The following is a 253,469-nucleotide window of genomic DNA, read 5'->3' on the forward strand; positions in this document are numbered from 1 at the left end:
GTGCAATGCTCAATTACATTGGTGGGAACTACTGCGTTAGCGCAGTTAGCTCGTTAACGTGTTGGCTGTCCAGCCCCAGGCACGGGGCGATCCGCGGTAGCTCGTAAACTTGCCATGTTGTGGCGTTAATGTCATTTCAACGAGATTAACGCTGACAGCACTAGTGGGAACACAACGAATATGACTGCACATTTACTCCAACATCATCCTCGTGCAAAGACAAGTGGAAGCAGACAAAAACATCAAGCACGCATGCTACAAACTTTAGCCGAGTCATTTAGACAGCCGTTAGCACAGGATTCTCCTCATGGGGAACTGATATGTTTAATATGCTGCTGAGAATATAGCCCAGAAGAAGCATATAGCTTTTATTTTGGTAAGAGCCATTTCTCTGTAATAAACTCTCTTTTCCAAAGATGAGTGATTCCTCAATCAGATATATATATATATATATTTTTTATTACTTTGTTGTTTCAGCAACATTAAATTTAAAAACTGTACTTTTGAGTTAAAATATATAGTTATAATTTTAATAAATGACAAATTAAAAAGGCATGAACATTTTTTTTGTATCGAAAAAATATCGAACCGTGACACCAAAGTATCGAACCGAACCGAACCGTGAATTTTGTGTATCGTTGCACCCCTAATATTTTAGTAGTCATTTATCTCTATATCACTTTTATTCTACCGACTCTACATTCGTAAGAACTTTCTATTGTATATTTTTATTATAATATGACTGAGTTTAAGTTAGCTAAAAATAACTCCAAAGAGATACTTTTTCTTTTATACTTGGATTATATATGAGAGGTAAGGAAGCACTTCTTCAACTTTTGCATCAGTATTTTGTAAATAAAAGATCTGTACTTATTCTTACATTACCAGTGTGTGTACTTTATCCACCTTTGGTTGTAACATTGTAACACAACAGTAACATACTTAAAATGTGCTTATTGATGATGTCAATTTAATTTTACTGCACTCCATTTGATCTTTTGTATACATAAAGTCACAGTAATTAAAGTTGAAAACACAACAAAAACAATTAGCGAGTGAAAGAATTACATAATGACTGTGCCATAAATAAAACAAAATAAAAAGGTGAACCTCAATGAAGCAATGATTAACATAACAAAAACAAAATTAAGTACATAAGCTGCTGGTAATTGTTCAACAATAATATTAGATATCCAAAATTATATTGATACAGTTTCTCTTTATTTTTTTTACTGTGCCTTATTTAACATTCAAAATCTTCTGTAAACAAGTTAGAAAACTGGCTTATAGTAGCAGGGCAAGAAGTAGCTGTTCGGCAGCACACGGTACAGCCTCCCGCTCCACATGGCATACTCAAACATTTGTGGTCCACTGTAGAGGTAGGTGTACCCTGCAGAACAGAGATGCTACATGTTAGTGCTGCATAACAGACCAGAGGGATTTTTAAACATGTTAAAATAGCAATCATTCATTACATGTAAACTCAAAAGATAAAAACAGAAATATAAAAAACAGATATCATTGTCTCGTTTCAGTGGTCTTCAAGCCTGAATTGCTGCTCACCTCCTTGCTGCAGAGCTGCAGTCACTTTGGAGGTCATTCCCAAGAAGGTCTCATCCACCTGTTTGGGGAATCCCTTATCCATCGTCTTTGTGGCCTCATTATAACTGGGAAAAGAAAAATGTATTTAGATTCATCTAACATTTGTAATACAACTTGTAAGCTGCTGTATGAAAATCAGTTGCCTAATTTTCTCAGGTCTTAGTGGAACACACCTGTAGTATTCACTGCCTACAAAGAACAGAGTCTTCCCACTTTGTTCGTCATAGAGGGCCGCATCAACTTTCTTCACTGTTTTGGGCAGACCAACGCTGGATATTGATTTAGGATAGCCACTTACAAGATCATAGCCGCTGAAAGCCCACACCTGCTGATCTGTGAACAAATAAGAAGTAGACTTTATAGTAAAGCTATGTAAAGGCACAAAAATGCTGACTTCAAAGGAGTGCTGCATTAGGTGGACACTGAGAAAGCATACCTTTAAAAAGTAAGACACGGTCTAATTTTTGGCTCTCATAAGCAGCATCAATATTAACAGGGGCATCGGGCCAGTTAGCTGAGATGAGAGTTTGTACAGGTGTGCTGATCTGAGGGTGTTTGCGCCAGACTAATCTGTGAACACATGCACAAAATGTAAATTAATGTAAATGACCAATCAGCCAATGTCAGAAGCCAGCTCTGCTATGAGAGATTTCTCACTCAGGTATTCAAGCATTTATTTTGTGATACCTGTCCTTGAAGAAGAGCATCTCTCCTCGCATTGTGGCAACAGCATCCAAAACCATCGTTGAATCACAGGCATCAGGAGTAGTGGGGGCTGTAGGTCCAGGTACAATGATATCCTCATTTGGACCTGGAGGTAATTTAATAAATATCACACTGTTGTAAGTTGTAAAATTATTTATGCACAGGCTCTTCTAAGATTTTGGTCAACTCAAATATTTTTAATTGAATAAAACCAAAAAAAGAATTTAGCACTCACCATAGAGGGACTGGATGCCATTAACGTCATCCCGGGGAAGAACATAGGTGTCAGGGTTACTGTATGAGTACACTGGGTACATGAGAGCACCGGGGTCATTGGAGTGAGACAAGCCCAGAGAGTGACCAAATTCATGGGCAGCAACCATAAAGAGGACGTAGCCTGAAGTAGAAAACACAGAATGACAATTGGTTACAGCTAAGGATAACTCAGGTCGCACACTACAGAGTAATAATTTGGACACCACAGTCCATAAAAGTAAACAAACTTACCCGTGTTTGAGCGGAACGTGAACGTTTCATCTTCATCAAAATGGGCATCCCCTCCAATGCCATCACCGGGAGCAAATGCGTGGGCAAGAATTTCATTAGGGCCATCAAAGGGGTAACCATCACCATGTGCTGTTAGAAGATAGTGGTATTAGACTTGGCCAAACAAAACAAAAAAAAAAACACTAAAAAATATAGGTGGGATGGTGAGATAGGTGGGATGGTCATGTCTTGTGCAATAATACAATAAAAACGTTCAGTGATTATATTACTTAGTGTGTTTTTAGACTCACCCCGGCGAACAAAGGAGATCATAATATCAGCAATGCCGCTGTAGATCCTTGTGAACCTCAGTGGAGTGACTTTGGCCCACACCTGCAGAGCTTTGCCTATGGAGTCATCCACCTCTGCCACAGACATGTCAGGTGTGTAGTTCTCTATCCTGCAGAGCACAACAATATCCAAGAAAATCATTAGTGTGGTCACATTTTCTCATGTTGTGTGTTATGTTGTGTCTTTAGATCATTCACCTGTATGTGAGGCTGTTTTTCTTCCATTTGAGGTTGTTTTCAAAAGTGGAGAAACGAGCGACCTGTTCATCGGGAACCCCACAGCGGGGCTTCTTCATCATGGCCAAAGTGTCAGCATCCAGAGACCCGGTGATCTGGAGACCAAAGAATCTCTGCATCTCAGCCAGCTTCTTGTTCAGCGGGCTGATGCCCCTTCTGACAGCTGGACCCTCCTCCTCTGTGAGGTTGAAGAATTTCTTCAGGTAGTTCTGGAAGAGAGAAATATTCAGAGCTTTACACTCAAATATCTGTCAGCATGTTTAAGCTCAAGAAACAAGACAAATAACAACATGGGATGGACAATTAAAATAATCACAACGTTTGTCCACTCTAGCCTATGCCAAAAAATAAAAAACAGCCAAGTACACATACCTTTGCAAAACTTTCATCTTGCCCAGTAATCTGAGATACTGGCATGCAGTAAACTGCCACTGCCAGGCCAAGCAGAATGCTCAGAGTCAAAGTCTTCATGCTTCCTCGTTGTGTGCAACTTGTGTCTCAGTGCTGTGAGAAGCTGTTATATAGGCTGGAGTTTGGATGTGTTGAGTAACTACCTGCCGTCAGTGACTAACGAAATGCTCCTTTTATGGTGAAGAGGGGAACTCTGGCTTTGATTGCTCATGACGGTGTTACATGTACAAAAAACCCCAAAACACTGATGTTGAATCATTGTTGCAGTTTGCAGAGGAAATTGGTCATGAGATAATTAGAACAGCCCCAACATCTGTAATTATCAGATTTTAGTTCATTTGATTTTTATTCAGATCTGACTTCCATATCCCACAGTGTGAAGAAAATCAAATTGATTTAATGATTTTATGAAGCTCACAGAAGCTCAGCTTTCAACTTTATGAAAGTTCTAGAAATAAAATTAAAATCAGAATCAGAATCAGAATCAGAATACTTTATTGATCCCTGGGGGAAATTATTTTTTGTTACAGTGCTCCATTTTAAACCAACATTAAGACAAGACAGACAATACGCTAACTAAGAATAGTACAATATATACATATATATACATACATACATACATACATAAGTCACTTATAAATAAATATTTGTAAAAGAAACATGTGTAGCTGTAGCAGCAAACAGTGTGTTAAGTGGATGCGTTGTACAGGGAGATGGCCACAGGCAGGAATGATTTCCTGTGTCGTTCAGTGGTGCTTTTCGGTAATCTCAGTCTCTCACTGAACGTGCTCCTGTGACTGACCAGCATGTCATGGAGTGGGTGGGAGGTGTTATCCAACATTGTCTTTATCTTGGACAGCATCCGCCTCTCCGACACCACCTTGAGGGAGTCCAGCTCCATCCCCACAACATTGCTGGCCTTACGGATCAGTTTATTAAGTCTGTTGGCATCTGCGACCCTCAGCCTGCTCCCCCAGCATGCAACAGCATAGAGGATCGCACTGGCCACAACAGACTCATAGAAAATCCTCAGCATTTTCTGGCAGATGTTGAAGGACCTCAGTCGCCTCAAAAAATAGAGACGACTCTGGCCCTTCCTGTAAAGTGCTGTGGTGTTTTTAGCCCAGTCCAGTTTATTGTCAATGTGTACTCCAAGGTATTTATAGTCCTCCACAATGTCAACACTGACCCCCTGGATTGAAACAGGGGTCAAGTGTTTCCTGGTCTTCCTGAAGTCCACGATCAGTTCCTTGGTCTTTGCCACGTTGAGCTGCAGATGATTCTGCTCACACCACGTGACAAAGGAGTCGACCACAGCCCGGTACTCTGTCTCATCATCCCTGCTGATGCATCCAACCACCGCAGAGTCATCAGAAAACTTCTGAAGATGGCAGGTCTCTGTGCAGTGGCTGAAGTCTGTGGTGTAGAGGGTAAAAACTATTCCTATTTTCAAGCTCTTGTGCAGAATTGACTTTATAGCTGATTTAAAGCAGATTTAAACATATTTGAGGATTTTCTTTGTGTGTATTTGTTCCAGAATTATTACTATTTTTATCACTTTATTGTAATTTAGTTTCCAGAGCTAGTTTAATTCTTAGCTGTAATTATTTAAAAATTATTTTCTCAGTGGTAAATGGCCTGTATTTGTATAGTGCTTTACTTAGTCCCTAAGGACCCCAAAGCCCTTTACACTACATTCAGTCATTCACCCATTCACACACATATTCACACACACATTCACACACACATTCACACATGGTATTTGGTATCTGGACTTAATAAGCTCAGAACAGTTATCACAGTTAGATGTTCTTGTCACATTAAACACTTTCACCTGTGTTTTCTTGTAATGGATGTGTTAACATAAATTTAATATTCTGTCAAAGACTCAATAGAGGAATTGAAAGTGTTTTTTTTATTATGAACACTTTGGTTTTTGCACGATCCAACATGATTCCAAATGAAAAGAAGTATTTTGCCAGGAATTGGTCATGACATTGTCAACATTTCTATTATAAAAAAATTCAAGTCAGTTTATTCTACACATTCAATAGTGCCCAACTGCACAAAGTTTTGGAAACTGAAACTTTTATTTTCTGTGAGTCGACTGCAGGTGGGTGTTTTCCACCTTACCTGTAATTATCCCCAAACACTTTGTGTCAGTGTTATAGGAAAACTACATTTCTGTCAGTGTTACACAATACTGGACACAGGGATGAAGAGTTTTGACTTTATAAAGTAATGTTCAGCCTCAGGTAAATTAGGCAACAGCAGTAAAAAGACACACACACACACACACGCACGCACGCACGCACGCACGCACGCACACACAGTGAATATGTTTCAACATAAAAGCAAAGATGTTTTTTAATCAGGAAAATATCAAATTTTCTTTGCTAAGTAAAAAATAAATCCCTCTGATGGAACGACACGAGCTTAAAATAAATGTTACGTTTGGCTGAATAGCTCTATATCACATGTTGATGTTTGTATAGAGAGATTTAAAAATTAAAATTAGCAGCAAAAATAGATTAAAACACACATTTCAAATCATGAAAACTGTACAAATTCCAATGTTACATCACTGTATTACACACTGAGGTAAGACTAACCACACACTAACCACTTCTCTATTTTCTGTTCGATACATTGTGGTTATTACTGGACGTAAAAGTTTGTGTATGCATGCACAGCACCGTCAAGCTCCAGGGAAAGCATTACTTCACTTATCTCCTCTCTGTCACTGTTTCATTGCCTTCCTTCACTTCACATTCCAGCAGCTCATTAACACGACTGATGGAGTGCACACGTTTGAAGTTGGAGTCGTATTTGTAGTCCAAGTTTCCTTTGAAGAAGTGCACAGATCCTGTGGGGAAATCAATATTCATTTAGAATTTGAAACTTAAAATGTATTGTGGCAAACTGTGTTTGCTGTATGGGGCAAGGACTGTCTGTGTACAGTGCATTCAAAAGTATTCATAATGAAAAGGTTTAAGTACCTTGGATAGTACTGCCTTGGTTATAAACCTTTATACCTTACATTTTACTCTATGTCTATATGCAAGTATTTTCCAATCACAGTTAGTGAAGATATTCTATTAATCTGAGAGTCAAACAGCAAAGGAGCAGAAAACTATGAAGTGTTAGTGTAAATGTACTGTAAATTTTGTTGGATTGAATTTCTTTTTATGAGAAATTGACATTTTAAAGGGCTCTAAAAGAAAAGTGATGTAAGTACCATCATAGAAGACAGCAGCATCTATAGGCGTTGGGATCTCTGGCCACTGCTCCTCAACAGACATTGGTGATCCCTCCATCAACCTTTGTTCCTCGTTGTATCTACATTATCACATATAATAATAAAATATAATAGTGATTAATGTCAGTATTTTCTTGTTTATGGATGACAACATTTCCATGGGAAGTGTGATAAACTACATGACTACTTTACTTAAAGCACCGTTTTGATGACAAATAGTCAAGTTGGTGACAACAGTTGATTCTGCAACCACTTGTACTAGAGATGTGTAATTTTGTATTACATCAAAGCGTAAGCAGGAAGCCTGTCTGGTTTAGACTGGTTCTCACGCAATGATGTTCTGTTTCTATGTGTGAAATAATAACAGCACTCACACATAGCCATACAAAATTCTTTAAAGAAAATTTTAAAACTGCGGAATGATGGCTGCTGTCAGTGCACCGCTACATAGATGAAATGTATTTGAATTAATCCATACCTGCTAGTGTTTTTTCATTTCCATCACAATGTTCTTAATCTGAAGGTTTAAAATAGATAAATGGGTCACAATCCTGTTTAGAGAGCTCTCTGTTTGACCCATTTACTAATGCAACCACGTCTTCACTGACCACCTTACCAACTTATCACCAACCTTGTTGTATTCTACAACGTGAAAATAATGACCAAAGTGCAAACGGGGAACTAAACTTCTAATTCAAGTTCCTATTTAGAACTGACGAACTGTGCTTCAAACCCAAGTAGGCCGCTTTACATAAACCTTGTGTAAAACATCTTTGGACACAATCTTTAAAAAGTAAATATATTCTCCCAAACCCATATGAAGGTGTAAGCAGTCTTTTCCACTTTATGTTGGCTGCAGCTTGTTGTTGTTTTATTATTACTCTTTAACATATTTTTGCTGGTTTTAACAGAAGAGGACAGTCTGGATCTCTTATATCTGATTGCTCTTTCATCTACCTACTATCAGGAACACCCATCTATGTAAGATCTCAGCAGTGTGCAACTGCTTATACTAGATTGGGGAGCAGTGGCCAGGGATCCCAACGCCTATAGATGCATCTGTCTTCTGTGATGGTAGTTACATCACTTTTCCTGTCATCTCATTGCATAAAGGTGATGCCAGTACATAAACATGTCTCACACCTCTCCAGGTACATCAGTAAAATTTAAATGAAAAGGTTCAAGACGTGACAAATTAAAAATTAAAGGGTGGTTAATCAGCTTTCAACTCTACAAAAACAGAGCATGCACTTACAAAAATACATACATGGAATAGGCCTGCAAACAGTCAGACTAACCATCCATTACAAAACTACAGTACACTGGCACAGTGATGTACTGAAACATGTTTACTGTGGTAAAGTATGTAGTACAGTCATTGTACATATGTAATTGTTGTCAACATTTACATACTATGATGTCGAAAAAGGTAACTACCTGTGCTCTTCGGATCATGGTAGACACAGTGAATCTACTGTTTGGTTGTACCCTTAGTCTGGCCTCCTTCATTGTCATACTATGGACAAGAACATGGACAATCACAGTAGCTCTGATTTCATCTGATATTACTGTTCTTTGTCCTCGCTGACCACCTTGACCTCCTCTCATACGAACTCCTCTTCTTGGATTTCTAACCATTGTAGTGCCTCACAAACCAGTGATCTGGCTTATATGTATCCTTACATCATTAGCCACAAGTGTGATAAATTTTGAGTTGTGTTCAACCGGTGACACCTGAGCGTTAATTGTGTTTGACTTTTGCCACCAGTGCTCACCATTATGCAACACAGGTGCGTCACAATGATAATATGTTGACAAGATGTGTCTAAACAGGTGAAAAGTGCTTATGGTTTTGCCAAAAGAGTGACTGATTCAATAAGTGGGTTCAGGCAACTGAGACTTTGGTTCAAACAATAGAGTTTTCGAGAAAAACTGTAACAAAGTGGAAACACTAGGAGTCAAAATGTATCACACACCAATCAGAAACTTTGATGGATAGACAAAAGTCAGCTCATTCAGGTTTGAAACAATGGATCCAAAGACATGCAAAGCAAGAGTTTGAGGAGGACGAGGAGGTCTAGGACACCAGGGAATGAGGAGGAGGTGGAGGTAAAGGAACATAATTGCCCATTGGCTTATTGTAAATGTCCCTGGTCAGCAAGGAGGGAATGTCACTCTGTGCGCAGCCATCAGCCAACGAGGGTTACTCCACTGCCATGCCATTCTAGGACCCTATAACGCTATGCTTCTCATTGCTTTTCTTGATAGTCTGAGATAACATATGTTCCAGCGGGACTGCAGGGAACCAGCACAAACCAGAGCAGTCCCACTGCGTTGTTGTTTGGGATTACATTAGCTTCCATCGCATTGCTATGGTTGATGACTGGTGTTCTAACATCTTTCTGCCTTCATACTCTCCGTTTCTAAACCTGATAGAGGAGTATTTTGGGCATGGCGGTGGAAAGTGTACGACAAAGAACCATATGGCCATGTGCACCTCCTCCAGGCCATGGAAGATGCCTACCTTGACATATCAGTATATGCATGCCAGTGTGGATCAGGCATGCATGAGGATTTTAACCCCGCTGCCTGGCTAGGGCCAATATAGCCTGTGATGTGGATGAGATTCTCTGGCCTGACCCAGACCACAGACAGGATGCTGAGGTGGACTAATGTTTTTGGTGTGTGTTATACTGTATGGTACATGAATAAAAATGTGCCACTGTATCTACATTGGTTTCATCTTTTTTGTTCATGATTTGAAAAGGTTTTTGAGGGGAAGAACCACAAGGAACATAACTTGGCAGTTTGGGGAATATTGTTTTACATTTATTGCACCAATGTGTAAGATTATGTTGTCATGTGTGTGTTTGGGGCCTTGTGAATGCTGTCTGTGGCAAAGTTTGGTTTTTCAGCAAGAGTGATTGGTTTTGAGTATAGAGCTTCATTTTGACCTAACAATACGGTGTTTGGGAAATTGGGTGAGACGTTATGGATTTGTGTTTACTGTTTTGGGAATACGAGGCATAGTTTCAAGAAATGTGTTTAAGCAATCAAGAAAAACTGTAATCAGCTACCATCTCTCCTATGGATTCTTTAATGTCTACAGTCTCAGATCAACACAGCCCTGCCCTTCAGCACTATCAGCAGCAGGAGCAGCAGCAACCCCTCAACAGCAACATTGTACCTAGGGCTGCCACAAACGATTATTTTGATAGTCGACTAGTCACTGATTATTTTTGATTAGTTGACTAATCAGATCATGCATCAAATGGACGTAAAACGTACAGCTTATTGCACCAGCAGCATCTGCTCTTATATAACTATCATTAGCTTACATCTTTAAGTGTTTAAGGTCTGTGCTAACTAAAAATAAAGACAAGATGATATTTCACTAAATTTTAATGAAATCTGCAGATAGTTTCGGTGAAGTTTATGAAAATATGTTAAACGTTTATTTTGTGACCCAGAAAGAATAATAAGAGTAATATTAAAACTAACTAGCTGCCGCCATTGTTGGAAACTGAGCTGGGCTGCGCTATGAATTGTGGGACACAGCTTCTTCTTCTTCGGGGTTTAACGGCAGCTGGCATCCTTGTACATGCAGTGCTGCCATCTTCTGTTTCAGTCCGTTATTACACTCTTAAATCCTGCTACTTATTCCTGCGTCTCTTGGGATCTTACAAAGCTTCAAACGACGCGTCGACTATTAAATTAGTCGTCGACGATTTTGATAGTCGACTAATCGTGGCAGCCCTGATGACAGTGATATAGTGTGATGAGATTCCATATTAGATTCTTGATGAATGTGTGTTGTTGTTCTTCACCCTGGTTCTATGTGCCCCTTTTTAACTTTGAGCACCCACCCCTTTCAACATCTCTGCACGGCCCTGGTGTTCAAAATTTTGCAAGCGAAGTCTCTGTACTAAGAATTGAGGGTTTTGTTATTCATAATTTCATTTAATTCTAGTTTTGTTTTGTGTATTTTGTTCAGCATTTCCTGTTCCCGATGGGACACGTAGGCTTCTTCTAAAGATTTTGGGTTTTTTTTCTAATTCCTGAATATTCTTTTTTTTTTTTTCTTTTTATGTGATGAGAAAGAAATTATTTTACATCTCATCACAGCTTTCCCTGCTTCCCAGAGAACAGATGTTGATGTTCCAACGTCATTATAGTCTAAATATAAAGTCCACTCCTTTTATAAAATGTTGAATAAATTCTTCATCTTTGAGCAATGATGTATTAATCTCCAGTTTTTACTTGGTGGAATGTTCTTCTGATGTATTAGTGTTAACGACAGAGGAGCATGATCGCTGACAGCTATAGGGTGTATCTCAGTGTCTGAAATGTCACTCAACAGTGAGCTGCTGACTACAAAATAATCGTGATGAGAGTAGGAGTGATGGACATATGAGAAGAAAGTATATTCCTTATAGTTGGGGTGAAGGGAGCGCCATGCGTCGCCAAGACCAAAGTCGCTCATCTACTGTCTGATTATTATATTTGTGGACCGCAAATTGTGCTGAGTTCCTGCTGTATTGAGCCTATCCATTTCTTCATGTAGTCCAAAGTTGAGGTTGCCCCAAGAAGTGCGCAATCTGGGTGTTCAGAGAGTGCACTAAAAAAAAGTGGAAGAAGCTATGTACTTACATAGCTTTTTGTTAAGTATAGATAATTTAATGATTAGGAATCTACCCTCTGGATCTATAAATGTGAGTACTGAGAAATTAATATCTTTATGTATTAAAATTGCTTCTCCCCTTTGTCTAAAGCTGTAGGAGGCGAAGAACACAGTGGGAAACTCAGGTACTTTAAGTTCATTTATAGCTGTGACAGGTCTGTTTGTCTCTTGTAATAAAACAACGTCTGCCTGTAGTTTTTATATTTATATTCATTTTTCCTGCAGTGTATAAAAATTGGTGTATTTCAAAAATAAACCTATTAAGACACTCAAAATAAATTTCCTGTGGTGGGAAACTATTTTGTGCAACTTTTTTGTATTTACAGTTTTGAGAGATAAGCCTCTTAAATTTCTCTAACTAGAAATATATGTTAAAAAAACAAAAACGATTTTCAATCTTTTTGTAGTTTATTGCACTTTTTTGTAATTTATGTAATTACTATGCACTTAATGCAGACATATTATTAAAATTTGGGCTATAATGGTTGTATTGATGTACAGCAACTTGAAATGCTCCCAAAAATGGCTCCACAGCATGTAAAAATATAATATAAGCTCTGGCGGACTTGGTTCTATGGTAGGTCTTAAAGGGTTAATCTAGCATTCCTGGCTAGTTAGAGTTTTTATTAGGTAGTATTCATTGTACTTTGCAATTGCACCTATATGCAATCTTAACTTATATTATTATATTACCGGAATAATCTTCCAGTTGATATTCCCGTGTCTGAATTATTTGATCTTTTAAATTACGATCAATAACTTATTTATTTAACTTAGCATTGCCGATTAATTAGTGCTTTGTTTCATCTGGTAGTATTTTTTGCACTTTACTATTGCATCTGTTAGATTATAATATTATTTTATGCCATGTTATACCCCTAACTAAAGATTGTGAATTATTATGTAGTTTTAGTTTGCATTATTCTCCTGAATTAGAAGAAGCTGATAACTATTGCATTTGTTAAACTGATTTGCATTACATTAGACTGCTGATTTATCCTTTAATTTTATGTAATTTTATTTTTATTTCCTACTATTGTATTTAGAAGCACTTTGGTGTACCTCTGGTCTTTAAATAATAATAATAATAATAATAATAATAATAATAATAATAATAATAATAATAATAATAATAATAATAATAATAAACTTTATTTATAAAGCACACTTAAAAACCAAGGGTATGCCAAGGTGCTTAACAAGTAAGAGAGTATAGGAGGAGGATAATAGAAATAGGACCAAAGCAAGTACTACGTATGCAAGAAGATAACTGTCACTGATACATAGGAAAGCAACAGGTACAGAGCAAACAAGAATTTAAATGAGCATAAAAGTGCATGATATAAAGTCATAAAAGAAATATTAACTAGAGGGAAAGGCAAGATTTCTAATGTGTTATAGAAATGAAGTTGTATTGTATTGTTCACTTCACCATCCTTCTTCGTTCGTCGCGAGCCGCCGCTGCAGGCCTGGGATTCAAACAGCAGAGAAGGTGGTGAGCTGGAGATTGGAGGAGTAGTGAATGTTGACAGGGAGCCTCCCATTCTGATCACCGGAGACTTGGACGAGGACCATGCAGTTGATTCATTTGGCCAGAGTCACGTGATCAGTGACGTCATTAAAAAGCTTCATTAAATGCTTTGGTTCTTGATTCGGTGGTTTATAAGGAAGTGAATCATTTGCGGGATTTGTGGAGTTTTTTGATGGTGAGAGACAGCAAACCAGTGATTATTCTGTTGAGAGATATGCAGCCAGCCAGGGTGGAAGGAGGTTCTGTCATGTGGGAGTATTTTGAGTTGATTTTGGTCACAACAGAAGCATACTCCATAATGAGTTGTGCATTTTTATATGTATATTATATGCAATTTTAATCTATTGTATTTACCAACATCAAGAAGTCACAAGCAAAGGAAGACCACACCGTGGCACAAGGAAAGTTTATTGATGAAAATTATTTATTAAACAAATAAACATAACAATTTCTTCACCCCCAAAAATACATGTTCAAAGCAACACAACGGTGGCCCAACATCAGATAGATCTGCTGTCAGAGTTATATTGTTGGATTGTTATTTTTGCTTAGAAACATATAATCATATATGCTTAGAGGTATTTAATCGATTGTATAATGACAGGATGTCTGATCCTTAGTAGTCTACAAAGACTCTGTGTGCGTTCCAGAGCACTCTGGCATACACACACATCCTAAGGTCATGAGAGAGGTCGTACCTTCTTTTTCTGATTTATAGTATAGGAGGACACCTACTCTGTGTCTGTTTAGGTGAACTGTTGGACTCACGGGCGCCAGCAGATCATTCACAGGGTCACATCTTGACACACACACACACATACCTACACTACACACAGACGAGGTACTCTTTATTCACAATGTGTAAGATGTCATATGTTAAGGAACCTATGCATATTCATGTAACCACAATAAAAGGCAGTGCTACAGGGGAGCTGACTGAGAGTGACTGGGGTTCGAGCGGCAGGAACAGCGCTCGTCTCAGTCAGCAACAGGTTTGTGCCAACATAAACCTAACAACTGTGAACTCCACTCTGTAGCATGGGCAGTCATAATGAAGCAGTTCATTTTATTTTGTGGATTCAAGCTGCTCTTCATATTTTTGGCCACCAGATGTCACCAAAGACGACTGTGTTGAAAAGCTTTGAGTAATGAACACAAGCTTCAATGATTCAGAAAGCTTCATTTGGCCATCACTAACACTAGGAAGCTAGAAAACTAGAAACCTGAAAACTAGAGACTAAGGACGAGGATCACAGGGAGCTCAGAGGAAAAAACACAGCACAGTAAGGGTACAATGGAACAACTAACAGAGAAACAAAGGACTTAAATACACAAGCAGGACAATGAGACGATTGGGAACAGGTGGCAACACAGCTGGGACAAATAAGACCTAATGAGACAAGGGAAGCAAAATCAGACACACTGCACACAGGACAGGGACTATCAAAATAAAAGAGGAAACACACGACAGGCGCAGAGGCACACTCTTGACACTGAATAGGACAAACACGGCGCACAGGGACAGGAGTAACAAACTGCGACATGAGACACAACTAGGGAGCAAGAAAATAAACTTGACAGAATTAAACCTACACTTAACATCAGGGGCACAGGAACAAAACCTAAGAACTAGAAATCTTTGATAAATCTTTGTTTTTACTTGTGAACTATGTAAGCTGAGACCAATGAACTAATGATCACGGTATTCAAAATCAAAGCTGATATTTTCTGAATTTTTCTCTCAATAGTTAATATGATATTTTTTATATGATTTTACTGTAGTTCAGCCACTTCCATTATGAAATAATTAGAACTTAATTCGAATAAAAGTACTCAGAATGACTTGTAATATTTTTGGTGATCCTGTGACCTTCCCTCATCACATCAAAATGCTGACATATCATTTGTGTTTTGTGCAAATTAGCAAGCGTTAGCATGCTTGTGTACTAGCTAAAGCTATAGGGTTAAATGTGATAATTATTTTATTTTTTATATACGCTAAATATTAAGCATAAGAATATGCTAAAGTCACCATTATCCATTAGCACAAAGCTGTAATAGTTTCAGGTGTAAAACTCGCAGATAGTTTTACTATTACCATTTTTCTTTATTTTCTGACTATCACTTCCTACATTTTTACAGAAATATCTCTATTTGTATAACTGCATTATCAAAACAGCTCATTACTTTAGGTTTAAGATATTTGAGGTGAGTTGTTTCCTGTCACTGTGCATCTATAAACACCAACTCTTTCAGTGTAGTTTGCTACATATATCTGTAAGTCGAAGGTGCAGCTGCTGTATTTTGTCTACTTATCTAGTCCAGTGTCAGGCTTCACCAGAGTCATTCATACCTATTTAGCATCACCAATTAACCCAACTCCATGCATGTCTTTGAGCTGTTGGGAGAAATCTGAAGTACCTACAAAGGGAAAAGATCCCAGGATGGATTTAAAAATATAACCTTCTTGCTGTGAGGCAATAGCTCTAACCACTATATCACTGTGCTGTCACTGCTGAAGTTCTGTTTTTGCATATTGTGAAGCAACATTTAAAACAAAACAAAGTATGCTAACGTTGTGTTATTCAAAGGCTGCTTGAACAAAAGAGGCACTCTAGTGCAGGCTTTTTTTAGAATCATTTATCTCTTGTATTTTACTTTTATTCTACTTGTTCTGCTACCCTACATTCCTAAGAATTTAATTCCAAGTTAAAATACAAACTGTATTCTTTTCTGTTGTGGAATTTTATTATAATATGACCAACTGTGTTTCAGTTAGCTAAAAATCACGGGTCATTTACTCACCAGAGGGTTGGTGGTTTGATCCCAGGCTCCTCCAGTCTACATGCCAAATATCTTTGGGCAAGATACTAACCCCATGTTGCCCCCTGATGCATCCATTGGAGTGTGAATTCGAGTGAATGTCAGATAGAAGCACTAAAAACCTTAGATAATGTGCTTGTGTGAATGGGTATGATCGGGTGAATGCACCAGATGTAGAAAGCACTTTGAGTACTCAGTGAGAGTAGAAAAGCGCTATATAAGAACCAGTCCATTTACCATTTAAAGTCCTTTAATTTTTTATTTTTTATTTTTTTAAATCGACAGTGCACCATATAATCCTACGGAGCCCCGCAGGGGACATGGGAGAAAAAAAAGATTAAGACGGACTTTTGCGAGATCTCGCAAAACAAACTCGGGATCTCGCAAAACTTTTGCGAGATCTCGCAAAACAAACTCGGGATCTCGCAAAACTTTTGCGAGATCTCACAAAAGTTGAATTCCAACAATGGCGGCAGCTACTTAGTTGTAATATTACTCTTTCTGGGTCACAAAATACACTTTTAAGATATTTTGAGGCATGAATGTAGTTGGTTGGCTTCGAGCTGGCGGCCTCCGAAGAATGCGGCTAAAACTTTGGCGAGATCTCGCAAAACTTTTGCGAGATCCTGAGTTTGTTTTGCGAGATCTCGCAAAAGTCCGTCTTAATTTTTTTTTTTCTCCCATGTCCCCTGCGGGGCTCCGTATAATCCGGTGCGCCTTATGTATGAATTCTGGTTGTGCTTACTGACCTCAAACCGATTTTATGTGGTACAAAGCGCTCAAAAATCTGTCAAAAAACATTTTAGTACGACTTTGCTAAACTACGAAGCCACAGGCTTAATGGATTGTCGGAGCATTATGACTACTGTAGTCAGGAGCCTCGCAGAGTAATCTGGGTCCTAAACTCCGTCCATTTCAGGTCCCAAAGTCAAACAAACACTGCGGCATCAGTGAGAGTTAAAAACTGTCTAAATTCTTTCATCTTTAATAAAATGATCAGTGTTGCTGCTTTACCAGGTGTAACAATTAAGTTTAACATCCAGGCATCCATGAAAACAGAATTTAGTAAATTTAATGGAGTTAGAAGTTAGCAGGAAGTTAGCTCGCTAGCTTCCACCTAAACATGATATAGCATGTTCTGAATGAGAGATTTCTGAAAAAATTCAAACGTACAGCTCTGCTATCACTTCAAACATAAATGAAGACAGAAAACTAAACAGCAGTGACGTTTGTAGGGTTACTGAAGTTGGGCTAGCTGGTATATAATGATGTGCAACATGATCGCTAGCGACACAGCTATGTTAGCATAACATAAACACAGTGAAGCTGGAGGATGAACGCTAACTTTTTTCCACTCGATAAAAGTTAACGTGAGGGTTCCTGATGGTTAGGGACAAATGCAATGGCATGGCAGAATGCTGTAAACGGACCAAACTTCAGTCAGGAGAACAACTGAGATAATCCATCCACAATACGAGGTTAGTCATTAATATACTGCAACAACACGGGAATAGAGCAGCTGCGACAGAATTCAGTATTAATGATTCAATGGTACGGAAGTGGAGGAAGCAAGAAGAATGAGTTGAGTAAAGTTTGACTTATATGACTGCTTTGTTTGCTTAATGCGCCTTATAATCCGGTGCGCTTTATGGTCCGAAAAATACGATACTATTACTTGAGTAAAGAAGCAGTTCTTCAACTTTTGCAGGAAGATCTGTACTTATACTTGAGTTACCAGTGTGTGTACTTTATCCACCTATGGTTGTAACATTGTAACACAACAGTAACACATTTAAAATGTGCTTATTGATGATGTCAATTTATTTTTACTGTACTCCATTTGACCTTTTGTGTACATAAATAGGTCAAAACACAACAACAGCAATTAGCGAACGGAAAAATTAAATAATGAGTGTGACATAAATAAAACAAAATAAAAAGTTATGGTAAAGCTTAATAAAGTTAACATAACAATAACAGTATTAAGTACATACGCTGCTGTTAACTTTTTAACAATAAAATTAAATATCCAAAAATATATTGACACAGTTACTCTTCTTTCTTTTCTTTTTTTTTACTGTGCCTTAGCATTCAAAATCTTCTCTAGTATTTGGTGCAGGGCAAGAAGTAGCTGTTCCTCAGCACACGGTACAGCCTCCCGCTCCACATGGCGTACTCAAACATTTGTGGTCCACTGTAGAGGTAGGTGTACCCTGCAGAACAGAGATGCTACATGTTAGTGCTGCATAACAGACCAGAGGGATTTTTAAACATGTTAAAATAGCAATCATTCATTACATGTAAACTCAAAAGATAAAAACAGAAATATCAAAAACAGAAATCATTGTCTCGTTTCAGTGGTCTTCAAGCCTGAATTGCTGCTCACCTCCTTGCTGCAGAGCTGCAGTCACTTTGGAGGTCATTCCCAAGAAGGTCTCATCCACCTGTTTGGGGAATCCCTTATCCATCTTCTTTGTGGCCTCATTATAACTGGGAAAAGAAAAATGTATTTAGATTCATCTAACATTTGTAATACAACTTGTAAGCTGCTGTATGAAAATCAGTTGCCTAATTTTCTCAGGTCTTAGTGGAACACACCTGTAGTATTCACTGCCTACAAAGAACAGAGTCTTCCCACTTTGTTCGTCATAGAGGGCCGCATCAACTTTCTTCACTGTTTTGGGCAGACCAAAGCTGGATATTGATTTAGGATAGCCACTTACAAGATCATAGCCGCTGAAAGCCCACACCTGCTGACCTGTGAACAAATAAGAAGTAGACTTTATAGTAAAGCTATGTAAAGGCACAAAAATGCTGACTTCAAAGGAGTGCTGCATTAGGTGGACACTGAGAAAGCATACCTTTAAAAAGTAAGACACGGTCTGATTGTTGGCTCTCATAAGCAGCATCAATGTCAACAGGGGCATCGGGCCAGAAATTTGTGATGAGAGTTTGCTGAGGTGTGTTGCTCTGAGGGTGGTTGCGCCAGAAGAATCTGTGAAGACACACAGAAAATGTACATTAATGTAAATGATCAGTCAGCAAATCTCAGTAGCTCAGGTATTCATGCATTTATTTTGTGATACCTGTCCTTGAAGAAGAGCATCTCTCCTCGCAGTGTGGCAACAGCATCCAAAACCATCGTTGAATCACAGGCATCAGGAGTAGTGGGGGCTGTAGGTCCAGGTACAATGATATCCTCATTTGGACCTGGAGGTAATTTAATAAATATCACACTGTTGTAAGTTGTAAAATTATTTATGCACAGGCTCTTCTAAGATTTTGGTCAACTCAAATATTTTTAATTGAATAAAACCAAAAAAAGAATTTAGCACTCACCATAGAGGGACTGGATGCCATTAACGTCATCCCGGGGAAGAACATAGGTGTCAGGGTTACTGTATGAGTACACTGGGTACATGAGAGCACCGGGGTCATTGGAGTGAGACAAGCCCAGAGAGTGACCAAATTCATGGGCAGCAACCATAAAGAGGACGTAGCCTGAAGTAGAAAACACAGAATGACAATTGGTTACAGCTAAGGATAACTCAGGTCGCACACTACAGAGTAATAATTTGGACACCACAGTTCATAAAAGTAAACAAACTTACCCGTGTTTGAGCGGAACGTGAACGTTTCATCTTCATCAAAATGGGCATCCCCTCCAATGCCATCACCGGGAGCAAATGCGTGGGCGAGAGTGCCATCAGGGCCATCAAAGGGGTAATAATCACCATGTGCTGTTAGAAGATAGTAGTTTCAGGGTTGGCCAAACAAAACACAGACACTAAAAAAGCTTAGTGTTCCTGACTGATAGGTGGGATGATCCTGTCTTGTGCAATAATACAATAAAAACGTTCAGTGATTATATTACTTAGTGTGTTTTTAGACTCACCCCGGCGACCAAAGGAGATCATAATATCAGCAATGCCGCTGTAGATCCTTGTGAACCTCAGTGGAGTGACTTTGGCCCACACCTGCAGAGCTTTGTCTATGGAGTCATCCACCTCTGCCACAGACATGTCAGGTGTGTAGTTCTCTATCCTGCAGAGCACAACAATATCCAAGAAAATCATTAGTGTGGTCACATTTTCTCATGTTGTGTGTTATGTTGTGTCTTTAGATCATTCACCTGTATGTGAGGCTGTTTTTCTTCCATTTAGCGTTGTTATCAAAAGTGGAGAAACGAGCGACCTGTTCATCGGGAACCCCACAGCGGGGCTTCTTCATCATGGCCAAAGTGTCAGCATCCAGAGACCCGGTGATCTGGAGACCAAAGAATCTCTGCATCTCAGCCAGCTTCTTGTTCAGCGGGCTGATGCCCCTTCTGACAGCTGGACCCTCCTCCTCTGTGAGGTTGAAGAATTTCTTCAGGTAGTTCTGGAAGAGAGAAATATTCAGAGCTTTACACTCAAATATCTGTCAGCATGTTTAAGCTCAAGAAACAAGACAAATAACAACATGGGATGGACAATTAAAATAATCACAACGTTTGTCCACTCTAGCCTATGCCAAAAAATAAAAAACAGCCAAGTACACATACCTTTGCAAAACTTTCATCTTGCCCAGTAATCTGAGATACTGGCATGCAGTAAACTGCCACTGCCAGGCCAAGCAGAATGCTCAGAGTCAAAGTCTTCATGCTTCCTCGTTGTGTGCAACTTGTGTCTCAGTGCTGTGAGAAGCTGTTATATAGGCTGGAGTTTGGATGTGTTGAGTAACTACCTGCCGTCAGTGACTAACGAAATGCTCCTTTTATGGTGAAGAGGGGAACTCTGGCTTTGATTGCTCATGACGGTGTTACATGTACAAAAAACCCCAAAACACTGATGTTGAATCATTGTTGCAGTTTGCAGAGGAAATTGGTCATGAGATAATTAGAACAGCCCCAACATCTGTAATTATCAGATTTTAGTTCATTTGATTTTTATTCAGATCTGACTTCCATATCCCACAGTGTGAAGAAAATCAAATTGATTTAATGATTTTATGAAGCTCACAGAAGCTCAGCTTTCAACTTTATGAAAGTTCTAGAAATAAAATTAAAATCAGAATCAGAATCAGAATCAGAATACTTTATTGATCCCTGGGGGAAATTATTTTTTGTTACAGTGCTCCATTTTAAACCAACATTAAGACAAGACAGACAATACGCTAACTAAGAATAGTACAATATATACATATATATACATACATACATACATACATAAGTCACTTATAAATAAATATTTGTAAAAGAAACATGTGTAGCTGTAGCAGCAAACAGTGTGTTAAGTGGATGCGTTGTACAGGGAGATGGCCACAGGCAGGAATGATTTCCTGTGTCGTTCAGTGGTGCTTTTCGGTAATCTCAGTCTCTCACTGAACGTGCTCCTGTGACTGACCAGCATGTCATGGAGTGGGTGGGAGGTGTTATCCAACATTGTCTTTATCTTGGACAGCATCCGCCTCTCCGACACCACCTTGAGGGAGTCCAGCTCCATCCCCACAACATTGCTGGCCTTACGGATCAGTTTATTAAGTCTGTTGGCATCTGCGACCCTCAGCCTGCTCCCCCAGCATGCAACAGCATAGAGGATCGCACTGGCCACAACAGACTCATAGAAAATCCTCAGCATTTTCTGGCAGATGTTGAAGGACCTCAGTCGCCTCAAAAAATAGAGACGACTCTGGCCCTTCCTGTAAAGTGCTGTGGTGTTTTTAGCCCAGTCCAGTTTATTGTCAATGTGTACTCCAAGGTATTTATAGTCCTCCACAATGTCAACACTGACCCCCTGGATTGAAACAGGGGTCAAGTGTTTCCTGGTCTTCCTGAAGTCCACGATCAGTTCCTTGGTCTTTGCCACGTTGAGCTGCAGATGATTCTGCTCACACCACGTGACAAAGGAGTCGACCACAGCCCGGTACTCTGTCTCATCATCCCTGCTGATGCATCCAACCACCGCAGAGTCATCAGAAAACTTCTGAAGATGGCAGGTCTCTGTGCAGTGGCTGAAGTCTGTGGTGTAGAGGGTAAAAACTATTCCTATTTTCAAGCTCTTGTGCAGAATTGACTTTATAGCTGATTTAAAGCAGATTTAAACATATTTGAGGATTTTCTTTGTGTGTATTTGTTCCAGAATTATTACTATTTTTATCACTTTATTGTAATTTAGTTTCCAGAGCTAGTTTAATTCTTAGCTGTAATTATTTAAAAATTATTTTCTCAGTGGTAAATGGCCTGTATTTGTATAGTGCTTTACTTAGTCCCTAAGGACCCCAAAGCCCTTTACACTACATTCAGTCATTCACCCATTCACACACATATTCACACACACATTCACACACACATTCACACATGGTATTTGGTATCTGGACTTAATAAGCTCAGAACAGTTATCACAGTTAGATGTTCTTGTCACATTAAACACTTTCACCTGTGTTTTCTTGTAATGGATGTGTTAACATAAATTTAATATTCTGTCAAAGACTCAATAGAGGAATTGAAAGTGGTTTTTTTATTATGAACACTTTGGTTTTTGCACGATCCAACATGATTCCAAATGAAAAGAAGTATTTTGCCAGGAATTGGTCATGACATTGTCAACATTTCTATTATAAAAAAATTCAAGTCAGTTTATTCTACACATTCAATAGTGCCCAACTGCACAAAGTTTTGGAAACTGAAACTTTTTTTTTCTGTGAGTCGACTGCAGGTGGGTGTTTTCCACCTTACCTGTAATTATCCCCAAACACTTGTCAGTGTTATAGGAAAACTACATTTCTGTCAGTGTTACACAATACTGGACACAGGGATGAAGAGTTTTGACTTTATAAAGTAATGTTCAGCCTCAGGTAAATTAGGCAACAGCAGTAAAAAGACACACACACACACACACACGCACACACACTGAATATGTTTTAATAGAAAAGCAAAGATATTTTTTTTTTATCAGGAAAATATCAAATTTTCTTTGCTAAGTAAAAAATAAATCCCTCTGATGGAACGACACGAGCTTAAAATAAATGTTACATTTGGCTGAATAGCTCTATATCACATGTTGATGTTTGTATAGAGAGATTTAAAAATTAAAATTAGCAGCAAAAATAGATTAAAACACACATTTCAAATCATGAAAACTGTACAAATTCCAATGTTACATCACTGTATTACACACTGAGGTAAGACTAACCACACACTAACCACTTCTCTATTTTCTGTTCGATACATTGTGGTTATTACTGGACGTAAAAGTTTGTGTATGCATGCACAGCACCGTCAAGCTCCAGGGAAAGCATTACTTCACTTATCTCCTCTCTGTCACTGTTTCATTGCCTTCCTTCACTTCACATTCCAGCAGCTCATTAACACGACTGATGGAGTGCACACGTTTGAAGTTGGAGTCGTATTTGTAGTCCAAGTTTCCTTTGAAGAAGTGCACAGATCCTGTGGGGAAATCAATATTCATTTAGAATTTGAAACTTAAAATGTATTGTGGCAAACTGTGTTTGCTGTATGGGGCAAGGACTGTCTGTGTACAGTGCATTCAAAAGTATTCATAATGAAAAGGTTTAAGTACCTTGGATAGTACTGCCTTGGTTATAAACCTTTATACCTTACATTTTACTCTATGTCTATATGCAAGTATTTTCCAATCACAGTTAGTGAAGATATTCTATTAATCTGAGAGTCAAACAGCAAAGGAGCAGAAAACTATGAAGTGTTAGTGTAAATGTACTGTAAATTTTGTTGGATTGAATTTCTTTTTATGAGAAATTGACATTTTAAAGGGCTCTAAAAGAAAAGTGATGTAAGTACCATCATAGAAGACAGCAGCATCTATAGGCGTTGGGATCTCTGGCCACTGCTCCTCAACAGACATTGGTGATCCCTCCATCAACCTTTGTTCCTCGTTGTATCTACATTATCACATATAATAATAAAATATAATAGTGATTTTAGAAAAGCAGAGATTAATGTCAGTATTTTCTTGTTTATGGATGACAACATTTCCATGGGAAGTGTGATAAACTACATGACTACTTTACTTAAAGCACCGTTTTGATGACAAATAGTCAAGTTGGTGACAACAGTTGATTCTGCAACCACTTGTACTAGAGATGTGTAATTTTGTATTACATCAAAGCGTAAGCAGGAAGCCTGTCTGGTTTAGACTGGTTCTCACGCAATGATGTTCTGTTTCTATGTGTGAAATAATAACAGCACTCACACATAGCCATACAAAATTCTTTAAAGAAAATTTTACTTATTTTTTTTAAAGTTTTCAACAGAAGAGGACAGTCTGGATCTCATATATCTGATTGCTCTTTCATCTACTATCAGGAACACCCATCTATGTAAGATGCCAACAGTGGAAATAGTTTCCTGTCATCTCATTGCATAAAGGTGATTCCAGTACATAAACATGTCTCACACCTCTCCATCTACATCAGTCAGTAAAGATTAAATGAAATGGTTAAAGATCAGACAAGTCTTGCTACAGCCACGATCAAAAGTTTAAGACCACTTGTGAAATGACAAAAAAAATCATACTTTGCATATTTCAGTTTAAGCGTTGTTTTCAATAAATTACACGCTCAAAAAATGTTTTGTCTCACTCCCATTTCTTCTTGCTGCATGCTGAAGCTCCACTAGGAGCCTTATTAAGATCCAACTGTGCAAAATATGATTTTTTGCCATTTTACAAGTGATCTTAAACTTTTGATCGTGGCTGTATATTGTTTTTAACTATTTTATGTATGGTGATCTTTCACGTTTTGAAGTATGTAGGTGGTCAGCATAAAGACTGAAAACCGGACTAAAGAGCTTTATGATCTTACATACCTCCAACACTCATCACCAGTGAAGAACACAGTATAGCCCTCATCTCTGAAGTGAAGAGCAGCATCTACAGATTTTATTCTGGAAGGGAAGCCCAAGGTTGAGATGCTTCTAGGGAATCCTTCCTCAAGCTTTAACTGCCTCAGCATCCAGTACTGATTACCTGAAACAAAAACACTATAATAACACATGTACACATGTATTTTAATCTACTGCCAGACACTAAACCGATGGGTTTGTAGATTTTTTTTTACCCCTTTTTGTGTCTTTACCTTTAAAAAACACAACAACATTTTCCCACGTATTCTCGTAAACGGCATCCAAGTTGGCCGGTACAGTGTCTGGCCAAAGACTGCTAATCAAGGAGACACGCGTTTCCTCAAATTCAGGATGTTTGCGCCACATAAACCTGAAAAGCAGGAAGGCTATCTCAAATGAATATTCTGTTTTTCAGTTCAGTTTTCCTGTAATCCTCGGACCAAAGAGACACACTGAGAGAATTATGTCCAAGACTGCACAGATTTACATACCTGTCTTTGAAAAACAAAACTTCCTGTTGTAGTTCTGTTACTGCATCAAAGGACAAATACGGATCACATTTTGTAGGTGTTTTTGGAGGAGGCCTTTTTGAGGTCAGTGAAGTAAAATTGGGATTGACTCCTGTACACAGCAGAGAGGAATAGAAAAGGACACTTGATTACCCCTGAAAATAAAATATTGTAAATATCTTTTTTTAAAGGAAGAAAGAAAACAAAGAAAAAGGAAACAAGCATAAAAAGAAAATTACTTGAAATGTTTGTTTTACTGTTTCTGTCATATGTTTTACACCATGACGTCATTTTGCCATAATGATTTCAATCCGTTGTTCTTTAACCAAATTGTATTTAATCTTATAAGAAAACAAAATAAAACAATTGTTGTAATTGTCTAATAATGTCTAAAACTAATAACAATAATAATAATAATGAGGATTAAAAAATACTTAAACTATTGAAAAGAAACAGAATAATCTGAAATATAAGATATGAACGGATATTAAATAACTGATGGTGGCCAGTTTATAATGGTTTTGAGCAAATCAATATCACTGCAAGTTTTTGTTACACATAACAAAATTAAGCTTATGTGTGATTTCACTAAGGAAGATCTGTAATCACTGATCTGGCTGCTTTACTGGGTGATGAGCTTCTTTTCTGTTGTTTACATGTCTACAGCTTTCCCACACTGTCAATCTCAATATTCATGTTCTTAATCTAATCCAATCATCTTCTTGCCTGCCTCCTTCGAGCCAATCAACCTCTGCTTTTAGACCCTCTTTCTTACAACCCACCTCCTCCCCATCTCCATCACAGACACATTACTCAGACCTCCATTCAAGTCGGGGGGGTCCTGTCCTAACATCTAGTCTAATCGCCAAATATATTCATTTCTCTATTTCAATAAATTATGTTCAATTCTTCTAAATGACCTCTTGTTATTGAATTATTGCTGGATTGGATGTTTAATGCAAAACCAGCCAAAATTCTTGTGGCTGTTCTTTTGTCAGTATTATTATTATTTTATGTACAAACTTTCCATTTTAAAACTTCAAAGTTATTCTGAGGCTAGCGGGCTTTGCTTAACATCTTGTAATGAAACTGCGGCTAATGGTAAGCAACATTTCTGAGCTCAAGCATCGAAAGTATCCAGCAGCAACTCACCATACAGTTTTTGGATGTTTTTGACATCATCAAAGGAGAGCTGGGGCTCATAGTTGGGGTCAAAGTTATATGCTGGGTACATGATAGCTCCAGGATCAGATGAGTGGGACAAGCCAAGCGCATGGCCAAATTCATGGATTGCCACAGCAAACAGGTTGATACCTGGAGCAGGAGCGCACATCATGTTAGTACTCGTGTGATGCAGGAAGGCTGTAACACAAAAGTCCCACCCATGTTTCACTAAATCACTCCAGGTTAGGTCAAATTAATGTTCTCATTCAGTCCACCAAATATGTAACTTCTGTAAAGTGCACTGTATTTCAGTCATACAGCATCTTGACAATAAGCAAACAATTATGACACACAAAACACACCTGCTGCTGCTTTCTTACAAAAAGTTCATAAGAATGCAGGTACCACGTTGATTCTGTCTAGCTTCATGTTCAGAGAAAAATTTGTGACACATGTTTTTAAATTGTTGCTTTTTGGGGGGTTTTGCCCTGGTAATACCGGTAGAATTAAAACTCCAGTCTTCATCAGAATCAAAGTGGACATCTCCACCAATGTGAAGCCCAGGCATAAAGGCGTGAGCCAGGACTCCTCCTCTGCCATCAAAAGGTGAACTATCATTATGATCTGCAACAACACAGGGTGCTATTATTTTATTATTTAGTAAATCCTTTACGCCTCGCTTTACCATCTGCTTCATTATTATACATGGATGAGGAGAACAGTCTTTAAAGCTTACCTCCACTATAGAAAAAGATGTCAATGTCAGCCACGGTCATGATCCGGTTGCGAAATTTCAGAGGTGTGACGTTGGACCAAAGCTTCCATGCTCTTCTAAAGACTTTCTGAGCCTTCAGTGCTGGGATGGGGAGTTTCTTGCTAACTGTTCTAATGATAAAAATCACCATTAAATGGATTCACCTTTACTGATGTGACACATTGAATTTGAATGCTTTTTATGTTATTTTGAGAGACTGACACCCTTAAAATTCTGAACAGTCATTCATGGTATTCATTCAGCCCTACTTCAATCTGCTGTCTCCTGCCATAACATAGCTGAAACCTGGTAGATCATTTATTACCCTGCTCTATTTTTTAACCAGTACTGAGATTTATAACCAAAACAGCATCAGACTCATGTTTGAGGCTAACATTCTGATCAGCCTCAGCTGTACTTTGTTAACAGCTAAGCTAGTTAACGCTGTGAACGCTAATCTTGTGAAGTAGCATTTACCATATTGACTACAGAAATCAGTTTTATTGTTTCTAACCTGTAGCTGATCCTCTTCTTCGTCCAGCGAACTGTTTCTCCAACTTGCTCCACATCTGACAGTCCACAGCGTGGCTTCTTCATCACTGCTAGAGTCTCTTCTGTGAGCTCTCCACTTGGAAGCAAACCAAAATACCGTTGCATCTCCTGCACCTTTGTCTTCTTATCACAGGATCCGGTTGTCAAATCATCATCTTTACTTATGTCGGTGGTCCTCTTCTGTCTTTCTGCCTTGGGCTGGTAGCCATAGAAATGCCGCAGATATTCCTGAAGAAAAATAACCGGTATTGCTAAAGTAAATCAGTTGAAATAAACATCTTTACTTTGCTGTGAAAAAGTGTTTCCCCCCTTCATCATTACCTTTTTTGCATTTTTGACACACTTAAAGTTATAACACACCTGCCCATCACGCCTTAGCTGCTGCTAGCCAGTGTTAGCAAAACTTTCTAGGAAGTGGATCTGACACTGCGGTGCTCTGAAACTTTGCAAATATACTCTCATATGATGTGAGAATGTGGCGTCACTTGGTGAAGCAGACCCTTCTCAGTTGATAAACCATACACTTCATATGTTGAAGTTCTGTTCTCCTCCACCTTTGGGGTATTACTGTATGTGGAGTATGTGGCTAGTCTCTAACCAGATATATAGGATGTGATTAGGAAGAATGACGATGTCAATCATTGCCACTGTATTCAAGATGGTGGGGCAACATGGTGGCTTCCACAAACTGGTGCCCACTCCTGGAGGAGTTAATTCAGAATGTATTGCTGGTAGTTACACACTAGTCAATGAATATTTATGAGTATAACAACCTGTATTGTATTTTTAACAACTGAGTTTATCATTAAAAAACTACATTTTGTATTCAGTTATTTTTTTTGTCTAACATCAAAATTCATTTGATGATCTGAAACATGTAAATATGACAAATACACAAAAAATAAGGAATGATGGCTGGGAAAATGCTTTTTTTCCATAGCACTGTATAAAGTACAAATGTTCACACATTGCCATTGTTGCTGTGGAGGAACACAAATGCGCAACCAGGCCTGAAGTAACTTTACAGTAAGAATTCCAGAAATGTCCTCAGACCTTTAATGATAGCACCGTGCAGAAACACTTTAGCACTCATGTAACTGCAGGTGTCAACATCAGACACACTCAGACTTACCTGTGTACAAGTAGCTGTGTTTCATACTCTCCCTCAGTAGAATCATTGTTATTAATATTATTAAAACTCCATAGAAGGACACCAGGAGCACACATCAAATTTATCTTTAAAATTGGTAGTAAGTAAATGGTTCATAAAGGATTTGATAAAGATGTCTTTTAAAGCTTGTTTGAAATAAAGCGTAAAACTTTCAAATGCACTTCATCAAATAGTAAAAATTCTGTTATTGAAATCAGCTTCAGCATGAACATGACAAGAGTTCTAACAGTGTTATTTATTCACTGCTGCTGTCTCCTGACTGCTGTGTTATCTTGCAGTCAATGTTTTCTTCAGAAGTGGTTCACAGGCATTCACAGGGCACCCTCATAAAGAATCATTATCAGTGCACCACATTTTTCCTCAGGCGAGGCATCAAAGGTGAAGAAGACAAACCAAAAATGAATTAGTTATCCAATCAAGTCACTATATCAAAGAGATTTCTAACAACTTATTATTTATTAAAAGAGAGAGAGAAGAGTTGGTTGGTTTAAGTCATTAAAATAATTAACTGTGTGCAATAATCTAAAAGTATAATCTAATTATATTTATGAAGCCGACTCTATGCAGTTTATAAAAAAAAAACTTAAATTCAAGTCCAGGCAGGACCATTTATCAATATTAACTCTTATTTTCCAGTGTCTGTAATTCCAACCTAAAACGACAGTTTCTTAACGAAAAAAATATATTAAAAAATATATAGTAGAGCACAGATGTACAGTATAGTATTACTTGAAAAAAGTGTTGATAGTGTAATCTGCACAAATTGTCAGTCAGGTATAACTGCATGTCCTACCCATACACACTGAAATTAGGTTATTGGCTTTCTTCACAAAATGTCAGTTTGATAATGTTTTACTCCTTGAAATACACAGTGACCAGGCCCCACATACAGCAAATTCCTACAAGCAGCAGTCAATATTGCACTTGAAGTAGACAATAAAGTGGGGTTCCAGATTAAACCCCTCTATGAATAAAACAACAATATCGCAGTGCAAAGACCTACAAATATAGCAGCATGCCTTCTTTTCTCTTTTGTTTTTTCTTTTTTGTTACAGGGATCGTATCCTTCCAAAAATGCACAATACCTCTGCAAACTCTTGGTCAGCTGCAGATGGTCCAGGAGGAGGTTTCTTTGGCAGATCTGCTATCCAGAGAGGCAAAGCCATCATTAGAGTTTGGCTGGACATCACAAGAGGCAGGAAATAAAACCAGAGCATCTTCTTTAACTGTCAAGTATCCCAGCAAGTCAGTATGTGTTTGAGATGCACAGCTGCTGATATACAGTGCTGTATGCAAAGCTGTGGCATGGGTCACATGTTAATTATGTGCTCTTGTCCCAACAAGAACAGGAAGGTGTTTCAGTACACAGCATGGTATTCCAGAAAGTTTCTTCAAAGAAACACCAGAGCCCTTATTTATAAAGCTTCTCAGGAAAGTGTAGGAAAACAGTCCTAACTGGCCCAAAATTCTTATGTATTCATTCTGCTTTTTTATCAACATTCCTGCCATAGTAGCTACTCCTATCACATCCTGCAAAATTAAAATCACAACGGATGCTACAAAGATTAAATTCAAAATTCTTTAGAATGACTCCATTAAGCATAATCTTGCTATGGTATCTGAATAACACTGTCCATGCTACGAAGAAGAACTCCTTTCAGTTCCTGAGTTGGATAAAGTTCCAGTTAAAGCTGTTCAAATTTGAGACGCTACTACTCTCATATCATATCTCATATCTGTGTAATTTGCGTATATACTGTATATTCTGTGTATTTATTATCTCACTCTTATTGCCTGTTTATGCCCTGTCCTTATCTTCAACGTCATGCTGCTCTGTTGTATGTTAACTGCCCCTTGGGGATAAATAAAGTCTTTCTGATTCTGATATCACCACACTGAATAGGTTTTACTTGACTTGCCAGAGAACCAAAGCATCATGATTGGACAATGCAAATTATTATCCAGTTTTTCTTGTCCATAAAACCTTACACATATTATAATATCATTTGTGTGTTTTCTATTTGTTTACTTAATCTATTATCCATGAATTTGCATATTTGAAGCGCTATGGAACATCCATTTAATCATCGCGGTTAACCGAGAGTCAACAACTACGACAGCTAGCCCAGAGGCATGCATTAATGATAGTACTTACCTTTACTGAAATGTCTGCCAGTTAAAAAAACAGCTATGCTGTTATCCTGCATTGCTTTTATTTTTGTGCGCATGTCTCCTTTAAATAAAGAAAATGATAATGATGTCACAAATAAGACAATAAATCAGCTGAAGTGGAAAAAAAATGATGTGAATGTAAGGACATGTATAGATTATGTGTCATATTAAAATTTTTGGCTAATGTTGTTGGAACATCAAGCTGACATGTTAAAAGGATTAACAATTCCAAAATAAAGTCAAATTTAAATGCACATGTCACTGTCAACGGGCGCCGACTGTGCGAGAGCGTGAAACAGAGGTGTGGACACAGAAGGAGGCGGAGCAGACTTGGACCAAAAGCAAACTGTTTTATTTAGGCCGGTAAACATGAAAAAAGGTGAACACAGGAGCGACAGCTAACCTGTAACCAGTACTGGGAAACATAAATAAGATAACTGTGACTAAACATCATAACTGTGATAACAATGACTCGACGTGGTAACACAGACGTTGTGACAAAGACAGAATAGAACACAGACTAAATACACACAAGGGGCGATCAGGGCAAGTGGAAACACAAGAGGAAACAGCTGACACAAATGAACATAATGACACCACAGGGGAAGTGTAAAAGTAAGCACATTCAAGAAGGGAACGCTAGACTTTCAAAATAAAACAAAAAACACAGAGACGTAGGCATGGGAGCACAAACGAGACAACATTAAACACGCAGGCACGAAATACATGACAGACCACCCAGAGAAGACCAGAACAGACTTACAGTAGAGGACATAGATGGACCTAAACTAGAATAGACTCATCTAAAACCTAACTAATAATGCAACACCAGAACTACACATATATTTATAAGAAAACACAATTTACAAAACACACTCAAAATGCTGGGTCAGACCCAGCCCCTGACAGCACAAATGTTTCAACAGTGACTCAGTATTTGGTTGATTTTGATTGCTGTTATCTGCTGATGTTATTGTGTTGCCACAAGATAACGCTGGCTATGTGGATACGTTTAGAGTAATTGCTTTCTTGAGAAATTAGTGTAGTATAGTCTGAAATGGGCGCCAAGTGTAACTTGACCTGGAGAGCGTTGCACAAGAATTCCAATGTGCATGGACTGTTGGTCCTAGGCGCCAATGGCAAATAAAAATCTTGAATCTTGAACTGGCAGAGATTCACAGGAGAGAAGGGATGAAAAATGTTTTGCTTCAGGTAAGCATTCAAAGGGCAAGACAGAGCAGAAATAAATTAGTCGTCTAATTCAGTTATTATACTTACTTGTTCATTTCTCAAATTTTTACTTAATTGAGTTTCATCAACAAAAATACGTAACTGTTCCCCTGTAATATTCGAAAATTTCCTGGCAGCTCCATTTGCTCACATTAAAGTGTTATTTCACAGTGTCTGTGACTGCAATCCAATAGTTCCTTATTGTAACTTTATGTTACAATGCTTTTAGCGATTTGCTTTTCATTTGACTTTATTTCAGTGTTCAAAGTGGAGTCTCCAGCAAGAGTTTATTATAACTGCATGTCTTATCCCCAATTTCAGGTTTCTTGCTTTCTTGAGTGTGCGAGTTTGGCATGAGTCAGTCACTGCTTGCATCACACACGACTCATTTTTAAAACTGCCACTGTTGACAGCAGCTAAATATTGTTCTTGGCCCCATAAACACTGGAAACCACGCAACACAGTATAAACACAAAGCAACAATCATCAAAGTACTTCAAAGAGTCCATACGATACTAACAACAAAATCAATAATTGTAGGGCTATGATTATTACTTTTGATCATTTAAATACATTTTGCAAGCAATTAATGTGCAGTGATATAGTGCTGTTATTACAATGAAAGACTGCAGCAGCACTTACAATACATTACTGACAATGTTGTTATTTTACAGTGTATCTAGTGTAAAGTGTCACAGTATGATACTGTCAGCTGATTGTTGTCACTGTAGTGTTCTTGCTTTGTTTTTTTAAACTGTAACAACATACCAGCTTTGTCATAACTGCTTCACTATGTGCATCCCATAATTATACTACTGCCGCTGTATTCATTTTAACAGCTACGCTGAATGTGAACACAGCCCGGATGTGATTCATCACTACAGTAATCTTGGCTATGTTTGCACAATACCAGTTAAACCCTAACACAGGGACACTGGAAACCACAACTAAAAAAATAACAATAATAGTACTATCGGTGTTTCTTCTTTTCTCATTATTTTTTATTTAAGCCCAGTAGGAAAAGTTAAAATATTATTCATGAACAGACAAAGAACAACTGCACATGTATTCAGTAATAAAAAGTGTGTCAGGTTCCTGGATGACGTCAAAGCCAGCAGACATGCTGGAGGTGCTCTCAGCTCTTTTTAGCTGTTGGGCATTTACAGCAACTCAGGCATTCCCAACATGAGTCATCTTGGCTTGACAATGCCTCACCCAGAAGTAATCTGTGGGACGCCCACCTGAACCGGCACCACAGCCACCATGCCAGCCAGCTTTTGAGGAGCAATTACTGAGTCAGAGGGAATGGGAAACTTGGGAAAAGTTGTAAATCACGCTCATTAGGGCTCGATTACACATCATGATACTGGCTCAGATATCTTCTTGCTGTCCCCATGCACAGGCTTAAACCTCTTCTTGTTGTTCTTTGGAAATATCTGGTGATTGATCCTGATTTAAAGTTAGCCCTTTGTCTAACTGATAGTATATAACGTGTGTTACGAATGCATGGTGCACATTATGTTGCGCATGACTTTGAGAAAGATGAACATATGGAAATAATTTATAGTTCTTTCTTTCTGACAGTATAACAGAGACTATTTAGAACTATCCATCCATCCATCCATCTTCATCCGCTTTATCCGAGGCTGGGTCGCGGGGGCAGCAGCCTAAGCAAAGAGGCCCAGACCTCCCTCTCCCCAGCCACCTCCTCCAGCTATTTAGAACTATCTGTATTTATTTAACGTCAGCTATTAATATCAAAAAGAGTCTTTGAAACTTGAAAGAAACAGAGAAATTATACATCCCAGCCAACAGGATAAGAGTGGGAATTTTTACAGACTGCTCACTTCAGTTGAGTGGTGTTTTCGCCTCTCTGTCACCACACTAGTGGTGCCAGATGTATCCATAAAACTTAGTGGAATTCCCCTATGGGTCTTTTTACAGCTTATGATGAGGATAATATGACAGTTTCTTCAGTAACATCCCACATACCACAACCCTACTGAAAATGAGCTGACTCTAGAAGGATACCTCAATACCACAGTGTTTGTGGATGATACCCAAACACTTATTGTCACAACGGGACTGCACGGACTCACGCGCAGGCTCTAAGTTTTGAAAACACAAGAGTCTTTATTACAGCAACACCAGGTGATCTATTTACAAAGGTGAGGGGAAAGCTAGGCTCCGGGGGTCCACACACAAATGGGGAAAGATGCTGAAAGTCCACACACACTCCATCCACGCTTCACGCTCCTCTTCACACTCCACGCACACTCGATCGCTCGGGAAACACAAGGGTTGGTCCAGGGAATCTGGACACAGAGACATGAAGGGAATACAAAGGAAGATCGCTGAGAAACACTCTAGAGTGAACTGAGCTGGGGTTACACTGACGAGGGTCGGCAACGGTCCAGCGACGAGAAACACAGAGCTGCCATCTTAAAAAGGAGCTGGAACACTCTCAGGTGATGAGCCACAGGTGCGTGATTGCGACCAGGTGCGTGGGCCAAGGGCAGGAGCCCACAGGTGAGCTCCGCCCAGGCAGAGGGAGGAGGGAGAGAGAGGAAGGGAGAGAGCAGGAACAAAAATGAAAATAAAAACATATGTAGCCATACTGAGCCAACCGGGTAGGCACAGGGACCCTGACACTTATTCAGTGAAGCTGAGGTTGTAATTATGAAGCTGAGGTTATAGTTATGTTGTAATATAGAATATAACAGTCCATTCCAAGTACAATGCAGTCAAATAAATGTGGGCACACTGACCTACTTACGTGCTGTTAAATATCAGGATTTAACTCATCTTCCTTGCAAAAGTAATTTAAAGAAAATGGAATTAGATGTACCCAGTTTAACAGTAAGAGGTCTTAGACAGTTAAAATATTGGGCAAAAGACAACATCAAAGAAGACACTCTTCTGGCTCGGTATTTGGACAAGGACATTTTTGGAGTTTCCTCATTAGTGTGTTTATAAATCAAAGAAAAAGGGAGACTTTGTGCCAGGCCTTAACTACATCCTCACTCAGTTTGTGCTTATATCTGGATGGGTTGTAAAAGTGTCCCGATATCAAAGATCAAGGGGAATGTGCGGAGCTTTATTAACTACAGATATAAAGTTAATGAGTCATATCCTGAAGCTATGTGAAAGACTTGTTGAATCTAAGGAGAGAGGTGACAATCAGCAAGCAGCAGCATGGCCTAATGCCAAGAAAGAGCACTACAGATGTGATGTTTGCCTTATGAGCATTGATGGACTATAGAGAAAGTCAGGAGTAGTTGCACTGTCTTTTTGGATCTACACAAAGCATAAGATAAGATTTTCACTGGGAGTGAGCAGACAAGGCTGAGATGACTTGGACATGTGCAAAGGAGGGATAGTGGATACACTGAACAAAGGATGGTGATTATGGAGCTGCCAGGCAGCTGAAAAATAGACCTCACAGGAGGTTCATGGATGTAGTGAAGGAGGATATGCAGAAGATGCTAGGGATTGGTTGAAATAAAGGCAGATGACTGACTGAGGCAACCTGTAAACACAAAAACTAGAAGGTTGCTTTTGAGGTATGTTTCTAGGTTATTGTCCATCTGTAGTGTAAAGTGTTTTCTGAACCTGAATTTGAGCAAAACATAAACTTCCAAACTGAGTGTGTTACTTCCTATGGCAGACACAGCATAAATAAACTCCTGTGAGCCAGTTCCATTGGAAAGGATATCACATCATCACACTGCCCATACAAGTTTTCCAAAGTTTTCCAATTACTCATCTGCAACACAGCTGCCAATAGAGCAGTAGTCCATGTATTGTGGTGTGCTACACAGTCAAAATTATAATAATTGTGTCACTGTCACCTTGGACATGATTATATATGGCAACACCACATCACACATCCTGTACTATCCTAAATAGTCCTTCATTAATTGCTGACCTTTTTAGAGACTAATGGAATCAGTGAGAAATTCTGGGTTTAAACCGCGCCACAGTACCGATACAGCGCTATTAAGAGTTTTTAATGAACTGCTTTTAACTGCTGATTCAGGGCGCTCAGTGGTCCTAGTTTTATTAGACTTAACGTCGGCTTTCGAAACGGTTGATCACAATATTCTCCTGGCAAGGCTAGAACATGTAGCTGGACTTAAAGGTAATGTCCTTTCATGGTTTAAATCATACTTATCTGAGAGGTCTTTCTCCGTCACAATGAGGAAATACTCTTCCTCTTCTGCCCCTTTCTGTTGCGGTGTCCCCCAGGGCTCGGTGCTAAGTCCTACATTATGTTCTTTGTACATGCTGCCCTTGAGACTCATTTTCAGAAAGCATAATATCTCGTTTCACTGCTACATCCAAATTGACTCCCCCCAGAATCAGGATGTCCAGTCCTCATTAGTGCCTTTGTTCAACTATCTGCGGGAAGTTAAAGCTTGGCTATTACAAAACTCTCTAACTCTAAATGATAATTATTGTTTTTGACAGTCCCATTCCCCTGGACCAGCTAACTAATACACTGGGGTCCTATGCCAGCCATCTCTCTTATACTGTTAGAAATCTTGGCGTGGTCCTGGGCAGCTCACTCAAGTTAGACAAACAAGTTGCCTCAGTTGTGAAAACGAGTTTTTACCAGCTACGTCAAATCTCCAAAGCAAAGCCCTGTATTCCACATAAAGACCTTGAAAAGCTTATCCATGCCTTCATTACTTTGAGACTAGACTATTGCAATTCTCTGTACATGGGCCTCCAATTCTCTCCCCTCCAACGTTTGCAATTAGTTCAAAATGCCGCAGCACGCCTCTTAACTGGCACCAGAAGGCATGATCCCATCCCCCCACTTCTAGCCAATCTACACTGGCTCCCTGTTAAATACCATATTAAAATCCTTTTGTATACTTTAAAATTTTAAATAACCTGGCACCCAGTTACCTAACAGGCCTTCTCAACGTGTAGAGCCCCAAGAGAGCGCTCAGATCCTCTAACCAACTGCTCTTAGTGCAACAAAGGCCCCGACGAAAGACTAGAGGGGACCGAGCTTTTGCAATTGCTGCACCCAAACTCTGGAATAATCTTCCTATCGATGTCCGCATGTCAGATTCCATTCAATTGGAATCTAGACTTTGAAGCAAATTAGTTTGGACATCCACCTGGTCTGCAGATGTGCTATGTAACTGTAACTATAACTGTTTTTAAATGTTTTTAACTGTTCTTGTTGCCTTTGTTGTAATCTGCTTTGCTACCTTGTGTGAGGCACTTTGATGGACACTGTCCTTTTTAAATGTGCTATAGCAATCAAAGATTGATTGATTGATACTGAGAGTCAAATTCCTCCGTGTAAACTACGCTGAGAAGAAAGACAAGTATCTGTTTTGTTTTGTTGTTGCTGTTTGTTTTTTATGGACACATTTGGGCTGTGTGTTACTGATCAAGCACTTAGCGCATACAGAGCAGTAAAGAAAAGGTGAAACCAGCTTTACACTAAGTTCAGACACTTTATTCAGAGATGCAGTTTTACATTTATATTACTATAACTATGCCAAATTTTTATGACATGTGGCTGAACTGCTTTTTTTTGGCGCATGCTCTGCCACATACAAACACAGACACACACCTTTATTAGATTTCTGGAACCTGTTGGCACTTCACTGAAACAGGCTCAAGTGACTAACAAAGGACTCGTTGACTAATGGAGCAAATCAGTGACCTCAATCAGCGCAGAAAAGTGGTGACGCGTTTTGAGATTTGTCACCTTCTTTAACCCAGACCAAGCCTTCTTTTACTATTATGCCTTACACAGAGGTACAATAGCAAACATTCTTCCTCAATGTACTGAAAGGTTTCTCAGCTTCTGCATAGTTTGGACTGTCAACATTTGGTTATGCTGTGTCAGCTATTACATGTCTTTTATTTTACGAGGTTCCATTTTTTATATGCCATGTTTTACGTATCAAAAAATGATTTGAAAAAAATAATCAGGTCCTTTCCAAGTATTAACATTAGCTCAGTGCAACTCCAGATGTACAACAACACATGACCTATTACACTATGCAGTTATTATTTAACAAAAAATAAGCCAAAATGCAGAAGAAGTGTGTAAAAAACTAACTTCACTTGCAGCCAGATACTGTCAAAGGAGGTAACACCTCAAATCTGATGAAACACCTGGCGACACATAGCGTTTTTTTAAAAGCCGAGAAATGCGCCGTATTTGATAGTTTGCTGCAAGACCTCACACCGTGCACATCTACTGCGGGTGGGTTGCCTGTTATCGGACCCGGAGTTAGCAACATCCCCCAAAAACACGTCCTGGCCCCTAGCCCTGCCAGTGTAGCAGAAATGATGACGGATGATGATGGCAGCAGCAGCAGCCGTTCTTCTCTGCGTGAGTAGCTTTTCTCTCTAAAATTATTACCACTAATGGTGATAATCCACGAATTCTATTAAAAACACTGTAGGCATCAAGGGCGCTGCCCTGGATTGGTTTAAATCCTATCTCTCCAATCGGCTCTCTACGGTACATCTGGCTACATCCTCTTCCTCGGCTGTACCTGTTTGCTGTGGTGTCCCCCAGGGATCTGTGCTGGGCCCTACCCTTTTCTCATTATATTTGCTTCCTTTAAGTGCCATCTTTGAGAAATACCATATTGCTTATCACTATTATGCAGATGATATCCAGCTCTATTTTGAGCTAAACGACGATCTTGCTCTGTCTCTGAATAGCCTCCGAGAATGCATGTCTGAGGCCAAGAAGTGGTTGTTGTCGAATTCTCTTATCCTTAATGAGAAGAAAACCGAGATTATGATTTTTGGTAGTAATGCCCTTCGTGCCAAACTCCGCGATGCCTTTGGTTTTCTTAGTTGTTCTCTCTCTGATACTGTCAGGAATCTGGGTGTCTTATTTGACAGCTCCTTTTCACTTGACAAACAAGTGTCTGCTGTTGTCAGATCTAGTTTTTACCAGCTTCGTCTTATCTCTAAGGCTAGGCGCTATATCCCGCATAAAGACCTCGAAAAGCTCATCCACGCCTTTGTAACGTCGAGGCTAGACTATTGTAATTCACTTTATTGTGGTCTCCACTCTTCCCTTTTACAGAGATTACAGACAGTTCAGAATGCTGCAGCTCGCATTCTAACTAAAACCAGCAAGTTTGCCCACATTACTCCTGTCCTTGCCGATCTGCACTGGTTGCCTGTCAAATATCGTATTCAATTTAAAATTTTGTTGTTTACTTTTAAAATTACTAACAACACTGCACCCAGCTACCTTAAGGACCTTTTAAACCCTTATGCTCCTGCTAGGGCTTTAAGGTCATCGTCACAGTTACTGCTGGCTCAGCCCAGATCTCGACTTAAGACTAGAGGTGATCGATCGTTTGCTCTTGTCGCACCTGTGCTGTGGAACAATCTCCCGATTGGCATCCGGGCATCTGATTCTATTCATTCTTTTAAATCACAGCTTAAAACATATCTTTTTAAACTTGCCTTCTCCACCTTTTAATTGCTGGTTTGTTTGTTTGTTTGGTTGGTTGCTGTGACCTATTGACCTCTTGTATTAATTCCCTCCTATCTTTCTATTGGTGTCTTTTATTATGGAATGTGCTGTAGTCATTCTTATTGGTAGCTTTTATCTATGAACATAACTCGTTATTTTTATTTATCCGTTATCAATGTTTGAACCTTTTATTGTTTTATGTAAAGCACTTTGGTATGCCCAAGGCTTTTAAATGTGCTCTATAAATAAAGATTGTTGTTGTTGTTGTTAGCTTAATGTTGTTTGTGTGTAATTTACGTTGAGTAGGCTAACCACGTTATTACATTAATGCATGTAAGGTGAACTAGCAAACATCATCATAGCTACATGCGGCTGTCTTCTTGTTTGATGGCAGATACTCCCTTCACCCTGGCCAAAAAGGCTAAAATGACCAAAGAAAAAGTGGAAAACAGCTGAACATGAGAGGTTTTTGGACAAAGTTTGTGTTTTTTCCATTGTTTAAGCACTGCTTCCAGCCAGGTGGTTCTCATCACAAGCACTACAAAAGCAAACGTTTTGGCAGTTTGCTGGTCTGAAGCATTCAGCTGTGTGTTACCACAATGCCAAGCAGGAAAGACACCAGTGATGATCTTAGAGAACAAATCCCTCAGTGCTCATTAATCTGGAAAGGGTAATTTCCAAACATTTTTTTGGAAATTGTTTTCATTTTAAGTCTTTCATTTTACAGAAAAAAAATTATCCCAAAGTCAGACAAAGTGAAACTGAATGTCAAAAAATACATGAGCGACATGTTAAAGTTTAGAATGTCACACTAAGACTGATCAAAAATAACTTGTTTGAAAAGGCTGCCAGCAGAAAGCCTCTTTTTGGCACAGCCTAGGTTTGCAAAGTTACATCAGATGTCTGACCACATAGCACAGAAAAACATGGGGTGGGCATGATTTGGGCACCTTGCAGTCTTTTAGTCCACCATGATCTCTGCTATATAACAAAGTATTCTAGAGTCAAAAAAGGTTGTCAAACAGTGACAAGCGAAGCTTAGCCAAAACACAAAAAAACCTAAATGTAGCAATGACAAAGTCCAAAACTCAGCCTCACTGAAATATGTTAATAAATTGCTGCAAAAGGTGGTTGTGCAAGCTACTGAATAATGGGGTGTACTTCCATATTGTGTTTTGTCCTAATGACAGTGTTTAATATGCTGTGCATTCTTCACCTGAGGATGTATTTACCACATTTTCCAGTGTATATGCGTCACAGTAAATTACTGCTTTACTCTAGGTTTGAATGACTCCAACCGACTGACTAACAACATGCCAATAACACACAATACTCACGATCCACATGGTATATGGTGATGGAAGTTTGACATTTCTTTTATTTGACAATACATGACACCGTAAAAGACTGGCACATGATCAAAGTACAACAAAAACCATGGCAGAATTTGCTCTTCTTCACTGCAAATAATCAGGGGAAGGGCACACTGCAGAACACAAACTGAATGGTTTATCACAAACATCAAGGCAACTCGGATTACACTGCTAGGAAAACGATAAGGCACCTTCTTTGACACCTGATCACCCATACTGATGAGCAACGTTTTCAAGCTATATCATACAGTGATGTTTCCAAACACGCATGTGGACAACGGTAATACTTTTCTTTTGTACATTGTGCTTGCGAATGTTTTTCCGAGACTGGGTCTGTGTACTTATTAGACCCAAGCATGAGTTGGTGACACAGCGTTTAATTATGACAACAACACCAAAAAAATGAAAATACTACATGTTGTCTCAAGATCCAGTGCACAGCAGTTGAGGCCACAGCAAATGCCAAAGAATCTCTCACTACTGTAGTGTTGTGCATCTTCCAGTTTTACATACATCTCCATGGTTTCACAGTAACCGAACAAAAACATTGGAAAGAAAAAAGCCCTTCATTTCACCACACAAATGTAAGCATGGATCCTAACAGCCAGATCTAGAGCAGATAGGTAGTTCTTCATACACTTAATGACAAGCTTGGCAATGTCTGAAATATGCTGGAAATTTACAGCCACCTAGTGGTTCAGAATCAGAATCAGAATCAGAATACTTTATTGATCCCTGGGGGAAATTATGCATGAGAAACTGTATCACAAGGCGTCTGTAGATGTGCATTTGCACACTTTGCCTCGTCATTATAAAGTCATGTTGTTGTTTTTTAAACAAAATGTATTGTTTGGCTATAATTTAAAAGATGGGACTTTGAAAGTTTTCTCAGAATTACTATGGACACTTAGCCATATTACTGTTCTTTAACATAATGATCAATGAACATTGAGGGGATTATCAGGTCTTTAAGTGATGGCCTGATGAATCCTGCTTCTTGGCCCAAACTACTCTGCGTTTAATAAGGCTTTTGTGCTTTTTACATGTTTTAATGCTTTGTATCTCGTTCTATTTAATCTCAACAAGCTTATCTCAGTTGTTCTCCTGACTGAAGTTCAGTCCGTTTACAGCATCCTGCCAAAAGATTGCATTTGTCCCTAACCTTCGGGAACCCTCACGTTAACTTTTATTGAGTGGAAAAAAGTTGATTTATCCTCTAGCTTTACTGTTTATGTTATGCTAACATAGCTGTGTCGCTAGCGATCAAGTAGCACATCATTATATACCAGCTAGCCAAACTTCAGTAACCCTACAAACGTCACTGCTGTTTAGTTTTGTCTTCATTTATGTTGAAAGTGATAGCAGAGCTGTACGTCTTAATTTGTTTCTGAAATCCCTCACTCAGAACATGCTATATTATATTTAGATGGAAGCTAGCGAGCTAACTTCCTGCTAACTTCTAACTGTTAAATTTCATAAATTCTGTTTTCATGGATGCCTGGATGTTAAACTTATTTGTTACACCTGGTAAAGCAGCAACACTGATTATTTTATTAAAGATGAAAGAATTTAGACAGTTTTAACTCTCACTGATGCCGCAGTGATCTTGTGACTTTGAGACCTGCAGTGGAGTTTGGGCCCAGGCACGGCTAATGACTCAGACTCAAGCTTAAAGACCGGATAGCTAATGCAGAAGGAGATATTTAGCAAGCCAGAAGTGGACAAGTCCAGTTCTTCATTCACCGCAGCTCATAAAGATGTAACAACTCAGACATGTTCCAGTCATTCACTTGGTCCTTTGATTCACTTTCAACAACTAAAGTTCTACTGACAGACTTTTAACTAGTTTCACTATCAACGTTTCAAGTATGACTGTCCTGTACTGTATAACAACCCTGAGGTAGTCTCATTATGGTTCCACTACACCTACCCCCGTGGTGGCTGTAGTTCTTCATAAAGCACAAATTAGTTCAGAGTATCGCTTTAGCAGGAAGAGGAAGCTTTCTGTCTGTTCAGAGAAACTGGAGATGTAGAAAGTGATTTGTCTTGCGCCTTGCACCAGGAAAAATCTTAACTTCGTCAATAATTTTTTTGTTTTGTACGAGCACTGAACTATTAAAATACCTCACACATCACACGTGTGTTTTGATTCCCAGTGTAACTTAAAACGTTAGAATATTAAAAAACAAACAAGCAAATGAGTGAACAACTATGATGAGTTGAGACATCTGAGCTACACCGCATCAGATTTCTAGCTGGCATTTACTCCATTTGTAGTAAGCATATCCCGAAACTACATTAGGGACAGGATGTGCTGTAAGTAGTGTTCTCTCAGCTACCGATAAGCAAAGTACTCTGATCTATACTTGCTACTAACAGGGATGCATTTGAAGGGGATTTAAACATTCACAGGACTGAACATACAAAGGCAATGTCATGTGACTTTTGCATTAATGACACTCATTACCCCATTCCCAAACCCTACCCAAGCTAAAGTCCAAAACCCTTTCAGCATTAGTCACTTCAACAGATCACTTCATTGCATCCAAAATTAATAACCAAATAAAATACTACACTCCAATAAAATTACAGAAAAACTAGTCTAATAAATTATGGTGATTAAAAAATAATAATTTCTTAGAACTGATCTCAGTGCTATACTGTACTTAATCCCCACTGTGCAGAGCTGAAGGGTCCCTGGGGTGGTGTCTTGGGGCCCACCCTCCCCCTGGCTGGGTCCCCCCAGCAGCTGCAGGGTGACATTGGCAGGTCCCGGTGCCGAGGATGTCTGCCTTTGGCAGTCACAATCCTTCGGTTGGTCCCCTTTCCTTCATTCAGCTTGTCCTCTGTGGTTCAATGTGCAATGTGGGCCACACTCCACATAGAAACTGTACAATGTTAAGATACAGCCACAGGTCACCAGTGAGATAACAAATATTCAAACAAACACGTGACACTACATAACATACACAATATCCTGCAGACAAAGAGTTGGGTGTACCTTTACTTTTGGCCTGTACTTGAGGTAGGTTGATCTGATCTGCAAACTAAAAAACAAGAACAATTGATTTGAATCCATGTGGACAATAAACCGCACTGCAGCTGGTTTCTTCTGTGACTGAAGCTTACCTGAAAAGTATGTGTAGGTAAGACCCCAGACCTGTAAATATGTGCCACCACGCATGGAACTGTGTTACCACTCCAACACCAGGGGGCAGTGTTTGTCTACTGGCTCTGGGATTCAAAAGTAAGTGTTTACCCAACAACTCGAGACATTAACAAAGTGAAACATTTTTATCAACTACAACAAAAAATGATAAGAAATTGACCCAAAGATCGTGATTTAACACCTGCATGGACATTTAAACCTAAACATGCATTTTTTTTTTTAGAGAAACAGTGTCGGTTGGTTTGATTGCAGTAACATCGGAGTTACAGTTTATGACTTTGAAGTGAACACTTTTACCATTGCAACTGTTAGGTGGAGAATAATTAACTTGGTTCTCAGAATTTCACAATTAACCTTAACTTCCACTACTCACCTTAAAGAGTCACAGAAGATATTGTCGATGTTCCAAAGAAGGAAACCCAACAAAAAGATAGCTAAAGAGGTGTAGAACAGTGGCTTGTGCCATGGGTACACCCTGAAAGAAAATCAAACACAACAACAAAAAACACCCTTCAGCATGTTGTTGCCTTACTGAATATTAATGAATAACACGTCTTTTGATATGTTAATGTTTCTTATTTAATGGACCTTGTGGCAAACTTACCATGTAACAATGAAGATAGAACGCAATACTAGGCAAGCTACTAGAGCACCATACATGACCTGGAAACAAGGGCAGGTGTTTGGATTTGAAACAGAGTTGGATCATGCATGATATGGATACAGATACAATCTTTCAGTAATTATACATTTCCACTGAGTCAGCAGAGTTCAACTGACAGGAAATTCCTCCGATGGAAACAGCCCGAGCTTGCGCACAACAAATAATAGCACAGCTTATTAGCATATGATGTTGGTCATGTAAAATCTCCTTTCATCTAACATTTTTGTTTTCTGGTGTTTCATGCACATTGTAGCCAACTGCTAACCTTTTGTGATATAAATCATTTGAGCTTTCTAATCAGAATTGTCAGCAGTTTTATTTCTGCTCAGGAAGTGGCATATCTGAGAAGTTCCTTATAATCGAAAAAGAACATGCAGCCAGAAAGATTTCTAATACTAAATCTAGCCAAGCCCAATAATCATATTCAAGTTCTGTTTCATGTTGGCTTTAGCTGAGCTGTGAAAAGCATGGACACATTTATTAAAAGGTCTAACACTGCACTAGCTTTGTGCAGGGATCGATCCTCCGCTCTAACTCTGAGCAACAGCTGCTCACCAGAAGGCAGAAAAAGCCTGTTGGAAACAGAAGTCTGTAAATGTGTCACACACCCAATCATAAAAAGGTAATTTTAGCATTTTTCATTAATTTAACTGAAAAACAAATGGGAACATCTTCTGTGTTTTTCCAACAGTCTGCTAGTAACACAGTGCCTAAAGATACAATTTAAAACAGGTTCTTTAGGTGTCAGGTGTCTTTTTATACTTGAATGATCATAGGTCATTTTTTGTTAAGCTGATAAAGAAACATTTCCCTGAAAATGGTCAGGGACAACAAGTCGGTGACAAAGTTAAACATTTGAAAGACCTTCACAAAGCCTGGAGAACAATTACTGAAGAACAGTTCAAAAAGTTATACGTCTGGTTCCTTGAAAGCAAAATATAAAGAAATTAAGGGTGGCTCAAGACTTTTAGACAGAACTGTAACTAACAAGTAATTGAGGCCCATAATTCAGGACTCACTAATCCCTGTTAGACTGTGTTGTGTTTGACCTGTAGCATTATTGACTTGGCTCTTTTTTAACAACAGATAAAAAGGAACAATATGGTAGCAAATTAGAATATAACTAAAGAAAGGAACCAGTATATACAGCTAGGTCCATAAGTATTTGGACAATTCTAATTCTATTTTTTCTAGTTGGAGGTTATACAGAGCTCTGTTTACCCTCCACAGTGGAATTTAAAAACAAAACAGCCTAATGTGATTCAGATGCAAAAATTTAACTTTAACTCTAAGGCTCAAAAATATATTGACAACTGGCTAGCAAGCTGTATCAGGTAAAGATATAAGAATTAAGTTGATTTAAAGTGTTCAAGTGTTTTCACTGGAATGGTTAATATGAGGTCAAAAGAAATGCTGATGCAAGTGAAAGAGGCCAGCATCAGGCTGGAAATACTAAATAAACCAGACAGATAGGAAAAGCTCATAGTCCACAGCATACTACATCATCTGTTACATTTGGTGGAGGCTGTGTATGGCTGCCAGTGGAACTGGGCCAGTAGCAGGCCTGGGTTAATTACCATTTATTATTATTACTATTACTAGCAATAGCGGTAGTTGTAGCAATAGTATATCACTGTCAGATTTTTGAGTAAGATTTAAAAATAAAGCAAACATTCTTCAGCTAAGCAGCACACAACTGTTAACTAAACTGACATCATGTTTCTGTGCATGTTTATGGATGTGTTGGCTCACCATGCTAGAACAGAGGGAGTGTTATCACAACCACTACAGACCAGTGTGATTAGTAAACAAATACAGCTCCAAGGACTAAACAAAGGCCACTTTGTCACATTGTCTTTATTGCTGTAACACAGCACATTACCTGAGACTATAACAGGTACAGACAAACACTAACAGCAGCCCTACATACTTGGCTATGCTTATCTTTAATGGTTTTTAGGGTTAGGCGTATTAGATTTATCTCTTTCCTGGCAACAAGTGTTTGACGTGTTTAATGCCACAGTTAAAGGTTTGTTTCTTTTTCAGGGCTCTGGATCATTTTTCTTAATGGTACACTTGAAATTCCTCTGCTTTGGTGTGAAATGCTGCCATACATTTAACACCCACAATGCACCAAGCTGAGTTTGCATGCCGCATTGGCAAGCTCAGTGTTTACACAAGCCAAAGTAGACCTAAGGCACCCTAATTGCAAACAATGAGCAACATGAGTCAGGTGAACATAATGCAAAACACTCCCTTACCTGGTGAAACACTGGCTCCTTCCACTGCAAATATACCTACACAAGTAACAGTCAACAGGGACAGGACGATCGTTAATGCTTTCTTCCTGAGTTCAGTTTCAGAGTAAACTGGTAATGAAAACATGTATACTCACCACAGTGACTGAGACACTGAAGATAAATAATATTGCAATAGGAAATAAACTGACACCTTTCTCCTGCTTGAAACACTCATATCTGAAAAACAAATTAATATTTATCTTTTATATTGATCTTGATAAGAAGAGAACCAAAGGGCAAAGGGCAAATATAAGCTGAGCTAAAATGAAAGTGAAATCTAGAAACAAATCTTCAAAAACAGGCTGGTTTTTTTTAAGGCATCAAGTTATCAGTAAAGGATTCACTGGTTCATTTTACAGTGATACTGGATTTGTTCTCAGGTGAGTGCTGCAACAATTGATCCAAAAAGATGAAGGCACTTACATACAGTAGACAAAAACGCAGGTACTGTAAATCATAGGCAACTCATCCAGTAACTGCAAATGACGAGACAGAAAAGAAAAGAAACACGCATTACTACATCACTGTACAAGCAAGCATTTGGTCAAGTAGCAAATGCTCATGAGTTCAGTTTATGCCCGCTTTTGCTGACATGTTCAGATTTGCAGCCCACCTGCATCTCATACAGCAGCGTCATGTGGAAGCACCAGGAACCAACACCAACAGCTTGGGTGTGGGGGAAGAGTACACACAAGACACAAAAATTCAAAGTTAGGACATTCGGCCGGAGGCGTTTGCTGTAAATACTGAGCCACTACTCTCAATAACTGTCACAAGCACGTTCTCGCAACAATCACAGCATTAATGCAGAGCCAGTGCACCAACCTGCCAGTCCGAGAAAAGAGCAGATGTAGCGGGACTCGAGGCCGTCACGGAATGTCTGGATGGCCCCGTAAATGGGAGGGAGAATCATGATCAGGTTGCTGACAGTGTTCCCTGTCAGCAAAGACAGCATAGATAAATGAAAGTCGGGTGACATGACCTTTAAGATAACTGCACATCTCTGAAAAGCTCAGAGAAAACGTGACATGGCCGCAACGAGTGTTATGCATGGTATCGCATTACCACGGTTGCAGCATAAAATTCAAAGGGTGCACAGCTATAAAATCTCTATTATACGATATAGAAGCAATAGCACTAGGTTTCGTTTATTTAAACTGTTCAAATATGCAAATAGTTTGAATTTAGACTGATCTGGGTTTTTGCTTCTTAGCTAGTCAAAACTAAAACTACCCGACCCCTTTACTGACAAATTAATATGACACCTATACACTCAAACCTGAAATCACATTTTTCACACAGCATGTTACAATCTTGTGTTTTAGATCCTAATTTTATAGGCTGTGTTTTCCCCACTATGTTTTACAGTGTGGCACAGACAGATGAGGGCGACCTGTAGTAGGGTTGTAGTGGTCAGTTCTGATTCAAATGATTCAACCAATTACGCCGAGCAAAACTACGCTTGATATACAAATGTGTCCTCTGACTGAACCGGTGTCACTGTTCAGGCAGAGAACCTCCCTCCCCCCATAGGTCATTAACGTGTGCATGGAGCACTGCTTGCACATCATCTAGTCCACAGGGAACCTGACAAAACAGAGCTCAACTCTGAACACAACCTTGCACTTTGTGGGTGTGGCTATGTATGCACTGAGGCGTGGAAAACAATCAGACTTACCAGGACATTGCATTGTTTGAAAACTAACTTACTAGAATCTCCAGAAACCAGCATGCCTTTATCTGCAGATTCCTGATTAAAGCCACCAAAATATGCAGATTTTGGTTACTGATAAAAATTACCCATACCAGAAGTGCAGTCTACTATAAAGGACACACGAAACTATAGCAGAAAACCTGCAGCTAGGCAGATGTGTGTCAGACAGAGGAAGACAGATGACAAAGGAGTCCAAACTGCAACGCTTAAGATCACTTTGAGCCAACTTTGGATCAACTGTTGCACCATACAGTAACTCTGAACACCGCTGACAACAGCAAGTGAACCTTTTCCCTTCAAAGGAGAAGTACCGTAACAGTTACAATGTATTACAATGAACTTGCTGGACACATGGATTTTGCACTGTGTCACACATGACGACAGTCATTTGTATCACTTTATGTTACGAACTGTCGCCATGAACTATTAATAGGCTGGGTAAACATTTTTGTTTGCTGCACAGGAATGGGTCATTCTTCTGTTCGCTTGTTTGGCTAGAGTAAATTATTTCGAAGAGTTTTACTGTCTCCTTAATGTTCAAGCCTTTGTCCTGTCATTTCTGCTGATACAACAGCTTTTTGATAAGACTGATGGAAACAGCGGTTTAATCTAAGATTACGGTTCCAGAGGAACAGGTTTTTTTTATCGGTGGACAAGGCAGAGAGGCGCCCTGATAATGTGAAGGGAATGTTTTATCAAGTTTCCAGTGGTGCCCGTGACTGACTAACGTACTGTCTTACAGGAAGAACACGTTCAACAGCGGACTTGTAACACAAATGGCTGGCAACGTGAAATAATATGAAGTGAGCCGTTTGTGCTGAGCTGCTTTGCATACAGGTTTAAAGGTTGTTCGATACGTGTAGCGAGTGCTGGCTAGCGTTACGATGCACAGAACAGGTTGACAATATATCCGCTGTAAACAGCGTATCTTTTTCCTCATTTACTTACAGCTCCGGTAGCCGTACAGATTAACGTTTACACTACACGGAGAAAATCATGTTATTAGCCGAGATAACACAATAATAGATATGCACTACATTACAGTTACACCAGTTCTTCCTATGTTTACCTTAGAGGGGCGAAGTACTACGACTCTCCCAGTCTAAAGCCTCATTAAACGAACCCCCAAATTCACCGTTTTTAGAGTAAATGATGGTGCGGGCAGATTTTTACTTACAGAATTCCGCGATGTAAAAGGACACGACATAATTTTCCTCACACCAGTCCAGTGTTGAGGTCGGCCGCCCCCAGTATCCTTGCCTGTCTATCGAGGGAGCCATGATGAAAGAGGAGGAGGCTGTAGGCGCTAACGGATTTGTAGTCCCATCATAGTGCACGAGCGCTCCGCGAGCCCTCCTCCACGCGCGATGGAGAGGGCGATAGCGAGAGCCAGTTGAGCTGCTGCTAAAAAAAAAAACACACGAAAATACACACTACAAATACACAAAAGTGAAAGCACACCCTGAAGGTATTAAAAACGAAGGTTTCATGTAACGTATAAGTGCAGATTTCGTGTATATTTTATATATTTTCTTTGTAAATATGTAAACATCATAGTACTTTTTAGACTTGTAACCTAAAAAAGATTGCAATGGCAAAATGCTATTGCTGGTTCACTCCATAAATATACACAATCCCACCATTCTACTACCAAAACAAGGTTAGGGTTGGCATGGTGGGCTGTTCTCTTCCCGTACACATTAAAGTGTGGACTATGTTAAGTCATAGCAACAATAAACAGTATCAAGACGTTATTACTACGTCAGCAACAATTAGACAGAAATGTGTCACACAGCTCAAGCAAAGAGGAACCACTGAACGATACAGTCTGAACAAATCAGTAACACAATGTAAACAGTGTGTACAGTGACGATAAAACAATAGGCGGGGCGGGGACTGATACTTCCACTGTTATATAAATCTCTACATAGCTGTGTGTTTCTATATGAAAGGCAGAGCAATTAACCACCCGTTCACCATTGACTTTAAGTAAGCTACAGTGCAATCCATGTTAAAGAACTGTGTTCAATATATTAAAAATGGCATGCACACACTGCAACAGAAAGGAAACACATGTCTTTTGTCTAATTGTTATTTTTCTTTGTGCATGTGTCATAAATACAGATGGCCTTTAGGTGGTGTGTTGAGCTGTGCTGTGCTGTTGACAATGACAGTGTTTATCTTTAGTATTGATTCTTGCATGCTTTCTTAGGCCCTACTTACTTACCTAACCGGTTTTCTAGCCAATCAAATGATGGATCATCCATTAATTTTATGTTTTGGAGCAGTTGTTATTAGGAAATTGCTGATGTGACGATAACCATGTCCTGGAGCAGCAGCCACGTGTTTATACCAGAATATTTTGTCAAATATTTAGTTGAGGTCTAAATATCCTAAGTTTGTGCATTCAGAAGCCAGGTCTCGTCCCCTTTGAAGGTAGAGCTGTCCAAAACGCTATATGATCACCTCCAATGGATTTTTCCAGTTGTTATATCCTACTAAAACTCTGCTCGCCTAAGGCCAAATTCCTACTCTTGACAAGCAAACCAGATGTTATTTAGGTCACAAAGTAAAGGGCAGCATCCTAAAATAAGGATAAAACCTGCTAGTTCTTTTTTTTATACTTTTATTGCAAAAACCGGACATTTACAATAGCTCAATCATATTTTGCTTTGCTAAACCATGTGCGCACAAATCGAACTGCATTCAGGGTGACTCCAAACAAAGACAAGTGGACACAAAAAGGTAAGGAAGCTTGTAGGATGTGCACATTTTACATAATTTTTTAAGACTTAATGACACCAGAAACCTTTTTCGTGCACAAATTCTGATGTTACTGCTACTTTATTAAAACAAAGTGTGCTTTAACAAAAACTTTAATATGTCATACTTAATGTAAGTATTCAGTCCATAATGTGACATGCCAACATACAAACAAACACACACACACTGAAATATTAACAACTGTCCCAAATTCAAAGATGTGCACATCGCCTCATACAGTAATTACAAGACAAATGTTTAAGTTGTGTATTATGGAATGTTGTTGCCATGTGACATAAAAGAGTGCTCTTACATAGTATCAGATGTACTCTTCATTTCTCAACATGCTGCAGTATAAAATCTACACTCATGATAACAGCCAAACATCTAACTTACACACATGGTTACAGTTCATCTCTCATCTTTTCACCCTTTGGTCGGACCATCCTGCCAATGAACAAGATGGAGCTTGTTTTCTGGTCCTTTACTAGGAAAATAAAGGGGTGGTCAGCGTAGAACAGTTTAGGGTTTTTCAGCTTGTCTGTGCCAAAGATACTGGTATCAATTTCATTTCCATCAGTGTCCCATTCCAAAGCAGAGGCGTGGAACACACTTGACAAGTAGAGGTCCTTCTTCCCAGAGATGTTGGAAAAGTCAGCTTTAGATTTGTCCACAGCCTCGGTCAGGCCCAGCTCCTGGAGGTGTTTCTGAGGAGTAACATGAAATGTTTATAGTGACAATGTAAAAGAGTGTTCTGTGGTAAGGCACAAACTCTTAAATTGTTTACCTGCAGATCATGACTGACTTCCATGCTGACTTTGGGCAGAGACACAGCTATAGCTGTCTCCTGTAGCAAACCAATCCATTTATCCACCTGCTTCTTGGTCAGCATCTTTTCCAGTCTATCCAAAGGTTCCACATGGTAGGGCATGATGAATACCACAGTGGACTTCTTATGAGATAGAGGCATGCTCAGGATAGATAACTTATTGTCTTTGTCATCATAGAAGCCAAAGAGACCTGATGAAACAAATTAATTACAAATATCATCAATCTGTCCATGAGAGTCTCTTAAAATTTCTGCTGGTTACAGTTTTCAAAAAAAGAAAGTGTTACATTTATTACTCATATTTAGTTTTGCATAATGTTGGATATTGAACCGGTAAATGCACAGCTGTTAACCACAGTTTTTACAAACTCCCTAGATAGTATATACTGGAAATTGTTTCTGTATAAATGGGAAGAAATAATCTTACTGTGCCCGGCATTTGTAACTACTCAAACCATTTACTAGTGAGTTGAAAATTCAGCGAGTTATGATCTTTTTTTTTTTTTGTGAATCAAGTTCCTACCTACAGATACAGTATGATAATAATATTTCCCCAGACATTATTGCAGTTATTTGGACTCATCTCCCCAGTAAACAGTAGTGAGAAATATCAGATTTACTCATCAATATCTATGTTTAATTAACATGTGTTGTGATCTTAAAGTTGTAGTAGTATCAGTAATGGTAGTACCTATAAATACTTTCACATTTTTCGAAAAAGACTGATTTTATAGGTCACTGCACTTATGTTTTAGCTGAATTTGGCATAAAGACTAAACAGAAAGCTAGCTTAGCTATGCTAGCTAAAAATCCTTCTACCGGAAGTTTTGTGGCAGAGACTTGATGTCTCTATTCAAGGCAATGAGTCCCTAGTCACTCCCTCATTCACTAGTGAAACATGCACATGTAAAGAGTGGAGTTATATTGTTTGTGGGTTTGCGGGTGCTACTTTTTCAAGCCCTGTGATCCTCTGGAGCAGTAACTTTTCGATTTTCCCAAAATGTTCTACCATTCCTAGTCTCAAACTGTGTTTCTGAACAAGCTGATAGGAATGTCTCCAGCTACCTGTGCGATGCATCATCTGTACTGAAACAGTGTAGCTACGTGACACCATGAATCCACGGTTATCCACCATCTTATGATGGAACTGCTCATCCCAGTGACCTGAGAGAAAAAACATTCAGTTAATTTTAGGTGTCTTTTAGGGAACAGTATAGAATACTACATGTATACACAGCCTTATCCACTCACATTTGAAAAACATGGCACTGATGATCATCGCCCCATCAGTCTTTTCTACATTCTTGGTCACCTCAGGCAGTTTGCCATCAGTAGACTTGGCTGCCCATTTGTTGATGGAGTTCACAGCATTCTTCTTGTCTCGGAAATTGATCTTTGAGTGCTCACAATTATAGTGCTTTTTGCTGCTTTTGACAAAGTCTTCCACAAAAGTGACAGAGCTGGGTCCATACAGGCGGTTGCTAATCTTCCAGGTGATGTTGCGAGTCTTTGGGTCGCTCAACTCTATGAGCAGCTCAGCCAAACTGGGGTGGAGATGCTCATCTTTAACTTTAGCTACATTCAGGATGGTTTTTACCTGAGAGGCAGTGGAGGCCTTTCCCCCAAGAGCCACAAGACCCAGAGAGGAGGCCACGACGACAGGGGAAATGATAATGTTCTCTACATTTTTGTCTTTTACCATGCTCTGGTAGACACTGAAAGCCAAATTGGCAGTGCTGTCAGCCAGGATGGTGGCATGGTTACTCAACACTTTGTCTTTTGATGTGGAGGTTGCTGCCGAGGCTGCAGTTGTCAGAAGGACGAGAGATACGAGGTTTGTTGCCCACATGGTGTAATGTTACTAAAAGACAAAACCTAAGAGAAGACATGAAGACAAACAGTACATACTTAGGGTTTACTCTTGAGATTTAGAAGATGCAAGCTGTGGTAGGCTAGTAAGTGTGGTTTAGCCCATGCCATTTAAAGCAGCTCTCTGTGCAAACCTCAAGCAATGACTTGTATAACAGCCACGTAGGCAGCTTCAGGGTGCACTGTGTCTAAGCCAAAACATTGGTCAGCAAGATTTGAGTTGTTCATGACTTGGGAGTGGGAAAAAACTTAACATACATAACATTCTCTAATGGAGGACTAAGTCTGGTTGATGCTCATTGGTTACTTGTGGTGAGGGAAAAGTGGCCACTCACTGACGCATGACACACCCCTACAGCAAAAGACGCGTTTTTTAGAGCAGTTCATGTACATAGAGCGAACGTGTACTTTAGGGAGGACAGGCTTTATGCATATCACCACTTAGAGATGTAGTTCAGAGATGTTTACATCAGTCTAATTGAGCAGGTCACAAGCAGTTCATTTTTCTGGACATGTGACTTAGTATGAATGACACTGGCATTTAAAACATGTAGATAAAAGAAGGAGAGGCGTCCCTTGTTACAGATTAAATCAGGTCAAAAGGTGTAGCCAACTCCCTGAAAGTCTGGACTGTCATGCAGTTCTAGTTATGTGCAGCAGTTGCTTTGCTTTCGCACTACTTGGAGGAACTACATGGCTGTAAAGGAATCTTTAACCATGTTAAAGATAGACAGACTTTTTGGCCTCTTTTCACATGCCTGGACATTTCCCACCAGTTGATGGACGCCCTCTACTCTCTCCCTCCCTCTCCATGCTTCCCGTGCTCCGAGCACATTCATCTTACCTTATTGGGTCCTTTGAATAACTCGGCAGGTTTATCGTCAAGCTGCTTACAAAAAGATCCCCCCAGCACTGACCTGACCGGTATTAAGTGAAAGTATCTGATGGCAAAGACAGAAGTGTATGAGACGATTTCCCAGGCCCCAGAGCATGAAAATCTCTGCCCTGGAATCAGATTTCCAGGCCAGTCCCGCCCATGTGGATGAGTGGGTGAAGAATCCTCACCCTCCCAGGTCCTAAAGCCTAAAACTTTATTTCACGGAGAGTAATCAAACAGTTAACACTTAAATACTCAACTTACCATCTCATGACCTCTACTAAAGTTACTCCCCGTGGCTAACTGTATAAGACCTCCCAATCATTAACAAAATCTGCATAATGTATGTTGTACTTTCAGTAACAGAGAGGCGTCTGGCTGAAGAAACCAGTATGCATAAATATAGTCCTGTTTATGTGGTAGCTTCATTACTGTTCTTCTTCACGATAAAACGACATGCCTGCCAGCGCAGGTGTTTTTGCCATAGTGGCAATTAACTGTCTTTATAATTATCTCAGTATTTGCCCCCCCTCAACTTTTTTTCTCTCTCTTCCTCATCCTGTTCTTTCCTCCTCTGTTGCATGATTTGAAAGCCGCACAGACCACTGGGCAGCGGAATGTGGAGAACACCACTGAATACAACAGGAAGTTCTGTGAAGCAGTACAACTGCAACTAAAATCAACATTAACTAGATATAACTGCCGGGTACATATTACACAATAAGAAGACTGACTGTCCAGAAAGTAGTTTGGCAGGCGTTTGCACTTTAGTATTGCTGTAAGTGGTGAACTCTGTACACAATACCGTCAGATTAAATCTGCAGAGATGGTCTGATTTTCAGAACAAGCTTCACTAAATACCATATCTGATTCTTTCTGATAGCTGTGTCAGTAGTCAAAACAGTATTTAGGCCCCATACTGTCTGAGTAGCTTTTTCCCCCATGAATCCTTCCTTCTTCCTCGTGTCATGTGCACTCTCACACTCCCACTTCTGTGTTTAGAAGTGGATCAGACAGCAGGAAGTTACAGAAGCAGTGGAAGCACGTCCGGTATAACACTCTCCTTGTGCTTTTACAGCACGCTGTTCTTTCTTGGCAGCGTTTTTCGATATGAATGGTTTGCAGAGAGACGCGGTCATATCAATAGGTAGATCACTCTCATTAAAACATTGCTATTTTAAATATATAAGCTGAGAAAGTCCTTGCAACTATCATTTTTATTACCATTCAAATAAGACAGGATAACAGTAACTGTATCTTTCTCGTGTTTGAGAGACTCTCTTGTTACAGCTGTTGAAATAATAATGTAATAATAATAATAATAACGACAAAACTCTGAGTTGGCAGAGTTGTACACCAGATGCTGTTACTGATGCAAACCTAAAGGGGATTTGTGTCTCTGGCTTGAATCAAACCAGTGACCTTCCGCTTGTGGATTGAATGTGTTACGACTAATGGCGGCAGAAAGATTTCAAATTGACAGTCCTTGTACTTTCCATGGCCACTAGAGGCCAACAAAGAGCTAGTTATAGATAGGAGATGAAAATAAATCCTCTTATTAAGCGTTCCTGCTGTCACTGCCACTACAACCACTTACTCAGCACAGTTTTGTTAATTCATTTCTATTCACAAAAACGTGTAGTAGGTTTTCTTTTGTGTGTGTTCATGTGTGTGTTTTAAGCATCACAAATATCAGGCTTTACAAAATCCCTCTCATGGCATTTGTTCACATTCCAATAAAGTTCTTGTCGTCCTCAACATTTGGTTAAAAACGCTGCACCTGAGCGTGCATTTCATGTGCAAAGAAGTTCTAGCTGAGGTACCTTCATTGCCACTGCTAAATTGCCAAGGATTAAAGGGATCTTATGTAATTATCCAAAGCCAAGGGTTAATCTCTGACTGCTGGGCCTGGAATAGCCAGATCTCTTACAAGACTTTACTCATCTCCTCTCCCGCTTTGCCAGGTGTTTAGGTAAGGCACTGCTGCCATAGTCCTCTGTGGCCGTGTACATAATTATGTTCATATTACAACAATCGTTTCAATTGCTTGAACAGTCTGAAAGGAGAATGGAGAGAGGAGTACTGGTGTGTTTCATTCCATGTGTCTCTTTATGCTGAGAGCTTTTTCTGAACACTTAAACTTACAAAAGGCTTTAAAAGGAACTGAATGATGTGAGAAATGTAATGCAGATGCAAATGTCGTGTTACTTTCTAGTTTTTGCTGATAACTCATTTTATCAGTGTGTTTTACAGTCAGTCTTAGCAGGAATTTTACAAATGGTAAAATAGCAGGGATGGGGAAAAATGGTACAATTACAAGAATGATTATGACTCCCTACTTCTGCACCTGCATGTCATCCTTTGAGCCTGAGATCTGGCGGCCGCCCGACCCTGACCCTGTTGTCTGGTAAATTCCAGGAAACGTGGACATTTCCATGAGCCTGATGTCACGCTTCCCTCCTTGGCAACCTCAGCACCCTCCCCTGCAGAGGTTTAATTAAGTCATTTCTCTCACTATGAGCTCTTATCTTGAGCCTCCTTTCCTGAGATCTCCACCCACACTTTAAATGTGCAAATGTCCCTCAACTCCCTGAGAAATGTGAGATAATTCCTGTCACATTTTTCCTCTTTGTCCGATGATCTCTCCCAGTAACCAAATGTGTGCATCTTGGTTGATTCAAGATACCTTGTCGTCCCCTTCTGCATCTCCCTCTGCCCTCAGCAAATTCTAATGTGTTACATTTTGCTTTGTTTTTGTGTGCAGAGAAGAAGTAAAGATGCACATTTGTAGCCACACATTGTGAACAATAATCCTAAAGCTTGTAGTCTTAAAGTCCTCTGAAATTATTGAAGAGAATATTTTTACATAGTTTGATTTTTGCATCATTACAAAGTATTTCTTGTCATATTTATGGAAAGTCTGCACTAAAAGAAAACTCAATCTGAAGCCTTCTCAGCTTGGAACGAAGGACTATTTGGATAGTTTTCAGTTTAAATTTTGAGAGAAATAAAAAATTAAATTCATTACTGTGGATTTAAAAATCTCAGATTTATTTCATTTGTAAAATGTAAATTCCAAAGGTGTTTTATATATAAGACATACACTATATATTTATATTACATATAAGGTATTATTTCAGTAAACCCCCTTGAATTAAAACCGAAAACCTGAACTTTATTCGCATCTTGATTGTTTCATTTAAAATCCACAGCAGTGATGCACAGAGGGAAAACTACAGACACTGTAAAACTTTGTCCAACAGATTATGGACCTAATTGTTGTTCAGATAAGAGGATTTTTATATCCAGCACATTTGGCTTTTAGCATTAGCATTTTTGGGCTATCAGTTGCCCAAAAATGTGCAGCAAATTTCTCACTGGGATCCACTGACCGGGATCTCCAGACCCACTCAGAGTGAAAGTGCTGCTCAGGTCCACTTACCCGACAGAGAGAGAGAAGTTACCCCACTGCAAGAAATACCCCACATTTCAACAGGTGCTGCCGTGCATTGGTCAGGTGTAAAAACTGCGGAGACAGGATGTTTCTTGCAGTGTGGGCCACAGTTCCGCCCACGAGTGTCACAGGGATTACAGTTAGTATTCACTCTGCTATGAACGCTAATGTAGGTGCATCTGTATCCAAGCAGAGGCAAGCCTTCCATTTATTACAAGGGTTGTTTTTTCCCCTCTCCTTTCTCCATTAGCTCTCTTGTCCGGATATAAAACACACTGATGCCGCTGCGTCTCTCACACTGCCACTCAAAGTAACCTGAAAGTCTTGTGTGGATCCATAAACTGCGAAGAGACGGCGTTATGTCAGCATCCATGGAAATACTGACTAACTAACAGAGGGACTGAGACTTTTCCAGCAGTGCCAGTGAAAAACAGCCTGTAGTGAAGACGAGGTGAGTGTTTGTGCGCTTTATGGGATTATTGTCGTGTAAGCCAAGTGACTGCTCCTCAGAACTGTCACTTGCATCGCTTTGTTTCTGTTGTGTGATCAGTTGTTGACACTAAATTGAGTGATCTGTCCCGTTTGCCCCCCACAAATAATCTATTTTTCCAATACATGCTTATGTTAATTTCGTGTAATTTCGACATAGGCACAGATAAATGGCAGATGAGGCAGCTAAAGATGAACATACAGTATGTGCGTGATATTAATCGAGTAAACTGTAATGAATTGACAGGCTAGAGCCAGAAGTCCACAGGTGAATACTTTCAAACTATTTGGATAACTGAATAATTACTTTCTTTCTTTGAATGCTGAGCCCAGCGTCCCAGTTATGGCGCATTACTTTAATAGAACTGGAAGTATTATAGCCTTTTAAAGACTTTCATGGACAAAATGATTAAATGATCTGAATGTCAGATTAATAAACAGTGAAAATAATAGATTCATGTCTAACTGACATTGAATTAGGTATGAAACATTGAATTGTGTTGTTGTGCTGTCTTTACCTTCGAATATAAGGCGACTTTAGAATGTGAGGCGACTGTTGTTGTGATTTGGGGCTACATACTGAATTGAATTGAATTCTTGAAAGCCATTGGACCAGGTTTAGTAAATGTTGTGAGACTGTAAATTACAAAACTGTTAAGCTAATTTTTCCCAAGTGAAGCTTTAAAGTTACAACATCATCATCTATCGAACTTCATAAACTTTAATTGCACCTGTTTCTTTCTCTTTGTGCTTCCAAATGTGAGTGGAAGACATATCTGACCATCAGTTTTTATCTGTCGGTGTATCCTGGCCATCCTGCAGCATTACCTCCGTTATTTGTCACATTTAAATCACATTTAACAAATTAAAGACTGCCTCGTGAGACTAGCAGGTGCTGCTTGGATAGGAGAACTAGATCTCACTCTAAAAGATGTTTTTTCTGATCACCTGATGATCAGAGCTCACTGGTTACCAGAGAGGCTTTGTTTCTAGCCCTTGCCCCACTCCTCCTCCTTTTGAGTGCATAACATGTATGTGACACTAATGGAAATTCTATTTTGGGCAAAACCCACTGAAAGATTAGAGTATTATTAATGAATGCATATATAAATTTCATGAAGGAGTGAAGAATGGAAGCTTAAAAAAAGGAAACAGTGACCGAGATAAAGGGCTAATAATAGGCAGATATGGTAGTGGCTCTGTGGCAGTTGGTGGATTGAGATTTAGTGGATTATTGTATTGTTATTCAATGAGCGCATGTGTCCAACTCAACAGACAACCTGTGGCCTCACAGGCTTCCAGAAAGTAACCAAGCTACTTCTAGAAGCTGGCAACAAAGCAAAGAGAGGAGTAAAGTCCTCTCAGGTGAAGGGAATGTGCATGGGAGAAAATTCGCCCAAAGCCATCTGAAAGGCTGGCGAGAAGGAGAGCTGATGATAGAAGGACCCGGGTGCATTACAGATTTAAAATGAGACGTTTCCAGGCTTGTGCTGTCCTGAAACAATGGACACACTGTGACACACAGTAATATGTAACAGAAGTTAAAAGAAACAAGAGAAGTTTCATTAATATTTAATAACATATTAGACCAGCGAGTCCAGCAGCACAGCACCTGCTGCTGTAAGTATCAGCAGGATCCAGCTGCTGTAATGAGCTAATACTGATGACTCATTACAGCCCATTTTCTATAGACAATGTCATAAACCACACTGCACTCCTAATTATCATTTAACTAGTGAAAATAACTAGTAGTGAGTCAATGCAGTTTCATCAGAATTTACATTTACTAGTCAGGACTGTTGTTGTGTGCTTGTTCACACTGTTTTTACTCAAACTTTAGTCAAACTTTCACTGCAAACATTTAACTGAAGGAGTATTCAAAGCTGTCTTTTGTTTCCCCTTGAACGATGGTTAAAGTCATTATTGCGGGACTACGTTACCTGTTGCCTGGCTCCAGACCTTTGAACGTTTCATATCTATTGAGATTACTGCTTTTATCTTGTGTCGTGTCACAAAACAGCAATTTTTAGGTTTTAAAAAAATAGATGAATAGATAAATACATAAAATATAAAATAAAAAGTCTGTCCAATAAGTGTCAAAGCAAACGGTGAAACACCCCTGAAAACAGAGTAATAGCAGAATTCAGGTGAGGCTGCTCATCAGTGTTGGTCTCTGTTTTAAATCGAGTGAAAATGTGTTTCCACGTATGCAGTGTCAGAGTGAACTGCATGTGATATGCTCACAATTCTGTCTGTCATCAGGCTACTTTACTTTGGTTGCACCGACTCTACCTTTTGTTGGAGCTCTGTTAGGATATCTTTTGTTCTGCTGAGCATGGCATTTGTTCTTTGCAATGATTAGCTTGGTCAGAAATATCAGACCACAGTGCTTTAAGCCAGACATCAGCCCATAGACTCTTTATAAACGTTGGACTGTGACATGGGACGTTTTTTTATTACAGGTTTTGAAGCCTCGGTGTTATCAGCTTTTCTTTTTCTTTTTATTTGATAATTTTAAAAAAAAAGATGTTGGAGGGCTGAGTTATCACAAACGGCTCGTGACCTGAATTCATAAGATGAAGGTACCTGCTAATTAGTGCTAAGTAACAGACTAATCACTACTTTTGGTTACTTAACTTTTCCAAAGTGAACCCCTTTGATATATTATTTGTTATATAATTACATTAAAAATGTTCCAAATGGCACCAACACCACAAACTAAGTAGAGAGGCCCAGCGCGGTGACTTGAATTAGTGGAGACAGCTGTAAAAAAAAAAAAAAAAAAAAAAAAAGCAGTATTGAATAACTGAGCTGTAAGTGGACATTAGAAGATGTGCAGTTTTTGTTGCTTTCACCGTGGCTTAGTTTTCTGTTCCCACATCACTGCTGCTTGTGTCAGAAACAGTTTTCCCTTTTAGCGCACGTACTGAGGCACCACTTCTTGCCAGCAAAGTTTTATTTACTTATGCCCCGTTTATGCCTATGTCACATACAGTATGTGGGTGAATATGAGAAGAGAAAGTATAGTAATTCTGTCCTTCAACCCTCAGAGGTCCAAGCCATCATGGGTGGAAACCCTAAACCATAAATAAAATGCAAGGAGTTATGGAAAATTTTTGAACGTCAGTTACAAATTATTATATAATTTTCCCCCATATTCCTGATAACTGTGAGAGGTGTCTGAATGGTGTCCAAAACTATGAGGAAATATTTTCTCTCTAAAGGAGGGTGAACTCACTGAGAAACTGCACCCAGAATCTGACCGATGTAGGCCGTCCTTAGTTTACTTCATAATGACCACAGCTCTGTGATGATAGCACCACGGTGACGCAGACAGACAATAGGCTAACCTGGCTGGAATAAGCCCACTGTGATTTCAGCTCCAGTTGGCCCTTGTCTGAGGACAGGGTGAGATTATGAATGCTGGAAATCTGCCAGCGCAAGCCTTCTTCAGGCCTGGGAGTTTCCATGTAATAGCCAGGCAGCAATAAAAGGACAGAGATATGTGAACAATTTCCTCTTTAAATACTGTTTATAGTTTTAAATTAGCAGTAAATGGTAGACAAATATTCACACTTAAACACTGAGAAGCCCTGAATACACAGCTCACAGTCCTTAGCGTAAGACACTTTCATTACTCAACAAGTATAGTTTAATGGGGGGGGGGGGGGTATTATGCTGGCTCCAGCTCCACATACAGTTGCTGAGAAGTTTACACAGACTCATCATGGACATGAATGTCATGGTAATTTGCGGCTTTGTTGAACAGCTCTTTCCTGGAATGACTGTAAAGCATGAATCTATAATATAATCTCTAATCTAATCTCTTAATTTCTCCACAACGCCTATTAACCTACTGGTTAATAGTAGTTAATGCTCTTTGTCATCATAAAAAGAATTGGTTTTGGTCTTTTGAACTTATTGAACTGACCAATACTCAGAGCAAAGGGAAAGTCCAAGAAACTCAGTGAAGATCTACACAAGTTTGGAAGGTCTGACGGAGCCATTTCTAAATAATGGCTCCATCAGACAGACAATTATACATAAGTGCAAGACATTCAGATGTGCCATAGCTTTGCTAAGGCCTGGAAAAAGACCCAAACCGTCTCCTCAGATGAGAAGCAATTAGTTTATGCATGCAATGGACCGGAAACTGTCTGAACACCAGTGTAACTGTCCACTGTGAACTCTGAGTTTTACGTTGCTATGTGTGCCAACCACGAAAGAAGCATCAGTATAATCTGGGACTGTTTTCTTGCTAGTGGTACTGGTGCTTTCTACAGAGGAGACAGACAAAATGCACACACTTAGACACAACTGCGTTTGGGACAATGATCCCAAACACACTTCAAAACTAGTTTTGAAATAGATAAAGAAGGCTAACATTAAGATTCTGGATTCTTCCTAAAGCCACTTAAACTCTGTTAAAAAGAGGACTGTGTTTAAAACTTAGTTCCATCCCAGGAACCCCAGTTAAATGAACTCTACCAATTCTGCCAAGAAGACTGGTTAATTAACCTGGCAGAATTATGCCCAAAGCTTTTTGGTGGCTGTCAAAAGTACAATAAAAAAGTATGACTTGTTTGAAAGTAGTCTTCTAAAAAAATCTATGTTGAAATCAACTGATTACTAAAACTGTCATGGTCCTGCGGCCATGACTGAGTGACTTTGTGTTTGTGTCCCTTATTGTTATTATTCTCTTTATTATTCATGGGCTGTTTTGGGATGGTTTGTGTTTTGGGATTTTAGATACTGGGTTTTGGGTTTGTGCTCCCTCTATTGGTCCCTGGTGTTAGTGTTCCCCTGTCTCGTCAGGTTAATCAGGTCCAGCTGTGTCTCCCACCTGTGTGTGATTTCCCAGTGTCTCTCTGTGTACTTATAGTGTGTGTTTGCCTCTGTTCCTCGTCGCGTCGTCTGTGTTCATACCTGGTGTAATCCCCTGCGTGCTCTCCCTGCTGTTCTCCCTTCATGCTCAGGTTTGCTATTTCTTTGTGTAGTTTCTCCCAGTTAGTTCATCCTTAGTTCTGTTTTACCATCCCCACTTTATATTTGATATTATCAATAAATCACCCTCACACCTGAATAAGTGCTGCGTTTTGAGCCCTCCTTCCACTCTCCACACGGCCGCTGCCCCGGACCGTGACAGTACGACGCGACCACAACATGGACCCAGCAGCGCTTAACCCGTCCAGGGAGCTACGGGAAAATCTCATCGATGCCACACAGGAGCTCATCGACCGGTGGCTGGAAAACCCGGGTGGCACGTCCCAGCACGCTATAGAGAGGCGGCTACAGCGTCTGGTGACTGGTCTCCCATGGCTTCTGGGCTCGCTTTGTTCGTGGGAGCGGGAGTTCCTCCTTTTGGACCTCGGACTTCACCCCCCGTCTGCTTTTACTTTCGAGCAGCCTGAGGCGGTGAGCGAGCGACATGTTCTGGCTTCCCCAGATTCCGGGACTCTGTTTTCTGGGGCTATTCAGAGCGGGATGAGAGACAGTGTAGATAGCTTACCTACCTTCGTGGTAACGGATCCTTCGCAAGTGGGCGTCTACAAACCCTCTGTAAAACCGAGAGACTGTTTCTCTGCCGCTCCTTCTGAGCCAGGACTTTATCACCATTCTCCGGCTCAGTTCTGTGTCCGGCCACAAGCTCTCAGGTCTGTGGCTCAACCGTTAGCCTCCCTAAGGGCTCAATTACCCGTTCTGCCGCCGCTCCGGTTAGCCACTCAGCCACCACCACCGCTAGCATCGCTACAGCCCACAGTTCCGGTAATGGCTGAGCCACAATTTTCGCACTGTTTTTCCACCGCTGTTTCTGGGCAGGGAGACAAACTGTTTCGCTACGGACCTGTTCCTCAACAGCTGGCAACATTAGTGACTGTTACTCACTCCGGGGCTTCCCCAGAGGCTGGGTTACTGCCCTCAGCTTACTCTGGACCCCTGGAGGCCAAGATGCCGGCTGTGAACTGCACCGGGCTGTCACTGCCTGAGCAGGGTCAGTGCTCTGCGCAGCTGCAGCCCTCCGTACGTGCGCCAGAGGCCCACGTGCCTACTGGTTTTGTTTCGTGTGTGCCGGAGGCCCACGTGCCCGCTGGTTCTGCGGCTGTTTTCGCTGGGGGCCCAAGGACCCGGTCCGGCCTCCTGCTTCGCCTGCTGGGGGGCCCGAGGAGCCCGTCCAGCCTCCTGCTTTGCCTGCTGGGGGGCCCGAGGAGCCTGTCCAGCCTCCTGTTTCGCCTGCTGGGGGGCCCGAGGAGCCCGTCCAGCCTCCTGCTTCGCCTGCTGGGGGGCCCGAGGAGCCCATCCAGCCTCCTGCTTCTCCACCTGTGGCTGCTTCTCCACCTGTGGCTGCTTCTCCACCTGTGACTGCAGCACCGCCTCCTGCAGTACCACCACCGGCAGTGCTACCGCCTGCTACGGCCACACCTCAGCCTGAGGACGCATCCTCACCTGGCCCGGCTTCATCCTCGCCTGGTCCAGCTTCAGTTTCATCCTCGCCTGGCCCGGCTTCATCCTCGCCTGGTTCAGCTGCAGCTTCATCCTCGCCTGGCCCGGCTTCATCCTCGCCTGGCCCGGCCTCATCCACGCCTGGCCCGGCCTCATCCACGCCTGGCCCGGTTTCATCCTCATCTTCATCCTCGCCTGATTCTGGCCCAGCTTCAGCTACAGCTTCGCCCGGCCCAGCTTCAGCTACAGCTTCATCCTCGCCCGGTCCGGCTTCAGCCTCGTCTGGTCCAGCCTTCGTGTCTGCATCCTCGTCTGGTCCAGCTTCAGTCTCGCCCGGTCCTGGTCCGGCTTCGTCCCTGCCTGGTCCGGCTTCATCCTCGTCTGGTCCAGCCTTCGTGCCCGCATCCTCGGCCACAGCATCCTCATCTTCACCCGCAGCGCCTGGTCCAGCCTCCGCTTCAGCGTCCTCTTCAGCTTCGCCTGGTCCAGCTTCAGCTTCATCCTCGCCTGGCCCAGCTTCAGCTTCTGCTTCAGCCTCGCCCGGCCCGGCTTCAGCCTCGCCTGGTCCAACTTCATCCTCGCCTGGTCCAGCTTCAGCTTCATCCTCGCCTGGCCCAGCTTCAGCTTCTGCTTCAGCCTCGCCCGGCCCGGCTTCACCCTCGTCTGGTCCAGCCTTCGTGTCTGCATCCTCGTCTGGTCCAGCCTTCGTGTCTGCATCTTCGTCTGGTCCAGCCTTCGTGTCTGCATCATCGCCTGAGCGGCCGCCGTTGCCTTCCGCACGGCCGGCCCCCGGACCGCTGTTGCCTGAGCGGCCGCCGTTGCCTTCCGCACGGCCGGCCCCCGGACCGCCTTCGCCTGAGCGGCCGCCGTTGCCTTCCCATGACTGAGTGACTTTGTGTTTGTGTCCCTTATTGTTATTATTCTCTTTATTATTCATGGGCTGTTTTGGGATGGTTTGTGTTTTGGGATTTTAGATACTGGGTTTTGGGTTTGTGCTCCCTCTATTGGTCCCTGGTGTTAGTGTTCCCCTGTCTCGTCAGGTTAATCAGGTCCAGCTGTGTCTCCCACCTGTGTGTGATTTCCCAGTGTCTCTCTGTGTACTTACAGTGTGTGTTTGCCTCTGTTCCTCGTCGCGTCGTCTGTGTTCATACCTGGTGTAATCCCCTGCGTGCTCTCCCTGCTGTTCTCCCTTCATGCTCAGGTTTGCTATTTCTTTGTGTAGTTTCTCCCAGTTAGTTCATCCTTAGTTCTGTTTTACCATCCCCACTTTATATTTGATATTATCAATAAATCACCCTCACACCTGAATAAGTGCTGCGTTTTGAGTCCTCCTTCCACTCTCCACACGGCCGCTGCCCCGGACCGTGACAAAAACAGCATAAAACTGCATTCATAACACTGAGCAACACTTAGGAGGACTACAAAAAGGTCTGTGAAGCTCCATATTCAGATACATCGAAGTATTAAGGAGTTAAATTATATATTTTGACCTGACCAGCGCACATGTCACCATTAGCTGTTCCACTATTAGCAATTACCAGTTAGCCACATTAGCCCCTTGTTATCGTTAAGCAGTTATCAGTGGGACATCTGGCTTGAGATTTATAGGCAGTGTGAGAATCTTGTAAGTCTTTTGCGAGGCCACTGATAAAGCTGATGAATGCAGAGGGCTCTGCTCTACAGTCGCACTTTCTAGGAATCTTTTCTAAGACTGAAATGACTGAATTCGTTGTTTTATAAAGCAGGAGAATGACCCTATCCATTGGGCTGTACACCTTTTGAAGAATGGGGTCATTTAGGACCCAAATCCTGTATTATTTGGATATTTATTGAGTATTTGGTTTGAAGGTTTGGGCGTCAGATATTCACTTTATAGTTGCTCACTTGGAGACTTTGTTATTAGATTTAAGCACTTACCTCTTTATCGTTACAAAAAAGACTTACCGGTACTGCTTCACAACCACTTATTGCTCTCCTGGGAAAATTTATATTTTTCTTTCTCTCTGCTGTGACAAACCATCTGAAGACATTTCATTCTCTAGAGCACCAATGTTAGGTGTTTTATAAACCTAAAGGGCCTAAGATCACATGCTTAGAACATAAACCTATTCCCAGGATCCAGGTTTAATTATAGATAGAATTGACACACCTTAGGTTACCTGATTCATTATAGTAAATGGAGGTTATTCCATGGAGAAACCATCTGAAAATTCTAATTAAAAAATCCCGGAAAAATGCGACAAAGAGACCAACTCCTCGAGAGCCTTAAAAAACAGTGCTTTCTATGGCAGCATTTTTAGCTAGCACCAAAGCAGAAAGATGTTCTCTGAACCAGACGTGAGTTGAGTGCAACACGCTGTCTCCTTCTGACTCTTTTTTTTACAGATGTTCAAGGGCTCAGACTATACCACACAGACATGTGGTACCAGCCTTCTCAGTTCTATTTGCCACTCTTAAACAACCATAAATCCTCACATGTGTAAAGACTGACTCAGCAACTGTAATTCATGAACCATATTATTATGGCTGTTTGAGACAAGGCTTACTATTGACTGGTGTATTGACGGTCTCTCACAGGTGTTGTGACTCCAAACAGGGTGCAGGGCTGTCAACATCTTCTTGTTGTTTTGTGAAAATATACCTCAGCGACATGACATGACACGGCATGTTGCTGAAAAGGGTAATTACATATGTGAAGTCTGAGCTAATGTTCGAAGGCTTGTTTTGTTTAGTAACAGTTCTTATTCTTCTTCAGGTTCCCAGTCCTGTGTGGGATGTTAACAGACTGGTGTCACGTTAAGGCTGAAGGAGCATGGTGAAGCACCAACCCTTACAGGTCTATGAGAAGCAAGTCTTTGTCTCCTTTGTCACTGGGATCTATGGTTGCCGCTGGAAGCGATACCAGCGTTCCCAGGATGAAAGCTCCAGGGTAAGAATATAGCTCTAACCATAAAGTATGGATGCTATAATAATAGTTAGAACATTGCAAATGCTGTCTTCGAAGTGTGCTATCAACAACATGACCTTTGTGCAAACAGTGTTGCCAACTTAGCGACTTTGTCGCAATATTTAGCGAGTTTTCAGACCCCCTTAGCGACTCTTTTTTCTAAAAAGCGACTAGCGACAAATCTGGCGACTTTTTCTGGTATTATTGGAGACTTATTTATGACGACTTTTTGACGTGAAAACGCGTATCGCTCTTACTCTCAACAAGCAGCGGTGGTGCCTTGGGCACCTCACCCGTGCCAAAGCGCTCACAGGCGGAGGACAGTCCTCCCCCAGCTGCTATCAGAGCAGGAGACGTTCACACCTGTGCATCCAAACGGCAAATGAATCGTGCATGAGCGAAGCCGCTGCTCCGCACTGACTATAACGCAGTCAGTTCTTCCTTTACTGTTATGCTGTTTTGTGGATCACAAGGTTTAAAACTACTTATAAACACACACACACAAAGTAACTCCACCAGAGTGCCAATTTCGGGTCACTTTTGCCGGTCCAGGCCTGGATAAAGGAGCAGGGTTGGAATTGTGACATTAAAAAACAATAATTGCTAAAAGAAATTTAATTTGTAGTTCTAAATAAATTCAAACTGCATTTAGGACGTTTTTTACTCACTTTATGTCTCTTCCACGATGTTATTTCTCTCTCCAACAGCGTAGGTTACAATTCCATTAGCATGACCAATTATGCAAATTAGGCGATGACGTCATTTGGCGACTTCTAGCGACTTTTAGGACAGCCGATAGCGATTTTCCTTACTGAGGAGTTGGCAACACTGTGTGCAAACCTTTATGTAACCTTATTCTAATATGCCAATTATCACATAACAGACTGGTAATCACATAACACAGTCCTGCCTAGGCTGCACTGACACTGAGCACACCTCAGGCATAAATGAACTATTTTCAATGTTGTGGTTTCTAAGGCCAGATAAGTAGATCAGGCTGTCAAAAAGGTGACTACACAACGGGAGCCTAATATGTAATGTTCATCTAGGGTCCTGTTGTATTTATACCCTTATCACCCTTTATCTTTAGGCATTAGTCATTGTTAAAAAACAATATAATTTTTGACAACTTTACAGGCAATGTAATTCTTTTTTGAAATTCCAGGAAGTTCTTTGAATATGAAGTTCAAATCATGGTTTGTACATACAAACCACATGCGTACAAATACATAATGTGTATTTTCTATAAATGTGCAAAAGCACACTGATGGAAGCAGTATAGAGTTTTTATGCAGACTGAATAGCATCTGCTGAAGATCTTTCAGGCTCAGTGACTCTTATATCTTGTATGGATGAATTATCAAGTGCATTATACTGTACAATCCATACACTCTCATCCAAAGTATGGTGTATGTCGAATTAGTTGCCACTTAAAATGATAATAATTATTCATTGTTATATATTACTAAAAACTAACACAATCTTAAACTAGCATGTATTCTTATTTGTCTCACTGGCATCTTCCTGCTCAGTGTTTCAAACGGGAGTTTGTTTGTACCTTTGGACACCAGGCTCAGTGAATTAGAGACCCAGGTCTACACCGCTGCAAATAATCCTGTAACTAGCCTGACCCCAGTAGCCATTGTAGCCAAAACCAGTAGCTTTGTACCCGTTAGCTGTCCCTCAGCGTGTCGTCCAGAGTGAGGAGGCGTATTTCATGGAATCGTTTACATTTCCACTCAGTTTTGTCAGGTTTGGCTGTGTGGCAGGCAAGAGTAGGACCCAAATGCAGAACTCATAAAGGGAAGAAATGAACCCAAAGCAGCAGCTTTATTTGTTGTGTAAACCAGCGGTCCCCAACCTTTTTTGTGCCACGGACCGGTTTATGCCCGACAATATTTTCACGGACCGGCCTTTAAGGTGTCGCGGATAAATACAACAAAATAAAACTAGTACCGGTACCGAAAAAAATAAGATTTATTCATAACACACGTGAAAAGACCCAGGGAAACCGAGTTAACGATAAAAACGATAACAAAATAACGCTGAAAACCGATAAAACCCCTGAAAACCAGACATTTAACACCTGAGCCTCAACTCTCGCGGCCCGGTACCAAACGACTCACGGACCGGTACTGGTCCGAGGCCCGGGGGTTGGGGACCGCTGGTGTAAACGAACTACAAAGTACAAAGAAACACTAAAAGAAGCAAACAAAAGATAAAATAGAAACAAAGACTCTTCCAACTAAGGAGCTTATGACTTGATGTAAACGAGAGACCATGAACCACTCCCTTTAACACACAGCTAATGTCGAGGACTTGAGAACAAGCAAGACAAGACAGTGGACTAAATACACATAACGAGGGGATGGGAAACAGGAGGGAAACACAGCTGAAACGAATCCGATGTAACGAGACGGTGAGGAAGCAACACTGGATACGCTGAACACAGGACAAGAAACGATCAAAATTAAACAGGAAACATGAGACACACATTCATGAGACATTGACTGAATCCAGGGAACAGAAACAAGAACCTAAGAGAACCTAAAATGTCCAAAAACTAGAAAACATGGGGTCACAGATAAATGGTAAATGGCCTGTATTTGTATAGCGCTTTACTAGTCCCTAAGGACCCCAAAGCACTTTACACATCAAGTCATCCACCCATTCACACACACATTCACACACTGGTGATGGCAGCTACGTTGTAGCCACAGCCACCCTGGGGCGCACTGACAGAGGCGAGGCTGCCGGACACTGGCACCATTGGCCCCTGACCTCCACCAGTAGGCAACGGGTGAAGTGTCTTGCCCAAGGACACAACGACTGAGACTGTCCAAGCCGGGGCTCAAACCGGCAACCTTCCGATTACAAAGCGAACTCCCAACTCTTGAGCCACGATCGCCCCTAAACTAAGATCCAGCGCCATGACAGGCTTACTTGTTAAACTGCAACAGGCTTTTGTGGGGTTTTCCATGATCCACTGAGTAGTTCTCATTCACTCATCTCTTTTAACTTTCTATATTTATTCAACAGGACTGTGTTGAATCATTAGCAATGATTAAACTGTGGCTGTCTCTCCCATAGTTTGCCTTTCATTTGCTCTCATCTTGGTCCCCTCACCTCGAAAAGGTCATTTCAGATGGGTGCACCTCTCTGAGCCTGATTTTGCCAGAGGTTTCTTTCTGTTAGAAAGCAGTTTTTTCTCCCAGCTGTGACCAAGTGCTTGCTCACAGGGAGTTGTGTGATTGTTGGAATTTCCATCTAATATTGTAACAGCTTTACAATTCAATTACAATTACAGTTTTTTATTCCTAAAGGTTGAAGATAAATCTATTAGTCATTCCACTCTTTTCAGTTGAATTCCTAAGAGACTTCTAGACCAAGCCCTAGTAACTGGGGAAAACAATCTTCACTGCAAAGCAAGTGATAGAATCAGTGCAGTGTTGGAATGTGAAGAGCAGAGTCAGACACCCAGCTGTATTGGATACCCACTGGGCAGCCACAGCTCCTGCTGCTGGATGTCGTCTTTATCACAAAGAGCCAGTGGCTCACCCATAAATTAGTCTATTTACTGAATGTGTGAGCCGGGCACTGATGATGTGCTGAGCAAGAGGATAAAAAACAAGCCCACAGCTGCCTCTCTCCCCGCTCTGTCTCATTTACAAAGCTTCATGTAGTGACACACACTGTGCTTGAATATAACTAGAGAAGTTTGAATTTATTAAGTTTAAGGCTTTCTGCTTAGTCTGCTACACACGCTTTGATTGTATTTTGTTGGTAGACAGTCTTTCGATTCATGAACTTCTGTTTTGTTTAGTTTTTTTACTATGGGCTCTCTGAGTTTTACAATTTGACATGGTTAAAGGTGTGTGAAGCAAAAATGTAATAGTAGGTATTAAATCATATTGGTGGAGTCTTTCTGTTCTCATTAGCCTCAGAAGGCCTGTGTTTCAGTGTAAAAGCTCTCATACCTGCCCATTAACATACAGCAAGGTTTGTTAAAAAGTAGAACAGTTAACATATTAATAATAGTGGATTGCATTTATATAGCGCTTTTTGGGACCCCTCAAAGCGCTTTACAATACCACTATTAATTCACACACTGGTGGAGGCAGCTACAGTTGTAGCCACAGCTGCCCTGGGGCAGACTGACAGAGGCGAGGCTGCCATATCGCGCCATCGGCCCCTCTGGCCATCATCAGTAGGCGGTAGGTGAAGTGTGTTGCCCAAGGACACAACGACCGAGACTGTCTGAGCCGGGGCTCGAACCGGCAACCTTCTGATTACAAGACGAACACCCAACTCTTGAGCCACGATCGCCCGAACATTTAGCTAATGAACCTGAGACCAAACCACATCTAATATGAGAATAAATATTAGGTCTACCCTGCCCAGACAGTCACATACAAATAAACATAGCTATGTATCTGGTAGCTGAAAATGATGGTGCTGGATGATAAAAATCAAAAACCTTATCTGAGTTAATCTGGCTGACATCCCATTAAGGATCATTTTTCAGCCTGTTAGCTATTTTAAGCTCCATCTGTGGAAGTCTTATTATGTCCTCTTGCACTTCTGCCTCTATAGTGGACGCTGAAACTCCTCCACGGTTTATCCTTCAGTTTGATTTAATGTTGCCTTTGATGTCGGAAACGGGACGTTTAGGCTAAAGACTGTTTGGTAGCTGAATGGATGTCCACGTGAAATTTGTGTCAGTTTGTAAGAGAAGAATTGTACAAATTTAAGGTTCATGGTGAAATTACAGAGCACGCAGAGTAAGTGATCAGAGCTGGAACAATCTACCAAAATCATGCACACCGGATGGTGTCTGGACTTGGCTGAAAAGCTGATATTGAATGGTAGCTTTTAATTGAGGAAGGTCAGTGGTATGTTTACAGTTTGCTATACTGTCTTTGGCCAAAAGAGTTCTTGACTTTTGATCAGAATAATAAATTATAATAGTTTATATAATTTGCTTACTGCTTCTTTTTGTTTGCTCACTTTTTCACATTTTACCAAAAATCGTTGACTCCTCAGAATGAAACAACTGCTTTAAATTGAGGGGAAAAAAATAAAACCTGTTCTTTATTTGTATACAAATTGTTCAGTTTTCCTTTTTTTTTAATTTTTTTTGAGGGTATATGTGTCCTTGCATTGTCAGTGACTATGTTCAGCTCATACTGGTCTGATATAGACCAGTCTGTAGTGTATATAAATACCTTCTCCAACTTCCAACTGTAAGAGGTTCAGAGATTATTACATGGGCGTGCAGGTAAAGACCAAATGGCCGCACTAATGAATGTGTTGAGCCATCAGTGAAAAGCCTGTGAAAGGTTTTAGCCAGGAGAAGAGAGGCCATCCATCAGTGAAAATCTTCTTGGCCACAAAAACATGACAGCAAGGCGGAAATATCACAACAGCCAGAGGATCTTTTTAGTTTGTGTAGCAGCTACCGGGATCTTAAAGTTCCCTACTAGACCCCCGCCATTTGTCTTACTGTATGAGTGCGAGACATGTTAAAATCCAGTGGCACCAAGGCATCATACAATAAAATAATGTGATTAATACATAAGTAAAAGAAATTCCTATACATGCCCCTTCCTGATTTCTTATGTTTTAACATGTTTGTTACACTTACATGTTTCCAATTTCAAATGTTAACACAGATGTTCAGAGTAAATACAGATTGTAGTTTTTTAAATGATGATTTCATTTAGTTTGGGGAAACAGCTCCAACTTTACCTCATGTAGAAAAAGTCATTTCCTTCTAAACCTAATAAGTGGTTTTGTCATCTAGCAAGAACTGCAATCAAGCATTTGCAATAACTAATAAAAAAAGCACTTGGGACAATTGTGTTGGTGACAGCTTTTGTTATAATATCAATAATATTCATATGAATATGGGATACTGTTACATGTTTGCACAGACTTTTGTGAAATATGGAGACACTCCTGGCATTATATGAGCAAAGTGAGACTCATTTTTTAGGGTTGGTGGAGATGAGTGTGAAGATCCAAACAATCCCTGTCAGTGATGGAGAAGCTTTGATGGAAATATTTGGTAAAAAGTTCACCAGCATGAAGGAAATGAAGTTTCAAACTTTCCTTAGGAGGAGCCCAGCACGCCTGCTTAAAGAAAAGTGAGTGTGGCGATGTGGATGCTTGCAGCGACTGCTGTATAGAGGCCATCCTGCTACACATGAAACACATCAGAGTCATAATTGTTATTTTAGTCACGTGTTTGTTTATTATCCTTATTGTTTTATCTGGGACTGTTTGCAGACATCTCAGAGAGAGGAGACACCAGCATCTGAACAGAGACTCAAACCAGCAACCTGCAGCTCCCTGCTTGGCTGCTCCAGTTTTCTCCTCACTCATGTTGCCCACCAGTGATTTCTAGCTGCCCACCCACACAGCAGGCTAGAATATGCGCTGAGCCTCAGCACCCAGTACTTGGACATGTTTTCTTTATTAAATAATGAACCAGACCCCAAAAGTAAACAGCTGTTATTGCTAGGCAACGGGAGCAGCATTTGGTGATGCAGCACCTGACATTCCTGACCATGTGGGCGGAGCATGCATGAAATGGAATGTTTAGTAGAACTGTGCAACACAAGCACTTAGTTCCAGCATGTTTCATTGTATCCAGACACAGCTAGAGACACATCTACAGCAGCATCTCTGTGCAGGACAAACGACAGTTGACGAAGAAAACATCGAAAACTTCACTTCACTCCTCTACAAAACGTTGGCTCCTTTGTTTAAAAGGCCAAAATGAATCGAGGGAGAACAAGAAGAGGATCGGCGAGTGCTTCACCTCACAATTCAGTACAGCTGATTAACCTGCAAGAAGAACTTCAAATGATACAGGCTGAAAATATCAAATTAAAAGAAGAGGCAGAAAAATCAAGAGGAGAAGCTAAAGATTCAAAGTTTGAAACTGATGTAGTATTGCAGGAATTACTGCATGTGGGTCTCAAACTTAAAGGAGAGAAAATGGGAAAACAACAGGCAGAAAATGAGAATGAAAAGATGAAGAAAGAACTGTTGGAAGCTCAAAAAGCATTGGAGGAAGAGAAAAGCACAGCACAAGAAGCCAAAAATAAATATCAAACTGCAAAGAAGGAGGCAGGAAATGTGATTCAGGAATTCCAGGAGGTGCAGGAAGCTTTTGAAGAGGGAAAAAAGAAAATGCAGTTGGCAACACAAGAAGCTGTAAATGTAACGGCTGAAGCTGAAACACTAAGGAAGGAATTACTGCATGTGAAGCAACAACTTGAAGAGGAGAAAAAACGTAAACACGAGGCAGAAAATGAGATTGAAAATTTGAAGAAGGAATTGTTGGAAGCTCAAAAAGTGTTGGAGGAAGAGAAAATTAAAATACAGGAAGCAAAGAAAGAAATGGAAGATACAAAGAGTCACAATGAAAACATGAAGAAGGAACTGATGAAAGTGCAAGAAGAACTTGCAGAAGAGAAAATTGAGGTGAAGGTATTCAAGAAAGAAATGACGGTGACCAAGAAAGACTGCAAAGACGCACTGAAAGAAATGCGAAAGCACAAAAAGGAAGCTAAAGAGCTCCTCAAACACAAAGTGAAACTGGCCACACAGCAGCTGAAAGAAAAATTTAAAGATGCCGAGGAGCAGCTCAACAAAACCTTAAATGAACTGAAGGCAAAAGAAAAAGAAAAGAAAGCCGAGGACAGGAGGGGATTCTGGAGCAGACTGCTGAGAAAGAACTGACCCAGCAGCATCAAGTTTGAGGAGATCAATAGTTTCTTCCTCCTCTCTCCACTTTTCTTTCTCCCCATCCTTCTTCTTGTGACATTTGTTTGTTTTTTAAAAACTCTAATCTACATGTACTGAAATACAAAAATAAAATTGCCATAACTTGACCTCATGTTGCCTGCTTCTTTTCTTGTGTGTCTGTGGATGTAAAACAGTAACACACTTTCTGCTCTGTGTCTTTAATTGTAAATAAATGCAATATGTTTTCATTTTAAAATTCAGTGCAAAAAAACTTCTGCTCTAAATCTTTTTTTTTAGCAAAAAGCTTTTTTTTGCCTGTTGTGGAAGTTTTCCATTTAAATAAAGCCTGCAGACGAGCGGTGAGCGGTAGCTAACATTCTTTAACTGGCTGCGTTGCAACGTTTAGGTAACACTCCCATGACCGCACTGCCACTTCCACAAGAACTGCTTCTCGATTTCCTTCCTTAACCCTTTCGTTTGTATGGAACGCCAGGACTGCCATAATGAATTAATTAAATACACCATTAAATAATTAATTAAATGTGGCAATAATTAATTAAAATTGGAATTAATTAATTAAATAAATAGTTATGACACATGTAATTAATTAATTATTGACACATTTAATTAATTATTTATGTATTTCACATTTTAATTAATTATTGACACATTTCATTAATTATTGACACATTTAATTAATTATTTAATGATATATTTATTTATTTCATTTTGGCAGTCCTGACGCCTGGCTCTCATCATGAAATAATTTTATCTGTCAGCCTTACCCATCAAACTCAGGGGGCGGGGTTAACGCTGATCGAGTCAAAACCATTGCTTTGGCCTGGTGGCCATTGTTTCTAGCACACAACAACCGGCATGTGGAAGCTAACAGAACTGAGCTTTGAAAAACCCTGTTTGTGTGTTACCAAATACCGTTTTAATATTTTTTTAGCCGAGAATGTAGTGGTTTAATCTTCATGTGTCTGATCGGTTTGTCAAGATACAGCCTCTTTGCAAAAGTGTTTCGATGATTTCGGAGATGTCGTCCCAGTCTCACGGCAAAGCGTGGGATAGACCCGCTCGCCTCGCAAGCAATCCCACCGACAAAGCGCAGGCCCCGGTACACAGCTGTAGTAACCCCCGCTGACTTCTTTTACTGAGGTTATATTTATCGATGTTTTATTTCCTGATGTTCTTATGTGTCCTACGTGTTTCAGTCGCCAATTCTGAATTATAACTAACATTAAAAACATGTTTAAGGAGGAGAGAGAGCAAATAAATCTGTTTAACATCTGATCTTTGGGTTTTTGTTCAGTAATCAGCGTGACCTGTGTATAAACACATAAAAGAGATAACGTTGGTGTTTCCGTCATGTAGTAACTGCTGGCTTTAACTGTACAAAGGTTGTTCGACACTATGAAACACATACAGACTTCATGATGTTCGGCTAATATTTTTATTGTGAATATTAATCATGCTGACCTCGCTCTGTACACCACGCAGCGAGGTCAGCATATCCACGATATCCTCAGCTCCATGAGTTAACACAAAGTTTCCCAGCTGACTATCTAACTGCCAACTATTCCAGAGACGTGAAAATATACAGCATAAAGAAAAGTGTAAGAGACTCAGCAGCAGATTAGAATAACAGTTATACATTTAATAAATCACCAAATGAATCCAAGAAACGAGCAAACCTGTTCCGACAATTTGAATTTGTATTCCCTCAGCTGCAGACTCGCTGCTGTTTAAATGTTTGAAAAGGAAGATTAGATATAAAAAACGTCAAACATAGACTCAGTCTGCCTTCACATTTGATATGAGGCCAGCACGTATAGTGGCCTCAGCTGGCTATTACTGAAATACACGTGCTATATCATAAACTATGATATAAACAGGGAGGTCCTATTAACATGTTTAGTTTTAAAGGACACCTTCCTGCCTTTAGTCTCATTCATGAGCAGTATTAGTTTTCTTCTAACATCCAGAAGTCTGCACGATGTGTTTCATAGTTTGTAACAAGCCTTTGACAGGTAAACATAACATGACCGAAAAAGCAAAAAAAAAGCAAAAAAAAAGAGAGAGAGAGTTGACATAAGAAGAGAAAATGCTCTCAATTATGGAGACAGACAAATGGTTCATTTATGTTTGATGTGTGTTTATTCCTCCCTAAATATCGTCGGTGAAGTTCGCCATGCATGTCAGATTTTCCTGCGCATTTTTATACCTCTGCCAACAGAGAGAGAAAAAAAATCACATTCTAACAGACAGCTGGTGCTTAGAATACAGTTGAATAACTATTAAAAAACAGATGATATTTAGATGATAGTTCAGTCTAACACATGTGCCAGTGAACCATTAAACGTCTGTGAAACTATGCAGTTATGAAACGTAACTTTAACCTCAGCCAAACCGATTTGCTCAGTTGTAAATAAAACAGCGAAGTAAACTTGACCCGACAGACAGAACCTGAGTGAATGAAGTCCAGCGTTTAACCACTGAGAGCTAAAACTCAGCTGAGGTTTGAAAGCTGTGTGCCGGTGATTGGACATCAGCCGCTGATAAAGCTGGCTCGCCTATAAAGTGCTCTGTAAGGAAACGAGCTCCAGCAGCTCTGCGCTCGGGGAAAACACTATATTTACTTATCTTGTGCAGAAAAATGCGCTGACATTGCTTTATATCGAGTACCGGCTGCCCAGTTAAACTGTGACTATCACCAGGTAACTAGGCGTGTTTCTTGAATTAGCAGCAGGTGTTAAACAGCTGACAGATGAGGAGGAGGATGCATGCAGGTAAACTGAGGGTCTGCTGAGCTGATCGCTGGTTTCGTGAGAAAAATGTCAGCTCGTTCTTTATGTTACAGAAGCACAGAGACACAAGACCAGGCGGAAAGAGACGATCGTTCGGTGAAAATGAGAATCTGCGAATGCAACATGTGGAACACGGAGAGTGGAATATGTAAACAAACCGGTTAACGTAACCCCCTCGGTGCACTCTGCATGCTAACTGTTAGCAGAGCTAGTGAAATCTCTGAAAACATCTGAGCACTTTTGCAAACATGTTCTATGTTGACAACCTGACCAGACATACGTCGCGACATTCGCGGCTAAAACACTGTTAAAAGTGTAGCTGGTGACAGAAAAACGGGGTATTTTAAAACTACACCACCACCATTGCTGCCTGTGATTTGATCTGCATTCTGGGATAACTGGCTGCCCCAAGTCTACACAAGCAATCGATTTTCTAGGATCGACCTGTTTTGACTTACTTTGCACGGCAACCAATCAAATGTTAGAGAAGCTGCATGGGCAGCGTTAACCCCGCCCCCTGAGTTTGATGGGTGAGGCTGACAGATAAAATTATTTCATGACGAGAGCCAGGCGTCAGGACTGCCAAAATGAAATAAATAAATATATCATTAAATAATTAATTAAATGTGTCAATAATTAATTAAATGTGTCAATAATTAATTAAAATGTGAAATACATAAATAATTAATTAAATGTGTCAATAATTAATTAATTACATGTGTCATAACTATTTATTTAATTAATTAATTCCAATTTTAATTAATTATTGACACATTTAATTAATTATTTAATGGTGTATTTAATTAATTCATTATGGCAGTCCTGGCGTTCCATACGTTTGGAGCTGATCTGACCCACTCAGATCAATACTTTGATTCCATTCAATCGATAAGCGATAGCTCTCACTCCACCTAGTTTGTATGTTGTTGTACATTTAGGTTTCCCAATATGAATTACCTTAAAAACAGAGGTTTGTGGTGTTGTGAAGTCAAGTGGAGTAAGAAGATCAGGACCTATAAGCACTGTCAGTGGATGGGTACCAGCAGTGCTAAATGGAGACTTGGAGGGATCTTTGAAAGCCATATATCACTCAGGAGAAAGCACCATGTGCTGGACAGCTAGACTTCAAAGTAAATTGAAACTGCACAATGAGAATGACTTGTTAAAGGTTACAAAGTGAAAACAACAACCAGGCTTTGGAAGAGTGGATGAAAAGAAATATGTTTAATAGAAGCTATATAACAAAGAAGGTCTCTCTATTTTATTTATTCAGTTCAGTTCAGTTTTGTTTACATATAAATAAAACAAATTCCATCATCTTCATTACTTTGTCCATTAACTTTACATAAAATACTGTTATATGTTGTCTGTTGTACACTGATGGTACACTTGGCTTAGGCCCTTACCTAGGGCAATTTTGCCACGCTTGTCTCTATTACCATTTTCATTACCAAGGACTTTTCTCAGCCGGAGATTACTTCAGCTGCTGGTCACAACCCTTTTCTGACCCCATGAGTGACCCCTTAATCCTACCAACAGCGGGTGGTAGATTAAGGAACTAGAACCCTTGTCCAGCAAATATATGGTTGTTTTTTATAGAGGTGAGGACTGGATATTGCTTTGGATGCTGTATTTTTGTAAAGAGATCATTTTGACTCCATAACAATGACTCATAGCTTGGACTGCGTTTCCACGGGAGCACGAGGTAAATGTGACGTTGGCTCAGTGTCACATAGTTCTTTATTATATGCTCACTACTTTAAGATCCCGGTAGCTGCTACACAAACTAAAAAGATCCTCTGGCTGTTGTGATATTTCCGCCTTGCTGTCATGTTTTTGTGGCCAAGAAGATTTTCACTGATGGATGGCCTCTCTTCCCCTGGCTAAAACCTTTCACAGGCTTTTCACTGATGGCTCAACACATTCATTAGTGCGGCCATTTGGTCTTTACCTGCACGCCCATGTAATAATCTCTGAACCTCTTACATAAGCCACTGGAAATGGTGAGTCCAGGCACGGTGTGATGCAAAGCTGATCAGTGCTCAATAGGATCTGTTGACTGGCCTATCATACTCTACACCTCCCCTTATATGGAATTAGCTCCTTAGCCTGTTAACTAGTGAAGGGAAGAGTCCTTGACTGGCTGCTCAGGCTCTCCTCTCTGTTTTTGCCCCACATGCCCCAGCAAGCATGTAGATTAAGATTAGGCTTAAAACGTTCCTTTCTGATAAAGCTTACGGTTAGTGCTGGATCAGGTGACCCTGAACCCTCACTTAGTTACACTGCAATATGCCTTGTCTGCTGGGGGCTTCCCATGATGAGTGTGTCTTCTTCATTCACCTCTTTTTACTCTTTATGTGCTCATAAACCATTTGCATTTAATCTCTGGCTCTCGTCCACGGTGTGTCTTTGTCCTGTCTCCCTCCCCTCACCCTCAATCGGTCACAGCAGATGGCTGCCCCATGCTGAGCTTGGTTCTGCCAGATGTTCTTCCTGTTAAAGGGGGGTTTTTCCTACTACTGTGGAAACCCTGAAATATTTGGGTCTACTTATGTCTTTAACCACTGCAGTTTCCAAATGGGCCATTAGTTAGTTTAAGATCTATTCAGGTTCACAAAAAGGTGTGCAAAAAATGCAAAAGATTGAAAATTAATAATAATAAAAAAGAAGTATCTTTTGGAGTTGCATATATGGCGACTGGATGAACATGATTTCGTCTAAGCAAGACTTTGATAGTTAGAAAGAAAAACATCTGTCAATTTTAACTCTTCAGATTTATTTGTGTAGCACTTTTCAAAACCAATGTTACAAATGTTTCCCAGAAACAATGAATAAAAGAACAAATTGAAGAGAAATTATGTCCACATAGTCCACAATCAGCTGTTTGTGTCCTCTTCCAGTGGGAGTGTACGTGGTTCGTCATCCTGTGCAGCTCCTTTCTTCTGCTTCTCTTTTGGGGTTACTTCTGGTTGATGGCTCGAAATGATTTTAATGACTTCAATTGGTGAGTCGTATTTTTCATTATATTACTTTCGCTGAAAAGCTGTTTAAGACTTGCATGTTTGGTAATGGTTGATCAAGGACAGCAGAGTGGTGACCTTACCACAGTGGGGTGGCAGCAAGCCCCTTCAGCATGTGTATTTTAAATAAATACCACGGACAAATAGGTTGATGCATGCAGGTAAGTAAATCCCACAGTCTTTCAGTGATGAGGAGTGTCCACGTGGACACTTTCAAGGATGAGGATGTACACATCCTGGACAGGGAGCATCATGAGTGTCACGATGTCATGTGCAATTAAGGCAAATTACTCTATTTGACAAAACTGAATTAGTCATACCACCAACATTCGTTCTGTTCATTCCAGGCTGGTGTACAACCGTTCTGGAGAATGGAGAGATGAGACAATGCCCATCCTCGCTTCCACCACCGTGGGATTCAGCTACGTCACATTCTTATTGGTAAAACTCGCAAATGTTAGCAGACTTGTTCATTGATCAGTTAAGACATACAACTTAACGAATCTTACTCTTTTTGCAGATCTTAGCACTTTTCCACATATCTTTGGGCCAGCAGCTGAATCTCTATTGGGTTCACAAGGTACGGTGTGAAAAAACAATCCTGCCATTGATTTGCTCCTCTGATGCTTTCAAAGCAAAGTCAGGTTCATCGAGGTGTCTGTTCTCCACAGATGGGGGTGCTGGCTACACTGCTCACCACTATCTCTGGTGTCATTTTTGTCGATGACTTATGGGGAGACGAGTGGGACATTCTGCTTGCGTCACTGCAGGTTCGTCTACAGTTAACAACACTGTACTAAAAGTTGATTATATTCTCTACTTTTCCGATCCAATTGGCTAAAATTATATATTTAATGCTCCATGAAAATAATTCAATTGTAAATAAACAATAAACTGAGTTGAACTGCTTCAGCATATATTATTTGGAATTTATACTGGGATGGTGAGGTCTGCATTTTCAAAAACATTATTGCAAAAAAAGAATTTCCAAATAAAAAATCTCTGCACTGGATTCATGTTTCAAGCTCTGCCAGGTCTACAGGCAAGTGGTGTTAGGGTGAGGTGGGTCAAATATGGCCAAATATGCAAATATGCTCAATTAATTCTATGCAGTTTTCTGGATCAGATAACTTTCATTACAAAAATATAAACATGTAGGTTTCATAAACATCTTCTCAATTGTTCTCTGATCGGTGACTTTGAGGCATTGATATGATGTCAAGTGTGTTACAGATGTCCTGTCCAAGTGTTTAGAATCCATATCAACTCCTCCCCTACTATTTGTTATTTAGTTAGTCCCCCTGAGCCTGGTTCTGTCGGAGGTTTCTTTCCTGTTAAAAGGGAGTTTTTCCTTCCCACTGTTGCCAAGTGTTTGCTCGTAAGTGTTCATTTGATTGTTGGTGTTTTCTCTCTGTTATTGTAGGGCCTTCACCTTACAATGCAAAGTTATTTGTTCTATGGAACGTAACATTTGATATATTCTCCTGTTCAATCATTATACTGTGTGTGTATTTATCATAACAATGTGGCAAAGCTTTGCTCTGATGCTGTGTAATGACTAACCATCTTTTAAGGCCAGCATTTCACATTTACGCTTTGTTATCAGTACACAGCACCTTTCCTGCATCTTGGCGCCCTGGTAACAGTGACAGCTATCAGCTGGCTGGTAGCTGGATATGTTGTCCGCAGAGAGAAATCCAGTAAGTGCTGCCTTGTGTTTCAAGTAAATATCATGTTGGGGATTGCTTTTGATGTTCCTATTTGAAACGTAAAGTTGCATTCAGTATTATTTGTCTGTACACGTATGTCATTGTCTAATTTACCCTGCTTTAGTGGATTGTTTTTCCTTATTCAAGCAGCTGCCTGCACTCTTACCACCCATCAAAGCACACAAAGCTAACTACTGTTTGTTATTAGGAGTAGATGGAATGAGCTAAAGTTGCATTATGACACTAACAACCCTTTTTGCACTCTCTTAGATATCCAGGTGATGGTGTTGTTTATCTACATTGTAGTCCTCCTTGCTCTCTGTTTGGCACCGCTCACATTCACCTGCCCCTGCATCATGGACCGTCATAGCCTCAAACCGCGACCAAGCGTCATTGGCCGAAGAGGAGCTCCTATGGTAAGTTGGGGCTTTGCCAGACTTTACTACCTGATCCACTTAATTGTTCAAATCGGCTCTTTGTGGAGAGGCGTGGCTGCCAGGAGTACCAAGTGTTCGGTTTTTGCTGGGTTCCACAAAGCTGTTTGGGTAATAACAAAGAAAGGAAAAAACAGAAAGAAGAAGATGCAAGAATTTTTCTGTACACTCTGTACAACAAATGCGGTGTATAGCTACAGAACACAAGTGATAGTGTCAGGCTCAGTGTGAGAGTGCGTCAGCAACATACTGTCATTTCACAGCTGGGCAGGTAGATAAGAGATGCACAGAGACGTTCAGAGCTGTGTTTGCTTTCCTTCTCGAGGCACACGCGCTCTACAAACAGTGATATTCACAGATATGCCTTGCTTTCACCTCAGTGCAGTGTACCAAAACTGCACGTAGGTTTTAGATAAATCAACACAGACTAATATAAAATGCATCTCTCTCTCTGTAAGTGGACGCTCACATTGATCGTGCTGCTGCACATAACCCTCGTATGTAACGAACAGCATGCGTTGATATGATAATGAAGAACTCTTATATTTCTTCTGCCTGTCCCTTACTCCAATTGTAATGTAATTTATGGAACTAAACTATGATGTGTTGTGTAGGTGTCATAGTAAAACCAAGGCAATGTTGCTGACATACCATTTGCACACATCTGTTTGAAACAGCCTTAACAATTCATAATTCACAGGACTGTTTACAGACTAAATAATGTATCAGTTTTGCAAGGTGTATGTCTGAGCCTGTCATCATTTATATAGAAACAAAATACAGTAAAAACATTAGTGTGTGATTCAGGTTTAGCTCAACTACACCACATACTGTACTGTACATCTCAGTGTTATTATCTCCATCACGTTTGTGTGTGTGCGTGTCATTCTGTCTGTAAACATGATAGCTTGAAAAGCTTTGAATGAATACTGGTAAAACTTTGAGTTGGGTCATGGTAACAATCCATTCAAACTTGGCTTAGATCCTCCAAGGTCTTCAATGTCTACTTGATGATTTATTGGTCAAAAATTTACAAAAAGCCTTAGAACTATTATTAAACTATGATTCGGTTTGTGCTCATGGAGCGCTATAATTTGTTATGTTATTTGTATTTCATACTTAAATCTTTTAGTGTTTTTGCAAATGAGTTTATGTCGCACTCTAAGGACCTGAGGGGGGTCCCACAGGGTTCATGTTGGAGTCAATTTGTTGAATGTTGTCATTGTGTTTCTTAAATTTGTAAAGTCTTAGTGCGAGCAGCAGGATCAAAGACATTCCTTTGTCTCTGACCACCTCTCCAGCTACTCTGGAGCTGGGGGAGGCTGAAGAGGCTTCATTTTAGGCACATCCTATATGAAAGATCTGTTTCTTGTGTTGTAAGCTTCCTGTTGTTATGATCCTTTTGGTGAGCAGGAGGTCACACCTATGACACACACATTCTCACATACACACACACGTTCTTGCACATGCATACAGGTGCTTACACATACACACACATACTGCCTTATCTTTTAGAACCATAGGGGGGTTTTATGAGGGGAGGTGCTTGTGTTGTGCAAACTGTAACTGTCATGGGAATAAAAGGCTACGAGGAGGGCTGCTCTTTGAAGAAGCTGGTTTAAAGACAGGTGAGGAGCGTTGAGCCCCAAGAGCCTGGTTCCGACCAGTCTTCCATCGCTAGCAAGTAAAAGACCGGTTGAAGATGTTCTGTCTTGTTTTTGTCCTTCACGAGAATAAGTCTCTAAACTAGCGGAGCCTGTGGAAGCGCAGACCCAGCAGTTCAGTTCTGGGACCTTTTTCTCCTGTACATGTTACCCCTAGGACTTACCATTAGGCAATTCCCTAATGCAGGGGTGGGCAACTCCAGGCCCCGAGGGCCGGTGTCCTGCAGGTTTTAGATCTCACCTTGGGTCAACACACCTGAATCACATGATTAGTTCGTTACCAGGCCTCTGGAGAACTGCAGGAGCTAATTTAGCCATTTAAATCAGCTGTGTTGGTTCAAGGACACATCTAAAACCTGCAGGGACACCAGCCCTCGAGGCCTGGAGTTGCCCACCCCTGCCCTAATGTGTCTTATCACTTCTATGCTGTTGATATTCAGCTTTACTGCTCTTTTAAGCCGATGGAAGTCCATAAACTGTCTTCTTGAATAAAATGTTTAGCTTCCATTAAACAGTGGCTTGGAGACAACTACTTGCAGTTGAACTCTGAGAAGTCAGAAACATTAATTATTGCCCCTGACAGCCAGATATCTATAATCAAACAGCATCTTGGTTCTCTTGGATCATCTGTTCACATGAGCCTCAGGTATCTCGGTGTTGTTTTTGATTCTGCCATGTCTCTAGAGCAATACTCTCAACAGTTAATTAGGAACTGCCTTTTTCAGCTTAGAAATATCTCCAAACTGGAAACTTTTTTGTCTAAATCTGAGTTAGAAATGATTATTCATGCTTTTATTTCTTCTCGTTTAGATTATTGTAACAGTCTTTTTCTTTGCCAGTCAGTCCAGAATGCTCCTGCAAGGCTTTTAATAAAGACACGAAAAAGAGAGCACATTACACCAGTGTTACGCTCATTACACTGGCTTCCAGTACATTTTAGAATTCATTTTCACTTAACACAGACCTTTAAAGCTTTGAATCGTGACGCTCCTGTCTATATTTCTGATGTTTTAGAACCTCACGCTCCCTCTCGCAGCCTAAGATCATCTAATCAAAGGCTGTTGGTCGTCCCCCGAACATGTTTTAAAACCAGAGGTAACAGATCTTTTAGAGCAGTGGCCCCCAGGTTGTGGAATTCTCTCCCTCCATCTTTACGTTGCCTGGATTGTATTTATTCTTTTAAGCATCATCTTAAGACTTATTTATTTAGACTAGCTTTTAATTAGATTTGTGCTGTTTTATGTTTATGTTTTATATTATTGTGAAGCACTTTGTGGTTTTTATCCTGTGAAGAAAAAGTATTATCTCTACATATGAGAAGAATGTGAGAAAGTTGTGATATTAACATTTAAACATAGGATTGTGAAAATAATGAGCTGCTTGGCTCATAAAGAATGTTTGATGACTAGATTTAAGATAAGATAAGATAAGATAACCTTTATTAGTCCCACACGTGGGAAATTTGTTTTGTTTTTTTTTGTTTTTTTTAATTTGAAGGGAAGGAAGCCTTTTGCACAAGTCGAACATAATGTTCTTATAATTCTATTATTTCCTCTTGGTGTGTGTTTTGTGACTGACAGTGACTGACATCAAGTGACTGACAGTAGTCTTTCTGTGATCTCTTTGCTCTAGCTGGCTCCAGAGAACACCGTGGTGTCCTTTAACAGAGCCCTGCAGCATGGTGCCAGCTCCTTGGAGGCTGATGTCACCATAAGGTTATAAATCACACATTCACTTTTGTTTGCATTTAATGCATGTAGCTGAGCAGGTTGTGTGGTAGAAATAATTACAGTTAATGGGAAATTACGAGAGAAATGTGTGATTCAGATCTGTTGCCCTTCAGTGTTTGGTGATTATTAACACATTTCGCTGCTGCTTTTTCATTTAAACTATGTTATGTTTAGTTTTCCTATAAATTTTAAAGTGCTTTACTTCTTCCAGTGTCGATGGGGTTCCCTTCCTCATGCGAGACCACACTCTGAGGCGGACCACAGATGTCACTAAGGTGTTTCCAGCCAGACAGTATGAAGATGCCTCCTTTTTCAACTGGACAGAGATACGCTCTCTCAATGCAGGCCAGTGGTTTTTGGAGGTACTAAAATCCACTTCATCTAAAGCCACCTCAAGTCCATCAGCTCTAAAATAAATTTTGCCCTCAAATAGCAAAACTGTGTGTCTCATTTTCCTTTTAGAATTTAAGGGATTGAGATCTAAAATCTGCAGACGCTTTAAAAATTTTCTAGAACATTTTATCAAACATAATTTAATGCCGATTTCAAACTGCTACAATAAGCTGCATATAATGTGGAAAGATAAACAAATATGCTCCACCTCAGTGTCTGCCTCGCTCTTGTTTCTTTCCTCTGCTTGTAGAGTGACCCCTACTGGACAGCAGCATCACTGACAGCGAAGGAGCGGAGCAGAATAGGCAACCAGACGGTTTGCAGTCTGGTGGAAATGCTTCGTCTGGCAGCCAAGGCCAACAGCTCCGCGCTGCTCAACATTCACAAACCTCCACCAGAGCACCCACGCTACCGCAGCTGGTTCATGGACACGCTGCGGGCTGTGCAGAAAGCGGGGATTCCCCTGAAGAGGGTGAGGACTGTAGGTCCCTCCACAATAATCCTTAAATGAATTTAGCTGTTGCCTGTAGTAGTGTTCCCCCTTTAAACACACTAAATATTAAATATTATAAATATTCCAATGAGGAATTGATTCTGTGAATTGTTGTGACAAATCTTTCGTCCTTAGCAAGTGTGACAAATATTTTAATTGTTTTCCTTAAATACTGTATACCAGTGTATGACAGCTTACGATATTATAATAAGCACCTTCTCGCAAAGCAATTAAAACTACATTTTATCTGATCTGAGTCTTTCCATGTGATATGTGTTTGTCCCAGGTGACGTGGACCCCCGACACAGACAGGGGGAGGGTGCGAGGGCTTCACCAGACCACAAGTGAGAAGCTGTCAGTGGAAGCGATAAGGCAGAGAGGAATTACAAGTCTGACCCTCCACTACAGCAAGGCTAGCCACAAAGAGCTACAGTAAGAGCAAGCAGCTGCTACTAAGCAAAGGAAAAAAGGCTCAGAAGAACTCTAAAGACATGTCAAAGGAGGCGTTTTGTGTTATTTTAAGCAAAATAAAAAACACAACAACAATTTACAAACCTAATTGTTTGCTTAACTTGTTCTGTAGCTTGATAAAGTGTATTTAAAAGGGGAACTAATCCCTGAAACAGTTAAATATAGTTAACACTAAAGGGAATATCTTCTGACTGGTTTTGGATTTAAAAAGCTCACTATTTCTGCTCCAGGTTAGCTGCTTCAAGTGACATTTATCAGTACCAAGCTCAGGGCTCCAGGGCTGAAGAATTACACCAAGAATGACCTAAAAGTGCTAAAATCTGAACTTCCTCTAGTGGTTAACGTTAAGCTGGCTCCAAAGGTGAGTCAGTCCTCAGAGACTCTCATGTCATCATTAAAAAGTGGTAGAGTTAGTGCCCCGTTCATTGACAGCTGTAGCAGTGTTGCAGTCTACTGGGTGCTGTGTCTTCTACACATTAAACAGGAGAGTTAAACTGCCAACTACCTTTGCTCTACAATGTTAAACTTGGAGGATGGATTCTACACAGCACCTAAGAAAAAAAAGACAGTTTTCTTTGAATTAGCAAAAACTTGTTTTATAAAAACAGGACAGTCTGGTCAATGAGCTACAATACCCAAGTAAGCCCAGCACACTTCTAATTGCAGAATTACACTGTTATGGTCCTTGAACACAAGCTCTACCCTCCTCTGGGACCTCTGTTGCAGCTTTAGATGAAACAAAGTCAGCTTCACGATGCACACAATATTTTCCAGTGGCTGCAGAATGATAAGAGGTGAATGTTGACAAGGGAGTAAAGAGGTGAAATGAAGTGGACCTCTCTTTCTCTCTTTTCAGTGCTGACTTGTATTTTTCTTTCCCCCAGGGAGTACCTGGCCAATAATGTGAGTGTGACTGTCTACCCGGTGAATGAGCCCTGGCTCTACTCTATTCTGTGGTGTAGTGGGGTGCCTTCTGTGTCTTCTGATGCCCCCCATGTCCTCCGAAAGGTGCCTTATCCCATCTGGCTCATGGTAAACAGCTCTCCGTTCTTTCAATAGATGCAACACACACACGCACAGTGCACAAGCAAACAAGGTCACACATCGAGATGAAAGGACAGCAGGAGAGCGGACAGAGACTGACGATGGCCCAGCAAGACTTGAGGGCTAAGGCGCAGAGAAATATGAGCCCAGCAGCGGGCTTTAGGTGCACTGTGACATTATAGAACAAAAGGACCCTGGCAAAAAAGTCTGAGAAAATCTAAGACAAGGGCACAGATCTGAAGAAAACTGCAGCCTTACTCACTGCTCTAGAAGACATCAGTGTTTATGGGGACCTCTGATGGCAATGAGCAGAAACTACTCTTCTTCTCCTGTCTTGCAGAGCCAGAGCGCTTACAACTTCATCTGGATGACTTCAGATCTAGTGTCCGTCGCCATAGTCATAGGGGTTTTCTTTTTTCAGAAGTAAGTACAACACATACATGTAATGAACAGGGACTTTAAACACAGTATAACGCAATAATAATTTAATGAATACCATCCAAGTGACTCATGCATGCTCCATAATACATGAGATACCAGCCTAAGAATGGTTCTTTACAAAGACATAGATGTCTGGGTGATGACAGCAGATGATTTACGGGACAAGAAATATTACTGCTATTCTGTCAGTCCTATAAATGAATGATTGAAACAACTGGGTGGGAAAGGAGTACAGAATTCCCAATACAGCGGTCCCTCGCTATAACGCGGTTCACCTTTCGTGGCCTTGCTGTTTCACGGATATTTTTTTTGTGCAATTTTCCATGTTTTTTTTTTTTCTTACAGCGCATTGTGTTCTGCATCCTGATTGGCTGTAGACCATTGTCAATCAATCTCGTGCCGTGTCTCCTGTACAGTACAGAATGTCAGCTTGTCAAATTTACATACATCTGCAATCGCTAGCAGTGTGACTCTGTGCTGTACTGTATGTTGTACGTTTTCTCCCATCAAACACAACGACGCCGATGAAACGTTTTGCACCGTCAGAGGCTCCTGCCTTTGGTTTCATTCTATAATACTGGACTTATGTTTCTACAAGGTTTGAACTTTGAGAGTTTAAACAAAAGAGAAAAGTGTATAAAGTGTGTAGTGAGAGGTTTTCCAGCCTTAAAGCATCTATAATAATTGTAAAAAATAAAGTTGACTACTTCGCGGATTTCACCTATAGCAGGTTATTTTTAGGATGTAACTCCCGCGATAAATGAGGGACCGCTGTACTGAATTATTTTAATAATAGTATTATTTTATTTTAAGGTCACTATCTAAAATGACTCATGGTTGTTAAAAATTATACAGCTTTTTTTGGTTTTTCTGCCCCCAAAATGGAGATTAATACAATTTTATTTGCAGTGCAGAGTTTGAAATGAAACTAAAGAGGCATTAGTAGAGGGCCCTGAGAAAACATACATTTGGGTAAACTGGATATGTGACATCATTAGATCAGTGTTGTGTGTGGGAGTATAGTTGTTCATAATAATCACTTCATTTACTTTGCAGTTTTGAAATGTAAAATTCAAACCTCTGAACGATTCGGTGTGTCTAAATGTTTGTCGGTGTTGTGAATGCATTCACCGTGTTAACATCAGCCGGGTTGAGTTTGAGTTGAGTCGTGGCTTTGTCTGGTCTGCTGCTTCGACACTGACTGTTCATTCTACTCTTTCTTTTCTTTCTTTTTTCTCCTTGTCCTCTGGGTATTTCCATGTTTCTTCTCCTTTCTACAACCTCTCCCTGTCTTACTGTCCTCTCTTTCTCCTCTGACATTCTTTCTTTGTCCTGTGCTCTACCTGATCTGCATGCAACCTTCCTCTGCTGCCTTCTGGCATCTGTCAGCTATCATATGATCAGGTAACTGCTATGTCTGCCTTGGCCTTTGTTTCTGCCTCCTTGTCTGTCCTCCTTGTGCTTTTTGCGCCCAACACCCCAAAGCTGGTCCCCTTCCTATCTTTCACTGCACTGCCTTGCCTTTTACACTGGGGGAAGTAATTATTTGATCCCCTGCTAGATTTGTACATTTGCTCACTTGCAAAGAAATACAGTCTTTAATTTTGTAGTAGTTTCATTTTAACGGAGAGAGAGAATAGCAATCAAAAACAGAAAGTTATAAATGGATTTACATATCACTGAGTGAAACATCCTACAACGCATCTGGAGCTTTGGCTCGCACTGACTGGCTGTGTGCACATGTGTGCACACGTCCTTCCCTCAGCCACAACACTAAGATGGGTCATGATGATGAGTCTTTCCAGCATCAAAAACAAGTCCAAGGCAAGTGACTAAAGAAGAAGCGCATTACGGTCATGGGGTGGCTTCAGTCTCCAACTACAATAAACTTACTGCTTTTGCTTGCCAACAAGGGTTTCTCAGCCAAATACTAAGTGTTGTTTTGCTTGGGGATAAAATACTTAAGTGACATACAGGTCAATTTATGACTTTTATGTGTTTTTTTTTTCTTGATTGTTGTTTGATATTCTGTCTCTCTCAATTAAAAAAAAAACTGCCATAAAAATTAGAAACTGTTCATTTCTTTAAAAGTTGATTCTGTTCATCTGGATGTGGAGCTTTCAGTGAGAGAAACGCTTATCACTCGTGCGAGTGACTGACTGAAGAAGACATTCGGATGAGAGTGGGATTTCTTTACCTGGATGATCGAGCACAGACCAACACAAGTGCATTTCTTTGTAACTGAGCGAACTTACAAATTCAGCAGGGCTTCAGTAATTATTCTAAGTGTATATATTATGTGTAAAAATATTACTGAATTAAAGGATGTCTTGATCAGTGTTGGTCAAGTTACTTGAAAAAAGTAATCAGTAACTAATTACTGATTACTTCCCCAAAAAAGTAATCCCGTTACTTTACTGATTACTTATTTTCAAAAGTAATTAATTACTTAGTTACTAACACGATTTACAACCTGAATAGGTAATAAAGCGATAGATCTTTCAGCCCAATTCTACTTTTTCAGCGTAATCCATCATAGAAAATGTAATCAAATGGAAAAGTCTCTTTTTAAAACTTGTTTTATTAGTTTTAACCTTTTAACTTATTTTCTGCACATTCCAGCACATAAAATAAAATATTTTTTTTGTGTTTACACTCACTCTTTCGGTAATCTAATTACCGTTTCTACAATAGTAATCCCGTACTTTACTCGTTACTTGAAAAAAGTAATCGGATTACAGTAACGCGTTACTGCCCATCTCTGGTCTTGATAACAGCTGCAGTTGCTGCCTTTCATGCGATGTAAGAATCTATCTGTGTGTGTGCTGTAACAGGTGGAGGATGAGCGGGATGCAAAACTATAACCCAGAACACATCATGCTGAGCGCTGTAGCACGAAGGTCCAGTCGTGACGTCAACATCATGAAGGAGAAGCTCATATTCTCAGGTGAAGCTTAGATAGCAGTCGCACATCATCACAACTTATCGAGTCAGCTCCTGTGGGAGGCACACACTGTTTTTATTATAGCCTGTAGAGATTTGTTTATAATGCGAAAACACACCTTCAATAGCAAGGCAAGAGCAGCAGCAAAAGAATGAGCTGTAACTCTGTTTGTCTGGGTTTAAGTGGGCTATGTTTTTGTAAGTTGTTCGTTTAATTTTCATAGAAGCCCAAGAATGAACTTCAGAGTTTTTGTATCGTAGCCTTTGAACCTGGTGGATTAAAAAAAAAAACACTTTTTGTTTGTGGATACTGTTGTTGGTATTAATTTGGCCCATATTGACCAAAAGTCTTTGGATATGTGATGACCTAAACTTAATTCTAGACCAGGGGTGAGGAACTCCAGGCCTCAAGAGCCGGTGTCCTGCAGGTTTTAGATGTGTCTTTGATCCAACACAGCTGATTTAAATGGCTAAATGACCTCCTCAACAAGTCTTGAAGTTCTCCAGAGGCCTGGTAATGAACTACTCATTTGATTCAGGTGTGTTGACCCAGGGTGAGATCTAAAACCTGCAGGACAGCGGCCTTTGAGGCCTGGAGTTTGCCACCCCTAGTACACCTATTAAGTACAAATCCAGCTAACACGCTTTGCCAATGCGTGTTCATGCTGTGGCCTGACTGAAGGTGACTTTGCAGTGTGTATGAATCCTGTTTGTTGTTGTTATTTCCAGAGCTTAACAATGGGCTCAGCAGTACAGAGGAACTTTCTCTGTATCCCGAGAATGGCTACGTCAGATATTCTCATGGAGGCCTCAGTCGCTGACCAGAACAGCCACAGCTGCAAACTTGAGTTTGACGTCAAAGATCTGACACGTCTTCTTTCATCAGGGTACTGATCTGCTGAGCACATATCACGTTTAAGTCCTGACAATTAAAAGTTTTCCATTTATGGCCTGTTGCTTACTTTTCTTAATCTTCCATCATAATTGTCCACTGGGTAGTGATTTCTCCATGATGACAAACTTGGGAGTGTTTTAATATCATGTATTTGGGGGTTTTCTCAGTTGTTCTATGTACTATTACCAGTTTCAGCCAAATTCTTCTGATATGGTTAGCCATTAACATTTATGTTCTAAGAAGATATTTGTTTGGCTTAAATTACCGTATTTTTCGGACCATACGGCGCACCGGATTATAAGGCGCATTAAGCGAAACAAAACAGTCAGATAAGTCAAACTTTACTCATTCTTCTTGCTTCCTCCACTTCCGTACCATTGATTCGTTAAACAAGCTAGCCCAATGTCAGTAACCCTACAAACGTCACTGCTGTTTAGTTTTCTGTCTTCATTTATGTTGGAAGTGATAGCAGAGCTGTACGTTTAATTTTCAGAAATCTCTCAGTCAGATCATGCTATATCATGTTTAGGTGGAAACTAGCAAGCTAACTGCCTGGATGTTAAACTTAATTGTTACACCTGGTAAAGCAGCAACGCTGATCATTTTATTAAAGATGAAAGAATTTAGACAGTTTTTAACTCTCAGTGATCATTTGACTTTGAGACCTGAAATGGACGGAGTTTAGGACCCAGATTACTCCGCGAGGCTCCTGACTACGGTAGCCGTAATGTTCCAACAATCCATCAAGCGGTGCGGCTTCGTAGCTTAGCAAAGTCGTACTAAAACATTTTTTGACAGATTTTTGAGCGCTGTGCAGCACATAAAATCAGTTCGAGGGTTAGTAAGCACAACCAGAATTCATACATAAGGTGCACCAGATCACTGTGGATTTTTGTGAAAATTAAAGGATTTTAAGTGCGCCTTATTGTGCAGAAAATACGGTATTTAAAATCTGTTTACAAAAGTTAAAATAGAACACGAGTTTATCATTGGCTGATATGTGCCTGTGGGGTTAATTAATGGGCAAAAGCTCTCAAAACATTATGGTACCAGAGTTAGAAAGGAATTCTTATTTTATTTATTTGTTTAATTTTAGCCAGTTATGTCAAAATTGGTTTTTTAAAAAAAAGAAAAGATTTGAAAAAAAAAATCCCTGATTAGTCTCACTCATACTTATAAAGCTGTACAGCTGGATTGTTCCACGACACTTACCTTACTCTGGTTTTATAAGAGGACACAGACTGGAGAGTGGTCTTTACATGTTTCTATTGTAATTCCCCCTCTGAGAGGACTCGGACTTATTTGAAATTGTATATTTTATCCTTGTGTGACAGACAGAATAAGGCACATGTGGAAACCTGTTTCCTTGCTAATCCAATCTGCCTCTGCCTCTTCTGTTACGCCATGATTGGTTTTTTTTCTAGACGTATCAAGTATTATAACTTTCACATGGCTGCCTTTTTGTTAGAATATTTTCATCTTAGTTTTATAATAGGGCAAAATGTTGAAGTGACAACTACAGATTTAGCTACAGGTGAGTTGACTGTTCAATAAAAGTGAGAAATTCTTGAAAAATGATCTGTTTTGTGGATTCTTCTTGAGTGAGACAACAAACTTCCATTCGTGTGTTTTGGGTGCTTGACTGCAACTTTTATTTTTATATGATAGTCATTACGTTAATATCGTGTGATAATTCTGGATTTGTTTTCTGCTGCCTACTGGTTAGAGTTACCAGTATAGGAGGAAGGCACATTTTACATGCATATATACACTTACCAGGCTAAATTTCACATAGTTGTTTACCTTGATTCACAGACCAATAGCCGCTCAGTTTGTTCGTTTTTGCCATTTGCACATTTCATGGAGTGTTTCTCTCTGATTCTGAGTCATTTCCATAAAAATGGTAACTATGGTGAAAAAAATTAAATGGTTTATAAAATGTCTTACTTTAGAAATCAAGCCAACACATAGCGGAGGTATTGGGTCAGAGTGTGCCTTTTATTGTATGTTTCCATGTTTCACAGCTGTGGGAAAAACAAGTCAACAGCAACAGAAGAAATAAAACAAGCATGTCAAGGAATAGTTTTCTCTTATTAAGCCGTCACGTTGGCTGGTAAAGCATGGTCAGAGAGAAAATGAAGGTCTGCTTCCTCTGTGATGCTGTCAGGGCTGTCAGATGGCATGGGGCAGCCAGAGTCTCTGGGGCAGTTACTCACATCTGCCTTCATGTTCTCAGTGGAGCTCTCGGCCTTTTGATCAGCTTCATTCTCCAACTGACAATCAGCTGCAAAGTAGAGAAGACTGCTTGGTCGCACGTACTGCTGCAGAGCTCAATTGACGAGCAGTCGGTAATCATTCAGTCACTTTTATTTCTGTGAATTAGGATCGAACAGGTTATCTGTCTCCTTTATTCTTAGAGCTACTACTCAAAGACCTGTTGTCTTTAATCTCTTTAACTTTGGTACCTTTCCAGTCTCGTCTAGGAAAGGATTAATGTGTCTTGTTCTTTTTCCTTTCTGGATCCAAACATCCCAGCATATTTCTTTGTGGTTCTATTATAGCACATCTGTCCTTCAATGACCTTGTCTGGGGTTCATTACTCACAGCGCAGTTGCTGCAGGGAGTTGACAGCAGCGAGCAGACGCTGCCTGTGCTCTGGATCAGTCACATTCAGCTCCATCAGATGATTCTCCCTCAGCCTCATCAAGTCGTCTACAGTTTGGTAACCACCCAGCTGCAAACATGTGTAATATTCCTGAAAAAGAAAAAATGGTACCGTTCAGAAGAAAGCTGAAGGAACAGCTTCCTGTTGGAAGGATGGTTGGGTTACCACTGAAATCAGTTCAAATAAGAGCAAAATACCTCAAGACTGAGACGCTTCAGCACTTCCTGGACAGTTGATTTGTGTCTCACTCTGTGGATTTGTGTTTCCAAGTTCTCCGTCCTCAGTATGTCCACGTAGATGAACTTGAAATTTCCTATTCTCCCATTCAGCATGCCTGTCCATATTCCCATGGAAGGCTTGGTTATGATGTCAATGACATCTCCCACCTGAGTAAAATCATTCCATTTTATTACATTTCTTAATAGATAATAGTACGTATAGAACATTGATAAAGATTCAAACTTTAATCTCAAAGATAAGGGAGCAAGTACACGTTTTGGGCCAATCATTGTTGAGATATTTCAGAAAGGACCAAGGTGATAAAACTGTAGCCAGCATGGCTCAAAATCCAGCAGAGATTGCCCTAAAATTAGCATCTGAATATCAGTCATAACTTAAATCCACAAATATCAAAGATAATATAGTAATATAATAATTTTCCATTTGCTTGCCGTACTTGTTTACCTTGAGTTTGAGGGACTCGGTGTCGTATGGACTTGGCACATACTCTGTATGGACTCTGGCTCTGCCACAAAACTGTCTTGTGCATAGCAGATCGTCCTCTAGCTTCAGACTGTTTCTGTTACTGGAATAGTCTGACCCACTGGTGACTCCACCTGGGAAACAGAACACAAGAGGCTTCAGCAAAGGGCAGCAGAATTAAAATGCTCATCCACATTTCAGTAACACAGCAGCACAAGTGTGAGATGGGGATTCTGTTTTTGATATGTCAGCGGTCAGTGTAGCTGGACAAATTAGTGCATCAGAAGAGGGGTAATAGGATACTCAGAACACAAGGATTGCATAATTCATTGGGTTGTGGTGTGAAGGATGTGCTTGGGTCTGTGCCCAGAGGTGCTTACTTGAGGAGCTTTGTCTGCTGTTGAGGCTGTAGAGGCTTTCCAGAGAGATACTGGACCTATGGTGCGCTTTAGTAATTGGTCTCCCATGGTCAGCATCCGTCTTCTCTGCTTCACCTTTCTGCATGTCTCTGCTCTGCACAGTAAAAACATTCATTCGTGTTGTTATCTCCAATGCAGTATATGCTTTTGGTTCTCTGTCATGTTCTCTGTCGATTTTGTGCCACAGGAATTTTAGGATAAATAAAAGACAAAGCTAACCAAGCAGAAAGCTGAGTCAGGGCCCTAGGCTGCTGTGTTTGATTCCTCATGTGACTGAACAGCTCAGTATCCCAGACACGTCAGCTCCTCTGGCAAGCAAAATACCTAATCCTGCAAACACTGCTTTGCTTTTTATAGCAGAAGTCCAGGAACTGTGCGGTGAGCTTAATCCCCAACTTCCTGTGCTCAGCTTTTAACATCCTGCTTCTCTTAGTCTGAAATCTAAATGAGTTTGGCTAAACTGTATACTGCACATCATCTTTAAGTGATTTCTTTAAACTGCACTTTTTACAGGGTGCAATGGTTGTACTGCATACATGTCAAAATGATTAAAAAAACAACAAGAATTGGGTACACAAGTGTACATTTTGGGGGATTTTATTTTAATACACATGGTCAAAAATACATATCCATACAACCCCACTAATAGTCAGTTAGTAACCTTTAGCAAGTTCCACCAGATGCTTTTGGTAGCCATCAACAAGCGTCTGAAATAATTTGGCTGGATATTTGAGGTTGTGGTCGGGGCTTGGGGAAAGTCATTGCAGAAGCTTAACTTTAGCCTTTAACCAGTTCTGATGTGAGTTTGGGATCACTGTCTGCTAGAAAACCCAGTTGTGTCAAGTTTCAACCATGTAGCTGCAATTTGTGGTGAAGTTGAAAAATTTTGAGGTACTCCTTGTCCTTTATTATTTCATTTACTTTGTGCATTATACCTGTACTACTGGCAGCCAAACACAGCATAATGCTTGACAGTGGGGACAAAGCCTCATCTTTACACCTCCAAATATACGTCTTATAAGTATCTGGCTCCCAACATGTGCAAATCTACAATTCTCTTTCACACTGTTCTGAGTTTTGGTCAGTTAAATAAGTGCTGTGAAGGTAATCCTAAAGAAACTACCTATAAGTACTGATCACTATGCATTCATCGTGTGTCTATGATCAATGCAAAGAAAAATTCTGGGGCGCTAACAAGAATTTAAGTTCCCTCAGAAGGCTAACCTGGCCCAGCATTGTCCAATCATACTGAGCTGAAAATGTTAGTAATGCTAGCTGATGATAGGATGTCATTTAATGCATTTAAACAGAAAAATTATTTTCATATTGGAGTGTGAAGATGTGTTTCACAGCTGAGCCTGGATAACTAGATCATTTTGGTCCCTCTCCTACTATTGTTTGTTATTTCATTACATGAAGCCATGAACAAATTTCTGCATTAACACAACATTTGCAGATGCATGACTTACAGAGATGATAGTTTGTGTTCCCTCTGGTGAGTCCTCGATGTGTTTCCTGTCACTCTGAGATAGATGTTCCAGCTCTGTCCTCCGCACTCTCGATGTGGTCAGCTCACCGTTCTGCTCCCGCGTTCGCTTGAATAACAAAGCACACTGTAAACAGAAGGATCCAACACAGCTCCTGAAAATAAACATTTAAGAAAGAAAGTTTGAATCCGTAGACGAACGAGCTGGCAGGACGAGGAGGCTGGGCTCTCTTACCAGACAACTTTCATTATCCTGTGGTTTCATTAAAGGCGAGTGCTGTCTTAAGGCTTCAAATCTCTCAAATCTGGTCAACTGTTTGAATAAAAGACAGATTAAAATGTGTGTTTTCTGGTGGGCAACATGAACACCAACAATATAAAACCTGTGTTCTGAATTAGGCTAAACCCTGGAAGCTACACAGCTTGCAGAAATGCTATTTTTGTTGTGGTTGGAGTTTCTTAAATATACATTTTACAAGTTATTAATTACATGTGCTTATTTTTGATCAGCTGCATATATTTTCTAAAGTGTCACTGAAGCTGGTGAAGCATGAAGCAAAGCATCCTTTCTTATACAGGTTGCCCATTAGCATCAGCTTAGCAGTAATTCGGTGCTGCTCTCAGAAATCTGTTACAGTGTGTGTTGGCTAATTTCCCAACAAGGACGTAAACTGAGCCCTCGCTGTCATGCACTGAGTGGTTGGATAAGCACCTCTTAATAACACATACAGGAAACAAGTATAATAAGGCAGATGTTTCTGAAAAGTAAATATCTGCCTCTCCTGACCGTCCTGCTGCTTCATCAGTACTGCTCTCTGAACTATGTGCTCTGATGTATGATGTTGAGTCTGATTTCAGTCAGTAATTTGGCCACATTGGCAAAATTATATTGCTGTAGTCTCGAGAGTCACTCTAACTCAATTCTAAAGAACCACTTGATAATTTAAATGTAGGCTGAAGCCACTGAACAAGATTTGTGGTTACTGTCACAGCCTGAGGTGCTGTGTGGTAGACTTTAAAAATAATTCATTACTAGTTACTTGATTGCATCACGATCTCGAGTCTTCAATGAATGTGTCATTTACCATTATAGATTTTTGGTGTTGGCACAGAGGGAACTGAAATATATCTGAGAGTGTTTGTAAGTCTGGATGCAAGTTGAAGCTGTTCAAAAAACTCCACTAAGTTGCCAAATTATACGGACAAATTAAGTCTACACAGTCGATGTCTAAAACGAGCACAGGCTAATATGTTGCAGTATTAGAATAGATTAGGTTTACTTAAATGACAACAGACTGTATAAACTGCAGAGTGATAATATTACTTTGATATTGTGAAATTAAGCGTTTCAGTGTACACTACTGATAAAATTGTATGTAATGCTACTATCACATCAATCACAACATGCACATTAACAACAACAAAAATGAATTGTGGAAATCAAAATAGCAGCAAGATTTGCAGGTTTAGGCTTCAGTGGGAGTCAAATGGCAAATCTACCCTACCCACAATGCAGTGCAGCTATTTTTGAAAACAGAGATTTTCTGTTTTCGTTTTAAAAAATAATCCCGTCCACACATAAAGGCAGAAATGAAGGAAAACACTGCTAGGAACATGCCAAAGCAACAGGTGGCGATATATTCCTAACCGTGCAGAAATGTTGGCCAATCAGAAGTTTAGAAGCCTCGGTGGGAAAAAGTAAACAAAGCTGGGGCATAGAAGCAGAACCGAGTCGTAAGTGTGGAGGGACAGTAACTGTGTGTATATGTAAGCATTTAAACACTGCAGAGAGTAGAATTAACAGTAACAGTATTGTAGAAATTCATTTCACCGAAACAATAACGTGGCGCACTGTGTGACGTCAAAAAATGCGCACACCTTTGACGCTGCGTTTTCTGCGTTTTTCTCGTCCACACGTAAATGCAAAAACGGAGTTTTCAAAAATATCCACCCTGGCTGGAGTTTTTAAAAATCTCAGTTTTCAGTGACCAAAAACGCCGTTTACGTGTGGACGAAAGGTGCAAACGCATAGAAAAATCTGCGTTTTCAAAAATACCCGGGTACGTGTGGACGTAGCCTAAATGTGTAAACATTACATTCTGAACCAGCCACTTTCAACACTGTGTGGAATCCCTTCATAGAAACAGTCCATTATTGATTTATTTTAAAAAATTATGATTATGATGTTTTGAAGAGCTAACGAAACATTAATGATAACTGAGGCTGGAAATTAAAACCAGTACTTAAAAACCTCCTGATTTCATTAAAACAATGATGAAACACAAGCGCTAAGCGCTAATTTCAGTTACAGTTCAGTTAGCTTAAATGTTCCCAAAAGAGCCCTGAAGCACATTTAGAACGGTGAGCAGTGTTGCCAACTCCTCAGTAAGGAAAATCGCTATTGGTTGTCCTAAAAGTCGCTAGAAGTTGCCAAATGACGTCATCGCCTAATTTGCATAATTGATCATGCTAATCTAATTGTAACCTTTGTTGTTGGAGAGAGAAATAACATCGTGGAAGAGACATAAAGTGAGTAAAAAACGTCCTAAATGCATTTAGAGTTTATTTAGAACTACAAATTAAATTTCTTTTAGCAATTATTGTTTTTTTTAATGTCACAATTCCAACCCTGCTCCTTTACCCGGGCTTGGACCGGCAAGTGACCCGAAATAGACACTCTGGTGGAGTTACTTTGTGTGTGTGTTTATAAGTAGTTTTAAACCTTGTGATCCACAAAACAGCATAAGAGTAAAAGAAGAACTGACTGCGTTACAGCACCCGCTGCTTGTTGAGAGTAAAAGCGATACGAGCTTTCATGTCTTTTTTTAGCGACTTTCTTTAGAAAAAAAGTCGCTAAGGGGTCTGAAAACTCGCTAAATATAGCGACAAAGTCGCTAAGTTGGCAACACTGATGGCGAGCCCTGCAAAGCACAGAATAATGATACTTAGGAGAGCTGGGAGGAGGAAGTAGGTATCTTGGATTGGTTTGCTCATTCAAACAGAAAGCTTCATTGGCTGACAGGAAGACATAACTCCATCAGTGTATCTTGATGCATGCTCAATCATCCAGGTAAGGACATCACAATTATGGGGATTTGGGGGGTTTCCAAAAATATAAAAAAGAAAAAGAGATTTAAATTCATAATCATTTGGGGAAAATTACATTTGATAAAAAAAATTCTGCCAGTCTGGTAAATACTTGTACCACTGTAAGCTACTAGTTAGTTTAGCATAAAGTAATGGAACAGGGAAACTGCTTTATTATACCATATGCTCCCAAATAATCTGGTATAAGGACTTTAAAACACAACTTGTTGTTATTTTTATGGATTTAATTTAAAAAAAAAAACCATTATGCTTTAAGTTAACAATTATTACAAATTATTAATAAAGTTAATGATGCACCAATGTTCTCAGCTAACGAGTTGCCAGGAGGTAAATAAGCCGACCTTCTAAAGTGTTGCATTGAATTGGATAAATTACTCTAGACTTTCCTAAAGAGCTTTTGGTCAAGTTTCAAGTCTTATTAAATGCAAGTTGATGTTCATTGTGTAAATTATGGTCTGGATATGATAGTATATAATTTAGGACATGGCATTTGACTACGAGCCGTAATATCCTGGCCCATATCACAGATACTCCCAATCAAATGTTGTTAGTTCCTGATTTACAGCTTTGTTTTCTCTCATTTGCTTAGAAGCTTCACTGATGGATGGTAATAATGACAAGGTTATAACTTACAGTGTTTTGGTAGAGATGCAAATCTGTGATGGAGCGGATCATTTGGGGAGGAGACAGACCCGACTGTTTTCTATCCAGCTCTGTCCAGTGTACGAGGGTCTCAAAACGATCCCATTCTGTGGTCTGTGGCAGCTCACAAAGTCCATGTCGAGGTTGGTAGCAAGTCTGAGAGAAGAAAGTCTGTGGATAGTCAAAAGGGCTCCACAGGTAATTTCCAACCCTTGTGCTCCAAGCTTCATCCTCCTCTGGATCTTTATGGAGATTCCTGGCGTGTTGCTGTAACAGCTGCTGTGGCAGCGGAGCAGTTTTGGAGAGCCTCCTCTCAGTCTTCCTCCTCCGGCCGATGCAGGTTAGGACTGAGTTGTTGTTGCTCACAATTTCTGCATCTGCTACATGAGATCACCAGATATTGCATGTATTATAAACAGATTCATTGAAAAACTGGAAAGCATCCTCACGAGTAGCTCACCGTTACTCTTAGATGTGCTCTTTCCCTTTCCACTTCTTGCTTGCACAAAATTTTGTAATTTCCTTAGTCTTGCTGTAGTTTTTATTGATTCCGATGCATCAGCTGATGTCTTACTCTCCTAGATTAAAGCAAATAAAAACAAATGCATACATTCAGTGCAGTGTACAAATATTCAACACCAACCATGTCTCCAGAACAGATAGAACAACACTAAATACTAGAGTAATAGGGTTTTTAGTTTTATGAGGTCTTCCACCTTACTGCCAGTAAAGTATAATACTTTCTATGTTTAACATAAAGTCTATGCCAGGGTGCTGGAAAGGAGAGTTCGTCCGTTAGTCGAACCTCGGATACAGGAGGAACAATGCGGTTTTCGTCCTGGTCGCGGAACACTGGACCAGCTCTTTATCCTCTCCAGGATACTTGAGGGTGCATGGGAGTTTGCCCAACCAGTCTACATGTGTTTTGTGGACTTGGAGAAGGCATTCGACCGTGTCCCTCGGGGTGTCCTGTGGGAGGTGTTGCGGGAATATGGGGTGTCTGGCCCATTGCTACGGGCCATTCGATCCCTATACAACCGTTGCAAGAGCTTGGTTCGCATTGCCGGCAATAAGTCGGACTCGTTCCCGGTGGGTGATGGGCTCCGCCAGGGCTGCCCTTTGTCTCTGGTTCTGTTCATAATTTTTATGGACAGAATTTCTAGGCGCAGCCAAGTGGCGGAGGGCTTTCGCTTTGGTGGCCTCAGAATCTCATCTCTGATTTTTGCAGATGATGTGGTTCTGTTGGCTTCATCGGGTGAGGGCCTCCAGCTCGCACTGGAACGGTTCGCAGCCGAGTGTGAAGCAGCGGGAATGAGGATCAGCACCTCCAAATCTGAGGCCATGGTTCTCAGCCGGAAAAGGGTGGAGTGCCCACTCCGGGTCGGGGATGAGTTCCTGCCCCAAGTGGAGGAGTTCAAGTATCTCGGGGTCTTGTTCTCGAGTGATGGGAGAAGGGAGCCGGAGATCGACAGACGGATTGGGGCTGCAGCTGCAGTAATGCGGACGCTGCACCGGTCCGTCGTGGTGAAGAGTGAGCTGAGTGTAAAAGCGAAGCTCTCAATTTACCGGTCGATCTACGTCCCTACCCTCACCTATGGCCACGAGCTGTGGGTAGTGACCGAAAGAATGAGATCGCGGATACAAGCGGCAGAAATGAGCTTCCTCCGAAGAGTGGCTGGCCTCTCCCTTAGAGATAGGGTGAGAAGTTCGGCCATCCGGGAGGGGCTCAGAGTAGAGCAGCTGCTGCTCCACATCGAAAGGAGCCAGCTGAGGTGGTTCGGGCATCTGACAAGGATGCCCCCTGGGCGCCTCCTGGGTGAGGTGTTCCAGGCATGTCCCACCGGGAGGAGGCCCCGGGGCAGACCCAGGACACGCTGGAGAGATTATATCTCTCGGCTGGCCTGGGAACGCCTTGGTATTCCCCCGGATAAGCTGGAGGAGGTGGCTGGGGAGAGGGAGGTCTGGGCCTCTTTGCTTAGGCTGCTGCCCCCGCGACCCGGCCCCGGATAAAGCGGATGAAGATGGATGGATGGATGGATGGATGGATGGATGTTTAACAATGATTTACTTCATGCTAAACGACTGCTGCCGAACCTATTCATGTTAATTTTCGAATCATACTAAGAAGATTAAAATCTGTGGCCCACATTGTAATTTGTTTCAGTACAGCTTTGATTTGAATCCACTATATACAGTTTAGTCAACTATATTTATAGCACATATAGGTAATATATATCATATCTCTACACTGGATCAATGGGTCCCACCTGCCTGGCTTTCCTGACAGCCTCAGGATTTTCTCAGCTGTTCCCCAGCACTATGATTATAAGACATGACAGCGTGGCTGGTAGTGTTTCTAGTTTGTAGAAACACTACCAGCTGCATCGTGGAATATGTCTAGAAACCTACTGTACCATAAACCACTACTGTTCCTCCAAATGAAAGCGACATCTGTGTTAAAGCACCTTTTTTGCATTGAATTGCTGGTACACCTGACATTCAGTTTGAGGCTACATCTCATTCCCACAAACAACTACAGGGCTTGAGATCATTCCAGTGATCTTGGTATGCTCATTTTATACCGCAGCCAAACTGCTGCTTCCTCACATCTAGGGTTGCAAAATTCCCGGAATTTTCAAAGATGGAATCTTTCCATGGGAATTAACGGGAATTTATGGGAATAAACGGGAATTTATGGGAATAAAGTGGGAATTTTCAAAATTGAAGGTTGGCTCTTCTTAGGGAACTTAAATATAGTTGAGGAAAGTATATTTTAGCATAATATTGACAAAAACAAACAAATGCAATTCAAATACACTTGAATATCCATGCCATTCCTTAATCACATGTACAGAGCACAAGCTTGCTGCATGGCTATTGAGACCACCTACTGGCACTGTGCATGCCTCCATCACATGTACACATGGACCACACTTTTGAGCCTGAAGGACAGAGTATTAAAGGCACACATTTGAGCCTGTGGACTTAACAAGTGAGGTAAGTTTTGATGATATTATGGGAAAATATATTCATTAAATGTTTAAATTGTGAATATCACATAAAATGTATTAATCTGGTAGATAGCAATCTGATAAGATGCTAAATAAAATGCTAGCATCTGATAAGATGCTAAATAAAATGCTAGCATCTGATAAGATACTAAATAAAATGCTAGCATCTGTTAGATGCTAAATAAAATGCTAGCATCTGTTAGATGCTAAATAAAATGCTAGCATCTGTTAGATGCTAAATAAGCCATAGCTAGTATAACATAAAGAAGATGCTAGCTTCCTCATTTGGTTGTTTTGTTTTGAAGATCATTCCAGTTGTTTAGCTAGCCTTACTATTTATATCTGTTTATTATCATATTGCAATTGTATTATTACGATCTCTTGCATTGCATTAGCATTTTTACAAGCTCTTGTTTTATTTTACAGAAAAATGCCACGTGCGCTATCTGATGTGTGGAGACATTTTACACCAGCTAATGTACAAGGGAAATCTGTATATATGTGTAAGTATTGTGATAAGACGTACGTGAAGAATGCCACAAAAATGCAGCAGCACATTGCAAAGTGCAAAAAAATTCCTCAAGGCCCAACACATGCAGCAGCCAGGAATTCCACTCAAGGGGAAAATGAATCTGTTTCAGCTGTATCAGAGTCAGATACCCACTCATCAGCTCCTGGTCCCTCTGGCATCAGAGGATTCTTTGATTTTATGGATGACACTAGCCAAAAAAACGCAGATGAGTGTTTCGCTCGTGCAATCTATGCAACTGGCTCACCCCTGATGCTGACATCCAATGTGTACTGGAAGAGATTTTTGAATGTTCTCCGACCAGCATACATTCCCCCAACCAGACATGCATTGTCTACTCATCTACTGGATGAAGAGTTCAGTCGAGTTCAAGCAAAGGTGAAACAGACCATTGACCAAGCTGACTGTATTTCAGTCATCTCTGATGGATGGTCCAATATCAGGGGACAAGGAATTATTAACTACATAATCACCACTCCTCAGCCTGTGTTCTACAAGAGTGTAGACACAAAGGAAAACAGACACACAGGCCAATACATTGCAGATGAGCTAAAAGTGATCATCAATGACCTTGGACCAGATAAGGTTTTTGCACTGGTCACTGACAATGCAGCCAACATGAAGGTTGCCTGGGCACATGTGGAGGAGACCTACCCTCATATAACTACTATTGGCTGTGCAGCCCATACACTAAACCTTCTCCTAAAAGACATAATGGCACTAAAAACAATGGACACTCTGAATAAGAGAGTGAAGCAAGTTCTGAAATATGTTAAAGGCAAACAAGTAACTTCCGCTACATTTCTGTCAAAGCAAAAGGAAAAGAACAAGAGTACTACACTGAAGCTTCCCAGCATAACGCGATGGGGTGGTGTTGTTATCATGTTTGACAGCCTTCTGGAGGGAAAGGAGTCTCTGCAAGAGATGGCCATATCCCAGTCTGTAGGCATCGACAGTGACATCAAGAAGGTCATCTTGGATGATGTGTTCTGGGAAAGAGTATCTAGCAGTCAGAAAATCCTCAAACCTATTGCAGCAGCAATAGTGAAGATAGAGGGGGATGGTGCCATCTTGTCAGATGTCCAGTGCCTTTTTGCAGAACTCAAAGAAGAAATCCAGACAATTCTGCCCACTTCCCTACTACTGAAAGCAGAGGAAACGGCTGTGGTCAAGTCATTGGAACAGCGGAGGGAGTTCTGCATGAAGCCAGTGCATGCAGCAGCATACATGCTGGACCCCAAATATGACAAGGGCATACTTTCCGGGGAAGAGATCAACGGTGCCTATGCGGTCATTACAGCCATGTCTGACCACCTGGGTCTCGATAAAGGCAAAGTTCTAGGCAGTTTGGCAAAGTATCGAACAAAGCAAGGCCTTTGGAAAAGAGGATGGAATATGGCAGTCATGCCAGCACATATCTGCAGCCACCTGGTGGAAGGGACTATGTGAATCTGAGGCCCTTGCACCTGTAGCCTCCATCCTCCTCCAAATCCCACCATCATCAGCCGCCTCCGAGCGCAACTGGTCACTGTTTGGGAACACCCACACAAAGGTTCGCAACAGGCTCACAAATGTGAGAGTGGAAAAGCTGGTCGGCATTCGGGCAAACCTACGGCTCTTTGAGCCTGACACAGAGCCATCCTCAACAAAGCTGGAAAGTGACACTGAAGAGGAAGACTCAGAGTTGGATGCTGAGGAAGTGGACATGTTGTTGGATGATGATGAGGTCCAGGAAGAGTCTATTGACTGAGCAAAAATGAGAAAAGAGGATTGCTTGAAGGAAGATTTGAATGTTTAATGGGACGTTTTGGAGGATAAGTGGCATTTTTCATTTAACCTTTTGAATGGGACTTTGTGGAGATTTTTGGACAGGGGGCATTTTTGAATGAGCGGGGTTAGGGGATGGTAATATTGAACTCAACATTTCTGTTTTTATTCATCCATGAAACAAGTTATTGAAACGTGTTCTATTCTACTGTACTTACAAATAAATCTGTTTAAATATCTGTTGAAAACATTTTGCATGGAGGTTTTCTTATGATTTCTGTTTATATTTATGCTTGGAAATAATATATTCCCAGTTAGTTCTCCTAAATTCCCATTAATTTCCATAATTCCCATTATTTCCATGGACAGTTTCCAATATGGAATATTTCCAAAATTCCCAAGCTTAACTTACCATGGAAATTTACCGGAAACTTTTCGGAAATTTACCGGAAATTTTCCGCCCCTTTGCAACCCTACTCACATCTGCCCAAAACAAGGAAAAAACAGTCAGAGCTGGTCAGACTAGTGTGCAGGTGTGACTGCACCAACTGCATGTCCCGTTTCCAGGTTTTCAATTTTTGCAAAATGTGATATTTTGACTCGCTACTGCTTATGTGAAAGTGAGATCTAACTGAGGCTCATTCATTAAATGGTAAATGGCCTGTATTTATATAGCGCTTTACTAGTCCCTAAGGACCCCAAAGCGCTTTACATATCCAGTCATCCACCCATTCACACACACATTCACACACTGGTGATGGCAGCTACATTGTAGCCACAGCCACCCTGGGGCGCACTGACAGAGGCGAGGCTGCCGGACACTGGCGCCACCGGGCCCTCTGACCACCACCAGTAGGCAACAGGTGAAGTGTCTTGCCCAAGGACACAACGACCGAGACTGTCCAAGCCGGGGCTCGAACCGGCAACCTTCCGATTACGAGGCGAACTCCCAACTCTTGAGCCACGATCGATTAGACTTTGTCCCATTAAACCTCGGGGTGACACTCTTTAATAACCGTTATAAATATGTGTATATTTTTTACTGGTACTAATTACACAAAATGTAAGGTATTATTTGGATGATATTGTAAATTTACAACTGGTTTATAAAGATGACTGGTTGGGGGTCATCTGCCTGAGCCTGGTTCTGCCGGAGGTTTCTTCCTGTTCAAAGGGAGTGTTTCCTTCCTTCTGTCACCAGGTACGTGCTCATAGGTGGGGATCTTTATTATAAGGTGTTACAATCTTCTGGATTAATTAAATCTAAAGACTACTTTGTCATGTTGCAGTTACAGTCACTTAAAGCACTGAAGGGACAAAAACTCCATAGGTTGGTAACCACTGGAACAACTGCTAAAGTAAAAGATCCGAGCATTTCCTGCCTACGTTCCAGTTATATCATTCAAAAAGTGTAGCCGTGGTGTACACAGGTCTCTTTTGATGCATATGCTGCCTCATTGTGTATTTGTTTTTTCTGTGATGTTAGCAATGTTCCATGCTCCACTACTTTATCAGCAGCTGGCATGAAATGCGGTAAACGGTATCACATTCAGGTGTTCTAAAGACCTCGGGGAAGATATAAAAGGTCCTTATAAAGGAGATTAAAGATTACAGAGCAGATTACAGTGGACTCTGTATCTGATTTGGTTGACATACATTTGACCTCTCAGAGATTTTTTTGAGATGTTGAGTTCTTACCTCCATCCGAACCTACGAAGCGTATCTTTTGTTATAATTTAATTATTATCTGACAGATGTATTATATTCTTATATCTTTATTGGTACTTGACACTGTTTTTATCGAATCCCCCTTTTTCCTTGGTTACATAAGCAGAGCGTGGATCGTGAGCAAGGATAAACATGCACAGTCGTTTTGCTCACATGCACACATGGCAAGTGCACAAACATCCAGGAATGCCAGGTATTTGTAAGCCTGTCTGGCACTCGCATCCATGTGGGTACAGGATTACGAGACCTTTAACTCTGCCATCTGCACGGCTTTGCAAATAACTATCATTTGTGGTGCTAAAGTGATTGCCTCCTTATCAGAAGACGAGTGTGAGAGTCCCTATTATACAACGTACTGCCCTGTGTGCTCTGGCTCCATTTCAAAATGTAATCATTATAGAGAGACTACAGAGTTGTGTTTTCATGGCTTTTGTCTTATACTCATCATAAATGTGCTGTAAAGTGATGTGGTTGTACCTGAGTAGTCTGTGTCCTGTCAGACCTCACATCCTTCACTTTGTCTTCTGTTGTCAGTTTGCTGCTGTCACACATCTCTGCAGGATCAATCCACATATTGCATAATAATTTATTCACCTTAATTTGTATGAAGTCCAACAATCAAGTGAGTAATGCAGTTTAACAAATTGCTTTTCATCATACATATCGAAGAGGAGCTGATTCTCCTTACTTTGCTATTTTACCCCAGCCATTGCTGCCAGTGGTAAATTCTCCTGTAATGCATCAGCTGTTTGGTAAACCTCACTGGACTTCTGGTTTCTGCTAAGTGCTATGTTTTAGGCGATGTGCACACACACACACACACACACACACACACACACACACACACACACATATATACATATTTTTTTTTCTTTTTTTGTACCTTTTTCTTGGACTTTCATTTGATGAAACAAGTCCTTCTTGTCACCACATGACAACCAGCAGGTATGATGAATGTCTGTTTCTGCAACACACGGGGTGGAGAGGGAAGAAGCTGTCACATTGTAGCCGTATAGAAAGGTACAGCTACGATTAGAAATAGAAATGTGAACATCTGAGACGTGATCCTTTTGCACCAACCTAACATTTCATTGTCCAAGGCTGATTTTGGCACGCATGATCTAAAATCACAAGTAAATAATTATTGCCTGAATGAAATTGAAAATTGAGATAAACTCAAGATGATAATAAAAATATATGTAAAACTCACCTTTTGCTCTCTCTTTTAAACTTCATCTTTCCCAGGGGTCGGTTCTTGGTAAAACAAAGAACACAACTTTTAGTAAGCAAATGTGCACAAAAATTGTGAACACACTTATTCCATGTGTTTTGCATTGTGTGTTTATAAGTTAAATGTAACAGTGAACGTTTGAGTATTTGATTACGTCTATAAAAGCTCAGAGGCAGCAGACTTACGGAAGTAATTGAAGGATCTGAGCCGCCCCAGTCAGCATTGCGCCTCAGAAGAACAGGACTGCAGTGGTACTTGGGCAGGACTTCCTTGAGCTTTTGGTTGTTTGCTGGTTCATACATGCTTTCTGTGGAGCCCTCCTAAACAGAAAGCCAGCACGCATGTTGTTAAGTACTGTAGTATTTGACCCACCTAAGAACTTTAATAATAATCAGGACAAGTTCATAATCAGTCACAAGGCTAACAAATAGAGACAGACAACCATTCCCACTCACAGTCAGTTTAGAATCACCAGTTAACCTGTCTCAGTCATTGTCTTTGGATTGTAGGAGGAAACTGGAAACCCAGAGAGAGAGAATACAGGCCCCAGGCGGGATTTGAACCTTTTTTGTGTACGCAGGTTAGCATGGGGCTTCCTCTTTTTGCTACAGGCTATGCAAAAACCACTCGTATTAATTCAAACAATTCAGTCGTGGATACAAATGTTGGTGGCCGTTAAGTTATGTACGGGCTCACTTAAAAAATAAAAATAAATAAATGGGGAACACGACATTACATTCCCAGAGAGATGATGAAATGAAAATATTATATTGGAAAATCAAACAGCTGCTCCCTGTGTGCTGATGTCTGTTTAGTTCAGACTGACCCACCTGTTAAGGCAACAATAGGATATATGCAGACATATACGCACTAATCATTCATTATAATAAGATAATACAACATTTGAAAAAAGTCATCTACAGATAGAGTTACTGCCCCCTCGGTGTGTGAGATCAGCTACACCATATAATGTTCCCACTCATGAAGGTCTCACTTCCAACAACAAATAAAATTTGACACATGATGATTTCCCTGCTCCTTAATATTAATATTTATTTTATATGAAACATCAAGACCAACTATAAGCTCATCTGTTGATATGATAATCAATTCTCTAACGCTGTTGTAATAATGGAATCATTTATCCAACAAAATGCACAAAATGCAGGAAATAGAAGGATAGTAAAGAAGAAAAAGACTGCATCAAAGAAATCGGAACGAATCTTGGAGGAAAGTTGTTTGCTGTATTGTCTCATCCCGCAGAGAGACCTGTCAACAATAATAACATCAGCAGTGTCTCCCATAAGAGTACCATGACTTTCCTCTGTTCACCAGTTCCTTTAAGTGTCTCCTCACAGGCTAACCTCAAGTTTAGAGCAGTTCAAAAGATGAATCTTACCAGTGTGAAGCAGAACAGGTTCATGGCTGATGGTCTGGGTCGAAGACAACGAAACCAAGTGGAGACAGGCTTAGCCTCCGGGTCACGTAAGCGCACTTTCACGCGCCATCCTCCATCTCAAACTCACACAAGCACCCTACCACACCCCCGTGATGCAAAGGCTCACGCAGCCCCTGTGCTGTCTCCAGCCTGTGGCCTATTCCTAGAGTCAAATCCCTCACCTAATCCAATAGATGCAGTGAGCCGTTGCTGTCCAACGCTGGCCTCAGAAAGCATCAGGACACCTATAGCAAGAAGACAATAAACCACACAGGCTGCCTTTGTTTTGCTCGTGTCTAAAATGATTATGATAATGACTTCATGGAGATTATGTAATCGCTGAGTGAGGTTAAACTTCCAGTGACCTTTTTTACTCAGTTAAAAAGTGTTTTGGATGTAATTCAGGGAGAATATCAGGATTTATCGCATTATCAAATGTGTCTTTATGTCTGCACACATGCTGAAGTCAAGCATGCTTTACACAGATGATAATCACTTAGGTAATACTTTAACCTTGTGTTACTCAAGTACGCAGCTACAATTTTATTTTGATTTTATTGTACTCTGTTTATTAGACAATGAGAAACTACTTACTCTCATAGACATCAGAAATATGGCATTTTTTATGGAAGCGCACATGTGCAATACTGGGAGCTGTGTGTGTCTGTGAAATTTCAGTCCAGTTTGTTGTCATTTGCCCATCAGAGATTTTTAATATGCTACTTATGTAACAATACATAAATAAGCAAATAAATACAGCAGATTTTGGTAAAACCAAACAACAGCTTTGCTTTTTGTCACAATCAGCAGGAGCTGATTCTTTGTGGAGAGAATACTAGACTCAAATGCAGACCAAAAACAGGGCGTGAAACGTGACTAGAACAAAAAGTGAGCCGTTTGTTGTGGCTGATAACAAGAGTACATAAACAAAGCAAAGGCGAGCGGGGCGACAACTAAACTAGAACCTAAACTGGAAAAACTCAACTATGATAACTGTGACAAAAACATGAACATGATTCATAACAGGTGCATGCGGGAAACTATGAGAATAAACATGAACATGACCTGAACAGAATCATGAATTACCTGAAACTTGACATGATATGAAGGGAAGAACACAGACAGCCTGACAATGGCTACGTTCACACTGCAGGCGAAAGCGCATCAAATCCGATTTTTTTGACCCTTTGCGACCCATCTATCCGATCATGGTCTGACAGTGTGAACGGCACAAATCCAATATTTTCACATCCGATCTGGGTCACTTTCGTATGTGGTCCTGAATCCGATACATATCCGATGTTTTAGAAAGCGACTGCTGTTTGATGGTCAAGTCGCATTAAATCCGTCTTTTACGTCACTGACACAAGACAGATGCCAATTATCAGCGCCAGAGAAGCGCCCGAGAAGACATCGTGAACGCTTCCTGGCCATCCAGTGTAGATGTCAGTGAAACTGTTGGGAAGACAACGTTGGAGAATGTGAACATTTTATTTGTACTGTATAATCTGCAGATTCTGACAGAAATCTGCAGCTATCCTTTGAAGCACAGCTCCTCTGAAACAGCAATAAGGATCATTATTAGGTTATTTACATTATTATGTAAATAACAAAATAACTTAAAGCAAAAATTGGGAAACGTAAAGTTCGAAGTCTTTATATTAAGAGCCATCGGTCAAACAATACTGTTTGCTCTGGGTCTAAACAGAGCGCGTTGTGTGTGACGTCTTCTTTTGCGCATGCGGCCGCTTTGAGCGTTCACACTAGAGCGCGTTTGCTGTCGCATTTTATTTGTAGTGTGAACGAGCAGACAAAAAAATCAGATTTGATCAAAAAATCGGAGTTGAGCATTAAGACCTGCAGTGTGAACGTAGCCAAAGACTGAATGAAACACACAGACTCAATACACACAGGGGAAGTGGAAACACGTTGGGAAACAGCTGAAACAAATGAAACAAATGATGGGAGTAAAACTTGAACAAAGAAGCACAAGACTTTCAAAATAAAACAGGAAACATGGAGAGACGTAGACATGACAACACAGGCTTGACAACATAAAACGAGCGGATGAGAAATACATAACAACTAGCACAGAAGGCCTGGGTGAAACAGACTAAATTTAAATTCAATGAATAATAATCCCAAACTCCACATTATCTTCAAAATATAACATAAGAGATCAAAACCAACTGAAATCACGGGGTCACAGACTTTGACACTTTTCTTTCCTCTTGCATTTGCTTCCTGTCACTAAAGTGATTTTTAAATTTTGATTGTTTTTTAAAATTATTTTATTTCTTTTCCCGGGTTACTTTTGTACTTTGTTGTTTCATTGTATGTCCTTAACTAACAGTATTAGTATAACCTTTGCAGTTTGTCTTTCTGTCTGTGCCATCACCTGGTGACGTGGTGAAAAGAAATATTAGTGAAAGTGGTGTTTCTTACCAGGCTGGTGGAAAATGCACTACTTCCACTCTGAATATCAAAAAACACTCAGTCTTCTTTTGCTAATCTATCATCTGGTGGGCACTCGCTCACTGCTCTCAGCTAACAGTTCTTTTTTTTCAAAGACCCCCAAAACTGACAAATATCACTGCAGCTCTTCTTCTTTCTCACAGTGTCACTGAATGAAATCGGTCTATAATAAAACAGCTTGGACTTCAATAAAACCCAAACAGGCCTAATGCTGTTCACTGCAAATTAAATAGCTGCAAAGCATATTACACAAGTATGTGATAAATCAAAGGTACTGCTGTCTTCACAAATTAGACACTAGACTAAGTCATTTTCCAGATAATTGAGCTATGATACGGAATATAAGTGAGGGTTCATTAAAGATTTTTTTTTTCACTTTCTTAATACATTTGGAAGAAATGGAATAGACAGACACATCAGGCCTGGATTACACCTACACACACAAACAGGTGAACCCAGGTGCATGAAAACACCGTCACAGAGGAGAAAGACCTAACTGATTTATTATTGATTTCTACTGAAAGGGCTGTGGATTGCCAGCAGACAAGAGGAAACCACACGTGATGACTTGGCTGATGACTGAGAACTGGGAAAGGCAAGTGTGTGCAGAGATAGAATGTGAAGGCAGAAGTTTGAGAGAGATGCTGATGCTGAAGAAGTGCAGCATAACAGAGTGGAGCAGGGCAGCAATCAGAAATGGAGACTGATGGAGAGACTACAGTCTGGCAGCATGTTTGAATACAGAGTTGTTCCAGTATAGAGTGTGTTTACTGCCTGGACCTTGGAGATATAAATCTGTAGGAATGGCCTCACGCAAAACAGTGCCACCTTAAACAACAGTGCCGATGCATATTTACAGTCATATACAGGCAAGTGAAAAAGACACTTTTCACAGGACTCTATACAGGCCTATGTAAAACTAATTACATATCTAAGGTGTGCAAAGTTTGATTTGTCTTCTGAACAGTGTTCTTTGGACAGACCAAAGTGGAGATGTTTGGCCATAAAGTACAGAGGGATATTTGGCAAAAAAAATCAACAACAACAACAACAACAAAAAACACCTCATATACAGTATTAAACATAACGGTAAAGGAATAATAATGTGTTCTTGTAGCCACAGAGTTAGGAAACCTGGGTCGTCGCCCCAGAGTTTCGAGTTGTCATTATTGTTGAACTTTGATTTGGCCATTATTTATCATTTCTAGTCTTTTGGTTTCTTTTCTGCCTTCTGGTTTCTGTCTGTGTTCCTTAGTTGCTCTGTCTCCCCTGTCTGCTGTATCCCCTTGTCAAGTCCGCGTCTCTGTGTTCTGTTTCCTGTTTTACTTTGAAAGTCTGTGTCCTATGTTAAAGTATCTGGTTTTGCCTCCCTTGTCTTGTTAGGCCTGATTTGTCCCATTTGTTTCCCTCCTGTCTCTCATTCCCTGACTGCTCCCTCTGTGTATTGAAGCCCTGTGTTTTCCTCTGTCCGTGTTGCGATCTACCCTCATCCTATGCTGTGTGTTCTGTCTGCCTGTGTAAGTTTATTTGTATTCTCAGTTTGGTTATATTTGAGTTCAGCATTAAAGTTGTTTTCAGTTCATGTTTTTGCCTCCAAGTGTCTGCACTAGGGATGGGTACCGGTGTCCGGTGCCATGATGGCACCGGTTCTGACATAAACGGTAGTAACCAGACCGAAAAGCAGCGCACATTTCGGTGCTTTATTTCGGTGCTTTTTTTTCCTGAGCTGTGATACACTTTAGATTCTAGCCAATCATTTTACGTTTCCGAGGATAGTAGGCGGGGCCAGGTACGTACGTTCTGTTAGAGCAGAGCTACAGATTAAAAATGTCCAAGGCGAAGCGGTCAAAAGTCTGGCTGTACTTCACAGCAAAAGATGCAAACTCAGCAGCCTGCAACAAGTGCTTTAAGCTGATACTGTGATACTGTCAAAGGAGGTAACACCAAGAATCCGATGAAACACCTGGCGACGCATAGCGTTTTTTTAAAAGCCCAGAAATGCGCCGTATTTGATAGCTTGCTGCGAGACCTCACACCGAGCACATCTACTGCGGGTGGGTTGGCTGTTATGCAACATCCCCCAAAAACACGAAGAGGAGAGTCCTGGCCCCTAGCCCTGCCAGTGTAGCAGAAATGATGACGGATGATGGTGGCAGCAGCAGCCGTTCTTCTCTGCGTGAGTAGCTAATTTACGTTGAGTAGGCTAACCACGTCATTACATTAATGCATGTAAGGTGAACTAGCAAACACCATCATAGCTACATGCGGCTGTCTTCTTGTTTGATGGCAGATACTCCCTTCACCCTGGCTAAAAAGGCTAAAATGACCAAAGAAAAAGTGGAAAACAGCTAAACATGAGAGGTTTTTGGACAAAGTTTGTGTTTTTTCCATTGTTTAAGCACTGCTTCCAGCCAAGAGTGATGCCATATATGCCCCATAGCTGCAGAAAAGGCTAACATTGTTATATTTTTACAAAAAACAGCTGAACATGAGAGGTTTTTGGACCAATTTTGTGTTCTCCATTCTTTAAGCACCGGTTTAAGCACCGTTTGAGCACCGGCACCGTTTCAAAAGTACCGATTTGGCACCGGTATCGGATAAAACCTAAACGATACCCATCCCTAGTCTGCACATTGGGTCCTCCTTTCTACCACTCCTGCCTGCACACAGCCCTCACATGACACACAGGACCTGGGCATCTTGCAGTCACCATGAATTCCTCTTCATACCAAAATATTTTAGAGTCAAATGTAAGGCCATCTGTCTGACAGCTAAAGCCAAACTGGCTCATGTTTGGGACAATTATCCCAAGCAGAGGACCGAATCTATAAAAAAAGAAAAGAAAGAAGGTGTCGCACTGGCCCAGTGCAGACCTCAATCCAATTAAAATGCTGTGGCAGGATCTTAAGAGAGCTGTAAATAAACGAATGCCTGAAAATAACATAGAAAAAAATTAATATGAATAGATAAAGTCATACAGAAAGGGATTACTCCAAGTTGCTGGTAAAGGTGGTTTTACGTGTTACTGAATCATTGGGTATACACTTTGTTTTTCACAGGACTGTATCAACCAGCCAGGAATATGTATTTTTTTTTCTACAACACTACTACTTTTACTTTTCTAAAAATATTTCTGTGATTTTGAGTGGAACAGGGCTCCATTTAACAGAACAGAAATACAAAAAAGGTGAAAACGAATGAATTAGAAATGTCGAAGAGAAAGAAAATCAGGAGGAAAAAAGCATAATTTCAGTAGTTTATCATACTGTATGAGACGGGGGAGCTTCACTGGCATGAACCTATTTTCATAACTGTGCCACTTGCAAAATAACTATGCTTCACTCTGACAAATCCCATAAATCCTTAAATATAAACCTCTTATTCCTGTCACTCCTTCTCATCTATTCTGAGGATAAACATCGTTTCAGATCTTGAGGTTGGTCTCATTCTCTGCAGGTGGCTGTCCCATGGAATCAGCTTCTAACAATGACGTTGTTACAATTACTACTGATGTCTGGATTTAAAGCCCCGTCCCCCGTTGCTCCACGGTACAGTTGTCTGCGACTTCTCCTACCCTGCTGTCTTTTTGTCTCTCATCCAGAGATAAAGAAGAGCTTTCATGTTGCTGTGATCGGGGCTGGGCTGAAAATTAGGTCAGAAAATGAGGACAATATTTCTCTGCTAATAAGAAACAACGATGCTACTCACAGTTTGTTCTCTTTTCAGAAAGAATACTGAAGAATCTTGTAGAACATTTACATTTTAAAACCATTTATTTTATACAGATAGTAACGCAAATCAGATCAGTGTCATTCTTTTAGTTACAGTTCACAGACTGCAATAATGGCTTTTCCTGATGCCCAGCATCATCTTCTTTCACACCAAGCTTCTGCATGTCCTCCTTCACTACATCCATGAATCTTCTCTGTAGTCTTCCTGTCTTCCTCCTGTCTCGTGTCTCCATACTCAGCATCTTTTTTCCAATATATTGACTTTCTCTTCTCTGCACATGTCCAAACCACCTCAGCCTCGCCTCTCTAACTCTTTCTCCAAACTGCTCAACCTGAGCTGTCCCTCTGAAGTACTAGTTTCTAATCTTGCCCATCTCTGTCACTCTCAATGAAGAGCAGAACATGTTCAGGTCAGCGTCCTGTCTTTTTTGTCAGCACCACCGTCTCCAAACCTTCTCCTTCACCAGGGTTAAAATCGTCTGCCCTCACTACATCTTTATTGTTACTGCTGTTTAACTGTATAACTGTTTCCCTCTTATTTACACACCTGTATTGTGTCCTGCTTTTAATGAAGCTTATGTGTAAGCTGGGTGTTCCTGGATTTTTTTCTGTTAGTGTATTCTTCACATTACTTCAACTTTCCCACACTCATTGCTCTAGTGCAGGGGTGCCCAATCCCGGTCCTCGAGAGCTACCGTCCTGCAGCTTTTAGATGCATCCTTGTTCCCACACACCTGAATCAAATGAATGGCTTGTTATCAGGCCTTTGCCAAACATGATGGCATGCTGTAGAGATCAAACCATTTGATTCAGCTGTGTTGGAGTAGGGATGCATCTAAAAGCTGCAGGACGGTAGCTCTCGAGGACCGGGATTGGGCACCCCTGCTCTAGTGCAATAATTGCCTTGCCCACCTTCTCCAAGCCAATCAGCATCCATTCTGCATGGTTTAAATCTCAGTGCTCTTTCCTCATTCTGCCATTCAGGCTCTCGCAAACTGTTTATAATATCACGGTCCCGTGTCTCTCTGGCTGGCCCACACTGGCAGCAGGGTTTGTTTGTGTTTTTCTCTCTCCCCCTGTCGCCTGGGCGGAACTCGTTACGGGTTCCTGCCTTTGGCCTACACACCTGAGAAGGATGATGTTCACCTGTACCTCATTTGCCTGCCACTATTTAAAGGGAAGAAGCACGGTACTCCTCGCTGGATCACGTTAATGAAAGCCTGGTTAGAAACCATCAAAAATGAATGCCTAATCCTAACCATATTATCTACCATAACCTAACCATAACCTAGTTATACCCCTAAAACTAAAATCACATTTTGAGCCTCAAAAAAGCCTTCAAACTTATGGGGACGGCATTTTGTCCCCATAAGTATAATACCATGCCAATTTTCTGTCCTCACAAAGATGTCTAAACATGTACACACACACACACACACACACACACACACACACACACACACACACACACACACACACACACAGATATATTCCTCACTTTTTCCTTGCTGTTGTAAGGGTCAGCTCAGTGAGCATGAAAGCTGTTTTCCATCCTACTTCACACTCACCCAGTTGAACACACTCACACCTGGGAGCACCCATTCAGCAACAATCTGGTTTCTGTAGCATGCGCAGATTACAACATGTGCCTTGCACCTGGATTTGGATGCTTGCTACAGAACACCTGCCACAGGCAGAAGGACATTTGGTGTAGAAATCGTGGTTTAGAGTCTTGAATTTAAACTGTCACTGATCTATTTTGCTGCATTCAGCTTTTATGCTCCTTATATCTGGAACAAACTCCCAGAAAGCCTCAGATCAGCTGAAACACTCAGTTTATTTAAATCCAGGTTGAAGACTCACCTGTTCTCAGCTGCATTTAAATAAAGCACCAAATCCGCACTTAAGCTTAAATTTCAAAACTTACATTTTAACTACTAATTTTATCTACTGTTCTGATTTTATCTGTTTTGATTTTTGATTTTATAAACTGTTTTGTATGTTTGTTAGTTTGTTAGTTTGTTTGTTTGCTTGTTTTAATCAATTTTAAATCATGCCTTTTATTTGTTTTTGTTTCTAATGTCTCTGTAAAACACTTTGAATCACCTTGTTGTTGAATTGTGCTATACAAATAAACTTGCCTTGCCTTGCTTTTTTATTCTCTTCTCTTTCTCCTGACTTACCAGCCAGCTGAGGCAGATGACTGCCCCTCTCAGATTCTGCTAGAGCTCCTGTTAAAAAGAAGTCTGGAATTTCTTCCTCTCCATTGTCACCAAGTGTTTGTTCAAAGGGGCTCATCTAATGTTGAAGTTCTCTTGGTGATGTTGCAGAGTCTCAGCACTCTGAGATCAGATCAGATAAGCCGTGTTGAACTTTGTACTTTACCTCTCTGACCTGTGACCAGGTGAAACATTTGCTGTGTCATGAAATAAAATAGATGACATAAAAGTCGCAGGACTGCAAGAATCCTCTATCAGAGAAGACTGTCCCCAAACTCCAGCAACTAACCAGTTCCCAGATGTTTATGGCCACAGTGGTAAACACAGTTTTCTGAGGTGAGCTGCTGCCATCAAATTCAAAGTTTTAAAACTTGCTAGTTTTGACATCGGATGTGTTTTCTGTGTTCTATTACAAAAAAAAAAAAAGTTATAAGATTTGCAAATCATTACATTCTGTTTTTTTTTTTTTCTTTTTGTTTGTTTGTTTTTTCAGTGTCCCAAAGTTTTGGAATTGAGTCAGTAAACAAAATAGAATCACAAAGTTTACTGAGTACAGCGACGTAAATGAGCACCTCTCCAAATGTCTGATGAATTGTTGGTGTAACTGAAATTAAATTGTATCGTATCAAAACCAAATATTACTGCATAATAGAGATTTTCTATCTGATTGCTAAAAATCTGTATTTACAAACAAACATTTTTTTAATCTTCATGACTTTTTCATTTGACCTTTATATCAGATTTATTACCTCCAGAAAGGAGGTTATGTTTGTACACATGTTATTCTTTCTGTCTGTAAAAATGATAACGTAAAAAGTTTAGAATAAATTCCGAGAAAACCTCGTAAGGGTGTAGAGTGGGATCATGTTAACAATCAATTAAAATCTGGCGTATAGTAGCTTATAAAGATTTAAAATATCATGTAACATTTGACCTCTGACCTCTCCTTCAGGGCCAATAGATTGATCTGATTTAATAATCCTATATACAGCTATGTTAAAACTATGTCTCTTATAGCCATTGTTTGTATTGACAACATATAAGGGATGATATATGGGGATTCTAAATATCGCCTTACTTTGGACCTCTGACCTCTTCTTTGAGGTTGAAAAAGGTCAAACTTTCATAAAATGTCTTTTATCTTTAAAACTATGTTTAAAATTCTACTGCTTTTGTTTGTATTGGCAACATTTAGAAAATGATGCTGGTATATGTGGGAATTTTAAATATCACATTTGACCTCTGATCTCATCTGCCTTTCTTTTCAAGCTGACACAAAATGTGTTCTGTCTTTAAAAAAGTATTGTCAAAAAAAAGAGAATGAGCTGCCTGGTTAGTTAGAAAGATACCGTAGTATAATATTATATAATGAGCTTGAAGTTATTCATGTTCAGGTATTTACAAAGCTATTATCCATTACCTACTCCTGCATAAAGTTTGTGTATTCAGAGCAAACATCTGTCATGCTACACTTATCTGATTTGTATGGCACTATAAACTTATTAAAGTACATTTATAAAGAACAAAGAAAACAAAATCAAGTTTACTGAATACAATATTCTTCCCATAAACAGAAATACTGCCCAGAGAGTGAGAAACAACAACTTTTTTTAAGCTGTTCTTGTATAGTGTTACTATTTTTGCACAATGGTGTGAGCTATGATTTGTAATGCTTTGATGTTGTTTTATATGGACTCTTATATGAATATTAAAGCCTAAACACATCAAAATGCAGCTTTTAGCCATTTTCATCTCATGTTGAATATTTGTGTATTGCCCTCTAGTGGAACAAGTTGGGAATGCAACTTCAAAAATTCCCAACCTCAGTAGCTTTAATCCTTGAATCTTCCAACCTAATAATCAGCAATGACAAAAATAGCCTTTGTTGTTTTTTTCTGTCCGGATGAGGCTCGAGCACAGATTTGAGATCAGCCTCTGGGTTTTAGAGCACAATCTATCAGCAGTTATAAGTGTTAAATGTAACATTTTAGCCATTATTGACTGTAGCTGAGTGAATAAGGAGCAGTTTGGTGTCTGGGTTTTCTTATAGCGAGAACAGAGAGATCTACATCTGAAAGCAGGGTCTAATTAACACGTTAAATCACCGCGATTCACATTTTCAGTCACTCTGCTGCAGCCTTCTTGTTTTGTGTCACCACATTAAACTCTCCTAGAAAAGTAATGTTCTGTAGAGCTCACTGGTACAGTGTGTAACAAAGCTGGCACCACCCTGGCTGTTTCATGTTGCTCCTGCAGGTGGCAGTATCACACCTACTCATTCCACTGCAGCTTTGAGCCCGTCTCAGCGAGATGGATCTCACAGCCTTCTGCTGTTATAAGTGATGTTCAGAGAACATCTGAGGAGTGTATCTATCTACTTTATTGTCCACTATCTTAAACCTTTTACATGTTTTCTGAATTATTGAATAGCCTTGGTCTTGCAATAAGTTATGCAACCCACTAGAATCTTGTAAGAATGGCTGTCGAGGGATCTTATATTAACTGCATAAATTTTATCCAATGCAGCAACAGTTAATCCTGAAAGGTTTAATTAAACACTGTAATTCTTCTTTTGACAGATTAAATATAATGTGATCCATCAATTCCCATAATATACCTTCCACTGTGTGTAATTATTAAAGATTAAATCCCAGTTACACCTTCAGCCTAAACCTGCTGCTGCTGTAGGTAAAGTTTGATCTCCACTTGCAAGAATAACACCGAGTTCAGTTCTCACTCACTCACTCAGACATGTTCATCCAAACGGGGAATGGAGACCACAGCTCTGACCCGGCTCACAGCTTCTGGTTTTCCCGGCATTCCTGCGCCGACCTCTGACCCCAGGACGCATAGAATCGCAGCCCAGAGGCTACGACCTTGTGCTCTTTATTGTGACCTTTTGAACTTTCAACACCCCACAGCCAAAAAGAGAAACACTCTGTTCCCCTTGGAATAAATGACCTCTCATCCCTTTGCCTGGCAAAGGTATGCGAGTTTGCTGACCTCGCTCAACCTTTCATTAGCGCTTCCTTTTATTACGCCGCTTCCTCCCTGCTGCCTCATCAGCAGAGCGGGGGATGGCGGAAGGAGGGAGAGGTGGAGGGGGAGCAAAATGAGAAAGAGGAGGAAAGCACAAGAACAGTGGCAAAAAAAAGAAAAAGTAATGCAGAGACAGCGAGAGGCAGAGAGGACGAGATAGGGATGCAAAATGAGAGCAGGAGATAGAGCCCAGCTATGACAGATTGGCAGCATCTGCTGGGTTGACTGAAATGTCACCTTTAAATGGCTTCCCTGTCCTTGATGCCGGACCTCCCTATCTGATCTCTATTCTCCTTGGGAGTTGTAGTTCTGATGACTTATATAGGACACAAAACAGATCTCTTACAAAATATAACCCCTGTTCAAGATAAGCTTTCGGCACAAGGCAAAACAATTTCTCCAGCCTCCCGTGGCGCTGCGAGTTCTGCAGAAATGGACCATTTGAATGTTAGGTCAAAGGTCGTTGTGTCACGTATGAATAAGATAATTGGATTTTGTGGTTTGCTGATACTCCAAGCTTACCCGGTGATGCAGCTATTCACCCCGACAACTGTAACTCATTTCCTGCCGTTTTGATCTCACATGATATAAAATCTGTTTTCCTGAGCACGGCTGTTACAGTAACACCTCTGCTCATACTCAGCCTATTTAGCTTAAGTTTAGCTGAATACAGCGGTCGCGTATGTGCTGTTAAACACAACAGTCTGAGCTTTACTTTAATGCTCCAAATATTTAAAAAATAACAAATATAAGAAAAAAGCCCAAAAAGCATACTTCATGTAAATATCATGCAGCTAAATCCGCCTCAAGGGGAGAGCGGCACATACACATCTGGAAGGTGGCACATCTTGTTAAGTGTCACTTGACATGAGAAGCAGCTGACATGTGTAAGAGAAATGTGCATGTGTGTGTGTGGGTGTGTTCACGGCATCACAGGGGGTGGGAGTCCATAGCATTTTGGGGCTAAGTCAGATCACGCTGACATTGTCTCCATGTGGTGGCTTGCCGCAGGGCACAGCAGTACCGTACTTGATGTCATTTCTATCTTAAATGTCACTCTCAGTAAGCCCATCACCATCTATTGGCTCGCGTCCCTGGGGCCACGTTCACCCATCAACCTTACAGTATTCGAGCAGAGGAGAGGGCAGCCAGAACTCCTCTCCGGCTCTCTTAAGATCGCTGTTTACTGCTCTTTTACATAATTCATCGTGTCACTGTAGGACAGTAAACTGAGAGATACACTGAGAAAAATATAATGAGGTACAGCAGACCTAAGACATCCATACAGTGTGAAATTAGGTGGACACTTGATGTTTGCTCACCACTCATACTGTTAGCCCTAAAGTGACCCTTGATCCAGAGTGACCCAGGGGTCATGCAGGGCCTTTATATGGTGACAGCAGGGCTAATTACCTACACTGTGCGTCTGTGAGAGCCATAAAAGCAGTTATGGCTGTAAGATGACAAAGGTGTTTGCGTGGGAGGGAACCCACGCAAACACGGGGAGAACATGCAAACTCCACACAGAAAGACCCCGGCCTGATGGTGGAATTGAACTCAGGACCTTCTTGCTGTGCGGCAACAGTGCTAACCACCGTGCCACCGTGCTGCCTAGCTAAAGAACCAGTAGAAGACAAACAGGAACCTTTTACATGTTTATGCTTTTATGAAGAAACCAAGTTGTAGTTTAAATCTACACACATCTCATTAAATGTGCTGTATCTCATGAGGACTTTGAGGCGTCTAAATTCATTGAGAAATAAAATTCTTCATATATGCTCACATTCCTGGCATGTAGAGTTGACTGTTATATAACACAAACTTGTAGCCATAACAATAGACAGCTTCTAATATGGGTGATACTGCAAAGAACAGCTGATTACATGTTTCTAAGGTCCATGATTACATGTTTCTGGTTATATGTGTGGAATCTCGTGTGACAATTTTTCACTTTAATGTAATGACGTACTTGGTAACAGATGGTCACTTTCTGCCCAAAATCCTTACATGCACCTCTTAGAACTGGAACACGCAGAGAAAACCCACCAGAGAGAACAAAGGACCTTGAACCCGGAACCTTCCTGCTTGCAGACAAAAGTGCAGAACTTTGCAGCACCCGTCAGCACACGGGGCAGAAATACAGTGAAACTTGTCAGGATGTCACCACAGCAGATGGATTTGCATTTATGATTTCACACAGATTACTCCGGATGACGCAATGCGATGTATCCAGGCTTGGGATGTGGTGCTGTTCAATGTTTTACACACTCTAACTCGATGGATTTAGACATGTAGACGTGGTCAAGAATGAGGAGGTAACGTGATTTAAACTAAACCTACACTTTACACAAGCTCGCCAAAATAAGACTCCAATGTGAAGATAATAAACATGAAAGCACGCTAAGTGTGAGCATATAGTATAAGTACCTTTTATACTTTTAGATAGACACTTGAAAAGTTACCTCTAGGTCCAATAATGTGCCCTTTGAGGTGCATTCATATAGATTGAAGCTGTGTGCATGGAAAGTGAATTTTACTGTCCCCTTATTTTTGAGAATGTAGTTTTATATGAGCATCACATTGATCTGTATCAAACTTAACACAGCTGTTTGCTAGCTCACGATAATACATCAAATTATAATTATTTTACAGCTTGTTATGGCAATCTAAAAAAGAAGATGTAAAACATTATGTAAATCCCTAAACATTCAGAACTATGAGCTTTCACGTTAGTTAAGCAGTCCGTTCCACATTCACACTTTTATTTGTCCTCTACAAAGGGCTGCTCCTACATTCACATTGCATCAATTCCTGAATAACACCAGTGATCAATTTATCAATATTCCCTCCTGTTGTAAGTTGGCTGTGATTGGATGGATATTTCCTAGCTATTTGTGTGTGTTATTCATAACAGATATGGTTTTCAATATGCAGAAGCACGAGGCTCTCTGTACAACTGTCTTTGTAAATGTGGTTCAGGTCGACTGTCGTGAAAACAGAATTTGGTGACTTGTATCATTGTTTAACCCTGCAGGCTGGCTGTTGGGCTCTGATGGACCTATTTTCATTGTCTGCAGAAATGATGCTTGATGATGATCTTGATATGCACTGTCCTTGGCTTTTTTTCTTTCTTTCTTTTTTTAGTAAAGAAAGGACGTTTGACTGAATTTATAGTGTGCAACTCCTGAACACATTGATGTGCTATATGTAGGACCTATAAGAATGATCACAGTGTGAGGAACTGTAATATTACAAATGAGCAGACTGCACATGAAGGTGTAGCCTCATGAATGTGGCATGTCCACCCTATGAGACCAAAAACAAAAAATCCCCATGACATGAGAAATTTTATGTTGAGAACGTGTTAAAGGTTTGGATTAGGGTTGGGGTTAGGTAAAGATATGGTTAAGATATGGGGTATGGTTAAGAAGGAGAAGTATGGTAAAGGTTTGCACACAGGAAATGTGTTTTCTTTAGATTTTGAACACAAGAGCCATCATCAGGCTCCACACTCTTTCCACTGTGTAGTGTGTGACAGTACAGCCTGAATCAAAGCTGGAAAAATTGTTATGTTTAAAACAGTAAGAGCTGTCTGCTCACAAACACACTCTACGCAAAACTACAAACTAGATAGATAGATAGTATAGATAGACATAAACTGTATTAAGGCTTTAAGTCATATAAATATAAATATTAAAAATGTGGTTCACTCATCCTAAAAGACTCTTGTAACCCTAATGAAGTCAGCAGTTAAATTTGTGTAATAAGTAACCAGGGCAGACTGACACAATAAATCTGGGTGGGACATCACACACTTCTCGTAGTCAAATTAATTTTCAAATAGAAAATGAAAATGCATTTTAAGACTGAAAATACAAAGATTAAGAAGATGAGGATCAGTACAAAATATTTCAAAAGCTATACAAAACAACAACGATTAGCACAACATAACAAGGTGGTCTTCATTTTCTCCCAGGGAGAGTGCGAGAGAGTGATGGCTGTCAGAGCTGGTAAGAACACTTTGTATTGCTAGCAGGCAGCTAGCTAGCAATGCTCTGATCAGAACAAAGGAGCACGAAGGCATAAAGTTAGCAATTAGCAGGTAACCATTATATGCAACTATTTGGCTACAACCTCAAGCGGTTGTTTAGACCCCTCAACCAAAAAATAGTGTAAGAGTACAATTCTAAAGAGTGATTTTTCTTGATCATGTGACCACAAATACGATTGGAGAATGCTAATTTTGCTTCATAACAAAGTTACCTGCTGCAAGTTTAAGTAAGCAGATATCTGTACCAAATGTATAAATATGATTTAAAGCCCAAAATACAGACAGTTTAACCTAACAAAGCCAACGGCTCATGTATCATGTATGATGAATAATGCATGCATGCAATTTTCAGAACTAATGCATAATTGAAGGCATCGGCTGGAGCAGATAACTTTTCGTAGCACAAAATAATCAATCAATACTTTTCCCCAAGCAGAGCGATGTGACTTAAGGGTGTTTACGTTTTACTGTAAAATTCATGTCATAAGAGTGTCTGTGTTTTTATTTCACCACTTAAAGCAACTGGGCCGCTCAGCTCAGCTAGCGCTTTATCAAAGGCGCAATAATGAAATGCATCCTTACATCTAAATATAGAACGCAATGAAAGTGGTGTCAAAAAACAAACAAACACAAAATAGATAATCCATTTGTGACCTATTTCTGTCCCTGTGTGAGCGCCATTGTTTGGAATCATAAAAATTAAAAATTAAAAAATTTCCTTCCCCAGGCACCTAAATATGTACAAAGCCCTCAGAGCAGACAAAGAGTTTGCCACTGTGGGACTGTGTGGAAATGAGGACTCCTGCGCGAGAGGCTTGTTCAGCAACCAACACCCCTCATAAAAAAAGATAAAAGAGAAGAACTGTCACTTATTATACCACCAGTGTGATCCCACTTCTAATTTTGAGATTCCCACCCCTACGTGTGCATCCAAGAGTGTGAAGCCGAGAGCATTAGTGCTGCTTCTCTGATTGTGCACTGGCACAGGAAGGACATTGTCACCATGTGTGTTTTTAATAGGATAGCAAAATAAACCTGTTTTCTGGTCAGCAATTAGCCATTCTTCTAGCTCAGTGTAAATTAGGAAAAGCTCCAGAAAAGAGGCTTTGAAGGCTAGAAGAAGGAGGGGAAGACATAGACAGGATCTCAAATTAAATCCTGGTTCATTTTATTATTACTGTGGCTTACACTCGAGCTCCATCGAGTCCCCCTAACTCCTGTGTGAGCTGTGCTGCAGCGTCCTGTGCTCCCTAAACACCGCCAGGTTTCGGGTCTCGAGTCATCGCCTAGTTCCATGTGATTGCTTGTTATCAAATGTGTTTGCTGGCTTTGTGTTTTTTCTTTTTCTTTTTTTTAGGCGGTTATGCTGCTGGCAAGGGGGAAATCAAACACCTTTCTCTCCTGGCAAACCACAGAAAACTGGAGCCCCACCTCCCCCACTGCTAACTGCTGAAGAGCAATGCACAGATTTCTGATCGCGTCACGATTTGGCTTTCTGTACAGGAGTTACAAACTGATTTTTTTAAAGTGATGATGCTGCAGTCAGGGTTTAGAAAAGGTGTTCGATCACACTCCAAATAAGGCCATCGCTCAAAGCCTGGTGGAGACAGTATGGACACAATGCATGTGATGTATGTCACTTGGGAAGTCTTTGGATAGAGGTTGTTCATAAAAAAGCAACTACATAGAGAGGCCTCAGGGGCAGGTGATGTGCCACTGTGATGCCACCTGACATCTTCCTCAGAGGTGTTTCAGGCAACAAATAGCAGGTCTGTCTGCTGTCAGCCTGTAGGCCACCTAGGAGGTCAGTCCTGACACTCTGCACCATGACAGCACAAGCGTCATCCCTCCCCCACCCGTCTTCTCGCAGTCCAGGGCAAGGCCGCAGCCCCCAGAATGCACCGTGAGCCGTCATGACCGATGAGGAGTGATGTCCGTGAGGAGGGAGAAAAATCCCTCTTTCCTTAAGGTGCAACAAAAGGTCAGAAGCCCGGTATCACTGGGAGAATTACTCACCACGCTGCCTACCTTGACATCGACAGAGAGCTGACCTGCAGGGAGCGAGTGAGAATGAGAGGAGGAGAGAACAGGTGGAGGGCCGGAGCGCGGCAGCAGATAGGTGGTGAGGGAGTAATGAGTCGGGGTGGGGGGGGGATGACAGGGTCAGGAGGAGGTAGGGAGGCAGGCTGAGGTAATGGGCTATAAGAAGTGTGTATGTGTGTTCTGATGTTTTGAAATTCCACTGTGCGCGTGAGCTCTACTCGGAGGTTAGGCGCGGATGGGTGGTGACGGTGGTGGAGGGGGTCGTAGAAGACGTCTTGCCCTTGCAGCACTTCATCACATTCAGTTTTTTAGCCACGCTTTCTGAACTTCCACTGCCTTTTTCCGCTCCAGTTGGCTCTCAGCGGACAATGCGATCAGAGTGTCCCTGCGTGTGCATTGTGTAAGCATGTTCCGCTCTTTAGTTAAGATGTCAGTGGTGCGTGCACCTCCCCAAGGTCACCACCCTAATGAGAAATCTCTAAGGACGCCTGTAATTATCAAATAACGAAGTGCTAAGCCAGTCAAATTGTGATAATTATTCCCGAGTTTACCCTTGAAAAAGATCTATTGTATCCCCACTTTCCCCCCCAAATTCTTTCTCAACCAAGTCTGCGTGGATGTCACACACTCGCAGCTTGTTATGGCTCGCCACATTGGAATTCTGAGACCATCTGCTAATTCATACATCCCCACTAATAGCTTTCCCTTTTCCATCAGGGCTGTCTCACTATCTGACACAGTGTAGTTTTACAGAAGACGCCCACTCAATATTCAACAAAACACTGTGTGGCATTCTCTCAACCTGCCCGCCCCAGAACATAATAAGAATTTAAGCATATGAGCGCTTGGTATTTGACTGCTCTGGAGTCTGAATAGGCTGGAGGAGAGCTGAATGGAGGACTGAGATTGATCAGCATTGAGACAGTGGTTGTGCCGCTCGCTGAGTGTCTCAGATTTTTTAAGGTCACCCTCACTAAAGCCAAAAGGGCACATCAATTTTAGAGCCCTCACGAGGAGGCACCGCGTCTCCTCCTCGATCACTCAGCCCCCCGTGGAGAAACGACATCTGAAGGTGCACTTGATTTGTGTGGATCCCAGAAGCGTGCATGATCAGAATGAAGAATAAACAGGCACAACCGAGGTAAACAGATGGATACACCCCAACATCCGGTGCTACACGGCTTGCAACAACTGGATGGTGGCTGATTAGCAACTTGGCAGTTGTCAAAAGCAATATGGACCTTTCGTACTTGCAAAATATAATACGTGTGGAGACAGCTGCATATACGTGTGTTTAAAAGTCAGCAAGGGATGTAGCTGAACAGTTGAACTTTTCTCTGCCAGATACTCCCACTGAGCGATAGTTCAGTTATCAGAACAAAAGCGTGTTTAAGTCTTTATGTCATCGAGACAAAAAGACGGCAAAACAGCAAAAAGGTTTGTTGAGCACTGCCAGGGTGTTATATATAATGACTGAGTCAAAACTAATTAAATTACTTTTAATATTTGCAGTGGGTTTTGGTGTAGTACGAGCTTGTATCAGCATCAGCTGTGTCAAGTCAAGTACACTTGTTTGTAAGGGTTTGCAGTACAAGCAGGCAGCTCGTACAGCTACAGGAAGCCCTGAGGGGGAAACACAGATAAGCCAGTCCCCAGCTGCACTGCGTAAAGCTAAACTTTAAGTAAAAAAAGTGAGTTTTTGACACCATTTAAAATTCTGTATAATTACATTTGGACAGCTGGTTAAAAAAAGAAGGAAAAACAACTGGGAACATGGGACAACCAGTCTCCAGTAATAAGCCTCATGACTGTAAGTGAATTTATCCATGTTTACAGGCAAATATATAATTGCATAAAGTGTAATTGGCCTAGACACGACCTCCCCTCCCTTGAAAACAAAAAGGTCAAACAGAGTGCAAAGCTGCTCAAAGTTCACATCCAGGAACGCACTTTTGGAAAGCGGTGCAAGGACAAAAACAATGAGGCGTTCATCCCTGAGACAGCTTCAGGGAACAGCAGTGAGAGGGAGGAGAGTGACAAGATAACATCACAAAAAAAAAAAAAAAAAATACAGACAAGAAGAGGGAGAATGCAGGCAAGAGCAGGAGGAGGAGGAGGAGAGTCATCAGAGATCAGGGTGACCCTGCGCCACTCAGGAACATGTTCTGCCTATAAGCTAAGGGAGAGGCCCGAAGTTTGCCACCGAGTAATCTCTCCACTGTCAGTGTCCCGGAGATTCGGCCTTGACAGTGTCCCAGCAGCACAGGGCCACACTCCTCTCAAAACTCTTCCTGCCATGAGTGAAGCATGTTTTGGCAGAAATGTTTAGTCACGTCTCTGTGACCTGACAGGAGAGACTAGACACACATACATAAGGGTGTTATTAAAGTCACCACAGGCTGACGATATCTCAAAACTAATATTTCTATGGTGGTGTCAGAGCACAGGGAGATTAAGAAGCCTACACAACATCACTGCAAACAATGTTTGCTTGTATATAGGTGTGTCAGGTTTAATAAAGTCTATCTGCCAGGTTGAATATACCTCACCAAGATCTACAGGGAGGGAGCTGTATATGGTCACAATAGCAGTGTTAACAAATTATGAAGAAATTCAGCCTAAAGTAACATTCAGAGTTCACTTTGAGTGATGTTTACATGTTTCAGATGATGGGTTCATCCTTTCCCATTTTGCAAACGCTGTGGTTTGTTTGATTTTGTATCATTTTTATAGGTGCTACCTTTAGTTTCACGATTAACCACATAAGGAGAGACTGTATGGCTATATTAAAATAAAATTTAAAAAGTCTGGAATTGTGTTTGGACCACGACGGATCTCTATAACACAGAGAAAAAAGACATACTTTGGCTGTTATGGGATGGATTCATGGCCTAAAGACGAAGGTGAAAATTTGACATGACAAGACTGGAATCATTTGCTTAATGTAAGAAAACAGGTTAAATATGATGATTTGTCTGTAAAGCAAAATCTAAAATTCTTCAGGGGTGCAGACCTTCATGCTGCTCTGGAGGAAGCTGAACTACGACATTATGCAAGATGGACAGAATTACAAGAAGATTACAAAGAAAAGTGTTTGAAACATGTTTTAATAAAACCAATATTATGAACACATAATCAAATCGAGTCTTTAATCTTGAACCTTGTTAGAGCCAAATTGTATCGAGGAGTTGAATAAATGTGAAACCCTTCCTGATGCCCTGGAAACAGGCAGACTTGCAAACATCAAGGACATCAGGTTGTGTGAATTATGTGAACAAAAAAAGGAGAAAAATAGTCAGATTTTCTTTTATTTTCCTTATTGTGATGAAATAAGAATATTTTCTAAAATGTCTTTTAAAAATTCCAAACCGTTTTAGTGATTTTGATGAGCTGCCTTTGTTTTTCAAAGCTTAAAGGACTTCAGGTTGGATTCTTCAGTATTATAATTTAAAACTTGTTTCTTTTTAATGATGTTTTGTAAGGTGATGTTTTATGCATGGCACAGTAATCAAATCAGTCGATCATTCAGTCACCTATAGTTACTGACAACATTTTTTAAATATGTACTTTCATCCTGATACATTTGGATTTCCTCCACTGTGTTTTTAAAGAGCTGAAATGATTGAAGATTATACTAAAAAAAGACTTCTATAAATCACACATTTTAAAAAATCATTCCAATAAGTGATTTTCATGAGTTAATACCACTGGGTGTTATTAAATACAGTCTTTTCAGCTCTAACCTGATTGTAAATGATGATTATAGTTACTTGTATTTTTCTAATCTGATGACGTAATCCTAATTAGGTTCCATGCCCTCCGTCACTACACAAGTCTGTTATATATACAGTCGATGTTGGATTGGACATTTTGTTTTCTATAAATAGAAGCATATCTAAGATTGAAACTGGAATCTTGGCATGCTGTTTTAAGCTATAAAGCATCCAGCTGTCTATCCTTTCCACTGCATTGTGAACATCCCATAGTCCTTACCTCTCCCTGTCAGATCTCTTTTAATTTAAATTCAGTATTTGAAGTTGCATCTGATTATTTGAAATGCTCTTTTAGCCCACTTCTTCGAACTGTTGCATATTTATGCTGCTCTTTAAAGTTTTTTTTTACACAATGTCTGATAAATGGATTAAAAGCTGACTGTCTTCCAAAACATAATCTCATATACTTCATAGTTCACCTCTGCAGTACCCTCCCTCTGCTCCTATGCAAACTAATAAAGCTGCTAAAGCCAAACAAGGGCGGCTTAAAACGGATAACCCCAGCAGAAATGACTGGCCCATACTGACCTGATACATAAACAACATGGGTGCTGAGACCTGGGGACATGCTGAAATCTGTCTAGTTAGGATTTAATGCGGCGGCCATCCCTCCTTTGCCTGACCTCTCTGAAACACTGCTGACCTCTCCCTTAGGTCCTTTGTTAGTACAGCAGCTCTTGAGTGTATACAGTCATTTGCATTTTAGAGTTGTTAAACAAATACCCACCCATGGCTCCTTCTCCCTGTCACCCACTGTGACCCTCCACCCACACTCTTCTCAAGCCGGCCAAAGGTAATGCAGTCATATGGTGCTGTGAGATGAGGGAGGGCTGCTCCAAATATTAGTCAGAGGGAGTGGAGTCAGCGGCTGAATAATTTGTATGAGTAAAAGAAAGAAATACTCAACATAAGGGAAGAGTTGAAGAAGCTATCCAGCATCACCAACTTGCCAGAGTCCTCAACTTGACAGCAAATGACTCAAATGACATGGAGTCATGTTGTTTCATTTATTAAAGAGCTCACTGCAGCACTGCAGACATGGACCTGTTAAACTATTGCAGTATCGAGCAGGGGCCGTGTGGGTTTGACATGACACATTGGGCGATGATGTCACGGACAGGGAAACGTGTTTTTGCCACTTGGCATTTTGGAAACGCCGTACGGCTAATGCTGTCACGGCCCGAGTGCGTGGGACTGCGGATCAATAGCACAGCTATTGGGTAGACAGTGGCAGTGCACTGTGGTGCAATCTGGGAGTTTCCTCTGGGGAGGAATAGGTCACATGGGGTACAGAGCTTCAGGCTGCTCATGTTGTTTAAGATGGGAGTACAGGCTAGTACTGTGTGTTTGTGTTGCAGCTGCTGATGCGTGAAATGGAACTCAGGTAGCTGGGCGGGCCTCGGGCCTTCGCTGTATCTTCCGCCAAGTGATTACTTTACTCCATTGATTTTTCTTCCTCCTCCACTGATCTGAGAAGATCACTGGAAAGAGAGTTAGGCAGAGAGACGGGATGGGGGGGGGGGCACTGAGTGACCTAGTAGCAAAATTCAACGACTGAGAGCAGAACCTGAGATCCCTGCTGCACTCACAAGTCGTGTTTGGAAATCCTTACAGATGGAGGCCAAACCTTTCATATCCAAACATGTTGAGGTGCAGAAAAATGAAGCTGTATTTGATAAACGCATCTCCATCACATGGTCTTGGGAGAAGGTTGCATTTACTGCACATTATAGTTTCTTTCTTTCACAGTCTTATCTGTGTTGACCTGACAGCACTGAGGAAATATATTCATGAGTTTTTGAAATGTTTATTTTATTTTCATCTTGCAGTGCATCTCTGAGACAGCACGTCATCTCCAGGTATCTAAACCATTCTTCATTTTCACATAAGACAGATAGCATGAACATATATGCAAAATGAGCATGTCAGGCCATGTGATGGCCAGTGATGGGTATAAACATTACATAACTGCGTCACTGTAATCACATATGCGTTAATAAAACATATTTTACTAAATTCAATTAAAGTCACATGGCTTAGACTACATGCAGTCTTTCAATTTAATTCAATTCAATTTACTTTTCTTTATATAACACCAAATCACAGCAACAGTTGCCTCAAGGCACTTTGTAAGGTAAAACCCCTGCAATAATAGAAAGAAGCCCCAACAATCGCATGACCAGCTATGAGTAAGCACTTGGCAACAGTGGGAAGGAAAAACTCCCTTTTAACAGGAAGAAGGAATCGCCAGCAGAACGAGGCTCAGGGAGTGGCAAGCGTCTTAATCATCACTAATGATTAAATACAGCAGTGGTGTGTAAACATGCTGAGAGTAAAAAGAGATGAGTGAAGAAGAAACGAATGCAGTTAGACTTCAGTGTGGAACATCTGCAGAGCCACATTTATGCTTATATCTGGTTCATTATGTATTGGTTTCCATGCGGTCACTTCCCAATGCTTTTAATATTTGTCAGGGGCTACTTTTCTTTAAAAAATGTAAATACCTTCTTTTAAATGCTCTTGGAATGCATTTAAAAATGGCTCATTTCATGCACAAACATCCTGAGATCTCAGTTCATACTGGAGAATAATCGCCAACGTTTAAGGAGTGACAATATGTACATTTGTTCTAATTTAGTGCACTAAGTGATGTGACAGCAATCATGTGATGAGTCCAGTACCAAGTAACAGGACCAAAGTTCTACAAGCCCCTCTGAATGCAACTAAAGATGCATGAAACATGAAGAAGCTTGAGGGATTAACATAAATAAATACATTTTATGTGAAACATAAACTTTGGGCTGTGTCTTACTCACTTTCCAGGCAGGTTTGTGGTAATAAACCTGTGCCCCGTTTAGCTGGTTTGGAAGTCGTGCTCATATCGAAGAAGACAAAGCGTTAACTGTTAGTTTGTTAATTGGCAATTACACAGGCAAGGTTATAAAAAAGTAGGAAAATTAGTGCAGCGAAGTTCTTTTGACAGTCAGAAAAGAAATAAAGATAAAAGTGCAATAAATAAACTTTGTGTGCATTAAAAGATGGATGCATTTAATTTGATAATTATGTTTAATTGAGTCTAGGGGGAGGGGCATCTTCTGCCAAGGTATCAGTCTGAGCAGAGGTGAAGTTGAAGAGTCTGTAATGTTGACACAGGTTGACACAGCAGACAAAGCAGACAGAGTCAAAAACACTTTTCTAGGGAGTGCAATGTGCAGTGTGAGGCTATGAGCCACTTTAATTACATCTTACTGTTTCTAAAATCTGCAAGTCTGCTTGTCCGGTAACATTCTGTAATATTCTCCTAGTCAACCAACACCAACACAAAAGACGACAATGATTATGAAATGATTGAACTGCTTCTACTGTATATACATCATTGAGTGTTTGAAGATGCATATTAGTTTTATTAAACACTTGCACTGAAATATATTACTTATTAATATAAAGGTGTCACTTCAGGATTTGATCAACTTTTTAGTTTCTTTAGTTTGTGGAATTTTGCAATAATGAATATAATGTATACTATGGTGGATCAAGGCTTAATCACAAACAGTCTGCCTTCACTCTTACCTCTAATATGTTCCTTATTTTCCCATATGCAATGTAAAGATTAATAAAATAAAAGTTACAATTAAAATAGATTAAAAATAGCTTGATAAATACATGTGCAAAGCTTTTATCGTTAAAATATGCCTGAAATATCTAAAGTTTGGTTTATATGGAACTGCCTTTTTAACTGTAGTACATGTCACTTTATTTGAATATTGTTAGCAGTACATTAACACTTATTACAATTATTTTGGAGTTTATTGTAGTGACGTTATTAAGCAGTGGACAATGTAGTCTATTGGTGACAAATGATCATTTATAACAGCAGATCATGTGTGTAAACGCTCCGTGTTCTCAGGTGTTTTGGATCTGGGTGTACACAGCAGAAGTAGAGAGGGCACAAATATGAAAAGTATAACAAAGACTGGAATCGCTGAACAGAAAATTTAATTTTGTTGCAAGAACGGCACCTTTTCCACGCCAGCTCACAGGGAAGGTCAAACGTAGCAATGTTATTGGAGCATCATTAGACAAGGAACCATGTAAAGGCCACTATCGTAATTAAGACCTGAGACCTGTGCTTAACACTGCCACACTCTGGGTCTGGAGAGTGATAAGTGCTTGATCCTGATCAATAAGATGCACAGCCCCATTGCCACTTGCAAAATCAATATTGTTTTATTTGCTGTTACAATGGGCTTGTCTGGTTGCAAATGAGCTCTGAGCCGCAGAGTTACTTTGGAAATGGAGACCTTACCCTAGACTTCTGGCCCAGTGCTCCTTAATGAATAGGCCAATAAAAGGCTGCACTGGTGACCTCTTCGGTCATATGCATGGGTGAAGTCCTAAAGGAGAAATCCACCAAGGAGGATGTCATCATCTGTACACACACAAACCTCAGCTCAAAAACGGTAAAAATAAATAAATAAAAAACTAAATGCAATGATTTGCTCATAAACGCATTTTTTATTACAAACAAAACACAGAAAGCATTTCCTGGGAGTCCCATAGGCCTCATCCCACTGTAAATGCAGGCTTTTTAAGCAGGTGCTGATAACAAGCTCAATGGTCCTCACAGTTTTTTGCAGATTCGTAAAACCCTCCTCGTCTTTACTCCTAACTCTGCCTCTCTAAGATGCTCTTTTCATACCCAATCATGTTACTGACCTGTTGTCTAGAACCTTGTTTCTCCACTTGTTCCTTTTTGGTACCTCTTATTTTTCCAGCCTTTAGTTGGCCACAAGCCATCTTTTTCCATCGTTGCCGCCATCAAATTCAAAATAATTTTTGAATTAATAAACATCTGGTGTTAGTGTGACAAGAGGGGAACCTCTATCAGCTTTATTTCATATTTCAGTTTTGTATAATATAATGGTATATTTATATATTAGTGCCATTTGTTTTATTAGAGCTAGTTGCTATGTTTTGTACTATATTGTATAATAACTACTATGGGTTTATGAGACTTGCAAAGCATTGTATCCTTGCACATAGTCACTTTTTGCATTTTATGGCATCTGTGCAACACATATAGAGGAGCAGGAAGTCCCATTTGTGTAATGTCAGGGATGAAAAAGCACCACAACATAGTCTCAAGTAATGGATGGTATTGTAACCATTAATCCTCCTCATATGTGCTATATGTGAGTTAATCTGGATTAAGCAAACACGGATCCTAGCATTGAACCTAATTGTCACGATAGTGCAAAGATGAAAGAGAGGAACAATGATTTATAAGATAGGAATCAGCCAGGTTATGGATGGCTCTGGACAGTTCAGATAATAGGGAAAGAGGTCTAGAATAGAAGGTCATTAACAGACTCAACAAATCTGTTCATTCAGAGAAAAAGTGCCGTGTCCTTCCACCAGTCCAATCATAGATCATGCTAATGCCCTGGCAGATTTCACCTCCTTTCATGATTTGCTCTCTGCTGTTTAATTTTGGATGATATCAGCTTCATCAGCTCCCCCTGACGCACTCTTACATATGCTGATTTCAAAGCAACATTGTTTCTGTGGGTTTTTTCTCATTCAGCTACAATTAAATGGTGGCGGAAGCTTCTTTCATGGGCAGTGCCTGAGCAATATCACAAAAACTGTGTCAGTGCGTATGTTATTATCATTGTGTGCTAACCTAAGAATCTGATTTAAAAGTGGTTTTTTCCTGGTTTGTTTGTTTGGACTTGGTGGAAATGCAGAATTATTTTTTTTAAACTGCAATATTTAATCCACTAGGGGTCTCTGAATCGAAACAATAGTAAAACTTACTTTAATAAAATAATGTGAGATAATGGTCTTCTTCGCCATCAAGGCTGAGCGCACGTTGCTGTAATCTTAGAACTATAGCTTAATCCGAACCCTAGCTTAATGGCTAAGTAGGTTGATGGTTGTATGACACATAACCTGTGTACAAAGCACAGATGCAGCCATGATTATGTCAACACGTCGTTTGGCTCTAAATTTCGAAGTGTTTGTGCTTTGACTGCTGCCCTTATATTGTTTTGGAGCCACAATAAGACCAAAGCAGGAAGTGCCAAGTTATCAGCCAACGTTAGCTTGACTAACAAGAGCCATCAGTAAACTTTGTGGGTGCAATGCATAGACAAACATAGCTGCCATTTAGTGCTACATAACAGGCTAATAATACTAGAATTTCACTAACAAAAGTAAAAACGTGTTTGGACCACACCACACACCAGCCCATGTCTAAGGTAATTCCACTAGAAATACTCTTCTTAAAGGCACCAGTAGTATTCACGGTGGAGAACTCCTGTTTAGCACCTCCTAGTGGAGGGGAGGCCTAGCAGAAAAAATATTAGTTACAGCTGTCTGCATTAGAGCGCCTGCCAACCACCAAAAGTTTTGTTATGGGGAATTTTTCCATCACGGCCAATGTACCAGTCTGCTTGTATTAAAGCTAAGTTTAACCATGGAACCCTACTCTAAAACTGGATTTAAGAAATAAGTGTTTAAAGTTAACCTGATTAACTTTAAAGCATTCGTATTCTACTTTTATCTTATTGTATATTTTTATTCTATTTTATTCTACTGTATATAGTATATTATTTTATGCTATTCTGTACAGCTGTGTACTGTATTTATTCTTATTGTATTCTAATTTTTGCGTCATAACTTTTGCACTGTCCACTACCTGCTGTGACAAAACAAATTTCCCACGTGTGGGACTAATAAAGGTTATCTTATCTTATCTTATCTTATTAGAGCATGCGTAGCACCAACCCTGTACGTTTCAGTGCAGAATGTGATGTCACTGTGTTTACTGGTTGGTTAGCTAGTGATAGAGCCAATAACCCAGTGGAAAACAAGGAAACTGAAAGGGAAGATACACTTGTTCGCCATAATGCTTGAGTTTGCAGAGTACTTTATAAATGAGGACTGTGTGGAGGAGAGGCTGCGCCACATGCTGAAGTCTAACACTGTCCCATCTAAGTTTGATTGTTAATTGATGATTGAAAACACTGTACAAACGTAAAAATGCACATTCAAACATTTTTGTCATTTTGGGGCCTAAATGGTAAAATGCAGCATATTGGAAGTTTTTCAGGTGTTTGATATTTTTAACAGATTCTGAAGATGACAGCTGGTAATATAACTGGTCACACAGCATGTGGATAACTCACATTTTAGTTTAAAATGAACACATGTGACATTGATATCTATTTCTTAGTTTTCTAGTAGTTATTTCTTTAATAAAGGCTAGTGTGTTATCTATTGAACACTTGGTGTTTGTTTGTTAATAATGCCATTTTTGCATTATTTTGTAGAAGGATGATATATTTTGCAACCACTGAATATCTACATGGATATCGGACCTGTAATACATGACTGATAACCCTGTCATTAGCTGTCTCCAGCGTCTGACAAGCGTAGGCCCTGTGTGGTTTTCAGACTCACCTTGTAGTGACCCTCCTCATGCAAACTATTCCAGGAAAAGGATAAGCGTGAAACAGACTGCAGCTCACCCTTGACTACGGCACCTTTTCTGCCACCCTCATCTGCCTGTCATTGCTTTGCCTCCTGGATTCTCCATTATCACCAGCACACATACAATCCAATCAATAATTCTGCACTTAAGGCTTCTTCAGCCCTTGAAGATTTAAATTCTGTGCTTTTATTCACACAGACTCTGGCAGCTTCATTACAGCACCATGCCAGAATATATCTGCGACCACTGCTGTAATGCTTTCTGTCCTCCTGCCGTAATTCACCTGGGTTTCACCTATGGGGCGCCATTTTGTCTCAGCCAAACGGCAGCGCTAATAAGGCTCCATAGCTCTCTGTGATTATTATCAGTGACAGGCACGGCCAGGCTACAGCAGCTCTCTACTGCCCCCAATCTACATCAGACGCTGTAGGCCACTTGCCCCTTTGGCTCTGGTCTACTCACCCTCTTGCCTCTTGCCTGACACACCAGTGCACCACATAGGCTTGTGTAGGGGCAGAAGAGGTGCAGAGGTTGGCTGCTACTGGTGCCCAATGCACTGCCTGCTACAGCCAGGCCCTCCAAGGCCCTGAGGCTGTTCTGTCTGTTCAGCATCTCCCTTTAACCTTCATCTAGGAAACAATAAAACAAGAACAGAGTGGAGGAGGAAGAGGAGGAGGGAAAGAGAGGGTGTGAATTTGTGTGTGTGTGTGTTCGTGCTCAGAGAATGTGTGGGAGGAGATAGGGAGAGATGCTGTGGACATTTGACACATCTCCTTAAGCCAATGTCTACTTTATTATCTTTGGCAGTCCTTATTGGTTGCACTAATCAAGTGGAAGGCAGTAGTGCTGTGTCGGGGGCTAACACACTGCGTGTGACAAATATATTATTAACTGGAGGGAGACGAGTGACCTTGGCCGTGTCACCTGAGGACCCCGCCGGCACTTGCTCTGCCAGCAGGAAACGACCTTCATATTAAATCCCCACAGAGGTCAATAAACTAAATAATTCACAAAGGTTATATGCTTTGCACTGAAATCTGCTAAAAGAGAGAGACAGAGAGAAAGAGGGGAAGAGGGAGGGGAGATGGCAAATCTTTTAACTTGTGAGCAGCTAAACGAGGACCGCTGTCCTTGTCAGAGTCTAGTCTCTTTATCATGGGGGGCGTTTATATGAGCGTGTCAGAGGACAATGTAAATCCCGAATCTCTCTCTATTTCCTCACTGCTGTCACTCTTCAATCGATCCGTCATTCTGTGGCAGTGGGAGAGCTGGTGGGGGTTGGCCAGGAGTTAGTGGGGGGTCAGTGATGTCTAATAATATGATGGGCTTTTTTAACATAACACACAGCGCTCTATTTATAACCACACTGAAAATCTGTAGCTAATTGATCTTTGCTTTAACCATGTCTGCAGAAATCTATAGGGAAAAGCTGTTTGGCTATTCAATGCTATTTCCTGCTCAACATACACCTCATGCAGCTTTTCACAGTGGTGCATGAGGTAAAACCTGGAAATGAGTTAGTATTTTTGCACTTCTGGCTCCTGTATCTACAATAATACATACAGACAAAAACCAACAATCATATGACCCCCTATGAGCAAGCACTTTGGCGACAGTGGGAAGGAAAAACTCCCTTTTGACAGGAAGAAACCTCCAGCAGAACCAGGCTCAGGGAGGGGCGGGGCCATCTGCTGCGACCGGTTGGGGTGAGAGAAGGAAGACAGGATAAAGACATGCTGTGGAAGAACGACAGAGATTAATAACAGATATGATTCAGTGCAGAGAGGTCTGTTAACACATAGTGAGTGAGAAAGGTGACTGAAGAAGAAACACTCAATGCATCATGGGAATCCCCCAGCAGCCTACACCTATTGCTGCTTAACTAAGGGAGGATTCAGGGTCACCTGATCCAGCCTGAACTATATGCATAAGCAAAGAGGAAAGTTTGAAGCCTGATCTTAAAAGTAGCGATGATGTCTGTCAGAAAGGACTCCAAGGTTCCTCACAGTGTTATTGGAGGCCAAGGTAAGAGTAAGAATCTGCTTAGATAGCATATTTCTAAGATTTTCATGGCCGAGTACAATAACCTCATTGTATCTGAATTTAGAAGCAGGAATTTAGGAGGTCATCCAGGTCTTTATGTCTTTGTCTGCAGTTTAACTAATAGGTGTGTGTTATCTGGCTTCATGTATACACAAAGTTGTTTGTCAAAAAACCTAAGTAAATAGCTCCCTTGGGAATCCGGACTGTTTTTTAGAGTCCAACAAAGACATTTGCTAACAAGTGGCTAAAAGATGTTATGAAGAACATGTAACGATCAACACAGGAGCTTAGAGGTGGTTCCACTGAAGCTGTATAACTATGACATCCTGACATCAGTGTTTTAGTTTTGGCAATTCAAAATATCCAAAACCTTTATTTTCCACAAATTTTATTTCAATAATTGAAAAACCTGTATGTGGCCAAGAGATGAGGCTGAATATTTCTGACTACAAAATCTGGCCATCAGTGTAGCATGATCACACTCGAGCATAATGTGACCTGAGGCCAAAACTGGGATGAACACCTCAGTCCACCTACAAAGTACCGAGACAAGCCCTGAAAAATCAATAAAAGGCAGCATTATGTTAGTGACTCTCAAGGAGAAGGACTGTAATTAGTCTGTATGGCTACATGGGTTGATTCCAAAAGACGGAGCTCCTACAAAACCTGATGGATAGAAGTGTATCCTCTGTACTGTGCTGCTTAATTTAAGATCTTAACATCAGACTTTACACTAGACTTTGAAGCTCTTGCAAACAGTCATTTATAGTCTCATTAAGACATTCAACACAGTAAATACTTAAGAACTTTATTTAATTGTGATGTAGGTCTGCACTGTAATGCACGGTGGCTCCGAGAGCTCAAATGCATTACAACTTTTTCTTAAAAACCCACTGGCAAAAAGAAATCTGCTGCAAAAGCACACAAACCAGAGTGGAAGTATCATAGTGGGCATTGGTTTGTTTTGAGTTCCTCTCTCCTCCAACTTGACCATCCTACTCTCTCTCTGCTCCTTCCTCTCCTTTCAGTCGAGCTCTTCAGCAGCACACATCTCATTGTCCTCCACTTCATCAATGTCAATATGAAAGTATCAGCTTTATCAGCCAGTCTCTGCCAGATAGTCTGCTTCCAGTGAGTGGTAAACAGCCAAAAGCTTGTTCTGGCTACCTTGTGTTTTTGCTCTTATGTGCCTCTCCCTGTTCTTAGTGTTCCTCCTCCCGGCTCAAATGCCTCCTGTCTTCAGTCTTTGCCATTGCGAGCAAGCAAGCTGCTTCACCCATCAAACCAACCTGGATCATCCTCCACAACTTCTCCACCTGCCTGCTTACCCTCTTAAAGTAACACGTTTCCCTCTCTGGAAAGCCTTCCCCTTCTCAAAGTAAAGTAATTCTGTTCCTCACTAACCAACCTCTGTGATTACTATAGATCTGGATTTAACACTTGTCTCCTTTCAGTAGATATCTTACTTGGAAAAAAAAAACCCAAGCAACCTCCCTGTACTCACCTCCACCTTTTTTGTCTCCACTGGTTCTGCTTTTGGGTCCACCTTTGCTATTCAGCCAATGGCCACAGCACAAAGTTGATTTTAAAAAAACTATTTATTGTGTGTTTTAGTGACATTTCTTATGTTTTATTCAACTTCTGTTGTATTATGTGTACCTTTCCAGGGTTTCTTCAAAAATTGCTGGTATCGCAGGACCATTATAGCAATGGAATAATGATAATAATAATAATAATAATAATAATAATAATAATAATAACAATAACAACAATAATAATAATAATAATAATAATAATAACAATAACAATAATAATAATAATAATAATAATAATAATAATAATAATAATAACAATAACAATAATAATAATAATAATAATAACAATAATAATAATAATAATAATAATAACAATAACAATAACAATAATAATAATAATAATAATAATAATAACAATAATAGTGGCCCTGACAGTTTGATTTAGCTATACAAGTAAACATAGTCTCTGAAGCAATAATAGAATATATTCATGAATGTAACATTATTATTATGTTTTACTATAAAACAGTAGACATTTTGGCTATTTGTCTATTTCAAAACATAGAGTGTGTTTTATTAGTGATTAAATCAGTCCAGCCTGTGGCCCTTTGCTTACTTTAGTTTAGTCAGAAGAGCCCTCCAGAAAATAAGAAAGAAAAAGTATCTCATCTCTGCTGAGGTGTTGCTTTGTTTTTTATGTGTCTGCACCGTCTATATCTGTGGCCACAGGCATTATATTTACAGACTGTTGATCGCAACTCATGACTGCAAGATGTCAAGAATGCCTAGTAGGAATTTCTTTAAATTTAGCATAAATATTCATTTGACTCAAGGATGAACTGATCACGTTTTAGTGGTTGCTGCTGTCATGGAGCAACTTTAAGTTAAATGTTACAAATTTCATCTCTCTTTTGTTGTGGTTAAAATATTTATCAAGCACACATGGAAGGAATCTAATTATGTCTGGCACATATGCCCTGTTGAAGTCACGGTGGAACCACAGCGGTTAGAAAAGATGGACATAGCTACCAGTAGAATGCTCATCTGGATCCTCCAGCTGAGCATATGTTGCTTAAATTTGTTGGTCAAAGGTCGTTGATTGTTGGGATTCACAAAGTACATTTTTGTTAATTATAATGACATTTCACAATAATAAATAAAAAATGAGGACGTTTCATATTCAAAAGGTAAAGGTCATCTTGTGACACACTGTGACATCATCGTGTTCCCAAACAAAACAAATCTGGCCGTCCTACGATGATATAACTCCGAAACAGAGACTGTGGCCATATTTCATGTAAGGCTCGATACTGAATCGCTAATCTTGTGCACCCACCTTGAAAATGTGCTGATTGTGTAGATCTTCTCTGCCACTCAAGGTTTGTGTGAAGCAGTCATGTTTTACAGTGTTTCCTGTACTGCCATAACTACAACCTTGTATTCGTTAGAACCAGCTTTACTGGCTAAGTATGTGAGCACATCCAAGCAATTTAGCTTGTTTTGCTCTTCAAGTCTTAGTGATCCTAAACGCTAGTACAATGGGCACACAGCACAATTCAAGTCATACACATACACATGGCACACACATGCAACTGCAATGTGATAATTCTAGTTTGTTTTATGCATTTCAGAGTGACAGGAGTCTTCTTTTTGTGGTATATGTGCCAATATGACACATGTAAAGGTCACAGCTTGAAAAATAAATGCCTCGATTCCAAGGCTACAAAAAGAGTGTGCTGATGTTTAATCGGTGACATCATAGAATTCAAAAATACTGCAAATCTGTTTTTAAAAAAGCCCCGTTCTCTGTAAATATCAGGAATATCTTCTAGATTTTATATTTACATGGAAATGATCCTGTGATACCCCCCTGGCAGTAGTGGACATGTGCATATGCACTGGAAATAAATTCGATGCTTAGATCTAACAGAAGTAGTAGTACACAGACTACTGCAACCAAGTCAGCTTTAGCTAGTAAAACAGGTCTACAGCCAGTGAGTGGCTCAGTGACACCGAGTGCAAACCTGTGATGGCATATTTGAGCCAATCGAGGTCAAAAAGGTCAACTCTTTAAAATAAATGTGCAAGTGCACGCTCACACACACACACACACACACACACACACACACACACACACACACACACACACACACACACACACACACACACACACACACACACACGTTTTCACATCTTTCCCTAGCCGCTTACCCTAACCATCAAAAATAAATGCCTAACCCTAACCATAACCTAAAAGTAACCCTGACACTAAAACCACATATTGAGCCTTCAAAGCCGTGGGGACGGCATAAGTGACTGTTGGTCCCCACAAGTATAGTAGCATGCCAATTTTCTGTCCTCACAAAGATGTCTAAACATGTACACACACACCAAATAAAATTAGAACGGACCACACTGCTTTTCAGCTTGAATGAACTTTGTGACACCACGTGTCTGAAGTGATGACCTAATCAAACTTTGTTATCAGCTATATCAGTAAAGGTCTTGTGATTTTGTTTAACTTTTCATTTTTTGCCAAGAATTTAAAAGGAACCCCGCCTATTAAGACATGTTTGCGCTAAAATATGCACTGTGCTTTCAGTAATATATATGTGGTATTAAAATACGCCAAATGTTTTCCTTTTAAGCACTTTTTTGTTTTTACTTCTCAATGCACTCTGGGTAGTGACGTCATACGGTTGCACCGCATCGAGTTCACAGTTGGCTTCTGTTGAACCGTTCCAGTTTGAACCAGAGCAATCTGAGGGAAAGGATGAAAATAGTCAACCAGTACTTAGTTTAGATAAAGATGAAAACAATCCGTCACACGAGGACGCGAGAGTGAGGGAAAACTACTGGTGTCTATGCGGCTACTGAGAGCATCTGTTGTAAAGAGCTCAATTTTATGGCAACAGCTATCCATGGTATCACATAACCGCATGATAACAACATTAATAGAATTCTGATTTTTATTATACAGTGAAATTACGATATCGTCATTTTTACAGATTCTCCATGCAACACAGTGCACCAAACTTTGAAGCCGTATGTCTTAATCCAGATGTTCTTCGGGCAGCCCTTGTTAGCCTCCATGACCGGTATAGTGCTGGTCTACCAAGTCGTAACCAGGTCACTAATAGGCAAATTAATTAATATCGTTGCTACACTATAAAAAACAAAACAGGTTAGCTGAACGAAAGCACCTATACTGCTGACAACAAATACATGTCATCGTCCCAGAATGCATTGTGTGCAAAAAAACATGGCCACTCCCACGGCTCCAAAAAATTGTAGTTATTCTCAAGTATGTTTTTATGTAGTGGAGATCATTTGTTACATATTTAGAGTAATTTGTCATAATAGTCGGGGTTCCTTTTAAAAAAAAATTGGATTCAAATTTGTTTTTCATCAACAATTTCACTTTCTGCTTTGTGCTTGTGTTGATTCAACTATTTAAAGTGAAGCGATGTGGTTCACAGAAACCAGAACGACAGTGGCATAGTAACTCATCCGGTTCACCATTAATCACACTCCGCAGGTTAGTGTAGTGTGTAAAGTACAGAAGGAAAGTGACTCAGCGGTTGGCTGTATTCCACGAACTAATGAGAACCAAATCCCAACGAGGAGTCAAGAAGGCTCACAAACAGTCACATTCAGGGCAAATTAATCAACAGCATATGAAGGTATTTAAGTTTAGGAGTAGTATGATCACATGGTCAGTAGTACCCATGAATAAAAATGGCATGAAAATATTTGAACATGTCAGGGTGTCACAGCGTATTACTGATATTAAAATAATGGTGATAGGAGGCCCTAATTACACCTTTGTAATGTGGGAGGCAGACAGCACAATCTCTGCTTCCATGATCATGACCATTTAATCATTTATCACCATGTAACAGGATATAAGTGGCATGCAACATGTTTGTCAGAGCGATAGCCCAAGCTTTTAAATTTTTCCACATTTAATGAAGATTTTTCTTTTGTGTCATTTTGTGTATACAAAATGTATCACTACGAAGCATGTTAGGTTAGCCACTAAATTCATAAAAGTGACTTTGACCTTGGTCTTAAGCAGATTTTGGATGAAGGCTCATTAGGTGATCAGTGTTTTTAAGACTGGTTAAATTCTGAGTAATGATTCTGGTGAACCACAGCTGGACGAACCAACACCTCACAACAGCGTGAGCTCATTGGTCCTTTCATGAGAAGGTAAAAACAATTTTACAAAATAAGTTAAATTTGTATCAGTACTCCCTCAGAGTGCTTGTGATACACTAGTAAGCTTAAAATACAATTAATTCTTATTCTTAATGTGGATCAAGACCAAGAGTCTACAGCTGTGTACTCAGACATTTTTAAAGCTAGATGTCAAGCAAAGTGCTTACAATACCGCTAGCATGCTAATGCTTAGCATCTTTATTCAGTGTGCTTTGCTTCTATGTAAATGCAAAAATACATATATTTATTTTACTAATTATATGAAACATGTCTGCTTAAAATTATAGCTCAGTTCACGCAGTGGTTGCTGAGACATTTTTAGGCTGATTGCACATTTTGACAGATAAAGAAATCAGAAGATCAAAGTAAAAATGCATCACAGGAATATTTTAATGTCTCAACAACTGCAGTTCTTTAAATCAGGAAGTGCCTTTTATGATAGGAGGCGTACTTTTTGTTTTAGTCCTAATGGCAATGCTATTAAACTTCAAATACCCCTTGCCATTGTTGTCATATACTTTCTAAATATTACTCGCCCGTTCAGTTTTAAAGAGATCTACAATGTGACATGCTCTGTGCTGTTAGGAGTAACTGTTAATACAAATACAACCGACTGTCATCTTCCTAAGGAAAACGGTAAATAGAGATTATCTACCTTTGAAAAAGTGTACAGTACTGTATCTTTTTATCTAATAGGCTTTATAACAAGATACCGATAAGCTATAAGTAAGGTATGCTAATAGGCCTTAGAGATCTGGGGATTAACCTCTCACTGCTTTATTCACCCCAGTTAACCTCAGATGCTGTGATAAATCTTGCACCGTATATCCTGTTATTTATTCAGCAGCTCAGAGAAAAATAACTGTTGCACAGCTGCTGGTTGGCTTGCAAATCTTTCCATTCAGTTTTATGGCCCTGACAAATGTTAAAAGTGTGACAATATCAGTGCAAATTCACCATCATGAATCCCTCGTTGGGTTTTTGCAGTTCCAGAACATAATCGGTAAAATGCGCGCTTTACTTTTAGAGTGAACGAAGCTGTGGGCTGAGACAATGACTTCCAAAATTCTCGTGAATTCAATGTGTACTTGTAGCAGATTTAAAATGCAAAAGAGACCAACAGAATTCAAAAGGCACCCTGTCTATTTGAAATGCAAACTTCAGTGACCCGCCATTTAAAGGAGCACATGTGCACACGGGAGCACACGCATCATCTAGGTAACGCTTGCTGTAATTAAACATCATTGCATAACTGACATCTGGAACTTGCTGACACAGTTGCAATTTCCAGTGACTGCAGCAACGAGCGAAGCATCCTATATAAGAAACAGGAGGGGGCGCAGATAGGGATGAGAGGGGGTTGCCAGCTCTCACCTGGCAACCTGCTTTGGCTGCTCTCTTAAAGCGTCAAACATTTCACAGCTCAAAGAGTTTGCGGGGGAAGTCTTTAATATGGCTGGTAGTATCTGCTGCTGCCGCCTTTGCGTCTTGCTCGTCTGCCTTTGAGGCGTAGCGGCGGATCAGACACATCAGTGCCATCGTTGCTTGTCATGAGGAACAATCACGTCTTGAAAAAACACAAACAGCCATGTTCAAAGAGCAGACATGAAAAGATGACATGCATATCAAGAGTTCTGAATGCCGTGTGTGTGTGTGTGTGTGTGTGTGTGTGTGTGTGTGTGTGTGTGTGTGTGTGTGTGTGTGTGTGTGTGTGAGCAAGAGAGAGAGAAAGAGAGCGTGCCTATATGTGTGTGTGTGTCACTTTAAGACGAGCAGATGTGCAGGCACAGACAATATAGAGAATAAGTTCTGCATAAGGTGCAGAAAATAAGGGATTTAATGTGAATACAAGTGTTGTAGAAGAAAGGGAAAGAAAGAGAGGGAGAGAGGAAGGAAAGAGTGAGGCAGGCAGGTGGGAGTGAGGGAGGGAGGGAGGGGATGAGAAGGATAGACTTTAACTGTCTGAAGGACAAAGCTACTGACCCGCGGATCATTCAGAGGATTGCCTTTCAGTTTCAGAGCAAGGTCAGGCTGCTTATTTTACCTCAGTGTTTTCACTAATCTGTTTTTTGTGTGACACAAACAAACACTGAGCCCGTGTACACGTACATAGACACATGCACACACACATGCATGCATGCAGACACTGACACTAAGCCTTCCCATACTTGCCTTGAAATAATAACAGCCTATGTAGGCTTTGCTATCAATAAACATGTGCAGGCTTTGTGCCTACATGAGTATCACACTACCTCGGACCTGTCATGAATTTCAATTGCTGGAAGGGGGCCGTCACAGACTCCACACGACCACACTGCATTCTAATGCCTTTAAGATGGTTTCCTAGCTAATGATGTGGCCTTCAGATGAATACAATACTGTGAGCTTTAATCTATTGTTAGACATCCTTGTGTAATGAGCTAAAATCAGCCTCCGTTTTGTATTGACAGGTCTTAAGAAGCTGACAGTGGCTGCTGGTTGCCAGCTCATTAGTAGCCACACTACATTTATGTCGACACATTAACTGACAATCAGCGTGGTATGGAGGGAAACAGTGGCCATCCCACGGGGCCTGCCAGCATCTGTGGAGGAGACTTACCGGTGGGTGTTGAGCTCCTGGTGGATCGCTCTGTAGAAACACAACAACAAGAAGGAACGATCACTGAAACCAGCTCAGGGTCCTGCTGCGGGCTTGACGATAGGGTTGCTGCGAAGCAGCGGGCCCAAATAACGTCGTGAGACCAGCGTGGAGTTTGAGGGTGTTTGTGTGTGCGCGTATGGGGCGGCTAAAGCGCCCCAGTGTGTTCTGTGCTGATCTGATAATGAGTGAGCAGGGTCAATAGGATGTTAACAGCCCCGTGGGAACAACTGGCTGGTGGTGGATGGGTGGAGCAAGGACGAGGGCCCAGGGACACAGAGCTGTTTTCACTGTCCTCACTCGCCACCATCTGTGTGCGCGAGTGCGGTGGGGACAGTAAGGTGCCTCTGTCCCTGATATCTGACTCTTTAGCTCTGCCCCCACTGTGCCTTCCCAGCAAAGCCTCATTCAAACAAAGCAGCTTGTCCAGCCCAAAACTAACATCATCGCAGCAGCTTTGACTAAGGATTAGTGGCAGCTCTGCTGCTACATTTGTCACACAAATGTTAGCAAACATACACATACATACATATCATAAAACAGTGGCAGGAACTTTGTCCTGGCATTAAAATTAGGCCTTTTTTTGCACTTTCACTCCTGGCTTGAGATCATTCTGAAAGTGTGTGGACTGATAGCATATCTGTGACTCATTACTGTTGCAAATGGCCCATACTGAGTGAATGAGTGTGTGAGAAGAGCCAATGAGTAATTGGATCACCCACATATAGAAAAAGACAGCATGTCAGCTGCAGCATAACTCCTGTCGCACATGGCACATGGATGGCTACGTGATTAGGACTACAACCAGGGCCTTTAATTGTTCCGAAAACACACACACACAAACACAATGAGCATATCGGTGTCGCTTTGAATCAGTGGGTCAATATGGGCAGAAAATAGGACTGCCTTTTATGTCAGACAAGTGGATGAAAGAAGGAGACCTGTGATAGCACACAAGAGAGAGCAGGAGGAGGAGGAGAAGGTGCAGGGAGCACTAAAAAAACATTCCATGTTGTGTTGGCAGGCGCTCCAGTCAAATCCCTTGGCAGTTTAGATTTTTTTTTCCAGGCCCCGCCTTTGCCATCTGATATTCAAATGCAGAGGAAACTGGAGGAGAGCTCCTCCCAGACCACCCACAGTATCATCAGGGATTAGTCAAAGAGCACCAACTAGGTCAACAAGATGCAGGGCCGGTGCATGTTCAGGGGGACGCGATGCAATCCACGCACACACACAGTAGAGTCAGCCTAGTCTTGCCTGTGCTCCCGTCTCTCTCGCTCTCAAACACACACATGTACACACAAACACGCAGAGGCAGCCACGCTTACGCAGTGACCTGTTTTCCCATACTTTGACAGTTATCCAAAAACAACTCCAAAATTCCTCTTGATTTTTGTGTTTCACAGCAAGTGGGTATGGGTTAAGCATCAGATATGAGGCCAGGCGTAGGGAGATGTAAACATTCCCACTGCTGTCAGCAGCCCTACAATTGATTCCCTGGCAGAACATTTGCTTTGCTTGGTAAAAAGCAAAATGATAATATGATGAAACTGGTTTAAAGAGTGAGAATGTCCTTTATCGGAGCAGATTAGTTGCTTCAACTCTAAACTGTACATGCTCTGTGTCTTCGGGTCATGTAGACTGTTAAATAGCATCTCTGTAGTTTCACAGTCACACCTTAACAAAACAGCTCCAGGCAGATTGGCCTTGGAGATTTTTTTTGTTGTTGAAACAACCATAGTTGTTTATGAAGCCTGTTCTGCTCTGTGCCACTAGTAGACTGAAGAAACTGTTGAATGGGAAAGCAGACACCATCCCCATTGTGAGGCCAACATAATGATATCCCTTCGGTAGGGCGCAGCACTCTATGCGGATCCTTTTAGTTAGATCTCTGGCCCCCTAGAGAAACTCAGCACAGAGCTGTTGCAATAAATAACACTGACATAGCTGGACAGGGAACATAGTCTCAACCGTCTGAGCCTCAGTACCCCAGGAGACATTTCTTAACATCCTATAGTGACCTTAGTCAAATGTAATGTTGCTTTATTCAAGGACTGGCAGCTCAAATTCAAATTACTCACTCATTGTGAGTCTGATGAGGAAAATAATGTGAAGCAGGAGAGATGGAGGTCATCACACTGAATCAGTAGCTTGGTGCACCTTTTCTGAATGTGGCAGCTGTGACTTTCATGTCTCTCCTCTGTTAGTGCGGTGCTACGTTGAACTGGAATTATCTGTCTTGTCTATCAGGCGCAGTTTCATCTCCCTGACACACTTCAAGGACAAAAGTGGAATATTTACTGAGATGGCTGTTTAGCATGTCTGCCATAATCCACTCATAATCACTCTTGTCTGTTTATTTTGAGCAGAGGTCATGCATTTCTTCTGCATCCGTAGTTTGTTGGGCCAATAAAGACAGTTTCACTTGTTAATGAATAATCCACGCATCTCAAGGCTCGAGTTGAGTCTGTAAAAGAGGATGGCAGTTTCACAGCGTAGTTACGACGCTGACCTTGTCATTATTACTTGTGAATGCAGATTTGGTTCATTGGTTTATAGCTGTATGAATTGGGTTCATACATATAGATACATGGAAGGAAGCAAACAAGTGGAAATGGAAGGAGCAAAATAACATATAACATTTAATTATTAAAATAGAATAGAAATAGAAACATGGGGGAGAATAATAGTTTCTTCCTCATTGCACAGCTGTGTTGGTTGGTTTTTCCAGCAGCACTGATATGTAGACGGCTAACTGTTGTAATAACAAATCTGCAAAGTTGGCTTCTTAAATAATCTGTTAGTAAAACTAGAGGGATTCAGTTCAGTGTGTCAAATTAGCTGAAGTGAAGGCAGAAACCTGTCAGTCAAAGAATCCACAACTGTAATGAGTTTCAGACTTCTAATTTTAAAAGGTGTTTCCGCTGTAATGTGTCGGAATGTAAACGCTGTTATAAAATGCACATCAGTGTTAATGTTAACAGAAAACTTGGATTTATTTACTATTTATTTTTAGTCATAATTTGGGCATCTAAATAATTTTACTTTTAATCTAATTTTAGTCGACTTAAGATGATAAAATTAAATCTAAAGTTGGTTCAGTTGACCACAAGTGTAAAAGTTTGTTGTTTTTCCTCCACGTGGTTTGCAGCGTCTTATTTTTATTGACATTTTATTGCAAAATGTCTCCACTTGTCTTTTCTTGTCTTCCTTCCAAGCGTTGGCATGTTGTTGCATTTTCATGAGAAAATGAGTTAGTTGTATCTTTTCCCAATTTTTATTCTATTTTTATTTTTTACACTGTACCGTTTCCCAGTGAACGGATGCGTGCATTTATCTACGTTTCGATACATTTTATCATCGTTTTTGTCCTTGTGTATTCGTTTTTATGTAGTCATCTTCTTAGAGAATAAACAGTACAAAAAAATATCATTAAATGAAATTAACGCAGGATTTTATGGGGAATTGGCTTTTTGCCTCTAGTGGCCATTTCAGGAACTGCAGTTTTGGTATCACACCTGAACCCTCAGGTTCCTGCTTGTTCCAAACCTACAGTGATATCAGTGATAGAGGTTTGGAGCATGACTGTATCTGATCACCGCTCTGTTATACTTTATTGTTTAATAAGTGAAAAGTGCATTTCACATATACAGTAATGAAAGGTTATGTGCTTTTTTGTCCTCCATAATTTGTGATGTTGTTGTTGTTGTTGTTTAATTCTATATCTATTAGTTGAAACCAGCTAGTGTTGTATTATTCCACATTCATAACACAGCATTCCCTTGTAAATTGCAGGCTGTGGCACATAAAGCTTTAATATTTTCTTTGTTTGTTTTGTTGACCTCAATCATTCAAGCAGAACAGTTAAGCAATCCAAATACGCCTCATGTGTCTGTGTGCAGGCAGGTTTTGCTGTCTCATATGGTTTTAGTAAAACCTCCCCTGCAGCTGTATACGTGGGGAATGTCACAACCATTTCGTACGCATTCCAGTTCAAAGGTTACAGTATGGTGTGACTTCCAGCAGGCCCTCCCACCGCAGCTCGCACCTGCCTCCTCCCCGAGAGGGCTTTAGCTCACTCCAAACCTTAGGAGATACTGCAGCTGAAATTGGGGAGTAGAGGTCAAAGGTGGAGGGTTAATGTCTGCTGACTCTCCACCTCCCTCCTTCTGAGACAATCGAGCGTCTGATTCTAAACTCTCCTCTGATTGTACTGCAGGGCCGGGAGGACGCCGGTGCAGAGCTGACCCTTGGCCGCGGATTCATATGTTTTCCATCTATGTTTTTCCTTTACCTTGAAATATGCACTGGGATACAGTTTAAATGTATGGGAAACCAATTCCAAAGGGTCCTGCGGGGTCAGATTACTTCATTTCTGAAGAGATGAACAAATCAAATCTGCATATCCCATCCAAAGATTTGAATGATAATCTGCCCCAGTGACCACTCAGTGAACTCATGCAGACCGACAAAAGATGAGTCACAGATGAACCGTCTACACTACCAGATTTTACACTAAGAACATAGTGCAAACTTTGGAATATATGTTTGCCAATGAGATCTTCTTTTTCACTAATTACTGCCAAGTATTTGCTTGTTTAATTAGAGAAACAACCTTCTAGAGGAGGCCGAAGTTATGGCACAAAAAAAGTCTGAAATCGGAAAAACTTTTATTGCTTCCTACAGTTGTTGAATATTTAATATTTAATTTAATATTTAAATAATATCGTATTTCAAAATGACAGCTCAGCACTTTTGAACACACTAAAGAAGACACCACGTTAACGAGACAATAAAGTTAGTCTTGTAAAACAGCAACTTCCATTTCCTAATGTCTTTCAAACACTTGGTGAGCTTCCTCTTTTTTTAAAGCTTTTGCCATTTTCTGCACTTCTATTTCCCTCACACAGCTGCAACCAGCCCGTGAGCATCTGTAACCAACCTTCACCACACAATGTGTTAAATCCCATACATAAATAACATCAAGACAAACTGTTTTCACATGAGGACCTCAGACTTTTTTCTTTTTTTTCTTCTTCGTCAGTCACAATCTGTCCCTGTAATTCAGGGTCAAAGGACAGAGTTTCCTGAAACCCATTTCTGTGAAAAGCTTCAGGGGCAAAGTTCGTGGAGGGGGAGGGGGAGGGAATGAAAGGGAGAATATTGTATCTCCATTTATGTGGCATTCGGGGTCAGAGTTCAAAGATGAAAGGTCACTCCAGTTCAGAGGTTACAAGGTACAAGATACCGTCCAGATTGCCGAGCGGAGCCTGCTCGTCCAACTTTTGACGTCTCGACAAAATCGCGATCCTGAGCGGCACTCGTGGTGCAATCAGACGGCAACAATAAAAACAGCAGCAACATCAACTTTTTATGAATAGCACTTTGGCGAGGACTTTGCTCAGACTTTTAACTGCTGCTACACTCAAAATGCAAATTGCAGGTAACACCTATTGTGCACAACAGCCTTGTAAAAGAAAACTATCCAATTTACCTGACTGACATGTTGAGTGCCGCCTCTGTTTATACTACTGGCAATGAACTGAATTACTGTTTAAACACCACAGTGGGGTTACCGCAGGTTAGAAGGCACAGTATCCAGCTGGCTGAATACAAGTGGCCAATAACACAGCATGATGTGATAACACAGCAGTGGGAGGAGGAGGAGGAGCAACCCCCCTCTCCCCCCCCCACACACACACACACACACACACACACCCTTCTGTCTCGCTCACATTCTCACCCACACAAACACACACTGCCCCCCCCGATCCTGGATTTGAAAAGGGGAAATAGAGACAGGAATGGCTGGAAGTAGGTTATGTTGTTGTGTTCTCATTCACCAGAACACTGATGTTCCCCAGGTCCTTAGAGACATTTTGTTCAAGGCCATGTTGAGTTGACAGACTGCAGGCCAGTGGACCAGATAGCACAGATTAGCACAAGATGACACAAAGAAAAGGGGGGGTTATTTGGAAGCATAAGGTGCGTAATCATTGGTTTAGATTTACAATGTTTACAATAATGGCGAGCGAGAAACATTTTAAAAGTTTCCATGAGCGCATCTTCTGCTCGGTGAATGGCTCCCTGCTTCACAGTCAAGTGACACACCTGGGAGACGTCTCATATATCCAAAGGTGCTTTGATGCCATTTATGTTGTTCTTTTCCCCCACTTGGTCACTGTGAGGCAGACAGTAGAGCTCCAGCACTATGGCAGTCTCATATGGAGCAACCTAATGATTTGTTTAGGAATGCTCACAACAAGGTTATTTAGGGTACTTCTTACTTAATCCTCCATCCAACTGAAGAGCTATAATTGAACCTGCTTTAGATGGCTAGATTAAGAAATGTTAGTCTTTTAGATTTACTGTAGTCTGCCTGTGACTGTTTCTGTTAACTCATCTAAAGGGGAAAGCAATTTTTATTCCAAAGCAAAATGTGAATCGTGGATTATCTTTTACTACAATGCTATTTTTAAGGAGAATTTAAAAGCACTTCCTTAAAGGGGAAATTCACCAATTTAGTATTGCAATTTGACAAAGTAAGGGGACTTGAAGTTCTTGCTTTCAGGCTCATACATTTCCTGTAATGCTAATTTCTCTCAATACATTTTAACCAGACTTCTCTGGCCACCTAAGTGCTCCAGGCATGAGCATCCAGGCTTTATGTTCTAGTCTTTCTAATTTTTCCCCTTTTTTCTTTTTTAGCTCTTTTTTCCCTGCATGTCAATTCTGGCATTGCCATATTACACATGCACTTCTGTGAATAACAATAGAAAATAATAAATAATAAAATAAAATAAAATGTGGCACTCATGGTGACAAATAAACCAGTTTTTGTACAGTAAAGTCCCTCTTTAAGAATTGCTGTTGTTTTAAAAAAAATTATTATTATTATTATTATCATTTTAAAGGACCTTTTGGAGATTATTACATATCCAGCTGCTGTTACATTTAAAACTGCAACTGTTACCACTATGGTTGATGTTAATGTAGCATTTGTTACTACAAGCATGATTCTGTTAACCCTTTGGAACAAATTATATTGATAGTATTAAATAATTAGATTACAAATTATACATCCAAATACAGTTAAATAAAACAAAGACTTTAAGAAGGTAACACAGGCCAAATACTGAACAAGTGGCAACCCTGAGGGCTGCAAAGTGGGGTGGCTGTAGCTCAGGTGGTAGAGCAGGTCATCTACTGGTCGGAAGGTTGGTGGTTCGATTCCTGGCTTCCCCTAGTCTGCGTGCCAAATATCCTTGGGCAAGATATTAACCCCAGTTTGCTCTCCGATGCATCCATCCAATGTGCTTGTGTGAATGTACAAGTTTTGAGTGCTCAGAAGAGTAGAAAAGCGCTATATAAGAACCAGTCCATTTACCAAAGTGAAGCCAGTGCCAAAAACTGCAGTTCTTCTAGTGACCACATGGGGCTGGCTCCGATGGTGAATTGGTCAACTCCCATGTTAAAATGTCCACTTCTGTATCATTAAGAAAGCATTTTTTTTAACATTATAATGTGTTTAAAATGGCAGGTTTAGGCCCTGGGATGTGCCACGATAAGCAGCTGTTACCGTCACTTATGTGAAACATTCAACTCGACCTCTCAGCCATATTTGCACCATGTTGGTGCCTTATGGAACTTTTTTAATTGAACTACCAGGCAAATAATATGTCATGATGCGTGGTACTGGCCGTCCACAAAGTTATTGTTATTGAAATTCTAGTATAGTAGTCTGAAACCATCAACCACCAATTTAAAACTCAAGTTTGCGAGCTAGCTAATAACATATCACTCCACTGCTTTGTCCAAGAAGGGTCACTTCAAAATGGTCATGGCTGAAATGCTAACACTGAGGGTTCAATATGTAGAATCCAGTTAATATACTTGGACTAGAGTAAGGCTAGCAAGCAGCATTCATAATTTGTATGGGTGCAAGAACACATACAGATATGTGCTTATTAGTCCTAAGTCACAGGCTAATAAAAAGCACCAATGGACTTGAGATGTTGTGTGCCTTGCAGAAAGGCCACACCTGTTAAAGAAAGCACCCTTATGTTAAGCTACAGAAAAAAAGGTCATGAAAAAAATCACCCAGCATAATAGTTACGATGGTGAAAGCTATCCGCAGGCTGTAAAAATGGTGATTTTTGTTGTAAAGTCAGCCATTTTTATTAAGGATGTTAAACTGGGACTTGACCGTCTTCTGAGGCAGCCTCAAGTGGCCATTTGAGGAATTACACTCTCTATTTACATAGACATGCTTTTATTTAAAAGAAGAAGAAGAAGCAAAAATAATAATAAAAAGAATGAATCTGAGAATGATCACTCACTCTGTGGGCAGTATTTACTTTTAAGAGAAAAGTGCTGTATTTTGTATGTAAGCATTATGTAGCAGTAGGTAATGGATAACAGGTATTGATTATTATATAACATTATAGTACAGTATGTATCTAACTCACCAGGCAGCTCATTCTCCTTCTCTTGACAGTTCTTTCTTTAAAGATAGAACACACTTTGGATGCAAGCTATAATGTGATATTGAGAATCTCCATATACCGGTATAATTTCTTAGTTGTTGACAGACAAACACGGGCAGTAGGTTTTAAAGAAAACAGATATTTTATGAAAGTCTGACCTTGTTTGACATTGAAGAAGAGGTCAGAGGTCCAACGTAACGTGATATGTAGAATCTCCTTATATCATTGCCTTTTTGCCTATGTGTGGTCAATACAAACGCTGACAGTAAGAAATGTAGTTTTTAATAGGTGTGAATACGATTATTAGTACTTTTCAGATCAATCTATTGACCCAGAGAGGTCAGAGGTCAAATGAGATATGATATGACATATAAGATATTTTAAATCTTTACATGTTAATACACACCACACTTGTAAGAATCATAGTTTCTAAGTTATAAGACTTTTTTTTTTTCCAGTTTTCAACCAACAAATCGTTAACTTGACCTCGAAGACCTTTGTGGATGTTGGTGGAAATTTTGGATTATTACCATGACCCCACTCCACACACCTACAAAGTTTTATCAGCATTTATTCATAACTTTTTGAACATTCCTTTTTAAAGTGAGACAGAATGAGACGTAACCAAAAAGATCCCCTCCTTGGTAGGTTATTTTAGCCCAGCTTATTCTTAATAATTGAAATGATTAAATAATAATCTGCTAATTAAGCATTTCCATTGTATGTCCCTTGGTGTGAGACAAACCGTAGGCGGTGTATATTACTTAGTTTAAAATGGGGAAAAAAACAGCGTTAAGACCATTTGCTGTACATCTAATGTTAAAAAGTGCTTCCTTGTTGGCAGAGGGAGTATGTGGGCAGCGGTGAAGGCTTGTTCCTTTAAGGGTGGTGTCAGCGGCAGGCGGAGGAGGAGGAGTGTAGCTGTCTGCGCTCACTTCTCCACAGCGAGGGGACTCCGAGAATAAACAATTTCCACAGACTACGCACTCCACACCTCGGCTCGCTCACAGGCGCAGCATTCATTTGTAGAATTAAAAAATCAAATCAAAAGGAGGCTTTTTAGAAATTATTTCGGACTTGATTTTTTCCTCCCTCGAAGCCTGCCTCGCCATTTCTGCTTCCTGCCAAAAGTGTCGCGACCGTTTTCATTGGATTTGCCTCCTCCTGTCGAATGATAACGATGCGCCTCTGTGGGGTGGACGAACGCAGGTAAGGGGATCTGTAAGCGAGCGCACTGTTACGTCTGGACAATATTATTCTTATACTGCTGCGGGTGGAAACGTACACGGGTGCGCGTATGTCGGGCAGTGGTTAGATCGTGCGCTTTTTTTCTGTGTGTGTATGTGTGCGTTTGTGTCGGGGATCGGTAACGCTGTTTGTGTGTCGCACGGCGACCAGGGGCGCTTATGGATGTGTCGCTGAAATCGCTGCATAAAGAAGCGGGGAATAAACCTGCCCGTGTGGCTTTCCATTTAGCCGCACAGCCGCTCAGTGACGGCAGCCAGTGCCCGTATCCTTCGGATCAGTGACTCAAATTAGGCCCACGATAGAGGCATTTCTCTATAAATGTTCTCCCCATACACGCACACACCGCCTCTGAATCTCTTGAAACCCTCCAGCTAATTTTCACAGTGTATTCTGGGCTGTCAGGCTGCTTGGCAGTACGAACACCGAATGACTAATGTCACCCGTTGGCTTAATTTAATAACAGTGCGCACCGTCTTCTGCTTGGAGCGCGGCAGCTGTAATGTAACGTTAGTACAGTTAATGTAGTTCATCACGTCGCGTCAAAACACTGCACAGCCCCCCATCTTGTAGTTTTAGCACCACCAAAGGGAAACGCTTCACAGTTGCACCGGTGTGTAGATTACAGTTGGCAAGTCTTAAGGGGTTTTTAATGGCCCTCCGAGCGTAAAGGGTCTTATACGTTGACTCATATGTGATTGTTTCAAGGTGCTAAAAGCCACCTGGGCCCACTGGGTGTAAAAATGAGTTTGGGTTGAATATTCATTGAGCAAGACTTTGCATGTGTCACTGCAGTAGCACTCAGGGGAAAGCAGGGACAGTGACACTAACCCCTGAGCATGTACAGTAAACACAGTGTAGGCGAAGGTTGTTAAAAATGTTGCAAAGCAGTGTTGCTACAACAACTTTATTACACAGTCAGGATCAAGGTAATGCTTTTTTTAATGCACTCAAAAAGGTGTGCACTTGATGTGTGGCTTAGTTGGTGATTCCCATTAATACTCTTTTTTTTTTTTTTGCTTGTTACCTACCCCACCTCTGAAAATGTCTGAATGTCTCTACCCTCCCCAGGGTCCTCTGATAGAGATTAGTCTAGTCTGCAGACTAAAACACCCATCATTTCAAGTTGGTCTGTTGCAGCCTGTCACATCACCCGACCGTCATGTCAGATGTGTTTTGATAGATCTCAAAGGCTTGGATGTTTTCTCGGCGAGAGTTTCTGAGTGGCCTTTACGTAGGTGTTCCTTTTTTTCACAAATATCTTATTGCTTCATTGGACTTTGGATCCGTGTGGAGGCAAAAGGTCAGGGGCTGAAGTTTTCTGAGACTTACCGGAAAGAGGGCAGAGTACAAGCTGCAGTTCAGCTTCTGAAATAACCTGTTTGGATGTTGGAATATGAGGCTTTTTAAAAAGGGTTCAGTTAATTTCCTGCCTTCCACATAACTACTTAGGCTACCAATCTAAAGTAACGCAGAGAAGAGTCAAACTTTTTTAAAGCCTTCTAAATACTGCCTGTGTCTGGGGGTCTGCCTCTTAGCCTCTCTTTTGTTGAACATTTAAGCTGCTTAATTATTTGACCTGAACTTACACAAGATGTTCAAGGTAGTTCGGCTTGTCCTCTGTTGCCACAGATAATGTAAAACCTCCACGTTTGTAGCCCAACTTTTTAAGTTGTGCTTTATGAGTGTTTGAGTGCTGCAATTCATAGGATCCTCTGTGTTGGACGGGGCTTGATTTGACTCTGCCATCTGCTATTGTCCCGGGAGCTGCTGTTGAGTGATGTGCAGTAGCCTGCAACAGAACCAGAGGACATTCAAATGGCCAAATGCAAATGATGCCGAGGCTGCTCAACAGTCACAAGACTGGACTCTGAACTCTCTCCTCTCTTGTCCACTGGCTGCCTTTCATTACTGCAGAATCTTATCTGCCATCAAAACACTGCTGCCGCCGCCGCCGCTGCTGTATGAACGTGGCAAGTTTTGACATGAGTGTTTATGTGTGTGTGTGTGTGTGTGTGTGTGTGTGTGTGCTCTTGCAGGTGTGTTCTGCACATCTCTTTTGCACATTGTGGAAAACACAGAGTAATTTCAGAATCCACCTGCTTGTTGCTACTTTGTGACATTGAATTATGTAAAGGAGAAATCGCTGTAAAAAATGTATTTTTTTTTCACACAATGACTCCACAGAGTACTTGCCCAGCCACTTACCTCTACTAACAGCTTCTCTAACTACTGCCACTGTGCCAGCTCAAACCCTTAGTGTTTGTAAATCTGTCATAGACCACAGCACGAGCACAGGGCGGACAGAAATTGAGAGTGGCGTCCCGCTTTTTGATTGCTGAGATACTCGGCAGCAAGAAAAAAAAAGAAAAACTAATGTGCAATCTACCAGAACAAGTGTCATGCATTTACTGCAGAGTTTTTGATTTATTATAGACCTGGGAGATGCCCAGCACTTGTGTTGTTGGCCACCGAACATTGTTCAAGGGCACTTTGACAGTAGATGTGAGGAGCAGAAGTGCATTTCTCATCTACTTACAGGCCCGTGCTCTTGTCAGCCCACTGAGGATTCGAAACCAGACACCTTTGGGCCACAAACTCATTTCTCTAATTGTTTGGGCTCCATAATGCCAGTGCGGGGCGTGCATTAAACCAAATCATTTTATTGTTCCATTTATCGTTTGTTTGTTCAGCAGACACTCTTCTAATAACAATGGTCAGAAGTGCTGCTGTAACAGGAAAAAGATTTACACCGTGACAGTTGTGCTGTAAATTTCACAGTCAGAATGAAACATTTATCTCTAATTAACAAGACAGAAGTCAGTGTTGTGTTCAATCAACAAACTGAAATGATCACTTCTCTCTGATTTACTATTAAGTACTGGTAATCTTCTGTCCTCTCTTCCATACAAATTCTTGCCCAGTGCCTGTGTCACAAATAAAGGTTTGCCTGATACTCCATATTTATACTGTTTCAGTCCTATTTTGTTATGTTTACCATTTTTTAGAGAAATGCACCAACCTTACCCACACGCCAAACCCCCTCCAACCTGTAATCTGTAATGACATTTCTCCTTCTCCCCTTTTTCTTCCTGTCTTATAATGTGATTATTTTTCATACTAAATTCAAAATCTGAGTAACTACAGCCTGAAAACCCCCCAAAATTAAATGCTCAAACTGATATCAGTAAATGCAGACTTATCTGCTGATATCTTATCGGCCGATATTCAGCTGATCTGTTAGTGCCTCCCTAGTACCGATCGTCTGTCAGTGGCTTTTACATAAGCAAATTTCTTGAAAATGATGGTGAGCACTAGGCTAAAATATCAGGGCTTGAGTGACTAAAGCAAAAATGCAGACTGATGGAAGCCAACAGTGCTGAATTAAAATAGACATTCAAATTACTACTGGAACACCGCTATTCTAAACCAAGCAGAAATGGGGCACGCAGATAAGCACACATAAAGATGCATGTGTACCGTTTACTGATCGGGGTGTATTTTCAGTGCGTTTTCTCTGAATTTTCTCCCCCTAGAATGCCTACACAGTCAGAAAGTGATGTGGAAGTACAGAAGTTTGCTGTTGCTTTTGGAAATGACATCACCGTGGGGGCAGTTGTGGTGTCTTCCCACTTAAAAGATTTCTGCTCTCAGTCATAGCGAGCCGCTGTGTCTCATTCAGAGACAGCGCTTCTGCCGGTGCTTCTGTCGCGAGCAGAAGGCAGCCAAAGTCAATGAGACTTATTTTGATGACAAAGCAGTAACTGCTAAACGCTCCTGGATGCAGGCTGGAATGACGAAATGTGAGGAAGAAAGATGGACTCCTTCTCTGCAATCCCTGAAAGCTATACTAGCCAGAACTCAGCTGTTGAATGATTCGCGCCCCCCCTGCACCCACCACCGTCTCCTCCTCCCTTTTGACTTTCGCCTTCACCTCCAACTCTCCGCCCCTCTGCCTTCACACCTCACAGGCCCTTCAATTATCTCCCCCAATTGATCGCTGCTGATTGCAGTTGCCGTGAATTATTTAGACTTTGCTGAAATTACTCGCTAAACGGGGACGGAAGGCTGAAAGAGCGAGATACCACGGGTCAAATAAATTACCCACATGAAGCATCGGCCCCTTTCGAAAACAACCGCCGCCAAGGCCCAGTGTGCAGATCAATGAAGCGGAGGAGGGAAACGGCATCAAGCTAGCCTGTAGTGTGGTAACATCAAGTCTCCACTGTACCGCTCCTCTGGTACGTTAAGTAAAGACCGAGGAGATGTAGCGTGGAGCAGCAGACCTCCTGGGTGATGTGAGAGAAGCTGACTCTTTTCCTGGCCAGGCTGGTGCGGTCACAGCGGCGGAGCGGAGTGGAACTGACTTCCCCCTCCCTCTGCTCTCTCCCTCCATCTCTGGCTCTCTTTGCCTCTCTTGCACCTATAGCAGAGCTGCCACCCCGGGGGCTGTGGAGGTGCAGTAGGGAGGTTTTCTCTACTCTTGTGGTGAGTGTGCAGCCAGGATGCTGCTGCAGTCAGACGAGGGGGGGAAAGTGCTTCGCCACAGGCAGGCCAGTGTCACAGGCGTGTCAGAGTGGGCAGGCTGCAAAAGGGAATGAGGACAGATGCTCATAGACGGCAGGCATGCCCAGCCTGTTTGCGTGCACGTGATGGAGGATGTCTGTCGTGTTGTCCTGCAGTGGCATAAACAGCATAATGCTAGTAGATGCTTGTCTGCATGTTTGTAGTTTTGTTAGAATTGTTTAGCTGCAACAGTTGGAGGAACGGTTGTAATTAAGTCTGTGATAATCCCGAGCATCACAGCAAACGTGGATTCACTCGAGTGTGCCGTGACTCAAACAAAACACTTTCTGACAGGCATCAGGATAGGCTGCTGCACCTTCTGCACTAAATGCTATTTATGCGACCTCTCCATGTGTTGTAGCGAAGCCCCCCCACCCCCCCGCCCGGGGCGGTGGAAGAAACCTGAGGGTTGAGGAGTAGAACGATGGGTCACAGAGTCCAGTGACTGAGGTCAACTGTTCTTCAACTGTGTCTTATTTTAAGCAGGTTATGTGGCAGGACTACAGGGGAGAAGCTGGGGCTAAGTGAAAATGCCACTCATTCCTGAAGAGTCCCTGGCCTCGTCAAGGTTAGTGCCTTGTCTTTGTAAGTTGAGGGATTGATGCATGAGCCTGTCTGGCGCTGAATTCAAAGTCCAAGGCTGTCACAAGCAGCAACCCACCCTCCCGCCTACCCTCTCTTTTTTTTGCAGGCTATCACAGGGCCCTGTCCTTCCTAACTTCTTAGCAGCCTGTCCTTTTGGGAACCTTGAGCAGCCCAGGCAAGGACACAGCGTCTGGTGCAGTAAGCCTGTGCAGAGGGGGAGGCTTTACGTAACGTTCTGCTTTAAACATGGGTGCATGACTTCCCTGACACGGAGCAGTGCGGTGCAGAGCTCCACAGCTCACAGCACACGTCCCCTTGGCACCCCTGGACGGGGGGTGGGGGGGCAGGCAGAGAGATCCCTGCAACTTAATTATATCTTTCTCTTTTAAAAGCTTTCGTTTGAAATTAAATTTTCCCAGGCAATTAACTAAAGAGGAGTTTTTAGAATTTATGAATGAATGATGGATATATAGCGCAGCACAGTGGAGGGGTGGGGCGGGGGGTGAGTGGTGGAGGAGAGGGAGCAGGGCATACATATATATACTATAAGCTATGAGCTTCTGTTTCAAGACCAGTTTGAGACTTTGTTAAACTTTTGTTGTACCCGGGTGCAACGGCTGGATGCCGTCAGCCCAACGACACCTCGTCCTGCAGGGCGGCGTTGTCACCCAGCGAGCATTCACACACTTCCACGTTGCTTGGTTCCTGCAGGAGGAAAATGCATCACCTGGGGTTTCCCCGCTTCCTCATTCACTCAGACCCACACCTTGTGAAAGATGGCTATATCTCGCTTAATAATGTTACGCACTGCACACCTCTAACCCTCGTTTGGCTTGAACTGTAATTGTGTAACTTTTTGGCTGCTAGTGATGAGCTGAATTGTTGCTGAGCAACAAGAGACCTGTGCGGGTGGCCGTGGAGAGTCGAGCTGTGCGAGTTCAGATAGATCTGCAGCACATTATCCTTTTTTTTCTTTTTTAAATAGAGGAATGTCAAAAAATTTCCCTTGAAACACTCAGTGTCTTGCATGCAATTCCAAGGTAGATATTTGTCATTCATCCAAGATAATATTCCATTAGAGCTTCGTGGAGAGCAGCCTTCTAATGGCTTGGACATTACAGATTCCCTTCGGTCCATTTAAAAATTGTCAGCAAAGAGAAATGATTCATTGCACTTTCAATAAATATCTTTTTAACAGAACGTGGCTAAATAGGAGGTACACAGCTAAATGAGAAACGAATGCATGCCCGTGCTGCAAAGGAAGGACTGGGGACATTTGGCATAACCCCAGCATCCCTCCTTCACTCACAGTTGTCTCTCGAATTTCTGAAACATGCCGTCCTTTTGTGAACCTTCAGCCCACTTGTAAATCCATTAGCGAGGTGACGTTATTCACTGTAGTCCTCACTACAGCCGGGTAAACAGACCGAAAGACTGGGATTCAGCAGTACAGCTTTCTCATAACTGTGTTAGAAGGCTTCCAGTGGTAGAGAGGCCATTTGAGAGGAGATGGAAAGCACTGGGCTGATGACTTGAGGCTGCCATATGACCTATTACTTAGGGAAAATGGACTGGTGACCAGAAGATTGCTGGCTCATACACTGCTCACCCTCTGCCCTTGAGCAAAGGTAATTAACCTGGATTCCTCCAGTAAATATCCAGCAGTAGAAATGGGAAGAGATGTGCAAGAGTGATAATCGTGTAAGTGACTTTGAATAAAAGTGTCCACTAAGCAGGAAGATTAATACAGCTAATAGAATTATAACTTGTGTTTTCGAGTTGTCAAGGACCCAGGACTGCTGAACATGTAGTCATTCCTCCTCCCCTCTCTATTTATGCACTCTTCCATAACACACACACACTCGCGCGCACACACACGTACGCACATTCACAGACTTCTCTCTTTTCCTTTGGCATTAGGGCTAGAACGTGACCTTGACCTGATTGCTGAGGAGGCTCTTTAAGTAACTCTCCAGAAGGAGATCCAATCATGTGACACCCTTCACCCAGCCTCACCCCCTGTCCTCTCTCCCAACCTTGTATGTCTACCAGGATGAGGGGGCGGAGACGCTCGCTACAGGCATGTGTGTCGCCGCGGGGGCCGTCGTTCAGTTTGGTAGTCGCTCCCAAGGTCAAACAGGGTCGAGGTTGTGTCAGACCCAGTAGTGCGGCTGCAGCGAGCCTTTATCTGAATTTGAGAATGGCTGCTACAAGTTTCCACTCTGACTGTGCTGACGAAAGGAGCAGGTTTAGTCATCTACTCGATTCTCAATCACTGATACCAGCATATGTCAGGGAAAGGTCGTTTCATGTCCAGAGCGAGCTGGCTGCTAGGATGTGTGTTATTGCAGTTGCCTTCCCTCACTCCCCACAGCTGCCCCGCTGTTTTAAACCACGCTGGCTCACTGTCTCACTTTAGAGCAAGCTCCTGTCTCTGCTTCAGAGTATTTTTATGCTCAAATGTTAACATATCTGGCCCCTGGATACATTTACCATATGGCTGTGTAAATAGGGATCCCAGCCCACTTTGTTAAAGCTGCTTTAATAAACCTTAGGCAAATGACATGGAGTCCCCCCCCCCCCAGAAACTTGTCTTGATATTACGCTGGGAGAACTGGACAGTCAACGAGGGCCACTGTTTCTCAGCTCGTTTGAGGCTAATTGGGACCTGTTACGATGCTTCAGTGTTGTGTGTGTGGTGAAAGACAATGGGACTCTTTTATTTATTCCTTAAATTCCAGGATGCTTTGATATCAGGAGCAACTTGGTTCTTTCAGAGAAAATGAAATATCGTGTCGCATCAGTTAAATGAGTCCTACATTTAGCATCAAAATGCAAAAATAATGAATCTACCTTTATATGATTATTTGTTTACCTGTCTATCCACGATAGGAGCGTGAATGCGGCTTCAGTGGCACCTGGGATCTGTGGCAGCTTTACGAAGAGCCAACGACTAATTTTCCTGTCTTGTTTTCATGACAGGAACGTACTCTTCCTCCTTCTTCTCTGTGGAGCTCATTCTCATGTGTTTGTGCCTCTCATCTCACTCATTATTAGAAAGCAGACTGTGGCATACCGTATTCTAACTGATCCAGGAGGGAGTTGGGAGTTATACAAGACTGTGTTCATTAGCTCCTTTATGGCTGCATATAGTTCTGTTTTTTTACTGTCACAGTGGTGGGTGTTCATATTAAACATGGTTTCATGGCATATGTGATCCCTGTGAGCCAAAGGTTTGGGATTCACACTGCTCCAATTGTTCTGTTTCAAACCTTTTTTTCTACTCTTGGCTCTGTTTGATGTCACAATATGGTTTACGAGGGGCAGCCAATCAGAAGAAAGTTCACCTAAAGTGTGCCTGATCGTAAAAAGAGCTGAAGCGGCTTGCTGAGACAGCAGATGAAAGAGATGAACTGAGTGGCTGCACCGAGGCCAAGAAATAAGGATTCTTTTAAACTGTAAATCATGCAAATCTACTCAAGTGAAGTCCACAAATAAAACTTTGAATTTGGAAATTAGCCAAGTTAGTCCCCTTTAAGTGGACCAGATAATATCCATCGGAAAATAGTTTATGCCACTGGAAGAAAAGTGAGAATGTTTATCCAAAACAACCAAAAACTATGAATAGGTTTAATTTTCATACATGGTGTTGTAATCTCTACTACAAGTAAATATTTGTTGTCAGAACCATTTTTCTTTGTACCTGCATCAGGGTCTTCCACCTTTATAAGGGCCAAACAGTCTGCTGCAGCAACAGCCAATATGTCGACTAATATCTGCACATCAGCAAATGAGATAATGCTGATATTTATCTGTTGGCAGTTTTGGCCAGTAATTTTGAAATCAAGATTTTGAAATGAAGGAAGAGTAGATAAAATGAAAACATCAAAATTAATAGAAAAAAATGGCGTATATTTTGGTATTGATGTTGGCTATTGGCCAAATTGTGATTGTAAACGTCAGTCACCATCTGCGTGTCCTCTGTATTTTGAGATGCATCATTTCTTCTTTTAAAGTTAACTTTAGCGTATGAATAATACTTTTTAAAAATTTGGATAAAAAGTGAAAATCAGCACTTGTTTGTATTTTTTAATCACAGATAACCCCCAGCCCCCACCACCCAGTGGGCCTCCCCTGCAGTCCCAACTGCTCAGAAGCTTTCTTGATTAAGTGCAGGGAGTTCGCTTGTTAGGAGCAACTTAAATTAAGGTGATCACCTGCCAGGATGTGACATTTTAAAATCAGACATCAGCCGCCACCCGCCTGACACGCTTTTAGCTCGTGTACACACAAGATGAACCTGTAGCTTGTATAATTTGGTTGATTGTTTACAGCGTCAGCCAGTTGGAGGTGTTCTTCACCTATAACTGTGTTATGTAGAATAAAACAAGTGTCACCAACTTATGTGCCATTAAACAGGGAGCGTTTGGACTGTTAAAGCAACAGTCGAGCTTTTGTAACGTGTGTGATGTTTTTTTTCCACACTCACACACACACACACACACACACACACACCTAGCGTTATCACTGAGGAGCTGTGTGCTTGTGTAACTTTGTTTACACGTCTAGGGCCAGCGCTGGCACAAGAGCCAGACGAATGTGGTTTATCCAGGGCCTCTTTCTGTCTAAGCCACCTTCCCCTTCCATTCAGCGTTGACCTCACGAAGAGGCAGGGCTTGACCTACATCCACCCACTTAGCTAGAACCTCCACCAACCCCCGTTGAATAAAGAGACCTGACACCCTATTCTGCTTTTTTTCTCCTTTTTTTTTTTCCAACAGCCATTTGCTCTCTGGTCATATTTGGTGCACTTAGAGGGATACAGCACAGCTCTGCTGCTTTTGCAGCATGTCTGGCAGCATGGGAAAGTGGAGCAGCGTTCTTCATGGCTTGTCTCTGAGGCACCAACATGTCTGTGTGCACTAGGTCACCATTAGCATGCAGGGGCTTAGCACCAAGCTGGTGAGAGTTTAGTGGCAGGTCAACCCTCCTCTGGTTTTTAAAAGTGTCAAACTGTGGCTGATGCAAATGAGTACACGCAAAACACATGTCGTCACTAGCATCTGGCGGGACTAATATTCTAGCTTGGGCACACTGTGACGCCGGGGTGCCAGCATAAGGCACGCTAATGTCAGGAGAGCTATTCGACAGTCTACTTGTAAGAGATTTGTGTAACCAAATGCTCTGCAAGTCATCCTGTGGTTTTAAAAGGCCTAATGTGTATTATGCAAGGTAACAAGTGGCTTGCTGCAGCAATAAAAACGAAGTGGAACACTATCATTCAAGCTGAACTGTTCAGTAAGTCGCTTTAAAGGTTTTTAAAGGTAATTGTCAGGTTGCCTCCTACAAGTATAGGTCTCGAGGAGAAGCTAAGCTAAAAGGTTGCTAAGCTACAGCAAGTAGTGACTAATGATTGGTGATTTATTTATTTATTTTTTGACAGATACATTCATACTTAAATCAGCAGCAAAAAACCGTGTGCTTTGGCGAGATATTTCACTGTGGCTTCAAGCAGGAATCCAACACTGAAAACGCAGCGAGTCCCACAACAAACGTTTCTAAATGAATGAAACTCTCAGCTGTTCTTGACTAACCTCAGAGAGAGAGAGAGAGTGATGATCATATACTGCGGGTGCAGCTTACTGAGGATTGCATGAGAGGACCATGCATGTGATCTCAGACATGTCATGAGCTGGGCTAACCGTGGCGAAGACATTCAGAGAGCACTAGTGTCATGCTACCAGGCATTAAGGCAGCTCCTGGCTTCAGCTAGCCTTCTAGTAAAGCCACCCACCACTCCGGGAAAAATTTTTTTTAGGCTGTATGACAGGTCATCCTTTCATGGGTGTCAAATGACTGCAAAGTAGCTCGTGTGCGTCTGCGTTTAAATAAGGCAAAGGGTTCCTATTTAGTATTCTGAGTAAGAGGGGAGATAATGGCCACCTGGAAGAGGAGAGGTAGAAGTGGGAAGGGGGAATGGTAGAGGCCTGTAGATGTATTTAACCTCAGGAGCAGTTGTTGTTTCAAGGCGTGGGAGGGTTTTTTGCCAAACATGCAGCAGGCCAGCTGATAAGGGTCGGCTGTAATCCAAAGGCCGCCAGAATGTGGGGAAAGATCAGAGAGAAGTCTGAGCCTGTCTTTTTAACTTCTTTTATTCCTTTGTTTCCCTCTCTCTCTCTCTATCTCTCGCCCTCACCCTTTCACTGTCTCCCTCGATCATGCTCTGCAGAACTCCTCGCACGACGTTAGGGGAGGGGAGAGAAAGGAGAAGAAAAAAAGAAAGAAGAAAAGTGGGTCAGGGCGACCTATTTTTTTTCCCACAGTTCACGAAGGCAGAGGGTGGTGGTGTTATCGTCAGTTAGACGAGGAGCAGGGCCTGATGGGGAGGCAGGGCCTTGTCGCGAGACGCAGCCACTCAGAACTGGGTCAGCAGCAGAGGCTATGTCTTGTAAACGGCTTGTCATACCGGGGAGAAAAGCTGCAAATGAACCATAGATTATACGCCCCAAGCTGAGCGCTGAGGTCTCTCCTCACTCCCCAGACCCACACTTCAAAAAACACACACGCACTCGCGCATATAGTATAAGTCTTACAGTAGTGCACGAGTCTCTAAAGTACTGCCACCTCCTATAAGTTCCTCTCTTCCCCTCTCAGTCTCCAGTAATAGCGTTTGATTTCTGCAGTCAGACCTGTCAGGCTCAAAGCCCGAGCCACACATGCTTTTAAGCAAAGGCTCTTTTCTGGTTCTGTTTCTCTGACATACGGGCTGCTGTTTGCTAAATATAGCCTGCCTTCTCCAGGATTTTCTTGACTTTATTTGGGTCAGGTTATTTACTGTACCAAGTTCAACTGTGGTTTAGAGGAGCAGCGCACATGCTTGTTCAGCCGGACTGACATGGTTGTAAACCATGGCTGCAATTTCTCCCAACTACAGGTTAATTTTTAAGACGCTTGAATTAGGGTTCGATCAATTTTGCTCGTGCTGATTCTTGGCAAAAGGACCCAGTGTGGCAGAGAAAGGGACTAGCCGCAGTAACCATGTGTTTTTGATATCGATCCTACGCGTTGCTTGTTATTTCATAGCCTTTGTGTCTTCCCGCTGTGCCTCAGAAAGACAAAGCGGGATAAACACTGGGCTTGATCTCCTCCTCGCAAATAATTGCCGCGGTTGTCATACTGAGCTAAGACCTTTAGGACTGAAAATCGGGGTTTCATTTTGGCGTCGGGGCCTGCTTATGGAGCAATGCAATTTTCAGGCAGTAGAGCTCACTCATATTTCACTATGTGGAACAAATCTGCCTGTAATGAATCTCTCAGGACACTGTGGTGCCTCCACAAACGAGTCTGTTTTTTTGGCTCTTCTGGAGTTAGGGGGGAGGGAGGGGTGCAGGGGGAATCTATAGTGGGCCTTTTAATATTTCAGCACATCCATCTCCCTGATATGAAAATAAATCTGTTTTCTTTGCCTGTATCAGTCCTGGCTCATGTTAATCTTATTGGTTTCGCTCTCTGTAAAAACAGCCTTATTAGCAGAGGTGTCCCACTAACAAACATAACATAATATCCCGAGGTGGGGCTAAACATGGCGGGGGATTGGATTAGCAGGAAAGACTCCGTGTTAGTCCGCACATGCAGCTCCCCTCTGTGGCTCCCGAGCTCTTTCTGCCGCTGCCGGGAAGCAGACCTGCCTAATGTTATTCTTAGCCCCAGAACTTCGTGTCTCTGCGCGAAAGCCCCTAACAGTAATCGAGGAGAGCGCTCGTGGCTCATGTCGCTCAACGACAGCCTCTGAGGGCGTGTGTGCGTGGCCCTGTCTGTTTTTCTATGTGTGTGTTTGTGTGTGTGAAGGTGAGACACGCTGAGCAGTAAACCAGTCGGAACCAGTGCTCGGCCAATCTAGCCGGTGTTTCCTTTTTTTCTTTTTCTTTTTGGTGATAGGGAGCCACCGCATTGCCTTTAGCAGATGGTTTCCAGCAGGCCTGCATATGACATGTGATAATATTACAGTTTTGAAAGGTCAGGCATGAAGAGAACCAGTAGGAGGGCTAGAAGGAGGGCCTGTCCTCTGTGCACACACTGTTCTGCAGCGTATTAGTGTTACATTCAAGAGAAATGTCCTTTTATGAATTTCCAGCTCAGTATTGAACATACTGCCAGTAACGGGGCGATGCAAATATTTATAGGATCACTTGAACCTTGGTGGCCCGCGTGTCAGTCGCAGGGAGGGTGTCCCAGTGTTTACTGCTGATTTACAAAAAAATAAATAAATCTCCTTTGTGCTCTCGGGCAATAGCAAGATTTGGACAGCGCAGAGTCAGACTTTGGACTGTGGACTGTGGTGTTTACTTTAGAGAATCAGAGGTCCTCACTGGGACACAGCAGATCATCATCAAACCGGTTTAAAAATAAATCTGCGCAGGGCCGGTCAGACATTTTGAAATTCTGTTTCTATCTCCGTCTGATAGAGAGGTTAAAGATACAGCATCCTGATAAATCTCTTCCCACCAGGGGGAACAGATAAGGAGTGGCGTAGATTGAATAAAAGAGCTGAGGAGAAAGGGGGAGGATAGGTGCAGGGGAGGGGGTTGGGGGGCAGGAGGAGGAGGAGGGCTGAGATGTCTATCAGGCCGCATGAAGGGTTTTTTTCTCCCCCCGTTTTTTTTTTTTTTTTTGTCTTGCAGATCCAGTTCAAGGGCGCCCGCAGGCGAGGCAGCTCCCGCTCTTGCCGTGCCAACGCTGCTGCTCAAGGTCATATGAGCCAGCCCTGTGACATTAAAGAGGAACAGGAAAGGGGGCTGGAAGGAGCGGGGGGCGGGTGCAAAAACCATCCTCCACAGACAAGCACACACAGTCGCATGTGACTTGAGTTGTAAGAGGGGTGAAAAAGTAGCCTTTATTAACTCTTTTCAGTCTTTCCTGTGACTTTCTGTGCTGGTGTCTGGGTCTACAGTGGATTTTGTGAGGGCAAGAGCTTTTTAAGGGCAGTAATGAGAGTGTCTTATTCTCTCTGCACAGAGCCAAGAGATGCTTGGCTAACTGCTTTGTAGTTGCCAGCCACACATACAGGCAGGGTTTGTGTGTGTGTGTGTGAAAGAGAGGAGGGGGAGAGAGAGGAGAAGATGGAAGAGAGAAGAGTCACTGTGATAAACCTCAGGGGAGGGAGGTAGAGAAGAGAAAAGGGGTCTCAAAGTTATTTAAAGGGACAGGGAACCAATGGCAAGTGCCCTTCAGTTCTGAGTTTGAGCTGAAAGGTAGTCCTAGCATTTGTGAATCTAACCTGCAAAGAGCGCACGCTGCCGTTTGGGCTAAGTACAGTGCACCGGCAGGTGGTTTCAGATGGGAAGTAGAGTTGCGGTGGCACATCCAGGAGTGTCATGCTTTTAACTGTTGCTCTTATTCCGTATTAAACTGTTTTCCAGCTGCAGCTAAGCATCTGCAATAATTACTCAGCAGTTTAATGTCAAAAAACGACGCCATCCTTCAGAATCCGGCAGGTTCCTAAAGTGCACCTTTCAGCATCAGTGTTTGGAGTTTTGAGTGTCACGAGTTTGAAATATAGGTGCAGTCGGGTGAAGGGAAAATGTGACAACAGGCCGTGACGGTTTGGCTCTATGGTGTCAGAGACAGAGGTGTCAGAAAAATTAATGGTGGCTGATTCGGCTTCTTTCAATGGGAATGTTATCATAACATAAATGACATGAAACTGTTAGCGTGTGTGTGTGTGTGTGTGTGACTGTATAACGTGATACAGGAAAAGTGTAGCTCTCTCTTGTTTATGTTTAATGTAGTTGAGCCTGGAAGCTATATTACTCCTTAAATATTACCAGTAAATAGTGGTCTGCTGAAGACATGTAATCATCTACGTGTCCAGTGTCCATTATGCACTTGGATATGAAATTTTATTAAATTTAGAGATGACTTCTTCACATACTGTGGTGCAACAGTTCTTAGCTAATTCATGCTAACTGATGCTTCCAGCCAACATTTGCTCTTAAAAAATACCATCAGAAGTAGCATTTTTGGGCCTCTCGTGATTTAACGTAATCTACCTTATGGCATTTATTTATTATCTGTTTGCTTTTTGCTTCACGTCCACATTACCATAGTCGAAAAATGCACAATATCGTCTCAATATCTCTTGATATTATTGCATGATATCGAAAATTAGCAATAATGCTGTCATTCCTCTATAACTCTGTGTTCTGTGTTGCCTGTGTTAATTAAAGTCAAAATCCATGTACATGCAGGTGGAGGGGATCTTCACTGTAAAAACATACAAAAAGAGCAGCTACATTATCATATCTGCATTACTGCCACAATATCAGTCTTTGATTTTAAAATGACACAGTTACAGTTATCCTGACAGCTCTGTCCTGGGCAGATCCTAGGTTTCTGTTTGCAATATTAAACTCGGTCATTAATAGTGTGTGTGTGTGTGGGGGGGGTATTGTAGTATCTACAGGCTCACCATCTCGTGTGCTGCTTGTTTACACTGTCATCATGTGTTCGCTGGTCAATCAGGTATCAGTTTGCGGCGCCAATTACGCTGCGTGAGAATATGGCCTTGTCCTACAACAGCACACAGCTGTACATTTCAGGATTGCACTTAGGGCGGCAGGCTCGTGGTTGACTTAAGCCTGAGGATCTGGGTTCAAGTCCTTGGTTTTGGCACGATGCTACGCTGATTTGTCCTGGGGCCCTATTACGTAGCTGACCTCTGACCTCCAAGTGACAGGAAAATGTGGGGAGGATTTCGCTCGTTAAAGACTCACATGATGAACAGAATCCATTTAGCGTATTATTCTATGCAATTTAGCTTCGAGAGAGTATATTTTGCTCCTGAGCTAGCCCATCTATCGCCTCCTCATGTATCATTTTACACCAATATACAACTATTGGAAAAGAAGTACAAGGTGAATGTAATGGAGAATGGTTTTTGGACGGAGATAAGGCTATGTTTTCTGGAACAGAACTAATAGCCCCACTATCATCTAAATTTCCTTGTAGATGTAAAAGTACAGGCAGACATTGTATGAGTCCACAAAGTCAGTCTCCCGGGCCGCTAATGGAGCTGCTTCAGGCTATGCATCAATATGACATCACAGATTACAATCTTTAGACTTTGGGAGCACTTTAGGTACTTTCAGTGCTGGAAGAACGCAGGAAGAACTGGCCGACAAAACACTGAGTCATTATAATAACAATCACAGAGATGGGTGGAGCTGTGCAGTGATACGGCCTGACAGAAATGACTAAAGTATACCTACGAGGACTTGTAGTGAGTCTGCTGGGCTTCATAGAGATTTTGCAGTGACATTAATAGTAGACTTTTTAGTCTCATTTGGTACCACTGTGTTGTTTTTGGAATGATTCAGGCAAACAAATCTTTTTCATTATTACAAAATGCAGAATGTAAGGAGATCTGGAGTCGGTGTGTGTTACGTTGTAAAACTATTTCTGTCACACAAATATCTTTTGGGGTTGCGTCGGGAAAGGCATCCAGCGTAAAACTCACATCAAACATGTAGATCCTTTGTCACAAGGGAGCAGCGGAAAGTAACTTTTAATACCACATAGCAGATTTGTTTTGCTTCTTTAGAATGGTTACTTAATTGCTTCTGATTATTTAGAAGCAAAAGTCATGAAAAACATACAACTCCGAATCCTAATTTACGAGTAGTCTGCAGCTAATGTAGCTTCTCCCGCAGCTACACAGTGTCCAGTTGTACTTAGCAGGGTTGGAATAGCTCTGAAACTACGATGCAAAACTCAGTGATGTTGTAGTTGTAGCAATACTGTTTTCCCGCACTGTGATATCCATGTAGGGCTATTAATGTTAAAGCATGCTAGCCTTGATGTTTGAAGCGCTTCAGGCTGAACTTATAACTCATGGACTCTAATCGTAATCAAGTGGCCTCTGGTAAAAAAAAGTCCATATCCCCCAGTTTGGTTCAAGTCAGTTTGGATAGGCCTTTTCCCTTAATAAATAAAATGTATCAATTAAAAACTAGAAAGTCGTTGGTTTTTTTCTGTTTTTACCAACTCGGCTTATCTTTGTTTAATATTAAGGTTAGCTTGATGATCTGAATCATTTAAGTGTGAGAAATATGCAAGAAAATAAGAAATCAGGAATACTTCACAGCATTGTATGACATCTAGCTTAAGTCCCCGTGACCTGTACTCTCTACTCAGACAGGATTTACTGGATAAGTGTCCCTCACACTTGTGACGCAATCCTTTCTAACCACTCAAAGCTGGATTTGAAGCTCTACTGAACCCTGCTGAACTTTGACATTTTAAGGTATTACTAAGGAAGACACAAGTACGGAAAGAGCCTCCTCTCACCAACTAAGAATCCCTCTGTGCCCTAGACCCGAGGCTCGATCACACCTGTTCATCACCCAGCTGGCATAGTACCATTTTGACTCTTTCTTTTGATTAAACGAAAAAGCATTTAGACTAAACAATCAATAGGTACAGGCTTGAGTCTGGAATCGCTCTGGCATAAATCTTCCTGCTGCCTGGCGTGGAGTCGTCTCTGTATCATTTTTGCTGATTAGTTTTCCCATTACTCAAAACAGACGCGTTTGCTGGTGATGAATGATCCAATTATGGGATATTTGTCACCCATTTGATATCTGCTGCTAGTCTGTGACTGTAAAGAATTTCAGTGTAACTCTACCTGCTCAAACCTGCAGTCCACTGTGGGGTTAGTGTCGACCGGCCTTTGGATATATTTTTTTTTACAGCCATTAGGCAATGATTATCTCTTGGGGGGTTATTTTTTTTAATTTCCCAAGGAGCATCTAACCACTTCTCCCCGATCATCTCATTAATTTTGTGGTTACACATAAAAGCAGTACTCAAGAGCGTTTTCAGCACTTTTGTCATTTTAAGACTACTTGCCCTAAAATTTTCTAGCATCTCTTCTAAAGTCTGCATCCCCCCCATCGCCACTGATATACTTCAGACAGCAGTCCGATATGTCTAAACTGAAGTTGACCTCGTCCAACTGCTACACACACACACACACACACACACATGCACACCCAAACAATACACAGACACTCACAGCTGAAAGGATTCATGTACACTCCCCCACCACACCCCTGTGTCTGTGGACAGTAGGCTGATTCTGCAGCCTCCCTCCCTCCCTCTCGGGCTCTCTCTCCTGCTCTGCTGTGTTGAGCTGTGTGTGTGTGTGTGACAGCTGCTTAATTGGGCATTCTCCCCTCGTCGGAGAGCCTCCTCTCTCTCTCTCTCTCTCTCTCTCCTCCAGCTTGGGCCGGGGCTGCTGACGAATGGCAGCGGATTACAGATGAGGACACGGTGACCCACCTGACCTTGCTGCACAGCCGCGGGGGTGGGGTAGTGGTGGTGATGGGGAAGGGAGGGAAGGGAAGAGGGGGGGAGCACTGAGAGCTGGCGATGGGGCTGACAGGGTACTGCAGAGAGGCAGAGGTGGTGGCAATGGGCATGGGTGCTGTAGTGGGGGAGGGGGAGGGTGGGGCGTACCCGTGCCAGGTCAGGGAGGATGAGGTCGCGCGGGGGTGGGTGATATATCGGCACAAAGGGGCGGGGGTGGGTGCATTTGCCAGGTGGCCAGGAGGGCAGGCGGGAGATCAGGTGAATGACAGGAGTGTCACATGACACCCTCCCTCCTCCACCCGTGTCAGTATGTCAAGGGCACGAGCCCCTGCTGGCAACCGCCACTGCGACATTTTCCTAACACTTCTTCTCTTCTTTTTAAGTTCTTTTTTTTATGTGTTTTTATGCGTCTATCAGGCGAGCAGCTCCTATATGACTGCTGGCTTGCCTCCACGCACCCTCGGGCCGCGATGTGGTCGGTCAAAAGGAGGCGGCGGGTCCTTGAGTGTGGTGAATTTTAATTTCGGTGCGTGCTATAGATATTTTCATCTCCCCCACCCCCACCTTCCTGCTGTGCGTGTGAGACTGCCAAGGTGAGGTTGTGTCCTCTTGTTAAGAGCGATTAATGGCACTCGTTATGTACATAATGAAATCTCCCTGCTGATGCATAGGGTGGCGTTGTCTCCTCTTTTTCTGAAACACACACCCACCCACCCACAAACCTACATATATATATATACATAATATACTTCTGTGTGTGTGTGTGTAGCACAACACTGAGGATGCTTTGTTACAGCCTCCAGGCAACTCCAGCATGTGTTTGATATGGTGTAGAGACCCCTCCCCTCCCCTCTTGTTGTAAGCCATCTCCCCAAATGAAAAACGAACTGGAATTAAGGCCCTGTCAATTCGCAGTCGAGTTTGTTCCTCTTTCGCTTTAGATGCGCACAACACTGCGGCTCCCTGCGTGACATGTGTTCTGAGAGATAGAGATGGGTGGCTCGCCACTGAGTCCCGTTTTGACTGGCGGAGCAAATTAGATCTAATCTTCTTGTGTGTGTTCTTTTATAGCCCGAGAATGTTCACCTAACATCAGCTTTTAAGTTGACCTTGTTGTGTTGTTTGCTCGTCTGAGGCTCCTGTGTGCATGTGTGTTTCTAGGACAAGACACTGCTGCACTGCTGGCTTCTTTTTTTTTTTCTTTAAATTTTTGATCTTGTGCAAGTGTACGTGCACGCACTAGCACCATTCAGTGCCTGAGTCAAGCTGTGCAAGCTCTTTTAATCCCATGCCCCGGTGCACGTAGTCTTGATTAGTGGCAGCAGTTATCTGTGCAGAAGACAGCCCGCCCTCCTTCAGCATTTAGTCAGGTCTGGGGCACCAGGGGGGTTGGGGGTGTCAAGTCATGAGAAAGGTGAACGAGAAAGGAGAAAGGCAGAGGGGGCAGCAGTGGAGGAATGGCTAGAATGAGGGAAGAGGGGAGGGAAGAAACCTGATTAGTATTCTAAAGGAGTACTCCTGCCAGTGGAGCAAATTGATTACTGCACTTTACCTGTATCAGCCTCCACAGCTAAGGATGACAAGGTACGGGAGCATGATGTGTGTCTGCATTCGCCCCACAGCCACGGCACAATAGCGGTGTTAAACCCACACTAGGCAAAATGCTTTTTTGCTACCCTCTTTTTTACTTTTTACCACCACTGGATCGTCTTTTCTCAGTCACATTCAATACAGGAAGCGATATGCCCGCTGCGGTTGGGTGCGAGCCTCGCCAGTCTCTCGGTCTGATTTAACAGTCAGTGATTGACTGAGGGAAGGGCATGCTTGTTTCCTGTTTCCTGCAGGTCTTGGCCCTTTTAGGCTGATAATTAGCAGGTTTCTCTTAGTTACAGTAAAGGCAATTACAAAAAAAAGAGATTATTTTTCTTTCTACTGCACAATTTCCATCAACACAGTGTTAATGATGGGTATGGTTCTGCTTTAGAGCCCTGCTGGGTTTCATTCTGGCTACTCAATGGAGCGCTGATTACACCTGGGCTGCCAGGTGAAGGCAATTAATTGCAATTAACCTCTGCTTAGACGGAAAAGCAGCAGCAGTTTGAGGAATGACGACCAGAAAGAAAGCTTGGAGGCTTTGTTCAGGCTGCGGGGAAATCAAATTTGTTTCTCCAATCACATCTGTAGAGACAGATCGTGCAGACTGCTATTTGCAAGTGATCAGATCAGATTTGTGTGTGGTCATCACTAGCCCATTGGGATAGGTTGCTGCGGTAACAGCCGAGGGGTCAGTAACTACGAAGCAAAGGTCGGCTGTACACAAACCCCAGCAGATATACCCCTGGTGCTCTAACAGCAGCCTGAGCTCTGCGTCTGTCACTCCTGGTATGATGTGTGTTGCAAATGAGAAAAGTATTTAGTACAAATTTGTGGCTTGACCCAGCAGCGTCTAAAAGGAACAAGATTTGTTGTATATTTTTCTTTTTTTTTTTTTAAATGTATAGTTGAAGTGCACAATGTCTTTTCAGTTAGTTTGCCTCCCTTTAGTCCAGTTTTCCATTTTTATTTCTAAAATGTTTCTTTTCACATCTAGTTGTGGTTAACTGTAATATTCTTGATCCACAGCTGTAGAAATGCAACTGGAGTTGCATTTCAAACCAAACTTTGAAACATATTTGTGTTGGCGGCCCGATTAAAGCTGAATAGTTTGTCTAATTAAAGCAGATATGCAAAAGGATATATTCAGTGTTAGATATGTATAATTTGCCCCCCCTTAGCCCAGTGCACGCATTCCACTATGAAATTTAAATTCCAAGCCAATGACACCAATCTGTTCAGCCTGTCAGTGGCATTCACTGTGCTGTCAATACTGAGCAGGCATTGCAAGTATGTTTATATTCTCCATGTGTAATAGGCAGGGCCCAAATCATGAACTCTCCAATCACTGTGACCAATAAAAGTTGATTAAGTCAAATTGACCTGGTGCATGTATTTAAGAGGACCCAGTATAAAAGAAGGAAAGCACTGCCTTCATTCATTTGGGCAATATCGCTAAAATTAGAAATGTCCTGTCTAAAATTGTTGTTGCATTTATTACTTCTATTTTAATTCATTATTATGAGGTTGCTCTGAAAAGCCTTCAGTTGAACCTGAATTCTGCAGCGAGAGTTCTGGGACTACAAAGAATTGCTGTATTTCTCCCTTATTAGCTTAATTTCACTGGTTCCCTGTTGAATTCAGAATTGAATTCAAAAATCTTCTCGCATACAAAATCTTGAATAATCGGGCCCTGACATATCGTGCAGACCTCATAGTACCGTATTATCCTAACAGAGCACTTTGCTTTCAAATTGCATGCTTACTTTTGGTTTCTAGCATTTTCAAAAGTAGAATGTGATGCAGACTCTTTCAGACACCTCTACTGTGGAACGAAGTCTGAGTTTGGTTTTGAGAGACAGACGCTCTCTCCACTTTTTTTTGATGAAGCTTATAGTCGCTGCTGGATCGGGTGATCCTGGGCCATTAGTTATGCTGCAATAGGTCTGGGCTGCTGGGGGCTTCCCATGATGCACTGAGGGTTTTATCTTCACTCATCTCCTTTCACTCCCTGTTAGTTTTTCAACAGTACTGTATGTAGTCATTAGCAAATATTAAAATCTGGTTCTTTCTCCCATAGTATGTTTTTTTTTTCTTCTGTCTCCCTCCCTTTACCCTCAAGCTTCATGGCAGATGGCCCCGCCCCTCCCTGAGCCTGGTTCTGCTTGAAGCTTCTTCCTGTTAAAAGGGAGTTTTTCCTTCCCACTGTTGCAAGGTGCTTGCTCATAGGTAGTCATGTGACTGAGAGTCGTTAGCTTACAATATAAAGCACTTTGGGGCACATGTTGTTGTGCATTGGCACCATATAAATAAAATTTAATTGATTTAGGCAATTCTATTAATAAAGTTGGTTATTTCACTATGGATAGTTTATTTTCCAAACACTCTAGTCAATAAACATGGCTTTTGTTAACTCTATTGTGGGATATTTATGTAAATATAAGTCTGGCAAATATTTTTTACTCCAACATTGGAAATTAGTTCCTAACTAGGACAGCTCACAAGTCCTGGACAGGCAGAGGGCAGCTCGGGCAGGGCCTCGCTGCTTCTTTATTCTAGCATTCAAGTGACCCTGCTGTAGTTAGTAAGTAGTGCAGCCCACTGCTTAGACTCACCGGTGAGGGGAAGGCTTAAATATAAGGAGAAGGTCAAGCTAAATAAAGTTTGTTTTGCCCTTGTGTCTATAGGATATGGATTTATCTACAGCTCAGCAGAGATCATGAAGATCTTGGCACACATCTAGAAAAAGGTCTTATAGCAGGCAGTTTGTTGCAGTTTAACACTAGCATGCTGCTACATTTAATCCCTGTAAAAGACTGCATTTTATCTAATGTGTTTTTGTCATATGTATAATATTTTGTAGTAAAACCATATGGGCCTTTTCATTATTGATGAAACGCTAAGTGGGAAAGATTGTTAAAAATAAGAAATTTCCTTTGCTCCTTTTTTTGTCTGTCAACCCAAAACCCAAATAAAAAAAATCTAATTTCTTTCCAAATTGTTAGTTAAGAAAAAAATCTTTAAAATAATTTCTCACTTAGTTAACCTGATGGTGCATGTATGAAGTTGGATTGATCATTTATCTGATTTGAACCAGACAAAGTTCAAGTGACTGTGCATAGTTAAGTCTCCTGTTTAAAGGTTTTAAAAGTGAGAGTGAGTCGCAGGTGTGCTGCACACCATTCATCTCCAGTAGTGCAAACACATTTTTCCTGCTGTGTGTTAAATATGAAAAATATCCCAGTAGGGCTGGGCCATATCATACCGTTCACAGTAATACCAGTATAATGTTGGGCAACGATAAGAAAATGAAATATGGCGATAGAATATGGATAAAACGCGCATGCGCAGTGCCTTTGTTTTCATACATACATGGCGGCGACGCAGAATGAGAAGGGCGAAAGCGGATCGTTGAATGAAACAGATGAACCAGAACTGGTTTGTAAAAATGCTGCAACTTCAGTGGTGGAACTGGTTTGGCTTTCGTCCGTCAGATACACAACAAAGCACTATTTTTGGTAGAGCATGCTAGCGGGCCGTCGTTATTACCGTGTTGTTTGGAAAATATAAACATACTTGCAAACAGTGTCCCTTATAATCCCGTGTGCCTTATGTATGAACTCTGGTTGTGTTTACTGACCTCGAAACGATTTTATGTGCACGGCGCTCGAAAATCTGTCAAATGTTTCAGTACGACTTTGCTAAGCTACGAAGCCGCACCGCTTGATGGATTGTCGGAGCGTTACGGCTATCGTAGGCGGAGCCTCGCGGAGTGATACGTACTGCGCTTCAACATAATGTTACCGTATTGTGTGTGTATAACCTCTTTTTAAGTTTTGTGGATATTATACATGGTTATGCTGAGGATATGTCGTCTGCCCTTTGATTAAACTGTCAGCAAGGAATTTGCATTTGCACTGTTACATTTTTATATAACTTTAATGCACATAAAAAACAGCTGCTTGTTTAAGTGAAAATACATTGATGTTTTTTTGGAGTTGTAAAGTATTTTGTCTAGTGTCAATTATATCGTCAGTTATATCGTTATCGCAAATTTTCAAATGTGTATCGTGATAAATATTTTTGGTCATATCGCCCTGCTCTATATCCCAGCTGAGTTCATGTCTAAGCATTTTAAAGAAAAGCTTTAACCTCCTAGGACCTGGCATCCACATATGTGGACATCACATTTTGGGTTGTCTAGACCAAAATACTTAATTTTTCTCTACAGGGGCCTGATGTCCACTTACGAGGACATTATACTGCCACTGTTCTATCGAAATTTAAAACAAATGTCCTCATGTGGATCTGATTTTCCCCTGAAACAAAATTGAGGTTTAAAAAAAGAAATCTGGTTGTTTTTACATTCGTCAGGTCCCAATCAGCCCAAATAGCAAAGAGAAGTTAAAAATGCATGCCCTGAGTGCAGGTCTTAGGAGGTTAATGCAACAGATGCAACAAGTTCCCAATGATATTTTGCTCATTTTATATAAATTATTTATTTCAGGGATGTAAACCTTTCAAATGAGGCAATCTGATTCTCTTTGTGTGTTAGCTGTAAAGCTGTATGTGTGTCCTAAAAGTCAGAGCAGATGGGCATGTATGGGCTGTCAGCTTGCAGCAGTCACTCCTCTCCTCTGTGATATTTAGTTTTCAAACCATCTTTGTCATCTTTTCTTCAATATTAGTTCATCTCACAACTGCAAAGTAGCGCTCCGCCACTACGTTATTGTCATCATCTTTCAGCCCTGTTGTTGCCTGTGCCTACAAACAGGTAGTGACCGTGTCATTTAGCGCTCAGTGTTTTCTTTTTCCAGCAAAAAATATGTCCTATCAAATTATGGTGATATCAACACATTTTACCAGTATATAAATTATTCAGTATGAAATGTGCTTTATTTAGGCTCAGTGGAACATTTAACATTATCTAGGACACCTGATTTTTTTATTTTTTTTTTAAACGGCTTTTTAGAATTTCCGAATGAAACTGCAGCAGCCTTTGCCCATAGGGCAGTGTTGGCAAGTATGCCTTTATAATCTCCAGTGTAATTGATCGGGGTTATCTCGGCTTAGGAATTGGTTAAAATCCGTTCTCTCTGTGTTTTGCTTGAAAAGAAAGTCACACAAGGACTGTAACACAAGTTTAAATAGCTGAGGTTGTGTGTCCGCAGCTTATAATGAGGTTTCTCCAGGTTGTGTAACAAAAGATTGCACAGTGGCACAAGGTCCTTTGAGGTTGCAGGATGGCAAGCATACAGCAGCTTGTTTGCATCAGTGTTATCTAAAGCTCTTGCCTGGTATATTTAAAGTATAGTTAACCTTTTAAGTTATTAACTGTCTTCGACGCCTTACTGTCCCTTTGTAATTTCAGCAACAACGACATATATACAAACTGATTATCACGTTACAAAGTTGCACATAAACGTGGTTAATTTGTTTATGTTAAAGTTGGATGTTGCTCCGAGTGTGAAAAATGAAACCCTTGTCAGCGTCTGAAGCCTACACTTTTCTCTAGTGGCCAGCAGGAATGCAACTTTTTATATTTGCGAAAACAGTTTGCTTCTGTGCGGTCCGTGCCGTGGAGTGGATCTGTTTTTGTGGTTGCCTCAGCTCTGGCCGTGTGAGCACCGGTCAGGCTTTAAGGCCAGGTGTAGGACTAATCTTATTGAAATGTCTTGCGCTCAGCTCTGCCCTGCCAAGTGGATTGGTGCTGCTTGAGAGGTTTTTCTCAGAAAAAAGGTTGCACATAATTGTTTTATACTTTATTGGGTTAAATGTGTCTAATTGATTTAAAAGATACCCTAATTGTGGAACTTTGAATAGCCCTGCATTCTTGCTGATCTAGAGGAAAAACAAAAAAAGAAGTTGTGTTTTTGATGATTCTAATGGAATGTCCCCTCACAGGCCATTATGCCCTGCGATACCATTCTCCGGCTTCACTCGGAGCAAGCATTAGGATGATTTAAAAACTAAAAAGTAGGTCAATGGGAGCATTATGAAAGGCGGAATGATAGTAGAGATGTGTCCTCTTCTTTTTCTGTCACTTAGACCTCTGTCACACACTATAATACTCCAAACCATCCTATATCACTTACAGTAAAAGAAAAAAAGAAGCAGGGCTCTTTTTAACCCAATAAAACCAGACATCTTGCTGACTCATAGCACCAGCCTTCTTAGGGATGATGCCAAGGATATTATGGAAATGATCCATTAAAGGCCAAGGTTTTTTAGCTGGTTTTATCCAGCTTTCAGGGCAGTCTGACAGTGGGACATTTGATCTCAATTGCAAAGTGACTGCAGTCTGTTTCAAGGGCCTAGTCTGCCTTTTGGTGAGCTGGCCGTTGGGCAATCAGCTGTTCCTATTTCCAGCGACAGTGTTTACAAATGGAAAATGTGTGTTGTTTCGGGAGGGAAATGAGCGCCATTTCAGACAGGCGATGTAAGCAGAAGATTACCTCGGAGCCCAATAGAAACGAATCAGGTATAGATTGATGGCAGCCACGGCTCATTAACAAGGAATGTGTGTGTGTGTGTTTAATTGATGCGCTAATTCTCAGCCACTCAGGAAATGGCCCTTGGGTGGGTCTTCCAAATGGCACACAAATATTTACTATGGACGCAAACACTTTGGTAAGCACATCCACGCGAGCCTGGGCATGTAAGGTAAAGAGTGTCCGATGCTGTGATACAGTGCAGGGATACACAGGCTAGTTTGGCTAGCTGCTCAGCTGGGCTATGAAGTGCTTGGATGACTCATCAGCATGCATGAATTCCTCTATCCTGTCTCTCTCTCAACCCTAAAGAACTCTTTGTACTGATGAAGTTAAATTCCGCCCCCGCTCCTCATCCAAGGCCAGATGCAGCCTGAGAAGTTTAGCACTCTGGTCCCATTTTCTGAAATGTCCCCAGCACACTCTGAGTAGGATGTTCCAGCAGGCAACCTGTGCTGCTTAAGTCAAGAAATCTGACTTTCCTGCACTCACGTATCGCATTTCCTCTATGCGGGGTGCATCCATGGGTTTGAGCGCGCTCACATGGGGTGTGTGTGCGGGCTATGCATGACTTGTTTGGTCAATGCATCCTAAGAAGTGGGTCAGTATGCCCTAGTTCTCACTGTGTGGGCGTGCGTGTTTCTGTGTATTGCGTTTCAGTGTTATTTTGTCCCGATTGACTTATCTGCAAAAGCATTTTCTTGCTCAGGCTCTCCCGCTGTTCAGTAGCATGTTTATCCTCTTCTTTACCTTTCTCAAGGTGAACACGAGCTTTTTAATTCAACTTTCCTCTCGTGGACTCGTTCGCTTGCGGAAGGCTCGGAGCAACTGCATTTGGTCAGGTAGCTTATGTTTTGTCTTATTTAATCATGTCAGGCCATATTGAATTTACAAATAGCGGTCACGCTGCATGTGTAAGTGAGCTACCCTGTTGAGTACGTGCAGCAGGGCTGGGCTGCAGATTACATGATATAATAGTGTTTAGGCATTGCCTCTCCTTTTAAATTCCTTTAACCTTGACTCCCCTTTAATGCAGGGAGAACACATCTGCCAGGCTGGTGTCAGACATTAGTAATACACACCGCTCAGGCAGCATTGTCACTTTTTATTAACGCCCAGAGCTTTGCATGGACACCAGCTGTTGCATCAAGTGGAAAAGCCTTGGCGGCATGGATGACCTTGACTTTAACTGCCGCTCCTTTGGCTCTTACCCCCGTTTTAATTCTTTTGTTTGGTCTCATACATTTTAAATGGCTTAAGTGGATTACCATTGCTGACGATGAAGGTCGTTTAGAAACTCGCTTTTTTTAAAGATTGGGAAAGGGGAAAAACACTGGATTACCAAGAAGTGTGTTTGTTTGTTCCTGGTGGCGGTGGTGGAGGAAGTGTAATCTGGGGGTTAGGGGAGGAGAGCGAAGCTCACGTTTTAAAACTTAATCCGAGACATCTGCATCGACACGTTCAGTCGACCTTGTGGTGCGACCGAGAGTGCAGTGACCTTTCCTGTTCAGAGTGTCTTTTAAGTACCAGAGGAGTGAAACGGAAAGAAATAGATGAAGAGTCAACCAGCCAAGGGATGATGAAGCCTCACCCCCATCCCCATCATTTGCCCTCCCCCGCGCATGTACGTGGCTGACTGTAGGGGTAAAAATCATTTTAGACCGGTGCCTGCTCTGTCATTGGCTGACATTGTCAAGGATAATGGATAATCACCACAGAAACCATACAGCAGCTCATTGGTGTTGTGGGAGGAGGGGGTGGAGGTCAGGCATTTTGGGTGCCACCACCAATGAGATGACATGTTAACAGATGTGTAAGGTCATTTTCAATGTATACACCAGGGGAGAGCATGTAAAAGTAATGCACGCATTGTGAAAGTGGAGAGGAAGAGGGTCGTGTGCTTTAGGGGCTCAGGATGGAGGACAGCTTTCCCTATATTAAGGTCATTTATTTGTTAACAGAGCTGTGCCACTGAGCAGAACGCATTTTCCCGTGCCCTTGCCGTGGCAGGGCTTTTTGACACCGGCTCTGTCATTAAATGCATCTCGAGAGCCTGAAGGGCCTCGCTTTTGTTTCAAGTAATTTGTGCTTTATGTGATGCAGTGAATGCAGCAGCTTTGGACCTCTTGTATATATACTGATATAGTGCAGTGTCAGTGTGTCCCCATGCTACCTTGTCTGCTCTGTATAGAAGTGTCTTTGGGCAAAAACATAGACAAGGTCAACTGTAATTCCAAAGGTTCATTGCCAGTAGCAGAGATTAACAGAATTCCCTGTGTTAAAACTGTCAGTGCTCTTTTTTTTTGTTTCCCTTTCTCTCACTAACTGTGGGGCTGACTCCCAGCATATTAGTAATGCTGCCAGGCTGTGTGGAAGGTAAACATGCGTACATGTTTACTGTGCCCATCAAACGTGTCTTTACAGGCCGTTCTATTATGATTGTGCTAAGCAGGCTGGCAGGAAAATAGTCTAATCCTGAGCATCTAAGATTAGCATGACAACAGACGTCAGATGGCCCAGTGTGACCAGGTTGGCTTTTGTTGTTGTCAGATTTAGGTCACCAGCTTAAAGATGGCCTTGAACTGTAACTGACGCTGATGGGCCAGTCTCAGTTAACTTATTCACTTCGAGGGAGTGCACCACAAAGAGTCTAATCAACCTATTCTAGACCTTTGGTATGAAAAGGTCTTTTTAAATTGCCAAGCTGATTGTTTTCCTACTGCTGCTCAGACTGATCATCTTAAATCCAGCGTCTAATCCCAGCTCACTTCCAAGGTGGCATTAAAAGTGCCACCTTGTTGCCCTTACTGTCATGACAACCTGTGGACCTTGGCCCCAAGGATGGATTTCAGGCTGATTAGAAGCCTGCCACCTTGTTGTTTCTGGCCCTCGCTGTTGCCCTCTATGTGAAATATTCAGCCCGGTGACTGTGTGGTGGGTTGCCATGGCCTTTCGTCATAATCACTGGCTGCTGTCCTGTCGTGTGACCCGCTATGTCGGTCCGCTCAGCGGACACCAAAGGTGAGGACGGCATCGGGAAAGGACACGGACAGCAGCTGAGGCGAGGTGGAAACTCTGTATTAATTAACCTTTACGGGATGCGGCCAGGACTGTCGGCGGTGCCCTGTATCCACGGAAACCACGCTGACAGGGTTCAGAGCAGAGGTCTCCCAGAGCAGCACTGCTGACAGTGTCATGGCAACTGGCACAATGTTCACCCCAGTGTCACTGGCTCTGCCCTCCTGACAGTGGTGTGGTGTGATAGGTGCACCTGAACCTTAAGCAACCCCTCCCAATAATATAGACGTGCTCGACAGTTAAGTGCACCTTGTCTGTTATATCCTTGATGCAGCTCTGCTCTGTTTATGTGCGGTGCACTGTAAACCTCCCAAAATGTGCAGAATATTTAGAATAGTAAGAGTTGAGCGTACTATTATAAAGCTGAATTTTATAAGTGGATAAGTGGAAATGTTTTCGGAATGTAAATGTTGTCTCATAGTTCATATGTCTTATTTGGTCTCTCTTTTTTATTCGTTTAATTGTTAAAAAGTAGTGTAGCACTGTAATTCTGTTACTTTAGGTATTCTGGTTTTGCACTTCTGATTAAAGGAAAAAGAATCGGGGTCAAAAACGCGAAGCCCAGCTGGCCAGGTGTTAATAAAGATAACGCAGCAGTAAGATTATACATGCATCTATATGTGCCTCCGTGCACACATTCGTTCCTGTGTCTAGGCATGAACGCTTAAAGGCTTACTAGTGTGCATGTGACACGGGGAGCGGGTGGGTGGCTCATGCTTTATGTAGTCCAAGGTTTGTGTCGTGTGCGATGCTGCTCAAGTGCATAAGGAGCAGGGGGCGGTGGGGGTGGTGGTGGTGGGGATAATCCACTGAAATGACAAGCTGCATAAGGAATTATTCACAGCTCTCACAAGGCCCTTTGCTTTTGAAAGACATTGCTGCGAGGGGCTTACTGCTCGAGACCTGAATGTTTTCAAGGTAGTGGGCCTGAATTTTCAATTTGGATCCAATCAGGCCTAATCTACATTTGTCGTCTGTTCGGTGGCTGTGAGGGGAGAGTGCAGAGAGGAGAAGGAGCCGTGTGCAGTCAATCTGAAATGTTGCTAAGTAACAGAGACGGCAGACAAGGTGGTGAAATGAATGTGATATAGTGCTGTGTAAATCCCTGCTTCTCACACAGTTTCTCCCCTTTTCTCTTTTTTCTCCCCCCCACTCCACCCAACCTTCTCGTCCTCCCTCTTTTCTGTCTCTCGCTCACTGCCATAGGTCCCCCCCATGTGAGATCTGCAAAGCTGAAAGGCGCCGCTGACAGAACCACAGCCAGGCCATAGGACAGACATCCCAAACATCCACAGCCACGGAATGTGTCAACATCTTTGTGGTGAAATCCCGCTGACTCCTCAGTTGCTTTTCACATAAGCCTCGAGCTGGGCCTTCTGGGATCCTGCGGCATTTAAAGGCATACAACAATGCCTGGGAGGCCTACCTGCCCCGGATTGTCTCCAGCCATGATTGCTGTTTTAACACAGTGGTGACTGTGCCCACTACAGAGAGGATCACATCCATCTAGTGCATCCACCCCTCCCCTCTGCTGTACACTGACTCGGTGAAATAGCCTGCCCGCTTTTTGGTATTTAGGAAGTACATGCCACTGTCAACCAGATGACCTAGTGGACATATTTCCCAGTAAGAAGTGCTGAGCCATACGAGGGGATCCTAGTATTGAACATGACTCATGGGGAGGAGCCTGGCCCTGAGACACACAAGGATTCAGCTGTTCTAACTTATCTGGAAGGTTTACTGATGCATCCAGTGGTGGCCGGGCCTGGGGCCACGGCAAGTGGGAGGTCTGAGGCTGCCCACAGCAATCAGGAGCAGGGTGATAAGGTGGGTGGGCCCTTCCAACTGCCCAACCATGGACCCACAGCTCCCAAGGGTGGAACCAATGGGCCCACTCTGGGTTCTTCTCAGCACCTCAAGAAAGCCCGCTTACTGCGCTCGGGAGCTTGGAATGATCCAGGGAACCAGCGAATGAGCTCACCCCCAGCGGAGCTGAATGGCCAAGTGGGAGGGATGCAGAATGGAGCACTAGAGGGATCTCCTCATGCTGGAGAGAGCACCCTGCTTGCGTCACTGCTTCAGTCATTTAGCTCACGACTTCAGAGTGTGGCGATGTCTCAGCACTCTAATAAACCCCCGAGTGAGTGTTCGTCTCCATCCAAGGCGCCACCTGCAGACAAAGAGCCACTACCTGTGTACGGGACAGCCTCAAGCCGCTTAAAGGGCCTGATGAGAAAGAGCAAACTTCAGAATCATAGCAACACACCTTACAGTCGTCGTGGACACAGCCAGGACAGACCCCCAGAATCACCTCGCTCAGCACACAGTGCCACGCCTCCTGCTGCTCCTACAGCTGCAGATTCAGTTTCCTGTGCAGAGCGACTGAAGGCCGTGGCTAACATAGTGAAAATCCGCTCTAGTCCGGCGCCTTCACCTAAGCCCAGTGTCGCCTGCAGTCAGCTGGCCCTGCTGCTGTCCAGCGAAGCCCATCTCCAGCAGTATTCCAGGGAGCATGCACTCAAAGCACAGCTCTCTGGAAGATCAGCCAGCGAAAGACTAGCTGCCATGGCAAACCAGCAGCACAACCAGGACAAAAGGCCACCCAGTCTGCCCGGAGCTCCAGACACGCTAAGCTCCTTAACAACCCAAAATGGAATGACAACAACCACCACAGTAACGACAACACTCCCTCGAATGGCCCTGTCAAATCCACAGAGCCCCTCTTTGCTGCGTGGCCACAGCCAAAGCTCCCCACCCACTCCCCCACGTGCTCCAAGCCACACTCACAGCCAGCCATCTCGGGAGAAACGAGGCTTTGACTCGCGTCCAACCCGCCCACCCCAGACATGCAGTAGCTTGCTGCTGCTGCTGCTGAACAATCACAACAACCAGAAGCAGCTGACCAAGAATGGGCATTTGGAGGACAGCTGTGGCATTCTGCCACCAAGTGGCTCCTCTTCAGTCACCTCAGACAGCGAATGCTCCACCCAGGAGCGGAGCCTGACCAAGGACAGCAGCGATGCCGAGAGCTCCTACTCGAGTTGCTCTCCCATTGACCTCTCCATGAGAAGCCGTGTCAATATGCAAGATGGAGGGCTCAAAACTACAGTTCCCTCTTCCTCCGCCTCTTTCACCTCTACCCTCTCTACTTCCGCCCCAGGTGCATTCTCTCCTCAAGCTTCTGCTCAGCCCCCCACCACAACTTTATCTCCATCTTCTACTGTTGTCTCCTCTGTTTCCACCTCTATTTCTTCCTCTTCCTGTATCTCTACCTCTTCCCTGGACAAACTAACAGAATCTTTAATAAACAAGTGGAAGCCAGAGCCATCAGGATCAAAGGTGTCCAAGGGCAAGGACCCTGAAATGAGCCCAGACCGAAAGTCCCACCCTAAAGTCACACTCATGCAGCTTCTTCTTGAGCGCAGAAATAATGAGATGGTTAAGAAAAATGTTGGTAACCAAGATTCACCTCTTGATGTAACTGTAGCCACCATGTCTCGAAACCAGCCAAAAGGACTGGTATCTTGGGAAGAGGCGAGGACAAAAAGCCCCATAGATAGGTCTGTAGCTCCAGCTCAGCCCCTCTACTCACTTGGCCGTGACCCAAGCGGTGCTCTGTCCCCATATTCCTACCCTTCCCCCAACGTCCAATCCAGCCCACTGGATTTGTGTAAATCTAAAACCTTCCCTGCTGAGAAGGCCTCAGAGCCCGCCTTCAGTGCTAGTAAACTGTTACAGAATCTGGCTCAGTGTGGGACAGCTTCCTCCCCACCCACCCCCTCTGGTAAAGGGCTGGGCCAGGAGCACGATGCCAGCAGGCCCCTTGCCCTTTTGGAAAGACTCAATGCTCCAATCGGCAGGACCACCACCACCACTCCACTCTCTGATGGAGCTTCAGGTAGTGGCACACCCTTCAGTAGGAAGGAAGCTTCTCCTCCTTCATCACAGATTGAGAACCTTCTGGAAAGGCGCACCGTGCTGCAGCTCCTTCTAGGAACAAGCTCAGCTACAGCGACTGTGAGCCGCAAAGACAGGCCTAGTGGCAGTGGCAGGAGGAGTGTGGAGGCAGCGGGGGGATGCAGTGAGAAGAACCCTGGTGCTCACGTCACCTGCGACAGCTCCAATGGCCCCCCTCTGGATGTAAAGGTCAAATCGGAGCTCATGGAGGACGTGGGACCATCCTCTGCCATGTCTGAGGACGTGATTGGCAGAAAGAGGCTGAGTTGCTATGAGAAGAATAGCCTCGTCTCAGATTCCCAGCAGGACTTAAAGGCTGAACCCCGGCCTGCAGAGGTTATAGCAAAATATGGCCTCCTCAGCCAGTTGCTTAAACAACAGACTGCTACCTACTATACCAGTGCTGCTATGCAGGCTGACACACAGCTCAGACAGGTTAAAGAGGAACAGAGGGAGTATCCGAGCCCAAGCCCTAAGAAGAGGCGGCTCTGTTCAGATCGGACTGATAATTTGAGTAACATCAGCTCTCCAAGAGCAGTGGACAGTGGTGACACAAATATTTTTGCCTCCTCTGTTGTTCCGGTAGAGCCTGAGCAGCAGAGGACTCTAAAGGAAGAAGAGGTTCCTCCAAAGAGCCCACCGAGTGAAACCCTTACACGAGAGAGCCGGGGCTTCAATGTGCTCAAACAGCTGCTGCTCTCCGACAACTGCCTAAAGGAGCTGTCCCAGCAGCCCCGGGGGGCGCCCAGTCCTTCCGTCCTCCAGACCAACGGCAAGGCCAACGGTAGCATTCTCACTCAGCCTGCCCAAAATCACAGCTTCCTCCAACTGCCCAGCTGGCATCCCCACGGTTCCCTCAACTCAGGGTTTCCAAGTAATCTCAGACCACTACCCACCCCTCCTCCAGGTGACAGTTCTCTGCGCTCCCCTTGGAGTCGCCACCCGTCCCCGTGGCCCATCACTCAAAAACGGGAGACGCCTACTTTAGTCAAACAGGAGCCTGAGAGCCCTGTGCGGTGGAGTAGTCAAGAGAACGAAGAGGAGGACGAGGGTTGTGACTCAAACCCAGACTCTCCACGGCTCTCGCGGTCCAACCCCATCCTATATTACATGCTGCAGAAGGGCAGCATCCAGCTAAGGAAGGAGGGGAGAGATCAGGCAGAGGGAGCCCATTCTGTGGTCAGAGTTAAAGAAGAGCCTATCAGTGACATGCATGCCTATGAACGCAGCCTGAGCTCTACCCCTCAATCACCCGCCCACAACGACAAGCACAGCCATGAGAGCCAGGGGCTGAGCCAGTCGTCTGAGTAGAATTTGTATCAACTGCAGAAAAATAGAAATGGAAAGAAATTCACTGACTCTGTTTGTTTTTCATTTTTTGAATGACTTGCCAAATTGGTCTGATGAGACAAATGACAAAGAATGCAAATTGAATGATTTTTTTTTTTTTTCAGGTGGCATAGAGCAAATTCAGATGCACTTCTGCATCGATTTTTAAATAGTGAGGTCATGGAACGGTACAAAACAGCTGTATCTTAGCAGAATGCCACAAAAGCCAAAACTGTGCATCAGTCACAGATCAAACCTTCCCATCACTGATTGTCATGCACTACATTTTGTACTACAATGTTAATTACGGAGCCCTCCTTTATTATTGTTATTTTTTTTTTACACTTTCTTACTAATTGAACTGTACACATATCACTACTCCAAGTCCTCCTGTTGCCTGCCATAAAACATTTAGAAAGAACATTTCAAGCAACATCCATTATTGATGACTCTAAAAATGTTAGTGCTCAGTTCAGTGGACATTTATTTATTTTCTCCATCAGAACATTTCCAGATAGACAGAGACCCATCAATTTTAGATAAGATTCCAAATAGTCACGGCGGTCTATTACAACAGTGTCCGTGCTAAAGTCATTCAGAGGACCTTAAAAACGGCATTCGGCGAAGATCCCGCCGCGACGAATGCTTTGTTCCTCGGGATTCACGGTGTGGCACAATTACCAGTGGAGAAGGAATATATCGTTGGCGCTTTAAACGGTCACAACTCATTGTTTTCGCTTTTATTTGAAGTGCGTGTTTCGAGGCCAATATTCGACAGTGCAAATTCAGGGCACTATGTTTGCAGATTGAGCCGTTTGGAGCAGATGGGTCAACAGAGCGAGCGCGGCTCTTACAGTTGAGCAACTGCGTGTAAGCAGGTTTCTAGAGCAACAGTTAAAAAGGCAGTGTGTGAGAAACTTATCTTGCGACCCTGGTTAAACCCAAGGCACTTTTCTTCATGCACACAGAAACTTTTGAGTGTGACGCACATGGCTTTTTCCTTTTCATTTCACTTAAAAGGAGTACCCAGACTTTGCACTATCGAGTCCTTGGAGTCCTTTTCAGAATCATTTAATGGCATGTGATAATAAAAAAGAAAAAACAGTCAGTATTGTTATCTGTTGAGAATTTGACAGTTTGTGATTTTTTTTTCCCTTTATTTCTTCACTATTGTGGTTTATAGATTTTTTTATTGTTATTATTATTTGTTTGTGGCAGTCTCTTATCTCATAAAATGTCAAAAGAATTGCATGATAATAAAGAGAAGACCACAGGTACATCTTTGTTTTGAAAGCAGCTGGATGTGTGTACCTGCCCCCAGCAATCACCAAGACCTTTTGGTGTCTTGAGGGATATCTGGTTGATCTAGCTCCTTATTTTTGGATCGTACTGTACTCTTTTCAGTTGATCTCACATACTGCTTTATCGATTTTAGTCTCGTGATCTTTTTACTACATATGAAGTATGTCTCTTCAATTATTAATACATTTTCACAATGGTTAAATATATTTGTGTAAATAGTACTTTCAGTATGAAAGATGACTATTTTGTAATGTTTAAGAAAAGATATTACCCTAGTTTTTAATGCCCTGATATGTAAATATGAATTATATGCGTACAAGTGTACATACAAAGGCCGAGGATGCTATGCCCATCGTTTTCCTTTTTTCTTTTTTTCTTTTGGTTGGTTTGTTCTCTGCATGTGTCTCTATGTGGTAAATGATAATCTATCCTGCGCTGTGTTGTGTAATAATGTCTGACTTTCCTCACTGCTGCCTGTTGCATGCAGACGCATGGGAACTACCTGTGTATCCCTACTGGTGATGGGGGAAAATGTCAAGTCTTAAAATAGGTCTTTTATATCACAGAGAGAGAGAGGCTGGTTTAGAATATGAACAGTCCCTAAATAACCACAGACTGTTGAGCAAGTTGATTTAAAAAAAAAAATGTGTGGAAAAATAAATGTGCATTGAATATTTTTGTGATTATTCTTTTCTGTTACTGGTTAACAAAGCTCTGTGGAAGAGTTTGGGGGGATGTAGGTGGGGGATTGACGTACAATCATAGATCTGCATTGTGCATCTAAGAAATACATTTGTAGCAGCAAATATATATATAAATATATATATTAAAAAAAGGATGTTTCATTTTTTTCATGTGAAGACCTGAAACATTATTTCATTTTTTTATGTTTTCATTTTTGGTGTTCATTTGCACTGATATCTGAAAAATAAAGGACTAAAATGCATGACCTAGTATGACTGTGTTCCTCTCTTTCCAGTTTAGCAGCCAGCAGTGTGCTGGGACAAATGTCGGGACAGTGTTTGCTCATTTGTAGCGCCCCTCTTCTTTTAACAAAGTCAAATAGTGAATGTGTAGAAGCTGAACTTTAGATGGAGGCGTGCTGTCCTATACTGTTCCAGACCATCAACAGTGCTGTGTCTTTTTTTCCATGATGCACAAAATGTTTTTAGTTTCAGGGCAGGCCAGTTCACCTGTAATCTTCTACTATGTTGCTGGTGGAATTGTGTATCTGAAAAATGCAAGGCCTTTTCATTGAGCCTCATTTACTAAGCTTACATTGTGATTTATTAATATTTTCATACCTGGATTTTTCGTACTTTAGAAACAACTTTAAAAGTCTCTCTGACCATGTATACAAACAAATGATAGCCTGGTTGCCTTTAAATTTGAATACTACTACTACAGCTACTAATAATAACACTACAATGGAAAAAAAGAATGTATGTAAATGACATTTAACATTAGCAGCTTCAAATAGCACTCTTCTAGTGGGTTCTGCTGAAAAGCATTTTGAAACTACATGCTACATTAGCATACACAGACTGATGCTACGAATGCACTGCAAACACTTTAGTCTCCCTCACAGCCACAGTCAGTTGAGAATTACCCCAACATGCATGTTTTTGCACAGGGAGAACATGTAAACTGTACAGACAGGGTCAGACCAGGCCATGTATTTAATAAGGCATTCCAGGATCATAAAAAATGACATTTTTAGCCAAAATTAGACACAACCACATCTTTTTAAGGCTGCAACAGGCCGATTAGATTTAGCCCAGATGTTGCTTCATTGACATGATCAGCTTAGTTGTTGTGAGCAGTCACTTTAACACAACCAAAGCAACCAGCAGTGAAACTGAACAACTACTGCACCCCAATATCAGAGTAAGGTTTAACATTAAAGCACATTATTATTTAAAGAAAATGACATCAAAGCCAAACAGCGCTGCGTGCAATCAAAGAGTCCGGTCTATTAAAAGAGTGAGAGGATGTCCTGTATTTGCCCCTAAACCCCTGCTTCTGAGTTGGCTGCTGTTCACTGTGTTGCCGAGTCTTTAACAAAGGCAGGAAAGACACTGAAAGAAGGGAGGACACGTGAAGGTCACCAGATGCACACCGAGTGCCCAAGGATGTGCCCTACACAAATGGAACGTATATCTTTGATTTAGAGCCTACAATAGATTTCTTTGTGCGGTCGTTACAAAACCTTAATTCTCGTGTCCCATCTGAAAAATTATCCATTTAGCGATAGTTTTCTCGACTTGAGAAAAAACAGCCTGTAGCGTGAGATTTCCTAAAGGTGAGGACAAGTTCAAGCTAAACTTCCCCTGCACCGTCTGAATATGAAGTCCAGCGAGTGAACAGACAGCTTTTTGTCTGCAGTGCACTTTTGAAATTGCAGCACAGTTCCTCAGCCCTGACTTCCCTTTTATTTAATCCTCCCCATGACTGACTGCACTCTCTTTAAACTCCCAGTAACCTTTCCCCTCAGTGAACTTCTCCATTTCAAGATTCTTATCAAGGCTGAACTACCAGTAACCTCTCGATTTCCTCTGATTGCCGGAGCAGCGGCAAGCTTAAAGTAGGCGGCTGCGAGTTTAAGCTGAGGTCAAGGTGTAAAACTTGACAATCGACTGTTTGTCTGTGGCTTCGCTCTTTGATTTCCTGACCTCAGCATGAGGCCAAAAGGATGTAAACGCTGCACATAAGGCCGCCAGCAACTCAACTGCAGACCGAGCACTCGGAAGTCCCACAACAGACGTTTTCATAGTTACGAGATGTCCAGAAATGATTTCCTGGCATTGCAGATGCTTAGTCTCTGACAAACAACTTAATGACTGCACTTAACGTGCTGGGCCAAGGGTTTATCTGCATGGGAACTTGTTCGAAACAGCAAGCCTGACGACTTTAGTGTAAATGAGATGCTTTCCTCTTTATGTGCTTTGTTTATTCACATGGAGGCCATACAGAGCTAACACTTGTCACCAGTCGTCTTAGTGATGGGTGTGATAAATCCGCTCCCAGATGTTTCATCGCCCTTTTCTTAGCGAAGCCTTTGAACTTTGAGCATGTGATTTGACCTCAAATGTTATGTAAACATACGCGTGCGCACACACACACACACACACACACACACACTGTCACACATACGATCTAATTAGCATTTTATGGGTCTCATGTCCCATTTGGAGTGTCATTAAAGTAGAATATATAAATAAAAGGCTGATATGCCTCACAGATACCAGTCCAACTGTTTCTGTACTTTGCCTTGAGGTGATGCTTCTCCAGCGGCTGGATGAGCAGAGCCACAAGTCAGTATTCAAAAGGATTGAAGCGAAACACCTGGGGAAACTCATGCACTAAGGAAAAAAAGGTCCCAACGTTTGATTTCACAACCTTATACTAGCCCTCCCTCCCCGAGGCTTTTGAAGATGTACCTCTTTGTGAAGTCTTTCCCTTAACCCCCCTCCAGGGTCATGACCTCTTGCCTCACCTCCCTCGACCTGACCTGGCTGATCCTGTTTCCCGGGACAGGATCAACTGTTGGCCCCGCAGCTGTAGCTCCCCCTCCCCTCTCTTCCTACCCCCCCGACACCTCCTCTGCACACATATGCACTCAAACCACAAACCACATCTCCCTGCTTCCGCTCCCCAGCAATACACTCAGGCCACTCTCGCAATCTCTCATGTAAATATGACAAGTGGCGGCATGGCTCAAGCCCTTTCTTTTCTTTTGAGCTCGATAGCCTCTTGACCCTCACTGTTTCCCATGGCCTCCCAGTCCTCATACATGATGTGGTAATTATTCACGAATGACTAATAGCCCAAATGTGCAGAGAGGCTGCAGAGAGGGTGAACACTGCAAGTGAAAATACAGCAGCTCTGATCAGAGATGGCAGTTTTATAAAGCTTCCTTACTTATGTCCATGTGCAGGCCTGTAAACAGGCCCGATGTAATATTCATGATGAGTGAGAGTCCCTGTAGTCCACAGAGCAGGCTGTCAGCTTGAGGGATCTTGGCTGACACTAAAAGAACATGGATGGTATTTGCCATGTCAGATAAGCACAAGGGTAAATGTTTTACAAACTGGCCAGGGAGAGCTAGCAGTGTCAGTCTCCTGTCTGCCGGCGTCTTGTATTGCTTCTGATCATCTCAGAAAGTTTCTCCTTTCAAAGAAGTTCTCGCTTACACATCCTGAGGTATTCGATTAGTAATGACGGGAGCGAGCATTCCTGTTTTCATAGGCGATTAAGCTCACGCTTGATCTGAATCTTAATTTTCTCCGTTTGAAATCGAGTGACAGCAAACAATGAACTGCCATCTCTTTATTTTCCACCTCTCTCATGTGAACGATGTCATCTTCGAGAAACGTTTTTACCGCTAATTTCCTGTATGAATCGTGACACTGTGGTTGATCTGCAGGGTCATGAACTTTTCAAGTAAACATCTCTCAAAATCCCCGGTACAGTGAGAAAGGGCAGTTTAGTGTCAACCAGTCTGGCTAAGACCAGCTTGGGATGTGAACTTTGTGCAGACTTAGGATGAAGCCTGCCAAACTTAACTCTGTTGAATTAGCTTTCTGATATTCAACTCAGTGTGAAGTCATAAAGGGAAAAAAACAGAATGAAGCTGTATCTGGCAGTCAGAGGGGATTTGGTTGCATTTCAGAAAGTGAAGATGTTATGTTAAGAGCACTTATTAGTTTGACAGCATGATACAATATTTAGAAGGGAAGACGATCCATAAGACACGGGGAGGAACACCAGTTTACCTTTATATGGGAATATAATAGCTCCAGATTATAAATGCTGCCCCTGTACTCGTGTGGCATGCCTCATATTTTAATCGTTAGCTTGTTTGTTTAGTGTTGAGTTTTTTCAGCCTGCCAGCAGCAGGAGTTTATGGACGACAAAGTCTTGATGTTGCTATGAAATTTTGCACAGATGTCTATGTTTCACAGGAGATTAATCTTATCGACTGTGAGGAACTTTAACTATAGGGCCACTAACAGAAACTGAATTTTTTCTCTTTTGCATTTAAATATGACATTTTACGTCATGGTAACCAGGTTATATATGATCTTGACAATCCCACGACTCTTCATTCATCACTGTGGTTCTCAAACTGGGCCCCACAGCAACTGCAGATGGAGCATAGATGCCCATTTTTGTAGGACAAATGAATCTTGATTTTTCTTTATTGTCAATAACTTACTTTATTTAGGAAAATCTTGCTGTGTAGCTTCAAGCTGGGTGTTTTTGCCATGTTACTGTTTAAAGGCTGGATGAGTGAGGCGTAGAGCTAACAAAGGAACTGGGGGACACAGTCTAGAAACTTGCAGTTACAAGGTAAGGCATACATGTCCTTAATTTATCTTAATTTACAATATTAAGATCATGTTTTAAATAAAACTTGAAGCTAGTAAATGAAACTATAAACCAATTAGGAAAGCATTTACTGAAGAGGGAGCCCAAGGGTCATGTTCCAACAGACTCTCATTCACAAAGGTCATCCCTTTCTGGTCATTAGAAGTCAAGTTCAAGGCAGTGCCTCACTGGCAGCAGGTATTCATCTTTTTAACAGATCAGATGTGACTGATGAAATTTGGGGGACAGATTTACGAACACATTACGCCAGCACACACTGGGTTTTGGTGTAAAAAAAAAAAAAAACAAAAGAAAAAAACCCCCCAGAATATTTAAAGTGCATAAACTGATTTTCTAATGTTTTCTAATGTTTGCAAGATGCAATTTACAGCCAGCTGGACTTTTTCTTTGTATGAAATAGAAATGAAATGACTGTGCTTCAGAAAATAGCACAACTTAAGTGAATCACCTCTAAAACTAACCACACCTATCAGCACGCAGACACTATGTTGCCACGTTTGTTCAATCTGGAGTTCTGAATTTCTGAAGCTGCATTTATGTGCTTTAGGTCAGCAGTCCCCAACCTTATGCCACGGACCGGTTTATGACTGACAATATTTTCACAACCTTTAAGGTGTCGTGGATTATATATTATAAAAATAATAACGTTAAAAACCGATAAAAACCCTGAGAACCATCAATTTCACACCTGAGCCTCAACTCTCGCAGCCCGGTACCAAACAACTCACGGACCGGTAATGGTCCGGGGCCCAGGGGTTGGATACCGCTGCTTTAGATGGAAAGAAAATGGGGTCATCATAAAGAGTGTGATTAATTGTATTGTTCAGAACTGTTGTATGATTGTCTGCATTATGAACTGCCTTCATTCTGGATGTCATAGATTCAACAAGATGCAGGAAGCATCACTTACAGATATTGGTCCTTTTAACATGCTAGTATCAACGCAGCTCAAGAAACCAGTTTGTGATTATTTAAATTTTGTAACCTGCTCGAAGCATGGTCAGCAACAACACTCAGGTACGTCGTGGTCAATAAATGATGCTGATAATTTCATGTTTCTATGATTTCTATGGTGAACAAACTTGTTTTTTTGAGATGACGTGATGCAATCTAGCAACAGTGGTTAGTTGCCTGGACTCACAATATCATAAGATCACACAAAATTTATTCACTGAGGTTATAAGAGGCAGAAACGCATACACACACCATGTGTATGCTATTGCTATTTATTGTAGTTTAACCTGTCAAGGACAAAAACGTGAAGAAAATTCTGTATCAAGCCTTGTAATCATAGCTTCCCTACTTTTTTTTCAAGCTTTGAGTGACAGCTCTGTGGCGCAGTGGTTAGAAATGTTGCCTCACAGGAAGAAGATCCTGAGTTTGAATCCACCATCTGGCCGAGGCCTTTCTGTGTGGAGTGTGCATGGGTTCTCTGGCTTCCTGCGACAGTCGAAAGACATGCAGTTAGTGGGATTAGGTTAACTGGTGATTCTAAATTACCCGTGAGTGTGAATCAAAACGGTTGTCTGTGTTTGTCTTCATTAGACTGGCGACCTGTCCAGGATGTACGCCGCCTCTCGCCCTGTGAGAGCTGGGATAGGCTCCAGTGCCCCCCGGCAACCCTGATAAGGACAACTATGTGAATTTGTTATAAATTGGAGGGGAAAAAAGGCGTGCATGATAAATTTTATGTTAACACACCACAAAATACCTCCTTAAATGAACTTAAAATAATCACAGAAAAGATTTCTACATTAATAAATGACTTTCTATTAGCATTAAGTATTTTTGTTGGGCTAATGTAATGTAATGGGTTGGATCAGCTCAATGAAGTTGGACTCAACTACAGTAAATAAGTCAATTCATCATTAATTAATTAAGTTGGCTTAACTCAAGTAAATTAAGTTGAAACAACAGAATCAGTCCCGTGGAAATGCTTTCCATTTTTTACGTGAATCCAAATAATTTTTTCGTGCAGGGAGTGACAGTTAATCGTGTACACAAAGAAGATGATACTAAACAATCCTCATGTAATTTCTGTCAACAAGGTCGAGATGAGCAGTAAAACACAGACTAATGCTGCTTTTGTTAAGCTTTATAAAAAAATGTACTGAATTTGAAACATAGTTTATTTGGGAAGTGGTGAAAGTCCTGCCCATTATCTGGGAAAGACACCTTGAAAATGGCTGAAATCCTCAAAAATAATGATCTTGTCAGGATACCCGACATCGAGCCACGACAGAGTTTAACTACTTCATTCTTTACGCTGTCATAAAATCAATGCTCCTGCTGCACTCTAAGCTTCAAAAAAGCAAAGGGGAAAAACACAATCAGTGTTATTTTAAAATGAAACAAGCTTTGTATTATTGTTGGCACGACAGCTCCCGAAAAAATGCAGTGATATGTCTTCACTGCCTGTAGACACTGCTGTGCTGCGACGGTTTAAGGCACCTGATCATTTCCATATCACATAGGAACATCTATGGTAGTCCCATTGAGTCTGTATTCTAATTTACTTAATAAGAAAATCAAATCCTGAGATGTCCACGGATCTTGCTTGTTTCCAGGAAAAAAAAATAAAATAATAATAATAATAATATATATATATATATATATATACATATATTCCACACTAAAGCAGAACCTTGGTCCTGCTTTAGTGTGAAGAAAAATGCTTTCAGATGACCCATCAGTTTTTACAGCTTTATGTTTTATGACATATAAATTTGCTGTTGGGGAACAATAAGTGAGTAGTGTTGAAAACAACCACTGAGGTTTGCTGCATGAAAAAACAAAGACTGGATTTGATTGATTTACTGATTGGCCGTCTGCTTTCCTTTGCAGCTTCCGTAGATGCATTGTATTTTCTTTTCCTGTTTATAAGTTACCCTCACATTAGTGAATTTAAGATTGAAATGAGGTTTAACTGAATGGCTTGTATTAACAAATAAGCCTTTAAAACAAATGATGTGTTTCAGTGCGATCGGAAAACCTGCACTCCTCGCAGTTATATGTAATTTTATGCTGACTCTTTTTCTTAAAGACGTCATGGACTCATAAAAAAAATTCAGATAGATAGATAGACTTTAAACCAAATCATTCTTGGACACTGGCTCGTGTCTAAAACCCCTGAGGAAAAAAAACTGAAGAAAACCTGGCAGGTACAAAAGCAGACTCAAGAGCAGCACATGGCCCATAACCATACAGGTATTTCAACATTTTGTTTCCAAAACATTGTTGCAATATAATGTGTATACAGAAAGTCTGCTTGAAGCCAACCCAACCTGGTCTGTTTGCAAAGGGTCTTATTTTAGCCACACATGAAGCACCATAGTTGGTTCGTTTGCTTAAAGAGGGAGATCCTGGGGGGAAATGGGCACATCTCAAAACATTTTTAAGCATTAATTTTCTAGTTCTGCTTATTTTTTATTATCTTTCAGGTTCCACGGAGCTGGTATAGCCAGAAAATTTGCTAAAATAAAGAAGCAAAACTGACTGTGAAATCTCATCGGTGCGTTCGTGGATTAACTGAATTCTACAATACAATAACGTGTAACTGTTTTATTCAGTATGCGGGGTAAACCTTTATCCCACATATTGGTGTGGCAGGTCTAAAAGGCAGGTCTATGTCCTGGAGCACGGGTTCATCATGTTGTTGCATTTTCACATATATTAGAAATTTAAATATATTTAAATGGCTTCAATAAGTAAATCCAGTTGTATCTCTGTGACAAGATGCAAGAAAGTATCAACATTTTACTCCTTTATGAAGTCATTAATGCGATGGACGTGTCTGCAAAGTGTGGCAGTTACAGTGGAGTCATTTATAGAGCCAAATTGTCAATTAAATGCTCGGCTGTTCTTAGGCTGGTAGCACTGGCATCACTACACAGGAGTGAAAATATTGCATGTAGTTTGGATCAAACTTTAAATACGTTATTATAAAATGTTTGTTGAAGTTCAGATTAGACCATATGGGCCCCATGAACTAACATGAATGCTACATCCTTGTGTTAAAGGACAGTTGTAATGTACATGCGTTGTTGTTGGATTACTGTATCGGGCAGAGCGAGAAGGAGGATTTTCAATGTCCTGGTGCGAGTGGAGCTATTATCATACAGCCCTCGGGCTCACTTTCGGGATCTGTTTTGATCTTCAACAAACAAGCAGACATCAGCTTGTCAGCCAAGGATCTATTCAGACTGCAGCGGCTTCTGTTTGACTTTGCCAATTGATTCATCAACTTATTTTCTGATTGGTTTCCTGACAGCTTCCCCGATTCTCTGACTGATAGCTCTACTTTTTGCCTTGAGGTCAAACTGTGTGATGTGTCTGCTCAGACAAGAAGGCTGTTTTAAGAGGCTGCCCTGGGTGTTTAAGGTAACCTTCACACACTCTGTGGTGGTCAGTGAATATTTCAGCACACTGCACATAGAAGTATAAAATATTGATTAAGGCACCGTGCTGAAAAATGAAAACAGACTCTGTGATTTATAATGCTACTTGATTTGGCAAGTGGAATCATTTTCATGTTTCATTCCTTTTTCCACATTTCTGCTGCTGCTGTGTGGGGCTGTGATTATGCAAGCTGGTGCTCCAAAGGAGGATGTTGCCATCTGCTGGGAGAAAAGCTGAATAGCATGGGGTAACAGCACAACCTTGATTTGTTGCTATGACAAAATAATGTATTAATACTGTTATATATTTATATTACTATATGTTTATGGATAAGAATTAAATTCAAACTCAGTTTGAGCTAAATCGCAGTTATTGTTATAATGAAACTACAAAATGTACACTGATCAAATCCTGTTTACATCCTCAGTTCTGTTGCCAGATCCTTCTTCCAGTGCCATCATAAAGTTCTGATGTTTCCCATTAATATTTATATGTACTAGTTAGATGACACAGTTCATGTTAACAAAGCATGCTGACAGCTACAGTTATAACTATTACAGCAATGCTATTCCTGAACATCTAAAGGATGACCCAGTTCTGTGTGAGAGGACTGTTCTCTTCCATCTTGCACTGAATTAATAACAGCTGACAGACCTGAAAGCCCAGTGTTTGGATGTTGGTGTTATTATCTCGGTCTGAATAATTAGGACAGAATGTGGACAGCTGAATTCAGTGCCTTACACTTGCAAGACCCCCACGCTGGCGTTCACAAACTATGAAATACCATAAAGGTAACAGATGTCATGAGCTTTGAAATGTTGCTGTGATAGGAGAAAATGATCATAACTGCCCCTAATAAATGAACAAACCAGGAATGTTGTCAGTCATCTTTAGCCTGACAAGCAGCCTTTTCTATCCTTATCATCCTTTCATGGAAGGGGATGGCATTTTTTGCTCCAGAACCCCGAGTGAAAACCCCGGGTGTGGAAATTTGACTGTTATATAATTGTAAAGTAGCACCTCCTTGAGGCCAAATGATTCCTCTCATCTTACAGGAGGTAAGGATCAGGAGTAGAAGGTGAACACTGGGCACCGAGCATGGAGGCATACTAAAGGGAAAGGCAGTTCTCAATATATGAGAATTAAAGTGAATCTGATACTAATACATCACAAAAAACAACAAAAACACGACTCAGATAGAGCAAACCACTGCTGAGGTAGCTCAGTCTAGGCAATATTTACTTTTAATGAAATAATATTATAAATTTTCTATATATTGAGTTTATTTTCTATGTTTTTAAAATGCAGTTTAAGAAGTTTTTAGTGCAGTAAAAACAAATTGCATGCCTTTGTCATTTGTCACCTACTAAAGATCCATTTTAATATACTTTAACACAACCGGCAGATGTGAAACATAAAAGTGTGATCAGAGGTCAAATGTTCAGATTCAAACTATAATGTGATATTTAAACTCACCGTATACCAGTATCATTTCCTAAATGTTGCCAATAGGCAGCAGAATTTTAAGCAAAGTTTGAGAGATAACAGACATTTTATCCAAATTTGACCCTATTTAACCACAAAGAAGAGGCCAGAGGTTCAAAGTAACGTGATATTTAGAATTTTCATATATAGTTCCCTATATGCCTATATGTTTTCAATGCAAACAATGACAGGAAGAAACATAGTTTTTAAATAGCTGTGTATAGGATTATTAGCACTCTGAGCTTCGGGTCAATCTATTGACCTTGAAGAAAATGTCAGAGGTCAGATTTTAAGTCTTTGTACTTATAGGTTGACAATACACCAAGCTTATAAGAAAAAAGGTTCCAAATTATAAGGCTTTTTGTCTGTTTGTGACTGATAAATCATTAAGTTGACCTTGAAGACCTCAGTGGATGTCAGCCAAATTTTAATAGATTGTTAACACGACCCCACTCTACACCCCTCCAAAGAGTTATCAGAATTCATTCAAAACTTTTCGAGTTTACAGACAGAATGACACGCATGCAAACAGTACCAAAAACATAAACTCCTTGGAGGAAAAAGAAAAAGGCAGCTGCCCAGAATGTGGCACACACAATGGTTAAGAGAAAAAGTCTTGTGGATCACATGAAAACTATGAAGTCAGAGCATGTCCAACACAAACACTTTAACAGTCTGGTGTGTGTATTTCACACCCAAGGATTATAACAGTGACTGTATGTTTTTCTGCTACCTGACTTTATAATGGGAAATTGGATGGGTCACTGTACAAACTGTGAATGTAAGTTGAAGGAGGTATGCCTTACTTAAAGGCATAGTTTTGGAACTTGTCTATCATTATAATGTCACATTTTCGTGTAAGGACTGATGCTTATCTAGCACTTTTCTACTCTACCTGGGCACTTTGTCTAAGATTCGTAGACATAATGATGCATCGGGGCAACTTGGGGTTCAGTATCTTGGCCAAAGAAGCAGGGATCGAACACCCGACCCTCCGATTAGAAGACCAGTTGTAACCTTACCTTACAAAGCGACAAAAGCGATTGTTTTAAAATCATTTTAATATATATATATATATATATATATATATATATATATATATATATATATATATATATATATATATATATTCCTTGAAAAATTCTGTTTTCAAGTACACTAAAACACAAACAAAATATCAAGAATTCCTTGGCGATTTGGTGCATTAAGAAATGTGCTGAAGCTAAGCAATAACAATGTGGTTCAAATGAATCGCAAAATTTCTGGCTATAATTGTAGTTTGCATTAATTTCCCCCAAAAGTCCCGTTCATGATGGTAACGCAGTTCAACAGACCTGAGTAATCGATCCCAGCTCACAGGCAGCGAAGAGCAATGTTTTCATGCCTACTGACGACTTGCGCTAGTCACTCTGCCATGGCGTCCGTAATGTCGCTGATTAAGGAGGGGACATCGTAGCATCTCCTTTTTATATCGCTTTGGTGAACGGTATATCGTGCATTTTGCTACTCCTGGTTTGAATTTAACAAAATTTCCCACTGAACCGGCCATGACCGTGGAGCAGAATGTCCTCCAGCAGCATTCTCAGAAGGTAAGCTGCCATATGATAACTTGGTGGCTAGCTAACTTTAGCTTAACTGTATTCCTACATAGTTTAGGAGCTCAAAGAACGCAGAGGGTGGGTGAATTAGTTCCTTGGTTGGTAGGGTGTACCTTGAATTGTTGTTTAAAGACGTCGTGCGTGACCCTTTTGTGAAGAACCGTTTGTAAATCCCACATAACTGCATGTAAGCTGGGCCTTACGTTACCCTGGGTCAGTGCTTTATTCAATATTTTGCTAGCCAGTGTACGTGCTAATGTAGCCGTTAGCGATAGCTAACGGTACCACGTAAAGTTACCTGAAACCCCAACATCGTCCTTTACGCTGGGTTACGTTTAACAGAAGCTAGCTATTCCTATATTATAACATGATGCTCTGCATGGTAACGTCAGCAATATGGGCTATTCGTCACTTAAAATAAACAAGGCTAAGTGACAGTGACAGATTTAACGTTAGCTTGTCGACGTCTTCATAGTAAGTAAATCTTTGATTTCTCTGACGGTTTTAGCTGAAGTCTTCTGATAAACTACCCCCCCCATCACCACCAAATAAATTAATGTTTAGTTTGATCAAGTGCTTACTCTTTGTTTGTGTGAGCAAATGTTTCCTATGTTACTCATCACATATCTGATACCTTTGTTTACAAAGCATGTCCAACGGCGAAGGTGGAAACCCACCCGAGCAACGATGCTTGGCAGGGATTGAGTGTTCGGATTGCAAGCCAGGCGTGTGACAGTTCATAACCGGGAAGGCAGATTATTATGTTACATTTGATCACACCGCTCTCATTTTACCAAAGTGCATTAAGATCCGCTGCTTAGACGCCTAGTTATGCGATTTAGTCCGTGGCCACCATGCCCAGTACCGCATAGCTCTGGTTACTTATGTAACCACTTGAGTGATGTTGCTTAATCATAGGTTAGATGTTTGCTCCGCGGGTCCAGAGTAAAAGAAATCATATTTTTGCAAAAGTCTTATGTAATTGCAGCGATGCTTTACTACACTTCATACAGTCCAGGAGCTCTGCAGCGCAGGCCTGCTGTGTTCAAATAAATCAGCTCCCCAGCCTTTAAAACATGAGTAAGCACCATCAGGCATATGGTGGGCTCATTACACAAGTTACGGTCTTAGGCAAACTAAATACTTGAGCCTCTGTAATGGCTCACACTTGAATTTTTTTTCTGTTATTGAGCAGCCTGACCTTATTAGTGGCTGACATCATACTACAACAACAGCTGTTGAATGTGTACTGTAATTAGGGCTGCCACAAATGATTTTTGATAGTCGACTAGTCACCGATTATTTTTGCGATTGGTCGACTAATCAGATCATGCATCCATTGGACGTAAAACGTACAGCTTATTGCACCAGCATCCATCTGCTCTTATATAACTAGCATTAGCTTACAGCTTTAAGTGTTTAAGGTCTGTGCTAACTAAAAATAAAGACAAGATGATACTTTATTAAATTTTAATGAAATTTGCAGATTGTTTCGATGAAGTTTAATAAACTCATTGCTATCTAAAATATAACAGGACACCGGAGTATATTCTCGAGCATCTCACACTTCTGATAATCAGCTGTCTGCTTGACGTTTATTCAGCTGTGTAAAAACTATAACTTTAATCTCAGCCAAACCGATTTACTCAGGAACAAATAAAATACTAAAAAAAAGCCAAACAATAACATTTTTAAGTTATCTAAGTGACTTATTTATGTTTAACCTGAGTAGAGTATCTTACTAAAAAAAAAAGAAAAAAAGAAGAAGACGATTTGCCGTTCTCACGGGCTCTAGTGAGCCTTGCCCCCGGCTAGCTATCGAGCTGGTGGGTAACAGACGTCTCCGAAAACGTCGGAGCGCTTTTGAAAATATGTGGTGTCTTGATAAACTGAGCAGATATTTGAGGTTTACACAGTTATATTCTCGCCTAAAAATATGTTAAACGTTTATTTTGTGACCCAGAAAGAATAATAAGAGTAATATTAAAACTAACTAGCTGCTGCCATTGTTGGTGTCACTACCCGATCCGTACCGGAAACCCGATCGGTACCCCGCATGCGCGAAAGGTGTCTACTTCCGGTCGAAGCGTTTTACGATAGTTACGGGTCAGAGTATCTGTTAAGATGTTAAGGATAATAAGTATCTCTTAAAATGTTTCCAATAATGAAAATTTCAATATAATGTAGACAAAAACAAAAAACAAAAAGATAGTTACGGATCAGGACTCCCCGATCCTTACTGCGCATGTGCAAAGTCGGACCGTACAAATCGGGTCTACCCGATCCGTACCACGCATGTGCAGGGGTTTTCTTCTTCTGTCCGTTTAATGGCAGTTTACTCCCCAGTGTAAGAGGATACCGCCACCTGCTGACTGAGTGAATGAACCCTATTGTAAACTGAATTAGCGTCATTACAAACGTGTGCTAAATTTGATTTAGTGATAGTCGAGTGTGTTTATGCTTGTCTGTGTGGAGAGGATTGATTGGAATAGTGATGATGATGTCCGCTATCACTGTCAATTGTCAGTAAACACTTCATTTGGCTGATGAATCTTCACGTGACATATTACAAAGTCTGTATTATTAACTCTGTAATTAGGTGCCATTCTTCTTATTTTACGGCGCTGTTGTTCAATCGGGGGACGCTCTCTGTTGAGGAGAAAAGTGTGAATTTGTTTGTATACGGAGGTATCCATTGTTTAAATGTCCCCGTAGTCGAAAAGGAGGCAGAGCTGTTGAGAAATGCTAGGAGCTAACTGGGCGCTAACCGTGTCATTCAAATATATTGAATGTCGCAATGTTGGCAAAGAGAGGAAGTGACGTAAGATTTGCGCATGCGGGGTACTGATCGGGTTTCCGCTACGGCTCGGGTAGCGACAGTGACAGTTGGAAACTGAGCTGGGCTGCGCTATGAATTCTGGGACAGAGCTACTTCTTCGGGGTTTAACGGCAGCTGGCATCCTTGTACGTGCAGTGCTACCATCTTCTGTTTCAGTCCGTTATTACACTCTTAAATCCTACTACTTATTCCTGCGTCTTTTGTGATCTTACAAAGCTTCAAACGAGGCGTCGACTATTAAATTAGTCGTCGACGATTTTGATAGTCGACGTAATCGTGACTAGTCGACTAATCGTTGCAGCCCTAACTGTAATAGATTGTTTGTCTTGTGTTAATAAATATGTAGGGTTTCTGCTGATTCTGATTGGAGTATATGTATAAAGTAGTTTGGGTCTGATTTGTTTTGAAAGCAGAGTAGTGTGTTTTGGGATATCGCTGTAGTCAGTTGTGCTCCATCAACACTCAGGGTGTGGTGCTGGTTTTCATGCAGAGACCTGTAGATAGCAAGATGAGAAAATTTGAAAAGACTTCTGATCCTGTCTGTACAATTTCTTTTCTTCATTTTTGGTTGTGTCCCCCCCCCTAAAAAAAACAAAAAAAAATCTGCTTTAAAACGTGTGTGCGTGTCTGAGCAACTGTTCTTGTGGTAGTCTTGGCCCATATCTGTCACAGGTGCAACTTCCTTCACATTTCTTGTCCTGGGCTGCTTCCACATGTACATAGGTATCTTTTTGTTTTTAAACAAGGATTTTCTGCTTTCATTTTCAAAAGAATCTACATCCATGTGAAAATGCAAAGGAACAATCCGGTTGTTCAGTGATGACGCGACGAATCCTACTTCCGGGTCTAAAGTAGTCTGCGTTTAATATGGCTTTTGTGTTGTTAACATGTTTAATGTTATGTATTTTCTTCTATTTGATCTCAAAAAGCTCCTAAAACAGTCAGTGATCACTGTTGACCTCCCTCGGCTTTTATTACCGCTAATCATTTATTTAAGCTCAGTTTTTAAAACCTTAGGATGTAGCTACAGCCCAGCCCATGCAGCAGTATATGAATGACTAACCTCGTATTGTGGATGGATTATCTCAGTTGTTCTCCTGGCTGAAGTTTGGTCCTTTTACAGCATCCTGCCATGCGATTACATTTGTTTCTGACCACCGAGAACACTCACGTTAACTTTTATCGAGTGGAAAAAAAGTTAGCTTGTTTATATTATGCTAACATAGCTGTGTCGCTAGCGGTCACGTAGCACATCATTATATACCAGCTAGCCCAACTTCAGTAACCCTACAAACGTCACTGCTGTTTAGTTTTCTGTCTTCATTTATGCTGGAAGTGACAGCAGAGCTGTACGTTTTAATTTGTTTCCAAAACCCCGCAGTCAGGACATGCTATATTATATTTAGATAGAAGCTAGCGAGCTAACTCCCTGCTAACTTCTAACTCCGTTAAATGTCATAAATTCCGTTTTCATGGATGCCTGGATGTTAAACTCAATTGTTACACCTGGTAGAGCAGAACGCTGATCATTTTATTAAAGATGAAAGACTTTAGACAGTTTTTCAACTCTCAGTAATGCCATAGTGATCGTTTGATATATGGACCTGCAGCGGAGTTTAGACCCAGACACGGCTAGTGACGTCAGACTGAACAACCGGATGTCATGGTTATGCCATAGCAACAGGTGGTGAAATGTCAGCCAGTCAAAAGCCTAACGGGAACAACAAAAACAAGGTACAGAGTTCTTACGTCAAAAAAAGACAGGTGCATAGGTTTTTAAGGAATGCAAGACAAGAGCTTCATTTTCCTTATCCATATGTAAACACAGAAATGAGAGCTTCCTAAGGTTTTCACTCTGGGACAACCTTTTCAGAAGCTCTGTTTTCATTAGATTAGGATAGGTGCATGAGCCACCGCACTACGACTACCTTTGTATCAGTGCTTTCTTTACCACTCACCATGCCTTACCATTCACAACAGGCCTGCTGTAACAGAAGCCTTAGAGAAAAGCTGTCTTCACTGTGGACTTACAAATATTGTTTAAATGTTATGACAACTGAAGCGGGTGTGAGGAAGCATATGAGCAGTTTCTGACTCATGTTTTATTTTAGACATTGGTCCTCGCATGTTAGTACTTGTTAAGCTTAAGTAAGATTAGTTGTTCTCTGTAGTGACAGGCCAAAAGTCAGAGTATCACTTCCTCTAGAAGATTGATAGGAAGCGTGTATTCCTGTCAGCTGCGTATTCTCGTTTTATAAACTTGAAAGGTTATTGCAGGCAAATTGGACTTGTTGTATATTCTGTTGCTGCAAGGTGTTAACTTTCCTTCATTCTCTACATTGACTGACTCTGCAAAAACATTTACTCTTGAGGGTTGACAGAAGCACAGGGAAAATCACATAACATCCATCAGAAACAGAAGTTAAGCCTCCAGCCTTGTAGAGAAAAACCTCCTTAGAGCTGGAGGAAGTGAGTATCTTACTTGAGGATAATAAGATATGGCTGGTGCAAATCTGAGGTTTTTTACTGAACAGCCTTAGTCTTAGAGCTGTCTATCATGACATTTCAGTGAAATTTGTGGTAATTATATGACGACACAGGAAAAAACAAACCTAAGTTTATTGGTGTTTGCAGCCTTCAGGCAGTAGCATTTATTACTAGAAACCAAGTGAGGGGAGTTTTCCATCCTCCTTTTCTAAGGAGCTGCAGTCATTGATGACACACTACCTAATCTGAAGTGTGAATCTGTTGCTACAAGTTACCAGCAGCATTATAGACAATAGTAGTGACAGAGCAAATGTAGGCACACAAGTAGACTTTGTAGTGTTTGGAAATGTTTACGTAGAAGTATATAATACCTGATTAACACTTTGAAACTTTTGGGTTATTTTGGATGTCATGATATGGCACAGCCCTACTTTTGATCATCATGCATTCTGATGATGATTCAATTTGTTAATTAGTCAGCAATTATTTCAAGAACTCTTATCTCTGCTTCCTGTGGGCAAAAAACCTCCTGTTCTAGACTCCAGTACCTCACCTGCTCAGGTCTGCCCACCTGTCAGTATCACCCTGTTGTCTCGTCCCACAGCAAATGAAAATAATCATTCAGGAAACATATGAATTTGAATGTATCTTTAACATTACTCAATAGAAGTGTCAGAATACAAATGAAATTAGTAAGGATAATGCAAATTAAAGTGTTAGTGGTATTTAAACAAAAAGTATTTAAAGTGCAAATAGGAAAATAAAATGGTTTCTGTCCATAAGGTCAAATAAAGCTTCAAATTAAATCAAAAAGATTTTTTCTCAGTCTAAAATAACACGTTTCCATAACTTACAGATGAGTCAGTGCATGAATTCACGATTGCAGTGGACATGCTCTGGAGTGAGGCTTGCTCTTATCTTTGAGATGATGTTCCCAGCTGCTGAAAACCTGCTAAAGATGCTTTCTGTCATGACTTCCATTTGAGAGGTGCATGAGCCTCTTTACAGGGCAAATTCATCTATACGCTTTTGCTTAATACTAGTAAAACAACCAAACAGAATCAGAAAAGACCATGACCAGTGTGTTTTTCAGATGGTGTAGTGTTTAATGCCAGTTAAACAGTGTATTTGATTATATGTATATAATTAGGTGGTGTTGTCCAACCCTCAGATTAACTACCTAACATTAGGTGGAAGAGGTTTATTATTCAGAATAAACGCTAACATTAATATGAGAAAAAACAAAAACAAAGAGACAGCGTAACTACTCCTGTTTAATGGTTTACTATCGCATTTCACTCATTAGCTAACTAAACTGAAATGGGGTTCGTTTAGCAACCATCATCCGGGGAAGTTTCCAACTGTACAATATTAACATAAACAAAGTATCAACGCGACACACTAAAATGGACCCATTCACATTCGAGGTCACAGCTCCATGGTGCTGGTGTTTGATACACTCGTGCACTGCAGTAGTGCTGTCATGTTAGGAAAGTTCCACTTTGCACAGTCTGCATTTAGCTCTTAGTTTTCTGTTAAATGCTTTCACATTTTTTAAATTCTCTCTCCTCCTGTCTTGCTGCTCAGGCTATGTCCTTCTTCGTTAGTACTGAGTGCAGTCTTGGCAGACGATAGAGGTGATACTGCCCCCATAGCTTCCTGTAGTGTATTGCAGTTACAAAAACACAACTACATGGTATTAGTATACGATGCATCAACAAGCTTTCCAGCTCTGATATCTAAGATTAAGAATTCAGTATTTTTGGTAATTGGAGTTGTTGTCCTGGTTTGTTTACTGTGCAACAGCATAGCTCAGAACACCTGCTGCTTTGTGATATGCCGTGCTCCCAGACATCACTCTTTTTCACTGCTTTTTGTGTCGTAGCTGGAGCAACACCATTGAAAGTGTTTAGAAATGTTTTTCGCATAGGTGGTGCACAACGTTGCCATGGGTGTTTGTTGTGCAATTAGCTTATAGTGTGTAAATAACATACAATAATGAGTCCTAAATCATGAAAGAGCCCTTTAAACGAATATTCTTGTCAGTCGCCTGTTCCACCTGTGAAAGCTACAGTCTGTAGACCTCTCAGTCAAGACTTATGACGTCTGTATCGGATGTTCAAGTTGTTTATCGTTACAAAATTTACATGATATTAATAATTTCATTTACCACAGGTGCACTGCCTTTCACACTGTGTCGTTACTGCAACAAACACAATCCAGAAACCTTGCCTGATGTGGTCTTAGGCACACGCCAAAGCTCCAACCACCTGCTGTTGTTGTTTTCAAGAGGCAGCCAATCAAATGAAAGCAGACTTATAGTGGGAAGTTGTTGTTTTTTTTGTTTAGGGGGCTGCAGCAAGGTCCAGCAGAAAATAACTAAAAATCGTTTTTGAACTTTGAGTTTTAAAAAGTTACTATATTTGAGTTAAAGAATTGCATCTGTCTGTCTGTAATAGACTATCCATCTATAGATAGACAGACAGCGTATTATTAATTTTGTAATTATTATTACTACTATAATACAGTCTACATAAATAGTGTCCTGACTGCAGCTGTTAGCCTAATATCATGTAAGAGAACTGTTCAAGATCATTTAATGTGAGGCAAAAGTGACTTTGGTGTGGCTGTGGTTGTTATTGATTAATCAATGCTCAGTTAAACACTTTTTTCTTTAATTGGGCTGGCCTTTTTTTTTTTTTTTTACCTTTTATTGGACAGCGTAGTCGAGAGTACATGGGACTGTGAAACAGTGAATGGTAAGGGACAGAGTCAAAACCATGCTCCTGCAGGCTTCCTGCATATGTGTTACCTGCTCAACCAGGTGAGCGATAGGAGCGCTCAAGGTAGTTAAACACTCCTGATAATTTGAATCGGTCTCTGAGGAACGGTGTGGACAGCTAGTGCAATGTTTGTCTGTGCCCTCCCCCGAGGAATCCAGCTAATGAATAATTTTGTTATTGTTAATCTGCCTATTTTTTTTTCTTAATCATTTTATCCATGAAGTGGCAGGGACACTGAAAGATGCCAACTACAATTTCCCGGAGACCATTATGATAAAATCATTAAATGATTAAACAACTCCCACTAAATATCGAGCCTTCCCATATACCCTTAGATGGGATTGATTAACATGCTGTGCTTTTTGTAAATCATCTAGCTGCCAATACACTTCTGTACATTCTTATGAGTTAAGAGTAAGTTATTTATTGATTTAACTGAGTTGCTGGCTTTTCATCCCAGTTAAGGGGGGAAAGCCAGTGACGGGGTTTTTGTGTTTTGAAGAAGAAGAAGAAGAAGTTGGACCTGTAAAATATAGTTTCCATCATTTTCAGGCTCTGTTATCAACACCCTCTTGATGATTTTTCTTCTTCAACAGCACCAGCAGACACTACTGAACCAGTTGAGGGAGGTCACAGGCACCACAGATGTACAGTTGCTTCAGCAGGCCCTGCAGGTACATTTTGAAACACAGGCTAAAAACTGGAAAAGTCAGGGATATTGTGTGTTTACAGTAGATATTTTTTCAGTGGGAAATGTGAGAGTTTTCTGTCTTAAACTCAGTCAGTTTATTCTAATGGGACTGTTGACACAAGTTACACTGTGCAGTCATTTCTCCCAGAGCAAAGTTTTACTTTGTATTAAATGCAGGCATTTTTGAGGTTCTCTAGTCTTTCCCTGCAGCTAATAATTTTCTTTAAATTGCATGGAGACATTAACCTAAACATGCTGTTGCTGCAGGTGAGTAATGGAGACCTGGGTGAAGCCGTGGCCTTTCTGACAGAGAAGAATGCCAAGGTTCCTCAACAAGATGAGACCACTTACTACCAGACATCCCAGGTGGCCAGCGACAGATACATCAGCGTGGGCAGCCAGGCAGACACGAGTGAGTAGCTTGGTTCAAGTTTTGGTGCTGTTATAGTTTCAGAACAGCACGTCAACATCCAGTGGTCCCACAAGTAGACATGCTCACTTCAACACTCACATAAATTAAGAGCTGACTAAGCTAATCAAGTATATTTAACTTAAGGGGATTTTAGCATTTTGATGCACTTGTAAACAATCCTGTTCTTATTTTCAAATTTCAGTCACTGCTAACAAGCATCCCTTTCTCATCTTTGGTTGCTTCATCACATGATTTGCTGAACAAGTTACTGCTGTTGCAGTCCTTCATATCATTCAACTTGGATTTTTTCCAGTCTCTCATAGCATGGCTGGACTGTCTCCAAGTCCATATTCCACGACTATACTTGCTACAGTAGTCTTGAATAGCCCTGGAGATGCTCTATACCCAGACCCTGCACCAGCTACCAGTGTGGTTGGACTATGTCTGCGGGTCAAGGGTTGTCACTGGATGGGTAGCTGGCTGATTCAGTTGGCAAAATGAGCATTTCATGAATGTTGTTAACATATAACTAATATAATAGAGCATACATTTGCCTCCTGTTACACGTGCACATGTATCCGGACCCTGTCATAATTAGAATTTAAATGTGTGAGAAACTTGGATATCTGTATTAAAATGGCATGTTTCACATCATTATTGTGTTATTCAACACACCACACTTGACCAACACAAAGTTTTAGTCCAGGACACTAAGTATCCAGAGTGTAAATGATGGTTGCATGTTAGTGTTGATCCAAACCAAATTGCTGTTGTGTGTGCTTTGTTGATGCAGACGTGATTGACCTGACTGGAGATGATAAAGATGACTTGCAGAGGGCCATTGCCCTCAGCTTGGAGGAATCCAACCGGGCATTCAGGGAGACGGGCATCACTGATGAAGAGCAGGCCATCAGCAGGTATCAGCGACTGACAACAACTTTGACAGGAAACGATATTTTAAGAAATCCACACTTTACTTCACCCACACGGTCTCTATCTTTTCCCTGAGTGTGATGAAGATAAGATAACCTTTATTAGTCCCACGCGTGGGAAACTCACTACATAGAAGACATAAGCTTCGAAGGCATTTGAAGGGGGTGGGGGGTGAGTGTAGGTCTGTGTCAGTGTACATGCATATGTGTGCGTAGGAGTGTGTGTGTGTGTGTGTGTGTGTGTGTGTGTGTTCCGTGTTCAGCCAAGAGAAAGTGTCCCTTCGCCCGGTTAGGCAAAAGTCAACAATCTTCGGTCGACGCAAGGGGCCTTGAATGAGGAGGGAGAAAGTCACACCACAGTCTTATTATCTAAAGGAGAATTTTTATTCCTGTCAGCTTTTGCCTTGAGCATCCAGCTGGTGCCAGGGGGGCCGCATGAGATGAAGATGGTAGTTGTTTTGGTTAGTGTGAACAAACTGCATCCAATTTTACAATTGGTCTAATGTCCGTCACTGGTCACAGGTCTCTCAATTCCTGTTGTTCTTCCTAAAGATGTTATCCATATAGCAGAGCCATGAGCTTCTCCAAGATCTTATCCATATTGCGTTCAAAAACACAGTCTGAGTACTCACAGCCCTGCCCATCGTCTATCATGTCGGCCAGCCTTGTGGAATTTTGAACAGCTGTAGCTGCTTCTTGTTCTTCGATAAGCCCGGTCCGAGCCAGCTCCAGTCAGCCAGAACTCTGTTATCATGGTTCCGAATTGGTAGATGTCGTTTAATGTCCTCCATCAAGAGTGTCTCCAGACACCTGACGCAACCGACCATCGAGTATCCGGCAGCAAACGTCTCCGCAGGACAATCGGGCTCTCCCAGGAGTTGTCAATTTCATTAAGGGACCAGTTGATCAAATCCATAATTCTTCTTTAGGTTTTTAGAGAACAAGTCTGGGAGACTCTCTTAGGGTTAGAGAATAAGCGAGACTATACAATAGACATGAGAAGCCAAGCAGGAAAGAAAGTGCGACCGCCTCCGTCAAGAGCCAAGAGAAGAAGTATGAAAGTACTATACTTACTCTTGTATTGTGAAACACATGATCCCCGTTGTAATAAATAGAACTAGGTCAGGTCAAATAGTTGCTGTGTCTTTGCAGCATATGTTATCTGTTTAATAGTAAATAATTTATATCAGAGAGAAAATTCATGCGTTACACAACCCGTCTATTTCTCAGGAGTAATACTGCAGTGACTATTTGACCAATAATTTTGTTTTATTATTTATATATTTTTGGCCACCATCCAGAATGGTACTTGATGGTCCGCTACTATGTAATAAGTATGTGGAGGTTATTTTGCATTTTAAACCCCAGTTCAACTGAAGCACAGTGGCCATCAGGATGAGCCTTTCTGTTGTCTGACAGTTTTTTAGCAGATGAGTAGAGCGAAAGAAATTTGACCTTTTGGGAGATGCAGAGTAAATAACCAGCAGCAGGTGATGTAGTGACCCACACACAAGTTCATTCCCTCCATCTTGTTTTTATTTCCTTCCTGCTTTTCCAGAGTTTTGGAGGCCAGTATAGCAGAAAACAAAGCGAGTCTGAAGCGCACTCACACAGAGGTATGGAGCGACTCACCCAACCCACACGACAGGAAGAGGATAGACAACTGCCCTGTGGGTCTGAAAAATGTCGGCAATACCTGCTGGTTCAGCGCGGTCATTCAGGTAGGCACACACAAGTGGACACATGTACTTCCTGAGGGCTCAAAAGCAAGTGAACAGGATTGTTTCAAATTGAAAGCCCTTTTTGTTTGTCAGCTGGACTCTTTGCTGTTTCTTTTACTGCTATTTATTAACTTTTTTTAAAATTGTTTTTGCTAAAGGAGATTTATGAAGGCTTTTGAGTTCTTGGCCTTGAGATTCCTTAATGCATCCCTGCTTATGAAGCAAATATCACTGCTGTAATCTGCAGCAGTCAGCTTAAGTAGGAGTGAATAGACTGTTAAAGAGTCTAAATCCTTAATGCTGGGTGCAAGAATATGTCAACAAGACCCAGCTTCTTGTATGCTGGGAACTGAGTGGTAAAATGTGACCTAAGGTGAAATATGGTAGATCAACATTGGATACACTATCACATGGTGCTTGGCACCAGTGTTTAATCTTACCCCTACTGTGGAGTAGAAGGTACTCCTTAAACCTGACACCACTGCAGTTAGAAGAACAGGAGTAAACAAGTTTCTCTTTTCTAAATTCAAATTATGATAATGTTTTATGTTCAAAGAGCTCCAGTGGACTTTAAAAAAAAAAAAAAAAAGAAACATTTATAATGGCTTTTAATTAAAAAAATGCATTTACAAAGCATCAATAAATTTGCTGCGTGCTCTGCAATATTTATAGTTTTCATATTTGTAACAAGTCGCACCAGAATCTGATGTGACCGTTTCCTCTTTAGTGTCTTTTATCACAGTATTTAATGGGGTGGGCCATGATAGCTGGAAGGGAAGTCAGAATGTAACTGTAAACAACTTGAGCTTTCAATGAAAGCATTTGTTTATTTAGGAAGTTGTAGAAAATAAACCCAACGTGACCCAAGGAGTCGGCTCACTGCTAAAGCTTCTGTGTAATGACAAAGATTTGAAGCCACGTCAGGCAAATACAGATCAGTTGTCAGTTTATTTACAGGTTTTCTGAATTAATAAAACATTAAATTCTATTATGTGAACCAAATGTGGTTTCTTTTAGAGGGAATCGCCATTCTGGTGAAACGTTAAATCGTTTTCACCTAGTTAAGCACAATTTGCAGGTGAAATTTGTAAATCTCACTAGGCAAAGCAACATACTTGTGATCCATAATTTTAACCAAAGTCATTTTTTCTGTCTTGTTGCTAATATAATTCAGCTCACTAATATAATTTAATGGTGAGCTGAAAGTGATTCCAGCAGTGGAGGGAAACGGTCTCAGAGGTAGAAGAGGATGAGGATGAAAGGGGAAAATAATTATAGATGAAATATGATATCTCTGATAGACCATGTTCTTGTCTCTATAGTAATAACATATATGAAAAAAGGAATAAAGGGTATGAGTATATCCCATTCCCTTCCATGGTAAATGTTTGTTTTACATATTTAAGTACTTACAGGCTGTGTCTTATTAATATTAATCACATAATATTCTTAAATGTTTACTAGATTTAGTCAAATTCTTGTTGTAAAACTTTTTCTGTGTGACAAATGCAAAAGACATTCATGGATAAATCAGCTTATCATAGAAGTGTACACTGACTGGCCACTTTATTAGGTGTACCTTGTTAATATTGAGTTAGAAGCCCGTTTGGCTTCATAGCTTCTTTAATTCTTTGTGGTATAAATTCAACTATATGCTGGAAACAGTCCTCAGAGATTTTGGTGCATATTGATACGACAGCGTCACACAGATATTGCAGATTTGTCATCAGTAATACATACCTTCCTGTATGCAAGATTTCACTCATTTTTCTTCATCCTTCTTCAACCTCAAGTCTCTGTTCAACTTGCTCGAGTTCCAGAGGCTGGTGCTCAATTACTCACCGCCAGCCAGAGTCCACGACCTGCCTCGTAATCAAAAGGTGAGAGCCCTACCTCTTCAGATCCGACAGGGTAAAGCGAAGCACCGATTATTAAGTCTGTGCATGATGTCGTCCAAGGCTTTCAAGTTCAGTTGACTGCCCTGCTTCATATCCCATTTATATAATAGCAGTGCCACTACAGCCTGTCACAGCTAGCAGTGCTTTAGCTCTGAGGGTTTGACCTTCTTAGAAACATTTGCCATCATTCAACAGCTGGCGATCGTGCCCTAAGGTCACTCCAGCTTATCATTTTGCCCCCTGACAGTTAACTTAACTGACTGCTAGCAAGCTGTAAGAAGTGCCGACTGGCGTGAAATGTTTGAAGTCTTGGTATTTATCTGCCAGGATAGAGATCAGCATGCAGAGCAGATGTGTTATGATTGATCCAGCAGCTTTTTTAAAAAAAATAATTAATTGTTTCAAATTCATCTTGTCACACACACACCGATGTACTAGCAGTGTAGTTCCCAGGATGTCTTCACACCTTTTTCTTACAGAGCCCTCACCGTAGGTTTAGTCGGCTGTTGCTAATCTGGTCTAAGCCTCTGCTCTAGAAGCATAGTTTGGGGTGGTCATCCCTTCATCTCACTTCCCTCTGTTTTAATCACTGACCTTTTGCTTTAGTGCTACATTGCTACAGGCTGGAATCTAATCTTTACATAAACATCCCTGAACAAAAAAACAAGTGAGCTTTTTGTAGTCTGCTTTCAAACCCTGCATCTTGTTGGCATTATGTCACTGCGCTGTCATTGCTGATGTTAAAGATAAGGAACTCAAAGTCTGTATGTATAATTTCTTTACTTAAAGATTGTATGTATTTTCTCTGTGTTTTGACATGTTATGAAAAACACAGTTGAAACTATTACAAAGTCAAAAAATATATATATTTAAAATAATATGCATGAACACAAACCTATGTTGAGTAATATTAAAATGTAAATTTTAAAAGAACGGTAGAAGATGGCTCCAATGAAGCCTTCTCAGTATTTGAAACCTCAGAGTTTTGTTTTGGCCACTGCTGTGTTGTTTTGATGTTGACCACATGTCAGCAGCGTGTCAGAGGGTGGAACACTAACTAGCTTAGCATAGCTTGGCATAGCAGCTAATTAGAGGTAATTGACAGATTACTAAAATATTACTAAAATATTACAGTTTTATTCAAACTGCAGCTCAGTTATGCCGCATTATGTCAAGTGCCTGACAGAAATAAACAACGCTTGAAAAGGAACAAAAGGAACATAGGGCGAGAGGCAGGGTACACCCTGGACAGGTCGCCAGTCTGTCGCAGGGCCAACACACAGGGACAGACAATCATTCGCACTCACATTCATTCGCACATTCACACCTAGTGACAATTTGGATTATCCAATTAACCTATCCCCACAAGCTGCATGTCTTTGGACGGTGGGAGGAAGCCGGAGTACCCGGAGAGAACCCACACAAACACGGGGAGAACATGCAAACTCCACACAGAAAGACCCCGGCCTGATGTTGGAATTGAACTCAGGACCTTCTTGCTGTGCGGCAACAGTGCTAACCACCGTGCCACCGTGCTGCCCCTTGTGCAATACTTTTTGTAAATAGTCAACAGTGCAATAGACTCAATACTTGAAATGTGCAATTCACTTGTATTTTTATTTTTTATTCCTATTTATTCTATTTATCCCCTTTGTATATTTTATTTATATTTGTCTCTGTATTTATATATATGTGTGTGTGTGTGTGTGTGTGTGTGTGTGTGTATATATATATATATATATATATATATATATATATATATATATATATATATATATATATATATATATATATATATATATATATATATATATATATATATATATATATATATATATATATATATATATATATATATAACAATTCTGTAACTGTAACTTCGGTCGTTGCTGTGCTTTTTTTGGAAGTCGAATTTCCCAGAGGAACCCACCCGAGGGATTAATAAAGTTCTATCTTATCTTATCTTATCTTAAAAACATGGATATCAAAGCCAGTTTAGTCTCTCCATTCATTTAAAATGACACCTAGCATTCGTTTTTGGATATTAATGGAAACATACTTTTGATACTTTAGCTTTGCCTTCATTTTTTAATAATAATTGAGAAGATGCCTTTTGTTTATGACCTAGATTGCTTGTCTTCAGTAAGTTTGATCCACTCAATTGTTGACACGGATTGTATTCTTTGTCCAGGAGCACAGGAACCTGCCCTTCATGCAGGAGCTGAGGAACCTTTTCTCTCTCATGGTGGGCTCTAAGAGGAAATATGTAGATCCATCACGAGCTGTGGAAATCCTCAAAGATGCCTTTAAGTCGAGTGACTCACAGCAGGTAAGCCTCTTTCTGTTACAACCTGCTTTGCAGAATAGCACTCCAATGAAAAGACCTTTTTTGCAAGGAGGTCAGAGATTATGTTCTTAGTCCATCGAATCAAAGCGACTGAAAGCATTTTTCAAATTTTACGGTGCTGTGAAAAACTATTTGCATGTTTTCTTGCAAAATTGTCAAATTTACACGTTTCAGAGCATTAAAGATTAAGATAACCAGAGTAAATGCAAAAACCTTTAAATAATGATTTCATGTATTAAGGGAAAAGCTAGCTAAGTCTACCTGGCAAGTGAAAAGGTAATTGCCCCCTTTGTTAAATCATGAAAGAACTGTAATTAACCACATTTTTGGACAGCTGAGTTTAAGGCTTTGCCAGTGCCGTTATCCATAAATGGAGAAAATGTCGAACAGTGGTGAACCTTCTCAGGAATGACCCGCGTAACAAAATTAAATTCTGTCGACTGACGAGATGAATATTGCACTTTTTGGAAGGTCTGAGCTCTGTTACACCTGGCAGAAAATTGATACAGTATTTCATCTGGAAAAAACCCCAAAAACCTCTTACCAGCAGAAAACATGGTTGGAGTAGTGTGATGGTGTGGGGCTGCTTTACCTGGACCAGGATGTTCAGGACCTGGACGACTTGCTGTTATTGACGGAACCATGAATTCTGCTCTTTACCAGAAAAGTCTGAAAGGAAATGTCCAGTTATCAGTTTGTACCCTGAGTGTTCTTGGGTTGTACAGCAGGACAATGATCCATAACACACCTGCAAGTCCACCTTAAAAAAACACATGAAATTAAGTTTTTGGAGTGGCCTAGTCAAAGTCCAGACTTCAGTCTGAGATAGTGGACCAAAATTCCTCCACAGCGATGTGACCGATTCATTGTCAGTTATCACAAACATTTTCTTGCAGTTCTTGGGGTAAGGGTGGCACATTTAGGTTTATGGGCAACAACTTTGTCCATGCAGGATCAGGTAGGCTAACATAGCTTTCTTTCCCTTAATAAATGAAATCATCATTTAAAAACTACATTTTGTGCTTCATCAGGTTAACGTCTACTAATATTAAAATTAGTTTAAGCATCTCAAATGTGTAATTGTGATAAATATGCAAATACAAATTACTTAGAGTAATTCTCAGTTCCACTTTACGGAGGCAGGCTACTGTTGACTAACGTTTGGAGTCCCAAAAGTTTGGGCGGTGTTAGCAGTCACCCTAGATGTCAGGCATTAGAGTTGGGCGATTGCTTCCATAGTCCATTCATCTTATTATTGGCATCTGATCGATGCCAATACCACCAGGCAGCAGAGGATCCTGCCATTACATTAGCACTAATATCCTCCATACAGTAGTAGCAGAAATATCCCCCTCTTTTTGTCTCTTATTTGATGATGATTATGATGAATTAGTCTAGGAATGAACTGCTGAGCTTGCACAAATACATCTGAGCTCCAAGTGTCAGTTACATGTGAAGCTCTGACATAAAACTATGGCTTGGCAGATAATGTTTTTGTGAATAATGAAAGTATCCATCCATCCATCCATCCATTTTCTTCCGCTTATCCGGGGCCGGGTCGCGGGGGCAGCAGCCCAAGCAGAGAAGCCCAGACCTCCCTCTCCAAAGCTTATCCGGGGGAACACCAAGGCGTTCCCAGGCCAGCCGAGAGATCTAATCTCTCCAGCATGTCCTGGGTCTGCCCCGGGGCCTCCTCCCGGTGGGACATGCCCGGAAAACCGCGCCCAGGAGGTATCCTTGTCAGATGCCCGAACCACCTCAACTGGCTGTGGAGGAGCAGCGGCTCTACTCTGAGCCCCTCCCGAATGGCCGAACTTCTCAACCTATCTCTAAGGGAGAGGCCAGCCACCTTTCGGAGGAAGCTCATTTCCGCCGTTTGTATTCGCAATCTCGTTCTTTCGGTCACTACCCACAGCTCGTGACTATAGGTGAGGGTAGGTGCATAGATTGACCGGTAAATTGAGAGCTTCGCTTTTACACTCAGCTCCCTCTTCACCACAGCAGACTGGTACAGTGTCCACATCACTGATCCATCTGCCGATCTCCCATCACTGGTGAACAAGACCCCGAGATACTTAAACTCCTCCACTTGGGGCAGGGTCTTGTCCCTGACCCGGAGTGGGCACGCCACCCTTTTCCTGATGAATATTAATAAAAGTATTAATTTATTATATAGTGCTGTCAGCGATCCGCAATAACTCGCTAATGGAAATTTGCCGCGTTAATGCGGTTATGGCGTTAACGTCAGTTTAACGAGATTAACGCTGGCGGCAATAGTATTATAGTATTAACTGCATCAGTCGGGAATTTTGGGAAAGAAAACCCCAAACACTTATCCGCCTTTATTTAGTGACTATTAACCTTCTTCGTCCCCTCTGAAGTCTGCCACAAAAGTTACATTGGCCATTAATTATCTGATTTGTGTGTTCATCCACGAAATGTGATAGACATGCATAAAATGTACGAAACGGTGCATTTGTTCTTCTTACGCAGACATCCTTGCTAGGCCAGGGGTTAACTGAGGTCAGCCTCATGGCCCGTGTGCTCATCAGTCATGTCTCTCCTTCGTATTACTCAGGCTGGATAGACATTAACCTGAATTACTAGATGACATTGATATCTACCAGAGAGTGCCCTCGAGGCATACGGGTTACCTTTGAAGTTCACCAGGTTGCGAGATTCTCCAATAAGACTGCTGCTCTTACATCCAAAGTGCACGCAGATGATAGATGACATTGATTTGAATGACCTCCATATTATTGGTTTTCTGTACTTTTATTTGTTTACTCTTTATCTGTGCTTCGCTCAACAGCAGGATGTTAGTGAGTTCACCCACAAGCTGCTGGACTGGTTGGAGGATGCCTTCCAGATGAAGGCAGAAGAAGACAGGTAAGCTCAGCTGTACCTGGATCCAGAGGTTGCTGTGGAAACAGTGACCCCATAGTCAGGCAGGTTGTCTGACTTGCTGATGTTGTGCCGGTCTCAGACTACACAGTGTTTTCAAGTGATATGACAGATTAGACTATTAGAGTCAGGTTTAGAGAGCTGAACGGTAGGGAATGAGCAAAAACACTGTCACAAGGGTTCCCTTTTTTCCTCAAACAGCTGAGGTAAACAGTTGCACAAAGCAGCCATTTTTGTTCCCAAACCAAATCAGCGGCTTTCTTCATGTGGGTTGTGTCATAATCAGGCTGATTATTGTGTAATCTGATTCCGACATTAGAATGTGACATATTTTAAAGGGCACAATAAAAAAATTTCCTTGTTTACATGAAATGTGAAGAAGTGAGGCCTGTAACATTATCCTGATTTTTCTCCAGGGAGGGTGAGAAGCCAAAGAACCCAATGGTGGAACTTTTCTATGGTCGTTTCCTTGCTGTGGGGGTCCATGAAGGTGAGACGGGGTGTTTAATTGAAACCAATAAAGAGAAAAAAAGAGGCATACTTGGTCGTATCACAGAGAAATACAGTGTTAGCATAGTCTGATTGCAGCAGCCGCAAAGCAAAGCAAGTCCTTGCCCCTAGTAATGAAAGGTGACCTTGTCTTAATGAGATGTGATCCATGCAAAAGAGGAGAGTGTTTGCATTGATTGTGGAAGACCTCGACGGCTGATTGACATTGTGCTTATTACGCATGACAGTACTGGCCCAGAGCCACCAAAAGCTGGGCCCATGGACTCTGCTGTTCACAAAACGACCTTAATGCCTCATCTGCATGTCCCCTAGCAACTCCAGTCCTGCACCTTTTTTTTTTAAAGTCACTTCCTCACCCTAGTCACTGTGAGGATGTGGGTGCTGAACAAGTAAAAATCACCTCGGATGTAAAGAAGTATAAAAGGTACCATGCACCTTTGTCTTTCTTTTAAAATTTCCAACACCTTTAATGCAGAATGTTGGGAGATAATATAATATACTCATCATGGACACTTCCCTAATAAAATGACATCTGGCACCAGAAGACTATTAAAGCAAGTGACCAACCTGACTTAAGCAATAGCTAAAACATTTATGTATTATAATTTAAATGATAGCGCTCCATTAATTGAGTATGTCATTAAATTATGGCCCATGCTTTGGAATAAGATGTGGCTCTTTGGTTGAGATTACTTCTATGGTAATACAGTATCCATCTTTTATGTACACTTTGTGGTCTAGCTTTTTCACATTTTAGTATAACTTTTTTTTTCTCTGACGTTTATGTTATTTCCAGTTTGAAACTATTTTCCCAAAATTCCATAACTGAAAGATGTGGAGCTGCACTACATTCTCAAAACATGTTTTCCTAACACTGCATGCAAAACCAGCCACACTATTCAGAGCTACTAGTTAATAAACACCCCAGTGAACTCTAATACAATTTAAAGAGAAGCATATAGCGACAAAAAGACAAAAAAAAGTGAGTCAGATAGCAGATTTTAAAAAACAAAACCAGTCTGAACAATGGCCGAGTATCCCTTCAGAAATTTGTGCAGCACTGACATTCTGCTTACTGAAGAGGATTCAGTCTGTGATCCAGAACAAAGGTGGAAATACAAAGCATTAAGAAAATAAAAGATTTACATACTTCCTGCTGTTCCCAGTACGGGGCCAGTATTTAATATAAAAAACTGTTGCTTTCTGTAATTACAGAATAACACAGTTAATCCCTGAAGTGATGTAATTATTGGAATTTGATATAACTTTGAATCATGTTAGTGATATTGCAAAGTGATGTTCATACCTCTACTGTTGCGTTTTGGGGGCATAGGCCACACAATAGGCACTTAGTGTGCACTCTGGTTTTTCTCAGACGCTCTTTCAAGTGCACTCATCTGTCCATGTCTGTTGTATGTGTGCAATCCCACAGGTAAAAAATTTGAAAACACAGAGATGTTTGGACAGTACCCCTTGCAGGTCAACGGGTTCAAGGACCTACACGAGTGTCTTGAGGCAGCAATGATCGAGGGTGAGATCGAGTCCCTGCACTCAGCAGAGAATTCTGCCAGGTCTGGACAAGAAGTAAGTGCCAGAGCTCGCTAACAGTTAAGCTCCCGCAGAAGAACTTTAGATTTAGATTGGTTTTCCATCAGAAAGTGTTTTATACGTCACAAAAAAATCTCTAATATCCGTCTGATCTTTCCATCTTGGAAAGCCACATTAAATAAAAACACCTGCATATGAAACATTTGCTTTACATGTTTGCATCAATATATATATTCCACAATTCTATTTGCCATCTTCACCTCTCAGTGGCACAGAGAAAGCAATCAGGTTAAAAGTAAGAGATTATGTGCTGGCTCCTCTCCAAAGGGCTAACCTCTCATGACAATGACAATAAAGTTTCTGATTCTGATTTGCCCTTATGTGACACCTGTACTATTTTGGGTTTGACCTCAGCTTAGCTGTAGCCTTGACTGCGCTGTCCCAGAGCTGCCTGGAGCAGCTAATTATCAGGCCAGCAGGTTTGCAGATGAGTATGGCACCCAGCCCTCTGGAAAAAACACCAGCCATCAGCATTGGAAATGAAAGGAGACAATGCCATTCACATCATACACAGTAGCAGGGTTTGCAGATTACTTAACTTAAGAGAGATGAGAAGTGCAAAGTCACACAATGTGTTAGTTGGTGACTGAGGCTATGTCCACGTTAGCCCAGATAGATTTGAAAACGGCTACTTCGTCTGAAAATGCTCCGCATCCACACTGTCGTTTTCAGTCGTTTTCACAGAGTTGTGCGTCCACATTGAAACGGCCAAAAACACTTACCTTCCAGTACTGCGCACTCGTGAAACGTGAGACGATTCGACCTGTGCCATTTCCTTCTGCTGTTTATTTACTTTCCGGCTCTTTGAAACGTCGCGGCAAAATGTTGAGGAAAGCGCGAAGTCGTTTTTTTTAAATAGACTAACAATGAGGTGGAGTTGTTGCTGCGAGTAACACAAAAGTACAAAGTTGCAAAAGCGAGTGAGAATTGAAGAATTTGAAGAAAAGCTCTCTGGAGCACATACAGACTGATATTAATCTTTAATAGGGCTGTCAACACTGAGAGCAAACAAAACAACTGCTGTGTAACGCCCTCCGCTATCTTAGTTTAATTGGTCACTTGACTGCATCACTCGACTAAAATGTGTCATGGTTTTCTACGGTCTCTCTGTCCACACTGTGATGTGAAAGCACCGTTTTCAAATGTATGCGTTTTTGAGAGCATTTTAAAAACGCTGCGTTTTCCATGAGCAAAAACGCCGTCTCAGTGTGGACGGGAGGCCAAACAAAAACGCATTAGTGTGGACGTAGTCTCAGCCAACTAACTTGGTCATCTCAAGCCACAACAAGCTGTTTTATTTGTAGAAATAGCCAATCAGACAAAAGCTGGCTTTAAGGCACGGGGAAGGGAAATAATAAACTTAGACAAGAGAAAACCTCAAAACCAAGGATTTGTATTAAACTCAGATATATTTAACAACCCTTAAGATTGGTTGCAATGGCTCAGCATGGGAAAAAATGTCATGGTCCTGGGCCATGTGGGCCCAGTATTCTTAGTTTCTTGTATTTTTGTATTTCGTTCCTTATTTAGGCCATGTTTCCTGAGTTGTCCTGTTGTGTTGTTCCTTATTTGACTTCCCCTTGTGACTTTTATCCCCTGTGTGCCCCTCTATGTATCTGTGAGCCCTCATCTCCCCTCCTTGTGTTTCATTCCATGTTTCCCCAGCCCACTATGCCCGTGCTCTCTCTCTCCTCCTGTTTGCACCTCTGTGTACTTCCTGTTTTACTTTGACAGTCTCCCGTCAGTGTTGTTTACTCCTGCCATGTCTTGTTATGTTTATCTGTGTCAGCTGTGTTCCCATGTGTGGCCACTTCCCCTGATCATCCCTCTTGTGTATTTAGTCTCTGTGTTTCATGTAGTCTGTGTCGCGTCGTCTGTGTTACCACCCCCTGTGTTCCGTATCTCCAGCCATAGCTTTTCCTTAGTTTATGTCCAGTTTAGGTTTCTGTTTGAACTATTACTCTTATGCTGCCCTCACTCTGTTTTGTTCCTTTCATCAGCCAGAATAAAAGGCTCGCTTTTGTTTAACTCCACTCCTGCATCCTCGCTTGTGTTCGCTCCTGGGTCCACCACACACATTTCCGCACGGTCTGCCTCCGCAGACCGTGACAAAAAAGATTTTCCTCCAACACAGTGCTTTACTTTGCATCACAGTACGGCAAGCTAACCTGTTTATCTTGCATGACATTGTACCCCATTTCTAATGTGGGAACAAATACATTCAAGTATTTGAAACACAAAGTTAGTATAGATCAGTTTGTTTTCCAGGACATTTCACATTCTGATACAGATCCAATGTCTGATTTTAAAAATGAGAACATGACATGTGATCTTTAAATTTCCAGTTCATCAGATGCTGCTGAGTATCTGAGGGTCTGTATTCGATCGTTTTTGAATACCAAAATCCATTAACATCCAATTTTCTTACAGCACTGGTTCACAGAACTCCCTCCTGTGTTGACCTTTGAACTGTCAAGATTTGAGTTCAACCAAGCACTTGGACGTCCTGAGAAGATTCACAACAAGCTTGAGTTCCCCTCTATGCTCTACATGGATAGGTAACGTAATCAGGCTTTCTTTTTTACCACCTCCGTTAGCCTCTAGTGTATATATATGCAATCCTGAAGCTCCTGGTGTGATATGTGTGCGTTGTCAGGTACATGGACAGGAACAGGGAAATAACCAGGATCAAGAGGGAGGAGATCAGACGGCTGAAAGAGCATCTGACGCTCCTCCAACAGCGACTGGAGAGGTATGGCTTGTCCACTGATACCCCATTATTCAGCCAAGGTCAGCAGAACTTGCCAGACAGCCACAGTCATTTTTCACTCAAACTGCACCCTTTCATCTTCTGCCCTTTCCACTTTGTTGCTCCGTCTGCCTCCCTCCATCTCTGCTACGTCTCTGTTTTTCTCTCAGGTATCTGAGTTACGGCTCAGGTCCCAAGAGGTTTCCTCTGGCAGATGTCCTCCAGTATGCCATGGAGTTTGCTTCCAGCAAACCAGTGTGTACCTCCCCAGTGGAAGATATTGACACATCAGCACCCCCTGGTGGAACAACAGGACAACAACTGCCACCACCAAGGCGAGTTTTACAAAAAAAAAGCCTGAAGTGTGTGTCAGATTTGTACAAAGAAGGTGAAGATGAACGAGTTGAAGATTAGATGGTGCAAAAAACAAATGGGACAAAACATGATAAAAGGTTAATATTATCACATTAAGTCAGTCACAGTTACCAGAACAAACTTGTCCAGTCCTTCCACAGTTTTTGAAAATATATGGAAAGTGGGACATACAAGAGAGGGCTGTGTCACGCAACACATGATGTGACGTCAAAGTCGAGCAAAATGGCAGTGTAAGAGAGTTTCTCACTGTAAGAGAGAGCCCAGACGGTTAGAGGCAGAGGGCCTGGCTCTCCTGTTGACAAATGTGGCTGTAGGGACATGGAATAAACTATCCATTTAGAATTTTTGATTTGATTCTTATGGTTTTGTTTTTTGTTGCAGTAGCTGTCATTTCAAACTATAAAATATCTGCAGTGTGAACTTTTTTTTTTTATTTAGAGATGTCATAAAGTTTACATTTCTAACCCTGCAGCTCAGCTGAGCAAGACTCCTTACCTCCTCTGGAGAGCTCGGGCCTTGCGTCAGGTCCTGCCACTGCTCCCTCTGCAGCCCAGCAGCAGAGAGTACCCATTCATAAGCCCTTCACGCAGTCCCGTCTACCCCCCGACCTCCCCATGCACCCTGCCCCACGCCACATCACCGAAGAAGAGTTAAGAGTGCTTGAGGGCTGCTTGCACCGTTGGAGGAGTGAAGTGGAAAATGACACTCGTGGTAGGGCTATGCTCCTTCTGTATCCAGTCATTTGCACTCAGTTGTGATAGCACGAGTATATTTCAGCGTGATTGATCTGTCTACCGCTATGCTGGCCATTATTTTGGCACATGCTAATAGGTCGTATATGATCCTCTACTTCCAGATCTGCAGGGGAGTATTACCAGAATTCACAGAACCATTGAGCTGATGTACTCGGACAAATCTATGATGCAGGTGAGCACCCAGTCCTTTCACCTTGACTTGTAAAAATAAACCCAACCCTCACATTTCCTTGTTTGCGTTTCTGCAGGTTCCATATCGGCTTCACGCAGTGTTGGTCCATGAAGGCCAGGCCAATGCAGGCCACTACTGGGCTTACATCTATGACCCACATCAGCGTTGCTGGATGAAGTACAATGATATTTCAGTGACAAAGTCATCCTGGGAGGAGCTTGTCAGGGACTCTTTTGGAGGCTACCGCAATGCTAGTGCCTACTGTCTCATGTACATCAATGACAAGAAGCCATTTCTCACAGAAGGTAAGAATGAACTCTTCTCCGGTGCTTGCATCTCTCTTTTGGTTGTCATATTAGAAAAGTGACTCGTATCAGAATGTTGGCTGGATTGTCTTTGGGGGTTTTGAGCTCTATATCACATTACTTTGTGTCATCAGCCTCTCTCTGTATCGATACCTAAATGTGTTTGTCTTTGCTCATAAAACAATAAACATTCTTTTATGCCACAAAATACTGATTTGACCAAGCTACACCTGATACTTCTGAACTGAACTGATTCCCAAATAGACATTTAGGAAACCTTCATATTTCTTTTTCCTAACTCTCCATTGCAGAGGAGTTTGACAAAGAAACGGGGCAGATCCTCAGCGGCATGGACAAACTGCCGCCAGACCTGAAGCAGTATGTGAAGGAGGATAATGAACAGTTTGATAAGGAGATTGAAGAGTGGGACATCATGCAGGCTCGCAAGGCCCAACAGGAGAAGCTGGCACTGGCCACAGCAGCAGCCGCCGCTGCTTCCACGGCATCCAGCACTTCCACTTCCTCCTCTTCCCCTCAGCCCATGAGTATTGAGTCCAGCCCTCCAGACAATGCAGGTCAGAGCCATAACGCTCACAATAGAGAGTAGAATGCTTTATTAAGAAACAGCAGTACATATAAAATCTTTTGTTCCCTGAAGAGTTGTAAAACAGTCTGGAAAAGAGCTGGCAATGTGCGCTGTGAAATTATACAATATTTATAGCAAAACAGAATAGAGTTATTACAAAAAACTGTACATGTATTTCAGTTGTACTGAATTATGGGATACACCCTTAGGCAGTGACGCATAGTTATTTGTTGTTATTCAGGTAAAAGCACTTTTTAATCACATTCTGGTTACCTCACCAAAATAAAAGCATGGAGTCATATACATAAGGAAATGATGCAGAGGTGTCACTGCTTTAAAGTCCTTTCACACATGATTGGCTTGCCCTGCTCTAACCACTAGGTTGAGTGAGTGACCCAGTATTTGTGTTGAGGTGGTCTTTGTGTTCTGCTTCTGCTGTGTCACGATCTTATACATATACCTACAGATAGATACTACATATACCTCGTTCTGTGTTTCTATTGGTTGTGCAAGTGTATATCACACACAGACACACAAGCGCTCTCAGTCAACATGCTTGCATTGTTATTTGCTTGTTGCAGCATGAAAGTATTGTTGCACTGTCAGTGTGTTTTTAATGCTGTTAATTGGAGACTGATGTGCTTTGAGGCCAGCCTGAAGTGGCCATTAAAAGAACTGCAGATTTTGTCGCTTAGACTGTGCTGAAGTGTTGCTGCTTCTGTATGATGGTGGTGTGCTCCTTCTGTAGTTCCCCAGCAGGATCCTGAATACATGGAGCAGCCATCACCCACGAATGACTCCAAGCACCTGCAGGAGGACACAGAGAGGGCCATCTCCAGGGCTGCTGCTGAACAGGAGGAGAGGAGCCCTGAAGCGTTACTAAATGCTGTATGTAAAACATGCAAAGACACACATTACAGAAGACTCACAACAAGTCATGCATGCGCTTTCTGATTCTAAACAAGTCACATTCATATGTGTATTCAACAAAAAGCTATGTCAGTCGAGAGCTGTTACTTAAACACTGCTTTAATCTGTACTTTCATATTAACGGTGGATCACATGAATGCCTCTGTGTTAGATATGTTGCTTATTTTGATGAAGTCAAAGAGCCATCGCTGGTCTGTTTAGTTCTCCTGGTTCACTCAGGCAGTTGGTTTAAAAAAAATAGACTGTAACCTCCCCCATACCAAACATACAAGCACCAAGCTGCACAGATACGAAGAAAAACCAGCTGGTGAACATAAAGGAGCATTTAGCTTATAAATGTCGGATGGCTTTTGTACAGTGGGACTCTACTGCCCCTGCATCACATGGGTAGGTTAAGCATTTTTCACAGGCTCACTAAGTTTCTTAAAGTAAAGTGCACTAGGGCTGCCACGATTACGTCGACTATCAAAATCGTCGACGACTGATTTAATAGTTGACACATCATTTGAAGCTTTGTAAGATCACAAAAGACGCAGGAATAAGTAGCAGGATTTAAGAGTGTAATAACGGACTGAAACAGAAGATGGCAGCACTGTATGTACAAGGATGCCAGCTGCCGTTAAACCCCGAAGAAGAAGAAGCTGTGTCCCAGAATTCATAGCGCGGCCCTGCTCAGTTTCCAACAATGGCAGCAGCTAGTTAGTTTTAATATTACTCTTATTATTCTTTCTGGGTCACAAAATAAACGTTTAACATATTTTTAGGCGAGAATGTAGCTGTGTAAACCTCAAATATCTGCTCAGTTTATCAAGACACCACATATTTTCAAAAGCGCTCCGACGTTTTCGGAGACGTCTGTTAGTCACTAGCTCGATAGCTAGCCGGGGGCAAGGCTCACTAGAGCCCTAGAGCCGTGAGAACACCGGACTCCCGGCAAATCGTTTTCAAACCCACCGCCGTCTTTCGCTACTCAGGTTAAACATGATATATAAGTCACTTAAATAACTTAAAAAATTTATTGTTTGTTCTTTTTCAGTATTTTATTTGTTCCTGAGTGAATCGGTTTGGCTGAGATTAAAGTTATAGTTTTTACACAGCTGAATAAACGTCAAGCAGACAGCTGATTATCAGAAGTGTGAGATGCTCGAGAATATACTCCGGTGTGCTGTTATATTTTAGATAGCAAGGAGTTTATTAAACTTCATCGAAACAATCTGCAAATGTCATTAAAATTTAATAAACTCTCATCTTTTCTTTATTTTTAGTTAGCACAGACCTTAAACACTTAAAGCTGTAAGCTAATGATAGTTATATAAGAGCAGATGCTGCTGGTGCAATAAGCTGTACGTTTTACGTCCAGTGGATGATGATCTGATTAGTCGACTAATCGCAAAAATAATCGGTGACTAGTCGACTATCAGAATAATCGTTTGTGGCAGCCCTAAAGTGCACCATGGATGATACCTGCTTGACATCTTGGCCCACTGAAGTCTGTAGTGTGAATTTTTACATAAAATAAGCCATTTAGAAATTTTCCACAGCCAGTACTGAGAGGAGGAACAATTACAGCAACTCAAAAAGATTATTTCCCACCTAGGGGAAACACTGCTGTGTCATGTTTATTCAACTTTCTGCCCCACTTTTCCACAACTGTGCCCACTGAGTTTTAACAAGGATTCAGAGTTACTTGCATAGTTTAGAAAAGTCTTATGCAGAGATATAAAATGAGCTCGTTTTATTAAAACTTTTTTCCTCTTCCTGTTTCACCTTTGCCCTATATAATGTTCCTTCTGTTTCCATCAGTCCTCCATCGTTCCTGTTTCATCTGTCCCATTTTCTCTCCAGTCTCTTCCCCCTCCCATCTCCCCTGAGCCTGAGGTCCAGATGAACACTCCCGTAACCCCCCCTCCTGACCTGGTCACAGAGGATGAGTCCCCTGGCCAGCGCACAGTCGAGGTGGCCATTCCTAATGTGGGGACATTTGTCATTGAGTCAGAGGAGGGGGGGTATGATGATGAGGTAGCTCTGGCTCCATCAAGTGTTGTCTGAGCCTGTTTGATCTATAGAATGAGAGGTTCATTGCCCAATTGTATTGGCTCCATAGAGCATAAGGTTTTTCACAATGCAGTGCAGTAAGGTTGGCCCCTTTGTTGGCTGCTCTGCGTTACTCTTGTGAAAAGTCTTTCGTTGAGCCATCGACATCGCGGCACAAAGTCAGGTGGAGACAGGCGAGACTGCTGCTTCATACTGTGATGCACATGTGCTCTTATATGTATGATGCTACTTGCACAAGAGCGCAAACCTCCGCCAAGGCAGCTAAATCTTATGTACTTTTAAGGAGGCAGTGTTGTGTTTTGTTCTTTTTAAACAACAGTGTAAGAAGTTGTATGTAGCATGACAGACATGACTTTGATTACACCAACATTATGTCGGAATAGGTGATGGATAAATAACCGGACCGATTAACTTGAGTTTATTATATAATGTGATGCTAAAGTATCTCTAACGAGAACGATATTCCTCCTTTCTTTCAACGTGGATTGTTAACTCCACCCCACCTACACCCCAAGAAAGTTTTATCAGCATTTATTCAAATCTTCTCGAGCTGCCGTGTTTACAGAATGACACGCACGCACACAAGTGCTACCAAAAACATCAACCCTCCTTGGCAGAGGTAAAAATGAACAGATAGCTTTCATGCAGCTATCATGGAATCAATGTTTCTGTAAATGTTGGCGGTAGTTTGCTGGTCAGTGTGTACTGAGTGCTGAATATCCTCTGTAGGGCTGCTGCTCCAGCCTGTCTTCCTGCACTCTGGGTTGTCTGTCACACATTTTTCATAAGGCTGTCTTGGTTTTTACACATTATCCTTGTGAGCACTGCGCGTTCCGCCTCTTAAACTGACTGGTCGCATCCCCGCCGACTTTTGCCCGTCTAACCAACCGGTGCATGGACTGCTGAGTGATGTTTGGCATGTCCTGACTATGGTACGCCTTGCTGTAGAAAGTTAGAGCAGATAACACAGTGCCTGACCTTGCTCAGTTCATCACCAGGGCCTTGTTTAACATGGTTCCTGCTTCCTGGGCAGGCGATGATGACCCCCGACATGCAGGGTGTAATTATGGCCATTGGCAAATCCAGCAGCGTGTATGAAAAGAATGGGCCCGAGGCGGCCTTTTTTAAGGTACAACCTCTCTCTCCTTTCCGCTCTCACTCACTTCCTTCACCTCCTCTTCTGTTATTGTGTTCCAGTGTAACATTGTTCCTCAGACCACTGCAGTGTTTCCCACAGATTTGGATTCTGTTTGTGATAGTGGAATAGTTTTAGGGGCTTACATGTACACATGCGACACTCAGGTGTGCTGCTTAAATTAAGCTGTCATTTACTTAAGTAACTTCTCTCTCACACAGTGACAAGTAGCTTATTTTTCCTTTGTCTCTTTGTTCAGGCCATCAAGATGGAGTATGGACGTCTCTTGAGATTTGCCCAAGAAGACACGCCGGTTGAGAATGACTACCGACTACAGCACATCATCGTTTACTTCATCCAAAACCAGGCACCCAAGAAGATTCTGGAGAGGACTCTGCTCACACAGTTTGCTGACAGGAACCTCGCCTTCGATGAGAGGTGTAGTCCTCACTCTGCCACAAGCTTGTAATTTAAAAAATGATCATGTTGCATTTTTTTTCCCCTGGCTGTGTCAGAATCGAGTTGGTTACCTGAAATCGGTTCTTCGTAGTGACCAGCAGAGGGTAGCAGAGACTGTAAGAGCTCCCGTTTTACTCTCAGCACAGACTGGCTGTGTCTCATCAGAGCAACACTTTCATGCTGCTAATCCTCTCTGATCTGCACGCCTTCTGCCTTTTGTTCGAACACAAATCATACAAGGCACATGTCCAATACTGACTTTTTCTTTTCAAATTACCACTGCTGTATATCAAGATCCCCCCTCTTTTAACTCTGACATTTTGGTGTCATTAGGGTGTGTAATGTCCCTTACTATTTCTTAAAACTTTTCAGCTATGCTTGTTGGCCTCGATCCATATTCATGAGAGAAAAATTGATTTCTCCCTTCTCCTCTATTTTGAGCGAGATAATTAGATTTATGTGTGAATGTGGCCTCAATAGGAGCCTCTGGAGGAGTGCTTCACTAGTCCTCTCAGCACTAAAGAGTGATTCATTAAGCCACGTTAAGGCCTAGGGGCAGGGTGGAGCGTTTTATCTCCTGGAGTACCTCACGATGACTCACCAGCTCCGTTTCAGTAACCCCCCGTCCCTCTTCCTCTCACAGATGTAAGAGCATTATGAATGTGGCACGTGCCAAACTGGACCTGATTAAACCCGAGGAGGTCAACATGGATGAATATGAGGTCAGAAGTTGTGCTGTCTGTCTTTTGTTCGTCTAAAACTGTACATTTGAGCAGATTCATACTGGCTGGACAATCTGACTTTGGCTTGTCTCCATCAGATATGGCATCAGGACTACAGGAACTTTCGTGAAACCACCATCCTCATGGTGACCGGTTTGGAGCTCTTCCAGAAGACAAAGTATGTTGACGCCTCTTTAGCAAATGTATAAAAAACCTCAAACAAACAAACCCAGCGTCTCCGTAGAGATTTAACTGATTTCGCATTTTCCTTTATTTTCATGTAATTTCCCATCTTGGTGTTTACCTGCAGGGGGCAGCAGCTTACAATCGTGCAGCTCCCCAGCTTTAAAGTTGTGCAGTGGGTTCACCGAGTTCATTTTTTGTGTTACTCTGTGAGCCGCCAGTGTGTCTTTGCTACAGTTTTATCTGAATGTAATATCTTTCTTTCCAGTTATGTGGAGGCTCTCATGTATCTGATTTACGCCTACCAGTACAACAAGGAGCTTTTGTTAAAAGGCCTGTACAGAGGGCACGACGAGGAGCTGCTCGGCCATTACCGTCGAGAGTGTTTGCTGGTGAGCCCTGTGTGCCGTGTTTTCCGACTTAAACAAAGCGACTTCAAAGAAGCTGCTTGGAACGGAAGCCTTTGCATCAAGCAGCTCTTCTCTGTGATCTCCGTCTCTTCTGTGTCACTCCCTTTCCTCTGTGTCAAACTTCCTCTGCTAAAGTGACTCAGCAAAACTCTCACGGCTAGACGTTCCCCTCCGACACCGAGCAGAGCACCATAATCAAATTGCTTTTGCTGAGATATTGCTCTGGCTTGCTCGCAGCCCACAAAAGATTCCACTGAAGATTTTTCATCTGATACTGACAGATGAAAATCCTCTCAGCGTTGTGAAGTGAGCCCCTTTTCATTTCACTCCCACCAAGCTCCAGGCTATGCTCGGGTATTATTGGTTAGGGCTGGGGGTAGTTTGGTCCGATCAGCCTCATACTGGTCTTTAGCAGCCCTCTCGCTGCTGCACTCAGTAACCTTACACTGGCATTGTGCTTGTAATGTAATCACTGGAGTGGGAATAGGAAGCAGGAGGGCCAGTGAGTGTAAACACATTACCATGAGACACGAGCGTGTCCTCAGCTAACCTCAAACCTCAGGACTGTGCAGGGCGATTGCCCATCTTAGTTCTCTGGCCAGAACGTCTAGCTGTGTGCACTCAGCTGTTTACCTTCAGCTCTTGTTTTAATTGAAAACACTGCTAACATTGACACAGTTAATGTATTTGGATGTTTTGCAATTCCACCCTGCAGTCTCTGATTCCAGACAGCTCGTTTCTTCAGAGACAAGGTCAGGGAGTTTGTGTGTGACAGCAAGGTGTTTGAGGCCTCGACCAGAGAGAAAAGCTTACCTGTTAAATGTCAGGATCCTTTAGTTCCAGCGACTTAAAGATATTCTGTGATATTAATGATACCTGGGATTACTGTTGAGTACTCGTCTAACAGAAGAAAAGGAAACGACACAATTTAGAGTAAAGAAAGTTTTGCTGAGGTTTTCAGACTACGGGGGAGTTGATTTGTGAGGGAGCAGGGTGTGAAGGGACAGGTGTGAGGCACTGATTCTGTGTAAGTCAGAGGGACGGGAGCACACCAGTGCTGCGACAGCAACAAGAGGTTTGTTCTAGCAGCCTGCTCGTCAATCCTCCTCTTAAGCCTGACGTCATTAGGCATTTCCAGGGCCAAACTCTTCTCCGTTTCCCAAAATGTTCAATGTGGCTTCTCTCTGGGGTGTTACAGTGAAGTTTGACATCATGGCATCCATGAAAAAGAGGATTTACGAGGTTTAAAGGACTTGGAAATTAGCTCGCTAGTTTCCATCTGAGGTTGATATACCATGTTCTGACTGAGGGATTTCTATAAAACTAAAATATGCAGTTTTCCTATTACTTTGGAAATGAATGAAGATAGAAATCTAAACAGCAGCGATGTTTGTGGGGTTATTGACGTTGGGCGAGCTGGCATATGTCAGTGTGAGGGTCCCTGATAGGCAGAGACAAATGCAATCATCCTGCAGAAAAAAGACGCTGAAAACAGGCCATTCATCCCATTTAGTGGACCTCACAGATTCCTCAGGCTTTTGTAAATCTATTTAAAAACATTAAATGTGCCGTTTTGTTTCAGTATTCTTAAACCCCCTCTGCTGATAGATGATATAGAAAAACTGGATGTAGCCACAGTGATGTCACCCTGTGGTTTTGCATTTTGAACGCTGGCATTTTGACTTATCAGCTAAAAACTCAAAGTGCAGTGTGCACACACACGCGCGCACACACACACACACACACACACACACACACACACACACACACACACACACACACACACACACACACGCACACAGCTGCTCATTAGTCCTAAGTAACAGACTAATAAAAGAAGAGAATTTTACTCTCCAAAAGAAACTTCTTGGGTGGTCTGTACCAAAATGAATGTGTGAGTAACTAATAAAAGCTTTGATATAAAAGACTCATCAGTGTCCCTCCCCCCCCCCCCCCCCCCCCCGCCCCACAGAAACTAAATGAGCAAGCGGCCGCCATGTTTGAGTCGGGAGAAGAGCCTGAGGTGACCACAGGCCTGGGCATCATGAATGAGCTGGTGGTGCCCTGCATCCCTCTGCTGCTGGTCCACGACGCAGTGAGAGACCTGTTGGCGGTGGAGGACATGAGGAACCGCTGGTGCTCCTACCTGGGCCAAGAGATGGAATGTGAGTCCTTAAGGGAGAAGAAACACACTTAGCCTATTAGATATTTCCGGAGAGTTGAAGGCTTAGGTTACTAGTGCATTCCCTCGTACCCCTGCCGAAGATCGCCATAATCAGGCCGCGGCTCAGGTCACGTATCAGAAGGCACAAGTCTGACAGAAAAAGATCACCTAAAGATAACATTTTATACAATACTAATGTTTGTAAGTAGATAGAAATACTAGTGTATTGTATTATGATTTCTCCTATGATGGCATTTCAATGTCATGACAATACAACACAGAACTCTGCACTAATAAACACTTGGACCTACCTGTAGCCACTGTAGCTGTAAGATAAATGCTAAATCACAACAACAGTCACTCTAAACCAGCGGTCCCCAACCTTTTTGTGCCACGGACCGGTTTAATGTCAGACAATAGTTTCACGGGCCGGCCTTTAAGGTGTCGCGGATAAATACAACAAAACAAAATGATACAACCAAGACAAAAACTGTGGTATTTTATAAATATAATAATAAACGCGAATTCACTGTGTAATTGTGTAACTTTATTAGCAGCGTCCTCCTAAGATGCACCAACAACATCGAGAGTAACATCCTCCTCTCTTCCCCTTAATGCTTTCTGGTCGCTATGGTAACGTGTAAATATTTCTTTCAAAATAAGACACACAACTACAACACGGGAAAAAACCCAGGGAAACAGAGTTAACGATAAAAACGTTGAAAACCATAAATTTCACACACGAGCCTCAACTCTCGCGGCCTGGTACCGACTCACAGATAGGTACCGGTCCGAAGCCTGGGGGTTGGGGACCGCTGCTCTAAATCACTGTATATTGTGGGGTAAAATAGTAGAGAGAAACCTCCAACAGCAAGCACTTGGAGACAGTGGGAAGGAAAAACGTCCTTAAATATATGACTTTTAAATCGATCTACTAAAAATCTCAGTGACCGTGACATCCTTTCTAACTAATGAAATGGCCCTGAAAATCTGATTTTCACTGCATGGTGACAGTTCCTTATTTTCTGTCTGTTCACTTCTTGACTGCAGCTAACCTCCAGGAGAAGCTGACAGACTTCCTCCCAAAGTTGCTGGACTGCTCAACGGAGATCAAAAGCTTCCACGACCCTCCCAAGCTGCCCACCTACTCCACCCTGGAGCTGTGCGAACGGTTCAGCCGCATCATGGCCGCCCTCGGCAGGGTGCCCACCGAGGGAAGATGAGCTCAGAGGGTCGCCGAGGTGCCTCTCCCTCATCGCAGGCCCGACACGCCGGGCAGAAATTCATGGACCTCTCTTTAACCCATGCCTTCCTTATCAATCCAGGGGTCACTCGCTTCTAGCTGTTATTCCTCTGTTACTCTTTTGCTGCTATAGGTTTTATCATTATAAATATTATTTCACTTTTATTTTAAGCAAAACACGATAGAGGGCTCTGGAGGAGAGGGCAGACTGCTGGGAGGGGGAAACGTAACGTGAGAGAAGAAGTTGATGGATAAACGGTGGCGATCCTGAAGTGGTTGAAAGCGAAACATGTTCTGCTTCAGCTTAGCAAAAACGAAACGAAACATACACACAAAAAAAAGTTTGAGGGTTTTTCCTAGTTTATTATTGTTGTTGTTGCCGTTTGATTCAAGCTTCCCCGAACGCACTCATAGCCCTTTCTAACGCACCCTTCTCAGTGTGAAAAGGATCACCCTGCCGCTCCGCCTCCAGTTTGGTACAGTATTTCCACGTTTTGTTTTATTTTTCTAAGGAAGTCAGAGCGAGGAAGAGAGCCTCCAGATTTATCAGCGGCTCAAGAGGATCTCAAATGGGTCTCATGTCTTTGTGGACTGCGCCCCAATGAGATGTTTTAAGTGCTGTGGTAGACGGTCATGGACTTCCTGTGGCTTGTTAATAAATTGAGAGAATAAAATTTTATTTATGGCCCTTTTAGGCCACATAAACATGTTTTTGCCTGATGTTGACTTTTCATTTGTTTGCACAAAAATCCCAGTGCACTTCACTTCGTCTCGCCCCTCCGTGCTGTCCTGCTGTGCTGCTTCAGCTGCTATTCTGCAGCTTATTAGAAGCAGGCTTTCATTAATGTGCGGATGCAAACTCCAAAGCGTGCAGCATGTGGTCGCAATAATAAGAATACGAAACGGGGACTCTGTTTTAGCAGCTTGAAAGTGGAGCTTTTTAATGATGTGACTTAGGTCTAATTTCCTGGAGTAATACTAATTTCCAGGAACACAGATTACTGCAAACAGCCCATGTGATGACGCCAGGAAGCATTCTCAGAAGTCTTTCCCAAACATCGCTCCCAGCATTGCGCATATCTCAAGATGCACGTCATCCTGAGAGATGCCGCACCATGCTTCGGATTTTATTTCGAGCTTCCCGCTCCTGACCTCATCGGTGAAGGAGCGCAGCTTTGTCCGAAACTCAATTTAAGTGACACGTTTTATTTATCAGCTCAATATCCTTTTAAAGATTTAACGCCATCCAGATCACAACGTGGACTCTGCCGTAGTAAGGCAACAAGATGATGCAGTCTATAAGGCATGGGAAAAAAACAGATTCATTTCATTACACTGGGAATGATTTGTAGAGAATTAGGTTTCTACAATATACCGGTTCCTAAGTATTGATATTAACAGCTGTGCAGGATCATAAAATAAGCCAAACTTTTGCATAAAGGCAAATAACTTTGGTGAAGGCTGAAAAGCAGCTTGGCGAGCACACTCCAGTGGTTTGCATTTGTGCTGTGTCTGTCATTGGCCCAGTGTGAAGCACAAGTTCCAATTGCTCGTGCATTCCTGCACGTCTGTCTGAACCAGTGCTCGGCTGTTAGCTGACAGTCTACTACAGTTGTGTCTGCCTCCTCTGAACTCTTTTTCTTTCTTTCTTTTTAATCAATGAGCCACATTTTCAGCCACAGGCCTGTCACATCATTGGCCCTTTGATGGCTGAGCCAGTGCTGCTGTACATAAGCCGTTTGCACGGAGAACCTACAAGTGGAAACAGTTTGACTGTCAGCCATATTGACATGTTTGATCCTGCACAAGAGCTCAAGCTGTTTCGAGTCAAACGGATCCATATTAAAGCGGCCTATTGTGCTTTTTTCCAGCACTGTTTTTGTTGCTGTGGAGTAGTTTTGCTCGAGTTTATCACACACACGCACGTATATAAAACACTGACCTTTATGCAGCCTCCACAGAGCTAAAACCGCTTGTTTCAGAGGGTGAACTGGAAATTTAACCTCCTCCGTCACAGAAGCCCACCTGATTCGGTTTGACTGCCCCTTTTCTAGCTTCCACAGACTGGGGGCAGTATTTTAAAGCTCCACCTTCTCGTGTTGGAAATGACCATATCAGGAAACCAGTGCCAAGCTGGTATTGGCTCAACTCGAGGGTAGAAAATGATGAGCATTTAGGGCAGTTTGTAGCCTGATCTTTTGGCACATGGCACATTATTGACAGGCACGCTGACTTAGTCTTTGTCAAAAGTTTAAAACATTAAATAAGAACATTCACTGCTTATGAATGACAGTCTTTGAATTGTTTAGAACCTTTTAAGTACCCGTGCTCACTCCCAAGGAAATGAACAGTCTATCATTTTTATGGTAGTTTTATTTTAAAGGAAAGAAGCAAAACACAAAGCATAAAAGATAAACATTTACTGGATGCCATTAAGTTAAAAAAGTATTTTATCCCCAAGCAAAACATACAAACTTAATACTTGGCGGTGAAACCCTTGGTGGCAAGCACAGCAGTAAGATGTTTCTTGTAGTTCATCACCAGGTTTGCACACATCTCAGGGGGGATTTTGTCCACTCGTCTATACAGGAACTCTCTAAATCCTTTAGGTTTCATGGCTGCTGCTTGGCAATTTGAAGTTTCAGCTCCCTCTACAGATTTTCTGTAGGTTTGAGGTCTGCATACTGGCTCAACTACTCCATGACCTAAATGTGCATCTTTTTTAATAGAAATATCCTTTATTGTCCCTCACTGGGGAAATTCACATCTTCCAGTTGACCACTGTTGCCTTGGTGGTATGTTTTGGGTTACTGTCATGCTGGAAAACCCACCCATGATTCATCTTCTATGTTCAGGGGAAAAGTTTCTTATCAAAGATTTGATGGTGCACAGCAATGCCCACTGGCTTCTCAATGCGGTGAAGTCCTCCTGTACACTTAGCAGAGAAACAGCCCCAAACCATAATCTTTCAACCTCTGTGTGTGCATGTGATTCAAGCCTTCTCAATCACTTACATATTCACAGGCAAACTTAAGACAGGCCTGTACATGTGCCTTCCTGAGCAGGGGAATCACAGGCTCCTCCTGTGTAGTTTTGTCCTCCATGATCATCCTTAACCTTCAGGCAAGATCTTTGATGGAGCTCCAGACTGAAGGCGACTGATATATACAATCACAATTGCTGATGGTGTTGTGCAGGTCTAAAATCTTTCCTTTAACACCTCTTTGGTTTTGCACATGGTGGTGGAGGAGTCAGAATGGAAGAAATTCTATTGTCAGGTGTGCTTTATACACAAAACGAGATCATAAGCATCTTGAGTAACTGATGGATTGATTGCAATCTGTGTACCACATACGCACACAGCCTATCTGTGTGTGCCAGAATGTAGGGGATCAATACCTATTTCACTAATTGAGTGTCCAGTCTGGGGTTTGGGTCATTCCAGAGGACCACAACATAAATATGAGAGTCTGAACAGTTTGTTGTCTTTGCCCTCACGGTTCTATTTCCAAGTCCTGCTGATGATCAATGATGCTTTTCAACACTCAGCTTTAATGTCTGCTCACCGGTATGAGTTCAAAATTCAATTTTATTTATACAGCATCAAATCACAACAGCTGCATCAAGGCGCTTTATATTGTAAGGTAGACCCTACAATAATACATACAGAGAAAAACCCAACAATCATATGACCCCCTATGCGCAAGCTCTTTGGCGACAGTGGGAAGGAAAAACTCCCTTTTAACAGGAAGAAACCTCCTGCAGAACCAGGCTCAGGGAGGGGCGGGGCCATCTGCTGTGATTGGTTGGGGTGAGAGAAGGAAGACAGGATAAAGACATGCTGTGGAAGAGAGACAGAGATTAATAACAAGTGTGATTCAATGCAGAGAGGTCTGTTAACACATAGTGAGTGAGAAAAGTGACTGGAAAGGAAAAACTCAATGCATCATGCAGCCAGAATCATTCTGGCACCGATGTGCTAGCCAGTGGCGTTTCTCTTATAGCATCGAAACTGTTAATATTAGTAGAAGAGAAAACTGTAAAGAAGATGGTTTTTGTAACCAAAAGGGAATGAGGTATGCACACTTTGAGTGTAAGGAAAGATTAAGCCACACGTGGACAGGGAAACTGCTGGGCAAGAAAAGTAATTCTCCAAAATAACTTGAGATGACTTGTTTCCACTGTATCACACACAGTGCACTACTTAGAGAAAAAGTGAAAGATTCCCAAATAAAAATGAGCCCTCTTAGGCAATAAATAGAAGCTCACACTATTTACATGAGTTTGATTGTTCTTTAGTTTAAAGTGAATAATCTGATCAGGGTTTTTTCCCCTTATGCACTTTAATATATTATAGTAAGACCAGGTTTCCGTAACGTTGCTGCTCAGACTGAGGCTCGTTTGTCACACAAACCCAAATAAGGAATCAATATTAGACAGCGTGGAAATACATTAACATGCTCAAACCAGTCTGTCAAATAAACTACCATCTTTTAATTCCTCTGCTCTGAAATTTTCAGACAAGGCTACCTTGTCTGTGCTCTTCATCACATCTGATCTTCATCTCATCCCACAGTGTTTCATTTCTATGTAAAAATCAATAATCCACCCCTGTTTTTGAATACTTTAACCTCTGTCATAGGACCTGAGAAGCAATATGAGTCTCTCTCTCTCTCTCTGCTGCGTGTGTTATCCTTATTTCACCCTTGCAGAAACAGCAGGCAGGGGCTCTCATCTGCATCACAGTGCATGTGCGGTTTGTGTGTAACCACCTTTGAGTTGGCCTTTTGATTGACCTGTCTAAGTAGACCTTGTTGGTTTGCAAATGTTTATGGGGCATTAATTATCATTATTGGCAGAGGCATCCCCTAATTTTGCTCATTATTTCTATTGACTTAAAGTGGGGCATGAAGCCAAGCTCTGCTTTGATTATAGAGTAGAAACAGTGGCAGTTTATGTGGCCCATGATACTGATGGACAGGCTTAATTAGTGGTTTCAACTGGTTTTCCAACTGCATCCAAATTTAAGCCCCCACAGACCCAATTCATGACCTGCAGTTGTTAATAGGGAAAACAGCTGAAACAATATGCATGCACCTCTGCCAAGTCTGTCTAATTATGCAGTCAGGACCATAAGTATTTGGACAAGGACACGATTTTTGTGATTTTGCCTCACAATGGAGTGAAAGGAGGCCATCGAGATTTTTTAGTTCTAGTGGTTTGACAAAAATAATAATGTCATTTGTTGTAAAGACTCAATAATTCAACAAACAAACTCAATTATGAATCTAAATAATATTCTTCATACTTGCAAACAAAACCTTTGTGATTGCAGTGACTGCCTGAAGCGTGGAAATAACCAAATGCCGTGTTTTACTGATGGACGGATTCTCCTGTCCAGCACCCTGGCACGGATCTTCCTGGGGAGGCTGCGGAGTGTGATCCCCTTCTAGTTACCCATTTAGAGGCACCGCCGCAGACCTCCACACAATGTTGCAGACATGTTAGCCAGGACAGCCCTACAGGGCTTTAGGAAGCATTACTCAGCCACAATGTGTGAGTCTTCCTCATCGTCCACTGACTCTGCTCCCACTACAGGTGTGTCAGTGGGATTGAGGAGATCCTCAAAGTCTTCTTTCCACTGCCTGACCATATCCTCAGTTGAGTTCAGCACCATCCCAGAAGCATCCCACGCCCGGTGCATGATGAAGACCAACAATAAAACACCATTTGGGTTTAGATCAGGCTGTTCCTCCCAATCACACCCCTCCAGTGTTGCATTGGAGTCTCCAGATGAAGCACTCTCCAGCGCCCCACCCAGTGAGTCAAAGAAGGCTGGGCACTCTGATGCATCTGAAATGAAACACACGGTTCAAAACAAAGCTGATACAAAGGAAGAGGAAAGAAAATAAAGTGATTTTGATTGTAAACGATAGTAATCTATTACACAAAGGCACTCAAGTCTAAGAATAAAAATAAAGCCAGTGGTTGTAACAAATGTAACTAACATCTATCGTTCATCTATCTATGGATCTGCCTTCTTTATCAACATGTCACGTAATTACCAGGTTAGACATTATGCTCTTCACATTTTTGTCCATGTACTGTAAACTGTCAGTGTCTTACAAACAAAATCACAACATATGAGACTGGGTGGGAACCGGGTAGATATTTAATATAGAATTCTATGTAATTCTTCTGAATTTAGTGTGTAATCTTCAGTACTTTAAAATACTTGCTGGTTCTTAATGATACTTCAAATGTACACTACATTGTCAAAAGTATTTGTTCATCTACTTTCATGTGCACATGAACTTTAGTGACTGATTCTTAATCCAGAGGGTTTAACAACAAAGCCGAACTCTTCCATCAGAAAGAAGCGTGATTTGCCACTTTGGAGAATTCATCTCCACTTCTCTAGAGTCCAGTTGTGGCATTTGCATTGTTCCTGGTGATGGAAGGCTTGGGTGCAACTGCTCTACACACTGTTGTTGAGCTAATCTGAAGGCCACATGAAGTTTGGATCTCTGTAGCGATCGACTCTGCAGACCTCAGCATCTGCTGACCT

General features: G+C 41.4%; 8 protein-coding genes, 1 long non-coding RNA gene and 1 pseudogene across 16 annotated transcripts; 4 read left to right on the forward strand and 6 right to left on the reverse strand.

Moving 5' to 3' along the window:
• Positions 1 to 1,061: 1,061 nt before the first annotated feature.
• LOC308386920 (collagenase 3-like) lies at positions 1,062 to 3,857 on the reverse strand. The gene is made up of 10 exons (XM_080866756.1): positions 3,753 to 3,857; positions 3,342 to 3,589; positions 3,105 to 3,253; positions 2,815 to 2,943; positions 2,543 to 2,704; positions 2,290 to 2,413; positions 2,039 to 2,172; positions 1,776 to 1,935; positions 1,564 to 1,667; positions 1,062 to 1,390 (listed from the first exon to the last, which is right to left on the reverse strand). Exons 1-10 carry the CDS (start codon positions 3,849 to 3,851, stop codon positions 1,272 to 1,274), a joined length of 1,428 nt encoding a protein of 475 aa, XP_080722882.1. The 5' UTR covers positions 3,852 to 3,857; the 3' UTR covers positions 1,062 to 1,271.
• Positions 3,858 to 17,920: 14,063 nt separating this feature from the next.
• Positions 17,921 to 20,733, reverse strand: LOC308387164 (collagenase 3-like). The gene is made up of 10 exons (XM_080867057.1): positions 20,629 to 20,733; positions 20,218 to 20,465; positions 19,981 to 20,129; positions 19,697 to 19,825; positions 19,425 to 19,586; positions 19,172 to 19,295; positions 18,947 to 19,080; positions 18,684 to 18,843; positions 18,472 to 18,575; positions 17,921 to 18,298 (listed from the first exon to the last, which is right to left on the reverse strand). The coding sequence occupies exons 1-10, from the start codon at positions 20,725 to 20,727 to the stop codon at positions 18,189 to 18,191; spliced, it is 1,419 nt and encodes a 472-aa protein (XP_080723183.1). The 5' UTR covers positions 20,728 to 20,733; the 3' UTR covers positions 17,921 to 18,188.
• A 2,638-nt stretch (positions 20,734 to 23,371) lies between these two features.
• LOC308387266 (matrix metalloproteinase-18-like) lies at positions 23,372 to 30,312 on the reverse strand (annotated as a pseudogene). Its single transcript has 9 exons — positions 30,181 to 30,312; positions 27,887 to 28,152; positions 27,355 to 27,503; positions 27,117 to 27,242; positions 26,607 to 26,768; positions 25,179 to 25,566; positions 24,910 to 25,069; positions 23,884 to 23,984; positions 23,372 to 23,511 (listed from the first exon to the last, which is right to left on the reverse strand). The product of its transcript is annotated as a matrix metalloproteinase-18-like (transcript).
• An 11,014-nt stretch (positions 30,313 to 41,326) lies between these two features.
• acer3 (alkaline ceramidase 3) lies at positions 41,327 to 50,505 on the reverse strand. The gene is made up of 11 exons (XM_080866568.1): positions 50,372 to 50,505; positions 48,306 to 48,416; positions 48,094 to 48,146; positions 47,904 to 47,956; positions 47,576 to 47,657; positions 47,442 to 47,477; positions 45,121 to 45,179; positions 44,890 to 44,991; positions 44,477 to 44,581; positions 44,349 to 44,394; positions 41,327 to 44,235 (listed from the first exon to the last, which is right to left on the reverse strand). The coding sequence occupies exons 1-11, from the start codon at positions 50,472 to 50,474 to the stop codon at positions 44,182 to 44,184; spliced, it is 804 nt and encodes a 267-aa protein (XP_080722694.1). The 5' UTR covers positions 50,475 to 50,505; the 3' UTR covers positions 41,327 to 44,181.
• A 1,326-nt stretch (positions 50,506 to 51,831) lies between these two features.
• serpinh1a (serpin peptidase inhibitor, clade H (heat shock protein 47), member 1a) lies at positions 51,832 to 55,658 on the reverse strand. Its single transcript, XM_080866031.1, has 5 exons — positions 55,500 to 55,658; positions 54,038 to 54,661; positions 53,852 to 53,950; positions 52,745 to 52,977; positions 51,832 to 52,664 (listed from the first exon to the last, which is right to left on the reverse strand). The coding sequence occupies exons 2-5, from the start codon at positions 54,633 to 54,635 to the stop codon at positions 52,362 to 52,364; spliced, it is 1,233 nt and encodes a 410-aa protein (XP_080722157.1). The 5' UTR covers positions 54,636 to 54,661; positions 55,500 to 55,658; the 3' UTR covers positions 51,832 to 52,361.
• A 3,496-nt stretch (positions 55,659 to 59,154) lies between these two features.
• On the forward strand, positions 59,155 to 96,220 carry gdpd5a (glycerophosphodiester phosphodiesterase domain containing 5a). 2 transcript variants are annotated; one of them, XM_080866913.1, is made up of 16 exons: positions 59,155 to 59,437; positions 68,672 to 68,845; positions 82,329 to 82,432; positions 82,796 to 82,889; positions 82,969 to 83,028; positions 83,120 to 83,218; positions 84,055 to 84,148; positions 84,428 to 84,573; positions 87,888 to 87,970; positions 88,197 to 88,347; positions 88,629 to 88,859; positions 89,158 to 89,303; positions 90,227 to 90,374; positions 90,727 to 90,809; positions 93,662 to 93,774; positions 94,500 to 96,220. In XM_080866913.1, the coding sequence occupies exons 2-16, from the start codon at positions 68,729 to 68,731 to the stop codon at positions 94,589 to 94,591; spliced, it is 1,761 nt and encodes a 586-aa protein (XP_080723039.1). In that variant the 5' UTR covers positions 59,155 to 59,437; positions 68,672 to 68,728; the 3' UTR covers positions 94,592 to 96,220. The 2 variants fall into 2 exon arrangements, with proteins under 2 accessions (XP_080723039.1, XP_080723040.1); XM_080866914.1 differs by having other exon boundaries at positions 88,629 to 88,850.
• Positions 96,221 to 96,655: 435 nt separating this feature from the next.
• samsn1b (SAM domain, SH3 domain and nuclear localisation signals 1b) lies at positions 96,656 to 124,819 on the reverse strand. The gene is made up of 15 exons (XM_080867228.1): positions 124,562 to 124,819; positions 112,139 to 112,273; positions 111,933 to 111,976; positions 111,803 to 111,843; positions 111,606 to 111,686; positions 111,200 to 111,276; positions 104,148 to 104,265; positions 103,679 to 104,067; positions 100,173 to 100,250; positions 99,921 to 100,046; positions 98,413 to 98,545; positions 98,015 to 98,166; positions 97,528 to 97,716; positions 97,270 to 97,420; positions 96,656 to 96,949 (listed from the first exon to the last, which is right to left on the reverse strand). Exons 2-15 carry the CDS (start codon positions 112,253 to 112,255, stop codon positions 96,759 to 96,761), a joined length of 1,887 nt encoding a protein of 628 aa, XP_080723354.1. The 5' UTR covers positions 112,256 to 112,273; positions 124,562 to 124,819; the 3' UTR covers positions 96,656 to 96,758.
• On the forward strand, positions 117,484 to 123,505 carry LOC308386607. 2 transcript variants are annotated; one of them, XR_013969825.1, is made up of 3 exons: positions 117,484 to 118,042; positions 119,323 to 122,152; positions 122,310 to 123,505. It is a non-coding gene; the product is annotated as an uncharacterized lncRNA (long non-coding RNA). The 2 variants fall into 2 exon arrangements; XR_013969826.1 differs by having other exon boundaries at positions 119,323 to 120,820; positions 121,784 to 123,505.
• A 37,222-nt stretch (positions 124,820 to 162,041) lies between the features above and the next one.
• On the forward strand, positions 162,042 to 199,600 carry nrip1b (nuclear receptor interacting protein 1b). The gene is made up of 2 exons (XM_080866769.1): positions 162,042 to 162,349; positions 193,273 to 199,600. Exon 2 carries the CDS (start codon positions 193,735 to 193,737, stop codon positions 197,332 to 197,334), a length of 3,600 nt encoding a protein of 1,199 aa, XP_080722895.1. The 5' UTR covers positions 162,042 to 162,349; positions 193,273 to 193,734; the 3' UTR covers positions 197,335 to 199,600.
• Positions 199,601 to 211,293: 11,693 nt separating this feature from the next.
• usp25 (ubiquitin specific peptidase 25) lies at positions 211,294 to 249,489 on the forward strand. Of its 5 annotated transcripts, none has more exons than XM_080867419.1 (26): positions 211,294 to 211,517; positions 220,232 to 220,309; positions 220,594 to 220,738; positions 221,532 to 221,655; positions 223,229 to 223,391; positions 225,185 to 225,271; positions 227,481 to 227,618; positions 230,452 to 230,525; positions 230,957 to 231,030; positions 232,483 to 232,634; positions 235,089 to 235,216; positions 235,315 to 235,410; positions 235,578 to 235,742; positions 236,255 to 236,493; positions 236,639 to 236,709; positions 236,786 to 237,014; positions 237,326 to 237,589; positions 238,349 to 238,488; positions 240,376 to 240,549; positions 241,619 to 241,714; positions 241,980 to 242,158; positions 242,823 to 242,901; positions 243,000 to 243,079; positions 243,353 to 243,476; positions 245,467 to 245,659; positions 246,709 to 249,489. In XM_080867419.1, the coding sequence occupies exons 1-26, from the start codon at positions 211,476 to 211,478 to the stop codon at positions 246,879 to 246,881; spliced, it is 3,507 nt and encodes a 1,168-aa protein (XP_080723545.1). In that variant the 5' UTR covers positions 211,294 to 211,475; the 3' UTR covers positions 246,882 to 249,489. The 5 variants fall into 5 exon arrangements, with proteins under 5 accessions (XP_080723545.1, XP_080723546.1, XP_080723547.1 ...); XM_080867420.1 differs by having other exon boundaries at positions 230,449 to 230,525; positions 240,376 to 240,486; positions 246,709 to 249,480; XM_080867423.1 differs by having other exon boundaries at positions 211,365 to 211,517; positions 230,449 to 230,525; positions 246,709 to 249,483.
• Positions 249,490 to 253,469: the final 3,980 nt, after the last annotated feature.

This window comes from Rhamphochromis sp. 'chilingali' (assembly GCF_963969265.1).
Source record: "Rhamphochromis sp. 'chilingali' genome assembly, chromosome: 19".
NCBI classification, from domain to species: domain Eukaryota; kingdom Metazoa; phylum Chordata; class Actinopteri; order Cichliformes; family Cichlidae; genus Rhamphochromis; species Rhamphochromis sp. 'chilingali'.

Excerpts from the sequence above, each read along its gene's own strand:
- nrip1b (XM_080866769.1), top strand. The coding sequence starts at position 193,735 with ATGACTCATGGGGAGGAGCCTGGCCCTGAGACACACAAGGATTCAGCT.
- LOC308386920 (XM_080866756.1), bottom strand. The coding sequence starts at position 3,851 with ATGAAGACTTTGACTCTGAGCATTCTGCTTGGCCTGGCAGTGGCAGTT. Across the intron at positions 3,254-3,341 it reads AAAAACAGCCTCACATACAG|GATAGAGAACTACACACCTG; the intron begins GTGAATGATCTA and ends TGTGCTCTGCAG. Across the intron at positions 2,944-3,104 it reads GATCTCCTTTGTTCGCCGGG|CACATGGTGATGGTTACCCC; the intron begins GTGAGTCTAAAA and ends ATCTTCTAACAG.
- serpinh1a (XM_080866031.1), bottom strand. The coding sequence starts at position 54,635 with ATGTGGGCAACAAACCTCGTATCTCTCGTCCTTCTGACAACTGCAGCC. Across the intron at positions 52,978-53,851 it reads ACAGATGATGCATCGCACAG|GTCTCTTTGGCTTCTATGAT; the intron begins GTAGCTGGAGAC and ends TTGTTTCATCAG. Across the intron at positions 52,665-52,744 it reads AAGTCAGTCATGATCTGCAG|AAACACCTCCAGGAGCTGGG; the intron begins GTAAACAATTTA and ends GTTACTCCTCAG.
- usp25 (XM_080867423.1), top strand. The coding sequence starts at position 211,476 with ATGACCGTGGAGCAGAATGTCCTCCAGCAGCATTCTCAGAAG. Across the intron at positions 231,031-232,482 it reads TGCTGTGGGGGTCCATGAAG|GTAAAAAATTTGAAAACACA; the intron begins GTGAGACGGGGT and ends GCAATCCCACAG. Across the intron at positions 235,743-236,254 it reads CAACAACTGCCACCACCAAG|CTCAGCTGAGCAAGACTCCT; the intron begins GCGAGTTTTACA and ends CTAACCCTGCAG.
- gdpd5a (XM_080866913.1), top strand. The coding sequence starts at position 68,729 with ATGGTGAAGCACCAACCCTTACAGGTCTATGAGAAGCAAGTCTTTGTC. Across the intron at positions 88,348-88,628 it reads CAGGCCAGTGGTTTTTGGAG|AGTGACCCCTACTGGACAGC; the intron begins GTACTAAAATCC and ends CTCTGCTTGTAG. Across the intron at positions 88,860-89,157 it reads CCCTGAAGAGGGTGAGGACT|GTGACGTGGACCCCCGACAC; the intron begins GTAGGTCCCTCC and ends TGTTTGTCCCAG.
- samsn1b (XM_080867228.1), bottom strand. The coding sequence starts at position 112,255 with ATGTATGAACCAGCAAACAACCAAAAGCTCAAGGAAGTCCTGCCCAAG. Across the intron at positions 111,977-112,138 it reads CAGATCCTTCAATTACTTCC|AACCGACCCCTGGGAAAGAT; the intron begins GTAAGTCTGCTG and ends TGTTTTACCAAG. Across the intron at positions 100,251-103,678 it reads TGCATCTCTACCAAAACACT|TTGACCAGATTTGAGAGATT; the intron begins GTAAGTTATAAC and ends TTATTCAAACAG.
- LOC308387164 (XM_080867057.1), bottom strand. The coding sequence starts at position 20,727 with ATGAAGACTTTGACTCTGAGCATTCTGCTTGGCCTGGCAGTGGCAGTT. Across the intron at positions 20,130-20,217 it reads AAAAACAGCCTCACATACAG|GATAGAGAACTACACACCTG; the intron begins GTGAATGATCTA and ends TGTGCTCTGCAG. Across the intron at positions 18,844-18,946 it reads CCGTGTCTTACTTTTTAAAG|GTCAGCAGGTGTGGGCTTTC; the intron begins GTATGCTTTCTC and ends ATTTGTTCACAG.
- acer3 (XM_080866568.1), bottom strand. The coding sequence starts at position 50,474 with ATGGCTCCCTCGATAGACAGGCAAGGATACTGGGGGCGGCCGACCTCA. Across the intron at positions 48,147-48,305 it reads CTCTTTTCTCGGACTGGCAG|CTGTTGGTGTTGGTTCCTGG; the intron begins GTTGGTGCACTG and ends CCCACACCCAAG. Across the intron at positions 47,478-47,575 it reads TCAGTGTCTCAGTCACTGTG|GTATATTTGCAGTGGAAGGA; the intron begins GTGAGTATACAT and ends TTACTTGTGTAG.